The sequence below is a fragment of the Balaenoptera borealis genome (assembly GCF_965194805.1).
Source record: "Balaenoptera borealis genome assembly, chromosome: 1".
NCBI lineage: Eukaryota > Metazoa > Chordata > Mammalia > Artiodactyla > Balaenopteridae > Balaenoptera > Balaenoptera borealis.
Genome location: NC_138860.1, coordinates 164,878,829 through 165,159,481, shown reverse-complemented (window position 1 = coordinate 165,159,481; position 280,653 = coordinate 164,878,829). Strand labels below are relative to the sequence as shown.

At 47.9% G+C, this 280,653-nt stretch overlaps 9 protein-coding genes and 1 long non-coding RNA gene across 40 annotated transcripts in view; 4 read left to right on the top strand and 6 right to left on the bottom strand.

The window, feature by feature from the left end:
* The window catches only part of MAP7D1 (MAP7 domain containing 1), a 22,955-nt gene extending 6,260 nt beyond the window's left edge, over window positions 1-16,695 (top strand). The window contains exons 2-18 of one of the 8 annotated variants that reach the window (XM_082362904.1): window positions 7,296-7,646; window positions 7,829-7,897; window positions 8,494-8,657; window positions 9,315-9,429; window positions 10,889-10,999; window positions 12,197-12,319; window positions 12,416-12,570; window positions 12,665-12,807; window positions 13,592-13,917; window positions 14,207-14,384; window positions 14,471-14,618; window positions 14,726-14,830; window positions 15,125-15,178; window positions 15,374-15,419; window positions 15,505-15,601; window positions 15,719-15,912; window positions 15,998-16,695. In XM_082362904.1, coding sequence (XP_082219030.1) covers window positions 7,296-7,646; window positions 7,829-7,897; window positions 8,494-8,657; window positions 9,315-9,429; window positions 10,889-10,999; window positions 12,197-12,319; window positions 12,416-12,570; window positions 12,665-12,807; window positions 13,592-13,917; window positions 14,207-14,384; window positions 14,471-14,618; window positions 14,726-14,830; window positions 15,125-15,178; window positions 15,374-15,419; window positions 15,505-15,601; window positions 15,719-15,912; window positions 15,998-16,071 — 2,453 coding nt within the window. In that variant the 3' untranslated portion in view covers window positions 16,072-16,695. Of the gene's footprint in view, window positions 1-7,295; window positions 7,647-7,828; window positions 7,898-8,493; window positions 8,658-9,314; window positions 9,430-10,888; window positions 11,000-12,196; window positions 12,571-12,664; window positions 12,808-13,591; window positions 13,918-14,206; window positions 14,385-14,470; window positions 14,619-14,725; window positions 14,831-15,124; window positions 15,179-15,373; window positions 15,420-15,504; window positions 15,602-15,718; window positions 15,913-15,997 lie in introns of all 8 variants that reach the window. The other 7 variants (XM_082362905.1, XM_082362901.1, XM_082362902.1 and 4 more) reach the window with 7 other exon arrangements.
* A 22,209-nt stretch (window positions 16,696-38,904) lies between these two features.
* Window positions 38,905-110,732, top strand: THRAP3 (thyroid hormone receptor associated protein 3). 5 transcript variants are annotated; one of them, XM_082362862.1, is made up of 12 exons: window positions 38,905-39,046; window positions 66,067-66,126; window positions 90,334-90,501; window positions 94,856-95,761; window positions 97,297-98,010; window positions 98,954-99,126; window positions 99,864-99,975; window positions 101,388-101,472; window positions 103,599-103,786; window positions 106,562-106,757; window positions 107,228-107,371; window positions 109,154-110,732. In XM_082362862.1, the coding sequence occupies exons 3-12, from the start codon at window positions 90,365-90,367 to the stop codon at window positions 109,373-109,375; spliced, it is 2,877 nt and encodes a 958-aa protein (XP_082218988.1). In that variant the 5' UTR covers window positions 38,905-39,046; window positions 66,067-66,126; window positions 90,334-90,364; the 3' UTR covers window positions 109,376-110,732. The 5 variants fall into 5 exon arrangements, with proteins under 5 accessions (XP_082218988.1, XP_082218986.1, XP_082218989.1 ...); XM_082362860.1 differs by having other exon boundaries at window positions 66,067-66,175; XM_082362864.1 differs by lacking the exon at window positions 38,905-39,046 and adding an exon at window positions 39,273-39,658.
* A 125-nt stretch (window positions 110,733-110,857) lies between these two features.
* On the top strand, window positions 110,858-140,241 carry SH3D21 (SH3 domain containing 21). 6 transcript variants are annotated; one of them, XR_014236314.1, is made up of 18 exons: window positions 110,858-112,008; window positions 112,186-112,343; window positions 112,433-112,496; window positions 112,749-112,867; window positions 113,117-113,207; window positions 113,384-113,439; window positions 113,539-113,584; window positions 113,732-113,832; window positions 113,951-114,037; window positions 114,203-114,245; window positions 129,961-130,029; window positions 130,780-130,873; window positions 130,968-131,020; window positions 131,140-131,234; window positions 131,384-132,306; window positions 132,398-132,461; window positions 132,551-132,724; window positions 139,372-140,241. XR_014236314.1 is itself a non-coding variant. In XM_082363186.1 (17 exons), exons 1-17 carry the CDS (start codon window positions 112,005-112,007, stop codon window positions 132,614-132,616), a joined length of 2,130 nt encoding a protein of 709 aa, XP_082219312.1. In that variant the 5' UTR covers window positions 110,858-112,004; the 3' UTR covers window positions 132,617-132,732. The 6 variants fall into 6 exon arrangements, 5 of the variants coding, with proteins under 5 accessions (XP_082219312.1, XP_082219313.1, XP_082219311.1 ...); XM_082363186.1 differs by lacking the exon at window positions 139,372-140,241 and having other exon boundaries at window positions 112,436-112,496; window positions 132,551-132,732; XM_082363187.1 differs by lacking the exon at window positions 139,372-140,241 and having other exon boundaries at window positions 112,770-112,867; window positions 132,551-132,732.
* EVA1B (eva-1 homolog B) lies at window positions 133,540-135,211 on the bottom strand. The gene is made up of 3 exons (XM_082363687.1): window positions 135,030-135,211; window positions 134,524-134,621; window positions 133,540-134,241 (listed from the first exon to the last, which is right to left on the bottom strand). The coding sequence occupies exons 2-3, from the start codon at window positions 134,588-134,590 to the stop codon at window positions 133,802-133,804; spliced, it is 507 nt and encodes a 168-aa protein (XP_082219813.1). The 5' UTR covers window positions 134,591-134,621; window positions 135,030-135,211; the 3' UTR covers window positions 133,540-133,801.
* A 1,907-nt stretch (window positions 140,242-142,148) lies between the features above and the next one.
* STK40 (serine/threonine kinase 40) lies at window positions 142,149-179,966 on the bottom strand. Of its 6 annotated transcripts, none has more exons than XR_014236362.1 (12): window positions 179,618-179,964; window positions 161,043-161,162; window positions 159,064-159,149; window positions 158,607-158,750; window positions 156,285-156,512; window positions 155,443-155,495; window positions 149,706-149,821; window positions 146,879-147,023; window positions 146,622-146,741; window positions 145,968-146,052; window positions 144,158-144,539; window positions 142,149-143,725 (listed from the first exon to the last, which is right to left on the bottom strand). XR_014236362.1 is itself a non-coding variant. In XM_082363354.1 (12 exons), exons 3-12 carry the CDS (start codon window positions 161,152-161,154, stop codon window positions 144,321-144,323), a joined length of 1,308 nt encoding a protein of 435 aa, XP_082219480.1. In that variant the 5' UTR covers window positions 161,155-161,162; window positions 170,260-170,390; window positions 179,618-179,966; the 3' UTR covers window positions 142,149-144,320. The 6 variants fall into 6 exon arrangements, 5 of the variants coding, with proteins under 5 accessions (XP_082219480.1, XP_082219481.1, XP_082219479.1 ...); XM_082363354.1 differs by adding an exon at window positions 170,260-170,390 and having other exon boundaries at window positions 142,149-144,539; window positions 179,618-179,966; XM_082363355.1 differs by adding an exon at window positions 164,387-164,710 and having other exon boundaries at window positions 142,149-144,539; window positions 179,618-179,966.
* Window positions 179,967-186,412: 6,446 nt separating this feature from the next.
* LSM10 (LSM10, U7 small nuclear RNA associated) lies at window positions 186,413-188,941 on the bottom strand. 2 transcript variants are annotated; one of them, XM_082363690.1, is made up of 3 exons: window positions 188,644-188,941; window positions 187,378-187,513; window positions 186,413-187,160 (listed from the first exon to the last, which is right to left on the bottom strand). In XM_082363690.1, exon 3 carries the CDS (start codon window positions 187,134-187,136, stop codon window positions 186,765-186,767), a length of 372 nt encoding a protein of 123 aa, XP_082219816.1. In that variant the 5' UTR covers window positions 187,137-187,160; window positions 187,378-187,513; window positions 188,644-188,941; the 3' UTR covers window positions 186,413-186,764. The 2 variants fall into 2 exon arrangements, with proteins under 2 accessions (XP_082219816.1, XP_082219815.1); XM_082363689.1 differs by lacking the exon at window positions 187,378-187,513.
* Window positions 188,942-189,083: 142 nt separating this feature from the next.
* On the top strand, window positions 189,084-220,139 carry LOC309614893. Of its 2 annotated transcripts, none has more exons than XR_014236454.1 (4): window positions 189,084-196,480; window positions 203,598-203,737; window positions 215,075-215,508; window positions 219,702-220,139. It is a non-coding gene; the product is annotated as an uncharacterized lncRNA (long non-coding RNA). The 2 variants fall into 2 exon arrangements; XR_014236455.1 differs by lacking the exon at window positions 219,702-220,139 and adding an exon at window positions 216,314-216,383.
* Window positions 197,646-230,510, bottom strand: OSCP1 (organic solute carrier partner 1). Of its 6 annotated transcripts, none has more exons than XM_082363441.1 (11): window positions 225,649-226,010; window positions 220,378-220,407; window positions 216,404-216,558; window positions 211,571-211,738; window positions 210,979-211,059; window positions 203,447-203,550; window positions 202,859-202,987; window positions 202,253-202,322; window positions 200,263-200,402; window positions 199,278-199,341; window positions 197,646-199,037 (listed from the first exon to the last, which is right to left on the bottom strand). In XM_082363441.1, exons 1-11 carry the CDS (start codon window positions 225,758-225,760, stop codon window positions 198,921-198,923), a joined length of 1,170 nt encoding a protein of 389 aa, XP_082219567.1. In that variant the 5' UTR covers window positions 225,761-226,010; the 3' UTR covers window positions 197,646-198,920. The 6 variants fall into 6 exon arrangements, with proteins under 6 accessions (XP_082219567.1, XP_082219565.1, XP_082219562.1 ...); XM_082363439.1 differs by lacking the exon at window positions 225,649-226,010 and adding an exon at window positions 223,531-225,573; XM_082363436.1 differs by lacking the exons at window positions 220,378-220,407; window positions 225,649-226,010 and adding an exon at window positions 230,115-230,510.
* A 51-nt stretch (window positions 230,511-230,561) lies between these two features.
* Window positions 230,562-237,096, bottom strand: MRPS15 (mitochondrial ribosomal protein S15). Its single transcript, XM_082363514.1, has 8 exons — window positions 236,849-237,096; window positions 236,502-236,546; window positions 235,531-235,606; window positions 234,654-234,702; window positions 234,088-234,172; window positions 232,420-232,478; window positions 230,964-231,155; window positions 230,562-230,711 (listed from the first exon to the last, which is right to left on the bottom strand). Exons 1-8 carry the CDS (start codon window positions 236,982-236,984, stop codon window positions 230,574-230,576), a joined length of 780 nt encoding a protein of 259 aa, XP_082219640.1. The 5' UTR covers window positions 236,985-237,096; the 3' UTR covers window positions 230,562-230,573.
* A 66-nt stretch (window positions 237,097-237,162) lies between these two features.
* CSF3R (colony stimulating factor 3 receptor) lies at window positions 237,163-255,166 on the bottom strand. 3 transcript variants are annotated; one of them, XM_082363089.1, is made up of 17 exons: window positions 252,535-255,166; window positions 251,251-251,305; window positions 249,243-249,326; window positions 246,709-247,005; window positions 245,657-245,780; window positions 245,314-245,501; window positions 244,322-244,491; window positions 244,053-244,206; window positions 243,881-243,960; window positions 243,273-243,486; window positions 242,203-242,391; window positions 241,701-241,802; window positions 240,942-241,088; window positions 240,691-240,831; window positions 240,391-240,484; window positions 240,063-240,144; window positions 237,163-239,679 (listed from the first exon to the last, which is right to left on the bottom strand). In XM_082363089.1, the coding sequence occupies exons 3-17, from the start codon at window positions 249,304-249,306 to the stop codon at window positions 239,200-239,202; spliced, it is 2,526 nt and encodes an 841-aa protein (XP_082219215.1). In that variant the 5' UTR covers window positions 249,307-249,326; window positions 251,251-251,305; window positions 252,535-255,166; the 3' UTR covers window positions 237,163-239,199. The 3 variants fall into 3 exon arrangements, with proteins under 3 accessions (XP_082219215.1, XP_082219216.1, XP_082219217.1); XM_082363090.1 differs by having other exon boundaries at window positions 240,063-240,141; XM_082363091.1 differs by lacking the exon at window positions 240,942-241,088.
* Between the last annotated feature and the right edge of the window lie 25,487 nt (window positions 255,167-280,653).

Here is a 280,653-nt window from a genome sequence, read left to right as displayed (position 1 = left end):
GCACCTGGGGAACGGGGACCCCTATAGCACTTTCCCTTTGGGGCTGTAATAAGAACTAGATGAGATAAGGGAAGGTGCCTGGTGTACTGTAGGGCTTCAGCTGTGTTTCCCTTCCTGGGCTGAGGAGCTGGCAGGGCACATACAAGGCTCTGATATGGTAAAGACATTTCGGGTTAGAGAGGCTAGACTTTGGAGCAGCTTGGGGTTTTACTATGTTATCAACAGTGCATCCATCCATCCATCCATCCATGCAGGTATTCATTAAACAGACACAGAATTCCTACCCTGTGCCGGGTAGGTCCTGTAGAAAGCTCTGGGCTGCAAAACGGATTCTCGCCACCAACTCTCGCAGGGGCAGCAGGCAGACAAAAAGGGCAGGCTGAGTTATCGGTATTGTGAGAGGAGTTTTGGCCCAGGAGCAGTTGTTGGGGAGGGATGAGAGGAAAGGCCTGCCAGCGCCCAGAGGGTGGAGGTGGGGAGTAAGCACCCTGAGACATGTGACAGGCCCTCCGAGAGACTCGGCCCTGATCTTTCTGCAGTCCTTCTTGGTTTTTCTGAGAAGACTAGACTTACTGACCCTGCAACCAGCTCCTGCACCTTTGCCCTGCTAATGCTCTTTGTGCCAAGAAATGAATACAAACTATCTGTCACTTATCCAGTTCTTAACAAATACTTCTGGTAGATATCAGCATAGCAAAATAAAACCTCACAATTTGACACACACAAAAATACAATAAAATGAGGTGGCTGAAGGATCACATTTGATGATTGAAAATGGGAATAATCAGATATTGGTTTAACCACACCATATAGATAATTAACCAAGGAATTAATTTGGCTTAACATAATTTGTTCCGAATAACACTGTCCCAATGACATTTCATCAGGGTTGGCATAATTCTGAGGAAAATATTTGGATTCGGGGTCAATAGTCCGCCAGGTCAGAAGAAGAATTCCAAATGTGCTATTTGCCTCTTGGGAAGTTTTTCCTGTTGAATTGCTGGAGTCAACACTCATTATTACTTTGATTAACTTCTCCCTGACTACCTTAGTCCAAGAAGCTGCCCAGACTCAATTGAGGGGGAGTTGTTTTGCTTCCCTTCAAGTGCTTATCCCTTTGCAAGAAATTGCAACATGGATTTGCTCATTATTAGAGTAAAAATCTCCTTCTCTGTGCACCTGCTTTAGGCGAGGATGGCTTCCTGGTACAGTGCTTTATTCTCATTTGGCAGCATTTCGTGACGGTCTCCACATACCGGGCACCACGGTAGCTGCTGTTGAAGCAGTGACGAGCAGAGCAGATGCGCCCAGCCCTTAGGGGGAGGCTGACAATAACAAAAGAACCAAACAAGGAAGTATAAAATCGTGACAGTCACAGTGCTCCAAACAAGAGGCACATGAAGCCATGACTATATATAATGAAGGAATTTACCCTGTTCGGAGAGGCCAGGGAAGGCTTCCCTGAGGAAATGATGCCTAAGTGAAGATCTGAAGGGTGAATGGGAGTTTAAGAAAAGATGGAGGAAAAGAGCATGTGCAAAGGCCCCGTGGCAGAGGGAGTGTGCAAGGCTATCAGAATTAAAAGGTCAGTGTGGCTAGAGTGTAGAGAGCAAGTGGGGAGCAGGGGAGCAGAGGTGGGGACTCAAGAGGTGTAGGGAGGGAGACAGGGGCTTCAGACTCTGCCAGACTTGCAGCCTGGGTTCAAGAATTTTGTCTTTCTCTTCAGAACAAGGAGAAGTCACTCTGAAGCTTCCAGTGGGGAAGAGTACCATGGCCAGATTTGCATTTGGAAACAATTACTTTGGCTGCTCAGTGAAGAGCAGAGTGGGAAAGGGTGCGGGTAGGACAGTGGGGGGAGTTTGCAGTCATCCAGGGAAGAGAGGTGCTGATGGTATCTGCCAGGGTGGAGTTCATTGATACATTCATTCAACAAATAGCTGTGGAGCGCCTGTGTGCCAGGCTCTGTTGGCCTTAGAGATAGAAGAGCTAAACAAAGTAGACAAAAATGTGTGCCCTCGTGGAGATTACCTTCTGGAGGTGGGAGACAGTGTTAAAGTGCTACTAATGCTTACTGGGAAAAATAGAGTTGGAAGGAAAAAGAATACAGTTGGAAAGGGGAGGGAGACTTCAACTACAGTTTGTAGTTTATTGTTTTTGTTCTTTTTTTAAAATATTTTTATTGTAGTATAGTTGATTTACAATGTTCTGTTAATTTCTGCTCTAATTTTTGTTTGTTTGTTTTTTTATAAATTTATTTATTTATTTTTTGGCGTGTTGAGTCTTCGTTGCTGTGCGCAGGCTTTCTCTAGTTGCGGTGAGCAGGGGCTACTCTTCGTTGCAGTGTGCGGGCTTCTCATTGTCGTGGCTTCTCTTGTTGCGGAGCATGGGCTCTAGGCGCGCAGGCTTCAGTAGTTGTGGCACGTGGGCTCAGTAGTTGTGGCTTGCGGGCTCTAGAGCACAGGCTCAGTAGTTGTGGCACACGGGCTTAGTTGCTCCGTGGCATGTGGGATCTTCCCGGGCCAGGGCTCGAACCTGTGTCCCTTGCATTGGCAGGCAGATTCTTAACCACTGCGCCATCAGGGAAGCCCTACAGATTGTAGTTTTAAGGAGGGGATCAGGGAAGGCTCGAATGAGAAGTCACATACGGGTAAAGATCTGAAGGAGGTGAGGGAGTGAGACATGCAGGATCCGGGGGCAGAGAATTCTGGTAGAGGGAACAGCAAGGGCAAAGCCCTGAGGCAGAAGCATGCCTGACACAAATAAGGAACAGTGGCCAGAAGAGATGGAGCAGGGGGAGAAGGGGAGGAGGAGAGGAGGCCAAGAGGTAATGGGCTGGAGAGTGAGGATCCCCAAGGGCCTTGGAGGCCATTGTGATGCCTTTGGTTTTTCCTCCCTTGAGGTGGGGCGTCTTTGGAGGATTTTGTCAGTTCCCCAAGCAGGGATTGAACTTGGGCCACGGTAGTGAAAGCCTGCAGTCCTAACCACTAGGCCACCAGGGAACTCCTGATCTGACTTATTCTTGAAAAGAATCATTCTGCTGCTGTGGTGAGAAAAGACCAAAGGGGAACAAAGAATGGCAGCAGGGAGGCTTTTATGAGAGATGATAGTGGCTGGACCATGATGATAGAAGTGGAGATAGAAGTGATTGGATTCAGAATATACTTGGCATGTGGAGCCAAAAGGATTTACTGAGACATTAGATGTGAGTTGTGAGACAAGAAAAGATTCTAAAATGACTCCAAGATTTTTGGCCTGAGAAACTGGAAGGACTGGGTTGCCATTGACCGAGATGGGGAAAACTGGAGGAGGAGCAGGGTTCGGGGGAGAAAGATCGGGAGCTCAGTTTTGGATGTTAAATTTGGGGTGTCACAGACATAGAGAATGGACTTGAGGACACGGGGAGGGGGAAGGGTAAGCTGGGATGAAGTAAGAGAGTGGCATGGACATATATACACTACCAAATGTAAAATAGATAGCTAGTGGGAGGCAGCCGCATAGCACAAGGAGATCAGCTCGGTGCTTTGTGTCCACCTAAAGGGGTGGGATAGGGAGGGTGGGAGGGAGATGCAAGAGGGAGGAGACATGGGGTTATATGTATATGTATAGCTGATTTACTTTGTTATACAGCAGAAACTAACGCACCATTGTAAAGCAATTATACTCCAATAAAGATGTTTAAAAAAAAAAAAATTGAGGGCATCAGTAAGACATCCAGGTGTGTCAAGTAGGGAGTTGCATGAGCTAAACTGGCACTCAAGGGAGACATCTGGGCTGGAGGTACAAATTTGGTTGTCATCAGCAGAGCAATGGTATTTAAAGCCATGAGTCTGGATGAGATCACCAAGGGAGTACGTGTAGACCAAAAAGAGATGAGGTCTTCACTGAGCCTTGGGGCACTCCGGTGCTAAGAGGTTAGGAAGTTAAGGAGGTACCAGCAAAGAAGCCTGAGAAGTCACAGCCAGCAAGTTGAAGGAAAACGGGAGAGCATGTTGTCTTCAGAGCCAATTGAAGAAAGTGTTCAAAGAGCACCAAGGGATCAACCGTGTCAAATGCGGCTGATAGGTCAGCAGGACGAGGACCAGGAAATGGCTGCTGACTTAGCAATGCGGAGGTCATTGGTGACCTTGAGAAGAGCAGTGTCATGGAGCAGTGGGGGTGAAGGCCTGACCCACGTGGGCGCTTGTGGCAGAGCTGGGAAGAAGTGGACCAATTCTTCCAGGCAGGTGCTGCTTACTGAGCCCCTGTCAGGTGCCAGAGGTGGTGTACCTACTCACCATAGGTCCCAACACCATAGGCCCCAGCCTGAGAAAACTGGGGCTCAGACAGGTTCAGGGCCTGTCCAAGGTCCCACAGCAGAGCTGGAATTCCCTACTTAGTGCTGTCTGACTCTGAAGCCTAAGACCTTTCCACCCCGCTGCATCTGATGCCAGGTACAGGCCCTTCCGGGCCTCATCCCTCTACTTCTTCCGAGACTCCCTTCACAGGGCTAGTCAGAAGCTAGTTGGAAATTCACTGTCTTGCTTGGTGGGTGTGATTTGCCTAGGTGTAGACAAACAGCCGCCTACCAGTTTTCCTTGCAACACATGTAGCAGGCACAGGTGCTAGGAGAATGGCAATAAGCAGGCCTCAACCTCAGCCTTCAAGCTTTGTATTGATACTTACATACCTAGGCCCCCTGGCCCCAGAGAGTCCTGGGTTCAATCCTGCCTCTGCCATATACTAGTTCTATGAGCCTGGACAAATCACTTAGTGGGGTAAGTTTTGATAGTCTCATCTGTCAAATGGGGATAAGATTCTCAGAGCTCATATGAAGATGCAGGATGGGGATACAAAGGGCCCAGCTCAGCTCTCGGTATGTAGTAAGCACTCACTAAATGGTTGCCACTAGTTTTTTTGCCCATTGGAATTGGAAAGGAGTTTGCGGGTGGCTGGGAAGTCGACTAGCAGTGACCAGGCAGCCTTTTGGAGCTGGTCTGGTGAGAGCTGTCGTGAGCCTAGGGGCTGGCAGAGTTGGAGGGACCGTTGCGGGAAAAGGGCCTTAGCTGGGGCTCTTGCCTGGAGCCCAGGAAGCTGGAAGGGAAGGGATGAGGAGGAAATAGTGTGAGCCTCAGATAATTTCATTGTGTAACATGTGTTACCCCATACTGCCTGACACAGGGGCAGGAGGGTGTGGGGCTAAGAGCATGGGCTGTGGTGACCAACACTGGGTTCAAGTCCAGGCTCCTTCACTTCCCAGCTGAGTGACCTCAAACTACTTTACTTAACCTCTTTTTGCTTTACTTTCCTCCTCTGTGTGAAAGAGATATTTATAGTGCCTTCCTCAGAAGTATTGTCATAAGGATTAAAACTAATATGTGTAAAATGCTCTCAACATAGGAAGCTCTCGAGAAATATACACATGTTAGTGGTTATTGTTGTCACTAACACTCATCACAGTCCTACTATCTGCATTTTTTTAAAAATTTATTTATTTATTCATTTATTTAATTTTTCGCTGCATTGGGTCTTCGCTGCTGCACGTGGGCTTTCTCTAGTTGCAGTGAACGGGGGCTACTCTTCGTTGTGGGGTGCAGGCTTCTCATTGCGGTGGCTTCTCTTGTTGCAGAGCACAGGCTCTAGGCGCACGGCCTTCAGTAGTTGCGGCACAAGGGCTTCAGTAGTTGTGGCTCGCGGGCTCTAGAGCGCAGGCTCAGTAGTTGTGGCGCACGGGCTTAGTTGCTCCACGGCATGTGGGATCTTCCCGGACCAGGGCTTGAACCCGTGTCCCCTGCATTGGCAGGCAGATTCTTAACCACTGTGCCACCAGGGAACCCCCTACTATCTGCATTTTACAGAAGAGGAGCTATGGCACAGAGAGGGCCTGTAACTAGCCCAAGGTCACACAGTTAGTGGGGAGGCCACATATTCAAATAGCCTGCCTTCTTCAGAGCCCACTGGACACCCGTCTCCCTGAAAAGGGTCCCCAGAGTTCCAAAGCTGACTCCTTGGGAGTGTCCTCTCCCTGCATACACATTGTCACCCACAGGGATGGGGAGTTTTTCACCTCCTGAGAGGGCCACCATTCCTAGAGCAGAGGACCCTGCATGGTGGAGGCACCTGGCGAGAGCGAAAAATGCTTCCTTAGATTGACCTTTCCATGGACCCTGGCCCTGATCCCTAAGCCCAGGCAGTGGCTGTGTCCCCACCAATCCCCTCAGTGCCCAGAGGGCAGCAGTAGATGGCACCAGGGCTCAACATGCAGAGGCTTCTCTTTGGCAGCTTCATAAGACCCACAGGAAAAGAGAGGGAAGTATTGTTTGCTGGCACATGAATTGTTCCAGGCACTTCACTGACATGCCTATCAGCTTGGGCTTATAGTCCCCATTTTACAGATATGAAAACTGAGGCTTAGAGCAGTTGAGTGGCTTCCCCAAGGTTATCAGGCCCTCTCTTCCTGTCTTGGGGTGGTGAAGTCAGAATCAGGCCCTCATCAGGCTGACTCCCAAGCCTGTCTTTCTGTTGCGCTATAGTGTACTTGTGCTCACATGTGTGCATGAACATGTATACCCCAAATCATGTGGCTTCCTTACTTGGCACTTTGGTGTCTTTTACAGGGACCTTGAAATATCAGTGTCTTAAAAGAAGAAATCTGAGGGTGGTTGGGAAAGAAAAAAAAGATGACAAAGGGGATGTTGCTGGTTGCCTACCCTTTTGGGGATTCCACACGGGCATCCCACTGTGCCCAGCACTGGCAGCCCCTGAGCACCAGGCCTTGGGATGGGCACTGTGACCCCCAAGGTAAAGCAGAAAGGCGAGGGAGGCAGACATGGAAACCAATCATTACCATTTGGCGTGCTAATAACTACTACAAACTTCTCAGCTTTTCCGACACACCCTGCTCCCTTCTGCCCCTTTGCAAATGCTCTTCTCTTAGCCAGAACCCTCTCTTCCTTGGTTTGCCAACTCCAGCTCATCCTGGACCTCAGCTTGGCTATAATTTCTGCAGGAAACCCCTCCAATATAGGTTAACCATCTCTGCTTTGCTACCCCAGACATAGTACTTATTCTATACTGTAATCGCCTAGCTATCTGTCTGTCTGCCCTGCTAGAGTGTGGGCTCCACAGAGGCAGGGACTGTGGCCATTTTCTCACCGTTATATCATTAGTACCTGGAGGAGGGCCTGGCACCTGGAAGGAACTCGATAAACATGTATGAATTAATGAATATCAGCTGGACAAGGGAGAGAGCTTCATGTTGAACTGATGGCACAGATGTTCTATCTGACTTTCTCTCCTCTCTTGTGTTGTTCTTCCAGATGTGGCAGCCAGGACCCCTCCAGAGCCAAGACCTTCTCCAGAAGGTGACCCCTCCCCGCCGCCGCCACCGCCACCGATGTCAGCCCTGGTGCCCGACACTCCCCCAGACACCCCTCCCGCCATGAAGAACACCACTGGCCCTAAGCAGCTCCCACTGGAACCAGAGAGCCCCCCAGAGCTGGTAGGGCCTAGGCCAGCCCTGCAGCAGGAAGAGTCCCCTTTCTCAGAAGTGAAGATCAGGGGAGCCACCCCACCAGCCACAGGCCCACGGGATGCCAGACCTCCTCGAAGGAGCAGCCAACCATCCCCAACAGCAGTGTCAGCTGCCGACAGCCCTCCCACGAAGCAAGGTATGTGTGATGTCCCTAGTCCTGGGCCCAGTCCCAGCCCTGGATGATGCCACAAGAGGGAGTCTCTACCCTGGAGGAGATAAGAAAAGGCCTGGGATGAGGCCTTCGGGGAGGGCCCTGAGGCTGACTCCCCTCTGGGGGGAGCCTCTTGACCTAAGTCTCTTCTTGTTCCCTCTATTAAGATGCAAAGAAGGCAGGAGAGAGACACAAGCTGGCGAAGGAGCGGCGGGAAGAGCGGGCCAAGTACCTGGGTAAGTGTGTGGGAAGCAGTAGCATCTTCTTCAGCGTCACCACCATCGACATCCTATTGGTAACACTAACACTTCTGGAACATTTATTATGTGCACTGTGCTAAGAGCGGTACGCTTATCCCACTTAACCCTCTACCCATTCTGAGGATGGGGAAACAGAGGCTCAGAAAGATGAAATCCTTTGCCTGAGCCACACAGCTAGTGGCGTAGCTGAGATTCAGACCCAGAAGCCTCATCTCACCCCAAATCTCATGCTCCTAATCACAATACGTGAGTATCTGTACAGCAGACCCCAAAGTCAGACAGGCATCTGGCACTAAAGAGCTCGTTTCTCCTTCGGTGCCCAGAGACCATGAGGCCAATGGGGGAGAAACAGGCCTCCCGTTGGGGAAGCCCTCATTCTGAGGTCTCAACCCATCTTCAGGATGCCCTTCAATTTGAGGGGGGAGTCTGAGAGCAGAGGCACCTCCCCACCAAGCAGGCAGGGGGAAGACCCACCCAGGGTCGCAGGAACAGGCAAGGCCATTTGGAGGAGACACTTGCTGGGCCGGGCGCTGCAGGACTGCTCACGCCCCCTGGGGCTCCTTTCCCCACAGCGGCCAAGAAGGCAGTGTGGCTGGAGAAGGAGGAGAAGGCCAAGGTGCTGCGGGAGAAGCAGCTCCAGGAGCGCCGGCGGCGGCTGGAGGAGCAGCGGCTCAAAGCCGAGCAACGCCGAGCAGCCCTGGAGGAGCGGCAGCGGCAGAAACTGGAGAAGAACAAGGTGCGTTTATGCTGAATTCTGAGCAGGTGCACGTGGATCTGTGTGTGTGTGTGTGCACACATCTGCATACTGGCTTAGTGTGTATGCACATCTGTGTTCATGTGTCTGCAGTGTGTGCCATGGGTACTACATCTGGGCATCTGTGCAGATGTGTTTGGTTCTGTACACGCCAGGGTGGGCACTTGTAACCCTGTGCTGTCAGTACACGTATGTGTGTGTGTGTGTGTGTGTGTGTGTGCCCCACGTGTGATGTGTATAGGTGTGCAGAGATGTGTCTGAGTGCGCTGAGTGAGCTCCTAGTTAGGAGAACCCTGGCTTGAGTACCATGAAGATGTGAAGGAAAGGGCAGCCTGGCCCTGCCCCCGGGCCTCAGGCTAAAAGCAAACACAGCTCCAGGGTCAGGACCCTCGTGCCAGTGGCCCGGCTGGGAGTCCCAGGCACGGAGAGTCCCGCTCCATCCTCAGAGAAACAGCTCATACACTCAGGAAATGAGTCAAGAACACTGAAAAGCTCCCCAAGAACAAGTTGAAAGGGATCTGTTGCAAACTGTCTTCAATCATAGGGGGAGGCATTGTCCCAGGAGAGAGAGGGCCTTTCTCCCAGGTAGGAGGAATGATTCTGAGCCCAGACCCTTCCCCTCTGCCCCCTCCTCACCAGGAGCGATATGAGGCAGCCATCCAGCGGTCAGTGAAGAAGACGTGGGCCGAAATCCGGCAGCAGCGCTGGTCCTGGGCAGGGGCCCTGCACCACAACTCCCCAGGACGGAAGACCAGTGAGTGCGCTGGAGGGGCTGCAGGGTGGGCGGGAGAGGTTGGGGCCTGAGAGGTGGGGGAAGGGAGCAGCTTCAGTGCAAGGAGCTGGCAGCTCCCTGCAGCAGGTATGCCTTGTTTCGTGTGACTTGTGCCTTCTGGAATGATCTGTAAACCCAAGTCTGTAAAACCAAGTCCTTTACAAGGACTTCCACTATCAAGTCAGAGGTGGAGTCTCTTCATTTGGTTTGCTCTTCAAACCTCTGTCATTTTAGATTAGCCTTCTTTGTTCTTGTCAATTACTATTAGTTGCTCATACACAGAAGAGCACTTTAATACCCTGCAGACACTGGATGTTTAAAGAAAACAGTCACCCCCTTATGTACCTGTCTTGGAAGGTAGATTTCTGTCTCTGAGTTTTCTTCACATAGGGCCATCGCGGATTTTGGTCTGACTTTTTGCTGGCATGTATGTACTGCTGTGTTTGGATGTCTTTATGTAATGGCAAGACTCAGTATTTCTCATTGTGCATCTTTTGGTGTATGTGCTCATGGATCTGTGCATTGTGTGTCTTAATATGTGTTTGCCTTGGTGTGTTTGTGGCCTTGTGTACCTCAGTGTGGGTTCCCAAGTCAGACGGAATTGGGTCAGGATCCCAGCTCTGGCACGCGTGGTGTGACCTCTGACTTCCTGCTGTCTCACTTTCTTCATCTGTAAAATGGGGATAACAGTACTACTTGCCTCCGAGGTTGTAGGTAGATGTTGGGGAGGATCAAGTGTGGTAACATGTGTGTGGTGCCCAGCACAGTGCCTGGTACATGGTAAGCATCCAACAAATGCTGTTACAAATATGATTAAGTTGCTTCGATGTATTTGTGCCTGTGTGCATCTGGGTCTGACCCTCTTTCTGTTGGTGTTTTTGTTTCTGTATCTGTGCATGTCTGCACACACTCATGCATGTGGAAGTACCTATCACTCTATATGCCGGGCCTGCACGTCTTTGTCTTTGTGTGTCCCTATGAATATGTGGATTTGTGTGAGTGACTCTGACCATGGGTTCTTCTGTTTAGGAACGTCTCTGCATTTGTCCCAGTACCGTGGGTGTTGTAGCCATAGAGCCTTGGCTGGGCAGTGCCAGCAAGTGCCGACGCTGGGTGGTTATGGGGGAGGGGTTGCAGCGCCCAGCCCTAGGGAGTGACTTCCTGGCCAGGAAGGCTGTAGTTTCTCTAGTTTTACTCCATCTCCTTCCTCTGTTCCTTTTCCGTCGGCTCCCCCAATCCAGGTTGTCTCTGGTCACCTACCCAACCCCCCCCACCCCCCCGCCCCATCCTCTCAGAGCCAAGTCTGCCTCCTCCTCCCCTTCCTAGCCTGCCCACTCCTCCCTGTCCCCTCCTGCCCGCGGAGCATCCTGCATGGAAGGTCTCAGTGCCCCCCCTGGCTCCCGTCCGGCCCGGCCCTAATGCCGTGTGTTTTCCCCTCCAGGTGGGAGCAGGTGCTCCGTGTCGGCAGTAAACCTGCCCAAACACGTGGACTCTATAATCAACAAGCGGCTCTCAAAGTCCTCTGCCACGCTCTGGAACTCCCCCAGTAGAAGTAAGAGAAGGCCCAGCCCTCCTCCCTCCAGAGCTCCTTGTAGTCCCCACCAAGCCTCCTCCAGAGCTCGGCAAGAACCCCAGGTCCCAGGAGCCCTCACATACCCCAGGTCTCCATCCCCACTCGACCCCGCTCGGGGCTCTGCACCCCTCGGGGGAGCCGGCATTTGGGTCTGGGCCCTGAGAACAGAGGTGTGCCCCACAGGGGAGGAAAACAGAGACAAAGGGCAGTGACCTAGCAGGCAGAGAGCCTGGCTGGGGCCTCAAGAGCAGGTGGGTTGGGGGTGGGACTGGCGGTGGAGGGTGGGAATGGGCAGGCAGCCTCATCTCCAACCACAGCCAGCTGGCCTAGGCCAGCCTTAAGCAGGTGGCCTTGCCCCCGAGTACCCGACGAGCCTGGGTGCCGTGTGTGGAGGAGCCCTCTTATTCTGACTCCACCCTGGAGGGCCCATGCAACCCTGCCTTCTCTGCTTTCAGAGCCCCCGCCGTGGCCTTGGCTGGCTCCAAAGCTGTGGCCAAGGAGGGTAGCACAGCCCCTGTGTTCCCACCATGCCCTGGTGCTTACATGTGAAGGGGCCATGGTAGGAGTTATTTATAAGTTTCTCCAGCTTTTATTTGGTTGCTCTGTTGCCTAGCAACCAAATCAGCTGCTGTTACCAACCCCACCTGACTAAAGCTTAAAAATAACCCAGCAGCTGAGGGGACAGAGCAGGGTGGCCCAGGGCAGCCAGGCCCCCCTAGCAGCCTCTCCCTGGCATGGGACGCACAAAAGCTGGGCCTCTCCTCAGTCAGAGGAGCACAAGGAACCCCACTGTCCCAGATCCATGGGGGCATGCCTCCCCAGGCCAGCCCTCTGAGAGCAGGAAGTGGGATATGGAAGTGGGCAGTTGGGTCTGCCACCAACCTTGGGTGGCTCCTCTCTATACTAACAGTGCAGAACCCTTTCACCTGGGGAGAGCGGTAGGAGGGGACCCTCTAGCCCTGCAGGACATTGCCATGGGAAGTGTCTTGTTGCCTGGGTCTGCAGTGGAGGTCAGACCCCAGGACGCACCTGTGTAACCCCCATGATTGGGGGAAGAGGCCTCCTGGGGGAGGAGACTCCTTGAGCTCGGCATGGGGGGTGGTACCTGGCGGTCTCCGGATCCCTCTGCCTGCTCTGGCCCTGCGGTAACCCGCTTCTCCCGGCATCTCCCCCTAGATCGCAGCCTGCAGCTGAGCCCATGGGAGAGCAGCATTGTGGACCGTCTGATGACGCCCACCCTCTCCTTCCTGGCACGGAGTCGCAGTGCAGTCACCCTGCCCCGAAACGGCCGGGACCAGGGTAGGGGCCACGGTCCTGGGAGAGCCCCCTCGAGAGGCGGGACAGGGGCCAGCCTCGTGAGTGGGCCGCACCCCGACCTCACTCATCCCTCCGCAGCCGTGCCCGTGTGCCCTCGCTCGGCCTCCGCCAGCCCCCTGACGCCGTGCAGCGCCCCCCGAAGCGGGCACCGCTGCGCTCCCGCCGGGGAGCGCCGCAAGGCCAGCGCCGGGGGCAGCCCTGCCCCGGCCCGCCTCCGGCCCGAGGCTTCACTGGTGAGTGGTGGGGACAGGGATCCCATCCAGGGCAGCGCGGGCGCCTCTGACCTCAGCTCCCCCTCTCTACGCTCTCCTTAACCCTCCTCCCCAGGTGCAGAAAAAGGAGAAGAAGGACAAGGAGCGGGAAAACGAGAAGGAGAAGAGTGCCCTGGCCCGGGAGCGCAGCCTCAAGAAGCGCCAGTCGCTGCCTGCTTCTCCGCGCACGCGCCTCTCCACTGGCAACTCGGAGCTCAGGTGGGCCGGGCAGTGGGGCACCGCCTGCCTATGCCAGCCAGCCAGCCAGCCAGCTAGCCAGCCAGGCAGCCATTCATTCGTAAATACGTGTTAGGCACCCACCTCTGGAAGGAAAGCTCCTTGAGGGAGGATTTGTTTTTTGGGTTGGGGGAGTGTTTTGATCACTGAAGTACCCTGGCACCTAGAACAGTGCCTGGCGTCTGGTAAGCACTCAACAAATACCTGCTGGATGCATGAATGGTCCTTGCCAGGTACTCTTCTGGGTGCGGAGGACATTTCCATGAGCCAAACCAGGCCTAGTTCTTTTTTTTTTTTTTTTTAATGTTTATTTATTTGGTTGCCCTGGATCTTAGTTGCAGCACGTGGGCTTCTTAGTTGCAGCAGTCAGGCTCCTTAGTTGTGAAATGCGAACTCTTAGTTGCGGCATGCACGTGGGACCTAGTTCCCTGATCAGGGATTGAACCCAGGCCCCCTGCACTGGGAGCGCAGAGTCCTAACCACTGTGCCACCAGGGAAGTCCCTAGGCCTAGTTCTTGCTCTTATTAGTCTTACTGGCTATTGGGGAAACAGACATTAATCAAAGAATCACAAATGAATATGTAATTACAACCTGGGATGTATACTCTAAAAGGAAATTTTATGTTTCTGTGAGAGCACATAAGGTGGGGTGCTGACCCAAGCCTGGGGAGGACACTTCCTTGAGGAAGTGACATGCTGAAAGTGTGTACATGTGTGCGTGGACACTCTGTGCCCTCAAGGTCTAACTCTTCTTTTTTTCTCCCAGTCCCAAATCCAAGGCCCGGCCATCCTCTCCCTCCACATCCTGGCACAGGCCTGCCTCTCCCTGCCTCAGCCCAGGGCCAGGTCATGCTCTGCCCCCAAAACCACCGTCCCCCCGAGGTACCACTGCATTACCCAAGGGGCGGGTTCGGAGGAAGGATGAGGCAAAGGAGAGCCTCAGTGTGGCGGGGCCTGAGGACAAGAACCAGAGCAAGGGCAAGGCCAGTGACGAGAAGGAGCCTGCAGCCCCAGCCTCACCAGCACCCTCGCCTGTGCCCTCACCCACCCCAGCCCAGCCCCAGGAGGAGCAGCCCACAGAGATCCCTGCAGGTGGGCAAGGAGAGAAGAGGCCAAAAGATGGGCAGGGCAGAGAAGCCAGCTTTGCCTGTGAGGGGCAGGTGGTCAGAGGTGTGGGCTGCCAGAGATGCCTGGGGATTGGGTGTTGCCAAAAGGAGGCTCTTGCCAGAGAGGAGGACCTCACTGCTCTGAGTTGGTGGCAGGAGTTGGGCGAGTGGGCCGCCTGGATCGCCCTGAGGTCCAGGAGGCACGGGGGCATGCAGGGGTGATGGAAGTGCCTGTGCTGGTGTGTGCTGATTCCTGGTCCTGGATCCCGCTCCAGATGCAGCAGTCTTGACCTCACCCCCAGCCCCTGCTCCCCTGGTGACCGCTAGCAAACCGATGGCTGGCACGACGGACCGAGAAGAGGCCACTAGGCTCCTGGCTGAGAAGCGGCGCCAGGCCCGGGAGCAGCGGGAGCGCGAGGAACAGGAGCGGAGGCTGCAGGCCGAAAGGGACAAGTGAGCACGCCCTCGGGAACTGAGGAGGCCTTTACAGGGGCTGGAGAATAAGCTGGGGATAAGCCTGAGTCCCCTCTGTCCCCCAGGCGAATGCGAGAGGAGCAGCTGGCTCGGGAGGCCGAGGCCCGGGCAGAGCGGGAGGCGGAGGCCAGGAGGCGGGAGGAGCAGGAGGCCCGGGAGAAGGCGGAGAAGGCTCAGGCGGAGCAGGAGGAACAGGAGCGGCTGCAGAAGCAGGTGCCCCCGCGGGGCGGGGCGCGGGCGCCTCCTCGTGGCGGGCCTGGGGCCGGCCGGGAGGGACAGCTGGAGGCCGGCTGCCGAAAGCTCACGGGGTTCTCTGGCAGAAAGAGGAGGCCGAAGCTCGGTCCCGAGAAGAAGCGGAGCGGCAGCGTCTGGAGAGGGAAAAGCACTTCCAGCGCGAGGAGCAGGAGCGGCAGGAGCGCAAAAAGGTGTGCAGAGCGGCGGGCGGGAGCTACGTGGGCGGGGCTTGGTCCTAGTGGGCGGGGCCAGCTCCAGGGCTCAGTCCCCACTCCATCGGAGGGGCTAGTGGGGCTGGGAAGTGGGTCCTGCCTTGGACTTGTAGAGGGCAGGACAAGAAGGAGTTGGGGTGAGGTCGGCTTCCTGGCCTGGAAAGAATCGATACGAGCTGGAAGGGCCTTGAAACTCCAGGACCAGGGCTAGCTGGTGGGAGGTTGAGGGTTAGGGCGGGGCTTGGGCCTAACTGGTGTGGGGCTTCCAAACAGCGCCTGGAGGAAATCATGAAGAGGACTCGGAAGTCAGAAGCTGCTGAAACCAAGGTCAGAATGCCCCCAAGAGCCGTGTTGGGAGTGGAGGTCCGGTGAGGAGGGGAGGTTGGGGAAAGGCATCCAGGGTGGAGGAGGGAGGCCGTCTGGGAGGCTGCTCAGGGTCTGGGCTGGGGAGAGAAGAATTCAGCAGCTCAGTGGGATGGGGCCAGATATCCCCTTGAGCCTGACTGCTCTTCCTCTTCAAAGCAGAAGCAGGACAGAAAGGAGGCGAAGGCCAACAATTCCAGCCCAGGTAAAGGCCTGTTCCCCTCATTTCCATCCCGACCCTCAGCCCTCATCCTTTCACCAGCCCCTAACTGGTGGCCATTCCTTCCCAGGGATAGACCCTGTGAAAGCCACGGAGGCTCGGCCCTCCGGGCTGCAGAAGGAGGCTGTGCAGAAAGAGGAGCTGGCCCCCCAGGAGCCTCAGTGGAGGTACCAGCTCCCAATCCCAGGGGCCGTGAGCAGGGAGGCAGGGTCAAGCTGGAGCTGTGGGGTACCTGGGCTGTCCTACGATGGGAGGTGCCTAAGCGTTGGCCTCTGCATCCACAGCCTGCCAAACAAGGAGTCGCCGGGGTCCCTGGTGAATGGCCTGCAGCCTCTCCCAGCGCACCAGGAGAATGGCTTCTCCCCTAAGGGACCCTCTGGGGACAAGAGTCTGGGCCGAACTCCAGAGGCACTCCTGCCCTTCGCAGAGGCAGAAGCCTTCCTTAAGAAAGCTGTGGTGCAGGCCCCGCAGGTCACAGGTAGGTTTCCCTGTCTCCTGGACCTATATCTGTACCTCCCAGCAGCTTTCCCTGGCCTCCTCAGCCGTGCCCTCTCTTCTCGTAGCTCTGCCAGAGGCCCTCTCAAGCTCTACCCTGAAGACCCCCAGCCGTCTGAGCTTGGAGCCTGGTTTCCCCTGACTGTTTCCCCTCCTGCTTTTTTCCCAGAAGTCCTTTAAGGGGTTGCCTTGGATCCAGGCACAACTATGAGGGCTCCTTTGCATCATCTACCAGGATGTCTGCAAAAGAAAGAGACAGAACAAAGCTGGAAGTGGCCTGGGCCCCTGAGGGTTGGGTCCTCTCTGTTATTTTTAACCTGCACCTTATAGACTGATGTCTCTTTGGCTGGAGCCCCTCAGTGCATTCGTGTGCTCACACGTGCGGACACCCCCCCCCACCCACCCACACACACACACATACACTCACAGCCTCTCTGGCCTCCTCCCATGGGGAAGGGCTACCTGTAGTATTTGCCTTGGTTTGGTGGGGTACAGTGGATGTGAATACTGTAAATAGCTTGTGCTCAGACTCCTCTGCGTGGAGGGGTGGGTGCAAGAGGCAGACCCTCCCGAGACTCCCTGGGGAGATCTTCCTCCCTCTATTTAACTGTGACTGAGGGGGAACCCAGGTCTGGGGATGGGGGGCACCTTGGGCCACAGGATACTGGTTGCTTTAGGGGTACCCATGCCCCCTGCCCTCGCCTGGTATCAGTGTTATTGCATCTGATCAAATTTCTCCAGAAATAAAGTGAGAATAATTCTGCCAGTGCTGTATCTTCTTGGGGCTGGCAGTGGGGCTGGGAGCAGGTGGCCTCCTGAGTTCTAAGAAGAACTTGAGGAGCCAGGGGCCTGCAGATATCCATCCCTACCTGGTATCAGTCCTAGACATCCTGCCTGTGGCCTTCCATTTTGTCATTTATTCATTTAACAAAAATGGTTACATCTACCCTGTACCAGGCAGTGGGCTTCTGTGCCAGGGATGCAGTGGTAGGAAAAGACTTGGCCTCTGCCCTCATGGAGTTGACAGTCTAGCAGGTCAGAGTGTCAGAGACACAGTCGTCCACTCAACATCCATTCCCATCGCCGCTTCCTCATTCCAGACAGAATCCTGATTTTGTTCAGGTGGCTGTCTTCCTCCTGGATCCCACCCTGTGCTTCAGCAGAGATGGCTCCTAAGCCCAAGGGTGAATCATGATTGTAATTGATGGTCCCACGCCCCTCGGGATGGATTGGTTTAGGTAGGGGCATGGGACACAACTGCAGCCAGCAGATACAAAGAAAAGTCTCCCCGGATTTCTAGGAAAGGCTCCCTCACTTTTGAAAGAAAAAATGCCATGTGGGAGCCAGCCTCTAAGATGACCTCCCAGCGTCCCCCACCTTCTGGTGTTCTCACCCTGTGTAGTCCCTTCCCATGTAGAACCAGGGCTGGGCTGATGATAGAATACAGCAGAAGTGGTGGTGTGTCACGTCTGAGATTAGGTCCTAAAAGACACTGCAGCTTCTGACGTGGTTTCTTGGTCAGTCTGGAGGAAGACGGCGAGCACTACATTAGGAACGGCCTTATGGAGAGGCCCACGTATGGACGGACCAAAGCCTCCTGCCAACAGCCACGTGAATAAGCTTGGAAGTGGATCCTCCAGCCATGGTTAAGCCTTCAGGTGACTTCAGCCCTGGTCAAAAGCTTGACAATAACCTCATGAGAGACCTTCTGCCAGAACCAACCAGCTAAACCACTCCAGTTAAAATGTTATTTTAAACTAAGTTTTGTGATAATTTCTTACACAGCAATAGTTACCTAAGACACATAATGAGGAGAAAACCCTACTAGTATGACATGAAGTCCAACTGTGATGCCTGGAATTGCTGCATCCATCCTGCTAACCTGAGGACAAAGCCAACATCAAGGAGGCAGAGCAGTGAGATGGGGAGAACTTAACCTTGAGAATCTCACTGAATTAGCCCACCTCAAAACCAGTCCTACCACTAGACAACTTTCCTCGTTGTTTAAGCCAGTGGAGTTGGGTTTTCTGTTATTGTGGTCAAAAGCTTCTAACACATCTAGGGACATAGATGATAAATATATAAATGCATTTCCCTGCGAGCTGAGATGAAGGAAATGAACTGGATGAAAAGATGGCCAATAACAGGGAGACCTACTCAGAGAAAGTGTCCTCTAAAGATGCAGCATTTCGACTTGACCTGAAGGACGAGGTGGAGCAAGCCGTGTGAAAAAGAGCAGGGAGAAGAGTTGCAGGGGGCGGTGTCAGGGTGTGAGAGGCCCCAGAGGAGTGGGAGCAGGACCAGTGCTGCTGGGGCACTGTGAGCAATGGGGAGGGCTGGGGTGGGGGGAGGAGAGGTGGGCAGGGCCAAGTCACAGGTGTCGGGGATGAGGAGGGGGCAGGGAAGGGACTAACAGCTTCTAGGCCCTCTCCTTAGTGAGAGCTCCTTTGACACCCCTCCCAGCCCCCAGCTCATATTCACACCAAAGCAGAGGTGCCATTTCCCTGAAGGCAGTCCACTCTGAATACTGCTGCAGGAGAATCACTTACTTACTCATTTATTCATTCAATCAGTTGTGGAGGACCAGAGGGATAGGATGGTAAGCAAAACCGGACTTGGAAGCTCTTGGAGCTTCCTGGGAAGATGGGTATTAACCAAAAAACCACACAACAAAGGTGAAAATAGAAAATGTGATTAAGTGCTATGAAGGTGGAATATCTGAGCAATAAGAGCATCTAACAGGTGGACCTATGTTGGAGTCAGATAAGATATCCCTGAATAAATGGTGCTTAATCTGAGGTCTGATGGGTGGTAGGTGTTGACTGGGCAAAGTCAGGAATGGAGAAAGGAGAGGAAAGAGAAGCCTTTTCTAGACAAGGAAAAAAGCATGTGCATAGGCCCTGCATGGAAAGGAGGTATATTTGAGTATCTGGAGGATTGTAGACAGATCTGAAGGGGTCTGTTTTTACTCATCACTGAGTCCTCGGTGTCTGGTACAACAGGTACTCAATATTTGTTGAATTAAGGAAGGCCCGTTTATAGAGATGATCCTACTAAGTGAAGTAAGTCAGACATTACCAAAGGGGAAAGCGGATTCCCTAGTGGTCCAGTGGTTAGGACTCTGCGCTTTCACTGCCGAGGGCCAGGGTTTGACCCCTGGTTGGGGAACTAAGATCCCACAAGCTGGGAAAGGGATAAATTAGGAGTTTGGGATTAAGAGATACACACTACTATATATACAATAGATAAACAATAAGGTCCTACTATAGAGCACAGGGAACTATATTCAATATATTGTAATAAACTGTAATGGAAAAGTATCTGAAAAAGAATATATATATATATATATATATATATATATATATATACACACATATATATATATATACACACACACATATATATATATATGAGATATATCACTTTGCTGTACACCAGAAACTAACACAACATTGTAAATCAACTATATTTCAATTAAAAAATTAAAAAAAAAAGAGAAAGGTCCGTTGAGGAGGTGGAGCTTGGCACAAGGTAAGGCAGACCATGCAAGGCCTTGTTAGGCTCTGTCAGGAGTTTGGATTTTATTCCAAGGACCATGGGAAGACAATGAATGCTATCAAGTGGGGTGGGAAGGGTGACATGGTCAGATTGGCATTTTTATTAGACCTCTCTGGCTGTTGGGTGGGAAACCAGTAGGGACTTGATTGTAAACTGGGAGACCAGTTAAAAAGTGATTGCCGGACTTCCCTGGTGGCGCAGCAGTTAAGAATCCGCCTGCCAATGCAGGGGACACAGGTTCAATCCCTGGTCCGGGAAGATCCTACATGCTTCGGAGCACCTAAGCCCATGCACCACAACTACTGAGCCTGTGCCCTAGAGCCCATGAGCCACAACTACTGAGCCTGTGCTCTAGAGCCCACGAGCCACAACTGAGCCCGCATGCCTAGAGCCCGTGCTCTGTTACAAGAGAAGCCACTGCAATGAGAAGCCCGCGCACCACAACGACGAGCAGCCCTCGCTCACCACAGCTAGAGAAAGCCCGCGCGCGGCAACGAAGACCCAATGCAGCCAAATATAAATAAATAAAATGAAAAAAAAAAAAAAAAGTGATTGCCAAGGTCCAGACAGGAGATGATAGAGGGTTAGGCTCAGGAAACAGAGGCGGAGAGAAGTGGGCCACATTAATTTACTTATTTATTCAGGAAACATTGAACACCTACTGTGTGCTAGGACAGAGGTGCTGGAGATTTTCAAGTGAGCAAAAACTGACATGGTCCTTACACTCACGGAGCTTACAGTCTAGTGAAAGAAACAGACATTACTTAAATAATATCACAACCTGGACTTCCCTGGTGGTCCAGTGGTTGACTCCTCGCTCCCAATGCAGGGGGCCCGGGTTCAATCCCTGGTCAGGGAACTAGATCCCACATGCCGCTCTTGTGGGATCCCGCATCCCACAAGAGCCCTCACGCGGCAACGAAGATCCCGCGTGCTGCAACTAAGACCCGGCGCAGCCAAATAAATAAATAAAATATTAAAAATAATACTACAACCAAATGGACAATTACAACTATGACAGGTGCATGAAGGGGAAGTATGTGGTGCTGGGATGGTGAATAATGAGGAATCTGACCTGGTCAGGGAGGTCAAGAGGAGGGTGTCCCTGAGAAAGCAATGCTGGAGCGGAGATCTGAGGGAATAGGAGTTAACAAGGCAGAAGGCTGGAATTCCGTGCAGAGAAAACAGCAGGTGCAAAGGCCCTGTGATGACCACAGCCAGTGTAGTTGGAACAGAGAGAGTGAGAGGGAGGATGGGGCCAGAGAGGGAGGAAGGACCAGACCATGCAGGACCTGATGGGCCATACTAAGAGTATGGCCTTTTTTTTTTTTTTTTTTTAATTTTTATTTATTTATTTATTTATTTATGGCTGTGTTGGGTCTTCGTTTCGTTGCGAGGGCTTTCTCCAGTTGCGGCAAGCGGGGGACACCCTTCATCATGGTGCGCAGGCCTCTCACTATCGCGGCCTCTATCGTTGCGGAGCACAGGCTCCAGACGCGCAGGCTCAGCAACTGTGGCTCACGGGCCCAGTCGCTCCGCGGCATGTGGGATCTTCCCAGACCAGGGTTCGAACCCATGTCCCCTGCGTTGGCAGGCAGACTCCCAACCACTGCGCCACCAGGGAAGCCCAAGAGTATGGCCTTTATTGCAAGAGCACTGGGAAGCTATTGAGAGATTTCAGCAGGTGGGTGACATGATCAGATTGATGATTTTAAAGATTATCAGAAGCCACCACCTGGAGAAGGGATTGAGAGGAGAAGGAGAGAGGAGTGACAGTAGGGAGTCCAAACAAGAACACCAATTCTGGTGAGACATGATGGGCCCTCCATCCAGTGAGTGGTGGAAACCGAGAGGTAGACAGAGGAACTGAAAAAATGGGGAATAAAAAAGAAAGGTGTCAAGGATGACTCGAAGTTTTCTGAGGCAAATAGGCAGATGGATACTGGTATCGTTCACTGAGAGAAGGAACTCTGGAAGAGACCCAGGTTTAGGGGGACAGATCATGAGTTCGACCTAGAAGCTGGTGGTGGATAACAATTTCTCCTACAGGTCTGGAGCTCTGGGAATGGGTCTGATCCCATAGGCTGGGAGGAAGGGGCCGGGAGGCCAGGAGGGAAGAGTGCAAGGGACGTTCTAGGAGGGTGCAGTGTCCAGGCGCCTGGGGCCTGGGTCCTCTGGCGCATCACGGGGGTTGCTTTGGAAGAACTGGCCAGGCTGCAGAGAGGCTGGCCTCCTGGTCTATTTCTTGGTTTCCTGCCTGAGCTTTAGGAATGTCCGGTCTGTTCCTGAGCAAGACCGAGCAGAGTGGAGGCGGGGGCAGAAGCCTGTGCTCCGGAGAGCCCTCCCTTTCTCCAGTTCTGTCCCTTTCCCAACAGGGCCAGACCAGGCAGGGCCAGAGGAGGCAACAAATGCCCTTCCCTCCTCCTCCCTTCATCCCAGCCGCCACCGCTCCTGAGCGTCGGCTCTCTTATAACCGCCCAATCCTCCCGCTACTTTCTTTACCAGCGTCAGTCCGGATGGGCCTCCGTCAAAGGAGCGGTCATTCCAGCCCTCAGCCTGGACCCGGCTACTCCATGAATGGGCATCTGGCGCCCCCTCGTGGTTAAATGAGCACATTGGCGAGCTAGGTGAGGCCGGAGCTGCCGGGACCAGAGGCAGGGCTGTGGCCAGGGTCCTGGCAGAGAGGTCAAGAAGTGAGTGTCCAGTCCTGGCCAGTGACTCACTCTATAACTGTGGACTATTCTCGTGACCTCTGTGAGCTTCGATTTCCTCGCCTGCAAATTAGGGCTAGTGATCTGGGTGAGGCATTCCTTGAGCTAACACATAGAATAAAAGAGTCTTGTTAGTTGCAAGACCCCCTCCCTAAATGGAGGGGCCTTGACATCCTGGGGCAGCTCAACAACACCTCCTGTGTACTACCAGCCCCTTCCCCAAACCACTCCACTTCGGGACAGCCTCATTAGACATACCTCGATGTGGCCAGAACATTGTGATACATAGGGCCATGTCCGTACTTTCAGTGTGCTCCTTCTAGATGTAGCAGGAGGCATTGAATGCAACCTAAGAGGTCAGTGACAGAACCAGGCACAGGATGTGATAGGAATATAAAGGAGAAATATTTGATCCAGATCTCAGAGGCGGCTACCCGTAGGAGATAACTCCCGAGAATCTCCTTTAAATTAAGGGTTGAGAACTGAGAACGTTATGCCTCGAAAGGACAGCCCCTAGCGCTCAGCTCTGGTCCACTGTTGCCAGGTGGATTTGGATCCCAGCATTGCTGGCAATGGCCAACAAAGGTAGAATGATGGTTTGGGTGTGCCCCAGGTGTGGGCAATAAAGGTAGAGAATTAAAGAATCATAATAAAAAAACTAAAAATTGGCCTGCTTTTTATCATCACCACCCACTGGCAAATTTTTTTTTTAATTTTAATTTTAATTTTTTTTCCCACTGGCAATTTTAAACAACATCAGTTAAAAAATGCTTCTCCTGGACTTCCCTGGTGGTCCAGTGGTTAGGACTCCGAGCTTTCACTGCTGAGGGCTGCGGTTCAATCCCTGGTTGGGGAACTAAGATTCCACAAGCTGCGCGGCGTGGCCAAAACACACACACACAAACCCCCAAAACACTAATGACCCATTCCCTCCTCCACCCAGGCCCTGGCATCCACCATCCTACTTTCTGTCTCTGTGCCACCAGGGAAGTCCCCCGGCAACTAATTTTTAAAAATTAAAACACTAGCATTTCAGAGAAAACTTATCTTAAGAGCAGGATTCAGACCCTGGGCTTTAGGTGCTTGTATTCCTCAGGGTTGACAGTCTGCCCTTCTCACAATTCTGAAGTTGATCTCATCCGCTTTTGGGGCTTAAACTACTGTCTAGGTGAGAGGCTGTATGATGCGGTTAAGAGCATGGATCCTGGAGCTGGACTTCTGGGGTTTGAACCCAGCTCTGTTGTTTAGTAGTTGTGTAACCTTGGTTACATTATTGAACTTTTCCCCCTCATCATAAAATGGCAAGAGGGAAGGCACAGGGACTTCCCTGGTGGCGCAGTGGTTAAGAATCCACCTGCCAATGCAGGGGACACGGGCTCGAGCCCTGGTCCAGGAAGATCCCACATGCCACAGAGCAACTAAGCCTGTGTGCCACAACTACTGAGCCTGTGTGCCACAACTACTGAAGCCCGCGCGCCTAGAGCCCGTGCTCCGCAACAAGAGAAGCCACCGCAATGAGAAGCCCGTGCATTGCAACGAAGACCCACTGCAGCCAAAAATAAATAAATAAATAAATAATAAAAATACATTAAAAAAAAAAAAAGTTCCTGCATGAGACCAAAAAATAAAATAAAATAAAGAGTGAGGGCACAATACCTCATAGGGTTGTTGTAAGAAATCAATAAATTAAAGTATGTAAGAACTTAGACGGAATTCTCTGGCTGTCCAGTGGTTAGGATTTCGTGCTTTCACGGCTGAGAGCTGGGGTTCGAACTAAGATCCTGCAAGCTGTGCGGCGTGGCCCAAAAAAAAACTTAAAAAAGTGTCTAACAGTTGATAAGGGGTAGATAACATTTTTACTGTTAACTTTTTGCTAATGACTCCCAAATAAGAATCTCCAGTCCAGGGCTTCCCTGGTGGCGCAGTGGTTAAGAATCCGCCTGCCAATGCAGGGGACACGGGTTCGATCCCTGGTCTGGGAAGATCCCACATGCTACAGAGCAACTAAGCTTGTGTGCCACAACTACTGAGCCTGTGCTCTAGAGCCTGCGAGCCACAACTACTGAAGCCCGCATGCCTAGAGCCCGTCCTCCGCCGCAAGAGAAGCCACCACAGTGAGAAGCCTGCGCGCAGCAACGAAGACAAATGCAGCCAAAAATAAATAAATAAATAAATAAATTTTTAAAAAAGAGGGCACACTATTAAAATTAAAAAAAAAAAAAGAATCTCCAGTCCAGCCCTTCTTCCCGAGGTTGACAACATACGTATGTGTCTGCTGGACATCTTGGCTTGGACATCTTGCAGGCACCACCGATTCAAGTCCAAATCTGGACTTAGAAATATCACCAGAGAGCATCACAGGATCCACCAGCCTCTCAAGCAAGATCCCTGGGAAGTCACTCCTCCCGCCGCTTCACCTCTGTGATATCTCCTACTCCGTCCCCAGTGCCCTATCGCTGGCCCAGGCTGCCATCATTTCTGCCATCCTAGAAACAGCAGCAAGGTCTTCTCCTCCAATCCAGTCTCTTCAGAACAGCCACAGATGTGCCCACACACTCCCCTGCGTTAAATCCCCTCAGGCCTTTAGGATAAAACACAAACCCTGTAGAGTGGCTTCCTGGGGGCTGCTGACCCTGCAGCTCCCACACCCTTCCTCTCTTCTCTGTGTTCCCCCAACCCTGGATTTGTGACTCCTCCCGATGAACCGTTTCCTGGGCCTGGGACACTCTTCCCTGCCTGCCCGTCTCCCACCCTTAGTTGGCTGATGACTGTTCAATTAAATAGCTCTTCTTCCAGGAGGCTTTCTTTGACCCCAGAGCTCTGGACCTACCCTAGCACAACAAATGCTTTATTGCAATGATTTGTCTATTAAATGCTCCTCTGCCAGAACCTGAGTCACAGGAGCAGGGACGTTTCAGTTTTGTTGTCCACCATGTCCCTTGTAGCCCCCCGTGCCGGGCACACCATAGATGCTGTCTGTGTGCAATAAATGTCTGACAGAGAAATGTGAGCAAGAGCATGGACGCCAGAACAGTTGGGAGAGTACTTGGCGGGTTGTGTTTCTGTGGTGGCGTGTCAGATCGGCCGGGATGATGCCAAGTGTCCAGGAAGATGGGCAGGAATCAGGCACCAAACACCTTGTATCCTGATTAGCTGGGAATTTTGTTCTTCATCCCATGGCATGGAAAACCACAGCAGGGTTTTAAGTCAGGAGGTAACGTGATTGGAGGTGAAACACCAGCTGGCCACAGTATGGAGGCAGGTGGGCCAGACTGCAGGCAGGAAGACAGTTATGAGGCTGTGGCAGTTAAGATGTCTCTGGAAGGACACACAGGGAAGTGGGGAAGGGAACTGGGTGGCTGAGAGGCAGGGCAGAAGAGACATTTCATTGCATGTTCTTTTGTCCCTATGGAATTTTAAACCATGTGACTATATCACTTGGTCAAAAAATCATTTTAAAGAGTGGATGAAAGGGGGCTTCCCTGGTGGCACAGTGGTTAAGAATCCACCTGCCAATGCAGGGGACACGGGTTCGAGTCCTGGTCCGGGAAGATCCCACATGCCGCGGAGCAACTAAGCCCGCGAGCCACAACTACTGAAGCCCACACAGCTAGAGCCCGTGCTCCGCAACAAGAGAAGCCACCGCAATGAGAAGCCTGTGCGCCTCAATGAAGAGTAGCCCCTGCTCGCTGCAACTAGAGAAAGCCCACGTGCAGCAACGAAGACCCAACACAGCCAAAAATAAATAAATTAATTTAAAAAAAAGTCTTTGTTGGGAATTCCTTGTTGGTCCAGTGGTTAGGACTCTGCGCTTTCCCTGCCGAGGGCCTGGGTTCAATCCCTGGTTGGGGATCTAAGATCACGCAAGCCTGGTGGTATGGCCAAAAAAAAAAAAAAAAAGTCTTTGTTGTTATCTGAATTCAAAACAGCCTCTATTTTATCCGGCAACCCTATACCCCAGCTTTTCTCTTCCCTCTGCCCATACTGCTGGGCCTTTCCCCAAATTTTTTTTTTAATATTTATTTATTTGGCTGCTCTGGGTCTTTAGTTGCAGCATGCAGGCTCTTAGTTGCAGCATGCAGGATCTAGTTCCCTGACCAGGGATCAAACCCGGGCCCCCTGCATTGGGAGCGTGGAGTCTTACCCACTGGACCAGGGAAGTTTCCGTTCCCCGATTTTTATTTTAAATCTTTTTTAGAAAATTTTTTTTATTTTTGGCTGCGTTGGGTCTTCCTTGCTGCGTGTGGGCTTTCTCTAGTTGCGGAGAGCGGGGGCTACTCTTTGTTGTGGTGCGCGGGCTTCTCATGGTGGTGGCTTCTCTCTTGTTGCGGAGTATGGGCTATAAGCATGCAGGCTTCAGTAGTTGCTGCGCGTGGGCTCAGTAGTTGTGGCTCACGGGCTCTAGAGCGCAGGCTCAGTAGTTGTGGCGCGCGGGCTTAGTTGCTCCGTAGCATGTGGGATCTTCCCAGACCAGGGCTTGAACCCGTGTCCCCTGCATTGGCAGGCAGATTCTCAACCACTTGCGCCACCAGGGAAGTCCTTTATTTTAAATCTTGATTTGAATAATTTTTACTTTAAAAGTCACTCCAATTTATTTTAAAAATTGCCACTAGACTTTTCTGCAGTGTCCTTGTCCTCACACAGTGCCCACCTGCACACAGCAGCCTAGGCCGCCAAGGTCTGCCGGGGTGGTGAGTGGGAGGGGCAGGGTGGGTAGCCCTGGCACCAGGCCCTGGGTCCTGGTGATGGGCACTGGTAATTGAGCCTGGATGCTGAGTACTGGGTTCCAAGCACCGGGCACCATGTCGTGGCTCTGAGCTCTGGGCTCTGGGTCCTGGAAACCAGGACCAGGGCAGAGGCCACAAGTGCCTGGTTACTTGGCAGAAGTTATTGGGCTCAGGGGCAGTCATGAGCCTGGTGTCACTTACTGCCCCGGGGCAGGAGGAGCTGCCTAACTCCAGTTGTTTTGTAACAGCTGCTGGACTAAGCTAGAGGAGAAATTTAAGGAGCTGTGGGTGGGGAGGAAGGGATCTGTGGGTTGAGCAAGGCCACTTGGACAGGCTGACTCAGGTACCAGGCCCTGGGGGGTGACAGCAGGTTGGAGCTCCAAGCCTCAGGGAGACAGGCAGGTAGGGCCCTCGGGGCAAAGGCAAGATGGGTGGTGGGAGGTGTGGGACCCTTTAGCCCCCTGTCTTTATACCCTCCCATTTGCTAAGCTCCTGGCCCAGCTCCCAAGCCAAGGCAGCTGGAGTGATGAGTGTGGGCCTAGGGAGTATGAATGCCAAAAGCTTGTCTCACGTCTCAGAACACAAGGATCCAGCCAGAGCAGATGGCACAGCTGAGAGTGAGAAAAAGAGACCAAGAGATAAACAGGGACATCACCAGAGAGAGACTAGAGAAACAGGACAGGACACAAAATAAGAGACTGAATGGCCACACACAGAAGTGGGTTTTGTGGGGGAGGGAGGGATGAGTAGCTACCCGGCCAGCAGACCTTTCCTTTATCTCTTCCTAGACCCTGCCCTGTCTGAGTTTCTCCCCACTATGTCTCCTACCCCAGTTTCTCATCCTCAGCACTATTGATGTTTGGGGCAGGAAATTCTCTGATGTGGGATTGAGGGGTGGCTGTCCTGTGCATTGTAGGGTGTTTAACAGCATCCTGGACTCTGCCCACCAGATGCCAGTAGCACCCTTCCCCACAAATGTGACAACCAAAAATGTCTCTGGACATTGCCAAATGTTCCCTGGGCAGGAATTGCCCCTGACTGACAATCTTCCCTGCTCCCAAGTAGATACATGTGCTTGAGAGCCAATTCCTGGTTTCTGGCTCGTTCTGGTTCTCCCATCCAGAACCCCCTTTGCCCCCCGCATGGCTTCAACTGCCCTGACTCTGAAGCCAGGGAAACTGGGAGAGTTGCTGAGACTGAGAAGGGGTCTGAAGATCTGCTGAAGCAGCTGTGAACAAAGTACCTGTCCTCATAGCGTTTTGGGTCTTATTCCACCCGGAAGGCACCACAGGGTGTTTTGGGGTGCTCTAAGGGGTGCTTTGTGAGTGGGTATACACTCTTGTCTCTAAGGGAGGAGGGAGAGATGAGTCCCCAAGTATGTCTGGACTAGGTATTTGTAGCAAGTATTCATTTTACCCACAATACTCAGATGTAAGACATGTCATATTTATTTATTTCTCTAAATCACATTATCTGCTCCAAACCCCCTGCCAGCCAAGCTGGCGGGAAATTCAATCACAGTCATGTTTTGGGAATCCTCTACCCAGTGTTGTGCTGGTAAAATGTTTACAAACGGCTTGAGGGAAAGGGGGAGGGGTGTGTTAGGGAGAGATTTGTAGCATTTGCCAATTTCCGTGGTGTAAATACTCCCACCACTGCCAGCTTCAAGCTGCCAACCTGATGTCACTGAAGGTGCTGCTGGGAAGAGGCCAGCAGCAGTGCACCGTTATGTAGCGTTTCCACCATGTAGACACAAATAACCCCAAGAGCATGTGTAATAGCAAAGTGCAGTAAAATAATTAGGAAGTGACACACTTTGAATGTTATTACCTTTGAATATACTTTATTTAATTGTAAGTTTACATACTTTAATTTTTTATAATGCCCCCACACCTCTAAAGCACTGTGTTTAATTCCTGTGTTTATCCAATCTAGAATATTCAGGGCAGGACTGTTTAATCTTCAATCAACTTTCATTTATCCTCGTGGACCTGCTTGGCTTAGCCACAGTGGTCTTTTGCTGTGACTCCCAAGCCAGCATTCTTAGTACTCACACGTACTCACACACCCATGCCCTCCCCAGCAAACAGAAGCTCTGCAGGCCCATCAGAGGTCCTGGGAGATCAGAGTGGGAGCGGTGCAAAGTCCCTATTACTCAAGGAAAGACAACAACCACAGTCAAGACACGCAGACCCCTGTTCACTTTCTCAGGCTTGGGAAAACCTTCAAACCTTTTTGGATGGGGCCACTTCCTCCCCTCCCCAGCCTGGAGGCTGGGAGCCCTGTACTCTGGAATAACCCAGCTTCCAGTCTCCTAGAGCGGGGCCTTAGTAAACAAAAGCCCTGCCTGGGGGATGTCTTTTGATGCCTGGCAACCTTTGACAGCCTCAGTCCCCACCCCCAGGCAAAAAGGAGGAAACTCACCCACAGCAAGGAGACCAAAATGCAAATTACAACCTCAATGTACTTCTCTGCTGTATAGTCAGACTACTGTGGTGGCAACAACCCTCTGAGGCACTGAACTAAACAAAAGGAAGAGTATAGGCCATGCAAGGAGAGATTACAGCTAGACTGAGACTTCTGGACCTGCCTGGAGGGAACCAAATGCAGACACTGTGAGGGTAAGTAATTTCACCTCCAGGCTGCCCCAGCGGCCACTCAGAGCCGATTTGCCTCCCCCTGGCTCACAGGCTTCTTCTGATGGCTCGTGACTACCTCAGGATGAAGTCATAGCGATAGCTGAGTGCCTGGACCTTGTAAGGTAGGAGTTGTCCTATTTTACAGAGGAGAAAACTGAGGCCCAGAGAGGGAAAGTCACTTGCCTAAAGGCACACAGCTAAAGAAGTAGTCAAGCAACTTCCCTAGTGGTCCAGCAGCTAAGGCTCCGTGCTCCCCATGCAGGGGGCCTGGGGTTCGATCCCTGGTCAGGGAACTAGATCCCACGTGCCGCAACTAAAGTTCCCGCATGCTGCAACAAAAGATCCCATACGCGGCAATGAAGATCCCGTGTGCCGCAACTAAGACCGGCACAGCCAAATAAGTAAATACTAAAAAATAAATAAATAAATAAATAAAAAGTAGTCAAGGCTGGAATATGAACTCAGGTCTGACTCTAAAGCCTGTGTTCTTTGCCCTGTGTGACCCCCATCTCTCATCCCCACCTGACCCTCATCTACTTCTGCAGCATCCCCCATACCACAACCTCCACCCCTCCCCATTCAGGACACAGGGAAAGGAGAGCAAGCACGAATCTATGGATGAATTGCAAGACGACAGCCTTGTGTTAGTTACTGCTGACCAGACAACGGGGATATTTTAAAGCTAGTGTTACTAAACATTTTTCTCCCTAAGCAAGATGAAGAGTTTCTCAGCCTCAGCACTATTGATATTTTGGGCAGGATAATTCTTTGTTGTCAGGGGCTGTCCTGTGCATTGTAGGACGTTTAGCAGCATCCCTGGCCTCTACTCACCAGATGTCCGTAGTACCATGCCCCACCCCCCAGCCCCGCCCCCAGGTTGTGACAACCAAAAGTGTGTCCAGTCATTGCCAAATGTTCACTGGGGGGACAAAATCCACGCCAGTTGAGAACCACTGAGTTAGACAAAAGATAAAACAGCAGCTGTTTCAAAAAAGCAGGTCTTATAAATAAAATGTGCCAGGGAGGAATAAGTCCCCTCTTCTGAAGTAGCTTGGGGGAGATAGATCACTGAGGTTTAGGCTTCTGCTTCTGATGCAAGAGGGCGCTGGGGAGGAAGCTTCTAAGGCCTGAATCCCAGTCAGGAGCCGGGCCTGTGGTGATCCTCTGAGGCCTGACGCCGCCGACTTCCCTGGGAATAACTGGCTTTACCGGTACCCGGCTCTATCGAATCAGAGTCCAGGAGGGGTCAGTGATGTTATATTTACTGCCATCCCCAAAGGGGATGCCCCAACTGCAAGAGGAACTTGCTCAGAGCCAAGGTGGGAAAAGAGCAGCAACTCCTCTCCAGTTTTACACATGAGTCAACTGAAAAAGATGTTTACTTTTTTTTTCTCTAAGTGGATTGTAAAATGCATAAACCAAAGGATGCATTTTAGATGTTTGATAGAATGATTGTTGAACTAGAAATTAAGTATAATAAAAAATACATTATACAGGAAAAAAAAAAAAAAGAGCAGCAACTGGTGGTTGGTTTCACATCCTGCTTGTCCACAGGCCCTATTCTAGGAGTCTCTTTTCCTTTTGTGTCTGGTACTGGTTCCTTCCCTAAGTGTCTGTCTCAGTCTCTTGATCTGCCCACATGAGTGGATTGAGGAGAACCGTAGTGAAGCTGTTCGTGTGGATGGGGGGGGTGGGGATGGGGCTATCATCGAGAACAGCCCTTCCAAGTGCCCTTGAGGGAGCACAATATTCCCTTAGATGAACCTTTCATACCTCCGCACCTTCCCACTTTTCCTGTGACACCCCTCCATCTTTCAGGAATCAGCTGAATGCCTCCTCTTTGGGAAGTCTTCCCTGCCCCTCCGAGGCTGTTGGTCACTGGAGACCCCGAGAGCAGGGATCATACTATGTCCCATTTGTATATTTTGTATCCCTTCCTATCTCCTAAATGGGGTAGGAATTCAGTGAAGACCTGACTTAATTTTTTTTTTTACTTTTTGGCCCTGCCGTGCACCATTCGGGAGCTTAGTTCCCTGACCAGGGATGGAACCCGTGCCCCCCTGCAGTGGAAGCGTGGAGTCTTAACCGCTGGACGGCCAGGGAATTCCCAAGGCCTGAGTCAATTTATATATATTGAGAACTTCTGTGGCAGTCTCTGTGCTTGGGGAATATACAGAGGACACAGGACACAGTGCAGTCCAGTTCAGTGAGAAAACCAATGAATGGAAGCTGGTACAAATGCTAGTGCTGGGGTGTGAGAGTGATACTTACATACACCACCCCGCCCCAAACCCTGAGTTCAGACCAGCCAGTCAAGGCAGTAGGATGGAGAGCCAAATCAGTTTTATTGCTAATTGCTTATATTTGGACCTAAACTCAATAACTTTCCCCTCCCATGTCTAGACCTTGGCAAGACCCACCTAAGGGACAGTCTGGGCAGGACAGAGAAACCTACCCAATCCTTGGGCCAACCCTGAGAGTGGGATCAGAGAGGTAGATCTCCAGACTTGCCTCTAGAAATCTGATGGTGCCCTGGCCATGTGTTCACCACATGGAAGGCAGGAGGAGGAGGATCTGAAAAGGGAGGGGAGCCAGAGTCTTATTTGCTTGTTGAAGCTTCTCTCAGCCTCATCCTTCCCACAAAACATTCTTTCGCCTTAGGGGAAGAGCAAGCAAATGAGAAAGGGAATGGGAGTGGGGGTGGGGGTAGGAATTCTCTGGGGTCTCTCTCTCTCTCTTTTTTCTTTATAACTACAATGGTTCTTTATTTTTTGGCTGCACTGCACAGCTTGCAGGATCTTAGTTCCCCAACCAGGGATCAAACCCGTGCCCCTTGCAGTGGAAATGTGGACTCCTAACCACTGGACCACCGGGGAATTCCCCTGGGGTCTCTTTTATAAGGGCACTAATCCCATTCATGAGGGCTCCACCTTTATGACTTAATCACCTCCCAGAGATTCCACTGCCAGATACCAGCACCTTGGGGGTTAGGTTTCAACATGAATTTGGGATGAGCACAAACATTCAGTCTATAGCAGCCAGTATTGGGGTCTCACCCCAAACCAACTGAATCAGAATTTCTGAAGGTGGGGCCCAGACATGGACATTAAAAAAAAAAATCCCGGGGACTTCCCTGGTGGTCCAGTGGGTAAGACCCTGTGCTCCCAATGCAAGGGGCCTGGGTTCGATCCCTGGTCAGGGAACTAGATCCCACATGCATGACACAGCTAAGAGTTCGCATGCCACAACTAAGAAGTCTGCATGCCGCAACTAAAGATCCTGCATGCCACAACTAAGACCCTGTGCAGCCAAAATAATAAATAAATAAATAAATATTAAAAAAAAAAAAGTCCCCAGGTGATCTAATGTCAACTTGGTGGAGAATCTCTGCTTTATAGAAGTGTAAGCCTTGGGAACAGGAAGATGGGACCTTTGGCAGTGGTTCCCAAACGTGTCTCATGTTGGAAACTTCAAAAATAGTGGGAATTCCCTGGCGTTTCAGTGGTTAGGACTCCATGCTTCCACTGCAGGACTGCGGGGGGCATGGGTTCGATCCCCTGTAGGGGAACTAAGAACCCGCATGGCAAAAAAAAAAAAAAAAAAAAAAATAGCCATGCCTGTGTCCCAGCCCCAGAGATTGTGATTTACTTGGTCTGGGATGTGGTCTGGGTGTCGGAATTTTTAAAATATCCCAAGATGACTCCAATGTGCAGACAAGTTTAGGAACCACTGGACTAGAGTATTCTCTGATGGTAGATGCTAGCCAACTGGCTAAGGAGTAACCACCTCCTGCTTAAGCTCAGCCATTAAAAGCCTCCTCTTCCCAATGATCATCAGCAAAACAAGCAACTGTTACCTTGACCAGAATGTTTGGTTTGGTTCTCCTGCAAAGCAGAGATGGAGGTGAAGGCACTTTGGTTGGTCTGAGCAACAGCAAAGGTAACTGCTCCTCTTTTCCACGGGTGGACCTTCAAGCTTAGAGGGTCACACACTGGTGCTAGTGCCAGTCTCTTCTGATTTCCGCTCCCACCTTCCTTCTCTGAAAGTCTCTTGTACACAACAGATAGCCCCAGGAGCTTCAGTCTGCTACTCATGACTCCAGCACAGAAGTGACAGATACAGATACTCATTTCAAATGAACGCATTTATTGGCTCATGCATGGAAAAGTCAAGGTGCTACTAATTTCAGGCATGGCCGAATCCAAGGGCTCAAAATGGTATAGCTGAGAATTTGTCTTTCTCAACTCATGGCTCTGCTTTCCAACTCTGTTGGCTTCATTCTCAAGAAGGCTCTCTCCAAATAATGGCAAAGATGACCATTAACAAGTCCAGGTTGGGGACTTCCCTGGTGGTGCAGTGGTTAAGAATCCGCCTACCAATGCAGGGGACACGGGTTCGAGCCCTGGTCTGGGAAGATCCCACATGCCGCGGAGCAACTAAGCCCATGAGCCACAACTGCTGAGCCTGCGCTCTAGAGCCCGCGAGCCACAACTACTGAGCCCGTGTGCCACAACTACTGAGCCCGCGTGCCACAACTACTGAAGCCCGTGCGCCTAGAGCCCATGCTCAACAACAAGAGAAGCCACAGCAATGAGAAGCCCGTGCAGTGCAACGAAGAGTAGCCCCCGCTCGCCGCAACTAGAGAAAGCCCGCGCGCAGCAATGAAGACCCAACACAGCCAAAAAAAAAAAAAAAAAAAGTCCAGGTTGCTACTCTTCTAGTTTAGCAACCCTAGAAGAAAGAGAGGGCTCTTTTCTCAGTGTTCCAGCATAGGTCTCAGGCTGATGTTCACTCTCTCTGCTAGCCTGGTTTGAGCCACCTACCAATCACTGTGGCCGAAGGAATGAAATGTGCTCATCAGCCAGAGTGGGGGAATGAAGTCACCTCAAAGGATTATCAGAGTGCTGTTACCAGAGGAGGAGGATTGGAAAGATCCTGAGCAGGCACAGCAAGCACAGATGGCCGATCCATTTGCTCCCACGTAGTGGAGGGATGAGATGTGCAGAAACCACAATATAAGGTAGGATCTGACAAATACAGAGTAGATGTTGGGGTACTCCTGATGGAGGGGGACCCTGAACTGACAAGATAAGCCTTTGATAGATGGGGTCATTGGGGAGGAAGGGCATGAGCTGGCATGAGGAGGCAGGAAACCCAGAGTATGGTCAAGACAAGTACACACAACTGAAGCATTGTGTATGAAAGAGCTGAGGCTGGTGAGGACATGGTGTCTAGACGCTGGAAGGCCTTGAGTTTGCCCTTCATCCCAGTGGCAATGGAATGCCTTTGAAGGTGAAGGTGAAGCTGGGAAGATAATCAGAGGTTAGGCCACATGGGACCTTGTAGACCACACTGAGGATTTAGGATTTGGTCTTGAGAGCACTGGAGCCAGGGCTTCAGATCAGAGTTGTATTTGAGAGATAGCACTCAGACTACCTTCTGGAGGATGGCCTGAATGGAAAGAAGCAGGAGGCAGGGAGACTGAGGAAGAGTCCTTAATCATAGCCAACACTTATATACCCTTTACTCTGGCCCAGGCCCTGTTCTAATCACTTTGCATGTGTTAAGACATGTGAAGGCCTGAAACAGGGTACTAGGAGATTCACCAGATGTTCTGGGGACAGAATACATGGGACTTTGTGACTGATGCCATATGGTAGATGAGGTAGAAAGAGGAAGCCAGGATTCCTCTGAGATTTTGAACCTGAGCAGTCAGAAGGATAGAGAGCTCCTGTAAGAAACAGAAATAAGAACTGAAGAAAAGTTCATACACATTTACTGCTGCCAATTCTATGCCTAGCTCACTGCCAGGCCCTAGGAAGACAAAGAACAAGCTCATTGTTGCCTTCCAGGAGATGGCTGTCTGTGGGAGACACAGGCATGTAACGGATGATTTCAATACATCGTGATGAGTGTGGGGAGACTTGTACAAGCAGAGTGGGGTAGGGAGGCAGTAATAGCACATCCATCCACACAGCTGCTCATGCCAGAAACCTAGGGGTCAGCCTTGACTCCTTCTCTCCCTCTTTCATCCAATCACCAAGACCAGTAGATTTGATCTCCTAAGTATCTTTATTTAAAAAAAAAAATTTTTTTTTTGGCTGTGTTTTGTGGGTCTTTGTTGCTGCGTGTGGGCTTTCTCTAGTTGGGGCGAGCGGGGGCTACTCTTTGTTGCGGTGTGTGGGCTTCTCATTGCGGTGGCTTCTCTTGTTGTGGTGCGCAGGCTCAGTAGTTGTGGCTCGCAGGCTCTAGAGCACAGGCTCAGTGGTTGTGGCGCATGGGCTTAGTTGCCCTGCAGCGTGTGGGATCTTCCCGGACCAGGGCTCAAATCCGTGTCCCCTGCATTGGCAGGTGGATTCTTAACCACTGCACCACCAGGGAAGTCCCCCTAAGTATCTTTTGAATCTGCTTTTTTTCATCCCCACTGAAAACACAGTGGATCAAGGCACTGTGTCTTCTCATTTAAACTATTGTGATATACCTCCTAAATTGGTCTCTTCACTTTCATTCTAGTTTGCCCTAATCTATTCTCACACTGAATAAGCCTTTAAAATAGGAATTTCATTTAATTGTTTAGGAAATTTATTTAATCCTTTTTTTTTTTTTTTGGCCATGCTGTGCAGCATGCGGGATCTTAGTTCCCTGACCAGGGATTGAACCCGTGCCCCCTGCAGTGGAAGCATGGAGTCTTAACCGCTGGATCGCCAGGGAAGTCCCCCTATTTAATCCTTTAAAAAAGGAAATCTGAATCCCTCCCCTGCTTATACACCTTTCAATGGCTTCCCATTGCTCTGAGAGTAAAATCCAATATCCTCAACGTGGACTACCCAACCCAGCAGGACCTGACCTCACTAAGCTCACTGTGCTTTAGTTCATGTTACACTCCAGAGTCAATAGTAGGCCTAACAATATTTAGGATGTGCCAAATTCCTTCAGGCCACAGGGCTTTCCCGTGTGTTGTTTCTTCTGTCTGGAATGAATGCTCTTCCCCAATTCTCAACCTAGTTAACTGTAAGTTTATCGGTCAGTTCCTCAGGGAAGCCTCCTCTGACCTTCAAGTCTAGGTCAGGACCTCGGGATTCTCTGTCAAGAATCAGCAAACTTTTTCTATAAGGGGCACATAATAAATACTTCAGGTTTTGCAGGTCATAGAGCATCGCAACTATTCAATTCAGGGTCATAGCAGCCATTGAAAATACATAAACAAATTTATGGATGCTGAACTTTGAATTTCATATATACTTCTCATGTGTCATGAAATATTAGTATTCTTTTGATTTTTTTCAACCATTTAAAAATGAAAAAACAATTCTTAGCTTCTGGCCATAAAAAAACTGGAGGCGGGCTAGCATTGGCCCGTAGGCCACAGTTTGCCAACCCTTATTCTGTGTTGTTTTATATATATATGTCTCATATAATTTCCTGTGTTGCCCTTATCACAAGTAGTAATTAATTATGCATGTGACAGACTCCTTAATGTTGTCTCTCCAGTTAGAATTAAGCTCTGTGAAGACAGGGACCACATTTATTTTGTTTACCATTTTCCTCCTGAGCTTCTAGCACAGGGCCTGGACCATAGTAGGTGCTCAACAAATGAATGGAGTGATAAGGTGTTCTTTTCCTTGAGAGGCACTCCAAGCTTAGTGGAGAATACAGACGTATGCACAATTAATTAGGTAATGCTTATTGGAGAAAAGAGTTCAGTTTTCTGCAGGTTCAGTTTGAGATACCAGTGGGAAATCAGGGTATGGTGACAAACATCTGGAACTGAGTTGATGCTAAGACATAGATAAGGGAGTAAAATTCACAGAAGAGCTGCAAAAGCTACCTGAGTGTGACAATCACTTAAGGAGAGAGGTCACTCAGGGAGAGAGGTTGAATGAGAAGAGAGAGAGGAGGCTGGAACTATGGGGTAAGTTTATGGGCTAGGGAAGGGGCAGAGGTAGGAGAAAGGTAAGAGATCGAACACAGAGGTGTTTTGGAAATAAAGAGTAATGACTATGTATTTTTGTATCTACCTAGTTTACCACCGTGTTCCTAGTATCTTGCACTAGGCATAGCCTATAGTAGACACTCAGAAAATCTGTGAATTGAAAATGAAATTGAAACAGAACCTCTCAAGAAGCACTACACAGCATGCAGCCTACAGGAAATGCTCAAAGAAAGAAAACAGTGTGGAAGGAATGCTGCTGAGGCCAGTAAGGGTGAGAGCTGATGTGGCACCATGTGAGATTTGAGTTGAGCCTAGTGAGTTTTTCTCGCAGGAAGAATAGATTCAATATTTTTTTTCACCTTTACTTTGTTTACTTTGTCCTGGGGATGCAGAAATCCATCAAAACTGATCTTTGCTCTAAAGAGCTCACAGTCTGGTGGGGAAGACAAACACAGTCCTTGATATATAAGATGGAAATGTACTGTGGGAGGACAGAGATGAGGAAGAGCTAGTAAACTTGGAAGGCTTCACAGAAGAGGTGACATTGGAGCTCAGTCTTAAAGCTTGGCGTTCAGTAGGGTAGGAATTCTAGCGCAAACCAGTCTGTGCAGAAACCTTGATAAATGCCGTGGTTGTCAGACTTCTATGTGCGTTAAGAATCACTGGAGAAGTCTATTTATAATGCAGATTCCAAGGCTATACCTCCCGGGAAATTTCTGGTTCTATAGGTGAGGGCATCCACTTTAATAAGCTTTACAGGACCACACTCTTTAAAACCTCTTTATGTGCTCCCATTGTCGTTGGAGGTGGGGGGCAGCGGTGGCGGGAGATGAGGGTGGAGAGAGCTTTGCCCACCCGGGCTTCTGGGTCTCCATAGGCGCACACTGTCACAATAAAAACAAATTCATTTTGAGTCGCGCTTTCAGGGTAGTAGATGCTTTCGTGTGCCGTACTTTGTCGGAGTCCCGCAACAACTCTGTGGGGTAGAAATTAAGAGTCTCATTTCATAGGGGAGGAAACTGAGGCTCAGAGAGGGGAGATTTGCTCAAGGTCACGAAGCGAAAGGTGGCAGGGCAGAGACCGAAAGCCAGGCTAGCAGATTCCCAGCTCAGAGACTTTCCGACTACGAAGGGAGGCCGCGAGTGGGTGGGGCTCAGGCCCTTGCTCCAGACTGCTTCCAAAATGGTGGGGGCCTTGGCGTCAGCAACGCCCCCGCCCCTTCCGTCCACCTCCCTGCTTCTTCCCCAGGCCACCCAGGCGGGGGGAGGGGATGGAACGAATCAGCCCACGTGACTGCCGACAACCTGGCGCGTGACGCAGAGCGGCGGGCCCGGCGCTCGCCTTGCCTTGTGGGAAACGTAGTTCCGTAGACCGTCAAGCTGGCCAGGAAGGCGGGACCTAGGACTACATTTCCCAGGAGGCCGCGGGGCGACGCCGCAGCTGACGCCATCGGAGAGCGGGGACGCGGGGCGCGCTGTCGGGCGGGGGGCAGGTTCGGGCCGGTTGTGCCGTTGCGAGGCTGCTGCTGCGATCGCTGAGGTGGACTCAGGTGAGTGAGGGCCTTTGATAGGAATTAGGGCAGCTCAGTCTGCTCCACTCGTTTCGTCTTTTATCTTTTCTCCGCGGCCGCTGGCTCAGGGCGCCCGGCAGGCCTGGCGCGGAGCCGCTCCCCCTCGCCTGCTCCTCGGCTTCTTCTGAGCGGGCCCTGCTCGCTCCGGCTCCTCCCCCTCCCCGCCCTTCAGGGCTTCCCCTCGCTCCGGCCTAGCTCCCGACGCTCAGGGCCGCGTTTTCTCCGGAGCACCCCCTATCTTTCTTTTTCTTGCTTGCAAGCTGCCAGGGAGGGGCCTCCACCTCCTCTGTCTCCCCGCTTAGGCGGGTGAATCCTATTATTTGGATTTCTCCTTTTCCCGGAACTCTTGAGTGCCCTTCCCCCCAGCCTAATCTCCATTGGCCTGGATCTGTCTTCTTCTAGGGCGCATGTGGCTGGCACTCAGTAAATGTTGGTACCTCTTCCGTTCTTTTCTGCCTTGTGGCCAGAGGAGGTATAGTCCACATTTATCACGCACGGGAACATTGGTGAGCCCACTTTCATTTCTCTTACGCTGGAGGTGAGGCCGACTTGCGTTCCAGTAGTAATTGGCGTGTGTTCTGCCTGAATAAGGTAATTTCCTTCATCTCCTTTAGCACCTAAGCAACTTTAATCAGTTATTCTCTTTGCCTTTCTAAGTCTTAGGGATGGAGTATGGCGGCAGAAGCTGGCGAGTAGCGCTGGTGCCCAGCAGTTGGAGCCGTCAGTGGTAGTTGAGTGTTTACGGGGAGGTTATTCATTGGATTGAAGGAAAAGCCTCAGAGCGTGGTAGAGCCTGGCGGGAGAGAGCCGATGAAGCTTCTGGTGGCAGCGTAACGGAAGGATCCTGGAGCCAGCTGCCTGGGTTCAAGTTTTGGCTCTGCTAGCTTTTGGTTTCAGGTCGAAGAGCTTCACTTCCAGGTCCTTCAGTTTCCTTATCTGCAAAATAGCGGCAACACTGGTTATTTTATAGGGTAACTGTGAAGGTTAAATGAAGTAAATTGAAAACCGCTTAGCTCATTACCTACCATATATTAAGCACTATTATCATTATAGTCGCTTTTAGAATTTATAGGTTGTAGGCCCAGAGTGGAAAGGCACGTATCACACCATCTTTTTCTTCCCCTTTCAGATGGCCCTCCCTTTTCTTGTTTGTGGCAGTACTGTTTGTTGTAGTTTTTCCTGTTATCTAGACAGACTGATGTGTGTATCAAGCCTGTTAAAGAGCCAAAGCTGGCTGCTGCCATGAACAACTTGTGGAACAAACTGGGCTTGGTTTGTTCTCTACTGGGAAATTTGTTTTGTGAATTAGTATACACACTCTAGCAATATCAAAAGCAGTTTTTTTCTGCAGCCATTTAAGCTTGATTGTATTTTGTAGAAGAGTGGATTGAAGTTTCTGTTAGGAACTGTTTAACTAAAAGCCTTTACGTTCAATACAGTTCCATCTCTGCTTTTTACATCTCTTAGCACTAGTGAAAGATCTCCGGTTTTGGAGACTGGTGTTTTTAGTCTGCAGACTAGGTACAGTCCAATTCTAGCGGTGGTGGTGGTAATAGTAGTCATAGCAGCAGCAGTAGTAGTAGTTCTTTAGCATATTAGTTTAATAGCATAACTAGTACAGGTATTTTTTTTTATTAATTTATTTTTTATTTTTGGCTGCATTGGGTCTTCATTGCTGCGTGCGGGCTTTCTCTAGTTGTGGTGAGCGGGGGCTACTCTTCGTTGTGGTGCGCAGGCTTCTCATCGCGTGGTGGCTTCTCTTGTTGCGGAGCATGGGCTCTAGGCACGCGGGCTTCAGTAGTTGTGGCACACGGGCTCAGTAGGTGTGGCTCGCGGGCTCTAGAGCGCAGGCTCAGTAGTTGTGGCGCACGGGCTTAGTTGCTCCGCGGCATGTGGGATCTTCCCGGACCAGGGATCAAACCCGCGTCCCCTGCGTTGTCAGGCGGATTCTTAACCACTGCGCCACCAGGGGAGTCCCCAGATTCACATTTTAAAATCGCTTTTGCCAAGGGTGTAGAAAATGGATTGTGGGGCTATCAGTTAAGACGCTATTGTACTGGTGTAGCCTGGAGATGATAGTTGCCTGAAGTAGGGAGATGGAGTGGAGATGCGTTGGTGGGAAGAAGCGGAGGGTTTTGAGATCAGGTAGTTTTAATATTCTCTAGAGCAAGACGTTCTTAGTACGGTCCATGGACTACAGGGAGCTCATGAACTCTAAAATTTTTGTGAGGGAAGTGCATTTTCTCAAAGGGTCATTACCTTCCATCATTCATTGGAATCTCAAAATTTAAGAACCAGTGCTGTAGGGTTTGTAATGCAGGGTTTTTTTTTTTTTTTTTTTTTTTTTTTTGGCTGCGCCAGGTCTTAGTTGCTGCACATGGGCTCTTTGTACAGGTTTATAACCCATAAAAAAGTAATTGCCCGTGGCTTACCAGGAGAGTTAAGAGTCATGGGTACCCTTCCTAAAAGATTGCCTTTTTTAAAAAATAAATTTATTTTATTTATTTATTTTTGGCTGCGTTGGGTCTTCATTGCTGCGTGCGGGCTTTCTCTAGTTGTGGCGAGTGGGCTTTTCATTGCAGTGCCTTCTACTGTTGCGGAGCACGGGCTCTAGGCACAAGGGCTTCAGTAGTTGTGGCACGCGGGCTCAGTAGTTGTGGCTCATGGGCTCTAGAGCACAGGCTCAGTATTTGTGGCACAGAGGCTTAGTTGCTCCGTGGCATGTGGGATCTTCCCGGACCAGGGCTCGAACCCGTGTCCCTTGCATTGGCAGGCGGATTCTCAACCACTGCGCCACCAGGGAAGCCCAAGGTTGCCTTTCTTTAGGGAATCGTATTTTGTATGTTTTAAACCAAAGTTAAATGCTGTGCCACAGGAAAATCACCTTTTAGTTTCTTTTTCTCTAGGAGTTATGGGCCGATGCACATACTGAGGAAGCTAAACATTAGTGAGCTCAGTTTCACGAAAATCCTATCCATTCCTACTGTTTTCTTCCATTGGGTTTTGTTTACAGTTCCTATTTTAGTGGTAGAAGTGGAGTACCTTAGTGTGTGAAGAGTGAGATTGTTTTCTTCTTGCTTTCCTTCTAACGGGTTTCATATGTATGTTTATATATTTTGTAGTGTAGTTTTCAGATGATAGTGTGTTACTGGAAGCATAGGGTGTGCTTTTTTCCACAGAGTTAGAGCTCTACCACTGAAAGAACCATGTATTTTTCTTTTTATGGCAGAGGTTGAAGACTGAAGGCTCATGGACTAAATCCAGTCGGCAGATGTGTTTTGTTTGGCTCACACAGTGTTGTAAATTTGAATTAGTTGTCAACAGTGAAAAACAGGGAGATTTCATGTAAAAATGTGGATTCAGGCTGTTTTGAAAAATCAGATCTGGCAGCCATGGACCTGTGTTTCTGCTTGCAGCAGCAATCTTTTATAGTTGGGCACGTCCTTATATCACCACTAAAAATTTTTTTTTCTGCTTTGGTGCTTTATTTCTTTCTTTTGTTTCTTCTTTAAAATAAAAAAGGAAATTTTAGATAACTTCAGAAGAGGGAGATGGAGCAGTGCAGTGGGGAGGGGAGGGCCCAAAACATTGAATTATTTTGTTTCCACACTATAGAAACCCAAGGGCTTTTAGAAAGCAAAAGGCATTGATCTGACCCCTGCCCATGCCTTTTTAGCTGGCACACGTGTAGTGTCCTCATTTTTGTTCTGCCTGATTTGCTTTGTAGCATCTGGAATGCAGTAACTGCACAGCTTGGCTTGTTTCAGAAGATAGAAGGCCAAGCAAAAGAAGTTGCTGAATGTCTAATTAGAAGACTTTTGGTGCCTGTCCTGAGGCAAAAGTGTGTATATGTGTGTGTGTGTGTGTGTGTGTGTGTTTAATGTATGCGTTTGTGAAGTCCATCGCTTTGCTTTCAGAAATCCTGTGTGTTTTTTGGAGAGGTTCATAACTCAATTTTATTTTTGTCTATTTTAATAAAAAGGGCAGGATACATAAAGGATTAAAAAAAAAAATTATTTGGCTGTGCTGGGTCTTAGTTGCGGCATGCAGGATCTTCATTGCTTTTAGTAGAGGCATGTGGGATCTAGTTCCCTGACTAGGGATTGAACCTGGACCCCCTGCATTGGGAGCATGGAGTCTTAGCCACTGGACCACCGGGGAAGTCCCTACAGAAAGGACTGATAGAGGAAGTCATAGAGGTGAGACTGCTTTCTGAAGTTACCGTAGAGATTTCTTCACTCCAGGACCCTCCACTGTATCAGGGTTTCCCGGAAGATGATCCCATTGTATCTAAAGGATGTGTCCTATGTGTTCTAGAGTCTTGACTAAAACCTTTGGCTACCAGACTATGGGCTATCAGAAAAAAACTTTAAAAATGAAGGAGATTGAGGAAGTTGGTCAGGTGCCAGAGTGGGGTTGCCCAATAAAGAAAAAGAATTGGGTAAATTTTTTAATGTAAAAAAAATTCTTGTTTCAGGTGTAATAAAGTTATCCTTTACAAAGCCTTTTTTTTGGCTGCACAGCACGCGGAATGTGGGATCTTAGTTTCCCGACCAGGGAGACCAGGGATCAAACCCCGCGCCCCCTGCAGTGGAAACGCGGAGTCCTAAGCACTGGACCTCCAGAGAAGTCCCACTCTGGCAGTTTTGATGTCCCTTTGTATGCATGTATCACATTGGAAAGTGTTCTGAGAGAGGCTTTCCTTGACGACCTTCTCTATAATGGTACTCTGATCATTAGCCAATACCCCTCCCCAACCCCGTGTTATTACTATGGGACATTACATTATTTATTTTTCATCTATTGTGTCTTCACCTCTTTAGAGAGTGAAGCAGGGATTTGTTTGATTCACTGCTGAATCCCTACACTTAGGACATTCTCTGTTAAATAGAAGAGGCTTAGTAAATATTGAGAGAAAGGATGAATTAATATGGGAATAAATAGATGGCTGACTGGGTGGCAGTCTCTGGAAGTGCTCCCACTATCGAGTTCTAGCTTACTCAGATTCTGTTAAGCTACCTGTTGAAAATAATTTGTATGGCGGTTGGTGAGGAGATTGCCAAGGGGCAAGAGGGTACTTACTGGAGTGATAAAAGTACTCTATTGTTGGGTTGGTGTTTACGTAGTATATTTTGTCAAAACTTACTGAACTGTATCTTTAAAATGTGTACATCTATTATATATGAGTTATAATAATTTATAAAAATTTGTATTCAAAACTCATTCTCTAAAGGCTGTTCTGTAAAACTGAGGTAACTCTGTAGGTAGGCTGTGGTAATGATTGTTTTCCTTGAATTTTTGGTAAGTTTAGCCAAGTATAGGTGGGACAGGAGGTTTTAAAATACTCGAGTGAGGAGGTGCCTCAGGCATTATGAGGGAAGGAGGCTAAGCTGGCCAGGCTCTGAATAGCCCACCCCCATTTCAGTCTGAGGTGCTGCATTGATATTTTGTACTTTGGGGTTTGGTAGGGGATATTTTCTGTTCCACTTTTAGCAGAATATTTTCAGCTGCAGTGTTCATTTAATAGGGCATGGTCATAGAGTTATATGATCTGTGGTACCTAGAGACCTTGGAATGAGATGAGAAATGGAAGTCCTTGTTTCTTACCAGTTTTTTGTTGTTTTTAATTAAACTGGGACCTTGGGGCAAGTTGCTTAACCCTTCAGTGTATCTGTTCAATTTCAGATGGAGATGGAAATCTCTTACCTACCTCCAACAAGGGTTATTGTGATGGCTAGATGATTAGCCCAGTGCCAGGGCACATAGTAGGGATTCAACAAATTAATTTTATTATATATGGAAGATGGATTGCTTGTTAGCTACTTGGGAAAGGGAAGTAGTTATATGGCACTAAATCTGAAAGGACAGTGAGAAACACCCAGAGCCCTCAACTGATAGCATATGGAAAGTGCTGAGTACATGATTAAGTTGGTATTTCAAGATTGTGAGGGAAGGATGACTTAATTATTCAATAAACAGCTCTGGAACAGTTGGCTAACCTTTTTGAAAATTACGTTAACTTGAAAGAATAAATCACGTGAAATGAGAGATACAGATTAAATCAAAAATGAAGTACCATTTTTTCCCTCAGATCTCCATCATGATAAAAAAAACAATATGACGGCTATTGTTGGTGAGGGTGTGGGGAAATGGACATTCTCAAGTACTCCTGGTAGCAATATAAGGTGCTGTAGCTGTTCCGGAGAACAACACAATGTACCTGTGCTTTTAGGAATATGCCATAAGGAAATAATTGCACAGGTCCTTAAAGATAAGGATAATCATTACAGTGTTATGTTAAGTGAAAAATTAAAGGCAACCTAAATGTACAACACTAGGGAACTGCTTATGTTATAGCATGTGTGTACAGTGGAATGCTAGGTAGAAAAGAGATGTAGATTGGAGCACCATATTTGTTGACACAATACAATGTGTAGAAAAATGCCCAGAATTGATCCTTTTGTTCTGTTCAAAAGCCTTTCTGACTCTCCATTTCCACCTTAGTCAGTGTTTATTAAGCATGTACTGAGCTTTAGATTCTGTTGGGGAAAAATTACCTTAAATATGTGGTCTGTGGTCTAGATCTGCACAGTTCATTTTGGTAGCCACTAGCCAAATGTGGCTAGCTCACTTTGAGTTAATTAAAATTAAATACTTAGTATATTTACTTAGTATGGTTTTCACACTAGCCATACTTCAGGTGGTCAGTAGCAGCAACATGTGAATGGTGGCTGCTACTTTGAGTAGCATAGATTTGGAACATTTTCCTTATCTCAGAAAGTTCTGTTAGCGTGGATCTAGATTGTCTTTTCATGTTTTTGTCAGCATTGCTTCTGCATATGATAGGTGGGGCCTCATAGTAGTTGCAGTTTTCTCCCCTTTACAAAAGAATTTTGGACTTTCCTTTGGCTATCATTTATGCATCACCATTTTCATAATATTTAAACTCTTTTTACCTCTTAGCCCACAATGGGTTTGTTCAGAATGCAGAGAGAATGCTACCTATGTGGCCAAAGGGGAAAACATGGGGACAATTTTGCTAAACCTCCTAGTTCTGGATTAGAATTTTTTTAAACCTATTAGAGTTTCTGTTCTTCACTTTAAAAACAACTGAGCAGGAACTGGAATTGAGATTCATGCATGGATTGTTTTTGACATTGTTTGGCTTTTCGTTTTTTGGGGAAAGAAGGCATTAAATACTTATTAAATGTCTACTAAGTGCTAGGCATTTACTAAAATGTGGTATACAGATCTTTACTAATTGATGTACTTTTGGGATTTAATTTCTGTCCAGGTTAGTTATTTTTTAGAAGTGGATGGATTTATTGCTTAAATCAGGGCTTCAAATATTGCCTTCAGAATATTGGTTATTTATGTTGGATGAGCTAAATCTTAATTTGTTATTTTGGGGCTAGGGTAGGCAAATATATTCCCACTGTGTTAGTGTTATTACAGTTGTGATGATCCCATTGAATGTGGCTAAAATGAACTTTTAGAAGATTTAGTGTAAGTTGGCTTTTACATTCTCTCATCTCTTTAGGCTCGTGTTTCTCTTATACTGGGTAGGTTAGTTGCTCTGCATCAAGTGTTTTTCGTAGGGATGAAAATTTCTTTGATTTTTTTTTCCTCCAGTGTTTTATTATGAAAGATTTCAAGCATGCAGGAAAGTTGAAAGAATTGTACAGTGAGTACCCATATGCCTGCCACCTAGATTCTACATTTGTTAGCATTTTGCTATGTTTACTTTATCACATATCTTTATACTCATCACTCCACCGTATTTTTTTTCCAGGTTTTTTTGTTGTGGCTAAATATACAGAACATAAAACTTACCATGATAATAATTTTTAAGTGTGCAGTTCAGTGGTATTAAGTACATTCACTGTTGTGCAGCCATCATCACTGTTCATCTACAGAATGTTTCATCTTGCAAAATCGATACTTTATACCCCATTAAATAGTCAGTCCCCATTCTCCCTTCCATCCCCAGCCTCTGACAACCATCATTCTACTTTGTCTCTTAGGTTTAGACTGCTCTAAGTACCTCATATAAGGGGAATCAAAGAGTATTTGTCTTTTTGTGACTAGGTCACTTCAGTTAGCATAACGTCCTCAAGGTTCATCCATGTTGTAACATGTCAGAATTTCCCTTCATAATATTCCATTGTATGTAGGTATATACCACATTTTGCTTATCCATTTATCCATTAGTCAGACACTTGGGTTGTTTCCACGTTTTAGCTATTGTTAATAATGCTGCTGTTAACCTAGGTGTACAAATATCTCTTCAAGACCTCGCTTTCAGTCCTTTTGAGTATATACCCAGAAGTGGAATTGCTGGATCATATGGTAATTCTGTGTTTAGTTTTTTGAGGAACTGCCATTCTCTGCTGTTTTCCACAGTGGCTGCACCATTTACATTCCCAGCTACAGCTCCAATTTTTCCACATCCTCACCAGCATTTCCTCCCTCCCTCCCTCCCTCCTTCCCTCCGTTCCTTCCTTCCTCTTTTCTTTTTTTTTTAAATAGTAGCCATTCTAATGGGTGTGGGGTAGCTTTGGTTAGCATTTCCCTATTGATTAGTGATGTCCTCTTTTCATATGCTGTGGACCATTTGTATATCTTCTTTTGAGAAATATTTGTTCAAGTCCTTTGCCCATTTCCTTATTTTTTTTGAAGCATTTTAAAGTAAGTTGCAGAAATCAGTACATTTTATATTTAAATGCTTCAACATGCATATCATTAGCTAGAGTTCAATATTTATGATTGAACTCTTATGAGTCTCTTTGGGGGAGGACAGGGAGGTACAATTTACACACCTAAATGTGACCATCATTTCTTTAATTTATACGTGCTTGGATAGAGAGATTTTGAGTGCCAGTTCTTAGCTGGAATAGTTCCCTTTCCTCTGATTTAATGATGTTTGTCTCAAGTTAGATTTACTTTTGTCAAATTAATATTGTGACCATATAATTTATCTTTTTGAACCAGGACACTATTGAGAGAGGGGATGCTATTAATACACTGGGACAGCAAGTGTAAACTGACTATCTTGAGCAAACCTGGATATAAGGTCAACCTAAATATTAAAGAAGAACTTTTATAGATTGAGATTTTTTTCAAAGTAAATGCTTATTTAAGCACTTTACATGCATTATCTCATTTAATCCTGTATTTTACAGGGTAAGTGAAGAGTTTCTTGTTTTACAAATGATAAAGTTGAGGCATAAGAGATTAATTTAGGAAGAGATAAGATTTGAACCTAGGTCTGACTCTAAACTTCCACTCTTAGCATCTGCTATATTGCTCAGAGTAAGGATCCAAGGAGTGGATTGACCAGTAAATTAGGAGAGTCCTCACATAACAGAACATCCCATTTTGTTATTGTCATGCTTATTAGATCCAGAGTTAAATTATTTAAATTTCTCTTCAAGAATAAATGGACTTGAATCTACCAGCCGACTGCAGAGGCTTTTTGATTCGCCTTGCTGCAAATAGAATGACAGAAGATGTATTTCAGAATCAATAATATTTGCCTAGCTTTTTTTTTTTTTTTTGGCCGCTCAGCACGGCTTGTGGGATTTTAGTTCCCTGACCAAGGATTGAACCCGGGCCCTCAGCAGTGAGAGTGCAGAGTCCTAACCACTGGACCCCCAGGGAATTCCCTTGCCTAGCTTTTTGTGTCTTTCCATCTTTAAAATGAAAATACGCCTTCCTTCCTACCTTCCTTATTTTGAGAGAATTACAGTATATATATTTTGACACTAATATAAAGAATACATGAAAAATTGTATAGTTCAGTATCTTATGCAACTTAGCATAGTCACATGCCATCATTTCTTTTATTACTAAATGGTTATTAAATGGTTTGGATATGTAAAAGTGATGAAAATCCTATCTCACGTAAGTTTAGGCACAAATAGAATTAGTCTAGGGCTGTTTTTTTTTTTCCTTGTGCTGTTTTGACAGTTGAATGAACAGTGTTAGTTGAGCACTAGAAATTCTCAGATGTAATTGTTTTGAATGTCTTTTGAGTTTAGCCACTGCAGTGAACCATCTCTTCAACAAATTGTTGGGCTCTTGGTTCAGAAGCAGTGGATCCAAAATTCATTGAAAGAACGATACATAGAGTGTCATTTAATTATTGCATATGCTTTGTCATATCATTTATTATCATTTTTTAATATTTTTGAAACATCTTCTCTTTGAGAGAAGGCAGCTTAATGAAAAAAATTTTAACATGGTTAGCCCAAAGAGCAGCTTCCTGATAAAATCTGGTACCTGCCCTGACCATTAATGTGTTGAGGTATTTTCATACATGATCCATGAATGTAAATCAAAGGTTAACTGTTTAATTTTGAAGTTGTCAACTAGCATTGCTGGGGTTTTTAGGAAACTAAGATTTTATGTGCTGGTCAAAAGTATACATAAGCTGTAACTTAAGTTCCAGATATAATATGTATATATTAATATTAAAACAGTATGTTATTCCATCTGGAATCTTGAGCTTTCCCTTCTCACCTGATCTTATTCTGGTAACTAATCCTAGAGCTGTGAACAAGAAATAGGAGGTGCTTTCTGAGGAGAGGATCTTTGGTTTCCTTGTTCTGTATTAAATATCATTGCAGAGCTGTAGGAATACAGGCTTTGTCTTCTGTATCGTTCATCCTCCTGCCTTTACTCCTTTTACTGTGTAGGAAAACATTGTTCAAATAAAAATTGTACGTCCTGGATACACTTTTTTTTTTTTTTTTTCTGGATACACTTTTTGGATGCATTATGTGTACAAAACTCAGCCTTTTGTATAGTAACTCATGAATAATCTAGTTTTCTGTAGAAAATATTCACAACTTTTTCTTGACTATGTTTCTTTTTTTCTTTTTTTGGCTGCGCTGTGCGGCATGTGGGATCTTAGTTCCCTGATCAGGGATCAAACCCGTGCGCTCGGCATTGAGAGCGCGGAGTCTTAACCACTGGACCGCCAGGAAGTCCCTTGACTGTATTTCTTGATACAAGTTATATAGCATTTAGTGTAATTTTGTTTTCTCCCTGAGTAGTCAGCACGTGAATTGGACCCAATGTGGAATTAAACAAAATGCTAGGGATTTAGCCGGATCTCTACTTTGCATTGGACAGGTATTTGAGTATCAGCTAAGTTTTTTTAAAGGTGATTCTGGAAATGGAAATATCTTTAAGGATTTAATTTGTTGTTTGGTGGTTATGTAAGCATGTTACTGGGGGAAAAAGCCTTAATGTAAGTATAAAATCTTGATTCACTACTGAAACAATTTGGGAAAATAAAATTCTCATTGTTGAGGCTATCCACCGTTATCCTTTCCCTTCCAACTTTCTTGTTTTTATTTTTCAAACTGCTCTTTTAGAATACAGTGTGCTATGTGCTTTACATACATTGATTCGTTTAATCCTATGATAATTTTATAAGATCAGTGTATCTGTTTTTTGATATGAGAAACTTAGTAAGATTACACACCTTGTTCAGGCCTGCACAGTAGTGGAGTCAGGATTCTAATCCATGTCGGTCACATTTGCAAAATTCTTACTCTTAATCAGTCTGCCTGTATTCAACATATACTTTCTTTTCTTTGTTTCTTTCTTTTTTTTTTTTTTAAGAAAGGATTATTTTATTTTATTTTTGGCTGTGCTGCACAGCTTGCGGAATCTTAGTTCCCCAGCCAGGGATGGAACCCGTGCCTCCTGCAATGGAAGCGCAGAGTCCTAACCATTGGACTGCCAGGGAATTCCCCTCAACATACACTTTCACATGCTTGTCCTTCAATGTGGAGTTGTTTCTTTGATTTAACCTTAAGAGCATTGCTTGATGAGTCCTATTTCAATCTTTGGAAGTTGTTTGCAAAAGTTTAAATGTGTGTGGCCAAGAAGCTTATGAGGTACATGGGAATGCTTGTACTTTTCTGTCACTATTATAGAGAGTTATATTAATCCTTTTTTCCTCTAGAGAGGGACTGAGAAATGAAGTCTCAAGTGAGCACAACAACAGTGTTCAGCGTTGTACAGCATTTTTTTTCATGGTTTTAAAGTATGCAATCTGAAGACATGTAGGAAGTACAAAGAATAATACTGTATAACTGGTGCCCATGTATTGACTGTTTAAGAGATCAATTTAATAAATTTAAGAAATAAAGCTTTACCACCATAGCTAAGTCTTCTAGAATTGTTCTCCCCTTCTCCCCCAACTCTCTTCTAACTTGGTGTTTATGATACCTATGCATTTTTCTACACTTCTATTAAAAATGTATGCTTTTGTAAACAAAATATAGTATTTTTGTGTTTTTAAACTTCATGTAAATTGTTCAATACCAACTGATACCAAGAAGTTCTTGTTTCTTTTTTTTTTTAGCGTTCTTTTTCCTTTTTTTGTTGTTGCTTTTTTGTAGCTTTTTTTTTTTTAATGTTTATTTATTTTTGGCTGCGTCGGGTTTTCGTTGCGGCGTGTGGGCTTCCCTCTAGTTGTGGTGTGCAGGCTCCCGAGTGTGTGGGCTCTGTAGCTGCGGCACGGGGGCTTAGTTTCCCTTCAGCCTGTGGGATCCTAGTTCCCTGACCAGGGATTGAACCCGCGTCCCCTGCATTGGAAGGCAGATTCTTAACCACCGGACCACCAGGGAAGTCCCTAGCTCTTGATTCTTGATACCAAGAATTTGTTTTTGTAACTTGTTTTTCTGCTCAGGCTTCTGTTTGTGGGATTCATTCATGGTATATGTGTTCTTCATTTTCACTCTTTTATAGTATTCATTGTATGAAAGTGCCAGTTTTTATTTATCCAGTTTGTACTGTATCCTGTTTGTACTCAGAGAGTGCTGCCAAGAATATTCTTGTATATATTTTCTGCTGACTTGAGAGAATTTCTCTAGGGTTTATACCTAAAACTGGAATTTCTGGTTCACGGTATATGCACATCTTTAACTATCACATTATTCTCCAGAGGAATTATACCAGTTTGTACTCCCAATACATGCATTTCTGTTGCTGTACATCTTAATGGCACATGATGTCGTTAGACTTTAAAATTTTTTGCCATTCTTGTGAGTATGAAATATTTTATTATAGTTTTAAATTGTATTTCTCTGATTAGTAGTGAAAATGAATATCTTTGCATATGTATATTAGCCATATAGTTTTCTTCTTTTTTTAATTGATCATCCCCTTAGCCCACTTTATTTTTAGCATTTATCATCACTTGACATAACATATAGTTACTTGAGTGTATGTCTTGCCCCACCAACCACAAGATGAGAGACTTTCTCCTTTTGTCAGTGTTGTGTCTCTAGTGCCAAGGACAGTGCCTGGCATACGTAAGTGTTTAATAAGTATTTAATAAATTAATCTTTTTTTATCTGAACAATTGAGTTTTTTGCCTTTTTTATTGATTTGTAGAAGTTCTTTATATAGAGTCTGAACTCTAATCCTTTGTTAATATGTATTGCAAATATACTCTCCTAGTATGTGGTTTCGTTTTGATTTTCTAAAGCATATAGACATATTTATCAATCTTTACGTCTATGGTTTATACTTACAACTTGTTTCAAATCCTCTATCCGGAATTTGTACAAATATTCTCCTATATTTTCTTCTAAATGTTTTAAAGCTTTTCACATTTAATGTTTGTTTATATGCTTTTTTTTTCTTTTAAGTCCACTTGGAGTTTATTTTTTGTGATGTGAGGTAGGGGTCAGTGGTGAGCAGTTACTTTGCTTATAAATGTTTTGGAAATAAGATGCATTTTGTGAGAAACTCTGTACTTAGGAGTGGCGAGGTGGCCTAGGGATTTTGGCATTTTCTGGGAAGAAGAGGTTTGCATCCCTAAAGGTGTTTGTAAATTGATGTTGGGTTAACATCAGCAAATTTACAAAGCAGTTGCAAATTTATTTCTAGAATTAGCAGAACCAGAATACATGTGGACATTTTGGGTAGAGTTCCAAAATTGCTGATAAGACTGTTTCTTACTTTGTTTGAAAATAAGTTTTAATTTGGCAGTACTCTGGGAAGTAGTTTTGACCTTTGTGTCAAACCTAGTAGCTTCTTCCAATTTGTAATTTAAAAAGGAAAAATAAGAAAGAAAAAAATCTCTGAAGGTGAATGTACTTTAGCAGGTTCTCCAGCATGACATGATCATATCCAAATTTGTTGCTAGAATAATGTCACAAATATTTGTAACAGATCATTTTGGCATCAAATTTAGTCTCTTTCCTGTTGCTTGTTTACAGATGAGAGGAAATGTGACTCATTTAGAAGTTGGTTATCCTGGTCTGATGCTCTGGGTTAAATGGGTTAATCAAATTACTATTTTGCATAAATTTTTTTAGTGAAAGTAAGCAGTTGTGGAAGATAATACTCTGAATGTACCATCCACTTTTCCAACTCTGAAATTAAGTTTTTTGGGAATTCCCTGGTGGTCCAGTGGTTAGCACTTGCTGCTTTCACTGCCGTGGCCTAGGTTCAATCCCTGGTCAGGGAACTAAGATCCGTAAGCCACATAGCACGGCCAAAAAATAAATAAATAAAATAAAATTAAGAGTTTTTTTGTGGATTGAAATTTCCTTTCAAATAGGCCTTTAGTGAATTAGATTTATTTTTATTTAGCATCTCCCTGTAGCTTCCAGTAGTGTAAATTTAAGGCAAATAATAGATTATTTAGGGAAGACAGATTTCATAAAGCACATTTAAAAATTTTTTTCCTGTTAGATAATAAGTAATTGGGAAGAAAAGTGAGAAATTAGAGCAGAGTGGATGAAGTTTGTGGTTTAAGGTTCTTTAACAGGTAAAAGGTAGCATGATGATGTGGAAAGAACTGGGACACACTGAGAGCTAAAGGCCTTTAGCTCTAGTTTTGCCTCATCTTCTTGGGCAAATCTCTTCCTTTATCTGGGTTCAGTTTTCCTTCTGTAAAAACTAGGGTTGTATTAGATAATGATCTCTAAGAGTGCTTCCAGTTCCTAATGCTTTGTGACTCTAATTCTAGTGAGATTTGTCCATAACTCTGATACGCTCCTGGGTCAGATTGGAGTGGATCATGGTCTCTTAATCACACGACTCTCTGCTCTTTGATTAAAGCTAGCTGTAGACTGACTCAGGGCTGCACACCCTATACATGATCTGATGATAATGAACTTTCTCTTTATTCTCCTAGTGCTAGGAGAAATAACAAATAGTTATTTACAAGTAACTATTTCAGTGAGGTGTAGAAACAGAGCCATAAAAGTTACAAACGTAGGTTGGAAGTTGTATTAATACCAGGGTGTTGGCAGATAATGATAATACTGAGCAGAGATAAACTGCTCTGTTGATTTATAAGAACCTTAAAAGGGCACAGATTTTTTGATTCATCTTTGTGCTTTCCATAGTGCCCAGTGAAGGAAATTAACAATTGTTTATTACTATTATTTGAGTCCTTGCTATATTACTGTGCACTGTACTATGATTTAGATGTTTTCCTCATTTAATTGTTTCAGTAGCTTATGAGATAGTGTTGCCCTTATCTTATAGATCAGGAAACTGAGACTTAAAGGAGTCAAAATGCTTTAAACTAGTTTTTTTTTTTTTTTTTTTTAAACTAGTTTTTATGTGACGCCAGAGTCTGTTCTCTTTATTGCCTCAATATGCTGCCTAGCAAAGACATTATTCATGGGGTGCACTCAGTGAATGTTAACTCATTGAAATACTTGTGAAATGTTTTATGTTCATTGTTTTGGATCTTTTTTTTTTTTTAAGTATTTATTTATTTATTTAGGGCTGCGTTGGGTCTTAGTTGTGGCATGTGGATCTTTTGTTGTGGCGTGCGGCCTTCTCTCTAGTTGTGGCATGCGGGCTCGGTAGTTGCAGCGTGCTGGCTTCGTTGTCCTGCAGCATGTGGGATCTTAGTTCCCCGACCAGGGATCCCCTGCATTGCAAGATGGATTCTTAACCACTGGACCACCAGGGAAGTCCCCCAACTGAGTATCTTACTAATAGGACATCCTTAAGACAAGGCAACATGTGGTTGGCAGTTGTGTTCCAAAGTAAAAAATTAAACCTGAGAGGGGACCTGGAAGTTGAGGATAGGGAGGGTAGAAATTAGGAAGGAGACCTCTTTTCATTATGTACTCTTGTACAGTTTGAAATTTTTACTGTGTATGTATTACTAAAATGAAAAAACTAGGTAAAAAGAAGAATTAAACATTTTAAGTTTGCTAAGGCAAATGAAACAGTTTAAGTTAATATTTCAAGTTCTATGATTCTGTACATGTTTTTACCATTTTAAAAACTGTGTACATGTGCCACAATATGGCTGAACCTTGAAGACATGCTAGGTGACATAAGTTAGACATAAAAGGACAACACTATGATTCCACTTGAGTGAGATACCTAGATTAGTCAACTTCATGGAGACAAAGTAGAGTGGTGGTTGCGGTGGTGGGGGTGTTACTGTTTAACGGGTGCGCGGTTTGTGTTGGGGAGATGGAAGAGTTCTGCAGATGGATGGTGGTGATGGTTGCATACCAGTGGGAATGGGCTGAATGCCACTGATCTGCACTGTACGCCTAAAAATGGTTAAAATGGTATGTATCTTGTGTTATGTATGTTTTACCATAGTAAAAAATATATATATTATTTAGCTAGTATTTACTTGTTTTGTTATTCAACACTGGGGAATCCAAAAAAAGGAGTTTCATCTGGTACTTGCCCTCAAGGAGCAAAATAGTCTAGTAATATGGCATGATTAGTATTTTTCAAGGAAATAGAGGCTTAAGTTGTAAGGAAATGGTGATAGCTTATAAAAAGTTGTAATGTGATAAAATAAATTCTGGAAAAGTAGCTGTTAGGATTTCCTGACAGTCTTGTATGCTGAATAGGCCAGAGGATTCAGATGAGGTTATAATTTTGCCCCGAGGCACCTCTGCATAGCCTAAGAGCAAGATTTTAAAAATCACCTGTCTAGGTAGGAACTGTCAGGTACACAGATGGCATGTTGATCCGTCTCTCTCTGTTGTAAATTGAGAACCTGGGGCACAGAATAATGGTGCCATTTAGGGGTCAAGCTCATTCAGCCTGGAATCAAGTATAGGTTTGGGTTTGTTGCCAGAGTGTTCTGCTTCTTTAAGAGATTTCGAAGATGTAGTGTCTTATATTCTGAGTCTGCCATAAATCCAGATTCTGAATTATCAAGAGAGAGAACATAATTGTTTAATGACCTTGTGACTACCTATAGCAGCTAGTTGAAGTCTTGTCTTTTAACTCTGTCATTTTGACATTGGCCTGATTCATAATTATTATTATTGAGTACTAATGGTGTGCTAAGCACTTTCAGTAACTTTATGCATATTAATTTATTCAATTTTCATAACCCTTTGTAGTAGGAACCAGTTTTACAGGTAAAGAAACAGAGATAGTGAGATTTAATTAAGAAATTTAGGGCTTCACTGGTGGCGGAGTGGTTAAGAATCTGCCTGCCAATGCAGGGGACACAGGTTCGAGCCCTGGTCTGGGAAGATCCCACGTGCCGCGGAGCAACTAAGCCCGTGAGCCACAACTACTGAGCCTGCGCGTCTGGAGCCTGTGCGGAGCAGCTAAGCCCGTGAGCCACAACTACTGAGCCTGCGCGTCTGGAGCCTATGCTTCGCAACGGGAGAGGCCGCGACACTGAGAGGCCTGCGTACCGCGATGAAGAGTGGCCCCCGCTCGCCGCAACTGGAGAAAGCCCTCGCACAGAAATGAAGACCCAACACAGCCAAAAATAAATATAATGAATAAATAAATTTAAAAAAAAATTTATCACAGGTCTAAGTTAGTTGGTGGAGTGGGAATCAATCAAATTTAGGCAGTCTAGTTTTAGAGCATGTGTTCTTTTCTATTATTTATTGGTAAGTGCTTTGCAGATTGCTTTGGGATGATGGATTACTAATTTTATTTGCTTTACTGTAAGTTGCTGGGCATAAGTATTTAAAAATGACATTTTCTACCATTTGAGATCCTACAGTTTTGAGAATTACTGTTCATTAAGGGTTTATTCTTGTTTGGCCATTTGCACTAAATGACTTTGTTAGGCAAATTATGTAAATTGAATACAGTTTTTGAAATACAGGTGTGTTAGTGAGAAGAATGGGATTCTTTTGGGGGGAATAACACTTTTAATTGGGGTCCATAGCAATTGATGGCAAATGTTCATCTGTTAATGATGAAATTTGTAGTGAGATTTTACAAATGTCATCTTTTTTAAAAAATTAATTGATTATTTTTGTCTGCGTTGGGTCTTCGTTGCTGTGCGCAGGCTTTCTCTAGTTGTGGCGAGTGGGGGCTACTCTTCATTGCGGTGTGTGGGCTTCTCATTGCGGTGGCTTCTCCTGTTGCGGAGCACGGCCTCTAGGCTCGCGGGCTTCAGTAGTTGAGGTGCGTGGGCTCAGTAGTTGTGGCGGACAGGCTTAGTTGCTCTGAGGCATGTGGGATCTATTCCGGACCAGGGCTCAAACCCGTGTCCCTGGCATCGGCAGGCGGATTCTTAACCACTGGGCCACCAGGGAGGTCCCCATATGTCATCTTTGAAAACATCTTTTCACACAGGTCCTGCCAAATACTAATACTAATCCATGAGCGTATGATTTTTTTTGGAGCATATGATTTTAATTGAGCATATTTATCACTTGGAAGCCTTTATAGAATTCTGTTAGATTCTTTTCTCGATACTTGCTTTTTAGCATGCTCTTACACTGCACATTAATCATTTCCAATTGAAGATTAGATGGAAGTTCTTCCTCAGTTGTGTTTAGATGGATTTTGAAATATGGAGATTTCCTTTGCACTTGCATTGGGGAAATACGGTAAAACTGTAGTTTGAGCTAAGAAAATATGTCTGCTTCAAATTTGTGTGGGACTGGGTATCTCATTGCTTGTTTTAACTTTTGACAGTACAGGAAATGAAAAAAGTAACAACGTTACTTGTGATTCAAACAATGTATGTTCATTTTAATTTGCTGTAGTATGTTTCCCATAGAAGTGCTGTTTTGTCTTGTTAATTTTCAAATGGATTTATTAAGAAACATTATTAACTGTGCAACAAAAGCTAATTTCCAAAGCCATTAAGTATTCAGTAATAGTGTTTAAGGATGATTCGTCTTCAGAAAAATTTCAAATTCAGTCTTTTTTTTTTTTTTTAAAGTATTTATTTAGGCTGCGCCGGGTCTTCGTTGCAGCATGCGGGATCTTTAGTTGTGGCATGTGGACTCTTAGTTGCAGCATGCATGTGGGATCTAGTTCCCTGACCAGGGATTGAACCCGGACCCCCTGCATTGGGAAAACGGAGTCTTACCCACTGGACCACCAGGGAAATCCCTCAAATTCAGCCTTGAGCTTAAAAAAAAAAAAACAATAAAATTTTATGGCTGCTAAGCCATTTAACTGCTGTTTAGTAGGCAAGTCAAGATTCACCTTCTGTTTCTGACAGAAATTCATAGAACTGATGAATCCGCTACAGAAGTGGATTGAGAGCAAATGAAGGTCACTCTTGACAATACTGGTTCAATAGCATGTGATAGATTTTTTTTGCAGAATGCTTGCTGATGAACAGTACAGTGAATAAACCATTTGCTTGAAATACTTTACATTTTTCACAGGCTTTGTAAATTTGTCCAACTAAGCCCTTTCTTCTCCACACGTTTTTACCGCCATTATTTGTGCACATCTTAGCAGATTCAAGTTCAGATTGTATTGAATTAATGTTCTCTCAACCTTTGTGAAAAGATTCTTGCCAGTGGTTGTTCCACACAGACTGTTTTGTTCATAGTGTTCAGTCACTTCAGACTTAGCATTGACATCACTAAACAACTGAGCAGTATCAGTAATATTTGTTGAATCATCAAGAGCCGTGGAACACCACCCACAATCATTTGCCTTTTTTTAAAAATAAATTTATTTTTGAACAGTTTGATTTACAGACAGTCTCAGAAAATAGTACAGGGTGTTCCTATGTATACCCCATATCCATTTCCTCTGTTAACACCTTGCATTAGTGTGGTACAGTAGTCACAACTAATGTACCAGTATTGGTACATTGGTATATTCTTACTAACTGAAATTCATACTTTATTCAGATTTCCTTAGGTATTTTTTTTTTTTTTAATTTTTTAAAATTTTTTGGCCGTACAGTGTGGCATGCGGGATATTTAGTTCCCTGACCAGGGATCGAACCCATGTTCCCTGCAGTGGAAGCACAGAGTCTTAACCACTGGACCACCAGGGAAGTCCCCAGATTTCCCTAGTTTTTACCTAATGTCCTTTTTCTGTTCCAGGATCTCATCTAGGATATACATGAAGTTGTTGTGTCTCCTTAGGCTTCTCTTGGCTGTGACAATTTCTCACACTTATTTTTGGTGACCTTGACAGTTTTGAGGAGTACTGGTTAGCTGTATTGTAGAACGTCCCTCAATTGGGATTTGCCTAATATTTTTCTTATGATTATACTAGTGTTATGGATTTGGGGGAGAAAGAACACAGAGGTAAAGTGCCATATCATATCAAGGAATACATGCTATCAGTGTGACTTCTTGTTAACTGTGATTATCTGGCTAGGTTTCTCCAAAAAATTACTCCCTCCCCTTCCTGCCACAGTGTACTCTTTGGAAGAAAATCGCTAGGCATACTCACCTCCACTTAAGGAGTGGAGAGTTGTAGTCCACCTCCTTGAGGGTGGCGTATATACATAAATTATTTGTAATTCTTCTGCATGGGAGATTGGTCTTTTCTCATCCATTTATTTATTTATTCAGTTACTTATTTGTATCAGTATGGACTCATGGGTATTTTTGTTATAATCCAGTACTTTATTTTGTTCTAATTTTTCTGATTTTTACTATTGAGAGCTCTTTCAGTTTGACAGGAGTGTCCTTTTGACATATGCCCTTTATTGTGTGTGGTGCTGTTTTTTTGTTGTTGTTGTTTAGCACTTCCTTACTTTCTGGCACTATAAGATACTCCCAAGCTCATACTGTGAATCCCCTCCCCCAGCCCTAGATTCAGCCATTTCTCGAAGGGGCCCTGGTTTCTTTTATTGGAGAATGGTATTAGAAATCAAGATCTGGGTGCTAGGTGTGCACATTGCTACTGGAAGGTATTGCTTCCAGGTCTTCTCAGCTGACAAAGCAAGGAAATACATCTGTATACTAACATATATTCCATATACTTACAGAAATATTTGTAAGTATTTCATATTTCTGCATATCTTCATTTGTATCTGTATTAAGCTAGACATGAATTAGTGATATCTCCAATTCTAATCCAGTACCTCATTGATCATTCTAGTCTTTTCCTTTTTTATCTATAACCTCCCACTCCCAACAGTGAGAAACTTGGCTCTCACCATTTGCCATCCATTTACTCATTAGTTCCAGTATGTATGTGGTATAGTGGTTTCAGGATTGTTAACCTGTACCCTTTAACAACTTTACAACTAGAAAACTTTAACAAGTAGAATACAGTGGTTATATGCAGTTCCTTTTGCTTTTTATCTTCTCATTTCACTTATTTTCATAGTTAACTTAGGTTAGCACCTTTCCTCTCCACTTGCCCTGCCCTATTTTTGAATTGACTACTTATATTGCTCCCATTGTCCTCAACCCTTCAAACCAAAAAGCTAATAGTCTTAAACAAGTTCATTCTCTCGAGACACATGTTTTAGGCTCTTGCAGTCAAACATAACTTAATTAACTCACTATAGATAAACGACTTTCCTCCTTACGTTAACAGATACAACACTCAAACTTACTTCGGTTGTAGCTTTATTTTTGTTTATTTTTATTTTGTTTTTATGAAGATTTTCTGTTATGATAAGATACTCTTTTAAATTTTTAAAAAATTTCCAGCAGTTGGTTTCCTGTGAGTTGGGAATATTGTGTGAGTGCTTAGTTTGGTAATGTTGACACATATTGTGTTCTTGGCACAGCTATGGCATCATTTCATAATAAACACAATGTGTTGCCATCTAATTGGATTAAAAAAAAGCACCCACACTCCATGTGTGATATGACAGAATCCATGGTACTTGAAATGCTTTTTATTTTTATTTATTTAAAAAATTTATTTATTTATTTATTTATTTATGGCTGTTTTGGGTCTTCATTGCTGCACGTGGGCTTTCTCTAGTTGCAGCAGGCGGGGGCTACTCTTCGTTGGGGCGCACGGGCTTCTCATTGCAGTGGCTTCTCTTGTTGTGGAGCACGGGCTCTAAGTGCACGGGCTTCAGTAGTTGTGGCTCATGGGCTCAGTAGTTGTGGCTCATGGGCTCAGTAGTTGTGGCTCGCGGGCTGTAGAGCGCAGGCTCAGTAGTTGTGGCACACGGGCTTAGTTGCTCTGCGGCATGTGAGATCTTGCTGGACCAGGGCTCGAACCCGTGTCCCCCGCATTGGCAGGCGGATTCGTAACCACTGCGCCACCAGGGAAGTCCCTGAAATGCTTTTTAGTTACAATTGCTTCACCACAATTTGTAGCAGCGCAAAGTGGTGAGACCACTGCTTGTAGTCGCTTTTGCAACTACTTTGCTGTTGTAGTGTGAAAGCAGTTATCTATAAACAAATGAACCTGGCTGTGTTGCAGTAAAACTTCACGGATACTGAAATTGGAATTTCATAGAATTTTCACACGTCATTAAATACTTTTGATATTTTTCTACCATTAAAAAAAAAAAAAAATGTAGAAATTGGGGAATTCCCTGATGGTCCGGTGGTTAGGACTCCGCACTTCCACTGCAGGGGGGCCTGGGTTTGATCCCTGGTCGGGGAACCGAGATCCTGCAAACTGAGCGGGTAGCCAAAAAAAAATGTAGAAACTGTTAGGTGGTTCATAGGTGGTACAAAAACAGGTCGGGCTGTGTGACATCATTTGCTCACCCCCCCAAGCGAAGAAGGCCCTGTATACTGGACACATTTGGGAGTATCTGTCTTTCTCTCCAAAACCATTCATAGTAATTTCACCAGTCTTAGATTCAGTATTGGTCCCTGGTTCATACCAGGGAAGCTGCTTGGAGCAAGACATTGCACAGTTTTCTGTGGTAAAACACTAAAGGTTTATTTGCCTAGCTGTCATAATCTTATCAATTCCTAGTATTTTTTTCAATGGGGAGTGGATAAGATTAAATTTTGTCATTGGCTACTTTGGGTTAACTTGAATAGAAGACACTGTCCTCTTTTGTTCCTATTTATTTATTTATTCATTCATTCATTCATTTTTGGCTGCATCATGTCTTTGTTGCTGCCTGCGGGCTTTTCTCTAGTTGCGGCGGAGGCTACTCTTCGTTGCAGTGCGCAGACTTCTCATTGCGGTGGCTTCTCTTGTTGCAGAGCACGGGCTCTAGGCACGCGGGCTTCAGTAGTTGTGGCTCACGGGCTCTAGAGCGCAGGCTCAGTAGTTGTGGCATATGGGCTTTGTTGCTCCGCAGCATGTGGGATCTTCCGGACCATTGCTCGAACCCATGTCCCCTGCATTGGAAGGCGGATTCCTAACCACTGCACCACCAGGGAAGCCCTTTTGTTCACTTTTATTCAACTTGATTTTGAAAGTAGACACATTAGTCCTTAAGTATTGTAGAAGCAACATGTGCCTGGTGGTCTTTTTCTTTTTTTGGCTGTGCAGTGCGGCATGCGAGATCTTAGTTCCCTGACCAGGGATGAAACCCATGCCCACTGCATTGAGAGTGTGGAGTCTTTTTTTTAAAAATTATTAATTAATTATTTATTTATGCGGCTGCATAGGGTCTTAGTTGTGGCACACAGGATCTTTCATTGCGGTGTGTGGGCTTCTCTCTAGTTGCGGTGTGTGGGCCCTCTAGTTGTGGCGCACGGGCTTAGTTGCCACGCGGCATGTGGGATCTTAGTTCCCCGGCCAGGGATTGAACCTGCGTCCCCTGCATTGGAAGGCGGATTCTTAACCACTGGACCTCCAGGGAAGTCCCTGCATGGTGGTTTAAAGGACTAGCTTTGACCTCAGGTTCATAGCAGACAAGGTCATCTTTGTGCTTCCTTATCTTCTGTATTTCTCAATAAAAGATTATCAGGGGTGCTTGAGGTGAGATAAGAAAAAACATTTCAAATCTTCTTTAACTGTAGGAAGTAAAAACGCTTTAACTGTAGGAAGTAAAAACTTAGAATATTAGTGCTCACTGTTTGGATTTAGGAACTATGTTGTTACGTAAGGTATAGTGTATGGAACGTGGGGGCATTCTGAGCTGCACTCTAGTCTAAGCCACTGCTGTCCTTTTCCTGGATAATTGTAGGCAATATCTAACAATTTGTTCTGCTCTTGCCCTGTTAAGGTCTGTTCTACACTCAGCAGCCAAGATCCTTTTAGAACGTGATTCTGGTCCTTGCTCCTCTGCTCAAAACAGTGCCGTGGCTGCCTACATAACCTGTAGGAAAACCAAAGTCCTTACGATGGCTTGCAAGGCCCTTTCCATTCACCCATGTCTCTGACCTGATCTTCCAGCTGTTGCCTGGCAACTGTTGGCATCGCAGCTACTCTGTTTTTCCGTCTTCGTCAGATACACCAGGCATGTTCCCTCCGCAGGGTCTTTGCACTTGTTCTTTCCTCTATTTGGTCCCTTTTGCCTTCAGATAAAGTACAGCATACTGTTTCTGTTCGTCTTTGCCTTCTCTGACCACATTACATAAAAGAGTAACTCTTATTCCTCCTGTGCTCCCATCTGCCCCTTAGAATGTAAGCTCCAGGAATGAAGAGATATTTTTAAAATTTATTTATTTTTGCCTGTGTTGGGTCTTCGTTGCTGTGCGCCAGCTTTCTCTAGTTGCAGTGAGCGGGGGCTACTCTTCGTTGCGGTGCGCGGGCTTCTCATCGAGGTGGCTTCTCTCGTGGAGCACAGGCTCTAGGCGTGCGGGCTTCAGTAGGTGTGGCTCGCGGGCTTAGTTGTTCCAAGGCATGTGGGATCTTCCCGGACCAGGGATGAAACCCGTATCTCCTGCATTGGCAGGCGGATTCTTAACCACTGGGCCACCAGGGAAGTCCCTGAGGAGATTTTTAATTGCTGAATCTCTGTTGCCTAAAACAGTACCTGGCAATGTAGTAGGTACTTCATAAATTTTTTGTTGAAGTAAGTGGACAGTTAAAATGGAAATTGTGTAGAAGGGGAAAAGATATATTGTCGGTAGTGCTGTGGTGTCCTTGCTAATATACTGGTATCTGACGAAAGACGGGTCAAGAGAATGAGGCTGAAAAGCATGCCTATCACTGTCCCGATGACTCAAGCAGGACAAGTTTGGGGGTGCATAAAAACTGGTGGCAGGTGACTTAGGGCTTCAGGTGTCTCCTTGCTGTCATAGAATAACTAAGGGCCAGAGCCTCAGATTTGCTTCTCCACCCATTGCAACGATGGAAAATTGAAGATTTGTTGTGATGAGAAAATTCTTGCCAGTGTCGGAGAAGAGGTTAGTTAATAGGGAAGAAACATGATGGGGTAGAAAAAGGAAGATTGTGTGTGTGTGTTTGTTAACTGGCTAGAATTTTAAAGGTGGATGTATTGGAATAGTTCTTTAATTAGTGCATTGTAGAGTAAGCGGTTCCCAGTTTTGTAGCAGTCATCGAGGGTTCCCTCAAGCTGACCGATGTGAGCCCCTGTGCCTCTGCAGTTACAAACAGGGAAAGAAGTTTCGGTTGATGAAACCTAGGATGAGTTCCCAGAATGACTTGCAAGAATATAGGCAAAAGTATTGTGGAAGAATGAGTTTTTGTAAGTGCTATATTTTTGCTATTTATCAACTAAACGAATATATACCAGCATTGTCATTAATTTGCCAAATGGTCTGACTGAATAGTAATTTCATCTGGATAAGTCTTAGTTTTAACAGTAGGTTTTTTTTGCCTCTTTGTAATGTTAATTACCTGATAACCTTTGGTATAGGTCAAGAATTTATTGCTTGTGTATTCAGTTTATTCAGTGGACACATATCAGTGTTAGGTATATAGAGTTTGCAGCCTTGTGAGGTAAGTTGACATATTAACAGACATGATGATACGCGTGTAAGGAGAACCGTGTCTAGGGTAACAGAGAAGCAATACCTAACCCAGCCTGGGTGAGCCAGGGACAGCTTGCTGGGGAAGGAGACCCTCGTAAGAATGAGTAGGAATTTGCTGAGAGGGGAGTTGAGGGCTCCCCACTACTGAGAGACTATAGCTTAAGGAAATGCATTCTTTTCTCTCCTGGCTAGATAGGCAAGGATTCAGCTATGTGCAAACCACAGGTTTCAGAGAAAGCTAAGGTGGGTATCCTTGATTGAGTCAATGAATAAGTGAAAAAAGAAGATTAATGTCAAGACTGCATCTTCAGATTATTTAATTCCTAGGTGCCTTCCTACTTTACAGTATTTATGAATGAACAAAAAAACTTTAATCTAGATGTGAGGATGTTAATTACATACTGAGCTTGCTGATCTTGGAACTTTGTTTTCCTGTTTGTTTGGGATAATACTACATTGCTTTGCTATATGGCCATGTTAGTAGTATTTGGATCTGGGAATATTTAAACAACTGGATCTGAAGGGTTTTTTTGTGCTTTGAGGGATGAGTGTGGGGAGTTACTTTAACTTGAAATGTATTTGTTAAATTTAGTTCAGCATACTTGAAAGTTTTTTGTTTCAAGCATCTAATTCTTCTGAAGTTATTCTCCAGGTTGAATTATGGAGTTTGCAAGTTAAACTTGTATAATGCAGACCATAGCACCTGAAATATTGCCAGTGGAAGTATCAGGTTACAAGAGGAAGGTTTTAGCTTTCCATACTTTCCAACCTTACTGTAGGAGGTTGGGTGGATGAAAATGAGTACGAGAGACCCTCAGGCCAGTATACTTTGGGAGAGAATCCTGTGTCCACTTGGAGTTAAGTTGAGGGCTAGAGGAGAGTTTCTGCTTATAGATTCCAAGCATCTGTATTTCAAGATGCAATCTGCAAGGTTTGGGTAGCTATTTTATCACTGCTTATTTCTTCTCATTCCAGAGTTGTATCCTGACTTTGTAAATTGGAGAAGCCAGTGCGGCACTGCCAGTATTCTTTGAGGTAGTGTCTGTTTGGGGTCTGGTGCAAGTCGAATCATTGTTCAAATAAGGTAAATGCATGGTGGTAAAAGGAACTAATAATAACTTCACTGGCTTATAAAGCCAGTCTTATGTTGTTTATCCAGAAGATTCCTTAATGGAAGTTCTGGGTTCTTATTAAGCAATATTTATCTTTCAGTTTAAAAAACTGAAACAGGCTAATAAAGTAGCCTTGCTTTCCTCTCTGATTCCATCCCAAGTTGTAGAATCAGCAGTTACTTTCTTATTTTAACTAACTTCTGAATTTTTAAATGACACATGTTTATTCACTTGGACATACTGAAAAATATCAGCCATAAACTTGACACATATATAGTCACTGTTAATAGTTTGGTGAACAGTCCCTTGTCGTGCATATGTTACTCTGATATGTGTGTATATAATGAATATTGGAGTTGTGCTTTTTTGTCACTTGGTTCTTGTTAACAAGAAAAGTTTTCTCTGTTTGCATTTTTAAATGACTCATGGCATTTCATCATTGGATGTGGCATATAATTTATCTAACTAGTTCCTTTTTGGTAAACATTTAGGCTTTTCTTTCATTTTTCCGTGTGTTAGGTAACTGTGTGATGGACATGAATAAATTTATGCATACAGTTGATTTCCCCCCATAGTACAGTTTCTTCTCTTAAATTTTAAAAAACATTTTATATATTTATTTAAACATTTTTTGTTTTACTTTTTATTAATACATGTACAAAAACCATGTACGTAGTCATGTCAGACCATCAGCTCCACAGGGCTTTTTATGAAAAACAGTCCCTCCCGCCCCTTTTTCAGTCCCTAGAAGCAATCATTTCCAACTCTTTACTGTTTGTTTTGGTATTACCTCTAAAATAATAAGCTTATTTTGTTACTTACGGATTTTCCAGTTTTGGGTATTATCTATTAACTTTCTACTTTGGATAGTGGTAGAATTCTCTGACCACCTCACATGTCCACATTTATTGTCACTCTGGTTATAATTGAATTTTGGTTAGAGCAGTATTCACTGTTAACAATATTAAGGTTATGTATAGCTTGTTCACAGACAAATGTCGTATGTTATGGTTAATTTCCTTTTTTCTGTACAACTTTTTGTTTTTTCTATTGTTAATAATTATCTTTTTCTGGTCTGTTTTGTTTAGTTTCTATGTTCTTATCAGTAATTTCTTTCTAAACTCTACCCAGAAGTGTAAATTCTTCCTCAATACTTTAAGCATTTTGGTTATATTATAAATTTTATCTTAGAGATATTTTCTTTTTTTAAAAAAAATATTTATTTATTTATTTGGTTGCACCTGGTCTTGTGGCAGGCGGGCTCCTTAGTTGCGGCTTGAGGGCTCCTTTTAGTTGTGGCTCACCAGCTCCTTAGTTGTGGCATGCGAACACTTAGTTGCAGCATGCATGTGGGATCTAGTTCCCCAACCAGGGATTGAACCCAGGCCCCTCGCATTGGGACCGCGGAGTCCTAACCACTGCGCCACCAGGGAAGTCCCCTTAGAGGTATTTTCTAATCTGCTTCATTCTGAACGTGTGCTCTAGGCAGCTGGGGTGTTGTTATCACAGCATCATCATCCTGATGATTTTTCCTACCTTTTTTTGGTTTTGTTTATGGTAAGAAGAAGGAATCTAACATTTTGTATTAAGTCATTAATCAGTTGTCCCAACTATTCACTAATACTCAGTGTTTTTATTATTGTTGCCTTATTTCATCTTTAAATACTTAGTGATACAAGCGTTTCTTCTCTCTCCAGACTCAGCAAGCAAAATATAATTGATATTTCCATACTTCTTATTTTTCACCACGTGGAACTATGACAGTTCTTCAAGAGACTTAAGTATTGGAAACTAGAAAACAAAGACTAGAAGGACATGTACATAGGAAGCCAGTTGCATAATTTAAAAAATAAGTATACTGGATTTTCCCCTCTAAGATCCTTTGTCTTTTAAAGCTGCTTTTGATTAATTCAGTCAGTAGATGCTTGAGTGCTTGTTACTGTGCCTGTTCTCTGTTGCTAGGGATAACCGGCAATGAGCAAGACAAACAGGACCCCCATTCTTGGGGAGCTTACATTCTAGTTTGGGAAGGCAGATACTGTAGTTTCAGATTTCGTAAGTGTAGGAAAGAAATACGACTGCAAGATAACAGTGAGGTGTCATTAGGTAGAATGCTAAGGAATACCTTTTCGAGTTAGGTGACAAGCTGAGATCTGAAGGATGAGAAAGGAGCCAACCATGCTTTAGACTGCAGAAGGGTGTTCATGTAGCGAGAACTGCAAGTATAAAGGTGCTGAGACTATAAGTGCTTGTAAGTGTTCAAGGAACAGAAAGAAGGCCTTTGTGACTCCGGTAGAGGGATTGAATCAGGAGAGAGTGGTTTGAGATGATGTTGGAGTAGGCAAGAGTCAGATCATTTAGAATCTTGAAATTATGGCAAGCTGGAGCTTTCATATATAAATCTGATGAATTCAATTTTGTTCCTTTAAAAAAAAAAACAAAACAAATACAAGATGTTCCAGAAAATAATTAGACCTATTTGTCTATGTAGTTAATATGCTGTTCCTTATGAGCCAGAGGAGGGGAGTTGCACTGATCATATGTATCTGAACTGAGTTCTGGTTCAGTGTCTGGATCTATCTGCGGTTGGGATAGTTGAGTGGTCTCTAAATTTAGATAGCTTTGAATAGTGCCTTAATGAATTCGTTTTAGATTTAGAAGCAGCAGGTTGGGTTCTTGATTTCTTTTGTAGACTCAGGTGACTGGTAAGGTCCAGAATGATAGCAGATCTTGAAATTATTTTTGGTTTCTTATGTAGAGTTGTGTGTGTATTTAAGACATCTCTTTTTTTCCCCCTCAACTTATCTGGTAAAGTGTAGATATAAATGGAAAGACATCAGGTGGTTATATCTCAACAGGAAAGTCTTAGTGGATGAAGACTAGAAACTGCAAAAATAAATGATGAATTTAAAAGTGACTAATAGGGCTTTCCTGGTGGCGCAGTGGTCGAGAATCTGCCTGCCAATGCAGGGGACACGGGTTCGAGCCCTGGTCTGGGAAGATCCCACATGCCGCGGAGAAACTGGGCCCGTGAGCCACAATTACTGAGCCTGCGTGTCTGGAGCCTGTGCTCCGCAACGAGAGGCCGCGATAGTGAGAGGCCCGTGCACCGCAATGAAGAGTGGCCCCCGCTTGCCACAACTAGAGAAAGCCCTCGCACAGAAATGAAGACCCAACACAGCCATAAATAAATAAATTAATTAATTAAAAAAAAAAAGTGACTAATATTGGATAAGGTTCAAAACTTGAGCATTTGAAAAGACAGTCATTGTTGTCCTTTACGACAGTGCCATCCAAGAGAAGTCCAGTGTGCCACATGTAATTTCAAATTTCCTAGCATCCATATTAAGAAAATAAATAAAAAGAAGCAGATGAAATTAATTTTAATGATATATTTTATGTAATTTAATATATCCAACACATTCTCATTTCAACATGTAATTAATATAAGAAATCCTTAATGAAGTATTTTACATTCTGGGTTTTGTACTAAGTCTTTGAAATCCTGTATTTTATACCTATAGCTCATCCCAGTTCAGGCCAGCCACATTTCAGTTGCACGGTAGCTACATGTGTATGGGACACTGCAGTTCTTAGGGTTCATACTTCTGAAGGAATGGATAAATTGATATGATCTAGTTATTGAAAGATACCCTGCCATGTTGTGAACATCATTCAAAGCAGTGATGGTTTAACATATAAGGAAATAAATTTAAAAACATACATTTTTCCCTCCTCTAAACCTCTGTGTGATAGACTTGTTTGGGGAAGCTGATATTATCCCCAAAAGGCTAACGTCTGTAAAAGATGTCAAACAGCTTATCTCCTAAGAGAGTTGTAAACAGACTTTATGTAGAACAAGCTTTATGTACAACTCCGTGTAAGCAGTGGCTTTCTGTGTATCGATGGTGGGATGAAGAGAGAACACAGTCCTAGTCCTTGGAATCTGTAAAGAATGTCCGTAAACCAGTGGATTGGAATTCCTGTCCTGGTTTCCTGAATAAGAATCTTGATAGATGGACTTTTTAAAAAGCTCTGTAGGTGATTGCAATATGTACCACTGGTTCAGCCCAAGGTCTTAGTAATAATAACTTAATTAAAAAAATAGTTGTGTCATGATTGGCTGTTAAACTTAGTTTTTAAAAAGGTTTATCATAATGAGAGCTGGAAGGAGGCCATAGGTGATTAGTTAACATAGCCTGTAGTATCTTTTTTTTTTTTAATTTTATTTATTTATTTTATTTTTGGCTGTGCTGGGTCTTCGTTTCTGTGCGAGGGCTTTCTCTAGTTGCGGTGAGTGGGGGCCACTCCTCATCGCGTTGCGCGGGCCTCTAACTGTTGCGGCCTCTCTTGTTGCGGAGCACAAGCTCCAGACGCACAGGCTCAGTAGTTGTGGCTCACGGGCCCAGTTTCTCCGCGGCATGTGGGATCTTCCCAGACCAGGGCTCGAACCCGTGTCCCCTGCATTGGCAGGCAGATTCTCAACCACTGCGCCACCAGGGAAGCCCTGTAGTATCTTTATTAAGTCAGGAAAGCTGAGAGTTCCTTTGAAAAATGGGAAGGATATATTCCCCAATGGAACACATTTAAAACAGTAACTAAAATTGCTGTCAGCCTACCCTAGGGATATAGGAGAGGAGCCTCTGGGGTGAATCGAAGATTATTTAAGTTGCTGTCTGTGCTGTTCATTCTATTTCTCTAATGATGAAAGGTTAATTGCATAGATGATCCTGAGCCTAATAGACACCCATTGAGCAAATTCTCAGGAGAAGATACCACAAGTTGCCTACATTGGGAATATTAGATGAGTAAGTTCCAAATGAAAGGCCCCTCAGTTTGCTGTTGATTTTTCCCTGCTACCATCCAGCAGCAAACGGATTTATTCTACAAAGGTCAGGACCCTAGAATTTGACCTTTTTTTGCTTCTCTGCACCTCTTCAGTGCAACACATGCCAGTTTAGCTAATAAAGTTATAAAACACATTATTGTTCTGTGTAGGAAGATATCTGATTGCTTACTAATAGCAGGAAAATAGAATCAGTGGTGAAATCTGTTTGCTCTCAGAGAAGTTGCTAAATATCTCCCTCTCACCACTCTAGGGTTGTAGCTAAACATAGCTTAAGGTGTGAAGTCACATGTTGAATGGCAGGCGTTTACGTACACTTTTTAATTCCCGTGGCAGTCTTGTGAGGTGTAGGTCATGTTTGGAAGATTGAGAGAGTAAGTATCTTGTCCAGCTAATGGGTGGAGGAGCCAAGATTTGAACCCAGTTATTTTTTTGGTGCCAAAGCCACTACTCACTGCAGAACCTAGCCCAGTATTATAAAGTGACTCTCTGAGGTTCTGTTCATTTGGGACAGGGCATTTCAGATTGATAATTTGCTTTGTCATATTCCCTCACTTACACCCACCTTTATATGCCCATCTTGAAATAACATTATATTATGGAAAACACTAAATGAAACCTGGATTCTAGTCCTAGCTGTTTGCTTACTGTGTATTGGGATTATGGATTCTCTTTCCACTGAGCAGGGATTTCCCAATTATCTGTCTACTTTGGTCTTCTCATAATTGTGAGATGTGGGCACCATTACCCCTGTCTTTTTTTTTTTTTTTTAATAAACTTTTTGTTTGAGAATAGTTTAAGATTTACAGAAAATTGCAAGGATTGTACAGAATTCCTGTATTAGTTTGCTAGGGCTGCCATAACAAAGTATCACAAACTGGGCGGCTTAAGCAACAGCAATATATCGTCCCACAGATCTGAAGGCTAGAAGTACAAAAATCAAGAGGTTGGCAGGGGCTTCCCTGGTGGCACAGTGGTTAAGAATCCGCCTGCCAATGCAGGGGACACGGGTTCGAGCCCTGGTCCAGGAAGATCCCACATGCCGCGGAGCAACTAAGTCCGTGAGCCACAACTACTGAGCCCATGTGCCACAACTACTGAAGTCCGTGCGCCTAGAACCCATGCTCCGCAACAAGAGAAGCCACTGCAGTGAGAAGCCTGCGCACCACAACTAAGAGTAGCCCCCGCTCGCCACAACTAGAGAAAGCCCGCGCACAGCAACGAAGACCCAACGCAGCCAAAAAAAAAAATTTATATTAAAAAAAAAAAAGAGGTTGGCAGGATTGGTTCCTTCTGAGACCTATGAGGGAAGGGTCTCTTCCAAGGTCTCTCTCGTCGGCTTGTATTAGATGGCTGTCTTCTCCCTATTTCTCTTCATATCGTCTTCTCGCCACGTATCTCTGTGTCCAGATTTCCCCTTTTATAAGGATACCAGTCATATCTGTAAAGACCCTGTCTCCAAATGAGGTCACGTTCTGAGGTGCTTGGTGTTAGGACTTCAGTATGTACATTTTAGGGTTAGGGAGACACAGTTTAACCTGTAACAGTCCTGATATTTCCTATGCCCAATTTCTTCTATTATTAACATCTTACATTAGAATGGTACATTTGTCACAGTTAATGAACCAGTATTGATACACTATTATTAACTAAAGTGTAAGCCCTATTTTTAACACATAAGAAAACTTCCGTTCGGGGAGGGGATATGACTTGGAAAAGATTTCAAAACTAGTGACCTCCTTTCTGACTTTAGTACAAGCAAAAGAAAACTTCCCAAGTCACATTATGAGCCTGAAAAGATATTTTCTACCTATAATTACAAGAGGATTTTCTTGTTTTCTGCATCCAGCAGAGTGCTTAGCATGGAGTAAGTGTTCAATAAAATCTGATAGAATGAACAGAAACATGCTCTCGGTACTTGTTGGGCCATGGTATTTTTTGGGAGAGTATACTCACAATAATCTTAGCAAAGTAAAGTACAGAGATTGTGAAACCTGCTTTAATGAGAAAGCAAAACTATTTAAAAAATTGTGAAATGATTGTGTATTTACCTTTCCAGTAACCAGCACTTGGTGCGAAGTCCTATTTATGTTTATGAAGCCCAATCTACTAAGCTGAAACTTTATTTATTTATTTATTTGGCTGCACCAGGTCTTCGTTGTGGCACACGGGATCTTTTAGTTGCGGCATGCAGGATCTTTTTTTTTTTAGTTGTGGCTTGTGAACTTTTAGTTGCGGCATGTGGGATCTAGTTCCCTGACTAGGGATTGAACCCAGGCCCCCTGCATTGGGGGTGCGGAGTCGTAGCCACTGGACAACCAGGGAAGTCCCCTGAAACTTTAGAAGTTAAGTTGTATGTTCGGTATTAACCACTTTTAACAAATGAATAAACTGAAATCTACAAAGACTGTTAATTCTTAAAGTCCCCCAGAATGCCTCTCTTATTCCAAGTCACTTCCTTTTGCTATTAGATAAACCGTATATTTAAAACACAGTGCAGGCAGATGAAGTTGAGTTTACCACCTTGTAGGAGGCATACTTATAATAGAAGAAATTGGTGTGTAAAATTGCTTGCATATATTTTCTTTTACTAGCTTTTTTCAGACTGGTGGCTTGAGACCTAAGTTTATTACTTGTGTGTATTTTTCAGAATTTTCCAGCATTGATTGATTAAATTATGTTGCTTTCTATGACTATTACATAATATCCCAGCTATCTTAAGATTTTCCTATGTTTTTATTTCTGATTGGGGGAGAAACAGCAGTTTGATGGAAAGAATGAATAAGGGGGTTTCCCAGCAAAGGTTTGTCATTTTGATCTTAAATTATTCAATCTTTTCTCTGGTGTTTTTTAAAAAAAACAAAACACAAAGAAAGAGAAACATTTATGAAACTCTTATTCCTTTGTGGAAATCAGGCCTGAAATAATTAGTGGCATGCTGTATTCTGTGCCATATGGAAAATAGCTATCTCACTGAATTTTTCCTACCTTTCCAAGTTACTGAGAAATAGTGGTCCTGTTCCTTTAAAAAATGAAAGATGGAAGCGGTGGAGTTTGCCATGTCTTTGGGACAGAGAAACTAATTCAGTCTCTGAAGAGCAGGAAGGAAATGTGACCTCTTGCTGGCTGTGTGATGGAAAGAAGCTAGCGGCAGTGTCTCTCAGCCTGACAGGAGTCTTGCAGAGCCCTGACTCGCTCTGGAAACTCCTCTTTCCCAAGTGAGGTTGGTGCTGCCTGAATTTGGTGTAGGTGAATTGCCCCCATGCAAGTGATAGTTTAAGTATAGTCAGAAGGTAAGTAATCAAGTCCCTGGTCAGCTATTTTCGGGCAGATGCACTGGTTTTTATAAAGCGGTAGAATATGTTATGAATCTTAAATGATTTCTTCTACAGTAAATTTCAGAGTTGATAGGATGGAAGTGGAGGATGATTCTTTTTTAAAAGCAAAAAAATTTTTTTAAAATAAATTTATTTTTGGCTGTGTCAGGTCTTCGTTGCTGCGCACGGGCTTTCTTTAGTTGTGGCGAGCAGGGGCTACTCTTCATTGTGGTGCGCAGGCTTCTCATTGCTGTGGCTTCTCGTGTTGTGGAGCACGGGCTCTAGGCACGCGGGCTTCAGCATTTGTGGCATGCAGGCTCAATAGTTGTGGTTCGTGGGCTCTAGAGCGCAGGCTCAGTAGTTGGGTGCACGGGCTTAGTTGCTCCGCGGCATGTGGGATTTTCCCCAGACCAGGGCTCAAACCCGTGTCCCCTGCATTGGCAGGCGGATTCTTAACCACTGCGCCACCAGGGAAGCCCTAAAAGCAAAAAGTTTAACCCTCACCACTTAATTCCATTTTTAGGATATGGCTGAAGTAACGATGAAGAATGTCCTTCTCAGTTTGTGTAAACGTTCTAAGTTCTTTTTGCCATTGGTAGAGCTGTTCCAAATCCTCATTTTATTGACGAAAAATAGGCACAGAGAGGTTAAAAACACCTCCTTCAAATAAGGGGTTTTGCGTTTATTAGGAGCATGAGTTTAGTTTTGGTAAATTTCTCTCATTTAAGGTGCCCGTTATTTATTTACTTATTTTTAGCGTTTCATTGCCCACCAGTGGCAATGAAGAAGATCAGTTCTGCCCTGATCAGAGGTCCTGATAAGAGAGGGAAGAAAGCAGTTTGCATCAGCCAAACAGGAGGCTAGAATAACATCTGTTATTTATTAGTTGATGACTGGTGCTTGGGCTGGAAAGGAGGGAAGTCAAGAAGACTCTGAGGTAGGATGGGCACCCTGCTGGTTAGACAGGAGCCCACAGTCCCCACGCCCACCCACAGAATACAGGTATCTGGTGGCTTTTGGAAAAGAACTCTGTCAGAACAGGTCTGTTTTGCATTTGGGAGCCCAAAGCATCCAACATAAGTAGCAATACTGTTAGAAAGGAATTACTTATTTTCCTCAAGTTTGAAGTGATGGCAAAGAGTCCTCATTTTTTTTCCTGTTTTTGCTGTGCAGTTTATTATGAATTTTCTAAGAGACAAATAACACAGTGCTCCTGTTTGCTGTCCAAAGAAATCAGGGCTGGCAAAGGAAGGACAGAGATTGACTTTTGGAGGACTTGGAATTGAACCTTTGTGGATAAGAGCTGGCTTATCCAGCTGGCCAGTACTTCCCACACTGGCAGTGTTCTTGACCTAGGGGAAAAAAGCTCTTTTATTATTATAAATTATCCATGTATATTTTTATGTGAGGCTTGCCATTCCTTAATTGATGTACTTTTAATCTATTGGGTTGGCCAAAAATTTCATTCGGTTTTAAGTACATTTTTCATTTTCACCACCAACTTTATCGAACAGTTTATTCATTAACTGAACGAATTTTTTGGCCAGCCCAATAAATGCTTCAGAGCTTACCCTCAGGGAAGCTTCTTAATACTCACTTAGAAAAATTATCTGTGTGTCAATGGATAACTAACATGAGTTAGTTTTTTTTACGTAGTGAAAACAGTATACAGAGTTGGGCCTTTTGTTGCTGTAGTTACTTGACTCAAGAACCGAAGGCCAGGTACTGTTTCCCTGAGGGTGTGGGCTTTATTTGCTTCCCTTCACTCTCCAGTTTCTGAACACAGGGGTCCCTGTGCTGAATTGTTTCTGTGAAGTTTTCGGAGCTGGTTGCTCTGAATTCTTTCCAGCCTGACAATAACCAATAGGAAGAACAATTGAGAATTTGTTTTGTAAACATGTCCATTATTAGCATAAGTTAACTAAAATATACGCTGTCATTAATAAAAATGTTATTTTCAGGGAAGTTGATAGTAAGGCTAGGATAAAAGCACACTGGTAAAAAAATTACAATGTCAGATAATCCCCCAAATGCCAAATAAACAGTTGAACTGAGCTCACAATTTTTACAGTGGCTTTTGGACTCCACAGAATTAGAAGCTTTAGCTGTTTTTAGCTTGCTAACCCCAAAATGTAGTTTATTAATGTGTATTTTCTCCCCTCTCATAATAATTTCTCAGTTGTTATGAAGTAGTCACACTTCTAAAAACAAGTTGCTGAAACAACCCACAATGGGAATGGTATTTTGGACTACTCATGTCCTGTAATTAGGAGGTAGTTTAAGGTTGCGCTTTGGAATTTACTTTAAATGTGTTTGAACTGAAATCAGAGTCATTGTTATTTGCTGATAATTGATTCTCCTTTTAGACTTATTTGCAGAGCACACATGGAGAAGCATGTAGAGGTGAGCCTTTTGGGTCCCCTCATTTCATGTCTGGTTTTTTTTTTTGTTTTTTGTTTTTTTCACTGCTCGGCTTGCGGGATCTCAGTTCCCCGACCAGGGATTGAACCCAGTCCTCCGCAGTGAAAGCGCCAAATCCTCACTGCTAGACCACCAGGGAACTCTCGCACGTCTGGATTTTTTAATGGAAGGATTCTCTAATCTTTTTTTATGGAAAAGGTATGGGGAAATAGCTGCAGAGACTGGCTCTATCCACCCAGACTTATTAGGATTTTGACCATGAATTGAGCCCACCTGCAAAGAGTTGATAATTTTTTAAGCTGGATGACGGATGTACTTGGGTTCCTTACACTGTTCTTTTCTACTTTTGTGTATGTTTGAATCAATGCCTCCATAATAAAAACACTAAAAAAAAAAAAAAAAAAAAAAGAGCCCAGCTGGCTATAAGGCTGGCCTGGCCTTTCTTAACCTTCTTTAAAGTCATAAAAGAGGGAAAAAATTCCATTGTAATAAAGTTTTCCTGAAATGGACTTTGAATAAAGTACAGTTTTATTTATTTAGGGTCTTGTGGAAATTACTAGTCTAGATTTTTAAAATATCTCAGAAGAAAGTAGGTAGATGTTTGATTCCACATTAAGAGAATTAACACCATTAACGCTATGAATGTCAACAACTTTGTAAAAGACTGTTAGGGGGAAGTTACCTGTAAACTCACTAGCTAAAAAAATTTATATGTAAAGTAAGAAGCACATGCTCTTATCCTGTCTGCCCCATTTCGTGTCTTTCCCTTCTCCTGCCCCCTTCCTCTTCATGTCTTCCTTTCTGCTCCACAGAGGTAACCACTATTAATAGTTTGCTGCATGTGCTTATGTAGATATGTCTTATATGTACATCTGTACCTACATATTACTCATTTTAAAAACAAGTTCTACCAAATTACATAGAATACAATGTTTAAAGTTTAAGAATTTTAGTACTAAACTCCAGAATAGCTATGATTTTGTAACATAGGCAAGGGCAAACTTTTATTATATCCTTAAGTTGTTTAAGCAATAAAATTGCCATTCTCCCCAAAGGACCTTCCTCTCCTTTTAGGAGGGTGCTCAGCGCACATGTAGGTATTTGCCTCTGTGAATTTTAAGACCTCAGAAATTAGTGTTATATTTATGGATTTATTTAACAGTTTAAGAGAGCTGCTTAATAGAGTAACTGTCAGGAAGGGGTCTCTGATTTGATTTCTTCGGGGATGTTGGGGGGGTGGTGTGAAGTCTTGGAAAAGTGTTTCCCTGGAGATACCTACAGCTGCTCTTGATTCTGTTTCCCTTTCCCTCCCTCTTTTGCTCAGGAGAGGATAATCTCCAGAGGAAAGCATAAAATAGTAAACATGTTTAATATTTCACCTGAGTTCTGCTTTCCTGCCCCTAACTATCCAGAGGCACACAGAGCACACAATCAGGCCCCCTCCTTTGCCTACAACCCTTTATGAATGGTGAATTTCTTTCTTGGCTGATTTTTGGATCTGTCTCTTCTTTATTTCAGTCATTTTGTTCACCAAGAATTTTCTGCTTCTTGCCTTTAGTGACTGTTGAGAGCAGGGCTGTCTTGACTGGACTTGTTGGCGGTGGAGTTTCACTCTAACCTGGCACTACTAAATGAAGTGTGTCTCCCTAACATTGAGATCAGTTTGGCCTTCTCTGCCTTTGAGGAAAATGCACAAGGCATACAAATGAGCTCAACTTTTAGTTTAGCTGTAGTGATTAGGACTGTGATACATATTTAATTTTATTCTTGGATTGTATTGTTAATATTTGGTGAACCAATCTTTTATTATTCCTGCTTGTGTGATGAAGAGGAAGTGTGAAAGAGCCTGTTCATTAGCACATACCAAGTGTCCACTCTGTGGCTAAGCACTGTGCATAAAATGGAGAACAAATCAGACGTGATCTCTTACCAGGTAATTTTGTGGCTTCCTGGGTTTGGTATCCTGAATTGTTAAATTTATTTGGTTAGCACTCTTGTGTTACGTAACAGTTACCAAATATAGTGCCATCTGATCTGGAAAAGTATGCTGTCCTCTTGGCAGAGCAGAGACAACAGTCCTGGGGCCTGGGCAAGGGATAGGGAGTGCAGGCCTACATGGGGTCAGTCCTCAGAGACTCTTCCTCTTCTATTAAGGTTATGTTAGAGATCCATAAACAGGGAAAAGACTAATTTTAAGACCTATTTTAAAAACAGGTGTTAAATGGTAACTGTTGAAAATCAAATAATGTAATACAGTAGAATAAAGGACCAAAACTACTTGATCATCTCAATAAATACAGTAAAAAAAAAAATCCAACATATTTTCATAATAAAAATATTAAACCAACTAGGAATAGAAGGGAACTTCCTCAATCTGACATTAGACATCTGTGAAAAACCTACAGGTATCATTGTACTTAAAGGTGGACGGAAGACTGAATGTTTTCACCCTAAGTTCAGGGACAAGAGAAGAATGTTCACTTTTGTCATTTCTGTTCAACATTGTACCAGATGTTCTAACCAGGGCAGTTAGGCAAGAAAATGAAATAAAAGCCATCTAACTTGGCAAGGAAGAAGTAAAACTATCTCTTTTGCAGGTGATATGATCTTATGTAGAAAATCTTAAGGAATCCACTGAAAACTATTAGAACTATTAAATGAATTCAGTAATGTTACAGGATACAGGATGAGTATACAAGAATGAATTGTATTTCTCTGGGCCTTCCTTGTGGTGCAGTGGTTAAGAATCTGCCTGCCAATGCAGGGGACATGGGCTCGATCCCTGGTCCGGGAAGATCCCACATGCTGCGGAGCAACTGAGCCTGTGCGCCACAACTACTGAGCCCATGTACCACAACTACTGAAGCTTGCGTGCCCTGGAGCCTGCGTGCTACAACTACTGAACCCGCGTGCCACACCTACTGAAACCTGCGTGCCTAGGGCCCATGCTCCGCAACAAGAGAAGCTCCTGCTTGCCGCAACTAGAGAAAGCCTGCGTGCAGCAAGAGACCCGACGCAGCCAAAAATAAATAAAATTATTTTAAAAAAAGAATGAATTGTATTTCTGTACACTAGCAGTGAGCAATCAAAATGACATAGAAAAACAGTTCATTTCCAGTAGCATCAAAAAGAGCAAAATACTTAGGAATAGATTTAACAAAATGAGCACAAAATTTGTACTCTGAAAACTACAAAACTGTGGAAAGACGTCACATGTTCATGGTTTGGAAGACTTCATGTTGTTAAGATGGCAGTTCTCTCCAAATTGATCTACAGATTCAAAACAATTTTTGTCAAAATCCCAGCTGGCTTTTTTGCAGAAATTGATGTACTGAATCTAAAATTCATATGAGGGACTTCCCTGGTGGCGCAGTGGTTAATAAGAGTCCTCCTGCCAATGCAGGGGACATGGGTTCGAGCCCTGGTCCAGGAAGATCTCACATGCCGCGGAGCAACTAAGCCTGTGTGCCACAACTACTGAGCCTGCGCTCTAGAGCCCGCAAGCCACAACTACTGAGCCCTTGTGCCACAACTACTGAAGCCCGCGCGCCTAGAGCCCGTGCTGTGCAACAAGAGAAGCCACCACAATGAGAAGCCCGCGCACCGCAAGGAAGAGTAGCCCCTGCTTGCCGCAACTAGAGAAAGCCTGCGTGCAGCAACAAAGACTCAATGCAACCATAAATAAATAAATTAAAAAAATAAAATAAAATTCATATGAAAATGTCGGGGACTCAGAATAGCCAAAATTGTCTTTGAGCAGGAGGAAGTTGAAAAACCTACGCTTTCTGATTTCAGAATGTACTACAAGGCTACAGTAATCAAATTGGTTTTGGCATAAGCATAGACATACAGATCAATGGAATAAAATTGAGAATACAGAAATAAACCCTCACATTTATGATCAGTTGATTTTTTTTTTTTTTTTTTTTGACCAAGATGCCAAGACATTTCAGTAGGATAAGACTGGTCTTCTCAACAAATGGTACTAGGACATCTGGATAGCCACATGCAAAAGAATGGAGTTGGACCCTTACCTCACACTATAACATAAAATTTAAATCAAAACGGATCATGGACCTAAATGCAAGAGCTAAAGCTATAAAATTCTTAGAAGAAAACCTAGGAATAAATCTTTGTGACCTTGGGCAAACCCTTAGTTAGATATGACACCAAAAGCACAAGGAACAAAAGAATAAGATAAATCAGACTTTATAAAAAAAAACTAACAAAATCCCTTTTTCTTTAAAGATCAGAATCAAGAAAATGGAAGAACAATCTACAAATTGGGAGAAACTTTTTGCAAAGTATATGTCTAATAAGGGATCTATATCCATAATTTAGAAAGCCTTACGACTCAATAATAAAAAGACAAATAATTCAACTTAAAAATGGACAAAGGATCTGAATTGATATTTCTCTAAGATACACAAATAGCCAATAAACATATGAAAAGATTGTCAACACGGTTAGTCATTAGGGAATTACAAATCAAAACCATGAGGGACTTCCCTGGTGGTCCAGTGGTTAAGACCCTGCGCTCCCAGTGCAGGGGGCCCAGGTTCCATCCCTGGTCGGGGAGCTAGATCCATCCCGCATGCCGCAACTAACAGCCCTCATGCTGCAACTAAGACCCGGTGCAGCCAAATAAATACTAAACAAAGAAACCATAATGAGATACCACTTCACACCCACTAGGATGGCTATAATAAAAAAGACAATAATAAAGTGTTAGAGATGGAGAGAAATTGGAACCCTCATACACTGCTGGTGGGAAAGTAAAATGGTGTAGCTGCTTTGGAATATAGTCTGGCAGTACCCCACAAAGTTAAGCATAGAGTTACCATGTGACTGAGCAATACCACTCCTAGGTATGTACCCAAGAGAAATAAGAATAAGTAAAGTGAATAAATATTTTTTAAAAAAAGAAGAAGAAGGTGGTTGGATCTACTGTTATTATTTAAAAGAAAACAAAAGAACTTCCCAGCCAAGCTGTAACAGTTTTCAAAGAAACATTCAGCCTTGCGTTGTCCTGATGGAAGATTATGCGTTTTCTGTTGACTAATTCTGGATGCTTTTTGTTGAGTGCTACTTTCAGTCGGTCTAATTGGGAGCAGTACTTGTTGGAATTAATCATTTAGTTTTCTGGGACTTCCCTGGCGGTCCAGTGGTTAAGAATGCAAGGGGCACGGGTTCAGTTCCTGGTTGGGGAACTAAGATCCCACATGCCGTGAGGTGCATCCAAAAAAAGTATTTATTTATTTACTTTATTTTTAAATTTTTGGCTGCATCGGGTCTCTTGTTGCGGTGCGCGGGCTTCTCTCTAGTTCTGGTGCGGGCTCAGGTAGTTGTGGCACGTGGGCTCAGTTGCCCCGCGGCATGTGGGATCTTAGATCCCTGACCAGGGATCGAACCCATGTACCCTGCATTGGAAGGCAGATTCTTTACCACTGGACCACCAGGGAAGTCCTCAAAAAAGTGTTTAAAAAAAATCGTTTGGTGTTCCGGAAGGAGCTCATAATAGAGGATTCCCTTCCAATCCCACCATATACACAACATCACCTTCTTTGGATGAAGACTGGCCTTTGGTGTGGTTGGTGGTGGTTCATTTCACTTGCCCCACAATCTCTTCCATTCCACATTATTGTACAGTATCCACTTTTCATCACCCGTCACAATTTGTTTTAAAAATGGACTGTTTTCGTTATGTTTAAGTAGCGAGTTGCATGAGGAAATACTGTTAAGAAGGTTTTTTTCGCTTAACTTACGTGGAACCCAAACATCAAAGCGATTAACATAAGCAAGCTGGTGCAGATGATTTTCAGCACTTGATTTGGATATTTTGAGTATGTCACCTGTCTCCCTCGTGGTATAGTGTTGATTGTTCTCAGTTAAAGTCTCGATTTGATTGCCTCGATTTGATTGCTATCAACTTCAACTGGTCTTACCCCACTGTGGAGCATCATCCAGGAGGAAATCTCCAGCACAAAACTTCGCAAACCACTTTTGACATGTTCGATTAGTCACAGCACCCTTTCCATACACTGTGCAAATCTTTTTTGCGTTTCAGTTACGTTTTTACCTTTCTTGAAATAATAAAGCATAAGATGCCGAAAATATTGCTTTTTTTCTTCCATGTTCAATATTAAAATGGCTACACAAAAGTTCACCAATTTTGATAATTTTTTTTTTTTTAATGCACGCTGATATGACAGCTGTCACATGCAGTCTAACAGAATTGTCTTGAATGAAGTTAAAGAGAACTACGTGCTACTAGAGCCATCTTACGGAAAAAAACCGAACAAACTTTTTGGCTAACCCAATAGAAGGATCTTTGATGAATGTATTCTAAATACAGAGCAAGAGAAGCTAGACATTCTTAAATAGTAAGTCCATCAAATCAGGGTAGCTGAGTTGTCCTCCTTGAAGAAATGATGAGTCCTGGTTTTTCAGGATAGTCCCAATTTATTGATAAAGTCCTTTTCCCCATGCCAACCCAAATATCCTGGAAACCCTAAATTGCTAGATACAAATGTCACACCCCCACCCCTAGCCTGTCTCAGCCAGAGCAGGGCAATAATCTTTTATTGGACTACATACTGTATGTTAACTTTTAGGTTTGAACTCTCTGGTCCCCCTACTTGTAGGTGGATATTTTTTCTTTGAATAATTGTTACAGGGAATTCTCTGGCGGTCCAGTGGTTAGGACTCCATGCTTTCACTGTCGAGGGCCCGGATTCAATCCCTGGTCAGGGAACTAAGATCCCACGAGCTGCGAGGTGTGGCCTAAATAAATAAATATATGTATGAATGTATGTTTTAGTCATTAAATCATAGCCTTTTTTTCCTCTGAACTACAAGAAGATGCAAATTCCCATGCTTCATTTTCCCCGTCAGTATTCATTCATTACTAAAATTTGTGTGTTTATAAAATCATGTCATAGATGTTATACATTTCAGTATGTCAGTGTATCTTATGGAATTTTACGTCTTAAATTAGGGACTTGCCTAAAAGGATTCTAAGTCTTATGGTGAGATTTTTGCATTTCTTTTTGGAAGGCTATTTCTTGGGAAGATTTCCATAGTTGATTGTTCTTATCCATTGTTTTGACTATTAGTTTACTTTTTTTTATTTTTCATTTTTTTTAAATTAATTTTTATTGGAGTATAGTTGCTTTACACTGTTGTGTTAGTTTCTGCTGTGCAGCAAACTGAATCAGTTATACGTATACATATATCCACTCTTTTTTAGATTTCCTTCCCATTTAGGTCACCATTTAGTTAACTTTTAGAGGGTGGTGTTTAGTGATCCTGTCCTGAAATTCTCTAGGCTTAGATCTTATTTGGGTCCTGTAACCCAAATTAAACAGATTAAAATAACTGTTGTTCCTTTGTAACACTCCTTCTTCCTTGAATTAGTCATGAGTCCTTTGAGTAAGAATTAGTGATGAAAGTTTCATGATGTTAATATATTCTAATATATTCTAATAACGTAAGAAAATAAGATAGAGGCAACTCTTATATACACTACCGAATGTAAAATAGTTAGCTAGTGGGAAGCAGCAGCATAGCACAGGGAGATCAGCTCAGTGCTTTTCGATGACCTAGTGGGGTGGGATAGGGAGGGGGGGAGGGAGGCTCAGGGGGGAGGGGATATGGGGATATATGTATGCATGTGGCTGATTCACTTTGGTGTACAGAAACAGAAACTAACACAGTATCGTGAAGCAATTATACTCCAATAAAGATCTATTTAAAAAAAAGAGAGAGACAACTCTGTATGCTTCATTGCTGCAGGGAAGCAGGTGGTGCTAGAGAAAGAGGTTGGTGCTTAAAACCTAGTACTAGTACTAAACCTAGTACTTTGTTTGCTTTTTAAATTGGTTGTAATGTGGATATTGAAGTGAGAGTTAAAACCATGAGAAATGCTGTGATTATGCTCTTTAAGGTGCATAAGATTCTTGAGGAAATTGAATATCCTGTGAGATAGTAAGTTTGATATTAATGGAAATGAGAAAAGGAAAAACAAATGGTTTGCTCACAGATATTAAGTTACAGCAGTGGAGTCATTCAAAACAGTTAGGTGTAGCTATCCAGAGATCAGACTGTTCACCATACGCAATAGTTCCCTGGCCCAACTCAATTCCTGTGTCCTTTCATGGGTTCAGAGAGCTTTAAAGGACTTAGTTTTGAATTGGTTTTACATATTAGGAAGGCTGTGGGTGTGTTTTATGTTGTTGTTTTGTTTTCAGGTTGTAATATGTTTTCCTTAAAGTTTTATTTGCTTGATTAGTAGTAAATCCTCTTTCTATGAAAGAAACAGTAACATCTTACGGAAGATCCAAACGAACTTTTTGGCCAACCCAGTAGCTTGACCATTTAGGGCTGCCAAGGTTGGAGCCCCAGGGCAGCCCATTGAGAAGCTGTATTTGGCACTACTTAGTTTTAGGAACTCAGTCTCCTGCCAAATGTAACCTATCCACAGCGTTCCAAACATGGGGCAAACAGTATTAAATTTAACTACCGAAGTGTTCCTTCTGGTGAATTCAGCAAGACACCTACCATGTGCCAAGCGCAATGCTGGCGTAGTCACTAGGGACACTAAGAAGAAACTTAATCTGGAGTGAGAAGGGGAGAGGAGTAATCGAATTCTTTCTTACCTTTGAGAGTCTTTGATTTAGAGAAGCTTGCTTTGGCCCTTGCTGCCAATATTATTCTTGTTGCTTGGAGTTGAAAAATAAGATCTGGATTTTTAATGACATAAAAGCCATGTAATTATATACCTTAAGGCCTTTGTTTTCTTTTAAGTTAAAATGTATCTGCTCTTCCAAGGACGAGTGGCTTGGTGGAGAAGGCCTGGGCTTTAAAAAGGGTGGTGGGTCTGGAAATTACCCTCTCACTTGGCTCTGCAGAACAGTTTAAAGGTGAACCCTTCCTCCAAGTGACAGAATTATACCTGAAACCATTTCAGAAGGCTGTTTGAAATTCTACACTTGGGTTTTAAATAGAAAGGGGGGAGGGTAGAACAACAGTGGTATAAATACAAGATGGAGGAGGAGGATATCTTGCAGCTGAAGAAGGGTTTATGAGAAAGGATTTGAGGGCCTAGTGACTCATCTCACTCTGAATCAACATGTGGTGTGGCTGCCAGAAAGAGAAATCTTAGGATGCATTAGTAGTATCTAAATAGTTTTATAATAGGCCAAGTTTGGAGAATTACATTTAGTTCTGAGTATCCCAGTGAAGGAGGACAAACTGGAATTGATTCAGTGGCAAACAGGGTGATAATGTGGATATGAAACCATGCCATCTGAAGGATGTTGGAAAGTTGAGGGTATTTGGATCTTACCAGCCCTTAACTAGGAGTTTAGGAACTGGATCCTATATTTCTGCCTGCTAACATGCTGAGTACTACTTGTTCAATAGGTGGATTCTTTTATATTGCTGGTGTAGGAACATGGCTATTTTATTCTGAATGAAACAGCATGTCCAGGAAGAGTAGTCATTGCTGAAGAAACAAAACTTCCTTTGGGGGAAATTTTAATTTGAACAGAAACCAAACTTCTGAAAGAAAAACCGAAACGAACTCTTTGGCCAACCCAATACTTGTAACATGTAAAACATGCTAAGTTGATTTTCAAGGTGATATTTGTCTGTCGTACTTTCCATACTATTTTTAGAGCATGGACATGGAAGAAATGTTAGAAATGGGAAAAGCTATGTGTAAACACAATGAAGTTTTAAAGGTCTTCAAAGTAGAACTGAGAGTTGTTTTGAATGAATTTTGGTAATTTAATCAGATAGCTTTAGTTATGGTTGTCCCTACCTTACACTAAAATGTTTGTATAAAATGCTTATATACATGAAATCTATTTATGTATATCAGGAGAAGAGACTTCTCGGTTTTTTGGACCTTTTCCTTTTTTGTGTGACTTGCTCTTTCATAGTCTTCAGGTGACAGCTTAAATGCCACCTCTGGACCATCCTATCTAAATAACTCACTACCACACTTCATAAATTTGCCAACATTATGCGCTCTTTGCCTTCTTCCTAGTACTTACCAGAATTTGAAATTACATTTTTGCTTGCTCACTTGGTTATTATCTATCTGTAACTCTAGATTATAAGCTCCATGGAGGCAAAGACCAAGTCTACTTTAATTTACCATTGTTTGTCCACTCTCTAGAGTTCTCTTGAATGAGTTAAGATATTCATTGATTTATTTCCAGCTCTGGTTTTGTATCATCCAAAGTTATTCCTCTTAACTCTCAGGGAATAGTGATGTTTTAAAATTAGTTTCAGTTCACATTAAAGAAGTTCTGGGAGTGAGGGTGGTGTCACAGTATTGTGACTCTTGAGTACATTTGTCAATTCTAGTAAATTTAATATAGGTAGAAGTGTTAAATTTGGCTCTATCTGTATTTTTAAAAAATACTTTGCCTTCTTTCTATTTGTTCATTTGGTTGTGTCGGGTCTTAGTTGCTACCAGTGGGCTCCTTGGTTGTGGCACGTGTGCTCCTTAGTTGTGGCACATGTGCTCCTTAGTTGTGGTTTGCAGACTCCTTTAGTTGCGGCATGCATGTGGGATCTAGTTCCCTGACCAGGGATTGAACCCAGGCTTCCTGCATTGGGAGCGCAGAGTCTTAGCCACTGGACCACCAGGGAAGTCTCTCTGTATTTAGATGACAACTTTTTCTTCCTCTTCATGAAAATTAGGTTCTTAATTTTCCAGTGACTTGAAGTTGAAATGAGTATTTCCTTTTCTACTGACTTGTTCTCCCTTCTCCTTTTTTCTTTTTCTTTTTCTTTTTTCCCTTTTTCCCGCTGGGCAGCACAGGCTTTCAGGATCTTAGTTTCCCGACCAGAGATTGAACTTGTGCCCCCCGGAGTGAAAGTGAGGACTCCGAACCACTGGACCACCAGGGAATTCCCTCCCCTTTTCTTTTAAAGTCTGATATTGTCCACCCATTGTGTAACTGATCTAAAAGGGTATTTATTTCTAGCCTAAACTAAATTGAAGACTGGACAGAGAAGTTGCTAGGCAAAGATACCCCTAGACTTGTAACAGAAAAAAGCCATTTAGCAAGAATGAACCTAGAGAATCCCCAAATATGCTGAAGGCCAACCAGAAAAACAATGTATTTTCAATATTCAGTTTCTGTAAATTGCTTATTTACACCTCCACCTCATATCTCCAAATAACTTATTCCTCTACCCTGGCTTTGTATAATGACACTACTTCCAAAAATTGGTTCCAAACTGAAACATCTTTGACCTTGCTAAAGCATGTAACAATTTGATCCTTTTGGCAAGATCTAGACTGTAGGTCTTTGGTATCCTCATTTAGCAATCTCTTACTCATCACTGTTTGTCTCTGGCTTCCTAGCAATTTCTCATTCTTCTTCTAAATTTATGTCTCTGAGATTATGGTTATTTCCCTTATGAGCTGGAGCCAAAGCAGCTTCTTGGACTTCTTTGCCTTTCCAAAAGTTCTTAAAATTCAAATCTAAAACTTGAATATAGTAATTATAAACAGATACCACCTTTCAGTTTGTCTCTGTCTTGCCCTTTTTACCAGATCCTAAACTCAGTAGGAGTGGAGACTTGCATTCATTTATTCATCCCACAAGTCTCAGCATGCCTTCTGTGTGCCAGACACTGCTCTGGCGAGGCTGTATAATGGTAGTTAAGAGCACTGGTTTAGAGCCAGGTCACCTGGTTCAAATCCTAGCCCTGCCACTTAAAGCTGAGTGCCCTTCGGCAAGTTAGTTACCTTCTTTATGTCTCAGTATCCACATCTGTAAAAAGGGATGTAATAATATCCTCCTTGAGGATAAGTTAATCAAAATACTGTTTAAGTGTTTGCTGTTCTGGGCATTGAGGATACAGCAGTAAATAAGAAAAATGAGATTTCTGCTGGTGGGAGCTTACATCCTACTTGGGTAGAGGAGGAAAAACAAACAAGTACAAAGTAAACAAGTTTCAAGTACTGGATTGAGTGCTCCTAAGAAGAAAACAAGGTACTGGACTAGACCTTAGAGAATGGGTGGCTGCTTTTGATTGGGTGGCCAGGGCAAACCTCTAGGGAGATAGCTTTCGAGTTGGGATCTGAATAACAAGAAAATCTGAGAGGTAGGGGAGGGTGAAATGTTCATTGATTATTGTTTTCCCTTCACAAGCCAGGCGCAACATTACATAAAAGAATCTTTTGTTAAGCAGTGAGGCAGTGAGGTGTGATAGGATAAGTCCTGGAGTTCTGGTCTGGTTTGGGTATTAACTAGCTTTCTGATCTTTGAAAAAAAAGGAAAAAACAATTTTGTTTTTTTCATGGGAAAATGACTCTGAAAGAAGGTTGACTCTTGAAGCTAGTGATGGGCTAGAAGAAAGTAGAGGTTCTTCTCCTTATAAATTACTTTAGTCCTATGTTTATGGATTAATATCCTGTATTTTGGGACTTTTCTGGTGGCGCAGTGGTTAAGAATCTGCCTGCCAATGCAGGGGACGTGGGTTCGAGCCCTGGTCCAGGAAGATCCCACATGCCGCAGAGCAGCTAAGCCTGTGCGCCACAACTTCTGAGCCTGCGCTCTAGAGCCCGCGAGCCACAACTACTGAAGCACGTGCGCCTAGAGCCCGTGCTCCACAACAAGAGAAGCCACCGCAATGAGAAGCCCGCGCACTGCAACAAAGAGTAACCCCTGCTCGCCACAACTAGAGAAAGCCAGTGCGCAGCAACAAAGACCCAACGCAGCCAAAAAAAAAAAATCCTGTATTTTACAGGATGTAGTACATCCTGTTGTGGTATTACAATATTTGAGAATATTCTGTCACACTTTTTTTTTTGAGCACAAATAAACAGATTTTAATTCTTTGATAAGATAAATAATATACATAGGTACTTGGTAATACTGATAAAAAAGATAAAAGTTAGAAAAATACAAAATGGAAAGATATAACTATAGATGTAATGAGCAGATGTATGATTATAATTATAGGTATAATACATAATTGTAAGTGTAAAGGAGATTACAGAATCTCTCACACTTTAAACCTTTTCCTTTGAAGTAAATATTAAGGATATGCCTCATGGATTCAGGGTCCAGGAAGTAGGGAAATGGTAAGATGTGCCACATACTCTATAACCAAGATGTCATTGCATAGGGTTTCTTCTGTGAGGACTGGGAAGCCTGTCTCAGGTCATCTCAGTACTTTTATTAACAGTTAACTTAGTTTGCAAAACTTGTCTGCTTATTGAGAAAAGACTGTGTGCCCCAGGTTATCGTTAGCTCTCCTCATTTTTGTCTGTGTTTCATGGTGTCCCCCAGTTAGAGTTACAGGTCAGGTTTTCCATTTGCTGCTGTGGGTTGGTATGTTCGGAATTGTACTGCTTAGAAATGCCCCTTGGTAAAAGGGCAAAGAGTGTTTTGTTTTGTTTGGTTTTAACAGTCATTTCATCTTTTTTGGTTGTTTCTAAGTGTCCATAGAAGTTCAAGGGACTCACTCATTTGCAAAGGGGCTCACTCATCTGTTTGATTCTATTTTCTTACATTAGGTGTAATTGAAAAGCGACCCTCTCTTTAGAGATGTCAAAAACAAACAAATCTAAATCTGGATCTCGCTCTTCTCGATCAAGATCTGCATCAAGATCTCGTTCTCGTTCGTTTTCGAAGTCTCGGTCCAGAAGTCGCTCTGTCTCTCGTTCAAGGAAACGCAGGCTGAGGTAAGGGGGTGTGATTGTATAATGAGGTAATCATTGATCGGTCAGTATAGGTCTCTGAAGATCTTTTGTTAGACCCTTTCTGTGAGTGTCAAATGGAGGTGCGGGGTTGGCTTGAGGTGGCGTGTTGGGCTGTAAGATATTCCAGGTCTCTTCAAATGTTACAAATCCAAATCAACTTTGATTGCCATGCTGTTGGCCTAATTCCTTTTCTTTCCCGCCAGCACATACTGTTTTTCATCCACTGTGGAAGAAAGAGCATTTTATTTTTATTTAAGCTACTTGCTTCAAATCTCTACACCTGATTATTTTTCACTGAAGTATTTTTGGAGGCTTGGACCAAGGTTTATTTGCATCATCAGCAAAGAAAGGATAGCTAAGAGGATTAATAGTATGATCAACATTGCAAGGAAAAGAAACCTTAACTCACTAAAATAATTAAACCTTAGAAAACTTAATCAGGAGTCCTTTGTATATATATACCTGATATGCCAACTACTAACAAGCTCCATCTATTTAGTAAAACACATCTTGCAACTGCCTAAAAATCACTATTGTAGACATCACTTTGCCTTAGTAAATGTGCAAATAATTCTTTTGAATTTATTGCCAGTATTCTTTAATTTAGTCAGTTTCTACACCTTTAGTTGGATTATTTCCTGTTTCAGCTATGTCTTGGAATATAATGCCAAACTTCCGGCATCTTTCCTCTTTTGTTGTGTTATGAGTTCGGTTTTTCATTCTTTAAAACTTTCTTTTGTGAGTAGATAAGAACCTGTTAGTAAATATAAGTTTCTGTATGTGTATTAGAGAAATATTGATGTATCTAAATGTTTAAATACCAAAAGGGGATCTTTGTACAATTTCATTCTTTTTGTCAGAGCTGCAGTAGGCAAGGAGACAATTTCTCAGTTTTACCACTTGGCGCCCCTGCTGATTATTTTAGATGAGTATCTAGAGCCCTTCTCTTAAATGAATTATGCAGTTTAAAATAAACTCAGGAATAGTTGTTATTTATCTTTATTCTTGATGGTTTCCATAGTCCTACTTCTAAAAGAGTCTATAAACAAATGGTTGGTAGGCTCCCCCCCCCACCCCCACCCTCCCAACAAGAATAAGTTAATGCTTTTTTTAAAATACATTTATTTATTTTTATTTATTTATTATTTTTGGCTGTGTTGGGTCTTCATTGCTGTGTGCGGGCTTTCTCTAGTTGCAGCGAGCAGGGGCTACTCTTCGTTGCGGTGCACGGGCTTCTCATTGCGGTGGCTTCTCTTGTTGTGCAGCACAGGCTCTAGGCGTGCGGGCTTCAGTAGTTGTGGCATGTGGGCTCGGTAGTTGTGGCTCGCCGCCTCTAGAGCGCAGGCTCAGTAGTTGTGGCGCACGGGCTTAGTTGCTCCACGGCATGTGGGATCTTCCTGGGCCAGGGCTTGAACCCATGCCCCCTGCATTGGCAGGTGGATTCTTAACCACTGTGCCACCAGGGAAGCCCAAGAATAAGTTAATTCTTAAATGGAATCTGTGAGAAGCCTGTCTGAAAATTAATTTCAGAGCAGAGATTGAACAAAAAATAGGTGTGCATAAATGTTAATGACTTCCATATAGTGTAGAACAGGAAGTTATAAACTTTGAGTCTCTCACTCAAAAGAAACACTCCATGTTTTTTTTTTCTTTTTTAAGATAACATTACACCTTGAGGGTAAGCAATCCTAACTTTATTTTTCTCTCCCATGTTTCTTGGGCACACATTTTTATACCAAACTTTGTTTGAGGCCTGTGCTAGATAAAGTCTCTCTGTTGCCCAATTGTGTCAGAGTCTGTATGTAAGTAAAATTCTGTTTTATCTTCTCAAACCCCACCCCCACCCCCCAAAAATGAGGGAAAGTCCACTTAAATACATCTACCTCAGGAAGTTGCTATCAAGGCCATAGGACCGAGCAGAGACTCTTAGTAAACTCCTACCTTGCGCCCAGAGTCTTTTGATCTGGTTTGCTTAAATCTCAGTTTCAGCTAATTTGGTTATTTAAAACTTAATCTAGTAAATGGAAACTAAATAATTGGTTCAAAAAGAAGAGGCTGTACAACCAAAACAGAGAGAAAATTGAACTGACATAACCCAAATTGAAAAGTGTTAACCAGCTCTGAAGTATTTGTGATAGCTGGAGTTCTGGGCGGATCTGTCTGGACAGATTGCTTCTCCTTATTCTACAGATCGTTTGGCATGGTCATCAACTTGGCAAATGAGGGAAAGATATCTTACGCAGGCAATATGTGCTGGGGTAGGTCTAGAGACACTCCATGTGCTGTCCTAATACCTGGAAGATTATTTTGGAGGAATATCTCCACTAGAAAACATGTTTTTATATTTGATTCTAGTCTGACTTCTCTGTTTTTTAGAAACAGATAAATTTGCCACTGGATGTTCAATTTTTAATTCTGGCTTATCGGTTTCATGATTTTTTTCTTTTGTTTTTCCCTCTCCTACAAGGAAAGTATACTGTCCAGAGAGTTTGAGAAACCATGCCTTTAAATTAACTTAACTGCTGAGTTCTACAGAATTGGAGAAAATTGGTTGTTTCCTTGTATTTCTCAGACTGTTGTATCCTTTTAAGTGACTTCTCATAAATAAATTTGCAATCTGCAGAGACTCATATTCCTGCATCTGTGCAGTGACTGCGGGTTTTGGATGCAGTATGCCGCAGGGCCCTCACTAGTAATTGGTGACAGAAGCAGCAGTAGCCTCTGAGGATGGGAACATGAATTAAACCCTCCTTAGTGCTGGTGGTGCATCACCTCCCTCAAGTACAGCCATTAAATTGGGTCATATTCAGTTTCATAGCTGCATCTGCCTCTCCCTTCTTTCTTATATTGTTACTATTTTTGAATGAAAAGTGTGAAAGGTAAGTTTGTTTTTTAAAATTGTACTTAAATAGCAACCATTAACAGCCATCAGTATGCTGCATCTTCACTAGTTCCTGTTGTTCTTGGGGTAGATAAAGAACCTGAGCATGGTGGGTAGTAAGTAGTGGGAAACCAATCCCACTTTATCTTCTAAGTGTAAGTTTCTTTCTAAAAATAACATTCTGTTTAGTTGTTAAAACCTGTCACATTTGCATCTGTTTCCAGTTAGGTCTGATATGAGAAACCCTGCTTATGAACTGAAGGGTTTTTATTCTATATGTAAAGAAAATATTTTTGGAGTTTTCTAGTAATTTTACGTATTTCTAGTTAACTACTTAGGAGTAGTGACTAATTAATGCTCTGTATCATAGTTGACACGACAAGTGGTATCAAAGAACCCCACTGGATTTTCTACACCAACAAATACAGTTTTTGGCTTTTTGATGGAAACAAAGCTCCCTGTCATTGACAAACCTGGCATTTGTGAACATGTAATTTTTACAGAGTTAGGTTACTGTTGAATCCCCACGGGTCTGGAAATGTACCTTTGCTAAATTAGAGTTCTGTATTGTTAAGAAGAACACAACACTAGGCTTTAGGTTGACCTTAAAGATGTGCAAGTGTGGGGCTGTTTTTGTAGTTCCTCTTTGCTACCCTCTTGTGTGTTTCGGTGTCTTATGGTCAGATGGTGCCCTCTTGTGGCACCTGGGTAAGACCTTGTAGTTCAGCCACAGAAACTTGACCTTCTAGATAATGAGACCATTTCCAGATTCCCAGTTTAAAAAAAAACAACAATATTTATATGCTTTGCTGATCTGATTTCAGTTAAAATTCTTTTAAGCTTTGAACAGATGAGTTCTCTAAGTCCCTATTTAAGTATTCTTTGGTTTAGACCTGTTGTAACTTTTTTTTTTACAACCCCAAGTCTCAGTGGAAGCTGAGAAATTAGCCCTGCACAGACAAAGAGAGGTGGAAAGGATGGGGAGTAAGCAGTGTGGGGCCAGAGGATCTGAATAGTTACCTGTCTGGGTACCACAGCATGCAGGGATCACTTCCAGTGACCCAGGGACCTACCTGTAAAATCCTCTGTGCCTGTGAAACTCTAAGTAATTAGTATACTATATTAAAATGGTGTTTGTTTAGTTTACTACATTAAGAACATTTTTATATTCTCTCAGTCACTGTAGAAATACATCTCCATTTAGAATGTGCTACAGTATTAATGAAGCATCTCATTGTCTCATTTGTTAAAGTGATTCTTTATTTTTGTACTTAATGTGGCTATAAGAGTAGAATTAAATATTTAAGTTTGTACCTTTCGTTTGAAAACAACTGAAATTAATTAATTATGATACATAAGAAGAGAGATTTACCTCTTTGTTGGCAGGTTTTTCTTGAGTAAAAATGCTTGTGTCAAAAATTCAAACATTTCTTCCCTCCCCTGCCCCTCTTTCAGTTCTAGGTCTCGTTCCAGATCATATTCTCCAGCTCATAACAGAGAGAGAAATCACCCAAGAGTATATCAGAACCGGGATTTCCGAGGTCACAACAGAGGCTATAGAAGGCCCTATTATTTCCGTGGGCGCAACAGAGGCTTTTATCCATGGGGCCAGTACAACCGAGGAGGCTATGGAAACTACCGCTCAAATTGGCAGAATTACCGGCAAGCATACAGTCCTCGTCGGGGCCGTTCCCGATCCCGGTCCCCAAAGAGAAGGTCCCCTTCACCAAGGTCCAGGAGCCATTCTAGAAACTCCGATAAGTCTTCCTCTGACAGGTCAAGGCGTTCCTCATCCTCTCGTTCTTCCTCCAACCACAGCCGAGTTGAATCTTCTAAGCGCAAGTCTGCAAAGGAGAAAAAGTCTTCTTCCAAGGATAGCCGGCCATCTCAGGCTGCCGGGGATAACCAGGGAGATGAGGCCAAGGAGCAGCCGTTCTCTGGAGGCACCTCTCAAGACACAAAAGCGTCTGAGAGCTCAAAGCCGTGGCCAGATGCCACCACATACAGTGCTGGTTCTGCATCACGGGCCTCAGCCGTGTCTGAGCTGAGTCCTCGGGAGCGAAGCCCGGCTCTCAAAAGCCCCCTCCAGTCTGTGGTGGTGAGGAGACGGTCACCTCGTCCTAGCCCTGTGCCCAAACCTAGCCCTCCGCTTTCCAGCACATCCCAGATGGGCTCAACTCTGCAGAGTGGTGCTGGGTACCAGGCTGGGACACACCAAGGTCAGTTTGACCATGGCTCGGGGTCCTTGAGTCCATCCAAAAAGAGCCCCATGGGTAAGAGTCCACCGGCCACTGGCTCCACATATGGCTCATCTCAGAAAGAGGAGGCTGCTGCTCCAGGCGGAGCAGCCTATACAAAGAGGCAAGTGTCTTGTTTCCCGTCTGCTTGTTTTTATCTCACCAGGTGGCAGCTTAGTTGTAATGTGATCTTTAGAGCTCTGATTAATGGTAATAAGATAATCCCATTTCCTCAACTTTTCATTTAGCAAACTTTAAAGCATCACCCAAGGAAACCTTTAGCTTAACTCTAGTTTTCCTGCCTTCCTGAATTTGTATTGCAGCATAAAGTTTCTTTAGACTACTCTGCAGTGATGTTTTCACATTTAAAGTTTGCCTTGGATTCTACCAGTATAAGCTAGAGAACAGTAGAGATTTGTGGATCAGCCATCAAAAAATGTGGTCTTTACCAAAATGAGTGGCTGTTGGAGCTGTTAGACCCTCTAGGACCCACCATCTCCTGTGATCGATCTGCGTCAGTCCATCATGGTGAAGAGCTGCACCCTCCCGCCCTCACACCCTCCAGTTGAGGAGACTGGGCAGAATGGGAAAGTCCAAGGCTTAGTCCAGGAAGACCTTGTTTTAAAATCACAAAGTGGGTGTATGTCCCAGTAGAAGCCAACCAGGCTGTGTGTTAGGAGAGGACATAACAGTGTCTCTGTCTTTCTACCCTGGGGGACACGGTGAGTTGGAACTGGAATCTTTTTTATTTGGTTGGATGGATGGGGGTGGCAGAGACATAACAGGGAATTTGTACTGGGACCAGGTTGTTAAGAGGGCCTTACAGAGCAGGTGGTTCCCCTCCTGCCCCCACCTTTTCCTTTTATTAGTATATTCTTTGCTGCCCTGCTGTCCTTTGGTTCTTTTTTGCCATATTAATGCAACTGTAACATGATCAGACTTTTTCCATTCATGGTACAAATGAGACGTTCAGAATCTGTACTTTGCAGCTTTCAGTAAGTCTGCTTTGAAATACAAGTTTTGTTCCTTGCCAGGACTGTGAATCTCATTAGAACACTTGGGCATGAGCTCTGCTTTTCCATAAGAATGAGTAGGATGATTTTCACCCCCTCCCCCAATTAACATGTATTCTGTTTTTATTTGTGTTTGCAGTATATTTCATACTTAGGTCTTCTAGGTGACTTGAAGCAAATTTGAAGTCTCTTTTGAGACTTGTATTTCCAAATGTGAGTTGTATAAAAGCAGAACAGTCCAAGGTTGAACATTCTATGTTAACTTTGCTGAAAGCAGATTTTAAGTGACTGAGTGAAGGTTGGATAAGACCTTAAATTTTTTTTTTCCTAGACCACTTACAGGTAAGTAGGTTTTTGTTTTTCAGTATCCTAAAAATTGCCTTTGCTATTTTCTTTTTGTTTTTGTAATACACAACTCCGTAGACCATATAGTTTTCTCTTAAATGCCAAGTTCATAGATCTGTGAAGAGCAGTTTTTTAGAAATTAATAGAAAGTAACCAAGACTCCTTTCGTAACACTGGAATCCACAAGACATGCTTGTTAGAGAAGCAAAAACCTAAGACCGTTCGCACATGGTGCTAGTTTATTTTAGATCAAGTTGCTTAAGAAGCCTCTTGTGTGTCTCCCTTGTGTTTTCATAACTAGGTATCTAGATGAGCAGAAGACAGAGAATGGAAAGGATAAGGAACAGAAACAAACAAATACTGATAAAGAGAAAATGAAAGAGAAAGGGAGCTTCTCTGATGCGGGCTTGGGTGATACAAAAATGAAATCTGATCCATTTGCTCCCAAAACTGATACTGAGAAGCCTTTTCGGGGTAGCCAGTCTCCTAAAAGGTATAAGCTCCGAGATGACTTTGAGAAGAAGATGGCTGACTTCCACAAGGAGGAGATGGATGATCAAGATAAAGACAAGGCTAAAGGAAGGAAGGAATCTGAGTTTGATGATGAACCCAAATTCATGTCGAAAGTTGTAGCAGGTGCAAACAAAAACCAGGATGAGGAAAAGTCAGGCAAATGGGAGGGCCTGATGTACGCACCTCCAGGGAAGGAAAAGCAAAGAAAAACGGAGGAGTTGGAGGAGGAGTCTTTCTCAGAGAGATCCAAAAAGGAGGATCGGGGAGGACCCAAGAGAACCGAAAGTGGGCACAGGGGATTTGTGCCTGAAAAAAATTTCCGAGTGACTGCTTACAAAGCAGTCCAGGAGAAAAGCTCATCACCTCCCCCGAGAAAGACCTCTGAGAGCCGAGAGAAGCTAGGAGCCAAAGGAGACTTTTCCACGGGGAAGTCTTCCTTTTCCATTACTCGAGAGGCCCAGGTCAATGTCCGGATGGACTCTTTTGATGAGGACCTTGCAAGGTGAGCTGCAGTCCAGCTTGACCCTCAGGGCTTTAGTAGCCTAACCTCTCTCCCTGAGGTCATTCTGGAACGAGGACAGGCCCCTCATGTATTTCCCCGCTGTCTCATTTTCAGTGTGGATACCCTCGTGTCTCTCTGTTTTCAGTGGAGAAGTGTGCATCACTGAGCAGTTATATGTTGGGGGCAGTATCATAGCAGTGGTGAAGCGTCTTTTTAGGCTATAGTGACTGGCTTTTTTGATGCTGGGTCCCCTCTGCTTCTCTCTTGCACTCTATTCATCACATTGTAAGCCCCACCGCCGGCCCCATTCCACCCTCGTCCTGTTGCCTTCCTTAATATGCTTGAGATGTCTTTTGCCTGTGGAGCCATGCAGGATCCATTTTTCCATTCTTAGCTAAGTCACGATATCTATTATTGCAGGCCTTCATGAAATAATGTAACAGTTTTAAAGTTGGGGCTGGGGGCAGGAGAACTTCAGGAACGAGTGATGAGGCCCAGGCTGCTTTTTACCTGGTGTAAAAACTGCAAAGCCAATTGGAAGTCTCCTGGACAGCATTCTAGCCACATCCCACTCTTGCTGCATTGTGTTGCTTCACTGAGTGGCCCTGGATGGCCAAACTAGTTGGTCTTTTAAAACACCTTCCTGTTTGTCATCTGTTAAAACCAGCAGAGACCCCCAGAACAGAATCACTGAGGTTTAATGCTTCATCCTACCCATTTGTTCCTATTAGATTCCAATGGGGAAAAGGGAAGAGAGAGATCTTGGATGCCTTTTTCCATAGTTATGGTGCATTGAGGTTACTTTTTACTTTGGTAGGAATTAAAAAAGGAACTTTACAGATAAATTTAACTCTTTTAAAGCACGCTTTTCATTTTTAGGATTTAAATGTTCTGACTTTCTGTGTATCTTGTTACATCGGGCCTCCCTGTGTTTCTTTTTCAGACCCAGTGGCTTACTGGCTCAGGAACGAAAGCTTTGTCGGGATCTAGTTCATAGCAACAAAAAGGAACAGGAATTTCGATCCATTTTCCAGCACATACAGTCAGCTCAGTCTCAGCGGAGCCCTTCAGAACTGTTTGCCCAGCATATAGTGACCATCGTTCACCATGTTAAAGGTGAGTCCAGACCCCAGCCTGCTCAGGCTCCCTTTCCACGTGCTTAGCTTCCTCTCTAACAAGCAGAAGGATGAGTGGGGGCATGAGGGGGAGTCTATCAGGGATCTTTATCTCATTGATAGGGGCCTTTGAAGCTAGGGGCTAGCTTGAAGGAAATTTCTTCCAGGGAGAAGTTTCCATTTTTTAATTACAGAGCTGAACATTATGAAATGCTAGTGGTAACCTGTGATCATGAGAATAGGTAAAATCCTTCATGTGAAGGTTTAAATTGCTTGAAAAGGAGGTATGAAAGTTGGCTTTCCCAGCCCCTCTGTCTTTTCCTGTCTAGTAGGTAGAGTCCTCTGGAGGCTTCTTGTAGATCTTGGGATATGGATATCTTCCCCACATTATTTTGCCATCTCCTGGGCAAATGGAGGTGGACAGGCTGGGGAATGTGATGTAGAAGCTGGGTTTGGGCCAGTTACAGGTTCCATCTGAAATTGGAACTCAAGCAGGAGCTGGTGCTCTGAATCAAAGGATAGTAAGCTCTAGCTTCTCTCTTTGTATCCATGTCCTACAGTGGAAATCAGACATTGGATTTTGTCTGAACCAGCCATTTTTCCTTCTTCTTTCTAATATGTTTTTTATATGGACTTGACTACTTTCGTCACATCTCTGTGGTTGCAGGTCCAAGCACACGAGTTGAATGTTGGGTGTGCCTTTGATAGCCTGATATGTTTTTCTTTGACTCCCCACAGAGCATCACTTTGGGTCCTCGGGAATGACATTGCATGAACGCTTTACTAAATACCTAAAGAGAGGAAGCGAGCAGGAGGCAGCTAAAAACAAGAAAAGCCCAGAGATTCACAGGTGAGGACCTCAGCCTTACACTAGAGGCGATCATAAAAGTCTGCTCATCAGATAATAAACTCGTCTTGTTTTTGCAACTTGTTAGTTGCATTATCAGCAGAATTTAAGGTAACACCCTCCAGACTCTAGGATAGTGGTGGTTTGTAGTGGAAAGGGTATGCTTTGATGACTGTAAGTTTCTCACTTTGGGCCTGAGGAAAACAGCCCTTTTGGTATAAATGAACCCTTGTATTGGGAGCTGGCAGACAGTAACCCAAGATCACTGTGAGCTTTCTTTACATAGCGTAGATGTTGTTTCTTTAAGCAACCCATGTATTTCATATATTAGTCCTTCCTTTGGAAGAATTTGCAGCAGGTGGGGCTGGAGGTGGGAGAGCTTATAGGATTATGTCAAAGTGTTTTAAAAGCCCAGAGGTTTAAACATTCGGTTGTGGGAGTCTATTCATTCAGCAAATAGGGACTTTGTCTAGAAACAAAGTTGGTCTTTAATTATTTAATAGTCAGCTCTTGAACCTTTGCAGTAGGTAGGAGGGCGATGTTTGCACAACAGTCTTGGATTTAGGGTCTTTTGGGATTTATGTCATGCCAGGCAGTTGTTTCTCACTTAGACCTCATCCTATTGGTGAATAATGGGCCATTATATTTTATTTTATTGTATTTATTTTTATTGTATTTTTTTTAAAGATTAAATTTTATTTTTTTGGCTGCGTTGGGTCTTCATTGCTGCGCGTGGGCTTTCTCTACTTGTGGCGAGCGGGGGCTACTCTTCACTTCAGTGCGCAGGCTTCTCCTTGCAGTGGTTTCTCTTGTTGTGGAGCACGGGCTCTAAGCACACGGGCTTCAGTAGTTGTGGCTCATGGGCTCTAAGCACGCAGGCTTCAGTAGTTGTGGCTCATGGGCTCTAGAGCGCAGGCTCAGTAGTTGTGGCGCATGGGCTTAGTTGCTTCGTGGGATCTTCCCGGACCAGGGATCGAACCCGTGTCCCCTGCGTTGGCAGGTGGATTCTTATCCACTGCGCCACCAGGGAAGTCCCAAGGGCCATTATATTTTAATTCCCAAGATGAAAACTGCTTTTTGAAGTTAGCAGGGCATAGATAATCTTGATGTGAATTTGAAATTATAGGCACGGCTGTAGGTGAGTCTGTTTTCCTGGCTGTAATGGTACTGGGTGGAATAAGATGTTTTTTCTGTTTGAGTTTGGAAAGTTGGGAGAGAGAGAGTGTGTGTGTGTGTATGTGTTGTGCATGCACACACGCGCATGCACATCTATGGGGGAGAGTGTAAGTATATAAGCAAACAACATAAGTGTAAAATAAAAAGGAATGCCTATGATTTGCACCACTCTACTTACGAACTGAGGTGCTATATTCACACTATGGAATGTTAAACAATTTTTGTGTTTTCAATTTTAGGAGGATAGACATTTCCCCCAGTACATTCAGAAAACATGGTTTGGCTCATGACGAAATGAAAAGTCCCCGGGAACCTGGCTACAAGGTGAACTGTTGCTTTGATCAGTAATTCCAACAAAATGAGTGCGTTGGGCATGAACTTGACAGAAATGTGTTTGTTTAAATTACTCTCTACTTAAGTTTGTGTTTTTCTTTTAAGGATGGGCATAATTCTAAAAATGAACTACAAAGGGTTAATTTTTATTAAATGTATCAACAACCTTTGTGAAGTGGTTAGAATATGGTAAATGACCCCAAAGTCTATTGAGGTGAGCTTGAGAAAAAAAAGAGAGGAGTTTTGGAACAAGTGCCCATGATGAGAGAAGAAACTTTTTGTGATATTTTTCTGCTTGTAAGTATTATCAAATCAACTATATACATGCACTATTTCCAACCATGATTTCAAAAAGACATGCATGTCAGAGAAGAGTGAAATATTCATATCTTAACTTAGTAGACTGTTTTAAGCAGCTAGTCCAGATTTTTTTCTAACATTGTACCATATCTATCATCTGTCGATTACTGTTACTTTAAAGCTAAACATTGCTTTGATAGCCCAGCTACATTTGTAATGATGTGCACGTAAACACTGTTATTAAGAGGTTAAAGCTTGTGTGCAGTCTTTTACTATGAGGTACTAGATTTGGATTCTTAAAAATCTTAGTATTTCTTGACCACCATTCCCATATAGAGTTGTAACTTAAAATTAGAGATGGCTCTTCCGATGCTGCTGAAACCTTTTCTAAAAATAGTAATTTTCAAGTTTTCCAAGTAAATTTGTCTTGTTGGTTGAATGTAATGAGAGGCACTCTTGCACAATCTCTCTTCTCTCCCATCCCCCTTTTCTTTTTCTCCAAGTACCCACCGGCTTGGCACTAACCATGTGAAATGCAAGGTTTTGAAACATCAGAAGAGATTCCGTCCTCTCTGCCCCACATAGCCTACTCATTAGAGGTCCTGTGGGCACTGCCTAAGGGAGCTGCAGCTGTGTTTTTCTTCTCTTTTTGTCTTTGGAGGGTACAGAGGCCCCATTCCCTCTGTCAAAAGAAAACCATGTGATAAAATAAACCAACTTACTACCTACCACTCCTGTTAATTAAATTATTTCAACAAAAAGCTTAGTTGTTTGTATAAGTAAAATGTTAATGCTAAGTGAACTACTCATCACTTCCTCTTTTTAGGGAGTTTTTTGTTGCGGTTTTTTTTTTTTGGCTGCACTGCGTAGCTTGTGGGATCTTAGTTCCTGGACCCAGGGATTGAACCTGGGCCCTCAGCAGCGAAAGCATGGAGTCTTAACCACTAGACCTCCAGGGAAGTCCCTAGGGAGGTTTTACTTCCATGAGACAAATCTTAGTGTATAATGTGCCTGAAACCACATTGCACCTCTGCTCACTGAGATTCTAAAGAGCTGTCGAAAGCCCTTGGCATGATAGTTTGGGGTAGAAGGCTGCTGTTGTTGCTGGGCTCATGCTGTATCTGCAACATACATACCCTGATAGGTTACACTTCCTAGAAAGTTAGCAAAAAAGGTTTTCTTTTTCTCTTTTCTTCTTTCCTTCCTCCCTCCCTTCCTTTTTTTTAAATAAACTTTGACTTGGTATTGCCACATTATGAATTCATTATGGTTTTTGATATGCCTTTTCTAGAGAAATTTAATACAACTAAACATTTTGGAAGGCTGCTTGAGTCTCCCATTGTCTGTCATTGGACTCAGTACTGAGAGAGAATTCCAAGTAGAGGATAGGCCCAGGGCAGCTGCCACAGTGTAGGTAGGGGAAGATAACAGCATTTCCATTCTTGGTGGTGACTAAGCCTGAGCCAGCCTAACCAACACCTTCCAGAGTTGATTTTGGCCTTCTCAACTTGTCGGCTAGCCAGAGTCTTTACTGGGCCACAGAGGGAAACAGCAAAGTGAGGTGCGTGTACGTGTGTGTGTAGCATATGCAGAAGGTCGTCATCATTATTTTAGAGAACTGGTTTGGGCTCTGTAGGGATCCTCATGAAGCGACTTCTGTGGAACATCCTGTATCCCTCCTGAGCTTGGGCGAGGTGCCTCACATTCCCAGTGCTTCCTCTGCACCACTCCATTGGAGTAGAAGCCACAGTTTGTGGGGTGGTTGAGTTGGTAGCCCTGAATCCCCAAAACCTTAATTTTGATTTCTCTTTTGGCAGGCTGAGGGAAAATACAAAGATGATCCTGTTGATCTCCGCCTTGATATTGAACGTCGTAAAAAACATAAAGAGAGAGATCTTAAACGAGGTAAATCAAGAGAATCAGTGGATTCCCGAGACTCAAGCCACTCGAGGGAAAGATCAGCTGAGAAAACAGAGAAAACTCATAAAGGATCAAAGAAGCAGAAGTACGTAAGCCCCTGTCTGTCACCTCATTCAGACTCCTGAGTGGATTTCTTTGTCTGCCCACCATTAGGCTATATGGCAGACCCTCTAAATCAGAGAACTTGGGGTTAGGAACGATGACCACTTGTACAGTTTCTTTTTTTTAACGGTCAATTAAGGTCCCTAGATTGAAAATAGAACTTTAGCATGAAAGTAGGCATGATCCTTGTCTAAAGGAGACCTCCTGGGAGATGGGCAGTTAATTTGGCTCTAGGGACAGTGTGGAAAATCATAGGGGAATTCCTTTTGCATTTGTTTTGGCCACGTTCTTTGACATGCCCTTTCTCATCACAAATCTTCTTGGGAAGGTTATGTTTTAGAAATGGCTCAAAGTTGTTGTCAGGTAATAATACTGTTTGGTCAGAGAAACAGGGTGGAACTAGATAGGACAAGATTGTTGATCTTAAATGCCTTTTAAACTGGTTTCACAGACACTTCCAAGAGAGGTGTTACAAATATTCTTTAAACAAAGGTAAGCATTGTTGAACTTCATAAGGCAGCATTTATGCCAAGGTTTTGTCTCTGTTTACATTTTTGAATGTTCCATGACTTTTCAATCATGTCTCGTTAAAGGTAGCACAATTGAAACCCCACACCTTCCTGTAAGAACCTACACCACTTCTGTGTTTTTGAACTTTAGCTGGCAAGCACTTTCATATCCATTTTCTGGTAACAATCCTTTGAGATAAGTTGGACAGTTAGTAGCTACCTGTTTTGCCCATTTGAAAGATAAAGAAGTAAGCTCAGAACGATTTGTCTAAGATCACACAGTAACAACTGACATCAAAACTCAGATCTTCTGTTCCACTTTGTCTACCCTTCCACTCAGTTACTTACACATTATGAGCCTTAGCAGCTTTCAGGGCTGCCCACAGATAAAAATCTGATAATCCTCAACAGGGAATCTAGGTGGGGGTAGAGTAGTCTTCAACACTGTCACTGGTGGAAAGGGAGCAGAAAGAACCCCTCAAGCATTTCAGGGTTGGACTTGGATGACTGATCCTGATTTCTTTCCCTGGGACACATGCCTCTACCTCTGACTTGTTGTGTAACCTTGACCAAGTCTCTTGCAACCGTAGTATCTTGTGACTGGGGAAAGAAGAAAAATGATAATTATGTCACTTTTCATTGTATATCACACTTCAGTTTAGAAGAACTTTTTCTCATATGACTGAAGAATGGCTCACCCAAGATCACACAACTAATAAATGGCAGTGTTGGGACTCAAATATGGGGCTTTCTGGAGTCTTATGTTTGAAAACCTCTTGAAATGACACTGATTTCTAGGAGTCAAACATTTGAGTTATAAGAATCCTATGACAATAACTTAGATTTCCCCCTTTTTAAGAGTAAATGCTGGAAGGCGCTAGTAGGATTCAAACATGTAAGTCTTTGATCTTCTCGAATGTTTGGGGGTGGGCTGGGGGGTTGCAAGGTACTTTCCATAGTGGAGGAGGGCAGTGATCGGTTACTGACACAGGCTGGCTTCTCCCTGTAAGTCCTCCTCTACTCCTGGGAGCCAGCCTTTCTGCCACCTTAGACGTGGTTGGTGCCCTTCTCCAGCACCACATGGCAGGACTGGCCCCGACCTCTAGTACACAGACCGTGACTCATCATATTAGTCTGATTTACCCTAGTCTGTAATTTCCTCCAGATGAAGGGAAGGATGGGAAATAACTCTGGGAAGAGTTCGACAGATCCTATGCTTAATAATAAAAGCTGTTTGAGCTCACTGGAAAGTGGGAGGTGGTTTGTGGAGTAGTGGTATAATTAGTCGGAGCCAGGTTTGAATCCAGGTCTACTCAGCTCTGTCACCTGAACTTCCTATCTATAAAATGAGGGAAATAATACTGAATGATCATAATTGCCATTTACTATATGCCTGCTGTGTCAGTGTAGAGTTTTGTGTTTTTTTTTTTTTTTTTTAAACATTGTTTCCTTTTCTTTTTTTTTAACTTTTTGGGTTTATTTATTTATTTATTCATCCATCTATGGCTGTGTTGGGTCTTCGTTTCTGTGCGAGGGCTTTCTCTAGTTGCGGCAAGTGGGGGCCACTCTTCATCGCGGTGTGCGGGCCTCTCTTGTTGCGGAGCACAGGCTCCAGACGCGCAGGCTCAGTAATTGTGGCTCACGGGCCTAGTTGCTCCGCGGCATGTGGGATCTTCCCAGACCAGGGCTCGAACCCGTGTCCCCTGCGTTGGCAGGCAGATTCTCAACCACTGCGCCACCAGGGAAACCCCCAGTGTAGAGTTTTTAAGCACACTGTTTTTTCAGTCTTTAGAGCACTGTCCCAAGACAGGTAGTGTTCTTCTTATGAGAAATAAAACTAATGTAAAGCCGAAACAGATGGTAATATATAAAGCCTGTCCTGGTACCAGATACTCCGTGACTTTCAATACAGTGTTAGGGTCCTTCTGCCTTTCTGATTCGTGCACATGTATTAGACTGAGCTGCCAGAGGCCACAGACTATCTTTTGTTCCTCCTTCTGTGTATGTCCCATGTTCATCACAGGCTCGGACATAATGTGTCACTCAGCATGACTGACAGAATTGGGAGGAAGCTCCCCAGGTTCCCTGGGTGTGTATGTTGGGGGTGAGTTCGTTTTTCAGGTTACTAGCCTTCAGTGTTTTCATCACAGACACACTCCTGATTGCCCTGTGCTGCTTATCCATGAGCCCCCAGCCAAAGGCTGTACCCTAGAGGCTTACTGATCTCCCTGCCTCTTCTGTTTTCAAAGGAAGCACCGGAGAGCACGAGACCGGTCCAGGTCATCATCCTCTTCCTCCCAGTCATCCCACTCCTACAAAGCGGAAGAGTACACTGAAGAGACCGAGGAGAGAGAGGAGAGTACCACGGGCTTTGACAAATCAAGACTGGGGACCAAAGACTTCGTGGGTCCAAGTGACAGAGGAGGCAGAGCTCGAGGGACCTTTGTAAGACCCTGCCCCCTCTCCCTTTCTCTAAGCCCTTACTCCCACCAATTCTAATTATGTTCTTATCAGAATACTTAGTTTGTTGCCCTTGATACAAGTAATTCAGTCTAAAGACCCTAGAATCTGTGGTTTCCCAATCCCCAGGCTTTCCATTTTTAGTGTTTTTGTTTGTTTTTTTCCTGTTCATAATCACTTAGCCAGAAAGTCTCTTAGGGCTTCTCTTCCGAACTTCCTCACTTGTCTTGACTCCTGTTGTATGTAGGGAGGCCCTTATGCCGTTTTGTCCTCTGTCTAGACTGTAGACTTGAGATGAATGGAAAGGGAATGACTAGAAACCAGTTGACCAGCATATTGACTGGAGGACAGTTGTCTGTTTTGTGCCAGAAAAGTGTTTGAATAGAAGGCAAGGAATTGTTTTTCTCCATTCCTTACATGGCCCCTTTGTTCCTTTCCCCCGTTTATTGCCACAGCAATTTCGAGCCAGAGGAAGAGGCTGGGGCAGAGGCAACTACTCTGGTAACAACAGCAGCAGCAGCAACAACGATTTTCAGAAGAGAAACCGGGAGGAGGAATGGGACCCCGAGTACACACCCAAAAGCAAGAAGTATTACTTGGTATGTGTCTGGGGACAACCAGGAAGGGCCAGGGGGCCTTTGGCACACACAGTAGCTGATAACGAGGCCTTAATTGGTCTTTCCAGAACTGTGATTAAATATGTGTGCAGGCGCTGCACTGGGTACATGCGTACTTGTGGGATGGCGTAGTGCTGGCAAGATGAGTTTTCTCTAGAGAGGTAGTCCTGACCTTGAGAGCGCTATCTAAGACGTTTATGGATTCCAGGGTAAGCGGGAAAGGTTGCTCTTGCCTTTTTAGTCTGTGAAATTGTTTTACTGCTCACCCACCCTAACCTAAGCCTCCCTCCAGCCTTTATGCAAGGGATAGAACCATAACCTTCCCCTGAGGCTGCAGTTCCACCCTATTGCTCCCCAGCACAAGATTGACAGGAAAGACAGCTCAGGATCTCTTTTTGAGGAAGGGGACCTGCCTCCAAAATGAAACGCTACTGGGGCTTCTCTCTTCTAAGCTGTTGGTCATTGTCAGGCACCAGGCACCATCTGAGCCTCTCTGCCTCTCAGGTTAGGGCTCTTCTAAGCTGAATTACCTGGCCAGTGAGAGAGCTCTTTTGGCTTTGCTCAACAGCAGGCTCAGATCCAAGCAGACGTGACTCTTGAGTGTTGTGACCAAGGTCAACTTGCAGCTGAGTCTCTTCATCACCCCTGAGGACTGGCATGGAAACAGGAAGCTAGGAAACAGGTTGCTGTGTAAATCACTGTGCATAGCCAACTTCACTTTTCTAGGGCTGCTGGTAGCTACTTTGGGACTCCTAGAGGACCCTTGAACCTATATCTAGGGAAATGTTGCCTGGGCCCAGAATAGGTACTGGAGTGGGGCTGCTTAAGGGAAGGATTAAAGGCCACACAAAGCCCCTTTCCCTACCCCATCTGTCCCCTGAAGGAGCATTGCCAGCCTGATACATTTAGGCTAGTGAATAAGCAGCTGGCCCTTTAGCTGAGCTAACCCCTCAGGGGCCTAAGGCACTACTTGTGTGGGTGGAGGGTTTAGACTCTTTGAAGCCATGGGGCTGATGAGGTAACAGTGACTTTTCAAAATGCTTTGTCAGTCGTTCTTTTTCATTGGATCCCTTCTTCTCTTCTCATGTGATCATCAGACCAGGGATTGAGTTGTAGGTTTTGTTTTTTCTACTCTGCCACACTGCCTCCTTGCATAAAACTAAAGAGGGGAGGGATACAAGACAGGAGGCTGGGTTCTGGTCCTGCCTTTGCCAATAACTGGTCTGAGACCATGAGCAGATCATTTTCCCTTGGTCTCACGGCCTGTTCTTGGCTGAGGGGGAGGGTTGGGGAGAGCTAGAGTCCTAACTATGTGTGTGTTCTGTGTTGCTTCATCTCTTAGCTTCCTGACAACTCAGATCATAGTTTCACATTTAGGGGTGATTTGCTTTCTCAGACCCACCCTTTGAGAGACAGTGTTCTAAATAATATGGAGTTACTTAAAGTTCCTCTGCCTATTTTCCCATTTGTGTAGTGGAGGGTGATAATGATAGGGTAGGGTAGATGTGAGGATTAAATGAGATAATGCAGGAAAAGGTCTTTGAAGATTTTATCATCATCATCATTATTATAATGCCTAAACTACTGCCTTAGAATTCAAGGAACCCAACTGAATATTCTCTTAGATCTGAATCAGTAGCATTTTTAGAGTGGGGGACAGGGCATAGGTTCATTTGAGAAAGTCACATTTGGATGGGTTCAGAGGAGAGGGTCCTGGCTGCTCTTGTTCACTCTGGCATTGATGGCAGTCTTCTTTCCTTTCAGCACGATGACCGTGAAGGTGAAGGCAGTGAGAAGTGGGTGAGCCGGGGCCGGGGCCGGGGAGCCTTTCCTCGGGGTCGGGGCCGGTTCATGTTCCGGAAATCCAGCACCAGCCCCAAATGGGCCCACGACAAGTTCAGTGGGGAGGAAGGGGAGATTGAAGACGACGAGAGTGGGACAGAGAACCGAGAAGAGAAGGACAATTTACAGCCTACAGCTGAGTAGAGGCCACCTTGATGGGAGCCCCTGCCCAAGGGAGAGAGGCGCTGGGAAGATGGCTGGTGAGGAGCTAAACAGAGGAGCCTCGAGAAGATTCTGAAAATCCCACCCCTACCCCCCACCAGCCATGCAGAACTCCTACTACAGCCGAAAGCATCCCTGGCGCTGTGTCCCGCTGGACAGAGGCAGCCGGCTGTGGGGCCTGGGGTCAGGCCCAGCTCTTGAGCAGAACACACCACGTTGGGCTTTAGCTGTGTGGTTCTCATTTGTTGCTGTGTGGGGTGGGGCTGGGGTAGGGAGGGCAGAGCGATACTTGGATTTTGGTTTGTTCCCTATTAGAAACCAACAGTTTTATTCTTCATTTCATTTCATTTGGAGCTAAGAGGACTAATTTGATGATTTTCGATCTCTTCTCCCTTATCCTGATTTTAAAAGCCCCCCCCCCCTTTTTTTTTAGGCATATATAGTAACATTAGCGGAAAGATTTAATTTGGGCAACTTTGATTCTTAAAAAGAGAAAACAAAGCATGTGAATAAACATTGAAGTGTTCACCTCAGTTTGGGACCAAACTGCTTGGATCTTTGTAAAAGTTGGTTTTGTATGTCGAGGAGGAGTTCAAGGCCTTTCTGACCACCTTGTGTTCCCCTTTTCTGCGCAGCCATGTATCACATGGTGTTGCTCCTGACCACACCCCATGTGCGCACCTCCCCTCCCCCCCAATATTTTCTGATTTCTTCTGGGCTGGGCTTCCCCTTCTCCACCAGCAGCTCCAGTATCCCAAACTTCCTAGTCCTGCTGATCCTCTCAGCAACAGGGGTGGAAACTGGATGTGGCAGTTTCTGGTCTGTTTTCTAAGAAACTTCTGACTTCTATTATCTTTACAAATATAAGATGAGAAAATAATTTTTTCAATATTTTTTATTAATCTTTTTATAAAATGAAAAGAAACTCCTATGATCGATTAAGGAAGGTGGTTATGGCTGGGTGGTTTGTGGGGGTTTTTTGTTTTGTTTTTTTCTTTTTCTTTCTTTTTATAACCTTAAGCTTTAAGTTGAAACATTCTCAGATGTTTGGGGGGAAAACATCCTCTTAAAATGGGTCCTTGTGCTTGCCTTCTGGGGAGGCGGTCCTGAGCAGGTGAATCATATGGCATTTATGCATATGTTATATGCGGACTGCACCCACCTCTTCCCCCCCCTCCAACCTTTGCCTCTTGGGTTGTTATGCTACTTTCCCCTTACTTTGCTACATTTCTATAGTTAAGTTGGTTTTACTTGAATGATTCATGTTTAGGGAAAAAAAAATGAAAATACCCTTAAAATTTGTTTCAACTCCTCCTGCAAATAAAAAAATAAAGTGGCAGATGTAAATGGGCTCTGGTCATTGTCACCCTGAGTGTGTGTGTTGGGGGGGGGGTGTCTCCCATAGCAGCTTCAGGGAACCTGAAAAACCAGGTGTCTGTGGGGGGCTGGGCCCAGACTGTTGCTTGGCTCCATCCTCTCCAGCCCCGCATTCGGTTGTTCTAGGAGGACTTCAGCCGATCCTGCGTTGGGTAATAGCTCCTCTTTCCCTTTCCAGTGATTTTGCTTCGTATCCTGTACCTTGGACACCCTAGGAGAACCAGATTTTTTTCACTCTGGTGTCATAAGCAAGGACTTTGGCTTCCAGAGTGGTGGGGCAGGGGTCAAAGGGTGTGGATAACAGGCTCGGCTTTCTTTTTTTTTTTTTGAGGCTCACAGATTTTTTGAAAAATAATCTTTTCATAAAGCTACTTAAGTCACTCCAGCTGCTGTTCAGTGCAGCACAAAAATGGGCTCCATGCTGCAATGAAGAGTCTCCATTAACCCCGGGGTAGCAACAGATGAAGTGGTTGCAGGGCTCAGGCTTGGCTTTCTACGTTCGCCACTAAGCAGGAAGATGACCTGAAAATTAGCCTAGCCCACGTGGGACTGGCACTAACCTTCAGCCTTTGCCAGCGTTGGCCTTGGCTGCAGGAGAGCAGGAGCCTTGAAAGCTCCTGAAGTTCCCTTCCTGTCTTCCCCCTGGGAGAATCCGGGGATGTTTTCTGAAACCAGACGAGGCCCCCTTGGCCTGAAGAAAGGGTTTTTGTGCTCTTCCTCTTCCCTTGAAGGGGGTCCAGGGAGGAATATGCTTCCCAGGGAAAGCAGCAATAGCTTTGTGCGCACAGAGCAACCACCCCGTCTACCCAGGACCCGCCTGCTGGTATGTGCCTCTTCCCACCTCCCCTGCAGCTAAAAGCTTGTCAGCCCGGAGAGAGGGTAGGCCAGTAATGGTGGGTGGGAGCCTCAGGGCCAAGGCTGAGAAGGAGGGAAGGTGGCTAGACTGAAACTTAGGTGGCTAGGCAGACAAGATCATGTCGGGGAGCTGTGACCCCAGCACTGGCCAGAGATCCCGGAGTCCTCACTCCTGGTTTGGGGACCGAACCTGCCGAGCTGGGCCACCCCCTCTCCCATACCCACTCCTTGCACCTGGAGCCCGACCTATCGGCTCGTGTCTCCGCCTCCTTGGCTTCACAATCTCGCTGCTTGTCCCACCCTACCTGGACCCAGTTCTCGGCTGCGAACGCGACTGCACCATCCTTCTTGCTCGGCTCCGGAAGGCGCCCCGGAAGCCATGGGTATGTGCAGAGGGTTTGGGGTAGCTCTTCTATGCAACTGCGTGGAAATAGCGATAAAAGCCTATACCACCACCCCGCTCTCCCGCTGTCCACACGGGGCCTGGGACTCGCGCCATGGCCAGTCGGCCCTGAATGGGCTCTTCTGAGCCGCGTGCCCGCGCCATTCTCCGCCCGCAGAGGCGCTGGTCCTGGCCGGATACAGCGCGCAGAAAGAGGACGAGCTGAGCCTGGCGCCCGGGGACGTGGTCCGGCAGGTGTGCAAGGGGCCCGCACGGGGCTGGCTGCGTGGAGAGCTTGGGGGCCGTTGTGGCCTCTTCCCCGAGTGCCTGGTGCAGGTGAGGTCGGGCGGGGGGTGGGGTGGCGTGGCTCTCAGCGCGCGCCCTCGGGAGCTGAGAGCCCCCCCTGCCCGTGCGCTCATTCGTAGCAGATCCCTGAGACTCTCCGCGGTTCGGGGGAGGCGCCGAGACCGCGCTGTGCGCGCCGCCGAGGTGAGAGCCAGGGCGGTGGGCGGGCGCCCGCAGCCCACCCCCGCCCCCCAGGTCGTCCCAGCTCGCCGAGACGGGCGCGGCTCTGGGCGGGACTGCGTGGCCTCTGGGCGGCCCGTGATTGGTTCTCGAGTACAATGCTCCGCCCTGGGGCGGGGCCTGGAAGTACCAAGGGGGCGCTCGCGGCCCGCCCGTCCCCCAGCTCAGCTGACTGGGGCCCGAGGCTCCAGCGGCCTCACTCTCGTCCGACCCCAGGTCACCCCGTCGAATCTCCAGGCCCCCAAAGATGGTGCAAAGTGAACTTCAGCTACAGCCCGGAGCAGGCGGACGAGCTGAAGCTGCAAGCTGGGGAGATTGTGGAAGTGATAAAGGAGGTGAGGGGATGAGGTGATGAGAGGGTTTGGGGGGAGATGATGGAGTACGTCTCCGGATGAGGGGACATGGGTGCAGTGAGGGTGTGGGTGATGGGACTGATGAGGGGCACAGAAATGGGAAAGTGGGGGAGCAAGGGAGGAGAGGGGTCATCGGGCAGAATCGGGAGAGGGGGGTGAACCAGGGTTTAAGATGCCTAGGGAGCCCCTTGGGGCAGAACCAGATGCCCCTTCGTCCTCCCGCCTCCCCAGATTGAGGACGGCTGGTGGCTGGGGAAGAAGAACGGGCAGCTGGGAGCCTTCCCGTCCAACTTTGTGGAGTTGCTGGACAGTGGACCCCCAAGTGAGACCTGGACCCTGTGACCCCGTGAACCCCTGTGACCAGACTCTACAATCTTCAGTGACCCTCCCCAGTGGCCTGAGCCTGTGATCCACACATCTTGCCCCATCACCCCTTTGACCTCTCCCATGACCTAAACTGAATTAGCACCCGCCCCTAACCTCACTATCCCCCACCAGGCCTTGGTAACCCAGACATGCCTTCAATCAGCCTTGGTCCCCAGCGGCCTCCCAAGGTAAATTGGGTGGAGTGGGCAAAGAGGTGGTGAGTTCCTCTTGGCTGGGGGGGGCGGGGGGTTGGGGGGCTCAGCTTGTTCCTCCCCCTGCCCCACTAGCTGAGCAGCATGAACTATGACAGCCCTCCAGACTACCTGCGGACAGGTGAGCACCCAGCCAAAGGGTCCTTCAAATCCTCCCCCTCAAGCCACTCTGACTTGGGGGGGGGGGACCCAGCTAGACTGATGGAGGAGGGAGCCGATGAATGGTTTGGGGAGGGGGTTTGGCTTCAGTGAACTGACCTCCCCTCAGTCTCCCACCCTGAGACCTACAGGGTCCTGTTTGACTACCATCCCGAGGCCCCAGACGAGTTGGCGCTGCGGAGGGGGGACGAGGTGAAAGTACTGAGGAAGGTGGGAAAGGCACAGGGCAGGGGAGGGCACAGGGACGGGGGTGTTGAGAAGGGTGGGCTTGGGGAAGGAAGGAGCGTGGGGATCTGGCTCACCACCCCGTGGCATCTTGCTCTCCCAGACCACAGAGGATAAGGGCTGGTGGGAAGGAGAGTCTCAAGGCAGAAGAGGACTTTTCCCAGATAACTTTGTGCTCCCACCACCCCCGGTGAGTACGAAGCCAGGCACTCAGGTGGCAAGGGGCAGGCTACTCTGGACAAAGTTGGGGGTTGTGGCTCTCACGGGACACAGCTGGAGGGCCACCCACAAATGAGGGTGGAACCTAGAAATGTGAGGGCTCCTCTTCAGATTCTGACACTTCTTTTCTGCATAGATCAAGAAGCTGGTCGCACGGAAAGTGGCATCCCGGGAATCAGGTGGGTGCCCGGGAAGCCTGGGATTGGGGGGTGATCTCTGGGAGACGATCCACCAGTCCAGTGGCTCATAAACACCCATAGTCTCCCAGTGGTCCAGTACACCCCCTTAGGAGGTACCTCCCCATGGGACTGGTAGGAATGTATGTGGTCAGTGTTAGGAATGTGTCACTTTGTGTGTGTTAGTATGTTCCTGTTCTTCTCTCCAGAGAATGTGGCTGTCATTCTCATGAACGAATGTGTTTAGGTTTGTTTCATTTTGTAAGGAAATGTATGGATCAGTGTATCTGGGTCTTTGAGACTGTGTGTTCATGTATCTATTAAGTGTGTCAGTGAATAGTTCTGTTTATGCATCACTGTATTCGTGGGATGTGTCTTTAATTTATGTTTTAATGTAATATTTCACATAATCAAAAAATATACATAATATATGTGTTTTAAAACTTAATAATGAGCACCCATGGTCTGTCACCCAAACCCGAGAACTAGAAATTGCTAGTGGTTTGTGTGCTCCTCTCTTTCCCTTCCGCTACTTCCCCAACATCAAAGGTAACCCTGACCACTACCCTGAATTTTGAATAATTCCCTTGAGTTTTTAAATGTACTCACTTTGGTATGTGCCTAAACAATGTATCAATTAATTTATTTTTGTTTGTTTTTGAGGTCTATAAAAATGGTATCATATGTTTATGGTCTTCTGGGACTTGCTGTTTCCAATCAACATTATGTTTCTAAGATTCATCCATGTTGTGTGTAGATGCAGTTCATTTCTTTTTATCTGCTGTATACTATTCCTTGTGGAACTGAATGCAATTTATGTATCTGGTCTATTCCTGATGTTGGACATTTTCGTTGTTTCTAGTTTTTATTTTTATTTTATTTTTTTATTCATTTATTGTTGTTTGCTAAAGCCAAGTAGAAAACGGCAATAGTAGATGTTTATATGTTTTAAACACAAACATTTGATAAGACACCAAGTGAAAAATGTACATTTATAAAACAGGAAACAGAAAATCTCCTTTATCTTTCCAATATAAACCAGTAGCCACTGCTGGCCCCAGGTCTGCCTCAAGCCTTCAGTCCCCTGGGAGCTGCTCTCTGGATATGGTGTGTGTTTTCAGGGACTTGCCCAGCCTCTGGCAGCAGGACTCCTGTTGCAGGAGCTGAGTAGTAAAGACAAGAGGGGCTAGGAGGGCTGTGATGAGGTTGCAGGGCTGGAACCAGAAGCAGCAGGGCTCTAGTATTTATTATTACAAATAGTGCTGCCATAAGCACTATCATGTGTCTGTCTTCTGGTGTGCAGGTATAATGTTTCTCTAGGATATAGTCCTAGGAGTGGCACTGCTAGAGTGTACGGTATGTAAATGTTCAGCTTTTATGAGGTCAAGTCACATTGGTTTCCAAAGGGATTGTACACTTTTACCACTCCACCATCAGTGTATAAGAAATCATACTGATCCAAATTCTCTTCAACACTTGGTATTACCAGATTTCATTATTTTCGTGAATCTAACACAAAATAGCATCTCATTGTGGACTTCATTTGTATTTCCCTGGTTAGTAATAATTGTTGGAGTCCTTTATATATTCTGAATTACGTGTTATACATGTTATAGATACTTTCAGTTTGTGGCTTTTCTTTTTTTTAGTGAGGTTTTTGATGAACAGGAGTTCTAAATCAAAAAAAAAATTTTTGAAGTATAGTTGATTTACAATATTATATTAGTTTCAGGTGTACAACATAGTGATTCAAAATTTTTACAGCTTATACTCCATTTAAAGTTATTGCAAAATATTGGCTATATTCCCTGTGCTGTACAATAAATCCTTGTAGCTTATTTATTTATTTATATATCATTAAAAAAAATTAGATTCCACATATGAGTGATACCATATGATATTTGTCTTTCTCTGTTTGACTTACTTCATTTAGTGTGATAATCTCTAGGTCCACCCATGTTGCTGCAAATGGCATTATTTCGTTCTTTTTTATGGCTGAGTAATATTCCATTGTATATATGTACCACATCTTCTCTATCTGTTCCTCTGTCGATGGACATTTAGGTTGTCTCCGTGTCCTGGCTATTGTAAATAGTGCTGCAATGAACATTGGGGTGCAGGTATCTTTTCAAATTATGGTTTTCTCCAGATATATGCCCAGGAGTGGGATTGGTGGATTATATGGTAGTTCTATTTTTAGTTTTTTAAGGAACCTCCATACTGTCCTCCATAGCGGTTGTACCAATTTATATTCCCACCATGTAGCTTATTTGTTTGTTTATTTTTTTAAATTTATTTTTATGTGGGATCCCTGACCAGGGATTGAACCCAGGACCATGGCAGTGAAAGCACCAAGTCCTAACCACTGGACCACCAGGGAATTCCCATTAATTATTTTATACAGAGTAGTTTGTACCTTTTAATCCCTACCACTATCTTGCCCCTCTCCCCTTCCCTCTCCCCACAGGTAACCACTAGTTTGTTCTCTATGTCTATGAGTCTGTTTCTATTTTGTTATATTCATTTGTTTGTTTTGTTTTTTAGATTCTACATATAAGTGATAAGCACATATATGTGATAACATACAATATTTATCTAGGAGTTAATTTTAATGCAAACATATCAATCTTATCTTTAATAGTTAGCAGGTTTTTTCTTGTTTAAGTAATCCTTCCTGCCCCAAATTCAGAAAAACCATCCATTTATATTTTCTTTTAAACTTTTAAAGTGTTGCTTTTCATTTTTAAATGCTTTTATCTATGTAGCATTGATTTTAATGAGTGCTCTAATTATACATTTTTCCATATGGACAATCACTTGTTCTAGCACCATTTATTATTTCTGCATGTAGTTTTATTGTGTCATTTTAAAAATTAGATATCCTTTTTATTATTTATTACAGGACTATAAAAATGCACTGATTTTTGTATATTGATTTTATAGCCAGCCATGGTGCTGATAATTTCAGTATTTATCTGTAAATCCTTAATAGGTTTTCTATGAAGACAGTCATTTATTCTGTGAGTAATGACAGTTTGGCTCTCTCCTTTCCACATCTTATATCTTTTAATTTCATTTTCTTGTTTTACTCTAGTGGCTAGGATCGCAATACAATATTGAATAGAAATAGTGATGCTGAACATCATTACCATGTTCCTGATTTTAAATGGAATGCTTCAAACTTTTTCCCTTTAACAATGATGTTTGCTTAGATCTTTTGTAGGTATATTTTTGTCTGGTTAAGGAAGGTCTTTCTATTTCTTTTGCTTAGAATTTTTATCAAGAGTGGGTGTCGAATTTTCTAATTGTTTATATGAATCTTTTGAAATGATTATATGGGTTTTCTTCTTTAATCTGTCAATGTAATAAAGATATTTGGAGAATTTTCTAATATTAAGCCACCCTTGTATTCCTGGGATAAATTCAAATTGGTCATGGTTTATTATTTTTTCATATACTGTTGGGATACCTTCCCAGTTTTTTTTCTTTTCCTTCAGATTTTTGCACTTGTTTTTACTGTCCTCATCTGATTATCAGTATTATACTGGCCTCATGAATGAGTTAAGGAATATGTTTTTTTGTTTTTAAAATATCTTTTAGAGCTTACATAAGATGGGAATCATCTTTCCTTGAAAGCTGGTAAAACTTGCTTGTACATTCATCTGGTCCTGTTTTCTTCCATTATGGGAAGATTTTAAACTACTTCAATTTCTTTATAGTTATAAGCAAGTCTGGCTTCTGGCTAAAATATTTTCTTTCTTCCTTCCTTCCTCCCTCCCTCCCTTCCTTCCTTCTCTCCCTCCCTCCCTCTCTCCCTCTCTCTCTCTCCCTCTCTCTCTCTCTTTCTCCCTTTTTTTTTTTAAGTGCATAGTGTTTTTAATATATATATATTTTTTAATTGGGGTATAGTTGTTTTACAATGTTGTGTTAGTTTCTACTGTACAATGAAGTGAACTAGAGTTCCCTGTGCTATACAGCAGGTTCTCATTAGTTATCTATTTTATACATATTAGTGTATATATGTTAATCCCAATCTCCCAATTCATCCCACGCCCTCCTTTCCCCCCTTGGTGTCCATACGTTTGTTCTCTACATCTTTGTCTCTTTCTCTGCCTTGCAAACTAGTTCATCTGTACCATTTTTCTAGATTCCACAAATATGCGTTAATATACGATATTTGTTTTTCTCTTTCTGACTTACTTCACTCTGTATGACAGTCTCTAGACTCATCCATGTCTCTACAGATGACCCAATTTCATTCCTTTTTACGGCTGAGTAATATTCCATTGTATATATGTACCACGTCTTTTTTATCCATTCGTCTGTCGATGGGCATATAGGTTGCTTCCATGACCTGGCTATTGTAAATAGTGCTGCAATGAACATTGCGGTGCATGTGTCTTTTTGAATTATGGTTTTCTCTGGGTATATGCCTAGTAGAGGGATTGCTGGGTCATATGGTAATTCTATTTTTAGTTTTTAAGGAACCTCCATACTGTTCTCCATAGTGGCTGTATCAATTTACATTCCCACCAACAGTGCAAGAGGGTTCCCTTTCTCCACACCCTCTCCAACATTTGTTGTTTGTAGACTTTCTGATGATGCCCATTCTAACTGGTGTGAGGTGATACCTCATTGTAGTTTTGATTTGCATTTCTCTAATGATTAGTAATATTGAGCATCTTTTCATGTGCTTCTTGCCCATCTGTATGTCTTCTTTGGAGAAATGTCTATTTAGGTCTTCCACCCATTTGATTGGGTTGTTTTGATATTGAGCTGCATGAGCTGTTTGTATATTTTGGAGATTAATCCTTTGTTGATTCGTTTGCAAATATTTTCTCCCATTCTGAGGGTTGTCTTTTCGTCTTGTTTATGGTTTTCTTTGCTGTGCAAAAGCTTTTAAGTTTCATTAGGTCCCATTTGTTTATTTTTGTTTTTATGTCCATTACTCTAGTAGATGGGTCAAAAAAGATCTTGCTATGATTTATGTTCAAGAGTGTTCTTCCTATGTTTTCCTCTAAGAGTTTTATAGTGTCCAGTCTTACATTTAGGTCTGTAATCCATTTTGAGTTTATTTTTGGGTATGGTGTTAGGGAGTGTTCTAATTTCATTCTTTTACTGGTAGCTGTCCAGTTTTCCCTGTACCATTTCCCTTTCTTTTTCTTTCTTTCTTTCTTTCTTTCTCTTTCTTTCTTTCTCTTTCTTTCTTTCTTCCTTCCTTCCTTCCTTCCTTCCTTCTTTCCCTCCCTCCCTCCCTCTCTGCCTCTCTCTCTTTCTTTCCTTCCTTCCTTTCTTTCTTTCTTTCTTTTCTTTCTTCCTTCCTTCCTTCCTTTCTTCCTTCCTCCCTCCCTCCCTCTCTTCCTTCCTTCCTTTCTTTCTTTCTTTCTTTCTTTCTTTCTTTCTTTCTTTCTTTCTTTCTTTCTTTCCCTTCCTCCCTCCCTCCTTCTCTCTCTCTCTTTCTCTCTTTCTTTCTCTCTCTCTCCTTCCTTCCCCTCCTCCTTCCCTTCTTCCCTCCCTCCCTCCCTTCCTTCCTTCCTTCCTTCCTTCCTTTCTTCCTGCCTGCCTGCCTGCCTGCCTGCCTGCCTGCCTTCTCCTGGCTTAAAACAACACAAATATCTCACATTTTTGGAACCTGGAAATCCAAATTCTGGATGTTGGCATGGCCATGTTCTTTGTGAAGGTTCTAGGGGAAGAATATTTCTTTGCTTCTTCTTAGCTTCTGGCAATCTTTGGCTTGCAGTTGCATCACTCCATTCTCTGCCTCTGTATTTACAAGGTCTTCTGCCCTCTGTGTCTGTGTCCAAATTTCCCTCTTCTAATAAGGATACCTAACCCAGTCACTGGGTTAGGGTCCACCCTAATCCAGTATGAGCTCCTCTTAACTTGATTACATCTGCAAAGACCTCTTTACAACTGCTCTTTAAAGGGCTTCACCTTGGAATTCAGAGGGAGAGGAAACCTTACACCTCAGGAGACTGGCACAAACAGCATTCTGTCTCCTGGTCCCTGGGTAACCATGGCTGGCCAAAAATCTCACTAAAATTCTTCAATCAGTTTTAGTGAGTTATATTTTTTAATTATCTGTTTAATCGATGTTTTCTGACTATTTATATAAAGTTGTTCATAATATTCTCATAATGTTTTTTTTTAATTTATTTTATTTATTTATTTTTGGCTGCATTGGGTCTTTGTTGCTGTGTGCAGGCTTTCTCTAGTTGTGGCTAGCGGGGGCTACTCTTAATTGCTCTGCTCAGGCTTCTAATTGCAGTGGCTTCTCTTGTTGCAGAGCATGGGCTCTAGGTGCATAGGCTCAGTAGTTGTGGCACGTGGGCTCAGTAGTTGTGGCTTCCGGGCTCTAGAGCGCAAGCTCAGTAGTTGTGGTGCACGGGCTTAGTTGCTCCACAGCATTTGGGATCTTCCCGCACCAGGGCTCGAACGCTTGTCCCCTGCATTGGCAGGCGGATTCTTAACCACTGCGCCACCAGGGAAGTCCCCTCTTATAATCTTTTAAATTTCATCTGTATCTGCAGTTATAGTCCTTTTCATTTCTAATATTTATTTTTTCAACTGTTTTTTCTTGTTCAATCTCTTGTTACTATATGCTTGTTCAAAGTCTTGTTACTATATTCTTATTCAGTCTCTTGTTACTATATTCACATACTTTAAAAAAAAACTTCTCTATTGTACCTTTAAAAAAAACTGTGGTAAGGGATTTCCCTGGTGGTCCAGTGGTTAGGACTCTGTGCTCTCAATGCCAAGGGCCCAGGTTCGATCCCTGGCTGGGGAACTAAGATCCCGTAAGCTGCGGCACAGAAAAATTAAAAAAATTGTGGTAGGAAATATATAAGATTTACCATCCTAACCATTTTTAAGTGTACAATAGTGTTAACTATATGCACGTTATTTTGCAAAAGATCTCTAGAAAGTAACTTTGTTTTCTTTTAATTTTTGAATTTTATTTTATTTTTTTATACAGCAGGTTCTTATTAGTCATCAACTTTATACACATCAGTGTATACATGTCAATCCCAATCGCCCAATTCATCACACCACCATCCCCACCTCCCCGCAGCTTTCCCCTCTTGGTGTCCATACGTTTGTTCTCTACATCTGTGTCTCAACTTCTGCCCTGCAAACTGGTTCATCTGTACCATTTTTCTAGGTTCCACATATATGCGTTAATATGTGATATTTGTTTTTCTCTTTCTGACTTACTTCACTCTGTATGACAGTCTCTAGATCCATCCATGTCTTAACAAGTGACCCAATTTCGTACCTTTTTATGGCTGAGTAATATTCCATTGTATATATGTGCCACATCTTTATCCATTCATCTGTCGATGAGCATTTAGCTTGCTTCCATGATCTGGCTATTGTAAATAGTGCTGCAATGAACATTGGGGTGCATGTGTCTTTTTGAATTATGGTTTTCTCTGGGTATATGCCCAGTAGTGGGATTGCTGGATCATATGGTAATTCTATTTTTAGTTTTTTAAGGAACCTCCATACTGTTCTCCGTAGTGGCTGTATCAATTTACATTCCCACCAACAGTGCAAGAGGGTTCCCTTTTCTCCACACCCTCTCCAGCATTTGTTGTTTGTAGATTTTCTGATGATGCCCATCCTAACCGGTGTGAGGTGATACCTCATTGTAGTTTTGATTTCCATTTCTCTAATAATTAATGATGTTGAGCAGCTTTTCATGTGCTTCTTGGCCATCTGTATGTCTTCTTTGGAGAAATGTCTATTTAGGTCTTCTGCCCATTTTTGGATTGGGTTGTTTGTTTCTTTCATATTGAGCTGCATGAGCTGTTTATATATTCTGGAGATTAATCCTTTGTCTGTTGATTTGTTTGCAAATATTTTCTCCAATTCTGAGGGTTGTCTTTTCGTCTTGTTTTTCATTTCTTTTGCTGTGCAAAAGCTTTAAAGTTTCATTAGGTCCCATTTGTTTATTTTTGTTTTTATTTCCATTACTCTAGGAAGTGGATCAAAAAAGATCTTGCTGTGATTTATGTCAAAGAATGTTGTTCCTATGTTTTCCTCTAAGAGTTTTATAGTGTCCGGTCTTACGTTTAGGTCTCGAATCCATTTTGAGTTTATTTTTGTGTATGGTGTTAGGGAGTGTTCTAATTTCATTCTTTTACATGTAGCTGTCCAGTTTTCCCAGCACCACTTATTGAAGAGACTGTCTTTTCTCCATTGTATATCCTTGCCTCCTTTGTCATAGATTAGTTGACCATAGGTGCGTGGGTTTATCTCTGGGCTTTCTATCTTGTTCCATTGATCTATGTTTCTGTTTTTGTGCCAGTACCATATTGTCTTGATTACTGTAGCTTTGTAGTATAGTCTGAAGTCAGGGAGTCTGATTTCTCCAGCTCCGTTTTTTTCCCTCAAGACTGCTTTGGCTATTTGGGGTCCTTTGTGTCTCCATACAAATTTTAAGATTTTTTGTTCTAGTTCCGTAAAAAATGCCATTGGTCCTTTGATAGGGATTGCATTGAATCTGTAGATTGATTTGGGTAGTATAGTCATTTTCAAAATATTGATTCTTCCAATCCAAGAACATGGTATATCTCTCCATCTGTTGGTATCATCTTTAATTTCTCTCATCAGTGTCTTATAGTTTTCTGCATACAGGTCTTTTGTCTCCTTAGGTAGGTTTATTCCTAGGTATTTTATTCTTTTTGTTGAAATGGTAAATGGGAGTGTTTCCTTAATTTCTCTTTCAGATTTTTCATCATTAGTGTATAGGGATGCAAGAGATTTCTGTGCATTAATTTTGTATCCTGCAACTTTACCAAATTCATTGATTAGCTCTAGTAGTTTTCTGGTGGCATTTTTAGGATTCTCTATGTATAGTATCATGTCATCTGCAAACAGTGACAGTTTTACTTCTTCTTTTCCAATTTGTATTCCTTTTATTTCTTTTTCTTCTCTGATTGCCGTGGCTAGGACTTCCAAAACTATGTTGAATAATAGTGGTGAGAGTGGACATCCTTGTCTTGTTCCTGGTCTTAGAGCAAATGCTTTCAGTTTTTCACCATTGAGAATGATGTTTGCTGTGGGTTTGTCATACATGGCCTTTATTATGCTGAGGTAGGTTCCCTCTATGCCCATTTTCTGGAGAGTTTTTATCATAAATGGGTGTTGAATTTTGTCAAAAGCTTTTTCTACATCTATTGAGATGATCATATGATTTTATTCTTCAATTTTGTTAATATGGCGTATCACATTGATTGATTTGCATATATTGAAGAATCCTTGCATCCCTGGGATAAATCCCACTTGATCATGGTGTATGATCCTTTTAATGTGTTGTTGGATTCTGTTTGCTAGTATTTTGTTGAGGATTTTTGCATCTATATTCATCAGTGATATTGGTCTGTAATTTTCTTTTTTTGTAGTATCTTTGTCTGGTTTTGGTATCTGGGTGATGGTGGCCTCATAGAAAGAGTTTGGGAGTGTTCCTTCCTCTGCAATTTTTTGGAAGAGTTTGAGAAGGATGGGTGTTAGCTCTTCTCTAAATGTTTGATAGAATTCGCCTGTGAAGCCATCTGGTCCTGGACTTTTGTTTGTTGGAAGATTTTTAACCACAGTTTCAATTTCATTACTTGTGATTGGTCTGTTCATGTTTTCTATTTCTTCCTGGTTCAGTCTTGGAAGGTTATACATTTCTAAGAATTTGTCCATTTCTTCCAGGTTGTCCATTTTATTTGCATAGAGTTGCTTGTAGTAGTCTCTTAGGATGCTTTGTATTTCTGCGGTGTCTGTTGTAACTTCTCCTTTTTCATTTCTAATTTTATTGATTTGAGTCCTCTCCTTCTTTTTCTTGATGAGTCTGGCTAATGGTTTATCAACTTTGTTTATCTTCTCGAAGAACCAGCTTTTAGTTTTATTGATCTTTGCTATTGTTTTCTTTGTTTCTGTTTCATTTATTTCTGCTCTGATCTTTATGATTTCTTTCCTTCTTCTAACTTTGGGTTTTGTTTGTTCTTCTTTCTCTAGTTCCTTTAGGTGTAAGGTTAGATTGTTTATTTGAGATTTTTCTTGTTTCTTGAGGTAGGCTTGTATAGCTATAAACTTCCCTCTTAGAACTGCTTTTGCTGCATCCCATAGGTTTTAGATCGTCGTGTTTTCATTGTCATTTGTCTCTAGGTACTTTTTGATTTCCTCTTTGATTTCTTCAGTGATCTCTTGGTTATTTAGTAATGTATTGTTTAGCCTCCATGTGTTTGTGTTTTTTACGTTTTTTCCCCTGTAGTTCATTTCTAATCTCATAGCGTTGTGGTCAGAAAAGATGCTTGATATGATTTCAGTTTTCTTAAATTTACTGAGGTTTGATTTGTGGCCCAAGATGTGATCTATCCTGGAGAATGTTCCATGTGCACTTGAGAAGAAAGTGTAATCTGCTGGTTTTGGATGGAATGTCCTATAAATATCAATTAAATCTGTCTGGTCTATTGTGTCATTTAATGCTTCTGTTTCCTTATTTATTTTCATTTTGGATGATCTGTCCATTGGTGTAAGTGAGGTGTTAAAGTCCCCCACTATTACTGTGTACTGTCGATTTCCTCTTTTATAGGTGTTGGCAGTTGCCTTATGTATTGAGGTGCTCCTATGTTGGGTGCATATATATTTATAATTGTTATATCTTCTTCTTGGATTGATCCCTGGATCATTATGTAGTGTCCTTCCTTGTCTCTTGTAACATTCTTTACTTTAAAGTCTATTTTATCTGATATGAGTATTGCTACTCCAGCTTTCTTCTGATTTCCATTTATCTTTTTCCATCCCCTCACTTTCAGTCTGTATGTGTCCCTAGGTCTGAAGTGGGTCTCTTGTAGACAGCATATAGATGGGTCTTGTTTTTGTATCCATTCAGCAAGCCTGTGTCTTTTGGTTGGAGCATTTAATCCATTCACGTTTAAGGTAATTATTGATATGTATGTTCCTATGACCATTTTCTTAATTGTTTTGGGTTTGTTTTTGTAGGTCATTTTCTTCTCTTGTGTTTCCCACTTAGAGAAGTTCCTTTAGCATTTGTTGTAGAGCTGGTTTGGTGGTGCTGAATTCTCTTAGCTTTTGCTTGTCTGTAAATCTTTTGATTTCTCCGTCGAATCTGAATGAGATCCTTGCCGGGTAGAGTAATCTTGGTTGCAGGTTCTTCCCTTTCATCACTTTAAGTATATCATGCCACTCCCTTCTGGCTTGTAGAGTTTCTGCTGAGAAATCAGCTGTTAACCTTATGGGAGTTCCCTTGTATGTTATTTGTCGTTTTTCCCTTGCTGCTTTCAATAATTTTTCTTTGTCTTTAATTTTTGCCAATTTGATTACTATGTGTCTCGGCATGTTATCTCCTTGGGTTTCTCCTGTATGGGACTCACTGGGCTTCCTGGACTTGGGTGGCTATTTCCTTTCCCATGTTAGGGAAGTTTTTGACTATAATCTCTTCAGATATTTTCTCTGGTCCTTTCTCTCTCTCTTCTCCTTCTGGGACCCCTATAATGCAAATGTTGTTGTGTTTAATGTTGTCCCAGAGGTGTCTGAGGCTGTCTTCATTTCTTTTCATTCTTTTTTCTTTAGTCTGTTCCGCAGCAGTGAATTCCACCATTCTGTCTTCCAGGTCACTTATCCGTTCTTCTGCCTCAGTTATTCTGCTATTGATTCCTTCTAGTGTAGTTTTCATTTCAGTTATTGTGTTGTTCATCTCTGTTTGTTTGTTCTTTAATTCTTCTAGGTCTTTGTTAAACATTTCTTGCATCTTCTCGATCTTTGCCTCCATTCTTTTTCCGAGGTCCTGGATCATCTTCACTATCATTATTCTGAATTCTTTTTCTGGAAGGTTGCCTATCTCCACTTCATTTAGTTGTTTTTCTAGGGTTTTATGTTGTTCCTTCATCTGGTACATAGCCCTCTGCCTTTTCATCTTGTCTATCTTTCTGTGAATGTGGTTTTTGTTCCACAGGCTGCAGGATTGTAGTTCTTGCTTCTGCTGTCTGCCCTCTCACCTTTGTTTTTTAACTCTAGTTTGTCAGTCTTTTTCTTTGGTGATAAATTGATGAGTTTAGACTATATTAATCATATTATTTTACAACATTTTTAAATGTTTATTTTCTCCTTTTTTTCTTATCTCACTTTTTTCATTAATTTAGAATTAGTACACTTTATTGTTATTATTTTAGTGGTTGCTCTTGAAATTTACCATGTATATTTAACTTTACAAGTCTGAATTCAAAGTCTTAACCTTTCTCCTGAACAAAATCTCCAACTATTATTTTTGAATTATTTCTCCTTTCAATTCTGTCAGTGTTTGCTTTATATATTTTGAGGCTTTGTTGTTAGGCACATGTACATTTGTCATTGTTATCTCTTCCTGATGTACTTACCTGTTTATCATTATAACCTCTCCCTCTTTTTCTTTAGTAATTTTTCTCATCTTGAAGTTTGTCTGATATTAATATATGGTTACTATTATAGTTACTATTTATGTGATATATCTTCCTCCAATCTTTTACTGTCAACCTATTTGTGTCTTTGAATCTGTTGTCCACAGTATATAGCTGGATCTTGCTTTTTTAATTCAGTCTGACAATCTCTGCCTTTTATTGGGGTGTTTAGGTTAAGAGTTAGCAAATTATGGTCTGTGGGCCAAATCTGGCCTGCCACCTTTTTTGGGGAATGGGGGTTAACAGCTTTATTGAGATATATTCACATACCATACAATTCACTCATTTAAATGTACAATTCGGTGGTGTTTAGTAGAGTCATAGTTGTGCAACACCACCACAATCAATTTTAGAATGTTTTTGTCACTCACTGTACTCTTTAGCCATTACCCCACCAGTCTCCCCATTCTCCCCTCCTCATCCCAAGACAACCACTAATCTACTTTGTCTTGATAGATCTGCCTACATTTCATATACGTGATATCATACAATATATGGTCTTCTTAATGGGCTTCTTTCACATCGAATAATGTTTTCAAGGTTTATCCATTTTGTAGTATGTGTTGTACTTCATTCCTTTTTATTGCCCAGTAATATTCTATTGTATCACTTTTTTCCATTCATTTGTTGATGGATATTTGGGTTGTTTCTACTTTTTGGCTATGAACTTTATTAGTGTACAAGATTTTATGTGGACGTGTTTGCATTTCTCTTGGGTATATACTTATGAAAGGAATTGCTAGGTGATATGATAACTCTGGTTTAACTTTGGGAAGAACTGGCAGACTGTTTTCCAAAGTGTTTGCACCATTTTATATTCCCGCCAACAGTGTATGAGGGTTCCAGTTTCTCCACATTCACACCAGTACTTGTTATTATCTGTCTTTTGATTGTAACCATCCTAGTGGGTATGAAGTGCTATCTCATTGTGGTTTTGCTTTGCATTTCTTTGACAGCTAATGATGTTGAAAAAATCTATCTGAGTCCTTTGCCCATTTTTTAATTGGGTTGACTTTTTACTGTTGAGTTGTCGGAGTTCTTTATATTTTCTAGATAATAGGCCCTTATCATACATATGATTTGCAAATATTTTCCCCTGTTCTTTGTGTTGTCTTTTCACTTTCTTGATGGTGTCCTTTGTGCTCAAAAGTTTAAAATTTTGATGAAGTCCCACTGACCTATTTTTTCTTTGGTTGCTTGTGCTTTTGGTGTCATATCAATGAAACCAATGCCAAATCCAAGATTGCACCCCATATTGATTGCGTTCTCTTCAACCATGGCAGTAAAGCTGCTCATCCTCCACCTATCCCACCCTGCAGAATGTCCACATGGACCAAGGCAGTAGGGGGTGGGGGAGGGATGGGAGCAGGCAAGAACACCATCAAGCACAAGTGCTTCTCCAATTATTTTATGTCTTTGGTCAGTATCCAAGCACTGAAATGGTTGTTTTGCCATTTTTATCCAGCTTTATAGTTGCTGTGTGGAGAGAGTATTTAACCACCACCTACCTCACTCAGCCATAGTCAGACCCTGCTTCTATTACCTCTTCCTTTGAACACTGCTTTCAAATTTTCACTCGTCTCATTCTACTTCTAGTTTACTAATTCTCTCTCTAGATTTTATCTAGGTTTTTTTTTTTTTTTAAATCTATCTATTTATTTATTTATTTTTGGCTGAGTTGGGTCTTCGTTGCTGCGCGCGGGCTTTTCTCTAGTTGCGGCGAGCGGGGGCTACTCTGGCGAGCGGGGGCTACTCTTCGTTGTGGTGAGTGGGCTTCTCATTGTGGTGGCTTCTCTTGTTGCGGGCACGGGCTCTAGGCACGTGGGCTTCAGTAGTTGTGGCGCGCGGGCTCAGTAGTTGTGGCTCACAGGCTCTAGAGCGCAGGCTCAGTAGTTGTGGCACACGGGCTTAGTTGCTCTGCGGCATGTGGGATCTTCCCTGACCGGGGCTTGAACCCGTGTCCCCTGCACTGGCAGGCAGATTCTTAACCACTGCGCCACCAGGAAAGTCCCTTTATCTAGGTTTAATCTGCTGTTTAACCTACACGTTGCATTTTATTTCATATATGCTATTTATCATCTCTAGTAGTACAGAATTCTTTTTTTTTTTTTTTCTTCCCTGCAAAATCTTCCTGGACCTAACAGGACCTAATGGTCCTTTTGTTGCATGCTCATCCTTTATTTCTTCAAATATACTATATGTAGCTATGCTGTGTTCTTTTCCTGACACTTCCAGTATCTGCTGTGTGTAGCGTCTGCTGACTCCTGCTCTCAGTGGCCTGCCCTCTCGTGTGTTTTAGGATCTTTGTGTATGATCTCAGTGTGTGGGAGTTCTGTACACCTCTGTAGGGGAAAACTTTTTCCAGCGAGGACTTGCTTTTACTTCTGCCAGTAGCCAGAGGGCACCAACCACCGGAGACCACTTCAGCCCTGCAGAAGAAAGTGGTGCAAGACTCTCGCTGCTGTCTGGCTACCGAGCTCTGGGCCTGTGACGAGCCAAAGGAGCAGAACATGGGGCACCTGCTCCTCATCACTGGCCCCAGGCTCTGTAGCCACAAAGTCGTGCTGCCCTCTCACTTCCTTTCTGGCCCCAGTTCCTACCTTTTTTGTGGACTTCTCCTACCTCTTTTATGTCCAACAGTGCCTTAAAATTGTATTCTAAGCAGAATGTAATTGCTCTCTAGTGGGAGGGCTCCGCAGAGCACCTAATCAGCCACACTACAAGAAGCAGGCCTCATAGTTAACATTTACTGAGCTTTGACTATATGGCAGACACTAAGCACCTCACATGGATTAAGTCACTCAAACCTCACAACAACCCTACAGGATGTGTGTTCTTGTTTTCCATGTTTTATGGATGAGGACATGGGGGCACAGAAAGGTTAAATTACCAACCAAGTTCTCACACAACTGGCGAGTAATAGAGCAGGAATTCCAAGTCTGCTGTCTGGCTCTAGGATCCATGCTCTCGCCCACTGCGAGCCACAGTCAGGGGATTTTGTTTGTATCTGTGTGTGATATTGTGTGTGTAAGTCAATTTCAGCATGTGTGCATGTGCCAGAGTAGCTGTTCCTGTGTCCGTGGATATGAATGTCACTTGTGTGACTGCCTTCAGATGCTCACTCTGATGTCACCTTCTCAGTGTGGCCTTCTCAGGACCATCTCATTTAAAATCATACACTCCCCTGCTTATTCTTCCTCTGTACTACTAATAAATCTCTAACACACTACATGGTTTACTCCTTTTGTTTATGTCTGCTTCCCCAATAGAACATGAGCTCATTCTGGCTGCTGTGGGGAGAGCACACCCTAGGCAGGGTGGGTGCAGCCCAAGCCCAGGTTAGTGAAGACGGTGTGACTCAATCTAGAGTGCTTAGTGGTGGAGGTGAGGATGAGTGGCTGGATTCAGGATGTGTTTAGAGCAGACAGGACTTACTGATGGTTTGCATGTGCAGCATATGGAAATAAAGGCATCAAGGAGGACTCCTCACTTTGTCGTCTGAGTGAGTGGGCAAGATGGGGAGCAGTGGGAAAGGGGAAGATTCTGAGGGCAAGGAGGTTGGGAAGCAAGAGTTTAGTTCTGGCTATGGTAAGTGTGTGATGCTAAGTTAAGTGGAAATATTGAGAGAGCTGTCGGGTATGAGTCTGGAGTTCAGGGAAGAGGATGGGGCTAGAGATGAAAATTTAGGAGTTGTTGGCTTATTGATGATAATAAAACCCATAAGGCTGGGTGAGATCTCTTAGGGAGTAGATGTGATAGAGAAGACAGAGAAGGGAGTGCGGACTGGAAGGGGGAAGGATGTTGCCTTGGTCCAGGAAGGAGAAGAGTCTGAACCAGCCATGGGCACTAAGCCGAGTACAAGTCTTTGAAAAGCATGGATTAAAAACTGGCAGGATTTGGAGCCATCTCCCCACGAAGCCTTCCCTGACAGCTCTTTGGGGGTGCTCCCATGGTCAGTGTCCCCAGAGCTCCCAGGAGGCAGAGTCAAATATGATTCATCTCCTGTCACTAGTCCCCTGTGCACAGCACAGTGACTTTTAGATGAATGGATGAGTGAACAAATGCCCCACTCCCCTCTCCCCTCCCAGCTCCTATTAAGGAACCCAAAAAGATGATGCCCAGAACAGCCCTCCCTACGGTCAAGAAGCTGGTGACAGCCCCGACTGGGCCAAGCAAAGCCAAGTAAGGAGCAGGGTGGCAGAGGGGGAAAGAGGAAGGTCCAGAAGAAATGCTGCTCCCTGCCCCCATCCCCGGTTCTGATGGGGACATGTTTCAGGCCATCTTGGACACCCAGCGGAGACAGTCAGAAGCGCCCTTCCCAAAACTCCAGTAAGTGTCGATGCCTCCCTGCAGTGGGGTGAGGCCTGGGGTGGTTGTGCTGAGGGACAGAGATGGGGAGAGGCTTGGGGTCCAAGTAGGCCCGGGCCCCTGAGGGTCTGCTCTCACAGGCTCCAGCAGCAGTTTCCTCGGTGGGTGTCCAGGCCAGAGTGGCAGAAAGCGAGCCAAAACCCAGGCTTCACAGCAACGCTCTGCAGCCAGTCGGGTGAGAGGCCCAAGACTGGGGAGAGTGGGGATCCTGGGCAGAGTCTGGTTCTCAGGGGTGTGGTGTGAAGGATCCCAGGCCAAGGGGAACCAGACTCAAACTGTCAAGGTACCCAGCCCTCGGCTGAGACCTCACCCCCATCACCACAGGGCGAAGAGCGGAGCAGCCTTACAAAGGCCCCTCGTGTGAATAAAACCCCAACTCTGGACAAGACCCCCAGCCTAGAGAAGACCCCATCTCCAGATAAGGCCCCCAGTCCAGAGAAGACCCCGTCTCTGGATAAGGCCGGCAGCCCAGAGAAGACCTCATCTCTGGACAATGCCCGCAGCCCAGAGAAGACCTTGTCTCCAGATAAGGCCCCCACTCCAGAGGAATCCCTAACTCCAGATAAGGTCCCTATCCTAGAGGAGACCCCAACTCTGGAGGACAAAGCCCCCAGACCAGACAGGGTCTTTTCTGTGCATGAGGCACCGGTCCCAGAAGTCCCACCTGGTCCAAAGATGGCCCCTCCTGGGGACGAGGCCCACACCCTAGGAAAGGTCTTGACCACCAAACAGGTGCTCTCTGAAGAGGCCTCCACCCGAGACAACACTCAGTTCCATCACTTCTCTCCGGAGGAAGCCCTGCTAAACGCCAGGTCTCTTGAGGCCAGTGAGGCTCAGTCCCAAGAGGAGGTTCACATGCCAGGGGAGCACCCCCTCTGCATGGCGAAACGTCCCCTGGATAAGAGGGACAGCTCCCCTCTCCAGTCCGAGCCCAAGTCCAAGTCAGGGTCCATGCCTGCCCTTGAGAAGGCCGACCCCCAGGAAGAGGCTACCACTCTCCTGGAGGAGGCACCAGCGAAGGATGAGGCCACCCCCAAAGAGGAGGTGCCCCCCGAAGAGGTATCCCCTGCTCAGAAGAATCCACATCCTATCATGCTGACTCCAGAGCCCCAAATGACTCCCACCCTCCACTCCTTGGTCCCGCAAAATCTCACAGATAGCAAAAGTGACAGAGACGACATGGTGAGGATAAAGGACGAGGTGGAGGCTTTAAGGAGGTCGCTGGAGCTGATGGGGGTGCAGCTGGAGTAAGTGGGTAGGGGTGCGGGGAGGGGAGGAGAGGGGTGCGGACTCTAGGCCTGCCCGGCCCACCCCTTCCCCTCGGTCTCGCGTCCGCAGAAAGAAGCTAACTGACATCTGGGAGGAGCTGAAGAGCGAGAGGGAGAAGCGCACGTTGCTGGAGGTGGGTGGGGTGCGGGTCCCAGGCGGGGCGGGGGTGTGTGGGGGTGGGCGGCTGGCACTCCCCTGACGCCCTCTCTCCACTCGGTTCAGATGACGCGGAGGACCCAGGAGTCCCGGAACCTGGGCTCCATCCACGCGCAGACGCAGACGCACTGAGGGGTGGGCCCGGGAGGGACTACGGCGGGACCTGGAGCGAAGTCGGGCTCCGGCCACCCACGTCCTTGCACACGATTTTGGGAAACGCAAGAAAGTAAACTCTGCCATGTACGCGCGCCACGCCTCCCTGGTCGGTGCAGGGCGGGGTCTGCGCGGCGGGGCGGGGCTGGCGTTCTGCGCTCCCGGCCCTCCGCTTTCCTGGCAGTGGCTCCCGGGCACATCTGGCCAACATGTGGCTTCCATTACCGTTCCCAAGGCCTGCGCGCGGCTATTTTTATCCACCGGATGGCGAGGGGGGAGGGTGTCTCCTTCGGACGCTAGTCCCCGCGCTGGAGAAATGGCCGGCAGGAGGGGCCCAGGAGGGGTCGGGCCTCTGCCCGGGGGCCGGATTCCAGAATCCAGCTGTGCGCCAGGGGAGGGGCCGGGCGGGCCGGCTCTCCAGCCCGGACCCCTCCCAGTTGCCTCCACTGTCCGCTGTGAGGGACTCACGGGAACGCAGTGACACAAGAACTCCACAGCCCAGCTCAGGCACCCCTGGTTACATTGGGGCTAATAGCGCCTCAGCGTCAAGGTTAGGGTTCCGAGGCCTTGTGTGCGCGCGCGCGTGTGTGTGATTGCAGTGATGCATAAACTTAGGGCATTTGTAGGGACAGGGGCAACGTGTACCCGGGCGTTTACCGGTAAGGAATGCATTTGAAAGGAATGCGGTTGATTTCTGTGTGTGCGTCTGTGGTGAGGCGGTGGAGTGTGGGTGCAGGAGTGTGTGTTTTTGCCATGTGTGAATTGAACGCAAGCATGTGTGCTGAGGCGTCGGGTGGGTGGAAGGAGGTGGTCAGCCTGGTAAAGGGGTCTCAGCCCTGGGGCCCCCTGCATGGCAAGAGCTTGGGAGTCATTAGGGGGAAGGATAACAGAGGGAGACTGAGTCACTGAGAATGCAGCTTTCATTGGTCACGTCACCTCTTAACCGTCCCCCAGAGACGGGATGGGGACCTTGCGTCCTGCCCTACCCCCAGGGCCTTCTGGCTGGACGGGGGAAGGGTGTCTCCCAGGGGACGGGAATCCAGGCCCAACAGCACCAGGGGCGCCGTGGGGGCGGGGCCTCCATAGCACCGTGGGCAGGGGCAGTCCAAAGGTCCTGGGGCAGCTCGAAGCCCCTGTGCATATCCAGTACGCTCTGGGGGCCGGTCAGTAATAGTGCATGCGGCCCAGGGTGCCCGTGCCCGTGGGGCTGGGCCCCAGCGTGCCGGTGCCCAGCAGGTCTGGCTGTCCAGTGCGCCAGATCTCCCGCAGGATCCGTTCCCGCTCCTCTAGCCGCTGCGCCCGCTCCAGCTCCTCCGCCGAAGTGAAGACGTTGACGCTCAGGGGCCCGTCGGGCTCCGCGGACACCTCGGGGCCCGGCAGCGTGTCGTCGGGGCCCAGCCGAGTCACCGTGTCCTCCTCGTCGTCGTCGTCGTCGTCGTCATCGTCGGCCTCCAGGGTGCTGCTGCGGGGGTCCCGGCGCGGAGTGGGGCCTCGGGGCCGCGGGCGGGGTGCGCAGGAGATGCTGATGACCAGGAGGCACAGGGTGAGCAGTAGGCCAAAGCAGACACCCAGCACGAAGTAGAGGCCGAAGCTCTCGGGGTTAGCTGGGGGTCAGAGGGCAGAAGTCACGGAGGGGGCCTGGCACGTGGGAGTCAGCCCATCTCTAAAAGACTCCAGGTTCTAAGTTTGGGGGGCAAGGACAGTACCCTCTATTTGAGGGACCTTAGGTAGCCGCCATCGGGCAGTCGGGGGAGTGGGGGGCGGTTTGGGAGTAAGTGACTGGCTAAGGGGGGTTACAGTGGCAGGGGCCGGGAGGAGGGGAGGGAAGGGGTGGAGTGGGGCCTGAGGAGGCAGGGAGGGGTCCAGGTCCGGGGGTCTGCCCTCACCGCGGATGTGTGCGTAGGCCGCCAGGCTGTTGCTGAGCAACTCCATGTCCCTTCGGGGGGCATCCATGCTTCTCTGGGGGCGCAGCTCCCCTGTCAGCCTGCGAGGTCAGCAAGGTCAGACCCTTCTTCCCCTCTGGAGCCGACCCTGACCCCGCTTTCTCCTCGGGGCAGCTCTGCTCCCTGGAAGGGCAGCCCCAGCCAGGCTCCACCCTGGAGAGAGCGGCTTCCTAACTTCGTTGCCGACCTGGGCCCTGCCTGGGGGGCCCTTCCCCTGGGCGCGGACGCCCCAACACCTGAGGGTCGGGGGAGTGAGCCGCAGGAGGCTCCGTCCCCTGGTGGGTTCCCCAAACGAGGCCCGCTTTCGCCGTCCGGGAATCGGGATGAAGGAGAGAGACGTGGGCGCCTTCCTTACTCCCTGGGCGGGCTCCGGGCAGGGAAGCCGCCTCCCTCTCCCATCCCGCCCGCCCCGCGGGGACCCCCGGGCCCGGAGGCCCGGGCTCACTCACCGTCAGCGCCCCGCTTCCCCGCTGCCCGGCCCCGGCGCGTCCGGCGGCCGCAGACACCCGGGGCCCGGCCGCTCCCGCCCCGTCCGGTCCCGGTCACCTGCCCGCCCGGCTCGGATCCCAGGCCGCGGCAGCGCGGGCCGGACAAGGGCCGATGGACCAGCCGGCGGAAAGTTTCCTCCGAGGAAAGAGGAGGGACGGGGCGGGGCGGGGCGGGGGAGGCGGGGAGGAAAAGGGCCGGGAGAGGAAGGGGAGAGGAGGGCTGCAGGGAGGAGGGGTGGGGTGGGGCCGAGGCCTGAGGGGCCGTCTGCTCCCCGGCAGGAAACCGCTGGGGAGGCCGGTTGCAGGAACCCGCCCCCAGGCTGCTAATAACAACAATAATAATGAGGATGGAGTTCTCCGTAGGTGCCAGGCAGTGTTAAATCCTTTACAATATTTTTTCATTGAATCCTAACAACCCTATAACGTGGAGACCATTATCCCCACTTGACAGATGAGTCAACTGAGTCACAGAAGGATTGAATAACTTAACCCAGACGGTCAGGATTTGAATCCACTGTTCTCTGACCCTGAGCTCTTAACCCCTTCCCTAAACCTTGCTCTTCCTCCCAGGAGGCCCCTTCACCCAGGGAAGACTGCCCCTTTCCCTAGCTCAGATACCAACCCCCCCCCTCCCCAGACCCTCAGCCACAATCCAGGGCCGGGGCTCTCATCCCCTCCTCCCAGGGCCCTCGTCCCCTCCTCCCAGGGCCCAGGCAGTGAGTGTGGCCAGCTGGCCCAGCTCTGGTCACGCAGGGTTAATGAATGTTGGACTCTGGCTTCAAGCCAGGCCCAGGCCAGCCTTGCAGAACCGAGCCCGGGGCCTCCGCTGGCCCCTGTGCTCTTCTGCAGCGGGGCAGAGGTGTGTTTGGCTCTGGGCTAAACCTGCTGGTGCACGTGCACGCATTTCCACGCAGGCTCAGGGCTTGTGCCTGCAGTGTGTGTGTGATCAGCATGCGGCCGGGTCTTCTTCCTGCCCAGACTCCCAGGCCCCCGCTTTTGGGCCCCCCTTCCTGTGCTGGGATGGGGTGAGGGGGAGGCCTTCTTGGCAGGAGCCTTAGAGAGGAGGAGGGAAGGAAGGGGGAGAGGAAATTGCAGACATAGCTGAAGGCACAGCCTGAGGCCTGTGGGCCAGTGACCCCCTTCTCTGTCCAGGCTGGAGACCCCCACTCCCAGTCCTGAGACTGGGTTCAAGCAGAGGGCAGATCTGGTTAGGGAAACGACTAGGATGACTCCCACAGGGAGGGGAAGGGACTCTTGATGTCTCTGTGACTGTTTAGTCTGTTTTGTGAGCATGTGTGGAGGTATTTCTGCCCATATTCGTATATTTGTGTGTCTGTTTTCGTGTTGTATCTGCTTGAGCATTTTTGTGGGGTGGGTATGTCTGTGTATAAATCCATTCAGCCACTAGTCAACAAATGCTAACTGGTCTGCTTAGCACTTCCTGGTAATGGGGTTCAGCAGTAAACAGAACAGACACAAATCTTTGCCCTCTTGGAACTGACGCTAAGGCGGAGAGACAGTACGTGAAGAAGATGGTCTTGGGTGCTCCTAAGTGCTCAGAGGGCGATGGAGTGGGGAAGGGTGATGAAGAACAGCTGGGGCAGCCCTCACAGGTGACACGGGGCAGAGACTTGAATCCAGAAGAGCGGGCAGCTGTGCCAGGATCTGGAGGAGAGTGTCAGGGCAGGAAAGAGGCCGAGGGCCCTGAGGTAGGAGCGTCTGTGGGCACCTCTCTCCCAGGGGCAGCGAGGCATGGGGACGGGTGGTGGGGTGATTGTGAAGGGGCCGGTGGGCCTGCGGAGGAGCTTGGATGTTATCGCAAGTGTGGTGGGAGCCCCTGGAGAGTTTCCATCAGGAGAGTGTCATGCTCCCCTGTCAGCCTGCGAGGTCAGCAAGGTCAGACCCTTCTCCCCCTCTGGAGCCGACCCTGACCCCGCTTTCTCCTCGGGGCAGCTCTGCTCCCTGGAAGGGCAGCCCCAGCCAGGCTCCACCCTGGAGAGAGCGGCTTCCTAACTTTGTTGCCCACCTGGGCCCTGGCTGGGGGGCCCTTCCCCTGGGCGCGGACGCCCCAGCACCTGAGGGTCGGGGGAGTGAGCCGCAGGAGGCTCCGTCCCCTGGTGGGTTCCCCAAACGAGGCCCATTCCGTGATGCACTTCGGAGAGGTCCCCCTGGGGGCTCAGGGTAGGATGGGGCCGCAGGGGAAGAATGGAAGCCGGGAGAACAGTGAGCAGGCTGGCAGCCATCCAGGCCAGCAGTGGCCGAGGGCTTGGACCAGGATGGCCAGTGGAGGAGGTGAGCCAGGCTGAGGTTCTGAAGGGAGTGGCAGCAGGACTCCCTGGATTGCATGAGGATGTGAGGGAAGCAGGAATGTAGGACAGCTGCTTGGTATTGGCCTGAGCACCTGAGGCAAGCTCAGCTGGGGAGCAGGATTTAGGGATCCAAGTTTCATTTCAGGTGGTTAGATTTGAGAGGTCCATAAGTATCTGGGTGGAGCTGTCAGACACGCAGGCGCAGTCCGGAGGAGTCTGGCCTTGGGAGTGTGTTTGCGAGTCCTCAACACAAGGTGGACTGAACAACCGGGGAGTGGCTGAGGTCACCCAGGGGACGGGAGAGAAGAGAGTTCTGGATGCTGCACTGCCGGTCTCCTGCAGGAGGCGTCAGCCGGGAGAGACCGGGGAGTTGGGAGGAAGACCTGGCCAGGACTGCAAGGGGAAGCTGAGGCTGGAATCTGACCACTGGCTGTGGGTTTCCGTGGGTTGCACTGACATGTTGGATGCCTGCCCGTCCGCGTGGATATCAGTGTGTGCTGCGGCCGTGCGTGTATGACTGACCCTGAGTGTGAGGATGCCGTGCGTCGGTTTGTATGGCACATACCTGTGTCTCCGTGTGGGTCCACGTGCACGCCTCTCTGAGTAGGGGCTCTAAGATATTGGATGTGTTTGTGTTAAGCTGTTTCCGCACATCTGTGCTATGCAGATCTCTGGGTATCGCTACCTATGGACAAGGGTGTGTCTGTGTTTGGGTTGGCGTGTGACTCGTGTGTTTGGAGTGGGTCAGGTGTGACTCAACCCTGGTGAAGCAGATGGCTATGTTGGAGCAGGGTGGGGCTTGAGATGGTTGCTGGTCCCTCAGAGAGAGCTACCCAGAGGGCTGCCTTCTCCAGGGGGATGCACGTGGCCAAGCCAGGCCAGGTGGGAGAAGTGGCAGCCTTGCCCTGGAGGGTTCAAAGAAGCTGGGGGCTGCTCCTCGAGGCCCTGGGAGAGGGCCCAAAGCCTTTGGTCCATGTGGGCCATCCCCCCTCACACCCCCATCCCCTTGCCCTCCTGGCCACCTGCCTATCTGCTTTTCTGTCTGCCTCTGCCTGCCCACCAGCCTGTCTGTAGGTCTGCCCAGCCACCTGCTTTCTGGTCATGCTGGCTGGGATCTCTCGGCATATATGTCACCTGCCTGCCTGGCTTGCATCCCACATGTCCACCTGCTGATTTCCTCCTTGTCTGTCGGCCTGTGGCTGACCTGCTGCCTGCCCACCTGCCCATTTGTTGGCTGCCTTTCTGTCTTCCTGTCTGCCTGTGAGACTAAAGATTTGTCACCTTGGGAGGTGCAGAGTGTTCCTAAGATGACATACAGGAAAGACAGGTATTAATGGGTGATCAGAAGGCTGAGAGATCCAGAGCCTCTGGGAGGGCCCTCGGGAGGCCTGGCACATTCAGGGCTCAAGGCAAAGCCTCACTCTGCCCCCTTCCCCAGTGGCCCAGGTCGGGGCTGGCCCTGGCTGCTCTGCTCCTGACACTGGGGCCTCACCCCACCTGGAGGTCAGGGGCTGCCTAGGTCTTGGGTGGAGGAGGAAGGGGACTCACTCAAGGCCTCCTAAGGCCTCGCAGTCCTCTGAATGCCCCCTCAGCACCTGGGACAGCTGCTGGGAAGAGGCACTGTGAAAGTCTGCAAAACGAGTAAATAACGGTTATGGATACTGAGTATCCTCTAGGTACCTGGCACTTTGCTAAACGCCGTGCTCGTCTCAACGCTTCAAATCCTCCCACTAACCCTGTGTAGTTTGTAGCATGACTCCCATTTTACAGAGGAGGAGGGTGAGGCTCAGAGTGGTCAAGTAGCCTGTGTGCAGTCACATGGATGTAAGTGGGAGGGCCTGGATTTGAACTTCAGAGCCATGTTCCCTAACAGTCTTCCACTGGGCAGCTCTAGGCCATCGTTCTCCATCCTGTCAGACCCAAAGCTGCCTTTTCACGATATTTTCTTTCTCTCCTTTTTTTTTTTTTTTTTGGCTGCGCCGTGAGGCATGCAGGATCTTAGTTCCCTGACCAGGGATTGAACCTGTGCCCCCTGCAGTGGAAGCGTGGAGTCCTAACCACTGGACCGCCAGGGAATTCCCTTCATGATATTTTCTAATTGCTTCTTGTATGCTCCTGAAATGAAATTTATGGCTAATAGACCCACCTCTAATTAAAATTAATATATAATTAAATCGAATAATTATATAATTAAATTAATATAGATAATATAATTTTAAAATGTACATATCTTTTTGTCCTGTAATATATAAGAAATAAAGGGCAATGCTGTGTATTTGTGAAGTAATTAATTGCCAGGAAGGTGACAGCTACGAGTGCAGACCGATGCTGGGATATTGTGTCAGTGTCTGAAACTCTGAACTCTTGGTAAAGTTCTGAACAAAACAAAGTACAAATTTCCTTCACTTTACACAGTAGTTGCCTTCCCAGAAAATTCAGTGTATATTATGTATACACAAGTCCTCTGTGTTTATGTATAAAATGGAGTTAGAGTCTTGGCTCTGGTAATTATAAACACGTTTTTCACTCATGTCGAGCAGGATGTAGAATCTGTCCCCCTTCTGGGGTTGTCTGGAGCCTTGGTCCCCCGCCCCCCAAATGCCAGCAGCACCACCCGACCTCTGTCATTGTGACGACCAGCCCCCAATTCCCCACCCCCGCAACATGGACACACAGAAAATCCTCCCGCCCTCGTGGAGCTCAACATCCGAGTAGGGGAGACGGATATAATCGACAATCACACATACCTTGTAGTGTCAGGCTGTGATAAGCACAATGAAGGGAAATAAAGCAGGGGAAGGGGCTAGGGAAGACCCAGTGGACGTGGCCAGGGACAACCTCTCCGAGAAGGTGAGATTTTTGAGCCAAGGGAAGTGAGCCCTGCACATATCTGGGGGAAGAGCCTCCCAGAAAGAAAAGCTTTGAGGTAGAAGCTGCTTGGCTCCTTGGGACAGTGAGGGAGGGGAGGGCTGGGAAGTCAGATGGGGCCTGGTGGAGAGTGCTTTCTAAGCCACACACAGGCCTCTGGATGTTACACTGTGTGTACAGAAGCCATGGGGGGGCTGTTAAGCAGGAGAGGGACAACATCGGACTTTTAAAAGGCTCGCTCTGGCTGCCCTGTGGCCACTGGGCTGCTGCAGGGGAAGAATGGGAGCAGGGAGGAAAGGGGGCTCAGACGGGGTGGTCGCAGGAGCTGTGAGGAGTGGTCAGGTTTTGCCTGGCTGGCCGGCAGGCTCAACAGAGGGTTGGACGTGGGGTACGAGAGGGAAAGAGGCAAGAAGTCAAGGCTAACCTGGCTTTGGAGGTTGCACAGCTCAGCCTCCGAGCCTCCGTCGCCTCACTTCCTTTCCCACGGGAGACAGCGCCACAGCTCCAGAGACAGCGCCACAGCTCCAGGCTGGCTTCTCTCTGAAGCTGCTCTGCCTGAGGGCGCTGGGGACCAGGCGGTGACTAACACTGCTGGAAACATCTCAGTTCTTGTTTGACTCCTCAGGAGCATAGGAGGCTGTTGATCACAGCCGCCTTTCTGGTACTTTCCCCTTGCTTTGCTGCCAGGGCTCACAAGAAAAACCGGTAAAGGGCAATCTAAGAAGTTTAGATCAATGAAGCAACAGTTCTGGCGTGACAGCTGCGCGCCCAGCCAGTTCTAGGGGCTGAGGACACAATGAGCAAAACAAAAAGTCCCTGGCCCCATGCGACTTGCTGTCTTGGGTGTTGCTGAAGTTAAGCCCGACACATAGGTGCCCAGGTGATAACCTGTGTGCAGAACAGAGGCTGATCGGGTCGGGGGCACAAGAGGGAGGCCGAGATGGAGATGAGGCCCAGGGGGCGTGGCTGGTGGAGCGGAGTGTGGCCCGGGTGGGCTGGCAGTGGGGCAGCTTCTGGCGCTGCATCCGGGACAGTGCCACAGATAAGGTAACAGGCAACATTTGTACAGACTCGGGAGTGGCCAGGAAGATAGGGGCCACCTGGCTGCTGCGGTAGCTGTGGGAACAGGGAGGGATGGGGGCCCCGGGGCCCGCCCTGAAGAATTTGCAAAGAATCAGGGCCTTCCCACACCTTGGGGAGGCGCCACCCCCTCTTGCTGTGTGGACACCTGCCAGAGGGGCTCCTCTGGCACGGATCTCTGCTCCTTTCGTGACCTGGGCCTGTGTGGGTTCCAGCACAAAAGTGGGTCTGCCTGTGCGCTGTGGTGTGCTGGGGACAGGGCCAGCCCACCTCTAGCTTCACTGCTCCAGTGCTCAATCTGCAAAGTCTAAATTTAGGCCAAGGAAGGAAGGAAAGAAGAAAGGAAGGAAGGAACCCCCCCCCCCTTGGTTTCCTATGGAGAGGAGGGTGGTACAGGAAAAGGCCTGGCCTGGCGCTTCTTACCGCAGCTGCCCTGGATGGGCACGTGGGCACACGTGCAGTCTGTCTGGCTAGGGTTCCCCCATCCCAGATGGAGGTTTGGAGGGGAGAGAGGATCAATACCCTGATGGTGGCAGCTGCTCTGGGACGCCTCCTTCCTGCGCAGGTCTGGGCTGAGCCAAGCCAAGCGGGGAGTTCCCCCTTGGGCACTTGGCGGGAGGCTGGACCAACGGGGCTGGGAGACTGCTAGGAGGTTCTGGCCCCCTCCCCCATTCAAGACAGTGACGGCTGCTAGGGTGAGGGAGCGCCCGTCCAGGGCACCTGGTGGCAGAGCCAAGAGCTACAGGAATCCTGCGCTGCGTGGCTGGGTGGGAGAGATGGAGACGCGGCGAGGAGGGTAAGAGACGACACAGGCCACGCTGGCTCCAGATCAGGAAGTTTTATTGCTGACATGCAGGAAGAGTCCCCATGTAGTACAAAAATATGACTTTATACAAACTTTTTTGTGACTTTTCCCGTTTTGTTTTTTTACAATAGGACTTCTCTCAGCGTGTGACACCCAGTGAGGGCAGACCCAAACTCCTCTCATTTGCTTTGCCAGAAATTACTCAGACACATGGGCTGACCTTGGAAGGGACCAGTCTGTCTGACAGGCTTTGCAGACCTGGAGGATATTGCTTTGAAAAGGAGGAGAAAGACCACCAGGCAAGCAGGCCCGGAGGGTCTGGGCAGGCTGCCGGACGAGGGGCTCGGGTGAGGCCCTCACGGGAGGACAGTCACAGGGGCTGCGAGCCCTGGGCCGGACTGCATTTCTACTCCTTTAGGAGACTTCTTTTTGAAATAAATATAGAAAAGAGGGCATCCCGCCCCCCCGCCCCCGCCCCTCCCCACCCCAGCACGAGACCCTGGCTCTCAGCAGCTGGACGGCTGAGGCAGGCTGAGCCGGTGCTCAGGGGGGTAAGTGCTGGGCTCAGGCGGGCTCCCACGGACCCACTGAGGCAGAGGCACGAGGCGCCCACGTGCTGGGATGGGGGCATGGGGAGGAAGGGGCGTGGGCGGCCCTGCTACTGCTGGCAAGAGGTGGCCCCATTTTTTCCAGATGGGGAAACTGAGGCACAAGGAGGTTTGGGACCTTGCCCAAGTCACTCACAGTGAGTCAGCTTTTGGGGAGGGGGCAGCTCACACCCTGGGAAACAAGGTCACGCAGGCCTCTGTCACCTCCCCACTGGGGAGAAGGCAGGCAGGAAGGGCCCGAGGGCCCAGGGCTGCCTGGAGGGGAACGCTCCGCTGCTCTGAGGGGCCTGGGGAGGGTAGGCCAGGGGAAGGTCTTTGCTTGGCACTGGGCAGGGCCAAGTCCAGTGTGGGAGAGCGGGAAGGAGGGCATTCTGGTGAGAACAGCGTTTCTGGCAAGACGGGCATCCACTTCAAAATCTCGGCTCAAAAAGGGCAGCAGGGCTGTTCTCAAGCCAGGCTGGGCCCCCCAGTCCCTACGATTCTCCCCACGAGCCCTGCAGCCCCCAGGAAGGACCCTGGCGCCCCTGGTGGTCTGCTGGGAGAGACACCACCTCTATTACGAGGCAGCGGCGGGAGAGGAGATGCCCCCACGGTTCTCTGAACACAGAGGAGTGAGGGGAGTGAGACGACGTGCAAGCAGGGCCGCCTGTTCACAGCTGGCCCGGAGCACCTCTCACCAGCCCCCCACCAGGCACCCTTCCCATCCATGTCGGCGTCACCTCGGTACCACGGTGAGGGGTGGAAGAGGAAACCAGGGCCGATGCGGGTGTACAGCACCTCAGAGAAGCTGAGATGGGAGAGAGAGAACCAAGTGTAGAAAGGCCTCCGCATCACCAGAAACAAGGAGGGACTGGTGGGCTGGAGGTGGAAGGGGACCGGCCAGAAGGGGCTTCTGAGCCTGGGGGCGAGGAGGGGGCCCATCGGGGGCTGTGGACTCCCTGCTGTCCAGCCAGGCTGGGGGCAGGGAGTGGCCATGGGCCGAGCCACCTAGAGATGGGAGAGAAGTTGGTTTCAGTACAAAAATAAATACATTTGAATTCCGCTTAAGATGAGGTGACAGTTTTCCAAAGCTTGGACTGAGGGGCTTGGGGTCAGAAGGGGAGGGAGGAAAACAGACTGCGAGGGGCCTGGGAGGGCAGTGGGGAGCGGGCATTCATGTTGGGAGCCAGCAGCGAGCTGCACTTTCAGCTTATGTGGACTGTGGGGGGCAGCTGCCCCCGGGGGTCAGTGGGTCGGTGGCGGTCGGCCCCGGGCGGGCGGGCTCCCTCCTCCTCCCTCTCACTCAGTCCAGAGACAGCATGGTTAAAGAGACAGAGGTAGATTAAAACGTCATGATTAAAAGCAGATTAGTTATCTAGGCTTCTCAGATTAAAAAACCAAACAATCAAGCAATCATTCCAAAAGGTAGCTTCGTGGTACCTCTGCTGACCCCATGTGTGACCTGGGCTGTCCCTGCCCCGTCCCCGGTGCGGCCCGGGAGAGAGTTCAGCGCTACGGGGCCCAGCCGGGGAGCCGGGCTGTCGGCTGGGGGCCGGGAAGAGGTGGTGGGTGGTGCCGGTGCCGGTGCCCCTGCCCGAGGCTGCTATTTCCGCAGGTAGCGCTGCGCCAGGATGGCTGCGTCCAAGGGGTTCACGGGCTGCGCGTCGTGGCCCAGCCGTCGCACGGGTGGCACGCTGCCCAGCTGCCGCCTGGGCCCCCAGCTGCGGGCCTCCTGCACGGAGCTCTTCTCCTCGGCCAGCAGCAGCTGCTGCCGCATGTAGTTCTCAAACTCGTACTGGGAGCACTCCTCCGTCACCTTCGCCTGCGCGGCAGAGACAGACCCACAGAGCCCAGCAGAGAGAGGGAGCCCAGCAGAGAGAGGGAGCGAGAGAGGCGGAAACGCAAGAGGGAAGAGCAGGGCAGTGTCAGCTGGCCCGCCTCAGGGGCCTCCCTCCCCAGGCACCACACCCTCAGGCCCGATCTAGTGGCCCAGAGTGTGGGTCCCGGAAGCCCTCCAGCCAACTTGGACCTCACCTTGCTGGCCACCCTGGGTGTCACTCAGACCTGTGATCTCCCGTAACTCACTGACCTTGGAAGAGGTCACATTCCCTCAGAAGGCTTAGCGTCCCACCCGCCCCCGTGAAATGGGGCAGTAGTCTCCCCTCACAGAGGCTCTCGAGGGACCAGGGCAGGTCAAGTGGTAAGAGAGCGGCCTGGGGCTGGGGTGCCAGCACCTGGGCAACCCTGTTTCTCCGTCTTGCCCCAGGCTGAGCTCCCTGGGACAGCCCAGGCACAGTCACAGGGACTGAAGTGGGCGGTCCCTGTGCTAATCATCAGAGGGGGAGAGCAGGGCTGTGGAATCAGACTTGGGTTCAAGGCTCAGCCACTACTTCCAAGCTGTGCGACTTTGGGAAAATTACTTTACCTCTCTGAACCCGTTTCCTCTTTAGTGAAATGAGATAAGAACACAGGACACATAGGCCTGTAGTGTGGACTGAATGAGGCGTACTGGGGGGGCACTCACTACATGCCAGTGATGATTATTTTTAGCTGCTAGACAGCCCTGGGAGCGGGTGGGAGCTGGGGGGCAGGGCCTGGAACTCTCTTTTCGAGGGCCAGGAGGCTCTGCTGTAGTCCCAGGCTGGCTCCGTCCGGTCCTCCCTGCCAGTGCTTGCTGTGGGACTCCAGGGGGGCCCAGAGAGGGAGGGTCCTTACAGCTTCCCTCCCCGGGCTCGGCCAAGCCCTGCCCTCCAGGACGCACCCTAAGATCACCCGCTAGCTGCCTTGCGCCCTGGTCTCCGCCCCGACCCCGGGCCCAGCACTTTCTCCAGTGCAGGCAACAGGGGAGGAGAGAAAACTGGGAGAAAATGAATCATCTGAAAAACTAAAAGCAGGAAGGGCAAGAGAGAACCCTGTGAGTCAGAGGGGCAGACCAGTGTGACCGTTTAAAGGGCCGGCATATGGCAGAGCCAGGGCCTGGGCAGGAAGAGGAAGCTGAGGGAGGGCCAGGCTGAGCTGCCGTGAGGCCTCCCCACCGTGGGGCCTCCTCCCCGACTGCGTCACAGCCCCTCTGTCAGGCCACGGAACGGCCAGCTGAGCCAGACCCGAGGCAGGCCCCAGGCAGCTCAGGCCGAGGACTTAGGTCTCTCTTTCCCAGCTCCAAGGGCTGGGGAGAGGCCAAGGAGGCCCTGGCTGGGAAAGGGACCGAGGGGCCCCTGCAGCCCTGCCCAGCCTGCCCTCCCCAACTCACCTCCTGGGAGCTGTCTGCGTTGCTCATTTGGTCGTCGATGTCAGGAACCACCTGCAAAGGCCCGCTCAGAGAGGACAGGGACTGCCTGCGGGGGAGGCCGGGAAGTCAGGCTGGTCCAGGCAGCCCGGGCCCTGCTCCCCCGACGGCCAGGTCCCCGCTGCTCGGAGACTTGGCTGGAATCAACAGACCTGGGATAGGTCCCAGCTCAGCCCCTTCCTGACATGATTGCCTCTGCTTCTCTGGGCCTCAGTTTTCTCTCTCTCTCTCTCTCCATATATTTTGGCTGTGAGGCTTGTGGGATCTTAGTTCCCTGATGAGGGATTGAACCCAGGCCCTCGGCAGTGAAAGCACAGAGTCCTAACCACTGGACTGCCCAGGAATTCCCTCACCCAATAAATGGGGGACAATTTCCACCTCGCAGGCTGTGGTGAGAACTCAGTGAGATAATACCCATCCCATAGTTGGCATGGACTGGCACGCAGGAGATGCTCAACCCTGAGTTCTGCCTGCACCCTCCCAACCCTGCCCATCAGGAGAATCTGGAGATCTGACTCTGCCTGGAGGAGAAACGGGCCCAACCTCAGGCTACTTTTCTGCGGAGGCAGGACAGTGCCTACAGGTGGGCAGAACCCAGGCTTGCCCCTGCCCACTCACCACGACGCAATGATGGTACTGAGGGCCTCCAGGACATCGGCAGCAGCCAGGCGCTGCTGGGGGTCGAGGACCAGCAGTTTCCGGATGAGACACACGGTGTTCTCAGAAACCCGCCCGTCCCTGATGCAGGAGAGAGAGAGGGAGAGGCTCAGGCGGGGTGGGCTGGTGCTGGGTCTCGGACCCAGGACTCTAAGCCTCACTGTGTTGTTTCCAGCCCTCAAGCCTGAAGGGCTGGACTCCAGGGAGGGAGGACTCACTCGGGGATGGTGTACTCGGCGGCCTTGATCTTGCGGAAGAGCTCCTGCGGGATGCTGTCGTAGAAGGGGAACTGGCCGTAGAGCATGGTGAAGAGCACCACGCCCAGGGCCCACATGTCGCTCGGCTTGCCCCGGTACGGCCGGCCTGCAGGGCACATGGACACACGCACACTCAGCCCAGGGCTGGTGAAGAACGGCCCTGGCGCTCCCTCGGCTTACTGGCTTCGCGCCTGAAGTCCTACCCACAGGGCCCCTCCGCCTTGGCACCCTCACTTCCAGTCACCCCCGCCCCGCCATGCTTCCTCCCAGAGCAAGCCGCACGGGCCCAGTCCTTGAGCTTCTGCCATGCTCGTTCCTCCTCCGCTCCGCAGGCTGGTTCCCACTCGTGCTCTGGAGCCCCGGCTCCCCAGGGGGGTGCCCCGCCTTGGCGTGACCCCTGAGGGGAAGGGGTCACACCTGGCCTTGTGCAGCCCGCCCTCCTGGGCACGTTTCACGCCTCCTCCTCACAGCACCGGCCCTGCTCTACTGACTGCGAGCTCTCGGGCGCTGGTCCGGCCCCTGCAGCAGACAAGCTCTCCCAGGAGCTCTAACCGTCAGGCGACTTTTCCCTGAGCTTTGACTTTTGAAGGAACAGTGAACTTCAAGCTTTCCTTTTGGTAATGACAATGCCAGCTATGGTTTATTGCACCAGACACTGGGTTATGGCCTTATTTAATCCCACAGGGACCTAATGAAGTAGGGGCTAATATCATCCTGATTTTATAGATGAGAAAATAGAGGCCCAGAGACGTCTGTACCTTTCCCAAGGTCACACAGGTATTAACCAGACTATGAACTGTGAGGGCAAGGCCATGACTGCCATTTCACAGCTTCATGCCCGGTGCTGAGGTCTGTGCTTGGCACACAGAGTCAATGAAAGGCAGACCTGGGATCAAAACCCACTTGAGTCACCCCACTTCATCCTCTTAACAATGTAGGGAGGCAGGACTATTTTCAGCTTTTAACCCACAAGGAGACTGAGGCTCAGAGAGGGGGGGTTGAGGGCCAAAGTCACACAGCTGGGTATTAACAAGGCCAGTCCCAGAGTCTGGGTCTCTGGTCTCCCAGTCCAGGTCTCTTTCTGATGCAGGGGGTTCCTCTGTTTCACCCTTCAAGAGTGGCATGAGTCTGGAAGAGCCAGAGCCAGAGGTCGAGGGCAGCAGGTGGGAGTGACGGCACGTGGAGGCCACCCCAGCCTGGCACTGCTGAGGAGGCCTGACCAGAGGCAGCCCCTCCACCCCCAGGCCTGCATACAGTCACAGACCCCACCTCTGACACAGCTCTGGCTCTGTCAACTACAGGGATGCTTTCGGGACTCTCAGGGAGGGTATCCAGGCTGGGCTGGGCTGGTGGGGGAGGGGTGCTCAGGGAGTTGGGAGGCACCCCTGGCACCCAGATCTTCTAGCAGAGGCCACAGGGACTCCACCCAAAATCCCCAGGCCTGGAGAGTGGCACCACTGCCCTCTGCAGAGGTAGCCCTGGGAGGGGCCTGATGCTCCAGCAGAACCCTCAGCTGGGAGAAGGCCTCCAAGGAGATCGCAAATGCTCGTGGCAAGTTAGAGCAGCCTGCTCCACAGGAAGACACGTGACAACTCGGGAAGAGGCTGCTTCTGCCACTGTGGGGAGGGAGGCACATGTGTGAGTGCTGGGGATAATGGGCCCTGTAGACAACCCTGAAACCTTCGCATCGCAGGGATGGGAGCGGATGTGAGCCCTTGGTCCCCGGAGGGACCAGGACAGAGAGAGGGACCCCGATCTGGCAAAGGACAAGCAAGAAAGGAAAGAAAGCCTACGGTGAAACAGAAGCGTGGCCTTGGGCAGGAGGCAGCCCTGGGATCGAGCCTCAGTTTTCTGGTTTACTATTAGCTGTGACTTTGAACAAGAGGTCTGATCTCTCTGAGCCTCAATTTTCTCATCTGTAAAAATTTTACCTCACAGGGTAGTTGTGTGGTTTTATACAGATGATGCCTGTCATATGCTCAGTACAGCACCCAACACTAACAGTTTATCAGAAGGTGATAGCTACATAATTGACTTATTTTGTGTATTACCTGTCTCAGCCCCACTAGAAAGTCAGCTCACCATCCATGGAGGCAGGATGTTTGTCTGACTGTTCACTGCTGTAACCAAAGTGTCTAGAACAGAGCCTCGTATGTGGCAGGCCCTCGGTAAATACCAGCAGAATGAATGAATGAATGAATGAATGAATAAACAAACAAAGGGAGTATTATCTTTGAAATGCAAGTCTCATCACGGTAGCCTCAGTGAAGACCTCTTCAGCGGCGTCCTCTCGCGCTTGAATTAAAGGATGGCGTTTCTCAACAGGGCCTCCATTAGGCCTTGCGCGGCTGGACCCCCATCCACCTCTCTGGCCTCCCCCTGAACTTTCTGAGTGGCAGCCTCAGGGGCCTCTGTGGTTCCTCAACTATGTGGCGCCACCTCCGCCCAGTCACACCCCTCGTGGGTTCCTATTTATCCTCACAACCTCAGCTCGAACACCACTTCCCCGGGGAGGGCCTTCAAGCACCCATTCTTCATACTCACAGAAATCACGTTTCTTTCCTTCCAAGCACTAATCTCAGAGAGTAACTAGTGTAATGATTACCATCTTCTTCCTCCATGGGACCCCAAATTTTGTACCTGGAGGAACAGTACTGGTTTGGGCCACCAGTGAAGCCCCAACACTTAGCCCGGGGCACACCCATAGATAGTTTGTTGACCGAATGAACGGCTGCAGAGCCTGGCTGCGTGAGGTCCCAGGGCCTGCCGCCTGGCACCCTGCACATACCGCTGAGCACGTCTGGACTGATGTAGGCGGGGCTCCCCCTCTGGTCCTTCAGCAGGTCCCCCTCGCTCACGAGATGCTTCCCGAGGCAGAAGTTGGTGATGGTTATCCGATGAGTCCTGGGGGCGGGAGGCAGAGAGTGAACAAACCTCGGTGTCTGTACCCACGGGCGCCCCAGCTGTCCCCGCCTCTCGTCCAAGGAGCAGAGGAATCACACCCATGTCCTTTTCTGCTCCATTGGCCCTCCCGGCCTCCCCAGAGCTGCGTGGGGAGTGCCACTGGGGGTGCTGACACAGGCCAGTCACCCTTGGTTGCCACCTGCCGAGCTGTCCCCGCAGGGAGCTGAGTCACTCTGACCAGGGGAGCTTCAGGGTGCTCCCCTGAACCTGCGCCCTGGCTGAGTCTTGGGGCTACAGCTTAGGGCTTGGAAGAACTGCAGAGATTTCTGCAATCTCCACACACACAGTATCTATCAGTAGACTGGGAGGAACTGGAGACCCAGTCTGGTTCCCTCGTTTGCACAGGAGGAAGAGGAAGTCCAGCAGAGTCTTGGAGGCCTTCCTTCAGTCCCCCAGTGCTGATCCCTTGGGTCCTCACTTTTATTATTATCACGGCATCACCAACAGTACTAAAAACGAATGCTGGGTCTTCCCTGCTGGCACAGTGGTTAAGAATCCACCTGCCAATGCAGGGGACACGGGTTCGAGCCCTGGTCCGGGAAGATCCCACATGCCGCGGAGCAACAAAGCCCGTGCGCCACAACTACCGAGCCTGCGCTCTAGAGCCCGTGCGCCACAACTACCGAGCCTGCACTCTAGAGCCCGTGAGCCACCACTACTGAAGTCCGCGTGCTTAGAGCCCGAGCTCCGCAACAAGAAAAGCCACTGCAATGAGAAGCCCGCGCACCGCAGCGAAGAGTAGTCCCCACTCGCCGCAACTAGAGAAAGCCCGCACACAGCAACGAAGACCCAATGCAGCCAAAAAAATAAAGTAAAAATAAATTAAAAAAAAAAAAAAGGAACAGGGAAGAAAGTTTAAACAAAAAAACTAATGCTTAGTAAGCGCAGACCCTGGCTTAAGTGCCCGATGGGGACTGTTTTCATTCACCCCTCACAACAGCCTACAAGGGAGACTTTCTCGCCGCCCACTTCACAGATGATGCAATCAGGACACAGAGAAGTGGAGAGACTTGCCCAGGGTCACACAGCTAGTGAGGAGTGGAGCAGGATCCAACCCAGGTCTGTCTGACCTCGGACTCCGCACTTTTGAGTGACACCAGTGGGGTGCCCACTGGGTCCCGGGACAATGCCCAGCACCTGACTTTCCCTTCCGTTCCATCCAAGGTGACTCACCCCTTGTCTTGTACAGCAGACTCTGCACTGCTAGAAAACCACAGATTCCCCATCTGAGAGAGCCATGGTGAGAGCAGCTTTGGGCTCCGGTCCTTTCTAGGAGGCTCACAACGAGAACAAAAACCGGCCCGGAGAGGACGCCGTACGCCACCCCTGGGGACGCGGGGTGAGGGTGCAGAGCTTCCTTGGCCTGTGTCGGGGGGCACAGGGAGGAAGGGCCCCTCTGCTGTGACAGCCGGCTGGCTGGGCGGAGAAGCCTGGGAGGACGGCAGGAAGGGAAGCCCCACCAGGGGCCTCGGGCGGCCTCTCCGTAGAAGAGCCTCCAGGGGGAGAAGAGGTTGGCTCAGAGGCACAGGTGTGTGCGGCTGCGCTCACGAGGCTCCGCGAGCCCTTCAGCTTTCCTGGGGAATTCTGCGGGCAAGGGCTTGGTGCACAACAAAGGCCAGTCTGCCCCCGGCGTTCCAAATGGAAATGCTGGCCCTCGCCCTCCGTACAGGCCTGCCCTGGCAGATGCCACGGAAACCTGCCTGGTGGCCCCCAGGCCAGCTAGAGTCTGAGAGGGCAGGAGAAGGGTCTCGGGCAAGGATCACGTCAAGAAGTGGGCTGCTCCCGCTCAGAACCGCCCACGTCACTGAACACGGCCTGCTCGGGCCTCTTGTCCACGAGGGCCCCACACAGCAGACGCACTGCGTTTTCTCCCCTCGTCAGAGCTGGCCACGGCAGCTGGAGGCCTGAGAGGCTGGGAGGAGGACCGCTCAGGGGAGAGTCTGGTGGGCTTGGGAGTCAGATTCCCGGGTTCTAGGCCTGGCTCTGCCACTTCCTGGCTGTGTGATCTCGGTCATGCTATTTAATCTCTGTTAAACCTCAGTTTCCTCATCTGTAAAACAGGGAAAACATTAGCACCTAACTCCCAGGGCTGTGTTAGGACTTTACAAGATAAGAAGATAATCCCAGGGAAAGCACTGAATCCAGGGCCTGGCAAATAGTGACTGATTACTAAGGGCCAGCTCGGATGATATCTCATCCTCAGACGGTGGGCACAGCTGGTGGAGGTTACCGGTGGAGACCCCAGGGAACACAGCGTGCTGAGATCGCGGGTGAGAGGAGCCACACTGTGACGACAGGCCCTGGAGCACACGTGCCCGCGCGCTGGCCTTCCACTCCACTCTTCCGGCAGGACCTGCCAGCCCTCTGCCCGTGGGGCTCGAGAAAAGCTCGGCCGAGACTCTGCAGGGTGGGCGGCATGGCCGGGTTGGAGCCTCTCCCACAGGAAACCACACGGTCAGTTCCCAGCCCTCCAGAAGCCTGGCGATGCTCCCTGCCCGCCACCATTGCCCCAGTCGGCGTGGCGCACAGATCCCTGGGAGTCCAGACCCCCCAGGCTGGTCCTGGCAGGAGAGGCAAGGGCAGCAGGGGTGCAAGGAGGGAGCTCCGCGTCAGGAGGGCCCGCTCAGTGAGTCACTCTTTAGCTATGGCCCTCTGGGCTACCACAGTGTGTCTCCTTTTCTAGGAACTGGGCGTGCAACGTGCCCACGCGGAAAAGAAAGGACGGAGAAAGAACCCACAGCCAACCTCAAAAGGGAATTTCAGATGGCAACCCTTGCCCTTTATCCACGGCAGGGGAACTTGCTGTAGCAGCTGCCTTGCAAACCCTTCTCCCTGTTTCCCTCCCTGGGAGCGCTCTGTCCTGCTGGGAGTCTCCAGCTCGTCTGCTGCCTCTCCAGCTGGACTTAGGGCCTGGCCTGATGGGCAGGAAGGGGCTGGAGCTCCTCCAGGTCCACCCTTGACTTCGCAAGGATGAAAGCGAGGCCCCAAGAGGGGAGGGGTGCGCGCGTGGACACATGGGAGCAGGCACTGGGCGGCCAGCGTGGGTCCCTGCAGCACCCCTGGCGCCTTCCTGGCACCCGTGACTCAAGTGAGAGGTGGCCAGAACCTCTGTCTGCCCAAGACAGACAGGGGATTATAGGGTTAAAGGATGTGCAGCCAAGACCCAGGGTCTGAATGAGGTGTGGGTGCTCTGCAATCCCAGGGAAACACACCCATGCGTTCACATGCACGCACACAGACACAGACACAGACACAGACACACACACGCATGGACACTCCCAGAAGAGCTGCCATAGCTACACTGGCGTTACTCAAGAAGGTGTCACCTTCCGACTACATTCCCAGAACCTAGGGGGGCCTGGAGAAGTGGGAGCCAGAAGCTAAGCCACCACAGAGACAAAGAGGCCTGGGGTGCTGGCCTGATTAGCGGCGCAGGAGCCCCTGATGGTGCATGCCCATAAGCACCCTCGGGACGCTCACTTAGAGCCAATGAATGGCTGCACGGAAGCCTGGGGGACCACGGGCTCTGCAGCCAGACGGACTTTGTGAACAGTGAGCCTGCGGCCCAGAGTGGGATGGTGACTGGCCCAACATCCCACGGAAGGCCAGGGCCCGAGCCTCCTGACATGAAGACAATACGCTCTCAGGGCCAGGATGGTCTGCACCTTCTGACACCTCTCCTTGTGCAGTTCAGAGCTGGGGCTGGGGTGCCTCGGGACCTGGCCACTGGCATCCTCGTCGGCCACTCACCACACAGCAGGCCTCATCTCCAGAGGGAGCGAGCATACAGGCCCTGCAGGCCCAGCTGGCTAGCACAGGGTGCGCTTATGAGGGCCAGTCTCTGCAGGAAGGCATAATCATCTCTGCTTTCACAGATGAGGACACGGAAGCTCAGAGGAGTGCTTGGTACCACAGCAGCTTCTCAATACGTGAACGGCTTAATCAACAGGTGAATAATCAAAGGAACGAGTGCTCACGGTCTCAAGGGTAATTAAGAGGCAGTGCTGTGCTGTCAGCCAGGTCCGACCCCCAGGGCCCACTCCTCCCTGGCTTTCCTAACTCTCTCTCGGCCGGTCAAGCGTTCAAGCAGCCCTGGAACTCCTGTTTCCTGCCCTCCTCCCCATACAGCACGACAGGACCAGGTTTTAACCACTTCACTTTTCTCAGGCAGGCAAATCTTTACTCATCCTTCACGAACTGACTGAGATGGCCAGAGTCTCTGCCCGCTCCGCCCTCTGCACGTTGGCCCTCGTACAGTGACAGCTGCCCTCCGGTCGCCCCAGGCGGCAAGCTCCGGGAGGCTGTCTGCGGCTCCAGTGCCGGGCGGGGCTGGGGACAGGCCGAGTGCGGAGGGGCGGCAGCGTCCTCCCAGTGGCATCTCGGGCTGGCACTGCAGGGTCTGGTGCCCCATGCCCCTCCCCAGAGCTCCTTTTCCTGTGACCAGTGTGGCTTTGGCCACTTCACAGGGATAGTGGGCCCAGGCCCCTCCAGCGCGGGCAACCACATTATGGAACAAATCCCCCACCACACCACTTCTGCCATGAGGCGTGTGCTGCCTGCCATTCGCAAGCCCTCCGACCCACTTTAACACCGGGAGGTGAGAGAGAGGTGAGGGTGAGAGGCTCAGGGAGAGCGGGTGAGGGAGGTGTGCCCTTCCCGGCCCTGCATTTCTAGTATCTTGGTGACACACAGGGTGGGCTCTCCTCCCATCGGTCCTGGGACCCTGCATGTTGGTGTCCCTCTACCATTGCCCCAGATCACTCAGAAGGGGCCCAGACCCTCTGCCTGAGTGGGGTGACAGCCTGAGGCAGGAGCCTCATGTGATCTCCCTCTGCCACTGGCTCACCGAGGGTGCTGGGGTGAGCTGCCCAGATCCCCTCCAATATCAAGGTGCTCTCTCCCTGCTGCTGGGAATGTCGGCTTCTGACCACTCACAGCTGTGTCCTTTTCCAGGAAGTCCTCTCAGCCAAAGGAAGCTGCCTTGCCCAAAGCTATGCCCCCGGGAGCAGCCTGCATTCAGTGGCTGGTCACAGTCGGGATACAGGGCCGTGTGCCCCCGGACTTGATTTGGGGCACCTGAAGGGCCACCTGGCTTTCCAGGCTGAGGCCCTGTCGTGACTGCCCAGAGTTTAACTTCTCCCTCAGCCCAATCCTGCCCCCTTCTCCCTGAGAACGCGCCTCAGTAAACTTCCTGCACGTACATCTCAGTCTGTTTCCTGGGAACCTGATCCATGACAAAGCCTTGTTTTGCTCATCTGTCATTCTGTCACCTATTGGTCTATTTTTTATAGTCATTTACTGTGCACCCACTGGGCATGACAAATGAATGGACCAGGGGGACTGCTGAAGTCCTTCCCAGAGCTCCCCTTCTGTGGCCTTTAAGGCTCCCCTTCTTAGCAAGCACCATATTCCCATGTGGCAAAAGACAGAAGCGAGCATCCCATCCCCTGGCCCCATGAGTCAGAATCCCCATGGGGACGCTGCAGGGCTCTGGGTAGTTGCAGCACATAGCCTGTCCCAACCCCGAGGTTACATCACGAAAGAAGAAAAGCGAAGCTTACCTCTTATTAAGCACCATGTTCCCAAGCTTCAGGTCTCTGTGCACAATGTTTTTCTGGAAAACAACAGGCACATGGTTTGCACTGTGAAGATGAGAGCCAAGGTCGGGCCCAGCCTGTAAGAGGTGGGCTCTCCAGGTGTTGGGGAAGACATGTCTCTTTAGGCTTGGGCCTTGACTTGCAAGCCAGACAGATCCGGACCGCTTAGGGCCTCGTTAACCACGCGGATGAACTAGGTAACGTGCGAGCCCAGGCAGTCTCTGCCCCACACAGGGTGTTTACCCCAGTTCTTTCTCCCCTTAGGGCAGCAGCCAATGGAGAAAACCACTCCTCTCTCTGCCTCTACCAAACATCCCACCAAAAAACCAAGAACCAAAAAAGCAACCAAAAAATCCCAAGCACCTGCCTAGATCTGGGGTCAGAGATGAATTCTCATGGTTCTGATGACCAAGTACTGCAGGCTTGGCCCGCAGAAGCTGTGTGTCTGGAGGAGGCCCAGGCTCTCCTAACCTGTGCCTCGGGGTTCCCGACACGCCCAGCCCTAGGAAACGCTCAGAGACGGGCTGTGGCTGCACCCAGTGGGTATCTCCCGCTTAGCCTCTCGACTGCTGAGGCATTTCTGCACGGGGCTCTGCTGGGCTGTCCGCACCTCCCCAGGGCCGTGGGCTGAGGCCTGCAGCACCGTGTCCTCAGGTGTGCGTGTCCTCCGGCCACTTTCCTTCTGGATGTTCCCAGCTGCAAAGCACACCTGGGTGAGGGCGGGACAGAGCTGCTTCCTCTGAGCAGCAGCAAGAAGGGCGGCTTTCCATGGAGAGAAGGTGGGAGCCGCAGGGGCGGAGCCTCACCTGGTGCAGGGCCTCCACCACGCGCACCACGTCGTAGAAGATGACCACGGTCTCCCGCTCGCTGAGCCTCTTCTCCTTGATGACGTAGTGCTGCAGGTTGATCAGGTCGGCGGTCTTGTCACTGAAGTCGTGTGCGCAGAGGCAGTCGAGGACGAGGCAGATGCGCTTCTTCATTTTCTTAACCATTCGGCTGGATTCTGTGTCCTCGACAATTTCACAGGTGCGGTCCTGGGAGGAAGGGGGCAGACCAGGGCTTGGCTGTGGGCCCACCAGGGCCAGGGCCAGGGGCTTGGGGCTCTCCTCTGGAGCCTGGAACAAGCCTGCATGTGTGAGAGCGGCAGAGGCCTGAGATCTGGGCAGCGTGGCCCATGGGCCGCTCAGCACTGCCCTGCTTCCCCCCGTGCCAGGCCCAGCCAGTGGCTCAGGTTGAAGCAGCTCAGGTTCAGACTTCATGCTTTGATCCTACTGCAAAGCGTTTGGATCAGGGCTGGGCACTGAAAGCCAAAGGGCCCTCTGAGCTCAGTGTGCAGGCAGCACACTCAGGGCTCTGGGGCATCCTCCCCTCCTGGCACTCCCAGGGATGCTAGCAATGACCGATGTAAACTTCCTTCCTGTGTCCAAGACGGGGGAAGCTAAGTGTTGTGCGTGTCCAAGACAACTGCTGTCACGTGGACGCAGGACTTCTGGGCAGCCGTGTAATGGTGGTTAAGAGTACGGCTCTGGCCCCTGACGGCTGAGTTCAGGCCCTGGCTCCACCTTGTCCTAGCTGTGGGATCTGGGGCGGCTCACCTAAGCTCTCCAACCCTGGTACCTCGTGTGCGAAAGGGAGCCAGCAACCCCTACCTCACAGGTTGCTGAGAGAAAAGACAACCATGCCAAGTGCTTAGTAAGCACCTGGACTCGGTATCGGTAAGCCAGGGCTCGGTAAGCGGGCACCACTACCAACCCCAAGGTTGGTAGTTCTGGACCCATTTTCCTTGCTGAAAAGGTATTTCGAGTAAGAGAAAACACAGGTGCAACATGAGGACTTTGACCCTCCCAGCTTGAGGAGGCCCTTGGTGCCAGCCCCAGCCGACTGGGGGACACCTGGGGACTGAACGCCACGTTTCTCCTCACGAGCAGGATCACACCTCTCATCCCCTCTTCCCCAGAGGCCCAGCACACTGTCTGGCACACAGAGGACTGTAGACATACCTCTAATCGCTCCGGTTCTCTTATCCAAAATGACACACACCAGGGCCAAGCTCTGGAAGCTACCAGCGATGAAATACTAAGAAATCATAATCACCCCCAATTTGATTTCATGTTTAAGGGACACTCTACATTTCAGAGGTGCCTCTCATTGCACATCTAAGAATAAAGACCTCGGTGGGATCTATGTGTGGGGCTGGGAGGCATTTTCCCCTTATTTTCCCTCAAGAAATCAAGCCGACAAGGAGTTCTTATTGCCTGATATAACAACGGTGATGAGCACGTATGTCCCGGGACAGCTCGGTGCTTTATACCCTCTCACTCATCTTCCCACCACCACACATGGTAGGCACGGTTATCATTATTCTCATTTTGCAGATGAGGAATCTGAGGCTTAGGAAGTGACTCGTTCGAGGTCACACCACCTGAATCCAGGACTGCCCGCTCCAAAACCTGTGTGCCTTCCCTGACACCAGGCTGCCTCTAGCGTACCAGGTCCATCCAAGCATGAGTGGGCCTGGCCAGCGCATCTGGCTGAGGGTGGTGCAGAAGCTCCACGGGGGCCTCAGCAGGAACCCTCCCCCACCCTCCAGCATTCTGAACCTGGTTCTTCATTTCTGGAGACGCAATTTCAGTTCTGCCCCGGGGAGGGCTCTTTTCAGGGTGCCAGTTGCCAATTAGTACCTTTCCTAACGGACCTGGAACATCTGAGTATGGGGTTCAGGGACCCTTGCCGCAGAAGCTGAAATGCCTGGGCAGGCAGCAGGACTGGTACCAAAACCAACTGCGGAGATCCACAGTGCCCCGGCGCCCGTCCTTCCTCACTGCCCTCCCTTCCACCCTGGCCTGGCTGATTCCTGACAACACAGCTAGAAAGAGCCCGTGTCTTTAAATAACTTCATACTTTCCTCTTTTCTCGGAAAAGCGGCTCTTCAAAGAAAGCCTGCAAGCTGCAAACCGGGTGCATTCCCACTAGGCTGCCACCATCAGAGCAGGAGCTCGCTGGCCCAGCCAGACCTCCAGGCCACCCGCCAGGAAGTCCCGCTGTTCTGCATGTGGGTAGACTGGGGGGTCCTGTGATGTGGCCCCTGCAGTGCCAGCCGGGGTGGGGACGGGAGAGGTGCCACTCACCTGGAAGAGCCCGTGGTGGTGAACCACCCCATCCTGCGTGTGGAGGAGGGAGAGCAGGGAGTACTCGGTGTGTAACAGCATCTTGCCTTGCCTCTCCTCTTGGCTTTCTATTCCTTGGTCGCCCCTCTCCTCAAGTGTAAGGATCTTTAGGAAGGCACACACACAAAAACAAAACCCCACAACCCTTACTTTTCCAAGCAGAGTGACCAGAACAGGAGGAGCAGGGTTTCACATCCTCCCATGCAACCCTGGCACACGCACCCACACGTGTGTGGACGAAGTGAAACGGTCTTTCCCAATGTGACAGCAAAGTGATACAAGCACAGACAGAGCTCCCCGGGAAGAAGTGCACTGCTCTCGTTCACAAGTGGTGCAGAAGAAGGTGGGAGGAGGGAGGAGCCGGGCTGGTAGGATGTCCCGGGGGTCCCCAGCCCCCCACGCCTGGTGCCTCACTTACCTTCAGCTGATAGAAGTCATCCGTGCCATCTTTCCTCGCCAAACACTGCACGATGCTTGGCACTGGTGAGTTGCCCAGACGGGGACCTATGGCACAGACAGCCGCTGGCTTACTTCTCAGGAGCCTTGTCTACCATGGCACCGTGGGGCACTGTGCCACCACGTGGGCTTTTGGCTAGATCTTCTCTCCTGGAGGGCACCACGTTCACATCCACTGAACTCATGGTCTCCCCTCCAAAACTGGAGCAGTATGTGTGCATCTGCCTGAGTACACCTGGCTTTTACAGGCACATTTCTCAAGAAGGGCTCTCAACACGGGGTGCATGCTGGAATCTCCGAGGAGTATGTGTTAAAACAGAGATCCCAGCTGCAACCTGGGCCCTCTGAATCAGCAACTCCAGGCTGAGGAGCCAGGAAACTGTCCCTTTAACAGGTTCCCCTGGCGGTCTGATACAGCCACGTATCAGCTTTTGGGAACTTCTGTACTTTCAGAGATGTACACGGCTTGATGTCCTGTGACAGCACCCTGAGGTTTCAGAGCATAAATCAGGTAATGTCACAGTGTCGAGGCACTGCTAAAAAACCTTAACAGCACTCCACTGCTTTTAACATGCAATCAACATTCCTTTTTTTGGCCTCCAAGGTCTTGCATGATTTGGTTCCTGTCCAGCGTTCAACTGATCACGTCTCCCCACCCCTCCTCACCACACCCCAGCTACGCTGGACTCCTCATTCCTGAGATGTGAAGCCCTTCCCTGCTTCTGGGCCTTTGTGCACCTGCTGTTCCTTCTGCCTGGAATGCTTTTCCGCTGCTTTTCACATGGCTTCTCCTCCTTATCCTTGGCTGTCAGAGCAACTGTCACTTCCTCATACAGAACCTTCCTCGTCTATACTCTCTCTAGACCCTTCTTACTCTCACACCATCTTGTTTACTTCCTTCAAAGCCCTTACCCTTCCTCCCCACCCCCATGATGATCTCGTGTGTTGTTTACTCTCGGTTTCTTTTTCTAACTAGAATGTTAAGTTCCGTGAGGGCAGGAACTTGTCTTTTTTTTTTTTTTTTAAACTTAATGGTCTTTATTTTTAGCTTTAGAGTGTGTCTCTCTGTGTCTCCATCCAACTGTCCTGCCCAATGCCCAATTCTTTTTTTTCTTTTTTTTGGCCGCACCCCGCAGCATGCAGGATCTTAGTTCCCCGACCAGGGATCAAACCCACGCCCCCTGAAGTGGAAGCGCCAAGTCCCAACCACTGGACCGCCAGGGAAGTCCCCAGGAACTTGTCTGTCTTAATCACGGCTGTGTCCCTGACAAACAGCACAGGCCCAGCAGGTAGCAGGCTCCGTGAACTGTTTGCTGCGTGACTGGAAATGGAACTGGAACTATCCTGTACTCCTAAGTCCAAGATGCTGTCCCAAAGCAAAATTCACACCCAGTCTCTGGCTGCTAGGAGAGTTGGGGTCCTCAGAGCGCAAACCACCTGCAACCCTACACATGCAGTCTAGACTTGCTGGGCTTCCAACATCATGTAGAAAGGCCCCGCTGCTCCTCCAGACCACTGGGAACACCCAGTTCTACAGGATTTCGGTGCCAATTTTGTAAGAAGTTTGCAGCTGTACCAAACACTTTGTGAACTTAGTTGTGCCCTCCAAGAATGGTCAAAGAAGTGCCGTGGATGAGGTACCTTGGGTTCTAAGGCAGCTTGTCTGCTTCCCGTGGGTGATGTCCTGGGGGCACATATAGGATTCTCTTGGGGAAGAGACGGTCTATCTCTCAGCTGACACTAATCTAAGGCTGGTGCGGCTACAACAGAAACAACTCCTGGTGCAGAGCGACCTTCCACTCTCATCAATAGACTCCGTTTAAAGTGGCCGAGGGTTGGTCAGGCTCCCACACTGGGGTGGGCGCGGCGCTGCACCCTGCGTGTCTGCAGGTCAGACTGTGCTGCCCCGGCCCCCCACTCACCCGGCCGTCAGAGGCTTACCCAGGATGAACGGTCCAGCTCTCTTTGCATTATTTCCAGAAATCCCACTTCCTAGAGCCTTCGCCCTGGCCGACGTTTCCCCAGCTCCTCTGTCTGATGCTCTCCGCTTCATTCTCAGCTCTAGACGAGACAGAAAAGAGCCTTCTCACTGAGCAAGTCAGCGAGTTTCCTTACGCTAACCCAGCCTGCGAGTCTGCCTTGAGGACGCATCACACAGCTGCCACTGCCACCTCCTCCCCCTCCCAGAGGAGCGTGGAAGGTTCTCCATAACAAAGGACCACGGCTCCTTTACTGGGGATTAATTAGGGGCTCAAGCTGGATGCACTGGCTACAGAGGTGGGCAGCTGGCCCACCTCAAAGGGACCAGTCAAATGCAGAGAGAAGGACACAGAGTTTTGTGCAGATGCCAACTGGGGTCCCCTGCGACAGACAGCTGGCCCTGGAGCGACTGTTCCCAAAGTGAGGCCTTCTCCCCAAATACCCCTTTCCCCTAAAAGGAAAGGGGACACAGGAGCCAGATTCTAGAAGACGTTGACCTCTAGACCTGGATTTAAACAAAACAGAAAGGAGTTGCTCCTTTCAGCTCTCTACAGTTCACGCCTCGGGAAGGCAGTGCGCTGGAGGCGGGGCGAGGAAAGACACGTACACAGAGGAGCTCCACACACGGAGGGCAGAGGGTCACAGGGATGCCCAGGGAAGCCCAGCTGCCCAATCCCGAGGCCTCTGGCCCAGAGTGGGTGCAGGGGCTCAGGGAAAACTTCCCTGAGGAGGTGATACTGGAGTGGGCCGGGCAACAGGCAAGGTCATTCCAGGCAGAGGGGCCTGGGTGAGCAAACGTACATAGTAAGAAACGGCACGTAAGCAACAAACTCCAAGTAGTCTGTGTCGCTGGAGTGTACAAGGAGTGGTGACAGGTGACCCACAGAAGGGAGCAAAGGCTAGATCTAGGGGACCTGAAGGCCACGTTAGGAGTGTAGACTTTACCCTTGCACAGGGGGCTTGGGAACACTGAACCCTAAGCTTCTATAATTTTTTCTTTTTATAAAAGTAATTGGCATTTCCTGCAGAAACATTAGAAAACACAGACATGCAAAAATAAGCAAATAAGGTACCCATAATCTTAATATTCAAGCAGACTTTCCTGTGTGTCTGTTTGTGTGTGTGTGTATATGCTTACAGTTCTCGTTATTACAAAAATTCAGACCACGCTATGATACCATTTCTAAGCCTCCTTTTCTCCCACCTAAAATATATTATGAGGGTGAATTTTATGGTATGTGAAACATATCTCAATTAAGCCGTAAAAAAACAAAACAAAAAAACATTATTAACGTCCTTGCATGACAATTTTCTTTTGTAGCGTCACTTGAAATAGTTACAGTCTCCTTGGTAAGAATATAGCATGATTTATCAGACCACACCCCTATTCATGGACATCTAGATTCTTCCCACTTTTTATATTTTTTATTAGCAGTTATGCACACACATCTTGGCATACTTGCCTCTCTCCCTCAGGATAAACTCCAAGAAATGCAACTACAGGGTCAAATGGGGCACACATTTTTAAAGGTGTGTGACATACACTGCCAGGTTGCTCTCAGGAAGGCTGTGCCAATTTATATATTGATACCATCAGCAGTGTGGGAGAGTAAGTCCCAGAACCTGCACCAGGAATGAGTATTTTAAAAAGCTGCCGATTTGATGAGTAATAAAAAGTATATCATTGTTTAATTTCATAATTCTTTAATTATTCATGAAGTTGGACTTGTTTTACACGCTTACTGGCTATATGTATTATTTCTTTTATGAATTTCCAGTTCACATTCTTTTTCTATTTTTTTTACTGCTTTGTGTGTATTAGTCTTAGTGATTTTTTAGGAGCTCTTTATATATTAAGGCTATAACTGACATAGGATGTAGTTTTTCTTAATCTTTTAACTTCTTTTTAATTAAAAAAAGACTAAATGTCTATGTAGTCAAATAGACTTCTTTTCCTTTAGTTTGTTTTTGCTCTTATGCCTAGAAGGTGCCCCTACTCTGATAACAGGTGCGTATTCACTAGTTAGCTTATAACTTCATATGCTGCCATTCTGGCCCTTATTCTAAACCCCAGGAGACTGACTCCACGCAGTGAACTGGAAGGTAGGAGAGATGGCCTGATGCCCTTCTAGTCCAATCTACCAGGTTTGACTCCCATCAAGCCCTAATTTGTCTTCAGAGCTGTGCCACCGAGGAGCAGCCCCATGATTTCATCCCGAGAGTAACTAGGATCAGGTAACTCGGTAGGCCCTGACAGTCCCCAGACAGAGCAGAAGCCATGGTTAGGCTCAGCTGTGACTTCTGCCAAAGAGGCTCATGCTGGAAGTAGATTCAGTCATTCACACAAAAGCAGGGAAGAACACAACTGTTTCTAGAAAAATCCTAAAAAGCTCAGCAGTAATGTGTCTAGAACAGTGTTCCCACTCTTTGCCTGGCTAACTTCTATGCATCCTTCTCAATGTGAACATCACTTCCTCAGAGAAGCCTCCTTGACATCCCCAACACCAACGGGTCATAGCCTCACTCGGTATCCTGTAATTTTCATTCATAGCACTTTCCATATTTTGTGATTATGTATTTATTTGTGTGCTTATATGCTTAATGTCTTTTCCCCACCACTAGACTAAAAATCCCTCAGAACTAGAAAAAAAGAAAAAAATTACATAAAACCATTACCCCCAGTGCCTGGCCCAGCAGATACTTTATGAATGGCTGGACGCCTTCCCTCCAGTTGCTGATGGTTCCTATTGGGTCAGCAGCCGTGTGCTGGAGATGCCCTGCCCTGGCAGATGAGTTGATTTCATTACCATTCTGGCGCTGTTCTCTGCCTTCCCTGGAGCGCTAAGACTCCCCTCTCTTCCCGGTTCCTAGGAGAGCACCACGTGGTGTCACCGTACCTGTGTAGACGCTGCCTAGGTGCCCACGCACAGGCATGGTCTAGACAGCAGTTTGCCGGGAGCAGCTGCAGCACAGACATGAGTGGGCTCAGCCTGACCCCACCCACCCCACTAAGGATTCAACGCAAGCAAATGGCATGGGAGTTGCTCCAAGATGTAGGCAGACAGAAGGATGAGAGCAGATGGGCAGGGAGAGGGAAAAGATGCTGGCAGGCGAAGTGGCAGCAAGGCTGTCTCCCTTCCCGAACATCCCTTCACGCCGCCAGAGCTGGTGAAGGCGATGCAAGCAGTGTGAGGAGGCAGGTCTGGGCAACTGGAAGCTGCTGCGGGCTCGCGGGTGGGATGAGCAAAGACAAGCCCCTCCTGCCCCCCCAAATCATCCTGATGTGTCCCCCTCCAGAGACACACCTTCAAATGGCCCACAGATGCTCCCACGGGGAGGCCGCTCTGAGGGATCCTGGCTTCCCAGGGAGATCTGTGATGTGGAAACTCTGGCTAACCTGGTTTCAGAAGGCCTTGGGGCCAGGCCGCTCCAGAGATGCTGGTCCTCAGGCTGGGGTGAAGGGCCCTGGCCCAGCCTGGCTAAGGGGGAGCCATCTGCCTGGTGTCTCCTGGGCCCACAGCTCAGCTTGCCAGGAACTCAGCAGGCCTGGTTCAGAAGTCTCTGGAACTTTAAATCTGTCTACTATTCCACGTGCTGTCCTCCCAAGTCAACGCCAGTTTCTTTAGAACCTGGATTCAACAGGAAGCTCAGTGAGGCAACAATGGGTGTGAGGGGTGAGGCCTGGAGGGAGGCATCCCCGCCCGCAGGCTGCGCTCCTCCACCCTGAAAGCAGGGGATTCCCTTTGCTTGGCCCAACCTGGGGAGCAAGTTGTGGGCCTCAGCTCTGTGTCCGCCATCACAGCATGCCCAGAGGAGGGGATGCCGGCCCTAACCTGTCAGTTTGCTGTTAAGGTCATCCTACTCCAAAGCGGATGGGCGATGTGAGCCCAGCTCTCCCAGAAGGAAACGAAGGCTGGGCCATCAGCACCACATAAGGTCCTAAGGCCCATCATGCCCAGTCCAGTGCTGTAGTGTGACAGGGTACAGGACAGTTGGGCAGGGCAGAGCCAGGCAGGGCACCCTATAGCAGGGCATGGTTCAATACGGTAGACATACCACCAACCCCCAAAGGAGGTGGGCTGCAAAGAGAGAGGGTACTGAGGCGTTCCCGGCTCAGTCTGAAAGCCTGGCTGTAGCCTGACTGAAGGCTCGATCTGAAGCCTGGTCAAGGCAAGAAGGGGCCCATTACTCACACCCAGAAGCATGCCCACAGGCCTCCACACAGGAGGAGACGCGCGGGCCCAGGCGGTGGACACTCACAAGCGCAGAGCCAGCGTGAGCCCCCAGCCCCCAAACACGAGGGGCAGCACGGGGCCCGCACACACGCGCAGAGTTCTGCATTCATTCTCGCTGTAGGCTTCTTGCTGCAACCTGGGGGTTCCTGAAGAGATGGGTGACCTTGCAAACCGAACAAGTGCAGGCAGAGTGCAAGGGCAGCCCCTGCAAGGAGCAAGCAACAGACCCTGGCCCAGTGCACTACTTCTGTGTATGTGTGTGATGACACCACAGCTGGTAGCCACGATTTGTCAGCAGCTTCTAATGCCTGCTAGGAGCCTAAGGACTTGTCTACACTGCAGGGTCAGGCTGAGCCGATGGTGTCAGGATTCAAGCTGTCCCTGTCAGCAGTCCCTATCCCCACCCCCATGTTTCCTGGCTCTGTGCAAACAAAACAAACAAAAAGGTCCTGAGCTGTGTAGGCCTCTGTCTTCTGGACTTTATCTTTGGTAATGTCTACTGAAGGCAGGGACCTTGTCCCTCTGTCCAGCCCACCTGGCACGTGGAAATGAGCACAGATGCTCCCACCCATCCCTGGCCTCAGTCCTATTTGTCACGCATGAGTTAAGGGTCTGTGTGGCCAGACCCGCACCAGGCCCCAGGAGGGAGGTAGAAAGGGGTCTCTGTCCACAGGACACTCAGGCAGCAGAACAATGTGGTCAGAGCAATGCGTCTCGGTCTTTCTCATGCCACAGTACAGACAGAAACATCTGTACAGCACTTGGGGGTGAAAGGCCTGGGGACACCAGTTGTCCTCTGCTTAGCCCAGTCACTCCTGGGCTAAAGGGATCACCATCTTGACCTACATAACCCATACTGGCTGGGAAGCTCGGAGTCAGAACAAGGCCTCTGGAGTAAGCCAAACCTGGTTGCAAGCCCAGCACCATCACTTAACAAAGATGAGATCTCAGATGAGATACTTATTCTGTACCTACACAACCCAGAGTACAGCATCCACCTTACAAGGTTGGTCTAAGGATTAAGTGAGATAACCCATGCAAAAGGGTAATTAGCAAGAGTACCTACTGGCATATCATAAGCATTTGATAAATTGTGCTTTTATTAGCCTAAACACAGTAGCTTTGAATTTTTCCTCCTGCCCAAGGAGAAAGGGATAGTTAGGCACTGACTTGGGGTGTGGGGCAGAAGAAGGATGGTAACCAGACTAAAGGCTTAAGAGACCTTGAACCTGCCATCTGTCTGCTGGCCTGAGACTACAGGCGGGGTGGGGGTGGGGGTGGGTGGCCTGATGGCCAGCCTGAGTGACATGTTCAACTGGGTGTGGGGAGGACAGGAGGCCTGGGGGTTGGCTGAGCTGCTGAGGAGGAAGAGGGGTGCTGGGCAGTACCAGGTATAGTTCTGCAGTAGAGGGCAGAGTACAGTTGTTTTGCGGGTCAAGGGGAGGGCCTGTTCTTTCAGGCAGAGGCACACGGCATCTCATCCTCTTGTTCTGTTCACCGGTTTATGGGGGAGCAGAGGCTGGAGCACCAGCTGGCAATTATCAACGCAAGGCGCAGTAAGGGACGGTCCAGGATGATGGGGCCATACCACATGGGTCCTTCATCATGATCAAGTTGGGGGGCACCGAGGAGTCTGCAAGTAAGACCTAGTGCCTCTAGTCCAGGATCTCTTGCAGAGGATTGTGGGAGGGGGACAGAGCACACATACTGGGCTGTAAAACTTCTGCTGTCAAAGGATATAACTCTGGGTATGTGCATTTGTCAAAATGACTGAACTGTTAAAGGACCTGTGAAATTCACCATGTATAAATATACCTCAATTAAAAAAAAAAAACACAAGCTGCAACCTTAACCAAATAATCAAAGTTATATCACTAATAACAGAACAAACTGACATCATGTTACTCCTGATATGATGCAACCTCATTTAAGTTATTTATTTGTTTTTTGTCAAAAATGCATAACCTCAATCTGATCATGAGACAAACTAAAATTGAGGGACATTCAACAGAACAGGCCTGTATGCTTCAAAAACATCAATGTCAGATAGTTAAAGAAAGGCTGAAGAACTAGTCTCACTTAAAGGAGACTGAAGACGGGACGAGTAAATGAAATGGGTGATGCTGGGAGGAAGAAGTTATATAGAACACGACTGGACAACTGGCAGAATCTGAATATGGACTGTATATTAGATAATACGACGTTAAATTTCCTGAATTTGAAAACTACATCGTGGTTATACAGGAGAATGTCCTTGTTCTTAGGTGACAGATGCTAAAGTGCTTAGAGGTGAAGGGTCATGATGTTTGCAATTTACTCTCAGGTGCCCGGAGACAGAAGAGAAGGTGCAACCTGCTGGAACAGCTCCCAAGACCCTGGAAGAATCTGATGTCCAGATTTACAGGTTCAAAGGGATTTCTTGTGGGTACACAGCTCACAGTGGCAGAATTTGGAATCTCATACTTGTTGGGCGGAGCCAGCCTGGCGTGAACAGGAGTTCAGTTTTGAATGCGCCCCTTTCTCCAGGCCGAACAATGTGCTGAAGGAATGGGGGGAATGAGGTCTCTGTGCAATCTCCAGGTCTGCCACCTGGTGGCGTCTTTCTATAGCGCATCTTCTTCACAGGGTTTCTCTCTGCACCCGCTGCAAGATGGTGGGGCACTGCTCTTCACCAGGCTGGTCAGGAAGGATGCAGGAGCAACTCCATCAGCAGACTCCCACCTCAGCTGCCTGTGGAACTGGGGCTGGACAAACAGATGCCAGCAGGCTACTCTTTCTCCTCTGCTCGGGGACCTGGGCCTGCAGTATCTCCATCTGTCTCTGCTGTGGGGGTCCTCCAATGCTTCCTGTGGTCTTTAAGAAGAAACCCAAACTCCTCAGTGAGCCTGGCCAGACCCAGGCTACCTATCCGGCTTCACTGCCCTTATATGCCCCATAAATCCAGCCACACCAAATGACTCACAGTTCTCTGAGTGTGCCATAAACACGCTTGCCCTGACCTCCTCTCCCTGGTTGGCTGGTCCTTCTCCCTCAGTCCTCACTGGTGTCACCTTCTGCAGCAGGTCCTTTTCTCCTCCGGCTCCCAGAGCACACTCTGTCCACTCCTACTGTGCCGTAGCCATTGTCTGACTCCCCGTCCCCACCACTCTCCAGGCTGAGCAACCCCAGTTCATCTCCACTTCCCTGCACCCACTCAGTGCCTGGCAAACTGCTGAATGAGAAAACAGGGAGTGCAGAACGGTCTGTTATGCACCCAGAAGGCACTAAAGCCCACATTGGGGCAGGGGACAGAGAGGACCCAACGAGAAGCCAGGCGCTGGATTGGGACCCAGAAGAAAGTACGGATGGTCCACCAGCTTGTGACAGGAGCCAGACTCCAAGACCAGAGAGACAAGGGGTCACAGCTGTAGGTAACTGGGCTGCAGCGGTGCTGGGAATAGTCTGTCCAGGAAAAGTCCCCGGTCAGAAGTGCCTGGATGCCCGGGGCAGGGCGCTTCTGGGCTGATAGCCAGGGGTTGTGCGTAGACAGTGTTGGCTGCTGGAGGGCAGCCTCCCCGAGGAATGAAACCCATTCACAGCACGCCTGTAGCCTCGGACCAACCCCTCACTGGCGAAGGGACAGACCAGCCCCCTTTCTGCTGAGTCCAGCAAAAAAATCTGCTTTCCTGCAGCAAAGTGTGGGAATGTGTGAGTGACAGCCTGGCCTGCCCCTCACACCAGGGACAGGTCCTCTGGGCCACTCTAGGTTTGTAGTGTGAAGGTCCTTCTGCTGGTCAGAAAAATTCCTACCACTCCTTTCCCTCAGACCTTCTGGCCCAGCTATGCATTTAGCTGACTACACCTGGAAAGAAACAACGGGACTGGAGGTGTGAAATCTCAACACATGATGCAGCCAAGACGATCTGTGGAGCCGCAGAGGCTGGGTTACTGAGACCCCCTCCCACCAGACCACAAGGCAGTGTCCTCCACCCCTCCCTGACCCAAGCACTCGGGGAGCCACTCTCACTGCACTTCAATACTCACAGGTATGTGCTGCTACTAGTGGCCCAGCTTCCCTACAGACTTGCTCTTCATCCACAAGTCAACCCAGGGAACCAAGAGAAATTCGCAGCCCATGGAACCAGGTGTTTCAAACCATGGACCAGTTACCCAAATGCCAGTTGGGAGCGCAAGATGGATTCTGGGGTCAGGTAGGCCTGGGTTCAAACTTCAGCTTCCATCACTCACTAGCTTTATGACCCTGAACTAGTCACCTACCCTCTGTGAGAGTCATTTACTCTCCGTGGGCCTCAGTTTCATCATCTGTAAAAGAGGGGTGTCTCGAGGTCTCTGCTGGATGAAAGGTGAGCGTTCCCCACTCCTTGCTGAAGTAACCTCCCTGGTGACAAGTCTCTCCAGGTGCATACCTTTTAAACTAGCATTTGATGGACACCTACTGCTTGCCAGCAACCGTTCATTCTTAGTGTTTCCTAGATTTTCTTTAATTCTCACAACTTTATAAAGTAAAGATTTCCCCCCTTTTTTGGTTTGCTGACAAACCAAAGCCGAGAGGCCCTAGCCCAGCTGACTGGGCCAGAGGAGGCTGCCTGTGGCCTGTTCTCTTCTACTCCTGCTGGCTGGCTAGAAGGGGGCTCTGTTTAAGGGCTTTTCCTTTGAGTTTGAATGACAGCCATCCCTGAAGCAGGCATGGACCCTCTCCCTGGGAGCCTGAAGGCCACAAGCAATCTCCCTAGGAACTCACTGGAAGCCATATACTTCCGTGCTCAGGATGGATGCTGGGGGGATGGGGAGGTGGATTAGTAATCCCTCAGCTTTAGCTAGGACTCCCTGATGACAAAGATTCATGCACGTGCTGTCATCTCCACTGTTCCAAAACAGAGTGATGATTTTGTTCATTTTAAAATGCAGGATATGTATAGCTCCAATTTGTCAGGAATACATACCATCACATCCTTCTCTAAACGCTTGCCTTGGGGGTGACAGGTGAACTGGCTGCTACTAACCGGAGCTCCTCTCTTGCACGGGATGAACCTCACCCCCGGAAGGCTGCTGTGCTGGGCGTGTGGGAGAGTACCTGCAGCGCCAGAGAGGAAGTGACTCAGCCCAGTGGGAAGTGGGAGGGGCGGCCAGAATGAGGGCCCAGTGGCCAGCCTGCTCCCCCTCAGCACATCCGCACCAGACCCATCTAGAGCTCGGAGGTCCAACTCTAGTCTCCTCCAGAAGGCAAGATTCACACACAAGGAGATTACATAATCGGTGATGTCCCTCTTCACCCCCTGCCCTGAGCAAGCCCCACTGGGCTCCTCCGTGGCCTCCATGAAGGCTGAGGGGAGAGACGGGGAGGGGAGTGGGCCTGAAGGCCCCGGGCTGGGAGGATGTATCCCGGAGTGATCCTGGGAGAAGAGACCCCAGGGCTGTGCACACAGAGGTGGACCTGGAGGCCCCTCTGGGGAAAAGATAAACAGAGTAAGAAAGCAATCCCTGGGACGGGTAAAGGGCTTCAGCAGCAGCTTTTCTGAGAGCCACAGAGAGAATCCAGGGCAGCGTCGCCAGCCCTGCCACCAGCTCACCCCTCCCAAGGGCCTCCGGAAGCAGCTGATGTGACAACAAATAATCCGTCACTGTGTGTGGGTGTTGGAAGAGGAAGGGACAGACTTAATAGCTCTTTCTCAGGCTGCGCTGCCCTGGTATCTCCTATCTAGAGAAGTATCCAGGGGAAGCGGCCAATACCCTGGCTGGGAGACCTTCCCGGTGGTCCCTCGGCTCTGTTGGGGGGGGCCTTCTGCCATGTGCAGTGACGGGAGACTGAGTCACTGACAGCCCTCCCCGGTCACTGCAGCCTGCCCTGCAACAAAGGGGACCCCTCCTCAGCTCAAACCATCAGTTATCGCTCTGTTATTGCTTTGCTCAGTGGGAACGAGGCCCGCCACAGGTCCCTCGTGGAATTCAGGTTCTTTTTGTTTTTAATATTTACTTATTTATTTGGCTGCACCGGGTCTTAGTTGCAGCACGCGGGATCTTTTTTTTTTTTTTAAGTTGTGGTATGCGGGAACTTTAGTTGCGGCTTGTGGGATCTAGTTCCCTGACCAGCGATCGAAGCTGGGCCCCCTGCATTGGGAGCATGGAGCGTTAGCCACTGGACCACCAGGGAAGTCCCAAATTCAGGTTCTTGACACCCAAGATGGCCCAAGTCAGGCAAGGAGAAAGCAGCAAGTGACTAAAGAAGGGCTGGCTGAGTCTGAGAGCACCTTTGTGTCCTAGACATGCGTTTCTCTGCTCCACGGGGTCCTCACTCAGAGGACAGGGACAGTGTTGTACCTGCCCAGGGTCCCTGAGGACTGCGGGGAGCCAGCGTGTGGGAGGCACTAGGTAAATGTTACGTTTCCTTCCTTCCATCTCAGATTTCCAGAGCGACAGAGGGGAAAGCCTGGGCCAGGGCCAGGGCCAGGTTCATGTGATTCTCTTTCTTCATATGGTTTTTAACAGCAAAAGTCACTACTATCATCCCGTGAGAAAGGTAATTTGGATTGGGGCCAGCAAACTGCCTTTCTTTAACTGCCTCTATCAAAAATGAAATTCAATTAAATTTCACAGCCTTGCGAATGAACAATACAGTTCACTTTCTGCAGTTTTACTGAATGCTGCTGGCTGTGGCTGCTTGGTGGGCAAGATTACAGAGGCAGACAGCAGGCTTTGCCATCAGAGTGGCCCTCAGTGGGCCGTTCAGACAAGTGGACCCACACGAGGGCCTCACCTGCTCCGAGTCGCTGAGGCCAGCCACGAGCCACGCCTGACACATACTCTGCTCATGAGTGGGTGAGAGCATGCTTGCCTGTGTCTCTCCAGAGGGCGAGCTCCTGGGGGCAGGGCCTGGGGCCTTGACCGCTTCAGAATCCCCTGCACAGGCCCCACAGGTGTGCAGAAAACAAGGTGAAACCACAGCCAGCAAAGCAGAAGAAAATGCATTTGCCCCGGGCCCAGCACATCCAGTTCTAGGGATTTACCCTCCAGGTTCACTCACACAAGTTCACCAAGATGAATGTGCTCAACAAGGGTCCCTGGAGAGCCCTGGGTAGCAGGAAAAAACACAAAGACAAAACCACAGATATCAAAATGCACACACATCTCCCCCAGACAGGAAACAATCTAAATGTCCGCCAAGAGAGGACTGGTTCACTTCATCGTGGTACGTCCACACAGGGGAATACTACGCAGCCTTTAAGACTAGGCCCACACCTGCTGGTAGATGAAGATGTTTAGGATACGTTACACTAAAAAGAGCAAACTGCAGGGGACTTCCCTGGTGGCGCAGTGGTTAAGAAACCGCCTGCCAATGCAGGGGACACGGGTTCGAGCCCTGGTCCAGGAAGATCCCACAAGCCGCAGAGCAACTGAGTCCGTGCACCACAACTACTGACCCTGTGCTCTAGAGCCCGCAAGCCACAACCACCACTGAGCCCACGCGCCCAGAACCCGTGCTCCACAAGAGAAGCCACCGCAATGAGAAGCCCGCGCACTGCAACGAAGAGTAGCCCCTACTCGCCGCAACTAGAGAAAGCCTGCGCGCAGCAATGAAGACCCAACGCAGCCATAAATAAATAAGTAAATTTATGAAAAAGAAAAAGCAAACTGCAGTACTATTTGTATAAGATGATCCCATTTGGGTAAAAAAAAAATAAGAAAAAAGATGATTATACACACCCTTGAATATGCATAGGAAATTTCTAGAAGAAACTTAACAGTGGATACCTCCAGGTAATAGAACTAGGGGCCTGAAGGAGATGGAGAGTTTTATTTTATATTCTTCTATATTGTTTACCTGTTTCATTGTAGGCTACTATAATAATGTTGAAAAATCTAAAAAAATTTCTGAGCCCATTAGAATTATTAAGAGCGGTAATGGAACCAGGGGAGGCTGGGTTTTAGGGAAGGCACACTTGAGGGAGTATGGCATGCGAATGCCCCGAACGTGTGGGCCTGCATGTTGATGCAAGGCTGCATCAGGAGAGTGGGGGACAGAAGGGACAAACCACCACTCCGGGTACACTGAAACTCTCTCAGGTAACTTGTAAACTTGCCTATAAGGAACTTCCTGTTCACCACCCGGTTTCTATAAAGGCTGGGAAGACCACCAAACCGTTCAAACTGGAGACCTGGAAGCTCATTCATAACGCCTCTTTCGGGACACTCAGGCCCACCAGCAAAGAGCTCACCTAGGCCTCACCGGAGCCAGCCCCTGGGTCCTGACTGCGGGCCAGGCACCAGGCGGAACCTGCCACAGACAATAACACCTTGTGTTTAATCCTCATTACTACTTTGGAGGAAACTGGGTTTGGAGATAGGAAGTGATTTCTTCAAGGTCACTCAGCTAGCAAGTGGCAGAACTGGCTTCTGAAGCCAGGTCTGATCTAAGCCTTAAATGCTGGGTGACACGGTTGAAGGTCTCCTTACCCACTACTCACAGGGCAGGAGGGGAAGGACTTGTCTCCAGGCAGTGGCAGTTTCCATTCTTCTAGGAAAGAAGAAGGGACTGCTTCAGCTTTGTCAAGGTCCCTTCCAGCTCTACGGCTTTATTCCATGTGGCCTGGGCTCCCTGGGGCCAGAGCCTGGCCAGGACGGGGGAACGGGATGGCATGGGCTCTAGGGTCACGCGAGTATGGGCTGGAAATCCGGCTCTGCCCTTGCTGGCTGAGGGTTCCTTAACCCCTCAGTGTCTGAGGGTTCTCTGTAAAACAGAGTCAAGCCCTCCTTCCTTAGATTGTGAGAAGGCCTCAATACATATTGCAGAGTACTTAGCAAAGGACCTGGAAGGTGGTGGGGATCCTTCTTTTGTGGCTGGTTTCCTTCCTGTTCCTTCAGGAGGGACCACCTTGGGAGCGGAGTTGGAGGAGAACACAGCCATGGAAGTCACACAAACATGGTAATGCCAGGGGCTCCACGTCTACTACAAAAAGGGGCAGGATTCCTGCTCTCCAAAGGTGGCAATGACAGCAGTGGGGCTCCAAAAGACCCAGAGAATTTTGGGCTATGCCAGTCCCAAGGTCTCCCAAGAGGCTGAACCAAGCCTCTCCTTAGAGGCACCTGCTATCCCCTGATCACACCTCAAAGCAGCTCTGCCCTAAACCCAAAGACAGGTGACAGGCACACCAGTCCTGCTCTTGCCAGTTCCCTCTACCACGTCCAGGCTACTTTCTCTTCCTTCTGGACCCTTGGGTCACAGACTCCCTAAAGCCAAAAGATCCTTGGTCTCTTTTGCCAAGTAGGTGATGGTCTGTAAACAGATGTAGAGGGGACAGCTTCATCCTAAATGACAAGAGCCCTTCTCAGTTTCTCTGGTGCTTTCCAGAAACTCGAGTTTCTTTGAAACCATCAGACCTGTAGACTGCTGGACTGCATAAGCTCTAGGGAACCCCAACTCACACCAAGACAGACCGCCAAGAGCCAGAAAAGGGTGACCGCCACTGGGGTTCTCAGTGCCCCTTGGAAAGAGGGATGTCAACCCAAAAGAGTATCTTTGCTTGCTGAGGGAAAATCAGGCTGCTCCAGTTCATTAAAAGGGGGCCAAGAAATTACTTTAAAAATAATGAACATGAAGGATACTCTTTGAAGCAGCAACTCCTCTTGGAATTTATCCTGCAGATACCTAAGGTGGGAAAAACCACACATATGCAGATAGTCACTTCAGCTTTGTGTGGAGAGCAAAAGGCCGAAAATAACCTAAGTTCATCAGCAGAGAGTCTGTTGAATAAATTACACAAACAATGATGACACAATATTGCCAAAAATGACCCAGACGTGCATGAGACAAAGTGGAAACATCTCTAAGATAGTAAGTAAATCAAAGCAAGCAACACCATCCTTTCCCTTCTCGGATCTTGATTACAGATCCCGAGAGGAGATGCAGGGCTGCTATGGGCCCAGGGCCACCTTCAAGGCCACAGTCTCACCTGAGCAGGTGGAGGAGGAAGAAATGCCCTTGTCTCAGGCCACTTTCTCTTCTACCTTCTTTACACCACAAATGCAAGGACAAATCCTGCAAAAATCTCCCCAATTCCAAAGGGTCTGTTTGAAGCCCCATCTACCAGCACATCCCTCTCTGCAGCCCAGTCTGATTCAGGCCTAGCTCTGTACTCCCGTAGAGCTCAGGGGGATAAGGGCACAAAGGCAGCTCCCTCTCACTTCCCTGATGGTTCTGAGTGAGTCCCAGGTGGCCTGGGGCAGACATCTCTCCTTCCGGAGAAGAGGGACTGAGTTGGCTGACCCAGCCTCTGGAGTAAATCCAACCTCAAGGTCTCTTTCTAGATAAGATCTCCCCGGGAGCACTGGGAACGGCCATCTCTCCCCTGAGGGCGTGCTGCTGTCCAGGACCCATCACTTGCTGAATCAGTGTGGATGGCACCTGACTGAAGGGCTGCCCTTTAGGGCCATCTGAAGGCTGAGGAAGTCACAGAAGTTTTGCAGACTCAGCCACTTGAGTTTCTGAAATACTGAAGAAGTTCACCTCCCTGGGCAAATCTGGGCAGGGGGAAGATGAAGGAAGGGAAGCTGCCCTTTTCCCAGGCGCTGACGCAGGCAAAACCAGCGAGAAGCCTGGCCCGAAGCTGGACAGAGTGCCACAGACTTTGCAACTGACCCTCTCCCATGAGAGGGCTTACTGAATGGAGCTGGCGGATTTCACTGGCCATCATCTTCTGCCGTCTCTATATCCGCACTATCATTCACTCTGTCAGCCAAATCGGGAAGCTCGAGGTCACCTGCCATCATTGCTCCTCCCTCAATCATCACGGCCAAACACTCCCAGAGTCCAGTTGATTTCCCCCAAAACAGCTCTGATCTATGCCCTTCCTCCGCATCCCAACTGCCTCTACCCTGATCCAGGCCCCCACCAGCCCTTACTTTGATTACTGCAAAAGCCTCCTACAGAGACTCCAGACTTGTTCTATCCCCAGTCCATCCCCCACCGGCAGCCGGAGGGCTCCTGGCAAGATGCAGGTCTAACGGTGTTTCCTCCCTTAAACCAAAGCATCCCATCACCAACAGAATAATAAGTTCAAGCATCTTAGCACTGATGCTTACCTCTCCAGCATGTCCTAAAGGCAGGTCCCTTCTCACCCTGTGCCAGAACCTCTTGTGGTTCCTACAGTGTGCACACACACCAGCCTGCATCCATGCCTGTGCCTTGCTGCTCCCCTGCCTGGAGTGCTTCATGAACCCTCAGAAAGCTCTATTCACCCTTCAAGATTCAATTTTCATCAAGATCCAGCTCAAGTTCTAAGGGCTCTCCAAAGTTCTCCCCAGTCACCTCCCCATCCCCCAGGAGAATCACTCCTTCATCTCACTCCCACTACATGCTGCACAGACTCCTGTGAGACACTCACCAAATTCTATGCAAATGTCAGTTGGTTAGGAGCCTGCCTGGCCCCTGTTAGACCACAAGCTCCGCCAGGGCAGGGCGTGCCTCGCCATTCTCATTCTGCGCCTGGCTCCCAGCACATCCTCGGCCACGCTTGGGAGCTCACGTGTGTGGAACAGGGGTTCCGGATTTTAAGTCACCACATACGTCAATGTGTGCTTCCTGATGGTACTAATTCAGATACCAGACTAGGGTCACTAACAGGGACACACATGAAACAAACTCTAAATACTTTTTCTCCTAGTATACTTTAAAACATGATTTTTTTTTTTCTCAGCAGTCCTACTTCTATTTTAAAAAATGGTTCTTTTAAAGAGCTGAGCTGAATCATCTGCATGGCTCCCATACAGACTCGGTAAATTCCCCACAGATTTCTTTTTTGGAGAGAATATAATAAAATTCTGTGGTCTTGTGATCCCTCAGGACATTTCCGACAGCTCAATGGGACACAGTTTTAGTTGCCACTAACTGCTTCAACTAATTCTTGGAAGTCCTTTCCTGCAGCCTGTAACAGCAGCTAACACTTACCAAACATTTCTTACTCAGCGTGTGCTAAATGCCCAACCTGCCACATCTTACTGAATCCTCACAACTGCCCTACAAGGGAAGGGCTCTTACTGCCCACATTTTCCCCAGATGAGAAAGCTGGGCACGGGAAGAATAAGTCACCTCTACTGACTGGCAGGGCTGGGATGTGAACTGAGATTCTGTCTGACAGCAGAACCAAATAGGCTCTTAACCACTACAGTCTGCTGCCTTCCCAAAAGGCCAAATTAAAGGCCCCAGGGAGCAACTGACCTTACAACTAACCTTCTGAGAGGACAGCCTCACCAGCCCAGCTGCTCGAGTGACCTGCAATCTCAGGAAGAGAGGGGCACATGTGCCAGGCACTTCCGGGGCAGGCAGAGCCGCCCAGGGCAATGCAGGGAGCTTGTCACCCGCCACCAGTTGCATACAGCGCTGTCTCGGCAAAGATCCCCCACCCCACGCCATCTCTCTTCTCTCGGAGGCCTGCGGTAGCCTCTGAAGAGGTCTCCAGTGCTTTAGTCTCTCCTCTCTCCTCCCTTCCCTCCTGCTGAGGCTCCAGGGAGAGCCTTCGAAAACACGAGTCTAATCACGACACTCCTCTGCTTAAAACCTCTTCACTTGCTCCCCACCGCCCTTGGTACAAAGTCCCAAATTGTTAATGTGGCATCCCCTTGTCAACCTGTACTGCTTTACCTGGCACCACGTTGCCTTTCATACCACCATACTGAACAATCTGAGGTTTCTGGAAAAACTCTGAGTTGACATGTCTAAGTGGAGTACCTTGCCCCTTTGTTCTCACCTGGCTGATCTTTCCCATCCTTCTAGACGCAGCTCCAGCATCGTCACATCTTCCAAGCCTCCCCAAAACCTCCCCCCACCCTGCCCAACTCAGGCTGAGCTAGAAGCTTCCTTCCCTGGGCTCCCACAGCCCTCTGTTCTTGCTGTTACTAGTTTTTCAAGACTACGTTTCAACTATTTATTTACAGGTCAGTCTCCCTTAACCGGACTGTGAGCTTCTTGAAATAAGAATAAGAATAGCTAACATTTATTGAACTCTTATTACGTGGCAGACATGGTTCTACATGTTTTACATGTGTTAACTTTTAAAATCTTCACAACAACTCTATGTTATCACCCCTGTTTTATAGCTGAGAACACTGAGGCACAGAGAGGTTAAACAATGTGCCCAAGGTCACACAGCTACAAAGCTGCAGAGCTAGAATTTGAACTCAGGAATTCTGGCTCCAAAGCCCACTCTTAACCTCTATAATATAGGGTACTTGCCTCTCCAGGCAAGGACATTGCTGTTGTCATGTGGGGAATGAATGAATGAATGAATGAACGAACAAGGGCTATCTCCACACTGTCTAGATCTAAGGGACAAACAACTGGCACAGCAGGGCCACCAAGGAGCACTGGCCCAGTTCACAAGCACTGTTTACAAACAGGGGTTCTTTTGGCCTGACAATTACATATCCTGCTCTCCCTTATCTCATGCAAAGCTAAGCCAAGAGGGAAGGCGCCCAACCCAGAGTGACTACCCTCTTCTTCACTGCTCTCAAAACCAAGCAAAGCCAACCGGTTTCCTCCAGTGACTTAATACAGAGCAAAGTCTATCCCGACAGCGAAGGCGGCTGTCATCTCTTCCTTCCGCCAACAAACGGGGATCAAACCTAGGAAGTGGGGGTGGCAGAGTACTCGGCGTCGGGAATCCTGATGCCCTCATCTACTGGCTGGAAGGTGGTGCCTAGCGGCGTGGGAATGGGCGGGCCTGAGAGGGCACAGCAGGTGAAACAGTGACCATAGCAGCAGGCTCTCTCCTTGGAAAAGGGCGGCCAGACGTAGCACCGTCAAGCAGATAGCTCTGACCCGCACCTGAACACCTCCCGGGATTCGAAACTTCCCCAGCAGCGATGGTGCCCGTGCCAACGGGTGAGGGCTCCTGGAGGAAGCCCGGGCTGGTCCTATCTGGGGACTTGTCTCAACTTTCATGTCACTCTCGGGATCAGGAGGGCAGCGTGGAGAGGCAGAGGATGTCTCTTGGGAAAAACCTGGCTGGTTCAAATCCGGCGCCTTCACTGACCGAGTGACTCCCGGCAAGGCTGGCAGTGCCACCTCCCAGGGCTGCGGCGGGACCGAGACTCCCCGCAGCCACCGGGTACCCGGAGTGCAGGAGCCCCCGCCCCCGCCGCCCGGGAAGGGCAGACCACAGCGGAGGACGGCACAATCGCTGTTGCCGTTTCTGTCGCAGCCGGACGGCCTCAGGCTGTCACCCCGGTCCCCGCGCTACGGCCGCTGAGGCCCGCCCCACCAACCCGCACCCCCGGCCCGGCTCCCCGCTCCCGGACCCCTGCCCTCACCTTCCCCCGGTGCTCAGCGCTGCTCGCCCATAGTCCGTAGCCCGGAGCCGGGGCTGCTCGGCGCTCCGTCCCGGGGGGCCGGGGCCGGTCCAGGGGCGTGGGAGCCGCTCACCGTCGCCTCCCGGCGCAGCCGCCCGAACCGCCGCCGCCGCTGCCGCCGCCTCCCTCCATGGCTGCGGCGCCGCCACCTGACAACGGAAGTGACGCACCGCCCCGCCCTCTCCTCCCGGACCAGCCGCATCCCCGCCCCTTGCCCGTATCTACAGCCCACGGCGCAGGGATTGGGCGCCATCTTGACAATGGGCGGAAGCCTTCAGGCAACAGGCCAGAATCCGATTGAGGATTGGTTCAGGGTGGGGTCCGAGCCGAAACCTGGGAAACGATTGGACACCGAGACCCTAAGGGGCGGTACTTACTGCTTAGCTATGTCTGCGGTGAGGTGGGGCCGGAGGCACCGCCCCCGCCCCTACTCCACTGAGCCTCGCGTGCCCTACACTCGCCCTCCCGGGTCTGGAGACGTCTGCAGCAGTTGAGAGGTCGGCTAGTTGTAGTGTATTTGTCGGAAAAGTGGCTCTTCCTTGACCCCCATTTCTCTGTTTCTGGAGCTTTGTGCGGCGAGCGCTGCCGTGAGGCTCAATCAATGATAGGAATTCCTGTCATAGCCCTCACAATTCATTTCCCTCTGGGCCCCTCGCTTTTGTAGAAACCACGCTTCAATCTGAAGATCCCTAGAGTCTCGACCAGGGAGGTTAACAGTGAAGAGTTCCTGTTAGCGATCCCAGCCACCTAACCTCAGCCCCTCCTGCCGCAGTTTCGGTCCCTTTCTCCTCCTCCTCCTCCAGCAACCACGCCCTCCATGAATCAGCTTCTTGCACCAGCAGATGAGCCCTTTAAAGGGATTGCATCAGGCTGGTGACTCACTGGGGCCCTCTGAGAGCCTGGCTTCCCTCCGCTGGCATGCAGAAGCAGCTAGAAGGGCTCCGTGGTGGCAGCACCAGCCACCATGGACCCACTCCTTTGTCTCCCAGGTGTGAGCCAGTGTGCTTGCTGCATATGACTGTCTAACTCCCGGGTGTCTTTCCAGCTGTGTCATTCTGTATCCATGTGGGCACACGTGTCCAAGCCTGTGTGCACACTGCTGGATTTTCCTAGGGTGTGTGGCCAGGCACTTACGTGTATGCACGCATTTGTCATCTCTACACAGGCAGTGCCAGGACGTGAGAGTTGGTGTGAGTGAGTCGGGCTGCTTCCTCCTGTGTCCATCTCTTTGTCTCTGAATGCCTAGTGCACACTGAGCTGATGGGCCTGAATAACAGTAGTAATCGAAACAGCTCCAGTATTATGTCACACACTGTGTTAAGCACTTTAGAGACATCAACGTTAAGGAGTCTGTTCACGGATGAAGCAGCTAGAGCTCTGAGAGGGGAAGTAAACTGTCCAAAGACATATACAGCTAATAATGGCAGGGCTGTGATTTGAACCAAGTCTGGCAGATTCCAAAAAGGCTGGATTTGAGTACTTGCTGTGTCCTTTACAAGCTGAGTGACTATGTGCAAGTTATCCCCATCTGTCAACATAGGGATAACACTTCGTGGGATCACTGTGAGGATCCAGTGAGTGTGGAAAGGGCTTTTCATGGGGCCTGGCGAATAAGAGTGCTCATACCCCTCTCAGTTACCGAGCTTCAATGCAGTGGGGGACCGAAAGTCAGGCACAAAGAAGCGGGGCCCAGCCCCCCAAGCTCCTCTCTCTGACAAAGTGAAAAGCCTAGGGATTCCGGAAGCCCTGACTCTGACAGGAATGAGTGTTGGGTTTTCCAGAGCTCTAATTATCAGCTAGATGAATCACTTAGAGCTGACACCACCATCCCCACCCCCAGGAGGCTCTCAGCCAATTCAAAATATAGAATTTTAACGAAGAGGAGGAGGGGGAAGAGAAAGAGAGGAGTAGGAGAGGTAATGAATAGAAAGGAAAGGTGCCAGCCAGAGGAAATGAAAAACTGTCACCAGGACACCAACAGGAGGAGACCGCTGCATCACACACATGTGTGTGTGCACGCACGCACACACACTCACACACATACACACACACACACGGTGACATACTCTCCTGCTGGCTCTCCAACTCTAGGCATGCTGGCAGACGGCGCTGCCATAACAAAGTGACGCCTGTCACAACAGCATGAGATGGTTGCTTGAGGATGTACCAGCAGATCTGCCTATTACAGAAGGAGAGGAGGAGACCTTCAACCCCGGGGAGCTTCCTCAGGCTTCTGGAACCCAGCAAACCCTTCCTACTGGCTGACTTCTGACTTCTCTTTGTGACCAAGCCCCTAGACCCAAGGTATGGCAAGTTCCGAGTGCCAGGCCCACACCTGGTGGCTGGGTACCACCACTGTGAGCAGAGGCACCGCTTATCTTACCCGGTTACCAGCATCAGGAGGGCTGGGCGGCAGAATAGTGTAGTGCAGTAGTAAAGATCATGGAGTTTTAGGCATACAGACCTGAGTTCAAATCCCCACCCTCCTCTTCACTGGCTCTTTGACCTTGAGCAAGTCACCTCACCTCTCTGGGCCTGTTTGTTCATCTTTAAAATGGGGCTACTAATATAAACCTCCAGGGTTGTTGTAATGATGACATGAGATGATTCATTCATTCCACAAAGATTTATGGAGTGCCTGCTATGTGCAGAGCACTGAGCTGGATGCTAGAGATCCAGTGGGACCAAACAGACCACAGTTCTGCCCTCCTGGAGCACGTAGAGCCCCTGGCACAGGGTCTGGCACACAGTGAGATTCAACAAGCAGTAGCTATCTGTGATGACCATCTTGGCATTCTGCCATTACCTTAATCACAGGACCTGGCAGATGCCTCCACCTTCCCCCTGAGGAAAGTGGACCTCAGTTTCCTCAACTGTAAAATGACAGAGTTGGATTGGATCAGTGATTCCCAACCTTCTCACCTTGAAAGCTTCTTTTAGTATCTTCCATCCACATGAGCCTCATATCTGGTAAGATTTTGTCTCCCGTACAACCAACCTGCATCAAGTCATTTCTTCCTTTTTATTCATTACAGCCTCGTATTACAGCCATAAGAGCTTGTGATCAGGAGGAGCAAGCCAGTGTGGCCACCACGCTGTTGGTATAACTCCAGCCCGAAGCAGAGACCAAGCTAGCTTGGGTAACCTGCACATACTATGTGCTGTTTCTCTGGATCCCTCTGGAACACTGATAAGAACTCAAGGGACTCCTGCTGCCCTCAGGGACCCTTCAGTTGGGGATGCCAGACTGGAACTCACTGAACTGGATGCTCTCCTGCAAGTCCCATCCAGCTGAGAGCTGGAGATGTCACATCACTCGTGTGGCCCCCAAGGAGATCTGAACTTCAAGCCATAGGCCACCCAGCTCTCTTCAGAGCCCTGGGAGTCTCCTCCCCCAAATGAGAGAGCATCCTGTACTCTTCTCTCCAGGGCCTGGAGGGGAGGGAGAGGAGGGGGCACGCCATCCCACCTGAGCACTCAGAATTCCGGGGGGTTCAGTCAGCAACTGGGATTCCCCACATCGGGGTATGTGCGGGCTTGAACAAAGGCTGCAGCAATGAGCACAAAACCCAAACACCGATGGGACGATGACATTTTGAAATATGTTTTTCATCTTTCCCTTGGTGTCCCTCCACCCTTCCCTTGTGCATGTAGTTAGGTTACTCTGCATACATTACGCCAGGAAACAAATGATACGACAGAATGCAGAGTTCATTTTTTGCTTCTGAATTCCAAGAGGCTTGCCTTCAGGGAGGAATGGAAAGAATATCTGTGCGGATCCAAATTTAGAAAACTGTAACAAGGGGGATCTGGGAGACTGAGACTTTAGGGGGTGGCCCCTGAGAATAGAGAAGCTTCTCCTCAGCCTCTGAGCTAGAGGGCATCAGGGCCCGGGAAGCAGGAAGAGTTGTGTTCCTTTTCTTGGTGGAGCACCGAGAAGTAATAAAACCCTCTGAAGAAACAGCTGTGCGCTGCACTGGGGCAAACAGCGGGGCCTAACTAACCCAAGACCCTAGGAATTTCCTGGGCCGGAGTGGCCTGGAAAAAGTAGAGTAAGAATCTGAACACTCAGAGGGGGATGGGTCAGGAAGGAGCAACTCAGCAGCATCCTGAACAGGCTGAAGACAGAAAACCAGTACAAAACTAGGACATCTCAGGGGATGCTAGTGTGACTGGACCAGACACCATCAGATCAGACTACCCTGCCCAAGCTTTGGCATCTTCAAAGGAAGTGCCCTAGAATTCAACCAATTCTGAGGAAAGTGATGGGGAACTCTGAATTGACTGCAATTAAGTTTCTGCCACTCTGGCTGAGTGAAGCCAAATATGAATTCAGTTGAGTTAGAGAAAATTCAAGTTATATTACACACCTGAAATTGGAACCAGCTATACTCCTTATCCACAAGGCCCTGTATCATTTGCCTCACCCCCTTCCCATTTCTCCTGCCTCCCTCCCCTCTGTCAACAGTCACAAGGGTATTCTGTTATTGCCCCAACCCCCAAGCTTTCTCACCTCGGGACCTTTGCACTGGTGATTTCCTCTGCCTTCCCTTGGCTCTTTAAATGGTAGGCTCCTTCTCAGTATTTTGTTTTTCTTCTTTCTTTCTCTTTTTATTAATTTTTATTGGAGTATAGTTGCTTTACAATGTTGTGTTAGTTTCTGCTGTATACCAAAGTCAATCAGCTATATGTATACATATATCCCCTCTTTTTTGGATTTCCTTCCTATTTAGGTCACCACAGAGCACTGAGTAGAGTTCCCTGTGCTATACAGTAGGTTCTCATTAGTTATCTATTTTATACATTGTAGTGTATATATGTCAATCCCAATCTCCCAATTCATCCCACCCCCCCTTCTCAGTTTAACTTCTTCAGTCCACACTTTCTGAAATAAAACCACCTATTTTCTCTCAAAGGGCCCTGTTTATTTCCTTCATGATGCCTATATGTTTACTTTTGTTAGTCTCCCCCTCCAGAACATCAGCTCCCTGAGAGCAGGACCCCTGTCTCTCTTGATGTTCCCTCAGTAGCTAGCACTGTGACTCAGATTACTTGTGGAATGAATGACCCGTGGCTTGCCATAGCTTGGCGGGCACTGAGCTCCCTCCACCCCTACACCTGGGCCCCCGCCAGCCTTTCCCAGCAATCCAGGACCAGATGCCAAGACCCATAACCTTGGGGCTTGAACACTTAGCTGTGCTCTACCCCAGGGACTCGGCATGAGTGTGTCTCAGTGGACCCTGGTTCCCTCCCTCCCACCTGTCCTCCCAGCGCCTTGCCTCAGAACCATACAGACCCGCTGGCATCTGTGCACAACGCTTATGGAACATGTCCAGAGCCCCTCTTCCCAGCAACCCGTGCTAGCCCTACCTCTTTGCTCCCTGGCCTGGGGTCTCTTCCTTGCTCTGCTCCCCATGTAAAAGCACACCATTTAAAAGCCTCAGACCTAGACCTCTCCTCCATCCTTAGGCCAGACTCCCAGCATGAGACCTCCTCAAGTTTGGGGGCATCTGCAGACACGTGGGAAATGTCTGCAAGGGAGGCTGCGTGCAGACTTCCCTCCGGTTCATCGTACTGGAAGGGGTGGCTCTCTCCCCACTGGCTTTGAGAACATGGACATTTCCACAGTGAGGAACCCCTTTCTGTGCCTGCCCTCTGGTTTCTCTTACCAGCTGTCTTCTTCTTGTGCTGCTCCCCTTAACTCTAGCTGTCAAAGGGGCCTGGAAACTCAGAGAAGTGGTTTTCTCCCTGCTAGGACCCAGTGTTCTCTCCGGAAGGCAAAGGGCAGAGTCTAAGTGCCTTCTGGGGCCTCTGGGCAATGAAGTAAATACAATAGGCAGAAGATTCATGGTGGGTGGGTGGGTGTTGATAATGCAGATTCTCGGGTTCCAGGTTCTGTTTCAAATCTGGGGAGCCAGGAAGGTGGCTCTTCTAGACACATCTCAGTTGGTTCTGACGAGGTGGTCCAGGGACAACACTTGGACAGACTGGGCTAGAATGTGAATGCAGTGACCGTGGGCTGCCAGCACCCGAATGAACACTCCTCTCCAGTCTCCCTCAGGAAATGATTACCTCCTCTGCTAGATTCTAAGCCCCTCTCCAGAAGGGACCAAAGCTTACTGGACAATGTGTGCTCAGCAGAAGGCCTGGCACATGGCAGCTGCTCTGTGGACGTTTGTTTGATGAAGACAAACTCTCTGGTTCCATAGGACAGAGCAGCTTTTACTGAGATGGTGGCAGGGCTGGTACGGCTGCAAGGCAGCTACAACAAAGGCTGGGGTTCTAACCCTGAGAACGCCTTCTTCCCTGAGGACCCAATGACTCTCAGAATCGGAGCCTGATTTCTTGCTGTGGGATGAGCTCCCACACTTGAGGGGAGGGCCCTGGATTACTCCAGCCTCTCCACCTCAGGAAAGAGCAATGAGACTAACAACCTCTTCAACAGGGAATCGGAACAGAAGAGCCGCTTTCCCCCTGACCAGCCTGAAGGCCTCTCCTACATTCTCCAACTTTGCTGCATATTCGTATCACCTGGGAAACTTAAAAAACTCCCACTGCCCAGGCCACACCTCATACCAAGTAAATCCAAATAGGTGAGGGTGAGATAGGTGATTCCAACGTGCAGCCACGCTTGCGACCCAGCACCCTACGACACAGGACCGACAGGGAGCCCAGCGTGGAGGGGAAAGCATGAGGCACAGACTTGTTCGCATCCCGTTTAGTTTTGTGAGAAAAAAACCACAATTACAAGAGAAATGGGATGCTCAGGCCAAGCACATTTAATAATCCTCACTGGGAGAGGGTTGAAAACTATTTGACACATTCCCTAAACCAGTAAATCAGAGATTCAGATAAATAATGATCCAAAGGGGGGACTGTCATCTACCCCAAGGCCACAGACAGATAACTAGAATTCTGGGTCCCAGGGTGAGTCTGGGAGGTGGGACCCTGTGAAAGGCAGCTGTGACAGGTGATGTCTGTCAGACACCAGCTTCTGGGCTGGCCCTGCTCCCTTCCCAGGTTCTGGGCGGGGAGGGAGAGCAGGCTTTGGCTCAGTAGAACTCTGGAGGAACCTGAGTGGGGACCAGGGCTGGCTGAGGGGACAGGCTCACTTATAGTTTTTGGAGGGAAATTCCCGCCGGCCTTTCCCCTTGCCGCCAAAGTTGCGCACCCGATGGATGACCTGCAGCTGCTGCTCGATGGTCGCGGTGATGTTCACATCATCGGGGATGTGGACGTAACGGACATTCCGGCCTGTCACAAAGAGGTCATCCAGCTCGACCTGATGCCCCCAACGGTCCGTGTAGGTGACCTGGGCCAGGCGGATGTTCATGAAAGCATCAACGTTGTCTATGCGTCCGCGGGCCATGCTCTCATCCCGCAGGTCCACGGTGGTGACCTGGCCCTGGAGGCCCTGCAGCAGGATGATCAGGCTGTTCTCGGAGATGGTCCGCTCCTTCACTGAGTGGCTCACTGCCATTCTTCCACACTGCGGCTGCTCGCTCTGGGAGGGGCACACAGAGGGGAGCTGTGGCAGGCTAGCGGGTGCGGTTGCTAAGTCACCTCCACCAGGTTTTTTAGCACAAAATCCCCAGCCCAGACATCCCCAAGTCTGCCCACCTCCCCAATTTCTGTGTCTACGGAGCACCCTTAGGTGCTTCATGTACACATCTCATAGAATCCTCACAACACCTTGCAAGCCAAGGATCACTTATACTCACTTTATAAATGATGAAAATATGGCCGGGAGAGGTTAAGTCACTTGCCCAAGGTCACACAGGTGATAAGCGGAGGTGCTGGGATTCAAATCCATCGCTGCCTGACTCCAAACCCCACACCAGTGGTTCTGAACCCTCACTGTATGTTAGAATCATCCGCTGAGTTTTTACCTGGCTGCCACACCCCAGAGGTTCTGATTCATTTGGTCAGGGGTGGGGCCCAGGTATCCTATTTTTTAAAAGCTCCCCAGGTAATTCCAATGTGCATCCGAGTTTGAGAACCACTGCTCTAAAGTGTAGTTTACACCCTTGCTACTCAAAGTACGATCTGTGAACCAGCAGTTTCAGTATCAGCCAGGCACCTGTTAGAAATGCAGAATCTCCAGGCTTTCCCCAGAACTACTTAGAGAATATGCATTTTAACGTGACCCCTAGGTGAACCACCAGTTCTCAAACAATCGCCTGCATCAGAATCACCTGGAGAACGTGTTAAAACACAGATTGCTGGGCCCCCCTTTCAGTTTCTAACTCAGTCGGTCTGAGGTGGGGCCCAAGCTTGGGCACTTCTAAAATATTCTCAGTTGATGCTGATGTTACCGGCCTGGGGCGCACTGAGAACGACTGGTCTACAGGATGCTGCCACCATGTAACCAGAAATTTAGATAATTGCTTGAAAAAAAGAAATGGTAGCATATACAGCACATACGTTTTGAAGGTAGAGAAATGGAGGTTCGACTCCCCACTCCACCCACACTCTGTAAACGTAGGACAGTTACTTAATGTCTCTGAACCTGTTTCCACGTCTATTAAACCGTAGGCTAAATGAGGCTAACAAGCTCTCACCACACTGAATGTATTTTCCTTTGCTTTCGATTATGCCCTGATGCTGTATTAATGTAACTTTGTCTTATCTATCCCCCATTTTCAGACCCTGAGTGCAAGTTGGTGGAACTTTCTTTTCTTTCCTTAAGACCTCACTCAGGATACCGACAGGGCTGTGCAGGGTGGCATTAAGTGTGGCAAGCTACCCATACCACTGACAAGAGGCTAGGAGCTGGGCCGGCCGACTCTAACGACCCCACCCAGGCTTCACCAGGAGTACGCGCCCAAGCAAGGGTTTGGGGCAGCACACTGACTGCAAAGAGGCAGGTCTGGTCTCGAGGACGGGCTCGGCCACTTCCTAGGAGGGCGACCTCGAGCAAGCCACTTGGCTTCTTCAAGCCTGTTAGCCAATCCCTAAAAGGGGGATGGTGATCACCCTTTACTCACAGAGCGTGGGAGTGGGCTTGGGTGAGGAGCTACGCTCAGCAATCGGGAGGAAAACGCTGGCCCCGCTCCCTCCGCCTCCGCGGCTCCTGGCTCCCCAGCGTTCCGCCCCTGGCTCCCGGACACACCGCGCGTGTTCCTTCCGCTGTCCCGCTGCGCGTCGCCGCCGAAACTAGCGAGCGCCTAGCCGGCCTGCTCCTCTCCCGCGGCCGAAGTGAGAAGCCATGGCAACCGAGGGGCCGCTCTGCCCTCCCGGACTATCGAGAGCGCGGCAGCGCGCAGGGCCCACGACCCCGCGGCAGGCCCAGAACTACAATCCCCAGAAGGCCTCGCGGGTGCGTGACTCGCGCTCCTGCAGCCGCGGCCTACGTCATTGGCTTCTCTCCTATTTTGGAGTCATGCTTCCGTTCAGCGAATCCGGTCGTCCCTCCTCCGTGGGGCAGTTAGTTCCAGAACCCCCGCGAATACCGAAACCAGGGCTGCTCAAGTCCCTTCTATGAAGTGGCGTCGCATAGGAGGGTTCCTCATTCGCGGATACGGAGGGCCGGCTGTATTCATTGAACCTTCACCGTGTTTCGGACACTTTCCCAGGCGCTGGTCGTAGGGGTGACCAAGGAGACAAGCTCCGTGATCTGATGACCCGACCCTTAAATCTACTGGGGGTGGGGGGGAGGCGGAGGAGTCGCCTATGAGAAAAAGAAAATTATGATAAAATTTCTTCAGAGAATTAAAACGGGTCGATGTTATAGTGACTGGGTGACCTGTTATTGGACGGTCAGGGATGTCCTGAGAAGGTGACATTTGACATCTGAGTTGAGATGGATTACATGAAGCCAAGCTTGTGAACACTAGGAGAAGAGCATTGCAATTAGAGGGAACAGTTTGTGCAAAGGACCTGGTGCAAATGAGCCTGACAATTTGGAAAAACGGAAAAGCCAGTAAGACTGGGAAGAGTAGTGTGAGAAGAAGTCGGAGAGGAAGGCAACAACAGCCAGGGTATTTAGGATTTTGCAAGCCAAGGTAAGGCGTTTGGATTTCTGGATTAGGAGTGCAGGCTCTGGAGGCTGTGCCTGGGTTTAAATCTGCCCCTTGTTAACTGTGTGACTTTAGACAAGTTAATTATCCTCTTTGTGCCTCAGGTTTCCTTATCTGTTACTGGAAGTGCAACAATAGGCCATCAAAGGAGAGTGACAGGATCTAATTTACAGTTTAAAAGGTCATTCTGTATAGCCTTGGAAAAGCTGCTTATCTTCCTTCAGCCTCAGTTTCATTAGAAAAAAACAAAACATAATGACTAACTCAGAGAATTGTTTTAAGGTTTGAGTGACCTTCATTAATCTGTGAAAGCACCTGGCACACAGGAGAAGCTCAATAACAGTTAGGCTTGTGTCATTCCTTTATCCTCTCATTCACTGGTTTCCACCTTCCCCAGGAGCCTTCTCTTTTTACCAGTCATCACAGCTGGTCTCTTCTTATCCTAAAAATTGAAATTGTCTTTCTCCTCCATGCATGCTATTCTTGTTTTCCTACCTTCCACAGTAGAACTTCTCAGGAGAGGCCTCTATATCAGTGGTTCTCCAGTTGCAGTCCCTTTTCCAACCTCATTTCTGTGTGAGACTGGATTTTCTTCATGCACTTCAGCCAAAACAACATAGCACAATGGGCTGAATGCAGAAGCAGATATGAGAATCCAATATCCTTCTGTTGTGATAGACATTAAAGAGATTTGCAAAACTATAAAGCAGTGTCACTCTTCTCACCATATTTTTTCTTTTGGAAAATATAGTTATTTTTAAATAAAAATATGTTAATGGGTCTGTTGTTATTTAAAAGAGAATTAATATTAAAATTTTAATTTCATATATATGTGATTGCCATATATATATATATATATATATATATACACATACACATACACACACACACACATATATATATCCCCCACATAAACAAACACGTTTGGGGGTTTTCAATAATTTTTTTTTATAAATTTATTTATTTATTTTTGGTTGCGTTGGGTCTCCGTTGCTGCGTGTGGGCTTTCTCTAGTTGCAGCGAGCGGGGGCTACTCTTCGTTGTGGTGCGTGGGCTTCTCATTGCGGGCTTCTCTTCTTGCAGAGCACGGGCTCTAGGCGCACGGGCTTCAGTAGTTGTGGCACGTGGGCTCAGTAGTTGTGGCTCATGGGCTCTAGAGCACAGCCTCAGCAGTTGTGGCGCACGGGCCTAACTGCTCTGCGGCATGTGGGATCTTCCTGGAACAGGGCTCGAACCCGTGTCCCCTGCATTTGCAGGCAGATTCTTAACCACTGCACCACCACGGAAGTCCCTTCAATAATTTTTAAGAGTACAAAAGTGTCCTGAGACTGAAAGTTTGAGAACTGCTGCTCTGTCCTGAAGGCTTTCACCTACTCACTCAACTCACTGTAATCTGGCTTCTTCTCGAGTATTTTGAGTTCTACTCCCATTAACTTCTCTGAAGAAGGTTACTAATGATTTCCTTGTTCTTAAGAGAACCTCTATCTCTTTCTTAGTCCTTACTTCCATGATCCTTCTCAGTGATTGACCATATTGACCATCGTCCTCCTTGGTAATTTTTTTTCCCCCTGGGGCTTTGTATCACTTGGTTTCACCCATTTCTCTGATTGTTTCTTCTCCATCTCTCTTTTTTTAACCCCACTTCATTCTGCTCCCTAAACATGTGTGCTTTTTCTGGGGCTGTATTCCGGGCCCAGCTATCTTCTTGGTCGAGTATCTCTTTGCCACCTACTACTATATGCTGAATTTCTTGTCTACATCTCTAGCCCAGACTACTCCACAGAAGACCTCCATTTCCCAACTGTCCGTTGCTTATTCTCACATGTGTCACTGGTACTTGGAACTCAGCGTGTCTATAGGACAAGTTCATCAAGTCTTTCCCAAATGAATTGCTACTCTGAATTTTTCTATTTCTGTGGTTGCTACCACCATTTTTCAACTACCCAAGTGGGCACCTTGAATAAGCTTGACAACTTCTATCATTTCTGGATTCACCCACACCTGTCACAGTCAGTGAACTCTGAAGATTCTATGGAATTTGTCTCCCAGCCTTCACTTGCCTTTTTATTCTGACTGCCACCATTCTAGTTGAGACCCTCTTTTTCTCATCTAATTCCTTATAAAAGCCATCTTACTGGTCTTTGTGTCCCATGATCCTTTGCGAACAGATTCAAAGTACAGTTATGATCTTATTTACCTGTGAAGAAAATAATCAGTTCACTAGCAGAAGAAAGTTTCCAGTGCTGACATTGATTTGATTCCAACTTACCTTCCAGCTGAATCTCCTTCAGGTTCTCTACCCAAACTCTCCAACCAGTGTTTCTTAAAGTGTGGTCTGGGAACCAGTTGCCTTAAAGTTATCTGGAATGCTTGTTAAACCCAACCCCACACCTACAGACTCAGGAGTGGAGCCCGGGGATCTGCACATCTAGCAGTGTACACTACAATTGGAGACCTGCTGCCCTCCTTTCTAGTCAGACTCAGCAACCCCCAGACAAGCCCTGCACTCTTGTCTCTGCCTTTGCTATACTGCTCCATCTGCCTGGGATCTTCTCTTTTTATCTATAGATGTTAAGTCCAATCCCTCCTTCAAAGGCTGGGTCCATTGCTGTACCTTTCTGAAGTCTTCCCTGATTACCCCAATTGGGAGTGATGCTGATAGCGTATTGCTTAGTATATGTTTGCTTGTTGCATGCAGATTCACCATAGTTATTACGTAAATCTTGCTTCTCCTGCTCGTCTCTTGGGTGTTGAGACAGGGAGAAGGTCCTAGGAGGCCCAAATGCTTCACCCTACAAACAGCAGTTGCAGGAGGGACTGGTTTTATGAATGTGGTGAGAAGGTGATGGGGATCTGAATGAATTAGTGGCAGTGGGGTGGAAAGAAGGGATGAGTGTTAAAGACTCTGAAGAGAGCTAATCAGAATCCTTGGGGGCTGATTAAATCTGGAGTGTGGTTTGCAGAGGGGGAATCAATGACTGAAATTTTAACACTGGGTATCCAGAGAGGTGGTCCATTGATAGGAATAAGAGGGTTGGGGGGTCATGCCTGTGGAGGGTATCTCCTTTTTTGGCTACTCAGACACCGAACTCCTTTCCCATTTGGGGAAATCTGACATTCTATGAATTTCAGTGGGAGGTGAGGTTCTGCTTCCCACTCCAGATGATTTAAAGGCCTTGTCAGGTATGGCATGGGCTTGTGACATAAACTCAGGCATTATCAGATTCTAAATCTGGAGCAAGTGACACGAACCAGCAGGAACTGTTTAGGCTCCATCCTGGTGTCTGTGTCATCCAGTGCCTCATTCTTGGGGGTGCTGCTGGTGCTGGAGTGCTTTCCTATGCTGCCTTCCCTTCCTCGGTTCCTGGCCATTTCCCATGGTCCTTCAGTCTTCCTGACAACTGTGAGTTGCCTGAAGCCCTTTCAGTAGAGTCCTTCTCTACCTAAGTAGCCAGAATTAGTTCCAGGTTTTTTTGCAACCTGAAACCCAGACAAGGGTCCACTTGAATTGACTTCAAGAGCCTTGAATTTCCCTGTTCCCTTTAGATGAGCTCTGTTGTGGTTCTGTATCCAGTTGTCAGAGAATCACAGAATCCTGAGAGTTAGGGTGATTCCCAGGTCACCTGCTCCAACTTACCACCCAGGGTCCACATCCCCACTCCACCCCCCCACAGATCCTCCCGTAACCACTGCCCGAGACTCCAGTGACCAGCAACTCACTCCTGTGCCAGCTGTTTTACTCCATTGTTGAGAGGTTTTGGGTAACTTCTACCCATCACTTCTGGTTCTTTTCTATGGAGAACTGTCTTATTTTGTATTATATTTAAGAAGTTTCTTCATGCCTTTCAAAAGTGAAATAAATGTCCTGAATAAATAAAAATGACGTCAGTGTTAGACACTAAGCTTAGGGTGATGGAGCATCTCAGGGAAAGTGAGTCTGCAGTCCAGGTGAGGGGGGGCGGATACAGAGATTTGTGAGTTAATAGTACTGGTTGAAAATAATGGCCTCTCTGAAAAAAGGGATGCAAAACAATTTGCAGAAGAATGCAAACTAAGCACTGCAGGGCACATAAAACATTTGGTCAGCACTGGGGCAAGAGCGCTGGGGTGAGGGTAATGGATAGGGTGAGGGTGAGAAATGGAGTGTGAGAGAGAGATGAGGTGAGAGTGAGGATGGGGGTGGGGGAAAACGCCAGGGATGAAATAAGGATCCTCCAGCAGTTGCCCTGGCCATTCTGACAGACTTAGAAACGGCTACGTTAATGCCTGCATCAGACGGCCATCCTCAATCAGAAGCCACCGAGGGAGAGAGGGGAAGTGTGGTCAGAAATCAGTAGGATTTGGGACTTTCCTGGTGGTCCAGTGATTAAGACTCCGCACTTCCAGTGCAGGGGGCACGGGTTCGATCCCTGGTCAGGGAACTAAGATCCTGCAAGTGGGCCTGGCGTGTTTGGTGGGGTGGGGGAAAGAAAAGAAATTAGTAGGATTGGAGCCCCCAAGGACAAGGGTGAGAGAGTTTTAGGAAGAAAAGGGTCTTGAGCAGGGCCACGGAGAATGGGGAGCAGAGAAGGTGGTGGGGTCCAGCAGAGTTGAGGCCTGGAGACTTGAGAAGGGACCTACCTGTGTAGTGACAGGAGCTATATGGGGAGCAGGAGGGAGGAAGGCGAGGCGGCTCGGAAGCCCTTAGAGCTGGTGAGTGAGCTGAGGAGGCCCTGGAGGAGCAGAGGCCGTGCTGCGTGGGAGCGGGTTGGACCGAGGAGCTCCCCAGCTGCCACTTGGTGCACTTTTAAAAACATTTAATTAGTTAATTAATTAATTAATTTTTGACTGCGTTGGGTCTTCGTTGCTGCGCGCGGGCTTTCTCTAGTTGCAGCGAGCGGGGGCTACTCTTCTTTGCGGTGCGCAGGCTTCTCATCGCAGTGGCTTCTTTTGTTGCGGAGCACAGGCTCTAGGCACATGGGCTTCAGTAGTTGTGGCTCGCGGGCTCAGTAGTTGTGGCTCGTGGGCTCTAGCGCGCAGGCTCAGTAACTGTGGCACACAGGCTTAGTTGGTCAGAGGCATGTGGGATCTTCCCGGACCAGGGATGGAACCTGTATCCCCTGCAGTGGCAGGTGGATTCTTAACCACCGCACCACCAGGGAAGTCCCCGGTGAACTTCTGAGGTGCAGAAAGGGGTCTGGGTAGGGAAAAAGAGATAAAAGATGTGGTGAGGTAGAGAGGAGAGGCGAGGGAGGGCATCTGACACGGGTATTATCTTCTCAGTTGTAATGGAAGCTGAGAGGCCTTCTGGATATCCAGAAAACCCAAGTCAAGCATCCTTGACCTTCCCTTTGAATACCTGAAAAAAAAGTCAGCCCCTGGGGAATTTTATAAAGAGCAGGAGGGTGGAGTGATCTGAAGCCAATGTGCACATCTAGGATTTAGGAGTCTTGGGTCTGCCCCCAGCTCTATAAAGCTTTCTTTATAATACTTATTTTATCCTTTGTGCGTTTTAAAGTTGTATGTATCAAGTAACCCTAAAATAAAGAGAAACAATATATGAAGTTTATAGACAGTGGTTTTGGATGAATTATGTAAGAGATGGGAATTTAAACAACTTCCTTTGTTGTAATTTCAGCTGTCTCTGTGACTTTCTTTTTTTTTTTTAATTTGTTTATTTTATTTATTTATTTTTGGCTGCGTGTGGGCTTTCTCTAGTTGTGGTGAGCAGGGGCTACTCTTTGTTGTGGTGCACAGGCTTCTCATTGTCGTGGCTTCTCTTGTTGTGGAGCACGGGCTCCAGGCACGCAGGCTTCAGTAGTTGTGGCTCATGGGCTCTAGAGCACAGGCTCAGTAGTTATGGCGCACGGGCCTAGTTGCTTCCAGGCATGTGGGATCTTCCCGGACCAGGGCTCGAACCCGTGTCCCCTGCATTGGCAGGCGGATTCTTAACCACTGTGCCACCAGGGAAGCCCTCTGTGACTTTCAAGAAGTCACTTTTATTTTTTTCCTCTTATTTTTCTTCCAGGATACGGGACTAGTGTTAATGACCCACCCTGGCAGGTCCTTCAACTTCATAATGAAATTGGAAAAAAAAAAGGGCCACACCTAGTGGTGTGGCCTCGCTAAGCCTAATGCAGCTGGGGTTTCCTGTGGTTCTGGGAACTAACAGAGAAAGTAATGTTATTTTTGACATCAGAGGAGTGACTGGCCAGAAACAAAAAGAACACAGGGTGTGTATGTGGGGTGGTGGGGGGTGTTAAGGGGATCAAGTAATCCAGAATAATCTCCATCGGCCCTTGGAACGCATCTTGACATTCTCATCTGGAAAGAGGTGGCTATGATCTGAGAATTTACTTCACGTTGGATCATGAAACTGGGCAGGGAAGATTCAACTGTGAAGAGGGTTCTCCAGCCCAGTCCCTTGAAAACACTTCTTTTCACTCCCTCTGTGCCAGCTGTCCAGGAATTTGGCAGCTGAAGAGGAGTTTTCCAGGGCATAATTCAAAGGGAGGAAGGGGGAGGTAAACAGTGTATCAGTTTTTGGATTTTAATTTGGGTCTTTACAATTCGATATTATGCAAATATATATATATTTATATATATATATATATATATATTTTTTTTTTCCCCCCCTAAAATTTGCATTTGTCTTTCTGTGGTTTCCTGTGGCTTGAGTTGGTCTCCATGGATGTAAACCAGAGTGACAAACCAGGTGGAAGAGGATGAGGGAATCTGATCCTGTTCAGACTTGGGGATCTCCAGGATCTGGTTATGATGCTTGGATTTGTTTCTCGCCTACCAGGATCTGGATCTAAGGAAAAAAGTGAGTTTATCTTTTAAAATTGTTACATACTTATGTGGACTGCATGGGATGACTTTCATCCTAGAACTAAGGGCTAAATACATTTCCTCCTTTTTTTCTTCCCCTTCACTCTCAATTTTTATTACATCTTTCTTCTGGGAGCCATTAAAGTACTTCTGTTCAGAAGGCTTTTCTAGAGCTTTGCCTTGCATGTTCTACAGGGCCTTCCAACACTATGATAAGGACAAGAGCAGGACAGTTTAAAACTTAGTTGAGAAGACGTAAGTCACAGAATTGCTGAAAGAGAGCAGATATACTCCCAAAGCATGGAGTGGGGCGGGGGAGTGCGGCGTGGGTAAAATTCCAGTTCTCAGACCCCACCTGGGGCAGGGCCTAAGAATCTGTAAACTCGGCAACTTAGCTGGGGCAAGCTGGCTTTGAGTCAGTGAACTAGTTCTTTTCCTTTCTTACAGATGAGAGAACTGAGGCTCAGTGAGGGTAACTGCCTAAGATGCCGTGGTGAATTTGGGGAAGGGATGGGGACCACGGTGTGCCTTCCCTTGGAGCACACTGGGCACTGTTGTATGACACCCTCAGACCCCGTGGCCTGGTGTTAAATGAACAATGATGCCTTGTCAGTACTCAGTCCACATTCTTGCCAGAGTAATCCTTGCCTTCTTTTTCCTTTGCTCCCTCCCGACTCCCCTGCTTTCTTTGGGTACCCTGAACCACCATGCAAATAAACTTGTTTTTCTCAACATTTGTGCAAGTCTAGAGACATGAAACGCAAAGACTGCCTCGTCACCAGGCTGCCTTACCAGAGATCTGTATCTTGTTTATTCACTGAGAGAACAGATAGGTTGGAAATCATCAGCGCGGCTCTGGGATAGGTGGAGGGAGGAGGCGGCTTCTCAGCAGCCCGTGGCGCACCTCCAAGGCCCCAGGACAAGCTCGGAGCAGACAGTGGAGTTCAGGTTTGTGGCAGTGCGGTGGCAGCCAGACCTAGGACAGAGGCTTCCCCTTCACTTGTCATCCGGTCAGGCCACCCCAACTGGTGGCCAGATTGCTTAAAAGAGACTAAAACAGAAGGCACTTTGTGAGCCTGTAAGAAGAAGTTTACACAGCACGGTGTGCTTCTCCTCCTCAGCGGACCTTTTGGGGGCTTTGGTGGGTAAGAAAGAGTCACTTTCATGGGTAGGAAGCAACTTTATTGGGTGATTTACCCTTCTGTATCCAAACCCTATGCCTTGGGTAAGCTAAAGGACAGGCACCCTTGCATTCCAGAAATATGTTCGCCTCAACTCTGGCTAGGGTGCAAGGGTCCTGAGTGGTCCTGGTGGCTGGCTCAATCTCAGGCAATGATCAGCTCAGCTCAGTTTCTCTCCTACCCTCTGCCGTTCTGGATATTGCTTCCAAGGAATTGAGTGTACCTTGACCTCTGGATATTGGCTGATCCTGGGCCCGCCAGTTACTCAATTCGGGATGACTATGAGGTGGAGGGCTGACCCCCCTTCCTGAACCAATTGGGCAGCCCTGGCCTGAGATAGTTCTCATGGATCCCAATTAGACTTGGCATCCTGCCAAGGGAAGTCACTCATCTGGTGCACGGAAGGGAAAGTGGTACACCATGTGCACCTCCCGTACATCCAACTTAAGGCTCTGCTTGGCCACTAATGGCGAAGCAGAGGAGACAGATGTCATGGCACATCATGCTGGGTGTCTTTAGAAGGCAAGAACACTAAGTGGCAGAGGAAGACTCTGGGGGTAAGGAGGACGTATCATTCTTAAAAAGCAAACTGTTTCCTTGGTACACATTTCCATATGGGATAAGCCCACACTACATATGGATAGAGAGATGTGCGGAGAACCACAGACACCCACACGCTCTGCGCGGGGCCTGCCTGAGGATTCCCTGTCACGGCCTTGCTTCCTCTGCCTCTGAGGTGACAGTTCCCAGCGTGCCAGGGAGAGGAGGGCTGTATAAACTGGGCCCCGACTGTTTGAGGCAACTGCCTTTTCCACTTACGTCAAACTCACAAGGCAGAATACATCCCAGAAAGCGCTGAAGTTTTGTGATGATTCACAGGCATCTGTGAGCAGTAGGTCCCCTGAGCAAAGCTGTAATGAAAACGGCAACAGGAGCACCCTCTTACTGACTCTCAGGCTTGAACCTGTGGCTCCAGATGCTTTGATTGCCATAAAACTAGCAAGAACATGGGAAAGGTCCAATTTAAAAGCCAGAATATATTTTGCTGAAAATATGAATATGTGTGTGCCTTCCAGAGACTGTGCTCCCTGAGGGAGACCCGCACAGTTCGTTAGGACATAAACAGGAACAAGAGGTAAGGAAGGGCTTCCCTTAGTAGAAAACTAGCAGCATCGTTTGGCTCCCTGGGGCATCCCCCGGGGTCCTCATCAAGCAGCCTCTCTGTAGGGGGAGGGGCGTGCCTGGTCAGCACAGCTATAACTCATCCATCATGGCAAGCAAATCATCGCCCTTGCTGGCACTCCGCCTTGGCTGGTCCAAGATCTCAAACTCCCCCATGATCCGAGCCAGCTCTTCGTTCGTCTGCTGGTCCTGTGAGAGAAATGAGAGGTGGAAGGGAATGAGGAGGATGTGTGGGCACCATGGCCTCTTTGTGCAGTTGGTAGTTAATTTTCCCACCACTGTGATGCATTTCAGTTCCTCACCTGTTTGTCAGAATAGGGACTACATTACGTGCCGATTAGAGAGGAGAAGGGAGGGCCTTTGAAGTTCAGTGTTATTATAAGATGAGGAGGGTAATAAGATTTGACTTGTGTAATCCCCTGCACACACCTGAGTAGCTTGGATGTTGATAACTTCATAGGATAACTCTTCTGGCCTGGTTAGCGCTGCCTGTCTGTACAAGACGGTAGAGAAATGGGTCAAAGGTTAGGGTTTTCTCCCTGCTAGTGTGGCAAACTGGCCCTTGATAATTTGGCAACCTATTTTTTCTGCCTCACCTTCTGCCCTTTCCATTCAACTTTCTACCCTGTCCCCAACCAGTGCACCCTAAACTCCAAGAAGTCCTTTTATGTCTCTGTGCCTTTGCACATACTACTGCCAAGAACGTTTTCCCCCTTCCTCTGCTTGGCAAACTCCAAGACCCAGCTCAGTTGCCAACTCCTTCAATCCGCGGGTACAAAGTCAGTCGCCATGTCCTCCACTGGAGTGTTTATGACTTGGCGCTCGAGTGACTTGTGCACGTGTTCATGCTCCTATGACACTGGGAGTGCCTGAGGACAGGTCCCAGGTTTTCCGCTCCATCTGTGGGTCCCCACACGTACCACAGTACCTGCCACTTCAGTGGGGAGGGGAATAGAAGGCAACCCCCATCCCAAATATTTAGCTGCGAGGAGCATCACATGAGATAATGAAGGCAGAGGTGCTCTGTAAACTGTGAAGTGCTGTGTCAGTCTCAGTGAATTGCCACCACTATTGGTTCTGGGGGAGACTGATCCCAAAGATATCATGCTCCGACCTCCTTCTGGTTTCTTAACAGTCTTTTGTTAACATGATTATCTTGACTTCCAATTCTCTCATTGAGTTGTGCTTTGCCAAATGAAACATTAGAACTATTTTTTTGAATGAATCCACAAAATTCAGGCTATTTAGTACTGGTGGATTCTTCTTTAACTAGGTTATTGAGTTTGCTGGTATTTCATTTGTGATCTTTACATCTGTGTTTATAAGTGTCATTGGTTTATAACAGTCCTTTTTCGGTTCTTATCACACTTAGGGTTTTTATATAGGTCTCTAAAGAAACAGGCTGAAAACGTACTCTTCCTCTTCATCAGTGGTGAAGAGATTCAACCGGAATCCTGGCTCAGGGCCACTGGGTTTCTTAATCTCCATGCCTCCTATCAGCCTGGCCAAGAGATTCAGCTCTTCTTTAGCAAGAGGGTTTGGAGCAATGCTTTCCTGCAGGAACAGTTTCATGATTTTTAGCCACATGAAGGTGATCACATTTTCTGCTGAGACCCCAGAGCCCCGGGGTGGTATTATAAAACAAGACAAAACGATAACAGTTTAAATTACTTCTGGGAAGGACCGGGTCCAAATGAAACATAGAAAACAGGCTTAACCAAGAGAGAAATAACCTGTGTCAGAAGCAGAGGGCCTCTAACAAGGCACAAACCAGAGATTCTCAAGATGAGGGGAGGGCCCCAGGGATCCCCATTCTCCTCAAACTACCTTCCTCCTTGAAGGAGAAGAACCGTTGCTTCTCCTTCAGGCAATCTAGTTCCCCCAGCCTTTACAAGTAGCCTGGCTGGAGGCTCCAGGTCCAAGGGCACTCATTCCATGGGAGCGACCACTCTGCGCTCAGGTGGTGACCGTGAACAGCCCCTCCCCCCGTCCCCCCACCGAATCCCTTCCGTCCTGTGGCCCCCACTCTCACTGCCTGGTCCCACTGCAGCCTTCCCCCCTCCTCCTAACCGGCTCTCTCTAACCCAGCCTTCCCCTGCTTTGCCTCTTGAATCAGGCCCCATGTCCCTGCCCAGGAGAATCCCTGGCCTCTGCTGCTATCGTGTTATGATCTAGCTATGTGGGAGAGACGCTGCCTCCCTGCTGCTTCCCCCAACACTATGCCTCTGGGTGCCTTTGCTCATACTGTCACCTGGGTTTGTATGCCTATTTCTCCCTTTGGGCTATTTAGTATCTTCTTCACTCTACAGCCTCGCTTGAATGTCGCCTCTGCTGAAAAGCCTTCTTGTTCCCTGTCCCCCGCTCCCACCCCCCTGGACAGGACATGCGTTCTGACACAGCTCTTTACTCAGAATGCTCAGCGAGTGTCTTCCGCCGTGTTGTAGTTATTTGTTCCATCACTGTCTTTATAAGCCCCTTCAGGATGGGACCACATCTAAGCCAGCTCTGTCCTGGGAACCCAGCCCATAGACGTAGTTCAGTAAATGTTTACAGAATAACTGAATATCCCATGATTTGTCCTATAGCTAGCTGGTAGCTAGTTCAGTGAAAATTTGTACAGCAGAATTCAGAGGACCAAAAACCCCATTTTGAACTTAGCTTCCACATCATTACACAGGGAAGCATTGAAAAGGGATGTTTGAAGGACCAGAATACACACAAGTGCTAAACTAGCAACCACGGACCTCGTAGCACTGGTACAATGCTATTTCACATGTCCTGGTGTGTGGTTCCTGCTTAATTATGGTGGTGGAGCCAAGCTTAAAATTACCTAATTAGTCAGATCACTGGAAGTCTCCATGAGAAACTGTAATTAAAAACCTGTGTGATGGGGACTTCCCTGGTGGCACAGTGGTTAAGAATCCGCCTGCCAATGCAGGGGACACGGGTTCGAGCCCTGGTCCGGGAAGATCCCACATGCCACAGAGCAACTAAGCCCATGCACTACAACTACTGAGCCTGCGCTCTAGAGCCCACGAGCCGCAACTACTGAGCCCACATGCCGCAACTACTGAAGCCCGCGTGCCTAGAGCCCGTGCTCCATAACAAGAGAAGCCACCGCAATGAGAAGCCCGTGCGCCTCAATGAAGAATAGCCCCCGCTCGCTGCAACTAGAGAAAGCCCGCGCACAGCAACGAAGACCCAACGCAGCCAAAAATAAATAAATAAATAAATAAAATTAAAAACCAAAAAACCTGTGCACTGGTAAGGCGGAATGGAGAAGATTGCAAACAATGAGGGAAATGTTGGCCAGCTCTGAAATCTAGAGATCCCTCCCTCTCCCCGTCCAGACTCTTGTATCTAGAAATAAGCTATGAAGATAAACAAGGGAGGCAGAAGCTCACCTGTGTCTGTGCAGCTAAGTTCTCTGATGCTCCAGACATATGGGTTTCCACGGGCCGGTTCACACTGTACCTGGTGGCAACAGAAAACCATGAAAACATTGTCCAGGCCTTTTACCCTGACTTCCTTCTAACTCAATTAGTGCATAGTTTTTATTTTGAGGCATTGAAAAGTGTCCAGAAAGGTGCTGGGAATACAGAATACAACTAAGTGGGTGTCAACCACTCAAATTTTGCTTCTTCCCCAAACAAAATACCTGGGAAGCTGTGTGGAAATTTTTTCTCTGGCAAAGTAATGTGTATCGCTGAAAAAAACGTGATAGGTACATGAAGGCCAGGCACTGCTGGATCGCCACTGCAACAAAGGTTTTGGCTAGTTCTCTTGCATGGCTATTTAAAATTATTTATCTTTTCAACTTGCTAAGTTACCTTATGTTGGGAAATCTGATGTGCCCTTTGGAAACGTCGGGGCTCTGCATGCCGTGTATCTAAGGGGAAATTCCTCCAATTGTCAGCAGGGATTTTTCATAGCAGAAGTCAAGCTGGTTTTTTAAGTGAAGGGACCCCCGTTGGACTTGAATTCATTTGGGGAAGGAAGAATTTGCTTACATATTAGTTCCCAGTTTCAGGACTCGGTCTCCATAGAGTTCAAAAGACCCTTCTTTGGGGGCAGTGACATAGCTCCCGCCGTGCTTGAATTCTGCCTTCCTCACTTCTTCGCCTTTGTGGTTGAATGTTCTATAATACAAAGTAGGACGTGATGACGTGTTCTCCAAGCTTGGAGAGTCCCGGAGGCTTCTTTATTCTTGGTACTATGGGACCAAAGGGAATTCATGCACTGCTTCAAGATAAAGATGCTGGTTGATGTAATGATAGTAATATAATAATAATAATAATAATATTAATTGAGTACACGTTATGTGCCGGGTGCTGTGTAGCACTTTGGAGCATTACAGTATTATCTTATTCATCCTCACAGTAAACATTCAATAGATGAGGAGATAAATCCTGGAGAACTGGGTGGTTTGCTTCAAGTGTCTGCGAGGTGACAAGCTGGGATTAAACCTCCCCTCCTCACTGCTGTGCTTAACTGAAGAAAAGGAGGGGCCCCAGCAGGGCTGCACTCTACGTGGTAGCCCACATACTGGTTTCCCAGCACCCCAAACATTGGTCTGACAATTACTGTTGAGAATTCACCTGATGAGTCCGGGAACTTTGGTTCCCCAGGGAAGAGGCCCAGACACTGGCAACACAAAGCGACCGTTGGAATTCTGAACTTTGTCCTTTAGAAATATGGACACCTGGAAAAAAAATACTTATTGTCATTTTTCTTGGTCTATTTCCATAGACATATGCATTCTGAGGATGGAAAGTGTGTAATGGCTTAAGAATGCTACCTAAGAGAGAAAAATTCACCATAACTAACACCTGCAGGGGTGTAGTGTTTTTACACGGAACTTCTTTGGCGCCACACATCAAATCTTCCAGGTGAGTAGTGCTACCCCTGCCTTAAAGGAGGAGGCTGAGTTTCACAGAGGGAAATGACTTGCCCAAAGAGAACAGGAAGAGACAGGACCAGGATTCAAAGCCAAGGTTGACTCCAAATTCCACACCCATTCCTTGGTTCCTTGCAAGCTTTCCATACAGCTGTGAGGCTTGAGCTATAAGAACCTCATTATCTCCGTTTTACAGATGAGGAATTGGTGGCTCAGAGGTTAAGACACTTCCTCTAGGCCAGCCAGCTCATAAGGGGCAGGGCTGAGGATTCAAACCCTTGTGTTTCTGACTCCAAGCTCTCAGCTATGTGCTGGACTGGTGGATCCAAGCTGGCATTAGAGTCTGAAGGTCTTCTCTGTGCCTGAAAACCCTACATGATGCTTACTTCTACTCCTTCCTTCGTGCGCTCTGTATTCAGGTCTTGAGCAGGTTAAATCCCATCAAGATTGTAGCAGTTAATCAATTTTATTGGGGAGTTCCCTGGCTGTCCAGTGGTTAGGACTCGGTGCTTTCACTGCTGTGGCCTGGGTTCAATCCCTGGTCGGGGAACTAAGATCCCGCAAGCTGCGCAGCACCACCAAAAAAAAAAATAAATAAATAAAATCAGTTTTATTGGAGCTTAGCTTCCTCATCTGTAAAGTGAGATACATTTTTTTTTTTCATACTGTGGCCCTTTTTTAAAAAAAAATTTTTATGTATTATTTATTTATTATTTATTTTTGGCTGTGTTGGGTCTTCATTTCTGTGCGAGGGCTTTCTCCAGTTGCGGCGAGCGGGGGCCACTCTTCATCGCGATGTGCGGGCCTCTCACTATCGCCGCCTCTCTTGTTGCGGAGCACAGGCTCCAGACGCGCAGGCTCAGTAGTTGTGGCTCACGGGCCTAGTTGCTCCGCGGCATGTGGGATCTTCCCAGACCAGGGCTCGAACCCGTGTCTCCTGCATTGGCAGGCAGATTCTCAACCACTGCACCACCAGGGAAGCCCAAGTGAGATTCATTTGAAGGTCCCTTGAAACTCTAAAATTCTACAAGATTACATTAGTAATATCATCAAGAGTAAGCATCTGTTGCATGCAAGGCAGTGAAGGTGCCAAGTGGTAAGGATTCGTATGCTGGCAGTTTGGCCTGCCGATGTTAGACTGCCCAGGCTCACACCTCAGCTGGGCCTCTCCTTGGCTCTGGGGTTTTTGTTAAGTTACGCCACCTTTCTCTTTGGTAAACTGGGGACAAAAACAGAACCTATTCAATGGGGTAGTTGACCACTATGTCAGATAATGAACAAAAAGCGCTTATCACAGAGCCTGACACATAGTAAGTGCTCAATAAGAGATAACTAATATTCTCAGTATCACAGTCTAATTGGGCACAGGACACAGCATAGAATGGAAAAATGACGACACTATAAAACACGATATGCTGAATGGAATATGCAGATGAGCCCACTGAGGAGAATGACCACAGGCAGAGGGGGTGGGTAGGTGCGACTGCGGGTTTGGAGCTGGGCCTGGAGGAGGAAGGTGGGTGTGAAGACACTTCAGAAGCCGAGATGGGCAGGCACAAGGCATGTTTCGGGGAAAATGTGCACACTGGGTTGGTTGGAGGGTTTGGCTTTAAGAAATTTTTAACCTTGAGATTCTGTGACCAAGGGATATGAATATAAGCATGGAGAAAGAAAATTTTGAGAGAGAAGTGAGACCATATGTAGGTACTGGATTCTCTGTTAGCTAATTCTAACAGGGTTGACTATGCCATAGATCTGAAATGTACAAATTTAAGTCAAGTGTGTGTTTGACCTGAGAATCTGTCCTTGGCTGGATGGGACTTTTGGGTCTGCCTGCTTGCCCAGCCCCTCTGCTGGCCCTCAGCTGTAGGTGTGACTCTCCCGTGCCCTGTTCCTCTCACTCCACCCTCTTTATTCCGAGGCGATCTCTTCTACACCCACACGCCAGTATTCACCTCTGCGCTGATGGCTCCCAGACCTGGAGCTTCCACTCAGTCTTCCTCCCTGGGCATCGGACCCATCTACCCCGTTGCCTGTTAAACGTGTCCACCTATGGGTTCCATGGGATGCACCTCCAATTCACCCTGCTCAGAACAGGGCTCAAGCTGTCTTCCCTAACCTGATCCCAGTGAATGACAGCATCAGGTCACCAAGTCAGCAGTCTGAGTCCCCTGCCCACCACCTTCCCCTGGCCCTTTAGTTGCCAAGCCCTGCCCACCTGGTGATCACTTCTGTGTCTGGCCCCTCCTCTCTACCCTGCTCCCTAGTGCAGACCTTCATCACCTCTAGCCTGGCCACTGCAGAGCCTCCGCACTGGTCTCCCTGCCTCCGCTCTCATCTGTGTTTCATCCATCCTCCACTTTGCTGTTAGAGAGACTCTTCTAAACTCCTATCTGACCATGTCCCTCTCCTGCTTCACTGGCTCTCTGCTGCTGGCAGATAATGTCCCGTTGGCCCTTGTTCCTCTCTGCAGCCACGTTCCTCCCTGAACCCTGTGTTCTCGCCATACTCGATTGCGTGCAGCCTTCTGGCCCCCTGCACCAATTACACCAGGTGGTTACATGCCTGTGCCTTTACTGAGATGGTGTCCTCTTAAACCCTCCTCCTGTTTTCCCATGGTCCTGGTGAAAACCTATTTCTTTTCTTTCTTTCTTTCTTTTTTTTGGCTGCACCACATGGCTTGTGGGATCTTAGTTCCCCGACCAGGGTTCAAACCCGGGCCCCCTGCAGTGGAAGCATGGAGTCCTAACCATTGGACCGCCAGGGCCCCCAAACCTATTTCTTTTAAAAGCTGTTGGATCCTCTATGAAGACTCCCTGATGCTCTTGGGTAGAGGTGGCCATGGCCCACGTTGTGTCCTCTCTCTTCACACTCTTCTGGGTCAGAACCAAACATACATAAGGTACTTAGTGCACTTTCCCTTCTCTGATGAGGTCCTGAAGGCAGGAGCCACGTTTCCCATGGAAAGAGGGGATGAAGGTCACGGAGCTGTGGGGCTGGAGTGCTGGATGAGACATCTCCATGAGCACCCACATTCCACAGGATGATGGTAGGAATCAGGTGGCCCGGAGGAAGTGAGCCAGGGACGTAAATGCTTGGTGAATGTGGGTGAGTGACTTGGCAGTCGGTTTCAGCAGTGAGGGATGAGTGCAGGGCTTTGGATGGTGTAATGGTTGCTGGACTGGCCTTACAAGAGGAGGGCTAAGTTTGTGAGGGCAGGAAAATAATGATCGGAAGGTGAGGGGGAAGCTGGCCGAATGCTGACTCTGCTTCTCACATCCTGCCTGTGGATGAGGGAGAATGACCGGCCTCCTTCAGGTGGCCAGAAGACTTCACATACCGTCTCTCTGCTGTATGCTGAGGATTCCCACATTTACGTCTCCAGCTGGATGCTCTCCTCTGAGCTCCAGGATTAGGTATTCAACTACCTACTTGACTCTGCTACTTGGAGAGCAAATCCAATTTAAATAGAATTGATTATTTTTTCTACTCAAATACACTTCCCTTCAGTCCTTCCCCCACTCAGAAAATGGCACCAGCCACTTAGGAGTTTTTCTTTCTTCTTCTTTCCCTCATTCCCCACATCCAGTCTCTTAGTAAATCTTACTGGCCCTGCCCTGAAGGTATATTCCATATGTGTCTCCACTGCTAGCACCTAATCCAAGTGCTTTCATTTTTACCTAGATTTTGTAACTGCTATCCTACCTCTACCCTTGTCCCATTTAATTCATCTTCCAGACACAAATCATGTTACCACTCACCTTAAGATGCTCCAGATCTTTGCTTTACTCTTAGAATAAACTCCTTTACTAGGGTCTAAAGCTAAGTCAACTGGTAGGTAGGTACCAGTTTATTCATGACTGGCATCTTTTCTGATTAGTTAGTGCCCATGCTGCACAGGTGGTTAACTTTATTTTAAATATCACCCCTGCCTAGATATGCTCCATCCTCATTGGCTTTCGCTCTCTCCAAGGAGCACATCATGCTTTTTCCTACCTAATGGCGTTTGAACTAGCTGTCCCTTCAGGTTAGATGCTCTCCCCTGAGATCTTTGTTATTACACTCTCAACTGAAATATCTGTCCTCAGAAAGGCTGTCCTTGCCTCTATCGTCTAAGGATGTACTGTCCAGTATGGTAGCTACCAGTTAAGCATGACTATTTAAATTAAATCAATAATTCAGTTTCTCTGTCGAACTAGCCATATTTCAAGTACTCAACAACCACATGTGGCTAGTGGCTCTCATATTGGACAGCACAGATACAGAACATTTCCATCACCGACAGGAAGCTCTGTTGGACAGTGCTGGTCTAAGGCAACATCCTGTCCCAGTTGCCTTCTATAACTTTACTGTATATGGCCACCTTCCTAAGAGTTATCAGAGCCATAACACGACTTATGTGTCCTCCTTGTCTCTCCCTACTAGCATGGAACCTCCTCAGGGCAGGGCCTCTGCCTTGTTCACTTCTGTATCTCAGGACTGAAAACTGCCTGGTGTAGAGTAGGCACTCAATACACATTTGTTAGACTGACTAGTTTTCCAGGGATGAACTATTTCCCAGTGGAGTGGATAATGGAGTGGAGGTGTAAGGACCGTGCTGTGAAGAGGCGAAGATGGAGTTATGTTTTCCAACAGCTGGAACAGCGGGAGCACAGGAAGAAAGTCCCTGATAGAAGACGCACGTGTGGGAAGGAGCATTCGGAAGAGGGTGGGTGACCTGAGGGCCCACCTTTTAGGAGGCGACTCTGGAGGGGCTCTGGAGAGCTGAAGGGGGTTGGGACTTGAGATGGTTGTACGTAACTGCTCAGGACTCCAAATGGAATCGGTCTTCGTGCAGCCTCTGGAGCCTGGGGCACAGGTCAGGCCTTGACCATACTAAGGCCACTTCACGTTGTTTTGTGATATCACAGAAAGCTTTGGACATTAGGATGAGGAGTCTTGCATTTGCTTTGGTTAAACAATGAGCAAGGGAGTTTTCAGAGCTGTGTTTTCTTGATTTAGTTAGTTTTGCTAACAAATCTAAAATCTATGAAGATTGTTTTGAACACGGAGAGAATCTGTATAGGCAATCATAAATTGCAGCTGAGCAGAAATACCATTAAAGACCAGATTTGGAAAAGCAGCCAGCTGTTACAGATCGGTGGCTGAGTAATGTCAGGATATGTGATTCCTATTTCTCTTGATGAACATTCTGATGTTTCATTGCCTGCCCATTTAGCAATTAAAGCTTAATATATTTTGTGGTTTAATATATTTTAATGATTTTGTTATAGACTTATTATTAGGAAAGTCTTTTTATCATAATGAATTTTATCTTGCCAGAATTGAGAAATCAATATGGCTGCTTATATTGCTACAATCCATAAAATAATGTCCAAATATGCAGTCTTGACAACCATATGATGCAGAGTTTTCAATATTTTAAAGCAATGCAAAACTTAATCTTATTTGTACTTTCATATTTTTAATTTTAATTGATGACTATTAGAGATCTTAATTTATATTGATGTTATTATTGCTCCATCCATAGCAAATGAAATTATTCATAGGGGTTAAAAATAAAATTAGCCTCAGCGTTGAAATCTATTTGTCTTTCCCTGTCCATAGCAGGGAAATAACAGTCAGGTCCTAAGCATATTCTATTTCTTTTTTTGTTTGAATTTTATTTTGTGAATATGTTACACATGCACATGTACACAATTTAAAAGGTTCAAAGGGTGGGAATTCCCTGGCGGTCCAGTGGTTAGAACTCTGTGCTTCCAATGCAGGGGGCACAGGTTCGTTTCCTGGTCGGGGAACTAAGATCCCACAAGCCGTGTGGCACGGCCAAAAAAAAAAAAGAAAAAAGGTTCAAAGGGTACACAAGGGAAAGTCAGTCCCTCTTGTATCCCTATCCTCCATGCAGTTCCCCACTCCCAGGAGCCAACCACTGTGACCAGTTTCCTGTACATCCTTCCAGAAGCATTCTATAGCGTATACATATAGATACAAGCAAATACATATATGTTACATGTGATGGTTCACTTAATCCTCCTGAAAAACCCTAAATTAGGTACTGTCATTTCCATTTTTCAGATGACGAAACTAAGGCACCAGGGAAGTAATTTGCCCAAGGTCACGGAGCTGTGCTGTAGGTGGGATTCAAGCACAGGAGTGCCTGACTTCAGAGCCTGGGCTCATTTTGCTGTATCACCCACCCTCCCATACCAGTGTGTTAAATTCTGGGAAGGAACAAAGTCCTGTGCAAGAGAGACAGGCCCCAAATTCAGAAGCTCAGAAATGTGTTTTTCAAAGTTAGGGTGTAGAGCTGTCTGGAGGAGGCAGGGTCCACTGGGAGGCAAGAGCCAACAAGAAGTATGAAGGCCTGAGCCGGGCTGGTGGCGACAGGAACGGAAAGGAGGGTGTGGAGAGTGAAAAGGCAGACTCGATGGGCCTTAGAAGCAATTAGAAGGTCAGAGAAGGGAAATCAAAGGTGTGACGCTCTGGTTCTGAGCCGAGTGGCCGAGGGATGGTGGCGCCCTGAAAAGAAACCAGGAAGTTGGGCAGGACTTGAATTGTGGAGACTAGTTTAGCTGCAGACGTTAGGTTGTGGGCGTGGGGGAGTGTCTCAGCAAGCAGGTGGAGATGTGGGTCTGGAAGGCAGGGCTGGGACAAGGGTTGGGTAGAGGTTAGATGCAGGAGTCATAGGTGGAAGGGTCAGTCGGCAGCCAAAGTGGGGAGGAAAGCGATTCCTCATGAGCAGGGGGTGGGTAGAGGCAGAAGGGGGAAGGTTTGGAGACAGGAGGAGGGGGAGGAAAGAGTGAAAGGCAAAGAGATGGGAGAGGTAAGGGAAGGCCAGGACGGTATGGTGCCAGGAAACTCCATGGAAGGCGACAGTTTCAGGGAGCAGGAGGGCAGCCTCCTGACAGCTCAGACACTGGAGAAGTCAAGATGATAAAGGCTTGAGAAAAGGTTTTGGAATTGAGATCAGGCTGGTGGCCTGGAAAAGCAAGGGAAGAAGCCATATTTTAAAGAAACACACAAGGTAACTGGGAGGGAATGGTGGCATCACCATCTTCCTTGGTCCATTGAAAAACTGCTGAGATTTGTTATGAGAAAATTTATCATCATGGAGCCAAACACCGAGGATATTGCTAACAGGGCAGAATCCCAGCCTTGTCTGCCCTGAACACTTGCACCCTGTCTCCCCAGGACAGCAGCGGCAGGGTGCCCCCGGGCCGCCCACTCACTCACCCTGATGTGCAGGTCCTGGAAGAAGATGAGGAGCGTCTGCCGGATCAGCTGGAACTCCCCCGCAGAGAGACCCCCGTATGTCTGCGGAGGCAAAGCAGATAGAGGCGTTCCACTTTCAGAAGTGAGATGGAAGGTGCAGACAGGCAGGGGTGGGTGGGTGCCCAGGGATGGGAGCCAGAGAGCAAGGAGAGGACTCAGCTGCTGGGCAGGAGGGGCAAGAGGGCCAGCACTGCACCCTCGCCTGAGGGACAAGCCCCACGGTGGCACACCGAGCGGGGTGCACTTTACCTGCCCTGTTCCCAGCGATTCTATAGGACATCCACCACCAACTCCCTTTCAGAAAAGTTAGGAGAGAACAGCTATGCTCTGTATCATTGCTTCCCCAGTTATGAAGGCAACAGTGAGAGGGTATAAGATGCTAATGTCTCTTGTGTTTCCAAAACGGATACCTGGAGATTTTGAGAGTTTTCTGGGAGAGGCAGGTTTTGTCATTCCTCACCCTGTTCTCTTTGTCATAGAATCTGCCTGTTCTTAACAGAGGAATGAGAACGAGTATTGGGGCTGAGAGGTGATAAACTGACGATACGCTTACTTCAGTCAGCTGCTGGAAAGTCTCATCCACTTGATGCAGGATGGTTGGGGAGTCTTGGATGAATCCCTTGATGGCATCCAAATGATTGAAAGTGACCAGCAACACATCCTTGGGACGAGGACACAGCAATACTTGATATTTGAAAGCCATTGTCATCAGGTCATAGAGCTGCCAACCCATACATGAATAAAAGAAATAGGACCATAAAGGCAGACATCAGAACCTCAAACAATGATTCAGTCGGCACTTACCGGAAACCAATTCTGGGCTTATCATGCAGCTCAGTGACCATATCTAGTCATCACTCAAACCAAGACACTGTTGAGAGTAAAAGGGGGTGATAGTAATAATTAAGCTGGGACAAAAGGAGTAAACCAGGATATTCCTGGGCAAACCAGGATTTCTGGCCAGCTTACATGTATTGTTGATGGAATACACATGAAACAGTACGGGCAGCTGGGGGGCCCTGGACAGGGTGCTGGATGTGGAGAATGAAAACCCAAATTCAAGCCCTCCTTGCTGCTGACTTGTTGGATGGCCCTGGCCAAGTCTCTTCGCCTCTCTGAGCCTGAGTTTTTTCCATGTGTAAAAAATATTCCTGGGACTCCCCTGGTGGTCCAGTGATTAAGAATCCTCCTTCCAATGCAGGGGACATCGGTTTGATCCCTGGTTGGGGAACTAAGATCCCACATGCCACGGGGCAACTAAGCCTGCACGCCAAATCTACTGAGTCTGTGCACTCTAGAGCCCATGTGCCACAACTAGAGAGCCCGTGTGCCACAACTATTGAGCCTGCATGCTCTGGAGCCCACACGTCACAACTAGAGAGCCCGTGCGCCGCAACTACTGAGCCTGTGTGCTGCAACTACTGAGCCCGTGTGCTCTGGAGCCCGTGCGTCACAACTAGAGAGCCCATGTGCTGCAACTACTGAGCCCGTGTGCTCTGGAGCCCGTGCATCACAACTAGAGAGCCCATGTGCTGCAACTACTGAGCCCGTGCGCTCTGGAGCCCGTGCGTCACAACTAGAGAGCCCGGGCACTGCAACTACTGAGCCCGTGCGCTCTGGAGCCCGTGCGTCACAACTAGAGAGCCCATGTGCTGCAACTACTGAGCCCGTGCGCTCTGGAGCCCGTGCGTCACAACTAGAGAGCCCATGTGCTGCAACTACTGAGCCCGTGTGCTCTGGAGCCTGCACGCCACAACCAGAGAGCCCATGTGCTGCAACTACTGAGCCCGTGTGCTCTGGAGCCTGCACGTCACAACCAGAGAGCCCGGGCACTGCAACTACTGAGCCCGTGTGCTCTGGAGCCCGTGCGTCACAACTAGAGAGCCCATGTGCTGCAACTACTGAGCCCGTGCGCTCTGGAGCCCGTGCGTCACAACTAGAGAGCCCATGTGCTGCAACTACTGAGCCTGCACGCTCTGGAGCCTGCGCACCGCAACTGCTGAGCTCGTGTGCTCTAGAGCCCGAGTGCCACAACTAGAGAGAAGCCCGCGTGCTGCAACGAAGATCCTACATGCCGCGACTAAGACCCGACACAGCCAAATAAATAAATAAATCTTAAAAAAAAAATACTCCCTAATTTCCCAACATTGCAGAATGGCTGAGAGGAGTAAATGAGAAAACACATGTGAAAGTGGCAAGAATGAAGTTCCATGACTGTATGAGATGAAAAATGAAACTTAGTAAGCGATCAACAAGCCCCAAGTATGGTATGACCACCCATGAAGATCAGAGATGAGACACTGGTGAGGACCAAAGTGGTCACGATAGGCTTTGTGGAAGAACTGGGCCTGCTACAGACTCAAGGCAAGGTTCCAGCTGGCTGAGGGAGGGGAAAGGCATTCTAGTGGAGGGGAACAGCATGTGTGAGGGTCTGGAGGCAGCCATAGCCGTGCTCTTTTCCTGGGAGAAAGAGTAGAGCAGCCTGACTGGAGGGGATGGTTTGTGTTCGGGGTGGTGGGAAATGAAGGTGGGTACGGCAAGGTTGGAGTATTAGAGGTTTTAGAAAGATGGACAAGATAATTTAGACTAGATGTGGTAGGAATTAGGGGGCTACTGAAATGCTCTGTGCTGATGTGATAAAAGTAGTGATTAAGTGAGATTGGTGACTCTGGCCATGATGAGATGCGAGAGAAGGGAGAGACTGGAGTGGGGAGGATTAGCTGGTGCCTGGCTCCTAAGAGGGTGGCAGTGACATCGACTGATTGTAGGAGTGAAAGAAATTTTGTTGGAGTGACCCAGACGGAAGGCCTGGAATAAAGATGGCGGGGATGGATAAGGAAGGGAAAAGAAGAGCACGTGACACTCCGGAGGAAAGCTGTCAGTACATGGTGCCTGCCTGACTGGATTCGGGAGACGATCTGAGGGCTGTCCAAAAGGACCACAGCATTTCCAACTTAGTGCCTGCGAGATACATGATGCTACGATGGAGGCAGGGGAGTTTGGGAGAGAAGGCGTGGACACACCTGAGGTGGGCTTGGGAATTAATCTACAGCCACCTGAGTGCTGTGCGAGCACGTGGATATGCATGGCCTCAACTGATCCCCTTTAATTTCACAAGAACTCTATGAGGTACGTATTATCCCAAGTTTAAAAATGAAGAAGCTTGCCTAATTTCACATAGCTGGTACTTAGTAGTAGGGTGAGATTTGAAACTAAAGACGGTCAGATCCTGAAGCACGTGCTAGAACCCTCTACACGATCCCCTTTCTCCAACATGCAGATAAACATCTCGCTTAGAAAGTGGCATACAGCAGGAGCAGCCTGGTGTGTGTGTGTGTGTGTGTGTGTGTGCACACATGCAGGTGTGTCTGATACTAAAGATGTAGATTTAAGACTCTCCACCATCATCATCAAACATTAAGTACCTGGGACACCCCTGGTGGTGCACTGGTTAAGAATCCACCTGCCAATGCAGGGGACATGGGTTCGATCCCTGGTCCAGGAAGATCCCACATGCCGCGGACCAGCTAAGACCGTGGGCCACAACTACTGAAGCCTGTGTGCCTAGAGCCCATGCTCTGCAACAAGAGAAGCCACCGCAGTGAGAAGCCTGCACACTGCAACGAAGAGGAGCCCCCGCTCGCCGCATCTAGAGAAAGCCCGCACGCAGCAACGAAGACCCAATGCAGCCATAAACAAACAAATAAATAAATAAATAAATTTATAAAAAACAAAAAACATTAAGTACCTGTTGTGTACAGGGCACTGTGCTAGGAATAAAGGATAAAAACAGGTATAGGATGAAGAAATGAAAGTTCAGGTGAAAGAGTTATTCAGTCAATTGCATCTCAGAGCTATTGGTAGAAAGAAGACTTGAACCCAGGTTTTTTTATTCCAAGTTCTGTGTCCTTTCTCAGTGGAAACCTAAACTTTCTTAAAGGCAGAGGGAGAGGAACAAGCAGAGAAGAGAAGATATCGAACATTTATCGAACATCTATGTGCCAGGCCTTCTTGTGTCATTATATCTATGTTTCTCACTTAATCTTTCCACTAACAGATGAAGTAGCTGTTATTATCCCCATTTTATAGATGAGAAAACGGAGGCTCAGGGAAAGAAAGTAACTTTCTAAAGGTAAGTGGCAGAAGGTAAGAGGGCATAGTTAAAGGCAGTCTGTCTCTCTGAGGTTTCCAGGTACCAGCAGTGAGACAGTGTTGATTTTTGCACACCTGGCACCCACTGTCAGTCCTCATGATTTATAAAAATTCACATAATGAAGGGACTTGAAAAGGAATTATTATTATCATTATTTTAAAAACTAACTGAAGTCCATGTATTATTCAGATTGTATTAGTCTACCCTAATGTCTTATTTCTGTTCCAGGATAGCACATTATATTTAGTCATCATGTCTCCTTAGGCTCCTTTTGGCTGTGACAGTTTCTCTGGCTTTCCTTGTTTTTGGTGGCCTTGACAGCTTTGACGACTGGTCAGGTATTTTGTAACATTACCCCTGAATGGTATTTGTCTGATGTTTTTTTCATGATCAGCCTGGGGTTGTGGGTTTTTGGGAGGAAGATCACAGAGGCAAAGTGTTATCGTTATCACATCATATCAGGGTACCACCACATGGCTTATCACTGTTGATGTTATCACCTGGTTGAGGTAATATTTGTCATGTTTTTCCACTGAGAAGTTAGCTGTTTTCCCCTTCCTTTCCATACTGTCTTCTTTGGAAGGAAGTCACCAAGTGCAGCCACATTCAAGCAGTGGGGAGTTATGCTCTCTATCCCTGAGGGCAGAGTATCTATATAAGTGTTTGGAATTCTTATGAACAGGAGATTTATCTATTCTCTGCCATTATTTATTTGGAATTATTCCTTTTAAAATCAGAGTACCCTAAAAATCGGTTTTGCAAAGAAACAGATATGTATATATTATAAATATTGGGTTGGCCAAAAAGTTCGTTTGGGTTTTTCCGTAACATCTTACGGAAAAACCCAAACGAACTTTTTGGCCAACCCAATAAAGACTGAGCAGTTTTGAATTTGCTTTTAAAAAAAAAAATGCCTGGTTTGCAGAGCTGAGCTTTGTTAAGGAAGAAGCAGAATTGAAGCTTTTAGGGTTGGGTGCTTGTATTGGGTTAAGATGTTCCTAAACATGGACATGCAAATCAGCACACTCTTTGGGTGACATAATGGAATAAACAACACAGGGGTTGGTGCAGATGACTTCTGAGGTCCTTCCCAACTTGAAACTCAAGAACAGCCCATGTTTACATGTGCCTGTCTTTTGCCAGGCACCACTGCATACGTCATCTCATTTGACTCCAGTCTGTGATCATCCACAAGAAATGCAGCCCAGGGCACAGAGGCAGCTGTCTGCTCACCTTATCCATGCTGGCCTGGTTTAGTCTCATGATGGAGGCGTGAGCCAGGCGGTCGTACACTGTCCTCAGGGCCTTTTTGGAGTAGAGCTCTTGGGGTTTGAACAATTCCTCCATAAACTTTCGATTGAACATGGTTGAGATGATGTCATTCAGAACTGTAGAGACAAGAGAAGATGCAGCTGAGCAAGGTACTGGCGGAAGCTTTACTCAGGAAATGCTCCCTGTGTACGAATGGAATGGAGGAGCTGGGCCTATGTAGAGTGGGGATGTGGATGTGTTTGGTGAGATCTGCTCCCTGGGGAGAAACCACACAGGTGTCCCAGTAGAAAGCAGGGTCAGGAGTGCTTTATGAGACCATCTCAGGGCAAACATACATGTGACAATGTACAAATATGCTGTGCTTCAAAGGTTACAAACCACTTTTACATACATTATCTCACTTGGTGATAGGGGATAAGTTTCTTCTTTCTTTAAAATAGATTCCTATTAGAATCTTTAAAAAAGATTATTTTCAATTAGAGCTCTACCTTAAAATGAGAAGCAGCATCATGCTGTTTTGTTTGTTTGTTTAGCAAGTCTATAACATTTTTACTTAAAATTAGATTTTATAAAAATGGGACCTATAATGGTAATTGACTCTTTTTTTTTTTTTTTTTTTTTTGCACAACAGTTTACAAAAATAGACAAGTCTACCCACTGGTTAGAGATTAAAACTTTTCTAATGTATCTATAAGATGTGTACTTCAGATAAACACTATTTTAGGATGCCTTAATTTCTATATATGATCTATAATATTGATATTATACTGTAGTGATATGTCTCATACTGTTGTTCAGATGGAAAATGTCCATGCAGTGAGACTAAAAGGTCCTAAGGTGTGTGCAAACCAAAGTTTCTATAATTCTAGTTTTTCATTCACTCATTCATTTAGATATTTTGTGCTGCTCAAATAACATTAGTTGAGGGCTAGGAAAACCCTTTGGTACAAGAAATAAGAACAGGTATCGTTGAACACAGATTATTCTTAATTAAGCCAGATATATTCCTGCCTAAAGGTGAGTGTATATGAATGCTGAGACTATACATTCATAGTAATTAAAATTTGAAAGAAAACTGGTTACTTAACATAATTATACAAAATCAATTATCAAACGTGGGTGATTATTGCTGAAAGATACAGATGCCTCTTTCTCTTGCCACAGAGGACACACCAGGTGACTGGCTGTGGCCTTGTATCTTAGAGAGTGAAGGCAAGGTCATGATTTCGGGCACCCTCTCAACCTGTAAGTAACTGATAGACGTACACTGAGGGCTCAGGCCAGCATTTTAAAGTATCTCAAAGAGCAGTTTTGGGGAGAAGCGGGGAGCTGAGGGCTAGTCGTACTTAAATCTTAAATGGAAGGGCTACAGAGAGAGGGGAGAGGGGGAAGGGAAACACCTCCCTCCCCACTCCCCCCAACCCAGACACAAAAGAACGAACTGACTGTGACTCCTTCCAGAAGTATTGAACTCACACTTGACCTTTGGATTTTACTCTATACTCCATCCCATTAGTGAGGAAGAATCAGATCCATTACCAACACAGGGCATCCCTCACACTGGACAGTTCCAACCCAGGGCAGCTTACCCTCGATGTGCACTAACATTTCCCCATTGTCTCCCTAGAGACAGATGAACTCTTCTGGGTTTGCCTCAAGCACAGCCTTTTGCCTTTGACCTAACCAAGCAAGGACCTGCAATAAATTGGGCTTTCTGACATTTTTCTTACCACAGCCTATATAACATGTAGAATTTGCAAGGAACTAGCTACAAATGGAAAGACACATATAAAGCCTCAGAAGAGAGAACTTTAAGTATTTTCCATAGGTGTATGTAGGCCAGGGCGGAGTGCCAAAGAGGAAGAATTCAAGTTAAAGAATCACATCAGCTCTGATTATGTTCACGCTTACAAAGAGCTCCCATTCACCTAGGGGCTGAAATATGTCCCTAAGGTCTTTGAGCCTTTAGCAGAATCTAGGAAAATAGCTTAGACTCAAATAAATCAGCTCTAAAAGAAAGAAAATCCCAAGGTGATTGTTAGCCACTCTGGCAAAGTAAAAAGCAAAATGAAGCCTTTCCCCCGGGAAGTGAATAAGCTATGTATCACCATGGCTCCTTGCACGAGAACTTCCAGAAAGTTCTCCTGCTGGAAAGAGAGTACGACAGGCCCTGTCCCTGTGGGCAGAGCAGTGAACACAAATGCCCCCAAGAGGAAATGGCAGTTTTACGGTTGGGCCCTGGCACCCAGAGCGCCCACCTTTCACTTAATTCTTTGGAAAGAGCTTGGGGGCACAAATTAACATGCTTATACCTCACAGTGTGCTTCACCTGGCACTTGGTTGAGGTAGGCCTGCTGAGTACCAGACACTGAGATAAACATCAGGGCACAAAGAGGAAGTAAACTTTGTCCTTGCCCAAGAGTAGCAGCCCACACCGTATTCAAGTTAAACCTGAGAAATAGTTTTAACCTGATCTGTCAGTTGGTGTTGTTGTTAGTTTCTGGCACTCTCATGAGCTCTGCATACTTTCATGAGGCAGGAATGTGCTAGCAGCCAGATTTCATCAGGAGACTAAAGGCAGGGAGTGGGGTGGTTTTTCACAGGTGCACTGGAAGGGTCAATAACTGAGTTCTTAACATATCAGGCTTCTAATCCCGGGTTCAGATTATGAAGTCAGTTTCTGCTTATTATTTTTGGACGCTTAAGTTAAGATAAATTCCAGTGATTCAATTACTTACACGAAGAGTCTTCAAAATCCATACTTCTCACCTGAAGTTCTGCCGTGCGTCAAGAGGTGGGCCAAAAATTGCTCAAGAGAAGTGGTGAAAGATGGTTGTGAAATATTATAAAAGAGTATCAACCACTTCGATTGGGCTTTTCGTCGAGCCTGGCCTGATGAAATAATTCTCTGGGTGAAAGCAACTGAGTTTTTATCAACTACCTCTGCTGTAATTTTATTGTTTATGGGAACATACAACTTGGAACCAAGGGTAAAACAGAGAAGCTACTACTTCAGGATGATTAGCATGTTTTGAAGCCTTATTATGTTCCAAGTACTGGGCTTAGAACTTTCCATGCATTATCTCATTTAAACCCCAGGACAACTCTGAATTATTATCCAATTCTGTCAAGGGGGAAAACTGAGCCTTAGAAAGGTTAAAGTCCAAGATCACACAGCAGACGGTGGACTTGAAATTAGAATGGGGTTGTTTGATTTTAATGCTTGTGCTCTTAAATATTGTATACATTATCTCCTCAGCATACTTGGTGTGGGGAGAGCACTTAAAATATCGAGGACATTGGCTATGACATGCATAAACTATACCCAGATGTCAAATGATGGAAGATATTCGTGACAGTTAAAGGTGAGAAAGGCTAAGGTTTTATTCTGAGGAATCGACAACTTTTTCAGGTTTGCTGCTAGTTGTAGGTGAAGAGGAAACTGAAGATTTGGCATGATAAGGCCATAGTGCATGCGTGTCATGCCTTCCGCATGCAATCCTGGCGGCCATGCAGCCATAGGCTTCCATTTTTCTCGGTTGTTCAACAGATATCTCCGTGTGCTAAGCAGAACAGCTCTTAAGCTACACGATGCTATCACAGAGTTGTTTTAAGGATGACTAAATAGGACAGCCTACCCAGAAATATAGCTACTGCTCCAGCTATCCTTGCAAAGCTTGGAACTGATGAAAAGGGACAAATACCTCAGGTGCAATATGGTCCTTTGGCCAATGTTTCCTTGGTTTTCATCTTCCACTCTGTATTTATTTAAGTAAAAGATTCAAATGTATAACCGATGTCTCAGCTAAAGAGAAACTCACACCTATTCTTTTATTTGGAAATATTTAGAGTGGTCCCACTTTAAGCCCCGCTGATGAAGGACTGGGTGAATCTGTGGATGCAGACTGAATACATGCAGCCCCGAAATAGCATACCTCGTTTTCTGTCCACCTCTGTCCATTCATCTACATGAAGCATATAAAAAGAAAACACCAGTTCATGAAGCAAGAACGTTATTTTCAATGAGGCTTTAAAAATACCAATTCCAATTACCTGGCTTATGAAACTTTATTTTTCATGTTTGCATTAATGTTTAATGCAAATGCTCTGCCTTCCATTTGAAACTCTTAAAAGGATGATGGTTAAATAACAAGTTCCAAAAAAGCCCTAGGGAGGCTGTATCTTACAGAGGGTGGCTTAGGAGGAGAGGAAGCTCAGGAGGACTAGCTACCCTGGGGTTTATCTTGAAAGGCTCAAGAAGTCATCCCCTCTAACACTCTGAAAGTACACATCATTCAACACAAGGCTTTTAAAAACACTAACTTCCACCAGGAAGAAGAATCCCCAGAACAGGGAGAGAAAGGATTTTCTTTCTTCACAACCAGATTTTCTTATTACTGTAAGATTTCGCTTTCTAGAGTACAGACAGAACCGCTCAAATTAAAAAACTTGAAACGTGAATTAATAGGGAAAAAAGTCTATTTGTTTCTGGTTTACTTTTTATAGAGAGAGGCATGACTTCCATGTAAAAAGAGGGAAATAACGATGGGACCACTGTACAGAAAGCTCCTGAGGACAAAAGTAGTCAGGGAGATGCCAAGAAGAGATCAAATAAGGAAAAATGTACTTGGCTAGAGAAATCTGTGAGAATCAAGACCCTTTATGGGTTGAGACCTGGCTCTACCACTTACTAGCTTGATAACTTCAGGCAGCTTGTTTAACCTCAGTTTCTTCATCTGTGAAAGGGGGATGATAGCTGCACCTACCTTGTAGGGTTGTTGTGGGGATGAAACAGACACATCGGGCACTTAGCTGGCTTCTCTCCTAATTCTGCTTTCTGTACTGCAGAACTCTGGACACCACCCATAAAGGATGGTGATTTTTTTTTCCTTAAGTTTTTGGGAGAGATTTCAGTCTAGAAAAACCACCCACAGATAAACAGAATTCAACGCACATCCACATTTCAAAAACATTTTGTATTTTGGTGTAGTTTGGAAACATTTGCACTAGATTGTTTGAGAGGTGATTTCTGAGGTTATAAGCAAAGCATATATGTGCCTTCAGTACACAATACCAACAGCTTCGAAGAGATTGGCCTGAAAGCACAGCCAGTGCCATGTCCTAACTAACTGCAAAGGGTTCCCACTGCAATGTCAGACTCCTCTGGGAAAATTCATCATCTTTCTCCCACAAGAGTCACAGGGTTTAGGAGAGAAAACACTGGGGAAGCAGCACCAAGAGTCTGGCCTTCTTAAAGCAGATGCTGGCTTCTTTGGCATAATGTCCGCATCTTCTATCATTTCATGGCATTTATTTTACAGGCGGTCTTGCCTGATAGGCTTGTGGGAATTCAGAGAGATAGAACTGCAACCCCCTTGAAGGTGTGTTTGGGAACAGAGGGGCTGCCAGGGGCTCACCCACCCTAAGGGACAGTGATTACCTGCTGCTGACAAAACCGAGCTGGTGAACGCATGCCCAGGGCTACCAGGCACCCCTGCAGGCAGTGACAATCAGCTCCAGCAGAGGTCTCTGTCGTGCTGTGTGCTCCTGGCCCCCTTCCTCCTGAGGATCCGGGGAAGGTAAAGGATGCCCTGTTTTTCTATTATTTCTCCAGATGACTTGTTTGTGACAATTCCACTTTACTTATATTTGGAGTGGGAGGTAGGCCCAAGGATATCCAGAGCTGCCTGTTAAATTGGAACTAGAAAAATAAAAACAGAACCTCACAGCATTTGGTTGCTCAGTACTACGCTGTGATCTGCGCATCTTGGGAAAATCACTTAATGGCCCCATGCCTCAGTTTCCCCTTGTCAACTGAGGAATGTAAACAAAATGTAAGAGGGTCTTACTTATGAGTATCTTTAAGAGGGTGGGAGTGAGGCAAAGGCAGCTTTTATTATTCTCGCAATTACTTAAACATGGGACCGCATTCAATATGCAACACTCAAAAGTTGCCCCACAGAGAGAGCACTTCCTTTCTGTTGAATGCTAAACTAGAGGCTGCACTGTGGGGAAAAACTGCAAGATCTGCACTGGCCTCGTGGGAGCAGGATGACCTCCAGGAGACCAATTAGTTGTATAAGGCAGTGAAAACATCTAGAAGAAATACGATTTCCATTCAAAGCTTCAGTGAGGACTAGTTTACTGTGTCCGGTGTTTTATAGGCCTCTGTGCAGGGGCATTTGTCACAGAGGCCCTGCTCCTGCAGCTACACCAACTCTAAGTGGTGGAAGAGATGAGTGTTTCTCGATGTTTTGAATCCCGCACCCTCTGCCCTGCTTTCTCGCTCTGTCTTCTGCAGGTCCTCATCAACCAGCTACTTTCTGTCATTTCTTTTATGAAATCAGTGGTTATACTGGGTTTTTTTTCAAACCTCTCCCCCTCCTCCCAATCTTCCAGTCCCCTCCCCACCCCACTCCCCCCACAAAGGTTCTGACACAGTCCCCTCGGGTATGGAAGTACAGGGCAGCAGTTAAGGATACGGGTGAAGAGTATGAGCTCTGGAGTCTGATGACCTGAGTTCAAATCCTTTACTCTTCCTCTTACCAGCTATATAACCCTGGGCAAATTAGCCTACTTTCTCCATCTGTAAAATGGGGACAGGAGTATTACCTATATGATAAGATAGTTGTGGGGATTAAGGTGTTCAGAGACGTCTATGGTACATGGTAAGTGCTTAATAAATGTTTGTTGGGGCTTCCCTGGTGGCGCAGTGGTTAAGAATCTGCCTGCCAATGCAGGGGACACCGGTTCGAGCCCTGGTCCGGGAAGATCCCACATGCCACAGAGCAACTAAGCCTGTGTGCCACAACTACTGAGCCCGTGTGCCACAACTACTGAGCCCACGCACCTAGAGCCCGTGCTCCGCAAGGAGAAGCCACCGCAATGAGAAGCCCGCGCACTGCAATGAAGAGTAGCCCCCGCTCGCCGCAACTAGAGAAAGCCCGCGTGCAGCAACGAAGCCCCAATGCAGTCAAAAAAATAAAATAAATAAATGAAGAAAAAATGTTTGTTGTTGTTGTTGTATTAGGAAGACATATCCCCCAGGTTTAGAATCAGTTACTGGACAGACTGATCAAAAGCTCTACCTCCAGTGAATGTGCAGAAGGGCTGCATCAGGCTCCACCCAGCATCTCACATGGCATCTGACACTCAACCCAACTGTGGAAGGAATGAGTGTGTGAAGGTGAATTACGAAAGGTGGCTGAAACTCTCTGAAGTTGTATCTAGCAACCCAGAAGGACTGCAGCTCCTGAACACAAAGGAAGCCAGTCCCCTAGTATTCACAGGGTCTTGCCCAGACCGCCTCCTGAAAGACCACACCTGCTACTCATTGGGTTAAATGTGTTAAATACATGACCTCATTCGATCGTTACAACTTCATTGTAAGGTGCATATTATTATTCCCCTTTTATGGAGAAAGAAACAGGCTTATAGATGTTACACTCCAAGGTCACACAACTAGTTAAATGGCAAAACTGGAACTGGGACCCATATCTGCATGACTCCAGAGAAGATGCTCTTAATTGCTAATTTACACTGCCTTCCAAGATGCAGACTACCAGTCCAAGAACTACCTGTCAGCTCACTAGTGCCAATAGCCCAGATGAAATCACATAACATAGCGCCAAGGAAAACAGAACCCCCTTAAGGAAGAAATGGCAATGTCATACAAAACAGCAGTTCAACAAACATTTACTGAGCACTGATTTATTCTGTTGCAGGCATAATCTAGGTGCTGGAATACAAAGATGAATACGACAATCACATGGGGGAGACAGACGCATATACAGACCATTTCAGTATAATGTGGCCAGCGATAAGGTGGAGAGGGACACACTGGGGTGCTATGGGAGTATGCGCAGGCCCTTTCCCATGCGGAGGTGAGAAGGAGATGGTTCTTAAGCTGAATAATGCAGGATGCAAGGGGATAACTAGCATGGAAATGGGAGGTGTGGGGTAGAATGGGAATTACTAGCATGGAAACACGAATGAACATGCTTTAAATGGAGACCTACAAGCAGTTTGGTATTAAGATGCACAGTAGGAGGCACGCAGTGGTGAAAGGTGGGACTGCAGAGGTGGACAGAGGTCAGATCAGGAAGGGCCCTGAAATGTCCTGCCAAGGACTTGGCCTTCATCCAGACAGCAGTGGAAAGCTGACAAAGGGTTTCAAGTAGCAGGAGGTGTGGACGGATTTGCAGTTTAGAAAGCTCACTGGCAGCAGTGTACAGAATGAATGGAGGAGGTATGCTATAGGGAGTTCTTTTATCTCTTTATGCATGGACTTGGACTCAGTTGCACAGATACAGTAGTGAATATCTGAATATGTACGCTTAACATCTGAATTTGTATGTTGAACATCAATAGAGCATACAGAGACTGTTGGAGAGAATAAATGTTTTAACCAGCAGCTATGTTAGTTACCTTTATAACAACTTTTCTTCCTCTACCTTGAAATATAATATCTCCTTCATAGTTAATCCAGGAAACTTGGTGAAAACAGTTGTTGGTTGAGAAGAGGGGGAAAAAGGGAGAGAAAAAGGGTGGCAGAGAGTTCTGGGTGGCCATTCCTCTGGGGTTAGATGTGCTGTGCATGGGAGGCACATTTTGCACTTTAGAAGCTCTCATATCATTACTTCCACAACTGCATTCTCTTCAAACAATTGTGAAGGGAAAAGATTTACAACTTGTCTTCTATTTTCTTATTTATCTATGTTACTTCAGAACCTCGCCTTTCGAGAAATAGCTTCTGAACTTAGCAAGACTGGCCTCCAGTTTATGAAGGAGGATACCACACAGAGGAATGGAGGCTCAGAAGCTTCCCTGGGGGAAAAGAGGATGCTCGGATTAGCAGCGTGTCGCCAGGTGGTGGGCCACTGGGACTCCCACATTTGGGAGGGACCGGTTGTCAAGAGAGATTGGGAAATCATCTCCAATTTAAGGGGATGAGTAAATGGCAGGGGGGTCAGGTTCTCTAATAATATCCAACGGGCGTATTAAATCCCTCCGCGGTGAAACGATCTTTTGGGGACTTTGCTCATGAGGGGCTCTGCCTGGATGGGGCTGTGGGTTGTGAAAAAGGTCCCTGGCTACGACGGAGCAGGGTGCAGGGGTGTTGGTCAGTCTGTAAAGGGGTCTGGCTGGGGAGCTCTGGCTGCGAGAGCGGGGGCGGGGGCTGGCTGTGCGGGCCTGGTCCCTCTCACCTTTTCGGGCCTTGTCTCCCGGGATGTTCTGGGCCCGCAGCCGCTGATCCAGGATGTAAAGCATCTCCCCACCCAGGTTCAAGAAGAGCAGCGGTAGCGTCCGCACCGACATGGTGCCGGAAGCGAGCGCAGCTGGTACAGAGCCCGGAGGTTTGGTAGCCAGAGGCCTGGAGGCCCGTCTGACGCGTCCCTGAAGCCCGGTTGCTAGGCAACACGGCGGACGGCAAAGAAGAGCCAATCAACAGGCCGCTTGTTGGGAGGCGCCCGGGGGCGGACACGTATTGGGCGGGGCGGCGAAGACCTACAGAGTAGATTGGTCCGAGCCGGAGGAGGGAGCGGCGTGGGCCTTCGGCTTGGAGCGCCGGTTTTGAGTTTCTTGAGCCCCGGCGGATGGGTGAGGACTTGGCAGGCCTCGCGGCCCGGCTTCGTTCACGCGGTCACCCTCACCCCGCCGGGCCGCGTGCTCACGTGCCCACGTGCCCCTGAACGAGGAAAACCCAAGCAAAACTCCTTTAGAGCAGACTCCGGGCACACAGACCTGGGTTTGAATGCCAGCTCTGCAGTTTCCTCGCTGTGTGACCTGGGGCACGTGTTTTGAGCCTGGGCTTCCTCATAGGAAAATGGAGGGGACACCCACCTCCCAGGGTTGCAGAGAGGAGTCATTGCGATCACAAAATGCCACGAAAGCACTCAATAAAATGGTAACTGACTTTTAGGTGGGGGAAGGACCAGAAGTCGTTGAATTATCTGCATTTCCTCCCTAAAAACTACTTGGAGTGTAGCCCCTCCTGTTTCATACACCGGGAAGCAAACCAGGCCTGTTCACGTCTGTCCCGCTCTCGGAAGACGCGTGCTGGGGGCTCTCCGAAGCTACCCCCTATGCTGTTAAGCAGGCCTGGCATCCAATTCTCTGCTTTGAGGGCAGTGACCACATACTTCACCCCCATCTTGAGCTCCAGGATCACCTTCTCATCACCTGTTGCACATTTTTACTTTGATGAGCAACCATTTCTGTAAATTTCAATACTTCTATGACCTACTCATCATCTTCCCCTCCAGCCAATCAGACTTGAAACCTTAGCCTTGGTTTCCAACTCCCTCCCCCTGGTCCTCTTATGTCACCAATTCTGCTTTTTCCACCAAAATCTTTCTCAAATTTACCTCTTCATTTCTTTCTATCTGCATTACTGTTTCTCCATATTAATTGCTCTCTTCTCTTCTCCACGGGCCTGGCTGCTGGGCTAAATTTCAGAAGACACCACTTTCAGTATGACATCCCTTCAGTGGCTCTCTACTGTTTGGCAGATCACAGGTGAAATGCCTTCGCATGGCATTCAAGGCTGTCCACTCTGGCTCTAACTGCCTTTCCAGAGACTTCTTCTGCACTCCCTTAATAACCCCCCAATCCAGCTGAAGTCAGCTCATTAGCGTAGTCCCGTTTGGAGCATCACCTCCTCTTCCTCATAACCACATCCACCACTGGAAGGTCTTCCCTTAACATATACCAAGCTCAAGTCCTTCCCACACCTTCCAAGTCTACGTTCCTTCCTTTTAAAGCCGAGTTTTTAAAAAAAAATTAATTATTTTTGGCTGCATTGGGTCTTCGTTGCTGCGCGCAGGCTTTTCTCTAGTTGCGGTGCACGGGCTCTAGGCGCACGGGCTTCAGCAGTTGTGGCACGCGGGCTCTAGAGCGCAGGCTCAGTAGTTGTGGCGCACGGGCTTAGTTGCTCCGTGGCATGTGGGATCTTCCTGGACCAGGGCTCGAACCTGTGTCTCCTGCATTGACAGGCGGATTCTTAACCACTGCGCCACCAGGGAAGTCCCTAGACTACTCTTTTTAAAATTCGGCTTTGGGCGTCCCTGGTGGTGCAGTGGTTAAGAATCCGCCTGTCAATGCAGGAGACACGGGTTCGAGCCCTGGTCCAGGAAGATCCCACATGCCACGGAGCAACTAAGCCCGTGCGCCACAACTACTGAGCCTGCGCTCTAGAGCCTGTGCGCTGCAACTACTGAGCCTGCGCTCTAGAGCCCGCGTGCCGCAACTACTGAAGCCCGTGTGCCTAGAGCCCGTGCTCCGCAACGAGAAGCCACCGCAATGAGAAGCCCGTGCACCGCAACGAAGAGTAGCCCCCACTCTCCGCAACTAGAGAAAGCCTGCACGCACGCAGCAATGAAGACCCAACCCAGCCAAAAAAAAAAAGAGTAGTCTACACTCACTACCTGAGTTTCCATAACATCCTCATTCCCCACCTCACTACCACTGGATTCAGCTCCCTCCACTCTACTGAAACTGCTTCACCATGAAGACTTTTTGGTCCTTAACTGACATCTCAGCATTGGATACTACACAGTAGTTGAAAGCCAGCAGCCCAAGGCTTTGATCTTGCCTGGTCTGTGCACAAAAGGGAATAGAACTAGGATGGGAAGGTAACAAGCAGCTTAGCATCATTATCTTACACCTGGCCTTCATGCATTATGCTATCTGCCTGGTTGCTAAAGGCTTTTGAGTTTGCTACAGTGTAATTACCAGAGCTTCTCAGACCACTTTTTGCCCTAGGTTGTGTGATAATAATGAACAGAACATGGGCTTTGGAGTCAAGACAGATGTGGGTTTGAATCCTTGCCTGCCTCTAACCAGCTGTGTGAATTTGGACAAATTACCTACCCTCTCTGAGCCTTAATTCTCTCATGGTAAAATGAGGGTAATTTATGCCAATATGGTGAGGGGGGGCCAATAGGTAAAGGTGGCTTTAAAGATTAAATGAGTTAACGTGCCTAACGCAGCACTTAAAACAATGCCTTTCCCGAGGGGCCTGTTCCACGAATGTGTGAATGTGTTCCTTTTCTTGCCTTCTTTCCACTAGCCCCCTTACATGTCGGAACCTGGCCCTCCACACAATCTCTCTTAAGTAGCTGTGTATACTAGAGTCCTGCCCCATAAAAGGCCTTCCCTCTTGCTCCTGGAGGTGGTATTTGAGCAGCTCATCTTCAGTTCTGACCTTCTCATCTCACTTCTGATTCTGCAGGATCCCAGGCCCTCTGTTCCACCCTCACTTCCCCTTCTCCTTAACCTCCGCTGCTCCTCCTGACTCAGGCTATGCCCTCAGAGATCATTCTTCCCATCCAGACATGGTCCTTTCTTCTTTGTTTACATTCCCTCCCTGGGCAATTTCACTCACACCCATGGCTTGGGTCTCTTTAAACGTAACTCCCAAACCTGTCTCCAGCTGCTCTTTGGACATCACTTTAACACACCTGCCTTCCTTTCCGGCTTTCCTCAATGGCAGGGGTATTGGTGTTCAAATTGAGAATCTGATAAAAGCTACAAGTCCTGTTCCTAAAACTGCACACGTACAAAACATTGCTTATAAATTCTGGCTTCCCTTCTCACTCAGAATGAAGTCTAAAGTCTTCCCCACAGTGATATGGACTGAATATTTGTCCTTCCCAAATTCAAATGTTGAAGCCCTAACCCTCATATGATGGTATTTGGGGGTCTTCAGGAGATCATGAGAATTAGGTCGCGAGGGTAGAGCCCTCATCATGGGATTAATGCCCTTATAAGAGGAAGAGATTCACTCTCTCTCCCTGTCCCTCCCTCCTTCCACATGTGAGGACATAGTCAGGAGGCAGCCATCTGCAAGCCAGGAAGATTCCTCATCAGAAACCAAATAGACCAGCACCTTGATCTTGGAATTCCTAGCCTCCAGAACTGTGAGAAAATAAATTTGTTGTTTAAGCCGCTCGGTTTATGGTATTTTATTTATTTATTTATTTGACTGCACCGTATCTTAGTTGTGGCACACTGGATCTTTTAGTTGTGGCATGCGGGCTCCTAGTTGCAGCATGCAGGATCTAGTTCCCTGACCAGGGATTGAACCCAGGCCCCCTGCATGGGGAGTGCAGAGTCTTAACCACTGGACCACCAGGGAAGTCCCAGTTTATGGTATTTTAAAATGGCAGCCTGAACAGACTAATACACCCCACAAGCTCCATATTACCTGGTTTCTGCTTGCTTCTTGGACCTCCTACTCTTCTCTGCTCACTCAGCTTTAGACACACAGTCTTCTTTGGGTTCTTCAAACATGCTAAGCATACTCAGGCTTCAAGGCCTTGGCACTTAACTTGGTGTAAGTGGGTGGGCTTTGTGGGGAAGGGCTTATCCATGACACCCCAGAATTTATAAGCAATGTTATATACATGTGCAGTTTTAGGGACAGGACCTGTAGCTTTTACCAGATTCTCAATCTGAACACCAAAACCCCTGCCCCCCAATCAATCAATTGCTCTGATCTCCTCTCCCCCTCCCATCCACCTCCACACTTGTGCTGCTTAACTATCAAACAGCCTTGTTGCCATCATCACGCCTTTGGTTTTCAAACCGTAACCGTCTCCCCTCTCCGTAGAGGACCGTGTAGTCTCCTCAGCCAGCATATGAAACCTCTCACATCCCAGCTTCAGCTTACCCGTCAGGCTGTACGTCCAGTTCTGCTGCTCTCTGAATGCAGCATGCACCTGTACACTTCTTTGCCCCTGCACCTGCAATTCCTTCTGCCCGGGATGCCCTCGCTCCCCATTTCTGCCCGGTGAACTTCCACTCATCCTATACGGCCCCATCTAGAAGGCCAGTTCCTATGCTGGCCTCCTCACGCAGCAGCCAGCCAGCCACGCTTCCCTGTGCTGCTGTGTCCTCAGTCTTGCCTCCACTGAACGGCCCCTGGAGGACAGGGGGTTGTTTCTGTGAGTGTGTGTGAGGTGTGTTATGAGAATGCGTCCTGTGGCGTGTGAGGGCAGGGACTCTGCCTCAGATACTCCCGGGACCCCAGAGTTGCATGATGGAATGAATTCTTCCTCGTCCTCAGGCCACTAAGAGCCCCACCTTCTCTACTGTTATTCTTTAAGGCAGCAAGACATAATTTTAACATTTATTGGTTTTCTCTGATTGCCTCTGGTCCAGTTTTGGAAGGGCTCTCTGGGTTCTTCTGGCCTTGTTTCCGGGCTGCTGCAGCTGCAGCTTTTAAGGCCCTTTTTTGCTTCTTCAGCTTTTGAGCCTCTTGGAAAACCTGGGGATGAGAGAGGGCAGGAAAAAACTTTGTAACGCTATGCAAAACCTCTGACTTCGAGCACCTGGGGTGGGAAATGACTCCCTCAGATGGTCGCCCTAGCCTTTCTCTATGGGCTTCGTGCCCTGGGAGCCACCTCAAAGCCTCGGGGCCAGCTCCACGCATTGCTCAGGAACAGATGACCCCTCCTTTCTGCTCTCCCCACCACGGTCCTGGAGTGGGGCCAACCAAAGCAGCAGTTTTGACTCGTACCCGAATGCACAGAGCCTTCTTGGTCACCCAGCGGCGGTGGGGTTTTCGGGAGTACAGAGGGGGAAAGGTGTACTCAATCCCCAGCTCCCTGCATGTCTTCTCAAAGACAGCATAGTTGGTCTTGCGGAGGTTTTTGAGCATCTTTTTCCTCTGGTCAATGCTCATCAGCAGATAGCGCTTGTGGGCTTTGTCCTGTACGAGAGTTGGTATTACTTTGAGTATTATGTAAGTAAGTGGTGTGCCACTTCACAGTAACAAAGGATGTTCATTTTACCCTGGCAATGAAACTTCCCCACAATCTTAGGCAAATATTAGTGCAACTCTGAGGTAGGTAGTGTTACTGTTATTCCCATTTTACAGATGGGAAAATAAAGGCTCAAAGATGTTAACTGATTCATCAAAGGTTCTAGAACTGCTAGGTCGGGACCTTGTGTTAGGTCAGGTCTTGAATCCAGGTCTAGTGGTCTGACTCCACATCTCACGCTCTTTCCCCTGTACCACCCACTCAGCCTCTGCACAGCTCAGCAAACTGTCAGCTGGGGTGGAGAGGAGGGAAGGCTTAGGAAAACCCCTGCCCTCAGCCAGGCACTGCTCCCTCAGTGGGGCTGGCATTCCATACTCCAACTCTGATCTCCAAGGAACAGCTCAACTAGCTTCAGGGAACACTGAGGTGCTAGGTGTGGAGCTGGGCCAGTCTGTGTTCACAACCGTGTGTTTATTAAAAATACCAGCAATTGCCTAATTATAGCAGCTCTGTGTCCGACACTGTGCTGAGATCCAGCAGAATGGTTAGGAATGTGGGCCCTGGAGCAAGATCACCAAGTTTCAAGTCCTAGCACATCATTTCCTAGTGGTGTGCCTGTGCCTGGAGGGATAACTTAATTACGCCAGCCTAGCTCATTCTTCTGTACAATGGGATACAAAGACAAGTATAAGGGTTAAATGAACTGATGCATGTAAAGTATTTAGCATGAGGCCTGAATACTTTATACGCGTCATGTTGGCTGCCATTACTTCATACAGTCCTTGCAATCCTGTCGGCGGGTACTAGTATGATCCCCATTTGACAGACAGGAGAATTGAGGCTTGGACATGTAACTTCCCCAGGGCCACACAGCCAGTTAAGTGGCAGTGGCAGAGCTGGGATTTGAACTTGGGGCAATCTGACTCCATGCACGCATTCAACAACTATTTATTGAGCGCCCACTGTGTGCCACACGCTGTGCCCTTGCTCTGAAGTTTGTGTTCTTGACCATTGGTGACACTCAGCACTGCCCTGTAAGGCTCCCATTTCACCCCTGGAGGTGGGAGGGAAGTGCGTTTCCCACCGCAGCTGAGGGGTGGGTGCTCTGCTGCTCTAGCCACCTGGCTTCTCAAGCTGTTTCTCTGGACCCAGAGGCCATCAGTACTCAAGCTCCTCTCCCCCAGCTAGCTGTGAGTGAGGCCCAAGGGTTACCTTTCGATGTTTCTGCATGTGTTCTTCATAACTGTGGATCTTGACAGTCAAGGCAACAACTGAAACCACAAACCACAGAGGATGAGAGCTGGGCACAGAGGAAGGAAAAGCCAGACCTTGGTTATGTTTTAAGACCTCAAGGAAGGGCTTCCCTGGTGGCACAGTGGTTGAGAATCCGCCTGCCAATGCAGGGGACACGGGTTCGAGCCCTGGTCCGGGAAGATCCCACATGCCGCGGACCAACTAAGCCCAAGCACCACAACTACTGAGCCTGTCTGCCACAACTACTGAAGCCCGCGTGCCTAGAACCCGTGCTCTGCAACAGAGGGAAGCCACCACAATGAGAAGCCCGCGCACCGCAGTGAAGAGTAGCCCCCACTCACCACAACCAGAGAAAAGCCCACGCGCAGCAACGAAGACCCAACACAGCCAAGAATAAAATAAATAAAATAAAATAAATAAATTAAAAAAAAAAGAAGACCTCAAGGAATAACAATCGCCAAAGCTCTTGTACACCTCTCTATCACTCCCAGAGCACTCTGAACTTCAAGATCTCAAAAGACTTTGGATTATCTTTCCTTTAGAAAGCAAAGCATAAGGAAGGGAAGCTCCTTAATCTTATAAAGGTATCATCCCCAAACCCCAAATCCCAAATTAGCATTCTTTTTTTTTTTTAAGAAATTCACGTTCTTTTATTTATTTATTTATGACTGTGTTGAGTCTTCGTTTCTGTGCGAGGGCTTTCTCTAGTTGCGGCAAGTGGGGACCACTCTTCATCGCGGTGCGCGGGCCTCTCACCATCGCGGCCTCTCTTGTTGCGGAGCACAGGCTCCAGACGCGCAGGCTCAGTAATTGTGGCTCACGGGCCTAGTTGCTCCGTGGCATGTGGGATCTTCCCAGACCAGGGCTCGAACCCGTGTCCCCTGCACTGGCAGGCAGACTCTCAACCACTGCGCCACCAGGGAAGCCCCCAAATTAGCATTCTTAATGGTAAAACTTCAGAGCATTCCTGTTAAATTCAGGAATTAGTCTGGGATGGCTGCTATCATGGTTTATGATTCAATACTGCCCTGGAGGTCCTCACCAATGCAATAATTTAAGATCCCAAAACTGTCAAGGGTCTCCTCCTTGCCTCTTCCCTTCCAGCTGCCATCCTTATCTCTGTGTTTTCATTAATGAGTTTTCCGAATTATCAGCTCCCACTCATCTCCTAAAGCCCCAGAATATCCTTCTCTCAGCTATCCTCCTGTTTAACTTAAACCTATATTGCAAAGGCAAAAGCAGAAGGTGGCCCCAAGGGAGAGGCTGTCACTACAGCAGGCCCTTACCGTACACACACTGAGCTCTGGGAGCACCGTAGAGAGTGCAGTGGCAACGCTGGCCCTGACCCCATGCCCTTTCACACCACCTTAACTGCAGAGTGGAGACAGAGACAAGCTCTGGTTCCTGAGGAGCTTGGCCTGAGCTCATACAGAGGTACGAGGCAGGACCTGGGCGCTGACTACAGCATCATGGATAGAGTCCAGTTTTCACTGTCCTTGGTCCTTCCCGTCTCTCCCTTTACCAAGCCACATCTAATACCCGCGTATCTGCAGGTGAGGGGCCTGGATCAAGTACCAGCTAGCAGACTCCCCTGCACCCCCACTCCCCAAGGGCCCCCCGACCAACTTCGAGCCTCCAGGGAGCCGGTGTCCTTAGGGTTTTCCACGACCTTGTTCATCAACTGCTCTTTCTTGATTTTTAGCTTCTCTTTCTGTTGAAGAGAGAGACCGAGAATCTGTGAGGTCTGCCACCCTGTAAGAACTAGCCCTCATACCTCCAGGGCCAGGGCCACAGTCGTAGCAACTAGGCCACAAGGCTCAGGGCGTGACTTTACTCTGCTCCTCAGGGTATGGTCTCTGGCCAACCACATGGCTGTTCACATCTAGGTGAGCCCAAGGCCAATGCCACTGACAGGAGAATGTTGGATGAATGTCCCCAAACCGTGCTCACTCATTCAGGCATTAGATCTTTATCGAGTACCTACTGTTTGTCAGGTGCTAAGGGTACAATGGGAAACAAGACTGTCCTGGCCTTGGAGGTGCTCAGTCTGGGGGTATTGACAAGTGGATATAGAATGAGAGTGGGATAAGTGCTGTGACTTGAGAAGCATGGGCTGGGAGGTGTTACCAGGGTAGGAGGGAGTCTCAGAGGAGAGGACTGAGAGAGGCCAAGGCTTGGCAAAGGCCACTCACCTGGTTGGCCATTTCCAAAGATAAGATTTTTTTCACGACATCATCAACCCTGTGGAAAAACCACAGCAATGAGAGACAGGTGTCAGCGGGGGTGGTGGGTGGGAAGAAGGAAGGGGAGCAATGCTGTTTTCATTTTAGTTTGAAAAGCAAGGATGAGTGAAAATTCCTTTTACAACATGAGTCTCTCTGGAAGTGGGGTGCCATTTCCCAGGGATTCAAAGTCAGCACGGATCTGATTTGCTGGGCTGAGAACATGGAATGATGTGATAACTACAGAAAATTGGGGCTGTCAGCTCAAGTGTTTCAGGCTTGTCACAGGGAGAGCAAAAAGAGGATTTCCATTTTAGCTGGAATATGGTTCTATCTGTCTTGAGACACTTCAGTTCTACAATCATTGTTTCTTTCTCATGTCACACTGCACAGCGGGAGGGACGGGAGGGGCTGCCCAGCTCCCACTGCACAGGACAGGGGCTGAGCAGAGGATCCTGGTTTTGGTATCTTTCAGCCCTGGATTCAAACTCCAGCTCTGCTCCTTAGGAGCTGTATGACACTGGGCAGTCTGATAATCTACAAAATGGGGACACTATTTCTTCCCTCACAGGATCAAGAGATGAAAGATTTCTACAAACACCCGTGAGGCATGGTGCCTCCTTGGTATCTCATGGTAGAGGGTCTTTACCCAGAGCACAAAAACGGCAAGCAGGTGTGCTCCATCTGCCCCTGCTGCCCACTCATCCTCACCATGCCTGGGCTTCTGGAGTTCTCTGCCCTGTTCCATATTCAAGCTGCAGATATATCAGGCATCTACCTCGAAGGCCCCTCCTTGCCAATCCTCCCAGGGCCCCCTGCCTCATCAAGGAGATTTCTTCCTGCTTACTTCTCAATTCCAGGGATGTCCTGGTAGTCCTTGAGCAGCATAGAAGGGAGCGGGTCATCTTCATGGCTGGGCTGGACTGTCAAGTGGAGGGATGGAAAACACCCAGAGTCAACTCTCACTGCCCATCCTCCCGGACTTGGCTCTTCTCACCAACTTTGTCAGAGACATCCAGGGTCTCAAGCAAGGCACTGGGTAACTCCGGGCTCAGTTTCTCCTCTGCAAATCCTGTGGGCATCTGCCTTGATATTTCATGCTGGGAGTAGGTAGCCTTTCCCAAGACCCTGTACTGTGCCTGCACTTCTCACACACCTGTCTGGCTCTACAGTTATCAGACGTCCCGCTAAGATGGGTGCTCCTGTGGACGGACTGAGGTCGACTCCCTGTGAATCCCCCACGTCTGGTCTGTGGCCCAGCACAGAATAGACACCCAACTAATGCTCGCTGGCTGACTGCATGAATGAAATAAAGGGCTTGAGGAGGGACCCTGAACTTTAAGATGCCTGAATTGTAGACACCAAATAGAGATCACAGGAAACCCTCAGCCTTGGTGTGTGCTTGCAGGTGAGGGAGAGGCATGGGAGAGATCAATTTGCCTTCTCCAGTCAGCCTCCGCTCTGCCACTATGCAAATAGTACTAACTAAATAATACTAAGATTTAGTAAGAGATCTGAACAGCTATGCAGACTGCCTGGGAATGGGAAACCAGACCCTCCCCCTCGGAAGGGCGGACACGAAGCGCTATATCCCACCCTCCACCTTCCCTCCTCTTGCCCTTCATGCAGCCTCCAGGCCCACGGCTTTGTCATAAGGTGGACGTGGGCTTCTTCGCAGGACCTCCGGCCCACCCCTGTCCCCCGCACCCCCCTCCCCCCCAGTGGCTCCACGTAGACACCTCTGTCCCCTTGGCCACCCCAAGCCTTCCAGGCAATCTAATCTCTCTTCCGCCCCAAATCCCACCCAAGAGCCCCTACCTGGTTTCTGGGTGGCATATCCGCGGGCGGCCCGAAGGATGAGACCTATACAAAAAAGAGGGGGCTGAGGACATTCTCCTTCAACAGTCCAGCCTCGATTCTCGTCTACGGCCCTCGCGTTACCCTTCTTCCAAGGTCTCGGCCCCTCTGCGAGAACCACAGTCCCATTTCTTCCGCACCCCGAATACCCCATGCCTCTCCCACCGCGCCTTACTTTTTCCCCACTCACCACTCTTTCTCCTGCCGCTACACGCCGCCCCCCTCCCCCCTAACCTCTTCCCGCGTATCCTCTATCTCCGCCGAACCCCACTTCCCTACTTCCGCTGTGCGGCTTCTCAGCTCCTCACCTCCAGGACGTGAGGGAAGGTCCCGCTGGACGGAGAGAAGCTTGGCGCACCCTCCGCCCGGCAGCCCGAGGACTGGGGCCTGGGTCACTGCCTGGGTCCGAATCGAACTCAGCGCCCTCCATGCCACCCTCAGCATGCTGGCTTCTGACCCCCAAGGGACCCGCCCCACGGCCGCCGTCGCCTTCGCGGTACGGCCTTGGTTATACGGGCGCCGCCATGTTGGCTCAGGCTCGACCAATCGAGTGCAGTTGCGAGACCGGAGCAGATGAGGACCGAGATGATGGATTGGCAGGCGGGACTCAGTGATGTCGCGAAGTTGGGTCGAGGGGAGAGGTCTGGTTAGCAGTAGCGCGAGTTTGAGGGAGCTTGGTCGTTGCCTGACATCGTTAGTGGCGTGAGGTGCTGTATAAACTCTAAGATGCCACGTTTTCTTGAGCATGCCTCCCGCCCTTAATCCCACTCCATGTTCCTGACCTTGGGCCCCGATTATCTTGGGGGCTTCCCTGGGGCCTGTCGTGTCTTCTTCCCCCAACCTAGTATTTCCACCCCGTCTCCCTCCAGAGTGCAGGATGGACCCCTGTAAGAACAACTAGGTTTCAGCCCTCTTCTCTGGCAGTGTTGTAGCGTGGTGATTAAGGTCGGTGATTTTGGACAGCCCTGGGCTGGAATCCTAGCTCAGCCGTTTACTGGCTGTGTGATTCTGTGTGCAAGTCACTCAACCTTTCTGGGCCACAGTGTGCTTACTCAACCATGAAATGGGAGTGGTAATAACAGTATCTACCTTTTAGGTTGTTAGAGGATTAACTGAGGCAGTTGTGTGCAAAGCACCCGGAATAAGTATTCAAGAAATACCAGCTTTGATACTTGTGAAATGAGGGGGTGTAAGGACAAATGCCAATTAAAAGTAGGAAAAATAAATCTTAATTTTCCCCGGTGCAAAAAAGGGAAAGACTCTTCTCCCCCTTGCTTTTCTTAGAGCATTTACTTTAGAATACGTGTAACTGTGAGTTCTTTCTCTGCCCTTTTGAGATGTATGTAAATCTTTTTAAAAGCTAAATAAGCCTCTTGCCAGTTTTACAACCCAGGAATGTGTGTCTCAAGGACCTGGGAGCCATCTCTTTGAAATATCATTAAGAAAGATAGAGCCCCTGTCTCCCAGTTTCTGCTGGAGGGTGGGAGCCTAACTTCAGCTGGTGCCCAGCTCCAAGTTGCAAACCTCCCTCCTCTCATAAAGATATGAGAAATTTATTTTTCCTTTGGTTAATGGCAATTAGCAGACCCAGGTGGCTACCCCATTTCCCAGCTGAATTTAGGATGACCCCTGTGTGACAAATAGTGCTGTCACATCCTCTTGCTTGAGGACTAGTGATTATCTTGAGAAAATGTATGCAATGAGTTGTATCCGCTTGGCTGTGTAAACAGATACAATTTCTCTTCATCTTTGCAAACTCTGGAGCTGATTGCCTGTGACATTCTGGTTTAATTCTCATCCAATTAAAAAAAAGTTTTCTTCCTCTTTTACCCTTGTGGAGAGGTTTTCTATGTTGGCAGGAGATTTTGTTTTAAATTACATTTCTGCAACAGGGGTTACTCTTTTCTGAGGTCTGTTCCCCATGTCCCACAGTTCTCTGTGACTCCCTCGGTAACCCTGGCCACCATACCCTAATGGTCATTTCTCAAGTCTCCATCACTAGAATGGGAACTCTTTTTTTTTTTTTTCTGGCCTCACTGTGCAGCATGCGGGATCTTACTTCCCCCACCAGGGATCGAACCTGTGCCCCCTGCAGTGGAAGCGCGGTGTCCCAACCACTGGACCGCCAGGGAAGTTCCTAGAATGGGAACTCATTGAGGATGGACTGAGCCTAGTCATTTTGGAACCCCCTCTGCCAGCACAGGGCCTAGATGCTAGGTGAGGGCTGGCTGAATGAAGGAATTAAGGAAAGAATAAATAAATGAATGATTCTAAGGAGTAACCCCCCTCCCCCCGATTTCTAGGGCTCTGAAAAGAAAAAGAACAGAGATTCAGGCACACTCAAGAGTTTCTCAAAACCAGGCCAAACCAAATCAGACCATAAACCAGTTTAAGAGACTGAAATTATAGGAAACAAGTACAAAAGCCTAGTGGGCAGGGCTTGAAAAAGCATTCTCTGGCCTTTGAAGTGGGAGGCCCAGCCCATGGAAATTGGGGGGATGGGGGAGGGATGCTAGGGGCCAGAGATAGGGGGAGACTGGGAGCCTTTCTGCCTTTCCTGGGGCTGGGGGTTTTTTAGTGGAGGGCTTACTGACCTCCTCTTCTCTGGATAGCCCAGGCTTATCAAGAAGCAGGCCCAGGTGGGGAGTTCTAGGAAGCCCTAGAAGCCCCCAAGACCTTCCACCCCACTGACCCGGAGCCCCTGCAGGAGAGGGAAGTCAAGCAGTGGCTCAAAGATACAGTCATCCTCTGGGTTTGGGACTAGGGGCTCTGGGGTCCCCAGGGGGCTGGTCTGGAACCAGAGGTTCTCATAGGACTTGGGGCTGGGGGTGAGGCCCCCCAAGAGAGGCTGAGTGGAGTCGCAGCGGAGGTAGTGCCCAGGCCCTGGGCCTGTGGGGCTGCCCAGCACCTGCACGTAAAGGACCTGGTCACTGGTGCCAGACTGGGGCTGGGGCTGGGTACAAGGTACTCTTGGGTCCCCCTGGAGCACATAGGCCTGGACCAGGCTGGGGAGGCCACAGGTCCCTGAGCTGTCATTGGACTCCCAGGGTCCTGGCTTCTTCTCTTCCTCCTCCAGCACCGTGATCCTGGTGATGGGCGGCATGCTGGAGTCCCGAAGGCTGGGCAGCTGGAAGGTATCCTGGACATAAAGATGTGGGGTGAGAGCCTGGTTCATTTCAGATATCTGCCCCAGCCACTTCCTGCTGCTTTTTGCTGAAACTCAAAGGGTTACTCAAAGGATGCAAAGCATCTCATATGTTCCTGACACGTGTTATGTGCTGTTCAGACTTAGTCTGGTGAATCTCCCCAGCGCTTCTGCATGGGATTAGTCCCATTTCACAGTGAGGTGACTGAGGCTTTGAATGGGTAGAGCAGGGATTCGCACTCAGGTCTGCTTTGCTCCAAAGAGGTGAAGTGATGGGAAGGCCCGAGTACTCATCCTCAGAGGGGTACCCCTTCACTTTGAGCCTGGGGTGGGAGCCTAACCCCCAGCCCCATTTCCCTTTCCCTGCGGTTTCTCACCTCCGTTGTGATGGTAGGCACCCAGGAACCCAGGCTGCTGTGGGCTGGGTCTGGAACACTTGGCCAGAGGGGATTCTTCCTGCTGGAGAAGGGGGTGGGTGAAGGCTAGGTCAGGCATGCCCTCCCATCTTTCCATCCTTTCTCCCACCTACTCCCAGCAGCTGAAGGGACGACCCCTTCATGTAGAGAGGAGAAGGTGGAGGGCCTGACTCCCAGACCTGGGTCCTGAGGCCTGGCAAGGCTGAGAGGAGCCTAGACTGGCTCACTCAGGCCTGCGCTTCCCTGTACGCAGGGTTCGTTGGGTGTCAGGTCTCTCAAAAGGACTCACCTGGGTCTGCAGCAGAGCTGGGCAGCCCCACAGAGGCAGATGAGCAAGACCAGGAGGCTGAAGAGGCCCAGGAGGATGTGCAGCTCAGACTCCTCTAGAGTGAGGGGAAAGCCAGAAGAGGCAAGAGTGCACGTAGGTAAGGCTGGGTCTCCTCCTTCAGACTGGGATCCAAGGGCAGGGCTGGGTCTCCTCCCTCAAATCAGGGGATCCACGCAAGGCTTATCTACTTTCAAAATGGAGATCCTTTGGGTGAGGCACCCTCCCAACAGCCTTGTCCTGCCAGCCCCCTTCTCCCCTTACCTAGGGCCAAGGTCATCAGGGTGAGGCTTGTACTGTTGGTGGCCCACGCCTGGCTGGCAGCCATGAGGTGGACATGGTACAAGGTGGAAGGCTCCAGGCCACGGAGGACAAAGCTATGGGAGGAGGCGTTCAGGACAGTGTCTGGAGGAGAGGAGAATGGTGAGTCTGGGCTGGCTGCTGAGCCTCCCCAGGGCTTCTGAACCCGCCCTCCCTGGCCTTCTGGGGCTGTGGGGCACTGAGGATAGACTCACAGAAGGACTGGTCCTGAGCATTGGTCCAGAAGATAGTGTAGTGGGTAAGTGGGCTCTTCCCCAGCTCAGGGGCCTCGGGTACCCACTCCAACTGGGCCCAAGTCTTGCCAACGTGCCTTAGATGCAGCTCTGGGCCATGGGAGGGGGCTGCCAGAAGAGAGAGGTACAGGGGCTGACAGGGAGCGGGGCAGCGGGGAGAGCCCAGTTGGACTTGTTGTGGATCCCCAGACCCCAGAACTGGGACACTTTGTGGGGGTGGGTGATAGAAGAGAGTCCAGGGGGACTCATGTCCAAGCCTCATTTTCCCAGGAACTTTCCCTGCATCCCACCGACTGCTAATAAGTGGTGGAGCTGGGATTTGAACCTGCTCTTCTTTGACTCCAAAGCCTCGCTACCTGATTTCTGCCAGGCCTGATTTTGTCTGGTTCATTATTTGATTTCTGCCACTGACTCTCTAAGTTTATGCCAGGTCCTCAGTTTAATTTTTTTCACACGTGACACCTGATCAGTTTTTGCCAAACTTGCTCCCTGAATTCTGCCGTGCTCACTGCCCAATTTCTATTACCCCACCACCTGACTTCTTTCCAGCTACAGGGGTCCAGTGTAAGCCAGAGGTAACCTTAGGATTGGGAGAGACCCTCTTCTGGGCCAGAGGTAGGGGAGGAAGAAAATGTTCCCTCGTATTCCTGATTTTGGGGGCCTAGACAGGCCTTGAGAGAGAGGAGGGGATTCTGAGAAAAGGCTTGGTGGCTGACGAACCCATCTCTTGGGAGTAGGCATAGATGTGCTGGGAGGGTCCTTTGGTGTCCTGGTACAGGGGGGTCACAGTGATCTCGTAGAGCTGAAAGGGCCTGATGTTCTCTGTAGAGAGAAAATAAGGTTGGCACCCTGGTTAGGGGCTAGCCTCTGATGATGGTCGGGGGCTAACCTCAGACTTCAGGGATAACCTGGACCTCATTCTGCAGGGCTGGCCTCTGCAGTCTCTTCTTCAGACCATTTGGTGCGGGTAAGGGGCAAAGAGTGGAAGAGAGAGCTAGGAAGGTGGCAGAGTCAGGGCTGGAAACAGAGGATCCAGTTAGACTGCAGGAGGGACTTCCTGATTCTGAGGATGTGAGATGAGAACAGTGAAAGAACAGGAAAGACTGGGGAATCTGCTTCTTTAGGGTGGTTCAGCTCGCCCCTTTCCTACTGTCAGGCAGGTAAAATGTCCCCCCCTCTCCCAGGCCCTGCCCACCTGCCCAGCCCCCCAGGCCTGCCTCACCCTGCAGCAGGGTCCCTGCAATGCTTCCATTATGCTCCATCCTCCAGGTCTTAGGGCTGCCGCTGGGGCTGGGGGGACCGAGGCCCCACTCAATGACATAGCCCCGAGGCTGAGGGCTGGGGGGCTCCCAGCCCACCCAGAGGCTGTGAGGGTCTCGAGCCATGGTGTGGAGTCTGCCCAGGGGTGGGCCTGGAGACAGAGTAGGAGATGATGACATGAAGATGAAAAGAATGCAGGCCCTGGAGCCAGATGCCTGGGTTCAATCTGGCCTTTGCTACTTACAAGCTGGGTGACCTTGGGTAAGTCAACATCTGAGCCTCAGTTTCCTCATCTGTAAGGTGGAAACGATGATAAAAGTTTCTACCTCGTAGGGTCATGGTGCAGATTAAATGAGGTGGTACATGAAACAGGCCTGGCATGGAGTTGTGCTTGGTGATGATGAAAGCTAACGCTGTGTGGTTCTCGGTATGCATTAATTCACGGAGTCTGCTAACAGTCCCATTGTGGGGCACAACTACGGCCCCCATCTTAGCAATGAGAAAACTGAGACAGGGAGGGTAAGTAACTTGCCTAGGGTCACATGGCTGGGAAATGGGAATATTAGCTATTGTTATTGTGAGTCTCACTTCATGAGGACCCATGTTCAGGGGCACCTGGGGTTGGTAGTGGCTGATCCCCTGAGAATGAGCAGTTAACTCAGGGACTGTGTTCTAGCTGGAAAAACTTAGGGCTTTCTTTCCCATTTCCTTGGCAGAATAGACTGTGTGTGTGTAGGCACCACCACCGGCTTAACCTGGTTCTAGCTAATGATAATAATAATAGCTAACACATATGGAACAGTTACTTTGTGCCAGGCACATGTCTTAACTCGTAATCTTCACAGTGATGCTTTGAGTTAGGCACTGTATCATCCCCATTTGCTAGATGAGTAAACTGAGGCCAGGGAGGGTAAGTAACTTGCCCAGATCACATTGCTAGCAAGTGACAGGGCTAGATTTGAACCCAGGCAGTCTAGCCTCCGAATTTACATGCTTAACCATCATGCTCTACTAGCTGCTGGCCCCCTTTACCTCCGCTCTCCAAGAAGACCACTGGGGTGGGATGAGAGGTCCCAGCTGTGTTATAGGCCTCAAGGATCACCTCCCGAACTTCTGAAGGCAGTTGGAAGGTACAGTTTAGCTCCGTGGTGTTGCAGAGCATTGGGTCTGCCCCAGCCTGGTCTGAGGGTCTCCAGGAGACCAGGTACCCTTGGATCTGCCCACTGTCTTCCTCCAGGGGAACTGGCTGCAGTGGGCATAGGGGGGAAAAGATAAGGGGATGCCCAGCTCATCTGGAGTGGAGGAGAGCTTCTAGATGGGGTGGCCATGTCCCAAGAACTGAGCCCCCCAGGCTGGGAGCCAGCCCTCCTCCCTCTCTCCCTTCTTCCCTCTGTGCCAGGTCCTAGGAGGGAGGGAAGGAAAAAGCAAGTCGGTGTATGCAGCAGGCACCAAACTAGATGAGTCCTCCACTGTAGTCTCTCCAGAAGGGCACTACCCAGCTTCCTAGGCACATGCAAAGTGCATGCAAATCACCTACAAATGCATCCAAGCCTCCCAGACCTGTTGGAGTCCTGAGCCCCAGCTTGCAGGGGTCTGTTTGGGTTGAAAGAGGTGGAGGGATGGCCTTCAGAGGGGGTTACCTGCCAGAACAGCTGCACGTCCACCGTCCTGGGGTCCAGCTGCCTCTGCCGCCACCATGTGTCCAGTCTGACAATGGGGGCTGTGGATAGAGCAGAAAGAGAGGGTCAGGGAGGGCCCTGGAGGCCAGACTGGGTCCTGATGGCTGCTCCCAGCCTGTTACCACCCACTTACCCCGTTGTGTGGTGGTCAGCTCCAGGCTGGGGCTCCAGTTGCTCCAGTGGCCAGGCAGGCGCCAGCGGGTGCAGCGCATCTGCAGGGCGTAGGCTGTGGATGGGAGGAGCCCGCATAGCTCATACTGGAGGGTCCTGGAGGGCAGGGCGCCCACCTGGTGGGGGGGGCGTGGCTCTGAGCCTGGATCTCTGTGCCCTTCGGTGCCAGCTCAACTTACCCTGCCCTCAGCCAGCCCCACCCCAGACTCCTGAGGTTGCCCTCCACCTCACCAGGTCCCAGCTGGCTTCTCCAAGCCGAGGCTGGTGGCGCAGCTCACACTTCTGATCTATGTGTAGGCTTGGCTTCCAGGTCTCCCAGCGCAACCTCAGGCAGCCTGGCTGGGGCGGGGCCACCTCAGGGCTGGGCCCCAGGGCCCACAGTGTGGGGGGCTCCAGTTTCACTGCCAAGAGAGGGGTCGTCAGACCCTTTCTCTGATCAGTCCTGTTGGGCTCTATCCTAGCTTCCACTTGTCTCCCTGTCTGTGGTTCCATTTCTTCTCTGGGTCTCCATTTATGGGATCTGTGTGTCTTTCTGTCTCTCTCTGTGTCTCTTCATCTCTGTGTCATCCTGTTTCTGCAGGTCTGTCTTTGTATATGTGTCTGTTTCTCTCTCTGTTTCATACTCTTGCCCCAGGGCCTTTGCATTGGTTGTTCTCTCTGCCTGGAGCACTTACCTTCCGGATATCCAGTGGATTGCTCCCTCATTTCCTCCAAGGATCTTCTCAAATGTCACCTTCTCAGTGAGGCCTTCCCTGACCACCTTCCTGAAATAGCAATAGCCCCTTCTCCCCATCGCAGCCCCCTCTCCCCATCGCGTCCCCCTGCTCAATTTCCTCATCACGCTTGCCATTACCCGACATTCTATTTTGTTTATTTTGCCCACTGGAATGTAACATTTCAGGGGCAAGATTTTTGCCATTTTGTTTACTGCCGTATCCCCAGCACCTAGAACAGTGCCTAGCTCAGAGTGGGCACTTCAAGAAATTTGCTGAAAGAATTAATGAGTGTATCTCTTTGCCTCTGTGTTTCTTCCACGTCCTTGTCTGGGTCTCCATAGCTCTGTCTACGACTGCATCCACTTTGTTTTTCTCTCTCCTCTTCCTCCACCTCTAGGTCTTCTAGCATCTCATTGTCTGCCGCTGAGTCTGTGTTTCCCTCCCCGTGCCTCTCTGTGTCTGCTCATGGTGGGGTCGCTCCCCTCCCCCACACTCAGTGTCACCCACCGACGTCCATGGGGACAAGGCACAGCTTCGGGGACACGCTGGTTCCCAGCGCGTTCTTGGCCTGCACCCAGATGCCCATATTCTGGTACAGCTGTAGGTGTTTGCGGGGGATGGAGCAGTGGCTCTGCCTGTCCTCAGGCACGCAGTCGGGGATGGGGTCCTCCTGGCTCTGGCAGTTGCCCCGGCTCCTGCCAACAAGCCAGGCTTGGGTGTCAAGCGGTGGAAGAAAGCGAGGCTCCCTTCTGCTCCCATCTTTGCCTCTGGCTCCCCACCCCTACAGTCCTACCCATGCTCTGTCCCAGGACCCAAAGGAACGGGGGCTGGTGTAGAGACCCATACTCACTTGAAGCTCTTCAGGGTGAAGTTCGTGGACAGATGGGTGTTGGGGCCTGGCTCCCACTGGCAGGAGAGGCTGTTGGTTGTGAGGTTCATGAGGCAGGACAGGTTGTGGGGTGTGGCGGGAGGGTCTGTGTATGGGGTGGGGAGAGTGAGGGCTTCAGGTAAGACCACTCAGAAAGCTCCTACTGGGACCACTTGGCCTCATTTCCTTGCCCTGGGTCAGTCCCTTGTCTCCATGCAGGGTGACCCCAGAGAGGCAGCCCTGGGGGAAGCTAAGTTACAGGCACGTACAGGGATAAGTACCACAGAGTCTCCAACCCTCTCAACTCTGCCCCCTTTGACAGTAACAGTGTAGCATCTGGTTTTCATCCTGGTTCTGCCATTCATTAGCTGTGTGATCTTGAAGTCACCTAACGGCTCTGTGCCTCAGTTTCCTCATCTGAAAAATGGGGGTAATGGTAATATACCTACCCCCTAGGGTTCTTGTGAGGGCTGAGTGACTTACTATGTATACAGCGCTCAGAGCAGTGCCTGGCATATAGTGAGTGCTCTGTAGTGTTAGCTTTCACTGTTGTTGATTCTTAAACGAGAACCTTGGTCTTTCTTTGTTTTTAGTTATACATTGGCTTGGCACAAATCCATCCTTCTCAGTTTGAATAGAAGGCTGAGACTGGGGTAGGGGAGAAGCTGGGAGCAAGCCCAGCTCATAGAGAATGTTCTCCCTGGAGACACCCTCCTATGGCTGGGGGCTTGGTCTTACTCGGCAGCCATATGGAGTAGTGGTTACTATACTGGCTTTCGAGACACACTGCCTGTTATAAATCTTGGCTCCATCCTTATTAGTTTGTGACCTTTAGCATGTCACTTACCCTCCCCGAACCTCAGTTTCCTCATCTGCAAAATGGGGCTAAATAACACTACCCACTGGTAGGGAAGATGACATGATATTGTGCCTTTAAAGTGCTTATTGAGCAAGAGCTCAAGAAAGAATAGTTCTTATTAGTATTGGCAGGAGGGCATTGGAGGCAGAGTGGGTGGATGGCTGCAGGGACTCACAGCCTGCCTGTAGCTCAGCCTGGTCCAGGATCTGCAGGCTGTTGCCCCAGTGCAGGCAGCAGGAGAGAAGGGCCCGAGAGCGGTTGAGGTGGGGCAAGGTGATGGTGGACTGCAGGGTCCCATTCGGCAGGTACTGATGCCTCTCCCCGGGCTGAAGCTCTGCTTCCAACTTCCATACAATGTGCGATTCCGAGCCCAGGTGGCTGCAGTTCTGGCTGATGATGCAGGAGGCTGTGATGGGATCCCCCAGGCGGACGATGGGGGCTGAGAGGCTGATGTGCCCGCACTGCTCCAGGCCTGGGGTGGAAGAGAAGGGGCCATAAGTGACTCCTCTGCCTGGCAGAGCTGGGCTCCTAGATTCAGTACCCCTAGACTCTGTGCCTTTACCTTCATGCTTTAGCTCCCAAGACGTGTCGCTGGAATGGGGAGGGTGTGTATGGGGACTGTGAGAGGCTCTGGGGGTGAGATCAAGATAGCGGTGTGTGGGTAAATGTTTATCAGCTGGCTATACAGAGAGAAACAGATCCTGGTTTGTAGCCTGGGCTGCTTTCCCTGGTGTAAATATTCCCACCGTGGCTGATTTCAAGCTACCAGTGTGACATCACTGAATGTGAACCTGGGAAGAGATGTAGACAATCAGCGCTTGCAAGCCAACCCCAGCACACCACCAGATGGGAGACTAGTCCCCTCCCCAGCAGTGGTGAAACAATGGTTAGAATGATAGGAACCCCACAGCCACTGCAATCTTTTCAGATTTCAAATCTGATTGTTACCCCATCTTGATCATAGCACTTCAATGGCACGTTATTCCTCTGAAAGGCAGTATGGTATGATGGATAAGAGCATGGATGTTGGAACTAGACTGCCTAGGTTTAGAGCCTGGTTCTATTGCTTATTAATTATGTGACCTTGATGTGTCACTGAGACTTTCTGTGCCTCAGTTTTCTCATCTGTAAAATGGGGATAAAAAGTCCCTACCTTAGTTTTGTTGGAAGGATTAGATGTGAGAACACGTGTAAGGCACTTAAAACAGTGCCTGGCATGTAAATATTTGCTGCCATGATTAGGATAAAGACTCAGATCCTTCTCACAGCCCTTGTGGCCTGGCCCCTGCCTAACCCTCCTGGTTCCAGCTCAGACCATCCTTTTCCAGCTCCCATCACTCTGGCCTTCTTGCTATTTCTTGAAAACACCATGCTCCCTCCAATCTCCAGATCTTTGTACCTGCTGATCCTTTTGGAGGGGCTCCTTTTCTTCTCTCCCACTCCTCCTTCACCTGGTTAACATTTAGGTGTCTTGCGGGGAACCAGACCAGGTTCTGACCAACCAGACCAGGCCAAGCCCCTTGAACATTCCCAAAGCTCTTATTATCCTTCATAATTATGTAGTCGTGTGATTATTTGCTTGTTTGTCCCCCAAACTAGACCATGGGTTTTGTGAGGCCAGAGACCTTGGCTGTTTCACTCATTGCTGCATTCCCAGCACCTAGCACAGAGCAGGCCCTTGGTGGATATGTATGGAATAAACGAGTAAGCACTGCAGTTTGCCCACGATGTCTTCTCTCCTCTCCCAGGTGTTCTTCAGCCCATTTTGCTGATGGGGATGCTGAGCCCTTAAGAGGAGGAGCAATTTGTTTAGGGTCACAGAGCAAGTTCTTGGAGGCTTCTACTACTCCACAGACTCAGAATTTCAGACTAGAAGGAAACTTGCCAACTGTTTACTTCAAAACTCCACCTGATACTGAGTCCTCCACAGCAGGGCTAGGATGGCCTGTTTTTGTATGGCCTGCCAGCTAAGAACATTTTTTATATGTCTGAAGGGTTAAAAACCAAACCAAACAAAAAACAAACAAGAACATGCAACAGAGACTGTATGTGGCCTGCAAAGCTGAACATTACATCAAAGTTTGCCGACCCCTGCTGTGCCTTGGCTTGCATACCCCCAGAGATGGGAGGCTCTCCACCTATCAAGATAGAGTTTCCATAGTCTGGAGAGCTCTGCCTGGGATTCTTTTTATTTTATTTTATTTATTTATTTTTTGGCCGTGCCACGTGGCATGCGGGATCTTAGTTTCATGACGAGGGATCAAACCCGTGCCTCCGGCAATGGAAGCATAGAGTCCTAACCACTGGACCGCCAGGGAATTCCCTGGGATTCTATATTTCAGGATTAAAGCTGCCTCCTTACGGCTTCCACCCTGATCCCTTTGCTGCCCATGAAGGCTGCACAGGACTCAGGGGTTCCTTCTGACAACACGGCAGAGATTTGCAGACAAGACCTGGGTCTTCCCCACCTTCTCCAGGCTGGCCAGCCCAGGTCCTCTCACTTTTCCTCAGAGGTGGTGGTTTGCCTACAGAGGTCTATGCATGGGAATCTGGCTACCCCACATCTGTGGCCCAGTTGATTCTTTCGGGATTCTCTGGGAATCCCAGGAGCACTGTGGCAGTGCTGGGAAAGGCCTCCCTCCTCCACCCCCAGCATCTCTCCCTGTGCTCCCCTCTCCCCTCGGCGCCCTCGCTCCTGGCCACACTCACTTCTGGGGAACAGCAGGATGATCAGAGCAGCTCCCGCTAGGTTCCAGGCTCCCAGCCCCGCCATAGTGCCGGCTTGGTGCTCACCTGGAGGTAGAGGACGATGGTTAAGGTCATGGGCTTTGCAGTCAGAGCTGAGCTTAGTCCTTGCTCTGCCACAGTGTGGCTTCGGCCAGGTTACTTGATCTCTCTGAGACTAGTTTCATTGCAAAATGGAGGTAACAACAGCCTATACTGCATAGGGTTTTGGGAGGAAGACCCAAAATGATACAAGTCAAGGGCTTCACACAGTGCCTGGCACATAGGAGACGACTCTGTAAGTGACAGCCGCTGTTATGATTCTATTTGCCTTCCAGGAGAGAGCAGGGAAAGGAGCCACAGGGAACAGTATTCTTCTCCACTTCCGTTCTGTCTTAGCTGGGTTGCCCCCCACAAAGCAGAGCCTGAGATGAAGGCTTGCATGCAGGGAGTTTATTTTGGGAAGATTCCAGGAACAGAGTGAGGGAGTGGGGAGAATGAAATGGGCAAGGAGGGAAAGCCAACACAAGGGTTCGTCATCAAGCCAGTCACATTTATGGACAACTGGGACTCAATCCCGCTGGAACCTTCCAAGGAGCCATGTAGAACACGCCTCAGAACTGTCCACCCAAGGGACAATTCATCCCTTGGCTGGCTGAGAGAATGGGAACATTTATTCACCAATTCCTGCCCCCCGTTGGTCAAGGGCTGTCCCTTGGGGTATTAATTCTCTGGCATGTCCATGTTGCACATGCATGAGTACCAGACAGGTCCTCCTGGGTGAGCCATGCTCAAAGTCCTTTCCTCTGACGCTGGTGAGCGTCAGAGACGCTCCCTGGCAGAAAGGGACAACTCCACAGAGTAGCTGAGGACAGGTTACACCTCGGGAAGCCGGCTGCCGCAGAGATGGCTAAAGGGAAGGTGGGCTGGAGGATACCCCCAATTCTGGGCACAGACCTCTGGAGGCCTTCTGGGACCAGGCATCCTGTGGTCATGGCGACAGTGCCCAGATGGAGGGAGCATTAGTTCCCTCTAATTAGTTCATTAGTCTCAGGAAGTATGCATAGGTTTCTACTGCTGGGGTGGGCTTCCAGCCTTTCCACTCTGCTCCCATTGGGGTCTTGGGGCCAGACACCTGATCCTCCAGCACTAATTGACGCTCTTGGTGGCAGGTCAGTGGGAATCACCAGCCTGTACATACATGAACACATACATGTAGGTGGTGTCTCAGCTGATCCCCTGTGCTCAGAAAGAATTAAACTCCTCTCCCTTTTCTCTCCCTCCAAGAGAGAGGTGTGAATAAGAAATGCCCAGATACCCAAGGCTATTCCTGCCTTCCTGGGTCTTACTTAAACCCCTGGTCTATCCTTACGTGTTGCAGTATCAGGATACCAGGTGAATGCTAGCCCATAAGTCACCTTTTTGCAAATCACGAAAAAAGCGCCCCTTCCTCTGGACAAATGCAGCCCCACACTAGGACCTGGCAACTAGAGAACAGGCTGAATTTCAACCTGCGCTTGCTGGGCAGCTTTGTGCAGTGAGAAACCTGCACAACTGTTCAGAGCACCCCAGTCTACCAATCAGTGGTTGGCAACTTTCTTCTTACAGCATGCCAGTATGATTATCCACCATGCCCACTTGTTGGGGAAGATTTAACCTCCTTGGCCCAGATTTTGGGACACTGGTGACCATCTCCATGTATTTTTGATCATATCCCAGCCCTCCTGCCCAGTGAAGTACCACTTCATCCCTCTCCATTGGCTCCTGTCCAGAGTGGGCAATGCAACCCCAAACCCCCAGGGGCCCAGGCATCCTTTCCCAGGGTTGCCAAGGGTTGGCACATTTGGCATCAGTCCCTGGTCCCCCACGGCAGCCCTGGGTGCTCCCTACCCCAGCTGAGTGGGATCTGGGGCCAGGTAGAGCATGGTCTCACTCTCTGGGGGCCCAGCCCTGAGTCAGACCACCTGGTCTGAACCCCGGCTCCGCCACTTACCAGCTTGGTGACCTTGGACAAGTTACTTCACTTTTCTGAGCCTCAGTTACCCCATCTGTGAAAGAGGGATAACAATAGCACCCACTTCTCAGGGTTGTGGTGAGGATGAAATGAGATGGTCCGTGATAAAAGCACTTAATACGGAGCCTGCATAGAGGAAGTACTCAATAACCATGTTATTTTCACGCGCCATAAAGCGGGACACCGCCTCGTGGAATCAGCATGGTTTAGTGCCTCCCTCCCCTGCTTACAGGCTGCGTGGTCACAGCCTCCTGGGACTGCCACCTTGCTTTTGTCTGTGTCACACCGCACATTTCAAAGCCCCATTTCTGAGTCCCCTGCTCCTTGGCCCCCCAGTCTCCCCTCTTGCTCCAGCCATCTCGGCTCACTCTCTGGCCTCTCTCTGAGTCCCAGCACACCACGCTGTCCCCTGGGGTCACTGCATCACTCCCCCTCCTTTCTGTTTTCCGCTCCTTTCCCTCCCATCACACTCAACCTTCTCCAGTTCACACCCCTCTCTCGCCTGCTCTTTCTACTCCCCTTCACGTGGAGATTCTTTCCATGGGAAGAGGGTTGGGGGGAGGAGGAGGCTGGGAATGAACAAAGGGAGAGGACTTCCCAGATGTGGTTCAGACAGAGAGAGACAGGCGGAAAAAGTAGGAAAGTGAGATACACAGACCAAAACGATGGAGAGAGACTCACAGAGATAAAGACTGAGGCAGGAGAGAGAAAAGAGCCGGAGACAAGAATGCTGATACACAGAGACCGAGGCACTCAGAGGCTGAGAAGCAAGAGATACTCGAGATTTTAAGATTCAAGAGACCAAGGGAACCGTGAGAGACAAAAAGAGAGGCACAGAGAGACTCTGAGACGGACAGAGAGAAGCTCAGAGGCATGGCAAGCCAGAGAGGGGCTGAGGAGGAAAGAGAGATGGAGAGTGAAATAGACAGGGATGGAGCCCGGGAGCAGCTAAGACATAGGTTCAGAGAGAGAGACAATGAGTACGCCCTTCCCTGAGTCCAGCCCTTTCTTGAGCCCAGATCTGTCCTCAAAGAGATATTTGTCTGTTTGTGACTTCCCCAATGCAAAGAAAAGTAGGGGCACCCTGGGAAAAGTAACTCAGCATCCGGGGCTCTTGGTTCCAAGGGACAAATCCTAAAGGCAGGAGCTCTGCTCCCAGGCCCCCTGCATACGGACACCCTTGACAGGCTGGGGGAGCGTAACTGGGACTCCAGGGTCCCCTCGAGCCCAAGGCCCAGCCCTCCCTGGGGCTCCCCTACTCACGCTGGAGCCCGCGGCCGGGCACCCGCCTGGCCTCTCTGGTCTCTGCTCTCCTCTTCAAGGCAAGTTCCTGAAAACAGCCACAGCCTGGCTGCTCTCCCCAGCCCTGTCGTTAATGGCTCGGCCTCTGACAGGCGCAGGGGCTGTGGATTGCAACACCTGCCCAGCCTCCTTCCCGCCCTTGCATTGTCGAAGCTGGCACGGGCAGCCCCTTCCTCCCAGGAAGGAGCCTAGGAGGGAAGCTGGTGGGGCCCGGGCAGCCTTCCTGCCTCGGGGGTCTTAAAGGGGCAGAGGGATGTGGCAACGTTATCCCCCTCCTCTGCCTCCGGATTTCCTGACCTCAAAGCTCGGAGGCCGGCAGGGCCCAGGCTCTAACCCGCCTGGGTGCCATTCCCATGCCCCCTCACCCCGCTGCCCTGGGGGAACATCACTTGGAGACAGACCCTGGCTCGAAGGCTCGCTCGGCCCTAAGCCCCTTTTTAGCACTAGACTTGGGGCCCTGATCCTCCCAATATTCAGAGGGGCGTCCTCCAGGTTACAGGGAACTCTGTTACACAGTACCTTCCTCCCGACTCCCTCTGCATGGCATGTTCCTTACTGTGGCCCAAAGGCCACACAGAGGAATGCGGACTCTGGCGACAAGACAGGGGATTGCCTGTGAGGCTCCGGTCTTCACAGGCTCACTAGAGATTAGTAATGTCAACTCACAGTGATTCTGCCAAACTGAATATTTTTTCATTGAGTGAAACAGACTACATTTTATGTCTTTCACAATTCCTCTGCAATTGTTTACAAAAAATTTTCTGTGCATTTTTCTAAAGAGGGTTCAGACTGTTCACAGTTTATTGGGTTTATGATGCAATAAAGATTAGGTACCAACAGACTAGCAGAGTGTCTATAACATACGATCCTTTTTAGAGAAAGTGGGTTTCTGAGTCTGTTGTGATGGGGCAGACCTGGGCTCCAGTTCTCGTTCCAGTACGAAATATCCAACTGTCTGCAGCAACCTCCCCGAGGTGTCCCAGAAGCCTCACATGCTCAACAAATCCCACTGACTCCTCTTTCAAAATATAACCAGAATCCTGGGTAGATAGGTATTCACTGTAAAGTTCAACTTGGCCATATGTTTGGATATTTTCCTGATGAAAAATTGGAAAATATAAATATCACTTAATCCAATACCAGCCAGCTCTAAGCCATCCTTTCTCTTACCTGGATCGTTGCAGTGGCCCCCTCCCTGGTCTCCCACTTCCATTCATCCTCATCCCCCCGACCTGTCTATTGTTCCTTCAGCAGCCAGTGTGGTACTGATCAAACAGAAGTCAATTCATGTCATCCTCTGCCCCAAACTCCCAAGGGCTCTCATCTCACTCAAAGTCAAAGTCCTTTCAATGACCTACAAAGCCCTGCTCAACCCGGGGCCCGTTCCCTCCCTGGCCCCTCTCCTGTGATTACTCTCCCCCTTGCTGCTGTGCTCTAGCCACTCTGTTGCCTTGTTATTTCTTGGACTTGTTAGGCTCCCTCCTGCCTCTGGACCTTTGCACTTGCTGTTTCCTCTGCCTGGACTCTTTTCCCCCAAATCACTCTATGGGTCACTCCCTCCCCTTCTTTGGGTTTTTTGCTCAAATGTCACTTTCTCATTGAGGCTTTCTCTGACCACCCTTTAAAAAAATTGCAACCACTCCTCACTCTCTAGCTCTCTTTCCCCCCTAATATTACCCTTTTCACCATCTGACACTGGCTGCCCCCAGCCCCACCTCCCACTAGAATGGAAGCTCCATGAGGGCAAGGGTTTTAGTCTGTTTTGTTTAGAACTTTATCTCCAGGGACTTCTTTGGTGGTGCAGTGGTTAAGAATCCGCCTGCCAATGCAGGGGACACGGGTTCGAGCCCTGGTTCGGGAAGATCCCACATGCCACAGAGCAACTAAGCCCGTGCGCCACAACTACTGAGCCTGCGCTCTAGAGCCCACAAGCCACAACTACTGAGCCTGCGTGCCTAGAGCCTGTGCTCCACAACAAGAGAAGCCACTGCAATGAGAAACCCGCACACCGTGACGAAGAGTAGCTCCTGTTCACCGCAACTAGAGAAAGCCCACGTGCAGCAACGAAGACCCAACGCAGCCAAAAAATAAAAAAATAAATAAAATTAAAAAACAAAAACAAAACCAACTTTATCTCCAGGGTCTTCAACACTGTCTGTCACATAGGGAGCCCTCAATACATAATATTCGTTGAGTGAACGATTGAATGGATGCATCTTCCCTCCACTTCACCAAACCTGTCTCCAGTCCCTGCAAACCTCATCTTGGTAAATTATATCACCCCCAAGTCCCCCAACCCAGGGACCCAGGAGTCATTCTTCACGCCCCTCCCCCACACTGTCACATCCAGTCAGTTCCTAATGAAGGAGAATGGGGCTTTTGTTCAACATTCAGAAAACTTGTTCCTCAAGTAGGTTGCAGGGCCATGATGGTGAGCAAAAGCAGCCTTAGTTTCTGCCTTGATGGAGCTCTCAGGCTTATCAAGAACTCAGAAATTCATCTCCTCTCTCTGCCTTTGTCAGGTCTCCCCACCCCTCACCTGGACACATTGCTGCCTCCCTCGGGGGCTGAGCCCCTGTCACCTCCGGCTGGCCAAGTCACTCTATGGGTCACTCCCTCCCCTTCTTTGGGTTTTTTGCTCAAATGCCCTCAGGGAGCTCAGAGTCTAGAAAGGGCCGTATAAATATCGGCCCTGCCCCCTCTTGGGCACCTTGCCTGCCCTGAGCATCTCTCTGGGCTGGGTCGGGTGCCCTCCCTCCTTGGTGATGCTGTAATGCTGCAGCGGCTGTTGTCTGTCTGCTTCCTTCATTAGACTGTGCGCTCCTTGAGGGCAGAGACCACATTCTCTTCTCTGCCTGCAGCCTCAGCACAGGGCACCCAGAATTCTCAGTGCAGATCTACTGGACTGCGGACTTTGGAGAAGCTGATTACCCTCTCCAAGCCTCAGTTTCCTTACCTGCCACAGGGGTAATAACTCCTCCCAGGGGTTTTGTGAGGATTAAATGAGCTATGGGAGGTACGGAGCCTAGCATGGTAACAAGCACGTGGTAGGTGTTCAAGAAAATTCCTTTCTTTCTGCTCTGCAGAGTTCAGTATGTCAGAGCAAGACTCTACTGATCTCATCTGTGCTCCATTCTCCACTGAGGACCTGCACCAGGCAGTGGAGCTGCCGCAGCTGAAATGAAAATTAGACTTAAGGAAAAACTTTCCTTAGGTAAGAAGCATTAGCAGATAGAGAGGCTAAGAGCAGAGGTTGAGGAGTAGGCTGCTTCGACTTCCCACTTAATGCCGTGTGGCCCTGGGCAAGTTGTTTGACCTCTCTGAGCCTCCGTTTCATCATCTTTAAAATGGGGATAATGTTAGTATTTACTTCAGGGGATCCTTGAGGGAAATCAGTGAACTAATGCGTATGAGACTCATGGGACAGAGCCAGGCTCACAGTAAATGCTCAATAAATGTTTACTCTGGTGAGCTGGAAAGCAGGAGACAGCTGTGAAGTCAACCCCTCCCTCACACCTAGTGTCCGCTTTGTGGATACTTCCTCCTCCAGCTCTCCTGCCCCGCCCCCTCCTCCCTCAGACTGGGTGGCCTCTGGGGACTGGAAATCCCAGTCTGGGGGTTCTGCAGTGGATGGGGAACCCCATGCTCAGCAGCCCTACTGTGGGTGGGGTGGTTTTTGTTTCTGCGGGCAGAGGCCAGGTGGGCCAGCCAGGGTGAGTGTCCAGAGGCGGAGGCTCTGCTCCTCCGCCAGGGGCTGGTTTGGCTGGAATACAGCAGTCGGCTGAGATTGTGCAAACAGGTCATTGTGCAAACACGCCCCCGTGTGTGACCTCGATTGTGCAAACAGGTGTTTACTGGAGGCTGCCCAGCTTGGGCTGCCCGCTTACAAAAAGCGCCTGAGCTGTTGACTCAGAAGGAACCAGAATCTGGACACTCATTCTTCCTTGAACACACCCTGAACTTTCTGCCTCCCAGCCTTGGCTCAGGCTGTCCTCCCTGCCTGGAGTGCCCTCCTCCACCTCCATCTCTACTTGTTGAAATTTTACCCATTCTTCAAGGCTGAGAGAAAATGCCACTAAGTCTTTCTCCATAAACTTTTCCTTCATTTGCATACTCTGGGCATTTGATAGACCTCGAAATTCACAGGTCATGTTTTACCTTACGGCCCTTTCTAGACTCTGAGCTCCCTGAGGGCAAGGACTTTTCCTTATTCTCCTCTGAAAGGTTAGGAAACTGAGGCCCAGAGAGGGAAAGTGACCGGCCCCATGTCACACAGCCAGCTCTCTGCAGAGCTGGGCTCTAAATCAGGTCTCTGCATTTTCTGCCACACTCACTACCTCTCTTTCGACCCCCACCCCACCTCTGACCCTGGATCTTTTCTCCAGTCCCTGGGTTGTGGTGGAACTCCAGCTGGAACTTAAGGGATGAGTGGGATATGTACAGAGGAGGGAAGGGTATTCAGGGCAGCGGAACAGCAAGAACAAAGGCATGGAGGCTGGAATGGGAAGGGTGTGTATGAAGGCTGTTAAAGAGGTAGGAAGAGGCAGCACGTGCCTGGGAATGGTGGGAGATGGTGGTGGGGTCAGGGCTGCATCCTAGACCTGGAGATGACATTGACTCTGCACCACCTTGGGCAGCATCTCACGGTCCTGCCTCTCGGACCCCCATCTCCCCCTGATACTCCACAGATGCCCCAACTAAACATGCCCCCACCTGAGCTCCTCCACTTTTTCTCCTGAAAACCTGCTTTTCTGTCCAGGCATCTGGAAACCTGGACTCGGCCTGGACTCCTCCCTGCTCCTTACGCCCCACATCTGGCCTGTCACCCTTTCCTGTGGGTTCTGCCCCTTCTCTCCCACCTCACTGCCATGGCAGGAGTCAGGCCACCATCAGTACTCTTCAGAATGATGGCAACGACTTCCTCCTGGTCTCTCTGCCTTCGTTCCTGGGATACCACCCTTCTTATACTCAGCTGGAGGACTTCTTCCAAAACACAAGTCCCAGCATGTCACTGACCAACTGAAAATCCTCCATTGGTTCCTCGCTGCCCATGGGATAAAGTTCCAAGTCATCCTCATGGCCTTTGAGTCCCTTTGTCGCCAGCCCCTAATCCTCCCCGATGCTGGAGCCTCATCTCTTCATACTCCCTTTCCCAACCTCCTCCTCCCCTTAGGGGCCTGAAACCCCAGCCATTCCATTTACCATCACTGTCCAATCATGTGCTGCTTTTTTGAGGCTCCAGGGCTTTCCAACACTCTTCCCTCTGCTCAGAATGTCCATCCCCCTTATTTTTGTGTCTGAAGAAATCCCTTTCATCCTTTAAAATCCAGCTGAAATGTCACCTCCTCTGTGAAGCCCCCCTGGATTTCCCAGGCTGGGTTAGGTGCTGCTCATCCAGGTTCCCAGGTGCCCTGTGAAGCCCGGGACTGGATCAGTGACCACAGTATCCAGCATGGGCCTGGCATGGAGGAGGTGTCTGTGAAAGGGTGCTGAGCAGTTTGGATGTTGGACCTGGGTCTTCAGGCCGGATGGATCACCAGTGGCCATCAGTTTACCTGCCAAGGGATCTGGAAGAGTCTTTTCCACCCAGTGGCAGACCATACTGCACTCTCCTGCTTCCCTGGTGCTCAGATTGGCAGGATTTTCTGCCTTTGATTGGCGGCCCAAATGACAGATAAATCAATTAGGACGTAATCAATGCTGAATGCTGGAGGGCCGTATGCAGGGCCCCAACCTGCGAAGAGGCTGCGATGGCTGCCCAGATGCTCTCCTGGAGGGTCTGCTTCTAGGGAAGGAAGCAGAATTCTAGCTTCGGGTGGGCAAAAGGGAAGACCCCCCCTCCCTCCCCGGCCCCATCTGCCGCTTGTGGTCTGCTGGCCAGGAGGGCCTTATCTCTGCTCTCCCGGCCTTGGCCTGCCATGGTGTGTCTGGGTGGGGGGTATGGTCCTGGTGGTGGTGGTGGAATCAGAGGCTGAGGTGAGATAAAGCTCAGATGCTTATCTTGGCTTGGAGGAAACCTATCTGTTCTGCAACCCTGTGTCTGGCAGAGAGTCCCCAGGCAGGGCCAGCTTCTGCCCTGATCGTGGGCTTCCTTAAATGAGGTAGCTAGATCCAGGCAGCTGGTTCATGTCCCCATGCATTGGGGTGGGCAGGTGGAAGGGAGAAGACAGGGACATTTTTGCTCAAAATCTTGCCAGGAGGAGTAGCCAGGAGAAGTCAAATAACATGGTTAAGGCAAGAGAGAAGTGAAGGCAGGTCCATAACTTCTGTGATGAGAACCTAGGGTCTGCATTCTTCTGCTGCTTCCTGGGGTACCTGGCCTGGATCCTGAGAGGGAAGAGGGGTCATCAGATGTAGCCAGTCTGTTCCCTTACTCCTGTGTCCTCTGTCCCTCCAGTGTAGACTCTGGGGCCACAGATGGGGGCTTTTGCCCCTGGGTGAGCCTTTGGGCTGGGAGCCCCCAGGGAGTAGAGGGATGGTGACTTTTGCAACCTCCTGTGGTTATAGCTGTTCTAATGAGTGGTGTAGACTCCTGGGGCAAGGCCTGGCCTATTAGCTCTGTCACCTCTCTGATCTCCCAGGCTGTTCTGCTATGTTTCCTGGAATGTCCAGGTCATTCAATTCATTCACTTATTTATTCACATCCCCCCGCCACCACCACGCACGTCCCACCATCTCACTCTTCTTTCCATTCATCCTCTCACTCACTGGTCCATCCATCCATCCATCTATCCATCCGCTCACTCATTTATCTACCCCCTCACTCATCTATCCACCCCCTCATCCATCCATCCACCGTCTATCCATCACACCCACCCATTCATTCACCCATCTGCCCACCCGCTCATCAATCCAGCAAATATTTTTTGTAGAAGCAAAACTTCCACACCCTTAGACTCTTCACAGAACCTCTGCCCGCCTCCCATTCCTCCCACACTACCTCCCTGTGGCCCTTATGAAAGGAGGCAGCTCCTTCTCCCAAGCTCCAGGTATGACAGGGGCCAGGAATATGGTGGGATTTCCTCTTGATCCCAGGGTTGCATCCAGACGTGGCTCCTGGGCCCTCATTTGAAGCTCTCGCCCGTGGAGCCGTTTCACCCTCTACCTTTCCCCATTCCTCTCTTCTACTGACCTCCACTCACTCTTGACTTGGGTGCCTGCCTCATGGTCTTCCTCTCCCCGGCCACCCTGCCACCACCTGGGGGCGCCTTATCAGCCACATGGATGATGCACCCACACCTGGGTTCTTCAGTTCCTTGACCGGTCACCTCGTGGCTTTTCCCTTTTAGCCACCAATGCTGTGGTCACACCACGGACCTCAGTGTCACCTGGAACTGCTCAACCTCTAAAACCTCACACTCCGTCACCTGTCTCTTTGCCCACAGCTCTCCCTCCATCTAGCTCTCACCACTCCCCACAGCTCCTGCCTCCTCCTCGCCTTTCTTCCTTTCCTTCTCCCTCAGCAGCCAAGCAATAACTCACTGATGACTCTCTGACCTGTACCCTCAGTGCCTTTGCAGCCCTGTCCTCCCTCCTCCCTGGTCAGAAGAACCCCATGGATCGTGCTGCCATTGGCTGCCTCCCCCTCCCCAGCCCGCCCTGTCCTGGTGGCTGGCCTGGGAAGACGCTCATGGAAGATCAGGCAGGAGCCTGGTCCTGGCTCCAGTTTCTCCTGGGCCCTCAACCATCCCTCAAGCTCTGTTCTTGTCCTCTGTCCCCAAACTCTCCCTTCGATGCTTTTGATCCCTTTGCAAGAGTTCCCCCCACCAATTCTCAACTGGCCAGTAAGAGAGTCTAACTTTGATTTTCTGACGCCCAAACATGCCTATCCTGGCCTTTTCCAAAATGAGGAATCTCTCCCATGGTCCAAAACCAACTTCTCCTTCCACCCTTCTTCCAAGTTCCTTTCACTTCCGCAGCGGTCACCACCATTTCTCCCCCTGCTTTTGTACTAATAATAACTACCATAACTTCCTCTACTGAGTGCTTCCTGGGTGCTGTGCTCTGCTTTAAACACTTTGCATTCATCAACATAGCTAATCTTTATGGCTGTTCTATGGGGTAGAGTTTGTTATCACTATCGCCCATACCAAAGATGGGAAAACTGAGAGACAGCTGGCAAATGGCAGAGCTAAGATCTGGTTCTGAGCCCTGGAAGCTTGACTCCAGATCCTGTACGCATGCCCACTATGCCTATGCTATGCTGCTTCTGGGCTTTTCTTGCTGCATGGCTCTGCCAGCAGCACTGCACCATGATCCAGTTTCTTCCATTCCTTCAACATAATTTCCTTTTTGGTACTACCCTATCTTTCTCCTCCCATTCACAACCAAATGATTGTAAAGAGTTGTCAGCATTGGCTATTTCCACTTCCTTACTGCCCAGCTGAACCCGCCTTCCACCCCATCACCCCATAGGAACATCTATCTCCAGATCACCCACAACCTTCTGATCACCAGATTCTTCCCAGTCCTCTCCAGACTCAGCTGCGCTGATGGGTTTGCCAACATCAGCCTCCTATTCCTTTTGACTTAACGGATTTTTAATTTTTAATTAATTAATTAATTAAAGTTTTAATAAATTTATTTAATTTATTATTTTTGGCTGTGTTGGGTCTTCGTTGCTGCCCGCGGGCTTTCTCTAGTTGTGGCGAGCGGGGGCTACTCTTCGTTGCAGTGTGTGGGTTTCTCATTGCGGTGGCTTCTCTTGTTGTGGAGCACGGGCCCTAGGCACACAGGCTTCAGTAGTCGCGGCATGTGGGCTCAGTAGTTGCGGCTCACGGGCTCTAGAGTGCAGGCTCAGTAGTTGTGGCGCACGGGCTTAGTTGCTCCCTGGCATGAGGGATCTTCCCGGACCAAGGCTCGAACCCGTGTCTCCTGCATTGGCAGGCGGACTCTTAACCACTGCGCCACCAGGGAAGCCCCAATGGATTTTTTAAAGTAAAATTTTAATTGAAGAATAACATATATACCATTGCAAAATTGTAATTGTAACTTTTAGCCTTATTGAAAGTGTATATAATTATATATGTATGTGTTTTTAAGTTCTTAATTTTGAAATCATTTCAGGTTTGTAGAAAAGTTGCAAGAATAGTACAGAAAACTTCTGTCTCCCCTTCATCCAAATCCTTAACATTTTACCAAATTTATCATCTATCTAGCTATCTATTATGGGCTGAATTGTGTCCCCCAAAATTCATATTTTGAAGTTTCAACCCCTAGCAGAGAGTGACTATATTTGGAGATAGGGGCTTTAAAGAGGTGATTGAGTTAATATGAGGCCATTATTAGGGGGCCCTAATCCAATATGACTGGTGTCCTTATAAGAAGAGGAAGAGACACCAGGGATGCTCACATACAGTGAAAAGACCATGTGAGGACACAGGGAGAAGGCGGCCATCTGCAAGACAAGGGGAGAGGCCTCAGAAGGAACCAGCTCTGCCAAAACCTTGATCTTAGACTTCCAGCCTCTACAACTATGAGAAAGTAAATTTCTATTGTTTAAGCTACTTGATCTGGGGTATTTTGATATATACATGCATATACACATGCGATTTTTTTCTGAACCATTTGAGAGTAAATGGCACATGATCCTGCATTACCCATAAGCGTGTCCCACTGTGTATTTCCTAAAAACAAGGACATTCTCTTGCCTGGTCACAGTATGATGATGAAAATCAGGAAATTAACATTGTTACAATAATATTATCCAATCTATAGCTCTTATTCAGATTTCACCAATCGTCCCTAGATATGTACTTTAAAATGTATTATGTAATATTTGATATGTAAGAATGCTTGAAAATTATGTAATAATAAAATAATCATCTACCCATCAATCACCCAACTAGAACAGGGGTCTAGAACAGGGGTCAACAAACCCAATTTGGCCCAGCCTGTTTTGGTAAGTAAGGATTTATTGGCTCACAGTCACATCCATTTATTTACATATGGTCTGTGGCTGCCTTTGAAGTATAACAGCAGAGTTGAGTAGTTGTGATAGAGCCCTATGTTCTGCAAAGCCAAAAAGTTTACCATCTGGCCCTTTACAAAAAAGTTTGCCAAACTCTGGTCTAGAACAGAGGTGTCCAATAGAACTTTCTATGTTGATGGAAATGTTCTGTAAATCTGTGCTGTCCAGTAGAGTAGCCACTGGCCACATGTGGCTCTTTAGCACTTGAAATTTGGCTGGCATGACTTGAGGAACTGAATTTTAAATTTTATTTAATTTTAATTAATTTAAATACAAATCAAAATAACCATGTGTGGTTTATGGTTACTGTATTACTGCACAGATTGGATATGGTTACTGTATCACTGCACAGATCTAGGACATCACCCATGTCTTTTCATCCACTTGTAAATTTCTTCCTATTCTACCTCCCTGTCTCCTCAGCCCCCAGAGGTAACCACTATCTTGAGTTTTGTTTCTATTATTTCCTTTCTATTTAAAAATATAGTTATCACATATGTATGTTTCTATAAACAATATATTATTTGATTTGATTGTTTTTGAACTTTATAACAATGCTATTATACTGAATGCAGTCTTCTGCAACTTGATTTTTTTCTCTCAACATTATGTTTCTGCCATGTTGCTATGGGTGATTGAAGTGTTTTCATTTTTTTAGTATGTAGCTATACCAAAAATTAGTTTTACCCATTTCTTATTAGATGTTAAGGTAGTTTCCATTTTTTTCCTACTAGGGATATTCTTATATATCTCTCTTGAGGCATAAGTTCATGAGTTTCTTTAGAAGAATTGCTGGGCAAGTAGGATATATAAACATTCAAACTTACAATTGGCACAATCTTGTTTTCCAACATGCTTGTACTAAGTTACATTCCCACCAGCCGAGTGTAAAAGTTCCTGTTGATCCAGAGCCTTACCAGCACTCGGTGGTGTCAGACTTCTTCATTTTTGCCAGCATGGTGTAAAATTGTAGCTCATGTTGTCTTAATTTGCATTTTACTGATTATTTTTTTAATTAATTAATTAATTTATTTATTTATGGCTGTGTTGGGTCTTCGTTTCTGTGCGAGGGCTTTCTCTAGTTGCGGCAAGTGGGGGCCACTCTTCATCGCGGTGCGCGGGCCTCTCCTTATCGCGGCCTCTCTTGCGGAGCACAGGCTCCAGACGCGCAGGCTCAGTAGTTGTGGCTCATGGGCCGAGTTGCTCCGCGGCATGTGGGATCTTCCCAGACCAGGGCTCGAACCCGTGTCCCCTGCATTGGCAGGCAGATTCTCAACCACTGCGCCACCAGGGAAGCCCTTTACTGATTATTAATAAGGTTGATCTTCTTTTCATACGTTGATTAGTCTTTCATGTTACACTCCTGAGAAATGCCTGTTCATGTCTTTTGCTCATGTTTTTAACTGGGTTGTCAGTTGTGTATGCTGCAAATAATTTCCCCCAGTTGGTGGCTTGTCTTTTCATTTTCTTTGTGATGTCTTGATGGATGAAATTTCTTAATTTTAATGTAATTGAATTTATGAATATTTTCTATTATGGTTGTTGCTTTTTACCTCATTGAAGAAAGCCTATCCTGTTCTGAGGTCATAAAGATATTCTCTTGTATTTTCTTCTATGAGTTGAAAGGTTTTGCCTTTCAGATTTAAGACTTTAATTCTCTTGGGACTGATATCATTTATGGTTTGAGAAAAGGATCCAATTTCATTTTTTTCTGTGTGGATATCCAATTACTCACATATTGAATAGCTCTTCCTTTCCCCAGTCATTTGCAATGTTACTTCTACCTATGTCGTGTATTAAATTTCCATGTGTTTTTGGTTTGAGGCTCTCTATTCTGTTCCATTGGTCTATTAGACCAGCCCTATGTCAATGCCATCCCATTCCAATTACTTTACCTTTGTAAGTCTTGATATTTGGTAAAGTCCCCTCACCTTATTTTTCTTTGCCAGCAGTGTCTATTCTTGCTTTTGCACTTCTAGGGTATTTTAGAATTAGCTTGTCTAGATCCACAAAAATACTGTTGTAATTTTGATTGGAGTTGCATTGATTTTATAGATCAATTTAGAAGGAATTGTTATCTTTAAATATTGAGCTTCCTTATCCATAACAGATTTAAAATTCTTTTATTTACTCTCTTTAAGTTTTACAATTCTTTCCATCTAGGTCTTACACATCTTTCATTAGATTTATTCCTGTTTCCTTATGTTTTTGTTGCAATTGCAAATGATACATATTTTAAAATTACATCTCCTAAATGCAATTGATTATTCCCCCATAGGAAAAGATATCTTTCTCTTTCCTTCTTTTTTTTGTTTTTAATTAATTAATTTAATTTATTTATTTTTGGCTGCATTGAGTCTTCATTGCTGCACGCAGGCTTTCTCTAGTTGTGGTGAGCGGGGGCTACTCTTCGTTGCGTTGCGCGGGCTTCTCATTGTGGTGGCTTCTCTTGTTGTGGAGCACCGGCTCTAGGCGCATGGGCTTCAGTAGTTGTGGCACGCGGGCTCAGTAGTTGCGGCTCGCGGGCTCAGTAGTTGTGGCTTGCGGGCTCTAGAGTGCAGGCTCAGTAGTTGTGGTGCACGGACTTAGTTGCTCCGTGGCATGTGGGATCTTCCCGGACCAGGGCTCAAACCCGTGTCCCCTGCATTGGCAGGCAGATTCTTAACCCCTGCGCCACCAGGGAAGCCCTCCTTCTTAAGTATTTGTTTATTTATTTATTTATGGCTGTGCTGGGTCTTCGTTTCTGTGCGAGGGCCTTCCCTAGTTGTGGCAAGCGGGAGCCACTCTTCATCGCGGTGCGCGGGCCTCTCACTATCACGGCCTCTCTTGTTGCGGAGCACAGGCTCCAGACGCGCAGGCTCAGCAATTGTGGCCCACGGGCCCAGCCGCTCCGCGGCATGTGGGATCCTCCCAGACCAGGGCCCGAACCCGTGTCCCCTGCACTGGCAGGCAGATTCTCAACGACTGCGCCACCAGGGAAGCCCGAAGCCCTCCTTCTTATACATTGCTTAAAAATTTAGGAATGGTGTTAAATCTCTTTTTCTAACACGTCATTTGTAGATTTTTGGGTTTTCTTTGTAAATAAACATGTAATCTGTGCATGATACACATTTCTTTCCTTCTGATCTTTGTGTGTTTTATTTCATTTTCTTGTCTTACTACACTGGCTAGGACTACCAGTTTGGCTTTGAAGAGAAGCAGTGATAGTGAGCATCTTTGTCTTATTTATTATTTTAAAGGAAATAGTAATGTTTCCCATTAAGAATAAAGTTTTCTAAAGGTTTTGGGTAGATAACCTTTATTATTTAAAAATTTTCCAAGGGAAATGGAGGAAGACGGTCAAAAGGTACAAACTTCCAGTTATAAGATAAATAAGTACTAGGGGTGTAATGTACAACACATGATGACTGTAGCTATATATATAGGAAATACATAGGAAAGTTGTTGAGAGTAAACGCTAAGAATTCTTATCACAAGAAGAAAACTTTTCTTTTTTCTTTCTTTTCTTTTTATTGTATCTATATGAGAAGATAAAATTATCTGAACCTATTGTGGTAATTATTTCACAATATATGTAAATTAAACTGTCATGCTGTATGCCTTAAACTTATACAGTGATGTATGTCAATTATTTTTTAATAAAACTGGAAAAAAAGAAGTCTCCCTTATAGCCCTAGTTTAAGAGTTTTAAAAAATCATGAATAACTTATCATATCCAATGTTTCCTACTGCATCTATTGAAAAGATAATGTAGTTTTTCTTGATTAATTTGTTAATGTGATGAATAACATTTATAGATTTATAATATTAAATATATTTGCAATTCTAGGATAAACTCAAATTGGCCATAATATATTATCATTTTTATGCACTGCTAGATTTAGGTTGTTATACCCTTTTTAAGGATTGTTTTGCATCTGTGCTCTTGAGTGAATTCCTTTCTCATACCCTCCTTGTTAGGTTTTGGACTCAAGGCTCTACTGTCCCCATAGAATGAGCTGGGAAGTGCTCTGTCTTCTTCAGTTCTCTGTAAGAGTTTGTATAAGTTGGAATGATCTGTTTCCTGATACAGAATTGTTCATAATGTTCACTTTCTGTCTTTCTAATCTCTTCTGGATTTGTAATATGTTCCTTAAAATTCTTTTTAATACAAAATTTTGGTGACCTCTGTCTTTTATTATTGATCAATATTGCCAGAGATTTGTCTTCTTCTTTTTTTATTTCTTTTTCTGTTTCTTTTTTTGGCTGCACTGGGTCTTCATTGCTGCACGTGGGCTTTCTCTAGCTCTGGCGAGTAGGGGCTACTCTTCGTTGTGGTGCGCAGGCTTCTCACTGTGGTGGCTTCTCTGTTCCGGAGCATGGGCTCTAGGCGCAGGCTTCAGTAGTTGTGGTATGCGGGCTCAGTAGTTGTGGCTCTCAGGCTTAGTTGTTCCACGGCATGTAGGATCTTCCCGGACCAGGGATGGATCCTGTATCCCCTGCATTGGCAGGCGGATTGTTAACCACTGCACCACCAGGGAAGTCCCGAGATTTGTCTCCTTATTAGTCTTTTCAAGATACCAAGTTTTTGGTTTTTTGTTTTTGTTTTAAATTACTTGCTTTATTTTTTAATTTTAAAAAAAAATTTATTTATTTATTTATTTATGGCTGTGTTGGGTCTTTTTTTTAAAATTATTTTTTAAATATTTATTTATTTATTTATTTGGCTGTGCTGGGTGTTAGTTGCGGCATGCGGGATCCTTAGTTGTGGCATGCGAACTCTTAGTTGTGGCATGTGGGATCTTCCCAGACCAGGGCTCGAACCCGTGTCCCCTGCATTGGCAGGCAGATTCTCAACCACTGTGCCACCAGGGAAGCCCAAGATACCAAGTTTTTATTTTTTATTTTTTTTTGCTTTGCACTAATTCTATTTTCTTTACTTTGATTTAATTAATTTCTCTTCTTAGCTTTATCATTACTTTTTTGGGGGTTTTGTTTTCTTGGGTTTATTCTATGATTCTTTTTATAACTTCTTAAGTTGGGTGTTTAGTCCATTAATTTTTTGTCTTTTCATCTTTTCTAACAGAAACTTTCAAGAATCTCCATTTTACTAGAAATATTTCTTTGGCTCTGTCCCACAATTTTGATAGGCACTGTTTTCACTAACATTCTGTTCTAAGTGTTTTAAAATTTCTATTATGATTTCTTCTTTGACTTATGAATTATTATACTTAGAAGAAAAGTTTAAAATTTCCAAATGTACGGGGATTAAAAATTTTTGTTTCTTATTGAATTCTTTTTTTTAGGTATGTATAATTTTTTTTAAGGCATGTATAATTTAATATTCAGTCCATATACAAAAATCCCCAATTGTCCCAAGAATGTCTTTTTTTTTTTTTTTTTAAATTAATTAATTAATTAATTTATTTATGGCTGTGTTGGGTCTTCGTCTCTGTGCGAGGGCTTTCTCTAGTTGCGGCGAGCGGGGGCCACTCTTCATCGCGGTGCGCGGGCCTCTCACTATCGCGGCCTCTCTTGCTGCGGAGCACAGGCTCCAGACGCGCAGGCTCAGTAGTTGTGGCTCACGGGCCCAGTTGCTCCGCAGCATGTGGGATCTTCCCAGACCAGGGCTCGAACCCGTGTCCCCTGCATTAGCAGGCAGATTCTCAAGCACTGCGCCACCAGGGAAGCCCCAAGAATGTCTTTTATGGCTATTTTCCCCCTCCTTCCCCTCTTTCTCTCCCCACCCCCTCTCTTTCTTCCTGTCTCTGTTACTGATCCAAGAGCCTATCAAGGTTAGTGAATTCCATGTGTTTTTTATGGAGTTTAATCACTTTTAACTGATTAAACAACAGACCCTCCCACTTTTTTGTTATTCTAACACTGACCTTTTTGAAGAATCCAGGCCAGGTATGTTACAGGTGTCTCACATTTGGGATTTGTCTGACTTGTTCTTTTTTTTTGAGAACTAGGTGTCTCTCATTTATTTATTTATTTATTTGGTTGCGCTGGGGCTCTTAGTTGTGGCAGGCAGGCTCCTTAGTTGCAGGAGGCGGGCTCCTTAGTTGCGGCTTGCAGGCTCCTTAGTTGGGGCTTACAGGCTCCTTAGTTGTGGCATGCAAACTCTTAGTTGCGGCATGCATGTGGGATCTAGTTCCCTGACCAGGGATCGAACCCGGGGCCCACTGCATTGGAAACGTGGAGTCTTATCCACTGTGCCACCAGAAAAGTCCCTGACTTGTTCTTCTTGATTGCTTTTAATTTGTTTACATACAGTATTGTCTTTCTGTAAACCCAACATTAGATCTAGAGGCCTGATTGAATTTGGGTTAATCATTGGAAGCAAGACTATGTCACAGGAGATGTTTGCTACCTTATATTGGATAACAACACAAGGCTTAAAGCGTCAATAAAAGGTCATAAAAGGTCCATGTGTCTCACCATTGCTGATGCCAAATTTGATCACTTGGTTAGAAAAGCGAGGATCAGATTGCTCCATGTTGAAATATATTCCCCCCTTTGCAATTACTAAGTAATTTGTTTGGAAACAGTATTTTCACAGTGTGACAAAGAATGAACCCACAGATTAGTTAGTAATTGAATTCCAATTTAAAGGCATTGCCCTTAGAAAACATGATCTGTGTGATGTTGATTCTTTGGAATTGAGACTTGCTTTATAACCTAGTACGTGGCCAATTAAAATAATTTTTAAAAATTTGTGCTTGAGAAGTGTAGTTGGATGCAGAGTTCCGTAAACTTCCATTAAACCCCACTTGTTATATTGCTCAAATCCTCTTTGACTTACCAGTAATATGTATTTGACCTACCAATAATGGAGAGGTGAGTATTCAAATCTACCCCCATGATAGTGGGTTTTTCTATTTTGCCCTGCAGTTCTGTCAATTTTGCTTTCTATTTTTTGAGGGTATTTTATGAGGTACATGCAGATTTAGAATTGCTGTGTCTTCCAGGAAAAGTGAACTTTTAAGCTTTATGTACTGACCTTTTCTATCCCTAATACGGTTTGTCATCTTAAGTTTGTTTTCTTCTTCTGATTTTAGTGCAGCTGTCCCAGCTTTCTTTTGAAGTGTTTGTATGCTCTTTCAACCCATCTCCTTATGTTTTAGATGTGTCACTGTAAACAGCAAAGAGCTGAATTAAAATCCAATCTAACACTTTGTCTTTTAAATGGCACATTTAATCCTTTAAAATTTATTGTGATTATTGATATCGTTGCACTTACTTTTGTTTTCCTACTTATCCTGTTATTTCCCCTATGCTTTCTCCCCTTCCTTTCTTGCTTCTCCCCGCTTTGGATTGATTGAGTTTGCTTATTGTCTTATTCTATCCTTTTCTATGCCCTTTATTGATTTGGAATTTATACACTCTACCATATTTCTAGTGGTTGCTTTTGAAATTCTATCCCACATACCTAATGAAGTCTAAGATTATTAGTATTTCTAAACCTCTTTCCAAACCTTACAAAGAGCTTTGAAACCTTCAACTTTGATCTCCTACAACGGGTTTACATACTATTTCTGTGCAATATTTTGGTTCTTTCCTTTCCTTTCCCTTATGTTGTCATTATTTTATACAATGTTTCTGTAGACTTATCTACATGTTTATCAATTTCTTTACCCACCATTCTTTCTTCCACACAGACCTTCCTTCTGGGATAATTTCTCTTTTTCTTATAGCACATCCTTCAGAGGTTCCTTCAGTAAAAACTTGCTGATGGCAAACTCTTTTTGCTTATCTGTAAAAAAAATCTCCATTTCACCCTCAGCCTTGAAAGATAGTTTTTCTAAGTTCACAATTCTAGGTTGACAGTTATTTTCTCTCAGTGCTTTGAAGCTATTCCCTGTCTTCTGGTTTTCACGGTTGCTGTTGAGGTGTGTTGTCTAATTATCCTTCCTTTGTAGGTGGTATGTCTTTTCTACATAGCTGCTTTTAAGATCTTTGTCTATGGCGTTAATGCAGTTTCAACACACTGTGCCTAGATGTGGATTTCTTTTTATTGAGCTTGTTAGATACATGTTATGCTCTCCATATCTGTGAAGTCATGCCTTTCATCAGTTCTGGAAAATTCTCAGCCATCGTCTCTTCAAATATTGCCTCACCTCCCCTTTTCTCTCTGAGACTTTCACTCAATCCACCATAACTTTTCAGTCTCTTTTAGATTTTCTATTTGCATGTCTTTGTGCTGAAATCTGTGTAATTTCTTCAGATCTACCTTCTAGCTCACTCCTTGTCTCTTTGGTCGTGTCTAATATGCTGTTGAACTCATTCGTTGAGTTTTCTGTTTCAACAGTTATCATTTACATTTCTAAAAGTTCCATTTTGTTCTTTTCCAGATCTGACTAGTCATTTTTAAAAATTGTCTCTTCTTACTTAATTACTCTTATAACTTCATCTTTATTTCTCTAAAAATTTTAATCCCTTATTTCATATACTATAACAATGACAATTTCTGACATCCTTAGGGATCCAAATCTATTGTTTGCTTTTTCTGCTCACTCTCACCTTGTGTATTTGATTTTTATTTTTTTAATTGTGGGTTTATATGTATATTCCTTGGGAATTCTGAGTGTCTAAGTTGAGGATGCTGTCCTCCAGAGAGGATTTTTGCTTTTGTCTGGGGTCAAGGGACACCACTGACCTGGGATCACTTTAGCCTCTGTTGAAGGTCCTGGGTTAATGTTGAGGCAATGGCCCCCATTTTGAATCTATCCCAGTCTTGGTCTCCTGACAGTAGAATTTGCTCTCACTCCTTTGTTTTCTTACAGCTCCCTTCCCATCCAGATGGGAAAAACTCAGTTTTTTTCTATTTCTCTGCTGATGGTGCTGGTGGGCTTAGAGCAGTCCCTTGTTCCCACATACCTAGCAATGCTTAAAAAAATTTTTTTTTTCATTTTATTGAAGTATAGTTGATTTATAATGTCGTGTTAGTTTTAGGTGTACAGCACAGTGATTCAGTTAAACAGCCTAGCAATGCTTTAAAAGCCACTTTCTTTCAAGGAGCTGGTTATATGTAGTGCGAGGGCCCAATATCCACAACGTTGCTGGAAGAGGTTTTCTCCTTTTTGTGCAACTCCCTACTCTCTCTCTATGACTTGCATGTTCTTCCTGTCTCCAGGTTATTAAACCTTCCTCTGTATTGATGCTAGAGAGTAGTTCCCAGAGCAAAAATATGATCAAGTCGCTTCCCTGGTTAAAGCCTTCCAGCTATCCCCACTGACCTCAGGATAAAGACCAAGCTCCTCAAGTCTTTCCAATCTCATCTTCATGGCTTCTAGCCTCAAACTGCATGCTCTAGTAACTTCTCTGTGGCTCCTACCCTTTCACTCTGAGTCCTTTTCCATGTTATTTGCCTATTTCCTTGCCTTAGCCCAAGCTCTTTCTACTGCCTGAAATTCCCTTTCTCCCCACCACTATTTTTTCCCACCTGGATACACCTTACTCATCCTATGAGACTCATCTCATGTGCTGCCTTCTTCCAGAAGCCTTCCCTGATCCTCTTCCAGGTTGGAGGACTCTTCTGTCCTCCAGGGAAGACTCCTCTGTCTTCCCAAAACCCCTGGGCTTACCTCACTCTTAGCATTCGTCAAACCATGTTGAAAGTTACTGTTTGTATATTTCCTTCTCCACTAGACTGGGGGTACTTCTGGAGGTCAGGGATGGCTTCTCACTGTTTGGGTATTCACACTGCTTGGTACAAGTCCTGGCTTGGAGAAGTTGGTCCATAGATGTTTGTTTCATTGAACAGAGGCCCTTTTTCCCATCCTGAAATTTCTCATGCCTGAAATTACTTGTTGATTTGGAGCATTTTTTTTTTTTTTTTTAAAGTTTACACTTTATTTATTTATTTATTTTTGGCTGTGTTGGGTCTTCGTTTCTGTGCGAGGGCTTTCTCTAGTTGTGGCAAGCGGGAGCCACTCTTCATCGCGGTGCGCGGGCCTCTCACTATCGCGGCCTCTCTTGTTGCGGAGCACAGGCTCCAGACGCGCAGGCTCAGTAGTTGTGGCTCACGGGCCTAGTTGCTCCGCGGCATGTGGGATCCTCCCAGACCAGGGCTCGAACCCGCGTCCCCTGCATTGGCAGGCAGATTCTCAACCACTGCGCCACCAGGGAAGCCCTGGAGCATTTTTATACGTGAAGACATCATTTAGTGTTGTTGATGTGGTGCTCTCCATCAGGGCTCAGAATAAGAAAGTTCCTTCAACCAGATGAGGTCTTTTGGACATGCAGAGGCTGATGGGTCTTTGGCCTCCTTGTTTGGGCACGTGCCATTGTGTGGAGTCCAGTACTTTGGGCTTGGCAATAATAATACTTATTGTATAGGTTTGTTAGAAATATTAAATGAGATGCTATATGCAAAGCACCCATCTCAGTGTTTGACATATAGTAGGTATTAAAAGAAAATGTTCTTTTTCCCGTTAATGATTGAATTCCTTGAGGTTAGGAAACTTGCATATTTATTTCATTGGTTCTCACTCCACCGAGGGCAAAACCTGGCACAAAAAGGACACAATAAGTATCTGATAAATGAATACGTGCCTGAAGCCTCAACTTTCAGAGAAGAACTACCCTTCTTGGGCATCTCTGGTTTCCATAGCCTGTGGCTCTGCCCCACCCTCACTCCATAGTACTTTGGGACCTTTCAGAAAATCAAATGCAGCTTTCAGTTCTCAAAAGACAAAACCCAACAATAGCTGAGACACGTGAGGGGAAATTCTAGCTTTTCTGAGCTCTAGCCTACAGTCAATCCACATGCTGGAGCCCCTAAGTCTGTCGTTTCCAAGATTGCATGATGCCCTCTCTGTTCATACTAAAAGTCCTCCACCTGCTCTTGCATCGTTTAGAAGATTGCTTTTTTATTATGTCACACCATGTACCCGACATGAGGCCCCATATGAGAAGCCTCTTTCAGAATTACTTCCTGGAAATATCTGTCCCTGTGGAGGAACCTATCTGCTTCCTCCTTTCCGATAATAAGAGTGTCGGAACTCAGTGTTTCGTTTTTTGCCCTGGCTGCCAGGAAGCTCAAAGCCGAATTTCAGGATCAATCACAGCACCTATGACAACCCTTAAGATTGTTGTTGTTGTTGTTGTTTCTTGAGCAATATGAATCTGTTGAGTGAATTAATCTTTCCTGTTATAAAGCCATCTCATGTCCTTTTGGGAAAAAGATGAAGCACACGTGAGTTTCAAAACTATGGCAGCAGCAGTAGCAACAACAGCAAGAGGATGTGGGGGGGCAGGGGAAGAATTGGCCATCAGTGGAGCCGTGTAGGATGCTGGTGTGGAGCGGGGGTTCTGGGGCCAGACTGCCTCCATACAAACCTTAGCTCTCCTTATCACCCGCTCAGGACTCTGGTACAAATTACATAACTTTTCTGAATTTCCTCAGCTGTGAATAAGGATCTTCACTGTATCTACTTTAAAAGGTCACCATAAGGATTAATGAACACAATTCCTGTAAACTCCGTTGCGTGGGGTCTGCCCCAGAGTAAATGTTCAATACATGTGAGCTGTGTTTTTTTAAAATTTTTATTGCAGTATAGTTGCTTTACAATGTTGTGTTAGTTTCTACTGAATCAGCTATATGCATACATCTATCCCCTCTTTTTTGGATTTCCTTCCCATTTAGGTCACCACAGAGCATTGAGTAGAGTTCCCTGTGCTGTACGATAGGTTCTCATTAGTTATCTATTTTTTAAAAAACAAATTTATTTATTTAATTCATTTTTATTTTTGGCTGCGTCGGGTCTTCGTTGCTGCGCATGGGCTTTCTCTAGTTGCGGCGAGCGGGGGCTACTCTTCGTTGCGGTGCGCGGGCTTCTCATTGCAGTGGCTTCTCTTGTTGCAGAGCACGGGCTCTAGGCGCGCCGTGGGCTTCAGTAGTTGTAGCACGCGGGCTCTGTAGTTATCTATTTTATACATAGTATCAATAGTGTATATATGTCAATCCCAATCTCCCAATTCACCCCACCCCCCCTTTCCCCCTTGGTATCCATACTTTTGTTCTCTTACGTCTGTGTCTCTATTTCTGCTTTGTAAATAAGATCGTCTATACCAGTTTTTTTTTTTTCAGATTCCACATATATGCGTTAATATACGGTATTTGTTTTTCTCTTCCTGACTTACTTTGCTCTGTATGACAGTCTCTAGGTCCATCCACATGTGAGCTGTTTTGAAAATAGCACTGAGCCTGGGTGGCTGGTCAAAGAGACAAGAGCCTCATTGAAAGAATGATTTGGTTTTAAGGGACTCGTGATGTTGGCGGTGGCTGGGAACTTTGTGTAGAGTCTCCTTCAAGGCCTCACCAGCCTGGGAAGGTATCAGTGGAGTCAGTTTAATAGACATGACCTGTCCTTGGCTGACTTCTATTCCCATCTGTTCACCGGGATTTCTGGAAGCCTGCAGTTCTTGTCCAGTTATTTCTGGAAGCCTCCAGGGGAGTTTGCATGGTGTTCATAAAAGAGCCAACCAACGTGAGTTACCTTGTGGCCTCCACTGTGTCCTCCGGCTCCTGCTTCTGCTTCCCGCCCCCTCGATGTCCACCATCTGTGAGGTGGCCTGAGACTGCCTCATCGCTCACAGCTGCCAGGGCCCTCTGAGGGGCACCTATGCCTGCCGTGCCATGGGTGCTTGCCCTGGACACTCCCCAAAGCCAGAGTGGCATTGACATTCCTGCAGACTTCAAGGCATCAAAGTTATATTGAGCTCCTTGAAGAAGTAAGGAGCCTGGCCCTCGCCCTGGGTCTGGGTCACACCTTGTTGCATGGGTGCTAAAGACAGGTTGCTTCTGTCCCCGCATATCACAGAAATCCTGGAGAAAGTTGCTCTGTTAGTAACCCTTGCGGCCGCTCTCAGCTCTGATGTGAGTCCCTGGGACAGACCTGGGGACGGGCAGGCTCAGCACCACACCCCCCTGAGGCCCCTCTCTCCTGCAGCCCAGCCTCCTGCTCCGCGCACGTGTCTCAGGGCGGCTGCCCCCTCCCTCTCCCCTTGGGAACCCTCAGATGCATCCGAGCCCCAGAGGAGGACTGAGCTCAGACATAAGCTAGCGTTGGTTACTACTAACAACCCCAAGGTCAAGAAGAGGTGACTTCGGGAACGACCCAAGGTCAGAGAGAGTAAAGGACTGGAGTTGAGCTTTGGGGACCCTTTGCCCAGAGGGAGGGGCTGAAGGGAAGGAAGTGGATGAAATCCGTGGGAGAGAGAGGAGCAGAGTGTGGATCCATGATCCCTGGGCAAGACCCAAGGAAAAGTCTGTGAAGGAGACAGAGCAGTAGCTGCTGGGGAGGTGGGGGACACCAAGGGAGCACTGACTGGCAGAGGCCAAGGGAGGAGAGAATTTGGAGGAACAGGAGGCGGTCACGTTGTCTCACCTGATGGATAAAGCTGTTGGGGCTGTGCAAGTGTCCGGGGGACCCCAGCTCTTTAGCTAATGAACCAGGGGGTCCACGACTAGTTGTAGCTCTCTCTGGGCCTCAGCTATTACATCTGTAAAATAAGTGCATAGAATTCTGAAGACAAGCATAGGAGAATAAAGACAAGGGCTGTTTCCAGGCATGGAAGAGAAGAGGAATCCCAGGTCACCGGGCTGACCTCCGGGGTGCGGGAGGAAGGGGAGAGGAGGGGGAAGAGAAAAGTCCAGAACTCCTGCTGGGTGGGGCAGAGGGGAGGGTGGGTCCTGGGAATGAACTGCACTTTGTGGCTGGGTCTCTCTCTCTCTCTCTCTGTGGGGGAGTCCTATTGATGGAGGCTCCACCAGAGTCACACCCCTCGTCTTGTCCTGGGTCTGGTCTTCCGGTGGCGGCACCAACAGCTTGTTCAGCGGTGTTTCCGAGATATGTGGAGGTGAGGTGAAGGGGATGGATCTGGGAGAGCAGGTATGTAGAAAGGTGGAAAGATAGTCATTGCCCTTGAGGGCAACTACTGGGCGATCTTACTGGGCCAGACACGCAGTCACAGGAGGAGCAAGCGTCAGGTGCCATAGGCTGAGTCCCTAAGTGTCCAGGGGGTTTGGGGGAGAGGAAGCAGTTGGGCAGAGCTGGTTTTCTCCAGGAAGCCTTCCAGTGGAGGTGATTTCAGAGGTGGGAAAGGACATGGGAGAGTAGGATGAAGACGAGTGGTCCATGCCAGGCTCAGAGGGGACAGAGAAGCTGTGGGTGATGGGGACAGCTGACTTGTTTCAAGGGCAGTTTGGGATGTGGCCCCAGTACAGGGCTCCCCGCTCCCCCCTATGTGTGTGGCCCAGAGTAGGCCCCCGGCAAACCTGGCTGAGTGCTGAGATGGAGGATGGGGACCCCCAGGAGCTGGTTTATTAGAAGGATCACTGGCAGTGAGGAGGGGGAGCTGAAGGCTGATAGAGAGGGTCGGACCCCTGCCTTTCTGCTTGTGCTTCATTAGTCCCCAGCTCCACCATACTGCTGATGTCCCTGCAGCACTGGGACAGCTAGAGGTGTTCACTACTAGGCCCCAAACTTTCCCATGGCTCCTGTGGTCTGATGGCCAGATGGGGTCCAGGAAATCCAGCACCAGCCACTGCTGTGACTGGTAGCATGGGGCCTGAGAAATCCAGCTTAGGATCAGGAGTCCCTTTGGGCCCAACCCCGGTACTTAAGACGCAGAATTTTTCCAACAGGTGACGTGGGGAACGAAACAATCAGAGAGGTCATTGCCTGGGGCAGAGATTGGATGCTCCAGGGCTGGCCAAAAGGGGAGAAGGAAACGAGCTGGTGTCAGAGTGGAGCTGAGCAGGAAGGCCACTGTGAGCCACTACCCTGCACAAAGGGTATGAGGCGGAATCTGGGAAAGGGGGTAGAACAAGAGGGGAACTTCAGCCCTGGGACTTGCCCAGAGAAATATGGGGGCAGGGATACCATAAGAGCTGTTACCCTTCTGGTTGGAATTTTCCATAATATAAAGCTTTTTGGAAAGAAGAAGTGCACAGTCATTTGGCTACAATCACTAAGGTGTTATTGCTGGGCCCCGAGACCTTCCATCAGCCTCCAGAGTGTCCTGGGGCAACTCCCCTGTAGTATCTTGGTAGCCTGTCTGCCCCAGACGGGGTTCAAGTCCCTCCTCTGGACCTGGATCTTGAAAAGTGTCTCCTTGGCACAGAGAAGGCCTTCCTAAGCAAGGCACACAGCTCAGAAGCTGTAAAGGAAAACACCGTGAGGTTTTTACCTCATAAAAGTAAAAATCTCCTATAAAACAAATGACATCATCAACAAAACTAAAAGATAAGCAACAGACTGAGAGTTGAAGGGGAAAAAAGAAAATAGTCTCAACATTCCCTCCAAACGTCTCAGTATTAGGAGGGAAGGCAGGAGGAATGATTTCTCTGAGGCTGGGTCTTGGTGCTGGTGTCTACCCAGTGGGCTTGACTCTGACAAAATTTTATCAGCCAGAGATGAGATCACCCTTTCTAAGAGGACTGCATCGAAAGGGAAGAGTTTGTAGTTCATTTTCACGGCCCATTAAATAGATTCGTGGGTGGGCCAGTAGCCTGACACACCTCACATGAGGCCCCATGCCACGAACCACACAAGCTTCCCTAGTTCTAGTTGAGGTTTTGAGCTGTCTGTCTCCTCCCCCAGCCCTGATCCTAACCAGTCGGTTCCCCACCACCAGCAGAACATGAATGGCGCCACCCCCATTTCCTGCCCCAGTCTCCTAGCTTGCAGGAGGCAAGGAGGACGGGAGAGCTGCGACTGGGTCTCTGCTGGGGATGCTAACGGGCAGGATAAGGGTTTGCAGCAAGATCTTCATGTTCATGGTAATTTGCATGGGTCCAGGTACCAGAGGCATTCAGCCTCTCACCTGGCTCAGGTGTACTAATAGCCGAAGTCTGGGGCCAGTGATGGATCCAGGGGAACCTCCCCCATAACCATCCTGCCAAGTGGCCGCTGATACCCTTAAGGTTATGAGCGCCTGAGGAGTACCACAGGGTGTCCTCTAGGGAGGCCAAAGAGCTTAAGAAGCAGAGATGTGACAACCATGGATTCCACTCAGGTGAGGTCTAGAGCGATGGGTGGGTGAGGTCTCAAAACATGGAAGGGTGATGGGCCCACTCACGTGATGGGCAGCCTGAGACCGAGGTCAGTTCTATGTCCAGCAAGTTCTGGGCTTTCAAACATGTTGAAACAGGTTCAGGAATGAGGATGCTTTGTCCTGAGGGACTTGTTTACAGGCCACAGAAGTGAGCCCCAGGGTGAATGGGACCCTTGAAAGAGTGGGAGTTTCAGAGGTGGTGAGGAACAGCAGCTTTTCACCACGTGGTGCCCAGGCCCTTGTCTGCACCTTCCTTCTAGGGGGAGGAAGGAACAGTGGGCTGATCAGGCCCCTGGCTGAGAGTGAGGGTCAAAGGGAAGAACAGGGGGCCTGGCTGGACGGAGCAGGGCCCTCTCCAAGGCTCCTCTGTGTTGTAGTGGGGCCTGGGGTAGGCAGACTCACTAATGAGAAACTGCCACGGGCAGTGGGAACCATCAGAAAGACCTGGTTGCCTGCAAATACTGCCGTTTGCCCTTCTGAGTCCCGCAGGATGGTTTTGACCACCTGAAGAGGGACAGAACTTTAGTTAGTAGGGCTTGGTTTTTCCGGTCCAAGAAGGCAGAGGATGTCAAGGACCAACGGGAAACCTGACTTCTGCTGGAGGAAGCCTGCATGAGAAGCTCATCAGAGATCCTTCCAGGAGCTGAACCTCAGAAGTTAATGTACTTACATTTCTTGCCTGTGAGAGTTAAAACCTCTCGGCTGGGACTGATCAATTTCCTACAACACCTGGGCTTGTCCTTCTGGGTGGGGATCAGAAGGCACCCCAGTGGCCTCAGGGGTGTGAGCGAGGCATCTGTCAGCATGTGGGTTCCCTGCTGGAACTGACTTGAACTGGGAGATTTTTGAAGGCTGCTGACTGTGAGAAATGCTTTTCCAGCTGGAATACCGAAGTCCAGGGCCCCTATTTCCATCTACATGGCAACTGGGAAAGCGTATTTGTTTGTTTTGGGGGCTTAAACACGAGAGAACTTTCTCTGTCATGTAGAGGTGCAGGGCTGGTGAGGGGCTCTGGGGTGTTCATGGAACACGAGTCTTACACCTTATTGCTCCCCATCCCCAGGGAGCTGCTCTTTCCCTCATGGTCCAAGATGGCAGATCCATGTTTTAGGAAACAGATTGGAGGATGGGGTGATGGGTTGCAAAGGGCAAGCTCCAGCTTTCTTTCAAGGAAAGTCCCAGAAGCTGCCACACCACACTTCAGAGCATGGGCATAGTGACACGCCAGACCTACCTGCAAGGGAGGCTGGGACATGTGGGTTTTATTTTGCGGGGAAGGGACATGTGTCAACCGGAGGTGGTGGTTAATGGAACCTGTATACGTATGTGGAGACATCTCAACTTGAGAAAAAGGACAGTGGAACCAATTGATAGTATTTTTGATTCATGTCATGTTCATATATGGCTTGCTATGTTCCAGTCACTATTCTAACTGTTTTACACGTACTAACTCATTTAATCTTTACGAGAATTGATGAGGCAGCTACTAGCAATATCCCTGTTTTATAGATGAACAAGAGAGGTTAAGTAACCAGCTTGGGGTTACCCAGAAAGTGGCTGAGCCAGGATGAGAACCCAGGCAGCCTAGCTTTAAAGTTCGTGCTCTCAGCTCCTGTGCTATTCTGTCTGTCACTGGCATGGGGCTGCTGCCATGGGATTCCCCTCCTGCTGCCCTTTACTTGGGGGTGGGGTGGCTTAGCAGGGCCACCAGCCTCAGGGGTAAGTTAAAGGTTGGAGCAAGCTGGCTGCAGGTACCGTTTGCTGCATCCTAAACAGGACAAGCCCTGGGTGATGCCGGGCCCTCCTCAGCACTCAGCATTGCCTCAGCTCAAACCTGGGGCTGGAAGCATAAAGCAGCCCAGCGCTGGAAGCTGCCTCTAATCCCACGGCGGGGAGGCCAGATTTTGCCATTGTTCAAGGGGCAGGTCGGGGCGAGCCACAGAAAAAGCGACAGACTGCCCTGAGGATGAGAAAGTTCCCCTGTGCAGCTCAAGGTGGGTGAGGACCATCACGGCAGACAACGGGGGAACCCATAGATTAAATCTGAGGACCGTGACCCCAAGCCC

Bases quoted from the DNA above. Each gene is read 5' to 3' on its own strand.
- EVA1B (XM_082363687.1), bottom strand. From the start codon at position 134,590: ATGGATGCCCCCCGAAGGGACATGGAGTTGCTCAGCAACAGCCTGGCG. The intron at 134,242-134,523 runs GTGAGGGCAGAC...TCTGACCCCCAG, and splicing joins GGCCTACGCACACATCCGCG to CTAACCCCGAGAGCTTCGGC.
- OSCP1 (XM_082363436.1), bottom strand. From the start codon at position 230,265: ATGGGGCCGTATAGGATGAGTGGAAGTTCACCGGGCAGAAATGGGGAG. The intron at 200,403-202,252 runs GTGAGCTTCTGC...CTGTTCCTGCAG, and splicing joins ACTTAGCTGCACAGACACAG to GAAAGCATTGCTCCAAACCC. The intron at 199,038-199,277 runs GTGTGTGCAGGG...TTTCTCTCACAG, and splicing joins TCAACATCCAAGCTACTCAG to GACCAGCAGACGAACGAAGA.
- STK40 (XM_082363354.1), bottom strand. From the start codon at position 161,154: ATGAAGCGGAGAGCATCAGACAGAGGAGCTGGGGAAACGTCGGCCAGG. The intron at 158,751-159,063 runs GTAAGTGAGGCA...GCCTTCCTAAAG, and splicing joins ATGACTTCTATCAGCTGAAG to ATCCTTACACTTGAGGAGAG. The intron at 156,513-158,606 runs GTGAGTGGCACC...CCTTCCTCCCAG, and splicing joins ACCACCACGGGCTCTTCCAG to GACCGCACCTGTGAAATTGT.
- SH3D21 (XM_082363185.1), top strand. The intron at 113,208-113,383 runs GTGAGACCTGGA...ATCCCCCACCAG, and splicing joins GCTGGACAGTGGACCCCCAA to GCCTTGGTAACCCAGACATG. The intron at 113,585-113,731 runs GTGAGCACCCAG...ACCTCCCCTCAG, and splicing joins TCCAGACTACCTGCGGACAG to TCTCCCACCCTGAGACCTAC.
- MRPS15 (XM_082363514.1), bottom strand. From the start codon at position 236,984: ATGCTGAGGGTGGCATGGAGGGCGCTGAGTTCGATTCGGACCCAGGCA. The intron at 234,173-234,653 runs GTGAGTGGCCTT...TCTCTTCAACAG, and splicing joins CTTTGGAAATGGCCAACCAG to AAAGAGAAGCTAAAAATCAA. The intron at 231,156-232,419 runs GTAACCCTTGGG...ACTCTCGTACAG, and splicing joins ACATGCAGAAACATCGAAAG to GACAAAGCCCACAAGCGCTA.
- LSM10 (XM_082363690.1), bottom strand. From the start codon at position 187,136: ATGGCAGTGAGCCACTCAGTGAAGGAGCGGACCATCTCCGAGAACAGC.
- CSF3R (XM_082363089.1), bottom strand. From the start codon at position 249,306: ATGGCGGGGCTGGGAGCCTGGAACCTAGCGGGAGCTGCTCTGATCATC. The intron at 245,502-245,656 runs GTGAGTATGGGT...GCTTGTTGGCAG, and splicing joins TTCACCCTGAAGAGCTTCAA to GAGCCGGGGCAACTGCCAGA. The intron at 244,492-245,313 runs GTGGGTGACACT...CTCTCTTGGCAG, and splicing joins CCTTGTCCCCATGGACGTCG to TGAAACTGGAGCCCCCCACA.
- THRAP3 (XM_082362862.1), top strand. From the start codon at position 90,365: ATGTCAAAAACAAACAAATCTAAATCTGGATCTCGCTCTTCTCGATCA. The intron at 95,762-97,296 runs GCAAGTGTCTTG...TTTCATAACTAG, and splicing joins GGAGCAGCCTATACAAAGAG to GTATCTAGATGAGCAGAAGA. The intron at 106,758-107,227 runs GTAAGACCCTGC...TTATTGCCACAG, and splicing joins GCAGAGCTCGAGGGACCTTT to CAATTTCGAGCCAGAGGAAG.